Source organism: Acipenser ruthenus, chromosome 1, assembly GCF_902713425.1.
Source record: "Acipenser ruthenus chromosome 1, fAciRut3.2 maternal haplotype, whole genome shotgun sequence".
In the NCBI taxonomy this organism is placed as follows: Eukaryota; Metazoa; Chordata; class Actinopteri; order Acipenseriformes; family Acipenseridae; genus Acipenser; species Acipenser ruthenus.
Genome location: NC_081189.1, coordinates 18,210,639 through 18,465,842, shown reverse-complemented (window position 1 = coordinate 18,465,842; position 255,204 = coordinate 18,210,639). Strand labels below are relative to the sequence as shown.

Sequence of the window (255,204 nt, the reverse complement as noted above, 5' to 3'; positions counted from 1 at the left end):
GAGTAAATTTACAGTAGTTAATACATGAATAAAAACAGCGAGTCGCAAATAATACATTCAAAAAGCAACACACACACATATTGTTTCACAGAAAACAAACATGTCATTAGTCTAAATCATTTAATTTCGTGTAAGACCAATCATTTTTAATTTGAAACCAGAATATTGTCCTTGTTCTTAGTTTACTACTGGAAGTTCTTACATATTCTTGAGTATTTTATTTTACCAGAAACCCTGCTGGCATTCCAGTTTGTGTACATTCTCAAGTTAGTTTTGGCCAGGGGACAAAAGCATCTTTCTACCCTTTGTAACCTGCTAGCCACTCACTCTGCCAAATCGTCAGGCCACTCTCATGACTGGCAGCTGTAGGAGGTTATACATTTTTTGTTATTTTGATTTTATTTAACAAGAACATTGTATTATTTTTCACGTTTACATTTGTATGTAAAAAGAAAAGTAAAGAAAATACGGGTATGGATATAATAAGGAATTGGAAGTCATTACAACAGGGATTGAGAAGAAGAAATGAAAAGGACACATTTTCACTGATAATGCAATTCTCATAAAATATTTTATAATTGTTATGCTAAAACAAATGTCCTTGCCTTCCTCTGAACTGGAAGTTAAAGGCATTCATATATTTACAGTATCAGATTTCACGGTATAAAGTCACTTGTAAAAGTTACCGGAAGATTCGTCTTAAAAAGCTTAGAAAAACACTTAGTAATTTAAATGTACTCAAAAAGTAAAGTTCACAGAGCGAACACACTTACTTAACCTTCAAAATAACACCAAGCAGCAAAGTTACTCAGCTTAGAAAACTGCATGAATGAATAAATCGTAAACCCTTTACCAATTTGAAAAAAAAGACTGTACAAAGCAAAACAGCGCAGCTGTCCAGATTAAGTGACTAAAGAACAATGTCAAATGTCAAAAAAAGTATTATTTTAAACGATTGTACCAATTAAACATGTCTAAATTAAGCAGAGTGCGCTGTATAGACAGCTAGAGAAAAACAAAAAAAAAACGATAGCAGTCGATAGCACTAAATGCTTATGTTATGCATAGTACATATTAAAATTGATCAATTTAGGAAAAGTACTACTAGTATTTCATAATTTAAGGTTTTAAACTTTTACCTATTACCCCAGAATAAATGGGATAAGAACATTTAGTCTATTGGAGATACAAGTCATTCATCAGGTAGACAGGCACTGCACAGAAATGAATGAGCTGACTTTCTCCCTAACCCTGTGGAAACACAAAGGTCAGTGAGGCGCTGCACTGCCAGGGTGCCAAGCTAGCAAGACTCATCCTGTACAAACCATATTTACAGTTGTATTGGTCTTCTTTTGAACTCTGTTATTCAGTTTAAACTAGGACAGAGGTAGGTTACAAAGCCAGCAGAGGATACAGATGTTTCAAACTGATTAGCACTGTCGGTTTGGTCTGCTCAAGCTGATTGTGTTTGTTACCAGCGGCTGTTCATTTTCCATCCGTGTATAACAGTTAACACCAAGCTGTCTATTTTAGTGGCTAACGACAGATTTTGATCAACACACCATATGTCCTGAGAAATTCAAACAAGTACACAGATGTACATCAAAATAACTGTTCAAGGGGTCCCTGAGTGGCTCTCCTGGTAACAGCACAGCCATGTGGTGTGCAGGGTGAGTCACACAGCGCAGGTCCGCGTCCTGGCTGTGCAGAGTCGCCAGTCTTCGCAGGGGATTCCGAAGGGAGCGTCGCATTGGCGCTGGTGCTCCCGTGGGTTAGGGAGGTAAAACTGACAGGGACGGGTTTCTCCTCATCGCGCTACAGCAAACCCTGCAGGACTGGCCTTTGTCCTCCAGAAGCCGGGAGCTCGCTGACATCCGCTCTCAAGTTCCTGGGTGTAAAAGAGGAAGCTGGCTATTATTAATAAACTTGAAATTATTATTATTATTTAAACGGCAATGAAAAACATCAGTTTATGAGTAAAGGAAACTGATCATTGTAAATGCTAAGGCGAGTCATAAACTAGCAGTTGGTTGAAACAATTTAACAACAATGCTAGATTGTAAATAAATATAAAACTATAAAGATGATTAAAGAAATAGGAAGACAGGGTTTTTATGCTGGGTTGTCTTATGGATGGATGGATGATGATGATGATGATAATAATAATAATAATAATAATAATAGCATCAGTAATAAAACAAACTTAAATAAGATGGATGCTGTAATTGTATCAATATGAGATTAAAACCAAGATTAACTGAAACATTTTTTTAATCGCTTGACAGCCCTAATATATATATAGACAGAATAATAGACAGTGCAGGTAAGCTATTATAAACTACTAGAACAAGACCTAGGGCCTACATTTAAACTGTTGTATAATTATAGATGACATTAGCTTTTATGGCCACTTGCTGTCGAACACTGTGTATTATAATTTCTACCTATACTGTACAAAATACCGTTAAATACATCCATAACCAATGTAGATTAAGCAAGATAAACAAAAAATACATAAGGTCATTTTGAAGTCAATTGTGTAATAATAATAATAATAATAATAATAATAATAATAATAATAATAATAATAATAATAACTTAAACCATCAATGTTATTTAGGATTCAGCCTATTTATTATTATTATTATTATTATTTTTTTTTTTTTTAAAGCATCAGAATAATATTCTACTCACAGTTCACTGTTGGATTTAATGTAGCATCAGGTCTGTTCTGCACACAACTCGCTATCCTATTGTTGTCTTCAGATATTTAAAAAATCCAAACACTTCTCTTTTGAGACATATTCAGGATGATTGCAGGTTACACAGACCCTGGAAAATGACTGTCTCAGTGTTCTTGTGTCACATTAGTAAGCGCTCCTGACCAAACATTAAATTCTGTGCTGGAAGAAATTTAAGCTTGAATATCGGTGTACGTGGTCGGCTAAAATAACACAAACTGCTGATAGCCGATTGGGTTTTTTTTACCTTGTATCGGTGCCATGCCGATAGGCAACCGATTATCGGTGCACCCTTAGTTAGGACCCCAACCCAAAATAGCCCCCATCTAGATTGGGTCGACCCCATCAGGTTGGGGTTATTTAAAATTTTTACAACCCCGAAATCTTTTTCGTGTTCAGGGTGGGGTTGTCTTGTCGCATTACTCATGGAATATTGAAGAAAACATTTGTATTTATTAAAAACTAGTGCTGCATAAAATTAAGAAAACCTTGAAATATTTTTTTTTAAGTACTGTATCCATTTTCTAATAGCAATTGAAAGCTCACAAGATGGCTTTACCTTCTGGAAAGGCCCTTCTTGTTATGTCAAACGCCCTTGCTTTCGAGATGGGCCTTACCACATGGTAAATACCTCTTCTTTGGGTTCTGTTGCTTAAGTAAGGAACCGGTCTGAATGGAGTTACATGCACAACTACTCTCTAAAAGCAATTTTGCTCTGAGCCAACAAGTATTATATTAAAAAATGTCAAAGGTTCGTTGGCAGTGCACACCTTGCATCAGCTTTTTCAAAGACTTTTAATTCTGTTCATTTGAGTCTCACACAGGTTGCTGTGTTCTGTACAGTGCTACCCAGAGACTACTGTGTGATGCATCTGAGCTTATACTCAACTGACTAGCTAATGCTGCCCTCTAGATCCATAGCCAGCTGTTTTGTTGGCAATAAAGAATATGCAATTACTTCTCAGTTCTCCCCAGTCCTAGGATGGCATCGACTAACCGAATTACTCATTAAAAAGCTTCCCTTGAGATCCACAGCTGAAATTCTGAAACTGCCTTGCCCTGGTCTCTAATGAGCATAGTAGAATTCTGATTGATCGGTGCACACCCCTAGTGATTAGGGAGGAAAGTCCTCTCCCATCTCCCAGACTGAATGAACATAATCAGGAGCAAAGAAAAAAACAAAAAAAACAGATTCCCAACCATCATTCTGGAAAATATTACCACTTGACATGACCATCAAAAATAAATGCATTCTTTACAAGATGTACATGAAAAGTTCACGTGTCATCCCTGTGCACATTGTTAAGATTAGAAGGATCGTTCAGGTATTGCTTATCAAGGGCATGCAGAGGTATATGTTTCGCACAAAAGGCTTCGGTTCATTTTAAGTTTGATTCTCCTTTAAATCTGCTCCCCCTGCCTTTGTGAAATTGTTTGGGATATTGCTCTGCTCGTTGCATATAACTTAAGGGAAGAGCTAGGGTTTTTATATTCACTTTGGCACTGTTTGATCTAATACCATATTGAAAGTGAATGCAGAGACTCATGTTGATATACAGAGTAGAATCTTTTACTTTCAAAAACTTTTTTTTTTTATGAATGATCTTATTGTCTTTGTAATGACATTTCTACAGAACAAGTACAGTTTTACATCACAAAGTAGCAATTCAAATCCCGAGATTCTATTTTTACTGCTGCAGATCTAGTCCCTTTTCTGCCTAAGAAACTGCATCTTGTCTCTTTGATTTCCACGTTCCATCTCACTCTATCTCTATGCTATCCAGTGTCCAATCTGCAAACCAGGCCCTTCCTGTATGAAAACATTACATATCTCAATATTTCTATTTATTAAATGGATACTTCATAGAATCAATTTTTTCAAAATATTGAATTTCTTACCATTTAATATGACATGGCATTTGTTTTGTATATTTTTTCTATTGCAGTTTCTGCTTGGATCATTAATGTGCCGTGATTAATAGATATTAGGATTTTTTTTCAGCCACTTTCTACTATTAAACTATTACTATTAAAGATGATGAAATGTGTTAAATATTCTCTTTTGACTGTGTGCAATAAATGAAGCCCACTAATCAGCGTTTCTGAGTTTTGTTTAGAAACTACCCTGATTGCAGAAACAGGAATTTCCTTCTGAAGTAGTTATTAAGTATTGTAAATAGTAATCCACGTAGGCAAACCCTTTAAGTTTCTCAGAATAGTTGTATTTCCAAATTCCCCCTTTAACATGCTGTAAGCTGATGGGCATCGCTTAAAACAGAAAGGAACCTGTTAAAAACGTGTTAATTGCATGATGAAAAGTCCTGCCTATTCAATTTTTCGGTACCAATCATTGATCATGAGAAAGCATCATCTGATAATCTAAATAATAGATAACAATGCATTTTACTAAGGCCAATTTCTTTGCTGATTTTGGCTGGAGTTTTTTTTTTTTTTTTGAGTCAACAGTATAGGCTGAGACATGGATCCAGGTGTCATAAGATTAAATCGTATTCCTTTTCTGATCAAATGAAATGTTGTCACTTCTTTACTTATGAAAGGAATACTATATATAAGCATAACCATTAGCCTGTGTAAAATGCGCTGGGAAGTTTTCAGATTGTCAGGAGACACTTTCTCATTATCATTGCTTGGTACTAAAAAATTGCAGACAAGGCAGGACATGCCATCATACAATTAACACGTTTTTAACAGGTTCTGTTTTAGGCGATACCTGTCGGCTTAAGACATGTTAAAAAGGAAATTTGGAAATAAAACTATTTGGATAAACTTAAAGGGATCCCCAGTAATTCGAGCCCTGACATTTGCCTATTTTGCTGAAGGACAAACATGTTTTTATCTTTTAGGAATAGTTGTATTTTGATCATTAGTTGGGCACTTGGTCTAGATACAAGCAGCTGTACGTAATGACGTCACAAGCTTTAAAAAATGGTTATCGCATACATTTTCTTGATCCGAACAAGACTAGCGTGTAAACTGTAGCGAATAACCAACCTCGCTGAACATTCTGGTTATATGTGCTGTTGGCCTGAAAATGGACCAAAAAGGAACAACGTGTTTCAAGAATTAACCCTCTATTGCACATTGTAACTTACAGGTAACTTACTATCTGTGTTGCTTAATACACGTACAAATGCTTTGATTCTGTAGTTGCATGCTCTTACTTTCAGGAGACAATCTAAATAAACCAACGGTAGCGTCCCATTTGGTCACGTGACTTTTTTTTATTTTCATTCTATTACCACGATGTGAGCAGGTTGCATGTGTAAAGGCCCGCTTTGTGAGTGGAGTGTTTTATACTGTAATATTGCCTTTTCTGCTTATTTGATTAAAAAAAATGATTCATAATTATAGGTAAGTAAAAAATTATGTTCATAACTAGAACATCGTGTTATATCACTTTTACTATATAAAATGAACAAAAACTGGTATGTATCCAGAAAGTAACATTATGCATAGGGACACAGAGGGAGATATTAGACTTACTATTGTTGGCATATTGCAATATTTTAGAGGGGTGGTACACTAAAGCAATACTATATTATTATTATATATTGTATTATTATTATTATTATTATTATTATTATTATTATTATTATTATTATTATTATTATTTAGTCATTTAGCAGACGCTTTTATCCAAAGTGACTTACAGAGACTTGAGGATGAACTGTGCAGAGTCACTTACAATAGGACCTTGGTTTTATGTCTCGTCGCAAGGAAATGAATGCATCAATGTTTTACGGCAAAGGGAAGAAAAAGCCAGATTTCGCTATTCCTCCTGATGAAAGTGGAGATGAACTGGTCGTTAGCGTCGAGGATAACGAATGTGTTCCAAATCCCACCGACAGAATCTGCAAAAGCGAGGACGATGATGACGACGAAGATCAAAATAACACAGGTATTATGAAAACAAAATTTATGATTTTTTTTTCAGCTATTGTTTATCATATGTCATGTGTCATGTTTTATTTGTATGGGTATTTACTGATATATCAGTCAAAACAGCCTATGGATTAATATATCAGTAAATACCCATACTAATAAAAGATGTTTTCATAATACCGGAAGCAGAGGAGGTGCTTGTCTTCTGGAGGGAGTGTCCCTCCACAGGACGTGCAAGCATGAAACTTAGGCATGCTTGCCGTCAAGGTCACACCACGTGCAGAAGGTGTCAAGCACGAGGCACGGGTGAGTGAAAAAAATGATTGCTCAAGCACCGAGGGCAACCAGAAACGGAAGCACAGAGGTACTGAGGGCGGCGAACCACCAAAAGCATTGAGGACACCGCATGCACAGAGACTCTGAGGCCTGAGGGCGGCGAGGCACCGAGGCCCTGAGGCTCCAAAAGGTTTCGAAGCACAGAGGAGCGTCTAAGTACTGGAGCATCGAGGGCGCTGGAGCACCAAGGGCGTCTAAACTCTGGAGCGCTGAGGCACAGAGGGTGCCGAAGCACTGAGGGTGTCTAAACTCTGCAGCACGAGGCACAGACAGCGTCGAAGCACAGAGGCCATCGCGTGCACAGAGGCTCTGAGGTCCAGAGGCTCTGAGGCTCCGAAAGGTGCCGAAGCACCGAGGAGCGTCTAAGTACTGGAGTACCGAGGGTGCCGAAGCACCGAGGGCACTGAGTGTGCCGAGGCTTCAAGGCCCCAAGAGGCGACGAGCACCGAGGGCGTCTAAACTCTGGAGTGCAAGGGGAGGTCACGCACAAGTAGAGGACATGTATCCCGAAAAGAAGCGAAGAGGACCTGCAGCCCTGTTACCATGTACATCAATTTATCAGGACCACACTGGACACTGGCCTGTTTTTGTTGGAGCTAGAGGAAGATGCAAAAATCCAGGCTGCAAAGGACTTATAAAGGTACAGTGTCAGAAATGTAGTGCAAGAGGAGCCAAAGTTGAACAATGTTACTTCCAGGTAACAGAGCAGGGAGGGGGTTAAAAGCCTCCCTGCAAAAACACATACAAATGCATTATTGTATTATTGTTTTGTAAATTACTGTCAGCTGGCGATATTGTAAATTACAGCCAGCTGCAGTTTAAAAAGGCAGCGGTCAGACTGCTCGAGACTGCTGATTAGAAGGAGGCAGAAGGTGTGCTCTCTTTCCGAGCAGTCAACAAAGGTCCTGTGCGTACAAACGTCTAAAACTTTGTGTTTTGTTTTTTGTGTCGGGCAAACAGCTTAGCTGTCCCGGGATAGACAGGGCTGTTCCTGAATGTTTGGTGAGTGCTCCGAAAAGGAGCTAGGTGTTTATTTTGTTTTTGTTTATTTTGTTTATTAAAAAATTTGCGTAAGTGCTTAAAAATTAAAGTTCTGTGTCTCTGTCTCATTTAAAGGGGCAACGAACCACGGAGAGGAAGCCTGGTTTACTATATATATATATATATATATATATATATATATATATATATATATACTGCTGAAACACTTTCAATTAGATTGCTTGAGCAATGTGAGTGTAATAGTTATGACGGCTACAACATAGTTAAAATAGAGAAGGATGGGAACTGTTTCTTTAGATGTTTAGGTGTGGTTTTATAAGGTTCACAAAATGACCATCAAACAATTAGACATAATGTAATAGAACTAATGGAAAGCAATATAAAATGATATGAAATGTACATCGACTCAGTGACCCATATTGAAAAAATGAAATTAAGTGACGGGAGTATAGATTCTTGGGCTACAGAGGCAGAAGTTATGGCAGCTGTAGACCTCCTAAATAGGCCCATACACGTATACCTAGACTTAAAGAATAAGGTTTGTTTTAAATACGAAAGCACAATAGAAACTATTAAAAATAAGAACGATCCAATTAATCTTTTATACAACAATAACCATTTCTCAGTTACTGTATTTAAAGACATTGAAACCGGAAGAAAATCTGAATACTGTGGCATAATTAAGAAAGATAATCAAAATAAATCTAAAACAAAATAAAAATAAACCAGTTTAAAGTAATTAATAAAATGCAAAATAGAGAATTAAACATGACTAGGACAGAGAATTCAAAGAATGATAGGAGACCCAAAAATGGAAATGGTACCAAATGCACTAAAGATAAGACAGAAGACATAGTATTTAATTTATCAAGTAAAACTTTAACCACATCCCAGAAAGCGGTACTGAGTAAAGGACTTATGTTTATACCGACTAAAAAATACATCGATAAAGATAAACTGGCCACCGAATTAAAGGAGAGGGAGAGACAAATGAGATTAGCAGAATATTTTTTCAATGAAAATATCTCAGATTCAGAGGGTAATTATGAGCATGGGATTAAGGTTAATAGTACAAGCACATGGACTCCTCCAGATGGAAGAGATAAATGGTTAGATATGTATATTGAAGCAGTTAAACAAGAAATTGTAGTAGGACTAAAGAAAAAATGTAAACTTAATTTAACCGATATTGAAGAACAAGCTATGACTGAGTTGTTAAATATTGATGATATAATGATAAGACCAGCAGATAAAGGTTCAGGAATAGTGATAATGAACACAGACGACTATATGAAATCTGTTGAATGTGAATTAAATAATACAGATACATATGAAGAAGTTAAAAGCAATAAGATCAATAAATCGGTAAAAGAGGTTAAGGAAATTGCAGAGAGACTATACAATAAAAGCATTATATCAAAATAATTAAAAAATACATGCAGCTACATAATGCAAGAACAGGCCTAGCAAGAGGAAATCCTAAAATGCACAAAGAAAATCACCCTATGCGACGATGGATAATCCAACACACATAATAGCCGAAACAGAAGAAAAACAACTTAGGTCACAGGTTGAGAAATTACCAAACTATGTTAAGGATACAACACAGTTTTTAAAGGACTTGAATCACTAAAGCACAACCTTCCAGAGAATACAATTTTCTTTTGCATGGATGTAAAATCCTTGTACCCTAGTGTCCCTAAAGAAACTTTAGAAGCTTGTCAAAAAGCACTAGATAATAGACTAGATCAATCAATACCAACAACAGAGGTGCTGTTTTAGAAAACTGTTATTTTACATTACAAACAAAACGATGGTACAGCAATAGGATCTAAATTAGGAATGCATTTATTAAAAGCGTAGGTTTTATTCATTTTGTCGCATCATGAAGTCTGGTGTGTAGAGGTCTTAACAGACTACTGTATTGCCCATTCTGAAAAAAAAAACAACCAAAAATAAAACCTTTTTTTATCATATAAACGTGATGGAACTTTGTCATTTAAATTTGAAATGTACCTGTTCAAACCAGTAACAGGGCAGCAGTGTGGAGTAGTGGTTAGGGCTCTGGACTCTTGACCGGAGGGTTGTGGGTTCAATCCCCAGTGGGGGACACTGCTGCTGTACTCTTGAGCAAGGTACTTTACCTAGATTGCTCCAGTAAAAACCCAACTGTATAAATGGGTAATTGTATGTAAAAATAATGTGATATCTGTATAATGTGAAATCTTGTAACAATTGTAAGTCGCCCTGGATAAGGGCGTCTGCTAAGAAATAAATAATAGTAACACCCTTTTAAAATATTTTATTCAAAACGATGATTCACCCTTTTAAAATATTTTATCCAAAACGATGATTAACTCCTGTGTTAGTCGCCAAACTTAATATTACGAAAAATAAACTCACCAGGTACAGACCCCTTGGCTGGACGAAGTCGGCCAGCAACATACAACTAAATTAAACTAACAGAAATATTATTCAAATCGACTGCAAATAAACAAAAATTAAATTAAGTCAATAAGCAAAATATTGTAACAAAGGGCTGCTAGGACTTAATATCGTTAAAAATACATTTACGTTGTGGCATTTTTTTGTTTAATTTTTTTTTTACTCACTGCGTCAGGCTATTTATTGATTCGGGTGCTTGCAACCTCTCGCTATAGTCTGGGCTAAATTTACCGCCAGAACTGAACAGCCACGAAATGACCGTATTACACACAGTTATAGATTCATATTGAACATAAACTAAATGAAAACCCAAGACGCACTGAGGAATAAGCACGTACGCCTGTGTTAAACACTTTATAAAAATAATGTTCTTGATTACCCTACCTTATTTTTAATTTATTTTGTTTTCACTGCAGGTGACAAAAACTAAACGCGCGTGTGTACGCTATTTTGACAAAAGGTATTTAGAGTGTGTCGTGGTACATGAAGTGGCTGAAAACCGGGGCATTTGAAAGATTTTGAGCAAAATGTCGGGACACCGGGACCTTTGATGGGAAAACCAGGACTGTCCCTGCTAAACGGGGAAGTCTGGTCACCCTAGTGTAGAGGCGCGATGTGTAACCTGCAGCACTGCTATAATCTACTATACCCCCCGGCTGTAACAATAAACATGTTATTGTTTTGGAAGATTCCTCTTGCCCCTGTTTGTTCCTTCATTGCTAATTTATTACAATATATTTAACTACACCCCAATTAAAACTTACAGTACCGTGGTATTTTCTGCGATTGATGTTCTACAATGTTCTCCTCCAATGTCGCGATGATGGACAGCGATAGACTCTTCTCTCTCAGTGTGACAGGGGAGATCTGGCTGTAGCAGAATGCAGAGGCCGACAGAGATGACAGTGGAGGGCAGTCCCGATGCATACCTGGACGTGTTCGAAGCAACACGTGGCAAACAGTGGAAGTAGCCACACTTACTTGTTTGGAGTATGGTGTTTGTTTGTTTTTAAGGTGAAATGCAATATTCAATCGCAATGGGCAGTCTAGCGCGGTGTCTGATTGGCTACTGAAGTCATGCAAATTGTGTTCTTAAAGAAAACCAGAGCCATGATCACCCAATTGTTTAAAAACCCAGGCTTTATATCAAAACAGATGCAACTGTGTTTAAAGACAGGAAGCTGCATCAGACTGGGATAAAAGTCGCACGGTGGGTGTCCTGTGTAGGTTTTTATTTATTCTTCTCTTGTAGACTGATCCATGTGTAAGACTCCACATGAAGCCACGTTTTATCATAATTCATTTGTTAATGTCAGATTCCAGGCCTTATTGACTCTGTGCCATGCTTGTCACTTGTTTGTGATTATATTTGTCCCATCTTGTTTGCAAGGTTCAGAGGGTACAATAGTGCTCAATCATAACCAGGGTTTGTTTCCTTGGCAGTAGTGAAATTGGGACTCAGCTGTGAAATAGGGACTTAAGTCTGTCAGAAAGGAAAATGACATTGCTGGCTCGAAGTGTGACATGTACACAGTCAGAAAGACCGGGGCCTCCGTTTATCATCAAATTCTGAACCACTCTACAACTTGTCCTTACCAATGTCCATTACAATTGGACAAGCAATTATATATCAAATCTGAAGGTGTCACAGGAGGATGGATATGCATCCCCAACTAGGATAATGAATTCTGGTGAAAAACAATAAAAGATGTTTGAAGTGAGTTTTTTTGCATCACATGCTCTGTATATGTATGCTTCTGTCTGTATGCACATGTATACCAGATTCAATGCAAGAAAAGAAAAAAACAAACCACTACAATTTCTAATAGAGATACAGTAGGTTTCCTGTGACAAAGTGCAAATGCTACCCTCTACTGGACTAATCAATTACTACAACCTACATTGCTTGCAAAGCCTGAACTATCAGGACTTGACTGTACTACTAGCTGAATCTATCTGGAAAGCCTAAATTATACATCTTTCAGGAAAACATTGGCTTAAGCCAGGAAAACCATTAATCTCAATGTCAAAACAGCGACTAGTAATAATGTGGCTATCTGTACATAGTAATATTATTTTTAAGCCTTGGTCATTACACCTGTAGAAGATATCTGGTATTTTGTTTTTATGTCTGTTTAGTGCAGAATTTTGAGGGTATTATTTTCCAGTCAGAAAGAGACTATCCTTATTGAGAACCTTGATATGTAGAGGGATGGGTATAAGACTCCTATTGCATAGCAGTTTCACCCATTCCAGGTTTATTACGAGCTTGATTAGCCAGCTTAGGTAACAAGCTCAGGTGTGTCTTATTAAAAACAGCAAAACCAGGATCAGCTCAAACCGCCGATCTCTATTAACGTTGTAATGGCATTCAGGCACTTCTGTGTGTCGTAAGTCATTATCACCAAGCCATTGCTGCAGGACTACGAAATAACACAGTTCAAATGATCTGAAGAATACATACATCCTGGGACTTTGAGATTTATCCTGTATACCCTTTATTGAAAAAAGATTTTTCTTTTCACAACCAACACATCAGTTGCCATAGTTGTTTATGGTGAGCAGCGGTGAATTCACCCCTGCTCTTCATGAAAGCTGCGTAAAGAAACACATATGTTTAACAATAATACCAACACAAAACTTTTTTCTTTTCTTTTTAAACTTAAACAATGAAACTTTCAGAAAATAAGGTTTGCTTTATATATATGAATGAGAAATAAAATAAATAAAGTCCAGTTTCAAGTTTTTTGTTGTCAGCATGCAAGCAGTTAGTCCACAGAAGCACCTTTGAATTGGAGTATGTAGCACCACATAGTTGTTTGGACTTAACTGTCGACAAGCAAAATTGAAAAACTTGGAATATGGTAGAAAAGTTACCCTACATGTCGCAATACATTACAAACACTACAAGGCAGTTAATGAATATTCATACAGTACCATACATGTAGAACATGAACCAATACAGTACACACATTGAAGAAAGTGCCAGTTTACAGAACAATTGCTTTCCTCCTTTACTTTTACCAGTTTCTAAATGACAATAAGAGAACAAGCTAATGCAATACATAATCGTTTACCCCAAGATACACTTACACATTTTTTTTAAATTTCACCACCTTTTATCATTATCCAACACGTACTATTCTAAAATCCAGCTCTTGCTACAAAGCCATGGCAAATGCAATGCAATACAAAACACAAACAAAACATAGAAAGCCTCTTTGTTACTTTAGCAGCAAGCTATCTACATCATTTTCCTGCAGTCCAATGAGGTTTTACTGCTTCAGGGAAAGCTATTGGGAAGCACACTCCACGTACTAGAGCCACTCTCGTCAAAACCCATAATAAATATCACTTTGGGTCAGGAAGGTTTTGACAAGAGAATAGCGTGATAACAGCACTGTTTGTGTGAAGCGCAACGTGGCTGTCTTCAATTGAGTGTATTGTGACAACCAAGAATGAGTGGAGTTTCCAACTTGTTCATAAGAAAATAATTATTATTACGGTAAAACCTGTATTAACAGTCACCTGCTCAGATCAGACAGTTTTCAGTACTTGAGTGAAACAAATGATCCTTGAGGTCAACCGCCTTTGTTTCATGTCTTGGTGACCAGTTAATTCATGGTTTGCTCCTTGTGTTCAATTCATTTCTCACACAGGCACAATGATATTGCAAGTCTGATGTCCAATACTATGATATTATCCTACTAGGGCCCAGTCCCAATTGGGTATTTTTCTAAATTATGGGCAGTTTTCTACCTCAGGAATAAGCCCATATAACGGGTGAGAAAGGTTTGAGAAAGGTTTTAATAGCTTATTCTCATTTTTCAAAAAAAAAAAAAAGTTTAACCTAAAAGAATGTTTATCGACTCTTGAAAAAAAGTCCTTAATATTTCAAAAGGAAAACACACGAAAAGCAATACAGTAAATACATTAATAGCTGCTCAAAAAAAGGACCTACAGTTTATCTTTCAGTTATATTGTTTTATTGGAGGCATTAAAAAAAAAAGTCTCTGAAATTTGAAATTTAAAGTGCTTGTTTACTGGTATATATCATAGTATTTTTTTTAGCAGGGATGCTTTGTGTTACAGTAAGTGGATACAAAGTACATCTAGGAATTATTACAAGTAAAAATCTTCTAAAGTACCTAAACAGAAACTACAGTCAACCACCTCCGCACTGTACTGAACTACATTTCACTACAGAATGCTAAGCATGCACTTCTCTCATACAGAAGCACAATATCAATTACTCTATACTGCAGTACAGTAAATCCCACTTTCAGAGTTTAGATCATACATACAATGTAAGCAAGGTCATAATTGAGAGGTTATTTGTAGCCGAGTGAAAAAACTAAAACAAAAAAATATAAATAATAAAAACATTGCTACTTTGGTCCCATAATATACAGACAAAGAAGGTTTGGAATTTAAACAGGTTACATTAACTGTTCCATGTTGCTGCCAGTCCTGGTAAAACTATTTAAAGCAGCTTTAGTTTCAAAGTACCATAAAGTAAGTGCTTCTTCTCAAATCTCACTCTGCCAATGACCACAGCATCCATGCTGGGTTTGTAGATTCTAATAGTGCTGGTGCTGCTATCATCCAGCAAGAGGGACAGAACTGAAAACAAACCAGAATTGGTTTCAGACCAAAGAAGTACATCAAGCTGTGCAATATTTCTAAACCTAAACAGCCAATCCCAGGTAGTAATCACATCTTTGCAACGCAAGACCATCCAATGAAATAAAGCACAGTAGCTCCAACAGCGCCTAGATACAAACCAGGGGAGCTCCTTCTCCCTGTCCAGTTTATTATTTCTATGTTTGGGCGTAGATATAAAGTAGTCTAAAGTTATTATTATTTCAGGATTGCTTTCCAGAGTTTGTGCTTTTTATTTCAGTGTGGTTTTAACATGGCATCTGACGTCCTGTTTTAAAATGTACTAACAGCTTTTGCACACAGGGACCAGACACGATAAGAGTGGAGAGTCAGGTCAAATAACGAGCTTGAACGTGGTAGTGAAAGCAAGCAAAGCAACACCACTGAATGCCTGGCTTGCTAGCTGTTCACTAGATAGATACATAAAGAGCTCTCAAGAGTGCTGGTTAACCACCTTGAATATGAAAGTATTGAGACAAAACCCACTTCCTCCAAAACTTATTGCAATGTTACATCATCCCCATACTGACTGACGAGGCAAATTAGAACTGTTCCACGGAGGGAAGAGTCACAATATTTGAATTATTTCATGAATGTTTCCATTCTTAATATATTATTCATAACTAACAAGTTAATTCGCTTGCTAGTCCTCTAGAGTAGACCAGTGTTTTTGTTTATAGTGCAATTTGCAGGTCCACTCAGATTCTTATTTCAACAAATTGCAAATAAAATGGCTGACACATAGAGATCAAGTATTAAAAGCTCTAACCTTTTTGCTTTGTTTTGGCAGTTTTGCCTTTTTTTTTTTTTTTTTAGACATGATCATATAATAATAAGCTTTCTTATACTGTGCCTTAGCAATATTAAGATATAAAATTCAACAACCCCTACCAGCAAAGATTACTATTTCTTTTTTTTCTTAAACTGTTAAAATCAGTAGAATATATTACCCTAATCACACTAAATAAGGCACCACCAACATAGCTTGAAAACACTTGATTGTCATTCATGTGATGGTTGCGCATTATTTAGGTATTAGAGTACATGTCAGGCAAGCTGAGTGTTGCACTGGCTGTTTTCTGAAAATCTCATACCACCTGTGGTTGATGTAGGTAATTGAAGATGTGCTAAATCACTTTAATGAGAATGTTAGAAAAACTAAGATGTAGTACAGCACTCTGCTTCCCAGGTAACTTATCTAGGCTAAGGAGAACCCTGACCAGCATTTCGCTACCTTTGCTAGCAATTAACAGCGAATGCCAAGATTCTTTTCTAACACTGCTCTTAACCTTGTTTATAGGATGAAAACTAGTTTTGCTTCTTTCGATAGTTACAAAATAATCATTCGATTCTCTATGAAGAAGTTTTTCAATCATTTTAAAACATTGAGAATACATTTAGTTTTCTTATAAAGAATTGGTAACAAATGATTATTTTTACATCTCATACAGTTTGCTAATTATTTTTTGTCGGGTCACCAATAGAGCGTGACAAGTTAAAGTGCTATAATAATTAACGCTGTTTCAAGTAACCCTAAATGAGTTTCAGTATGTGTAATCAATGTTGAATTAAGCAATGGCAAGTAGGAAACTTTCTATGTTACATGCCAAAATTCTGGGGCTAGCTAATTTACTGAAGTACAGTACTGATCTACTTCGTTCATTACCATTCCAACTTTGGTGGTAAAAAAAAAAAAAAAATCGCTCAGGGGTCCAAAAAGTAGCATTGACCGCATAAAAGGTCCATGATAAAGGATCATTGGAGTTACTTTAGGATAATTATGTAACTCAATTCAGTTCAAAAAAAAAAAAAAATATATATATATATATATATATATATATATATATATATATATATATATATATATATATATATATATATATATATACACAATATGGAATGCCCAATTATTATTATTTTTCTCCTTCCCACACAGCTCAGGGACCCGAGGCTCAGTAGGCGTCCTACAATCCCATGAGCCAATTGGCGTTTTTTTACACCCAGGAGCCTGAGAGCGGATATCCGCAGGCTACCTGCCTTTGGAGTACAAAGACCAGCCCAGCCCTGCAAATCTCCGCCCCCATGCTGACTCACCTCCTGGCCTGTAGGGGTCACGGTAGAGCGGTGAGGAGTGGTAAGTTCAATATTTAATTAGGCTGGATAGTAATGACATTGAGCACTAGTTCTTCCCACGCAGGGATGCACTGATGGCAAAAAAGGTTACTGAATATTAACATTGAGAATCAGGCACAACAGACACATTCTCAAATATTTATGGTGTTTTACCAGTAGCTTTTGTGAAAATCAGAATCCCATATCATATTGCTCTTGGCATAAAGAAAAACTTCATAGCTTGCTTAAAATCACGTGAGGTAAATCATTTACCCTAAGAGGTAAACTAAAATACTAAAATACTAAAATACTGCACCACTACACAGTGTATAATATATCATATACACGCTTTTTTTTTTTTTTGGATGTACACAAAAGGTTTAAATGATTACAAAATCCCTTTGTGTACATCCTGTGTATATATATATATATATATATATATATATATATATATATATATATATATATATATATATATAAGAGCACATATTTTGGTGTAAAGATCTGAGAGCTATTAAGCACATCCATTATACATTTTCAATACATAGAAAGGTGGTGGTTAACCATGTCATGCTCCAATGAAAAAAACTGCCCTGTTTGTGTACAACATTTTCTATCTTGTTATACAAAGACTTTATGTTAGAAATGAGTGGCTTGGGAGGATACTTTTTTAATGTGTTTTTCAATCCCGCACTGCGCACTTGAAATCAGTATAGCAGCGCTAATCACCTTTTAGATTAAAACATTGGAGAATGCTCCCTGGAGCTACAGTAAAGCACAATCATCGTGCAGGTGTCACTCTGTAGTAAACAATGACCTAAAACAACACCAGCAGAAATCACCCTTCATAACGGATTACAGAACAACCAAAAACCAAACATTTAGAACCCTACAGGACATCATGCTGCTTTCACTGCAAACAAATGCATTTTTATTAATATTTGTGGAAAGCAATTAGTTAAATGCCTGAATAGAGACCCGATATTCAGTCTGAGATGAATGGGATGATTTTGGACCTTCCCCAGGGCCTGCAACTGTAGCTTGTACACTTTTTTGTTTTGCCAATTCAATAAAAGGTATCCTACTTTCCATCTCTCATGTGTCTCCAAACATTTCTTGACCAATTATCCTTATGCGGCAGTTCAAATTGCAGTAAAACTGTAAATGGCTACTGCCAGCTTGAGCTGTTTCTAGTTAACTTGAGTGATAGGTGGGGATGGTGTTGACCCCTTTAGCATATAGAGGATACTTTTGTAATGTATCACCCTGTATTTATTCCACTGCTGTGTTCGGTCAGGGAGCCAACACCAAACAATCTCCTTTAAAAGTATCAGAAAATTTGCAACAAACCTTAATGTAAATACCACAATAAGGTATTATTATTATTATTATTATTATTATTATTATTATTATTATTATTTGTGCTAAAACCAATTGTTCAATAGTCACTAATTTCCTGCTTCCTGCAAAATTAGCTTTTTTGCTGTTGTTTCACGCTTGATGATGGTGCAAGAAGTTCATGAAAAAACTGAGGGACAACAGTTAACTCATTTCAAAGTGCTAGTTGACGAGAGTCATACAGTACAGTATTTTAGAGGTACAGTATTAGAAAACGAGATATATAAACTATGTTATTGTCACAGCTAGCTTTTTGTTTTTGTATGTAAGCTCATTTGGGTTGTTGTTTTTGTTGATGGGTTACCCATTACCACATTGTAAGCCATGGTCAATCATCCTGTTCTTCCCCACTGTCTCTTCGGGGGTCTGTCCTCTTCTCCTTCTGGCAGTTGAAGATCCTTCTCATCTCCTCTTCGTACCTGGTGAAGTTATCGCCGAACCTGGACCAGGCCTTCAAGGGGACAGTGATTGTGTTCCGGTAGGGCTGCCTCACCTCACTTATCTTTAAGAAAACGCCATACCTGTTGGAGCCCACGTCAAAATAAAACCTCTTGTTGTCCACCCTGAACGAGACCCCCTCTGGAAGCTCCTGAACCTCTTCGTGGTTTTTTCCTCGGCTGTGGTTGTCTGTGTCTTCCTCCCCATAGTCCTCAATCAGCTGGGACAGGGCATCCCTAAATTCGATCAGCCCTTGTGCTGGCAGGACGATGGTCTGCTCTATGCCCTGTCCGTAGTATCCCATAGTCCCATGCCCTCTGCTCACCGTCTGCCTGATCCGGAGGAACCTGCCGCGCTGATTCTCCTTCAAGTCCAGGTAGTACTTCCTGTTGTCTCTCTCAATCAAGTCACTCTTTAGGACACTGTGAGAGGGCTCTTCAGAGCCAGTGGGGGAGGAAGCTGTGTGGAGAGGTTGCTGTCTTCTCCTTGCGTCCGGGTGATGGTGACCCTGGCTGTTGCCATGCTCATCCTGCCTCTGCCCCTGGGCGCCTCTTAGCCCAATGTGGGCATAATACTCGATGAAATCTCCCAGGCAGTACCTCAAGTCAGGAGCCATGGACATGGAGAGCGTCAGTTTGCTCTTTCTGATATTGTCGTGTCTTCCTCTGCCTATCCAGACCTCTGCTATTTTCAGAAAACGCCCCCTGGCGCTTTGCTTCACATCCAGATAAAACCTCTTCTTTTGGATATCGACTCGCTTGGACGCGAGTTCCTGTATCTCTATGCCCTGCGCTGCAGGATAATACTGCTGAGGGTAAAGGGTTCTCAAGCCAGAGTCTGCCGTAGTCCTTCCTCTCCCTCTCTCCATCCCTCTGGTGCTACCATCAGCCATGATTATTCAATTTTTTCCACAGTTTAGCAGCACCACCGCTAGCCTCCCCATTACTTATGTATTAACAAGCAAAAAAAAACAAAAAACGTTTACGACAAGTGAATTTTTTTTATAGGCCTTTGTCATATGTTGTCTTTCCTTATACTACTGGCGATCAGGTAAATCGTTTGCTTTCACAAATGACTGCCAACCTTTCCCTTTTCCTTTGCCTTCCCCCTGTCACTGTCACTTTTCTCCGCCCGCTTGGTAACCCGGCAAAACAGGAAGAGAAAAAGTACCAATGCGGGAGGTCTTTAGAGGGCGCTGCTTTTCAGACGCGACTGTTTAAAAAAAAAAAAGAAAAAGAGTTATAGAAAAAGTATACAGTGATTTCTATACCCGAAGACAGGAGCACAACGTTTTTTTTATTTCTTTAATTTTTTAGACCCATTTTCTTTTTTATTCTGTAATATCCCTGTAATCTGCCAGGCAGCAGGGACACAGTGACGTTTTAGGAATGCGACCATAACAAGCGGAAGGGGTTTGACTAAAATCCACAACATTTCTTCTCATATGGCGGGAGTTCATGGCAGGAACAATTTAATAAATAAACCACTAGCAGCAACAGCGAGCAAATTATTTATTTTCTTTTCTCACGGGTTTTGCCAACTGAATTCTATTCTCCCTTTTTAAATATGTTTGAGCGTTGATTACATCGCGTCTTCAGGTAGGTATGTTTTATTTAAAGGGAGTCTTGAATAAAGTTCTTACTGCGATTTAAAAACGAAACCAGGTGCGTAGATCCCCAAATACATGTAGTAGCAGAAGTCGAAAAGGATCCGCACACTGCGATCAGGAGAGTGGCGACAAAGAAACCACTACATAATCAAACTAAGCGAAAAAACCTACATATTCACATTATGCTTAAATTAGATACTGTACGTTTAAAATCATTGAGATTGTGTAGAAGCGTGTTTGTGTGTGGTTTTATGCATCTGCTGCACGGTCGCAACACCTAGCAATAGGAACGGTTAATTATTAGTTATTTATTACAGTCCCTACAAAACATCAACGTTTTGTTTTCGAAACAAGCAACTGATGTAAACTTAGTTGTGATATGTCAGATAAATCGTATCATGATATTCTCTAAAAACAAAGAGCGGGCCCGGTTGAAGTTATCGTTTGGAGTAGATTAAGTATAGCTGTGGGTGGTAATATAACTTTGTGTTACAAACTTAATCATCTTGGCGATTTATTCAAATTCAAATTAAATATGTTCTATAACTTCTGTATCTTTTGCCTTTATTTATTCAGCGTTTTAGCTGATGAAGACAATTATTACTTGCATTTCGTAATTGTTATGCTGTAAATCCAATACATTGCGATTAATGAATATCTCCCTGATGTTGTCTATCTTTTAGAGCGTAACAAGCCTTTAAAAAAAAAAAAAAAAATGGCTGATAGAAAACTGCCAGAATGGATGTCCTCAGAAGCTTATGAGGAACTTGCAAAGCAAGCCAAGGTAAATATGACAGTCAATCAATCAATCAATCAATCAATCAATCACGTGGTGCACCTCTGGCAATCCAATGCAGTACCAAATCAATATCTCAACTTTATTTATTTATTTATTTATTTATTTATTTATTTATTTAATTAATTAATTAATTTTATTTCATACCATGCACATTTTTATGTACCCAATTTGACAGGCTCCCCCAAGATCTCACAAGAAGAATGTTTTGGAAGATAACCTTCCATATCTGGAGTTCCCAGGCTCTGTTGTTTATAGCTATGAATCTGGTGACTGTTCTTTTCTGTCAGAGGATTTGAGGTGAGCTACAATTATTGAGGTAGAATGTAGGGGTATAATGTTACAGGTCACAATACATTACCTGCCTCGTATAAGGTTGTAAGGAGTCACATTTTCTAGATAAGACACATGGTATAATAAACGTGTATTTGATTTTAATAGATTTTTAATACTAATGAAGTAAAGAGGACGACGTAACGCAGAGACATTTCAAACACATGCGTGGACACATGGCCACACCATGTACAATAACGAGTACTTGTAATAATAAATGTTCGTGTTCTATGTGATAATAGTGTGGCTATGTAAAATGGTCATTTTAATGTCAAAACATTTTGCTTGTTTTTATTGGATTCCTTTTTTCTTTTTTATTTAGGGATACTCTTGCAGCGGGCTCCCCAGTAGGGTTTGATATAGAATGGCCGCCGTTCACCAATGGAAAAGCTGGAAAGGTAGCCCTCCTCCAGCTGTGCCCATCAGAGAAGAAGTGTTACCTCTTCCACCTGTCTTCCATGTCAGGTTGGTGTGATTGCAGGGATGGGAATAAGAATCCCATTGCATAGAAGTTTTGATCCATTCCTGGTTTTACTAGGAGTTTAAGAAGACACATCTGAGCTTGTTACTGTACCTATACACTGTGGCTAATCAAGTAGTAAAACCTGGAATCGATGAAACTGCTATCCAATAGGAGTTGTATTCCCATCCCTGTATTGTATGAAATAGACTCTTGGAAACAAGCTGTGACAAGTCAAAGAGGATTTATTGATTTTTTACTTAAATGAATCCATCACAGCAGCTGTTTTCTATATCTAAAAAATATGTATAAAAAGAACATTGTCTATCTACTACAAGCTTCATTCCATCAGTGCTGTCTGAAGCCAAAATTGTTGTAGCTGATTATTAAAATCATGAGTTATGTGTTTGCTTTTCATCTTCAATATGATGTGCTATTGAGTCCCAACACAGTTTAACTGCCTTTTAAAAACACTTTATAAGACATTGAAAGGAGTAAGAAGTAGTCTCAGGTTAGCAATTGAAATTTAAATGTATCAATATTCTTCATCTCCTGTCTTGTGGAGTTTATTTTGTAAATGATTGAAAACAATAGTCTGTGACTAGGCATCTGAGAATAATAATAATAATAATAATAATAATAGTAACTAGAAATTGCAAGCAACTTGACGGCTTCCAAGGAGTTATGAAATGTAAGCATTTTGATTGGTTGCCATCCATTGGTTGCCATACAGTCAGTTGTAGACATAGGCCTTTTTTTTTATGAACAAACTTGACATTAATAGTAACAACACATTTGACCTTAAGGAGAGGTCAAATGTCACAATCAAAGTAATTTTTGAATAAAGCATATATGGGTTCTATAGTAACCATGACATTATTTGCGGGTATAAGCTAGTTTTACATTTGACCTTAAGGAGAGGTCAAAGATCAAGGTATTTTTTTTAATTGAGCATACATTAATTCCCATAGGCCTCCACTACTCTGAAGTTTCAAGAGTTTTTGTTCAACGGTGTTCATTTTATGCTCAATATATGCAACTAGAGCAATGCTGAAATGGGCTTGGAAGCCTAATAATAGTAATAATAATTTTAAATGGTAACATTTTTTAGTTGCTGTTTTGCATCTTACAAACAATAGTGTAATGCTGAAATCTCAATGAAAGGGGACACATTTAAGAAGTTAATGATATTCATAAATCAGTTTAGGAAATGAGTGTTCAGTGTTGTAACGTTTCAGGGTTTCCATCTGGTCTGAAACGTTTACTAGAGGATGAAACAATCAAGAAGGTGGGAGTTGGAATAGAGGGAGACAGGTGGAAGCTTATGAGTGACTGTGATATTAAACTGAGCGGCTTTGTGGAGCTGACTCATATCGCTAATGAGAAGGTAAGTCAGCGGTTTACATTTCATTATTTCAATGTTTCACTAATTAGCATTAAAACATTATCGCAAGTATATCTGGAAAACCACTTGCTGAGGGCATTATTAAGCACAAGTTAATGAAGTGTCATATTGTGGGATCATATCAAGGATCTGTCTGTGTGTAAAAAAGAAGGCCAACAGCGAAACAATTAGGTACTTGTGAGTGTGTATTCCTGTGAGATGAATGCTTTTAAATGATGGGTTATTACACAACTATTATTATTATTATTATTATTATTATTATTATTATTATTATTATTAATTACACTATGTAACACAATTTTTGTTCCTGGGTAGTAAGTGTTATTTCCTAATTGCTTATGCCTCAAAAGTATAGAAAATGGCTATTATTCCCCACAAACTTTGCTTTTGTGACCAGGACAGTGATATTTTGAAATTTACCTATTTCCAATGAGAAAACGGGCGAATTTGTGTCTTTTTGTTCACATAAAGTCAGAAAAAAACAACATATGAGTCCAAATTAACATGTATTTATTCTAAAGTAATACAAAAATGACTACAAAAGATTTAGAAGTGAGTAGTTTTTCGAGATTTACGATTATACTGTAAATCACTTTCACGAATCAGCCCCCAAATGTAGTCTCCCATCATGTTCTCGTTATACTGTCCTTGGTAGCGGCGTTCAAAGTCCAGTATATCCTGGTGGAAGCGCTCGCCTTGCTCCTCCGAGTACGCTCCCATGTTCTCCTTAAATTTATCAAGATGAGCATCAAGGATATGGACTTTGAGGGACATCCTACAGCCCATTGTGCCGTAGTTCTTCACCAGAGTCTCAACCAGCTCCACATAGTTTTCGGCCTTGTGATTGCCCAGGAAGCCCCGAACCACTGCGACAAAGCTGTTCCAAGCCGCTTTCTCCTTAGCTTCTTGGGGAATTCATTGCACTCCAGGATCTTCTTTATCTGTGGTCCGACGAAGACACCGGTTTTGACCTTTGCCTCAGACAGCTTAGGGAAGAAGTCTTGAAGGTACTTGAAGGCTGCCGACTCCTTATCTAGAGCTCTGACAAATTGTTTCATAAGGCCCAATTTGATGTGCAGTGGTGGAATCAGCACCTTCCGGGGGTCCACCAGTGGCTCCCACTTGACGTTGTTCCTCCCCACAGAGAACTCGGTCCGCTGTGGCCAGTCCCGCCTGTGGTAGTGCGCCTTGGTGTCCCTGCTGTCCCAAAGGCAAAGATAGCAGGGAAACTTGGTAAAACCGCCTTGGAGACCCATCAGGAATGCCACCATTTTGAAGTCTCCTATGACCTTGATGCCATCTCAGAAAAATGCAGATATGTATCCACTTAGGCAGCTGGAACTAAACTGAACTGGTGGGCTTAAGGCCCCTGTATTTATACTACTATTTATATTACTGGAAAGTTCTAGAAAGTTCTAGAAGTTACTCCAAGTTTACTCAGCACTGAATCTATCTGGAATGTTCTGGAAAATAGGTAAATTTCAAAATATCATTGTCCTGGTCACAAAAGCAAAGTTTGTGGGGAATAATAGCCATTTTCTATACTTTTGAGGCATAAGCAATTAGGAAATAACACTTACTACCCAGGAACCAAAAAAAAAAAAAAATTTGTTACACAGTGTTATTATTATTATTATTATTATTATTATTATTATTATTATTATTTACAGCTGAAATGCACAGAGAAGTGGAGTCTTGATGGTCTGGTGAAACAGCTGTTCAAGAAGCAGCTGTTAAAGGAGAAGTCGGTGCGCTGCAGCAACTGGGCCAACTTCACACTCACTGAGGACCAGATGAAGTACGCAGCCACTGATGCCTATGTAAGCGTCTCAAAAGTAATACAAATAATAAACACACAGCACCAGCTAATCAGACTTTTCAAAAGCGACCCTTGTAATTCATATTGTTAAGATTAAGTGTGGATCAAATTGGAATATGCTATAAATACTATTGCATTAAGTAAGCAGTGTGTTAGTTGCATCAGTGATAGATCTGAGCTGTGACAAGTGATTGATGGTCTTTCATGTGTTTATTCTGAAGGCTGGACTTCTAATCTATCAGAAGCTTGAAAGTAAGGATACTCAGTTGGGTGAGTTTAATTTTTCTTTGTTTTTTCACAATCTACCCTTTATGACCATGTGCGAAGTTCAAGCTACAAGGGGGTGGGGGTCCCCTTCAATTAGGAGGGAATTGCAGGTGCCAGGAGTAGGGTGTGCCAAGAGAAGAGGATATTGCAATAATCAGCAGTTTCTTCATGATGGGTTCCATAGTAACTTTTTTTTTTGATGGGCCAGGTTTGTTTCAGGTAAATGTTTTGTTTTTATATTGTTTAAAAGTGCCCTGTTACGTTTCAGGTATAACTCCTTGCGTTGTTTATGCCAACAATCCGCACTCATATTAATGGTTCCAGAATATTTTTCTTCTAGGTTACATATACTAGAACATCAAGCTAAACGTGGCCACGAATTGGAAAGGGAAGGTGCAGTGGTTGATGATGTGTTGTGTTTTTTTAGTTTTTTTTTATTGTTATTACTTAAATGTGAAAATGGTAATAGTGATAAAAGCACAACAGCTATATTCAAATAAGCATTTTTAATCTTTGTCCTGGTTTTGAGTTTTGGAAATCTGGTCATCCAAATATTAAAGCTAAAGGAGCAGTTTGTAAACAGGTTTTGAATTTGACTGTTGCCCCTCTTTACAGGAGAGACAGTTTTGCAGCTGGATATAAAAGAAAAACTTCAACGTGTGTCCAGTGAAGTCCAGGATTTATTAAGTCAGGTTCCAGATACAGTCAGTGACAGCAGAGGGTAAAACACATTTCATAACTAACTCTGTTATAACTATGTAAAGTACTGTAGCATTTTGCGATATAGGCACGTGTTCATACCTGAAGCGCATACATGTGTTTATTATAGAGAATAGCACCTGATATTTCGTGCATGATTAAAATTGTAATTTGTTGAGATATATGTGAGTCTAAGGAAGCTATTTTTGTGTTTCTGTAGAATGCAGACTTCTTTATGCGCACAGATGATTGTGTTATTAACTTGGCCGGATCAGTTGTTCTTTGAAACGCTTTGTCGATCATTACAGAGCTGCAGGTCTGTTAGACGACGTGTCTTTGAGCCTGGGTGCTTTGAGAAGCTTGCTGCTGGGGAGCACCTCCAAAACTCAGGCTCGAGTGGAAGATGAACTTGATCCTGAACTGGTGATGGAACCTGCAGCTGAAGAACACAGTCCCTGCTCTGTCCAGATGGATTACATAAAACAGAGGATATCTGGAGGCCAAGACTTCAACAATTCAGGAGTGGATCTCTTCAGCAATGCTGCTGGTGGCGCTGAATCTGCTAAATCCAAGCAGAAGCTTGGTGATTCTCACCCAATGCCTAAACAAAATGCAGAGAGAGAATGCATGATGTCATTGGACATCACTGATCTTCAGATGTTGGAGGAACAAGCCAAGGAAGAGGATTTGGAGGACAATGCTGTGCTAGCAATCAAGGTATGGAAGCATTCCATTGAGGAGTTACCTTTTGAGTTGGGTACAGTACAGAGGGTTAATTAATTAGTTTTATAAATCCCTGGAATGACTATGTAAAGTTGATTTAAAAAAAAAAAAAAAAATGCAGTACATGAAACAGGCATATTGCACTGAAACACATTCATTCTGTAAATAAATGTAACGTGGATTTTTTTATATTTCTATAGAAAGTTTAATAAAAATCTATAGGCTAAACATGAAGGGCTTTGGTTATGAGTTAGGATAACTACAATGTGTTAGGGAGACCATGTATTTGATTGCTTAAATTATGCCTATTAAACCAAGGTCTGATTTCTAGGAATATCTGTTAGGATCTGGACTGATTAATTTTAGACTGCTGAGGATCTTTCAGCCAATCATAGTGTGTGTTTGCCAGCTGTATGCCACTACATACCACAAAGAAACCCCATTCATGAGAGCAGCTGTACCAAATGCACTTTCTACTGTTCTTTTTTTCTCATCTGATCATAAAAAATCATACCTGAAGCACTTCTCAGAATTCACTTCAACTGCAATGTGAATTTGAAATGGTGACATCACAATGGGGCACTTATCTGAGCCACTTTTCCTCTTTTCAATTAACATCACAATGGACTTAATAAAGGTTGGTCACAGATATAGCTGATTAATTAAACATGTTTATTATCAGTAAAGCAGTATACTGTAGAGTTATAGGTCTGTAAGTGTAATAGTGACACTGCTGTGAAAGGTTCCTCATTACAATTACTATTTGTTTTGTTTTTTCAGAATCAAAGTGTAGTGGATGAAGGAGCTGATCTGTCCTATGTTGTGGAAAGTGATGAAGAGCTGGAAAGTGAAATGCTGAAGGTTTTTACACATGTTTTTTTATTTTTCGAGCACCCTGACAAGACTTATTTTCATAGAAACTTGCTTCTAGAGAGAGAGAGAGAGAGAGAGCCTACACAAACACACATACGCTAGGCGGTTAAACTGCCAACAACTAGTCTTTGCAGAATGACATTTTCTTTAACTGTTGAATTTGAGGCCATGTGGAAGAGTGAGAACTGTGATATGAATAAGGGCTACGGCACACAGATACATATTATCATCTCTGTGTGGCATTATTCAGGGATGGAAATAAGACTCCCACTGCATAAGTTTGATCCATTCCTGGTTTTACTAGGAGTTTAATAATAAGCTCCTGAGCTTGTTATACACTGGGGCTAATCGAGCGCATATTAAAACCTGGAATGGGTGAAACTGCTCTGCAATAGGATTCTTATTTCCATGCCTTTTATTTATGGGTTACTTGATACCATCTATATTTCCTGAATGTTTAATTTCATTATTTGTTTTCTCTATTGCTGTTTCTTCTTGGATCATTACTCACCAGACATACTAACTAATGTCATTTTTCAGTGATTGTATCTGCTTCTTAAAATACTCCTAAGCTGAATTTCTGAAGTCAGGTGGTTTTAGAGTGTGCAACTGTAATTTCTGCTCCTCTGCAACCGTGGCAGCTGTGAGTTTGTAAATGTAATTTTGTATAGAGATTCTGCCAATTTCAGAGGGGGACAGAAATTGATGACACATCCCTCATGGTCCTTTCTAAAACCACCTCTGTAACGGAAATAGGTTAGAGGCCTTCCTCTAAATGACTCTATTTCGTCTTTTTCCAGTACCTAGATGATGTAGACAGCTTGAATAGAGGCGAGACTAGTGACCCTGGCAACAAGACCAGTATGCAGACTGTGACACCAGCGGAGGAAGAGGAGGACGAAGGAATTGAGGAAGAGGAAGATGAGTGGGGTAATTCTACATTTGTGTCAGTTAGTTTGATATACAGTATTTGTGTCCCTCCAAACTGAAAATGCTAGATTAATGTTCATTGGTCAAATTTGTATATTTTTTGCTTTAGATTTATGATTGTAACGATTTTATGGTAGCGTTTTAAAATAAAATGGTATGTTTGGGGGGAGGGTGGTGGACAAACATTTTTTTAAATGTTCTGTTTCAAAAAATTGGAAATGTATGTTGCTGGTATTATTGATAAGTCGATTCAGTCTATATGCTTTTTCTTTTCTAGATTCTTCCATTCCAGAACCTAACTCAAGACAGATTAAATGCCTTAAGATGTATTTTGGTCATTCCAATTTTAAGCCGTAAGTGCCTAATTATCAACCTTTGACTTACTGTTCCAGCTGGTTCAGTTCCTAAGGCCCTGTCCTCCTCTTCATTGATAACCCCCATCTAGACAAACCATCAATATTCAAGAGAAGTCTGTGCATATTTCAGGCTCGTAGAAATGGAGAGCCATTTAAAGGAATTGTTGGGTGGTGAAAGGAAAACCCTTTCTTTGAATTATTTTAGAATGATACCTTGAACATCATGTATAATACTGTTGTCTAAGCATTCTAACCCTATGTATTACATCACTCGTTTTTGTTTTCTCCAAGGGTACAGTGGAAAGTGGTGTACTCCGTTCTGCAGGAGAGGAGAGATAACGTAGTTGTCATGGCAACTGGTGAGTTCAATTTCCTAGTTAATTGACACATTCACTTTAGTGCTTCATGGGGAGAAAATGGAGTATACCATGTTACAAAAGTATATTGATGTTTTCCCATCCTTGAATCCCCACTTGTTATATATGCTACTGACAGTATGTGCCACAAACAGGTCTGCTGTTCAGTATAAATCAATAACATGTCCCTATGCCTCAAACTGAATGTAAAATATTGTCTACGGAGAGTTTTTCAGTTCAATGTATTACTTGTGTTGCTATAAACATATTCATACCCCCGGAGCGCACTGAATTGAAATGGATATACAGGGCTGGTATATCATCGCTTGGCATGGGGTATGTCTATGCATGCTTTGACATGCTTTAGCCGATGGAACATGACATGGGAAACAGTGATAATTAGCCCCATGGTTAATTTGCTATGAGCATCTCGTAAATCCACGCTGGAGGTCTCTGCTCATTCACCATGTCACTAAGTGATGTTTACACTCAAAGATAATTAACCATGTGATATGGGCTTCAGCAGCACGCCCTATGGAGTTTGTTTTTGTCATGTCGAAATACCCCTGTGGCTTGTTCTGTGCCGGTGGCAGTATATATGGGCTACACAAGATTAGTTTAACAGTCTACTATACTGACCTAGATCTATATGCAGGTCTGCAGTGTTAAACTATGTGCTTTCCTGTTTGGGTTTATGTATTGTAAACTGTACTGGGAGAAACTGTGTATATTGTTTATTTCATTTATTGTTAACAAAAAATGGTACAAAATAAATACAGTATTTTCTGGTATGGTTGAAAGTTACTTGTTACACTAAACCAAGTTATTTTTTTTTTATTATGGCCTTAACAATTCTCTTTGCAAGCTACTAAAATTATATGAAGCTGCTCATGCATTTTTGCAACTCATCCACAGCACAATTGAATCTGGCCGCTGCATTGCTCTTTAGTATTTTTTCTCTGTGTGCAGGTTATGGGAAGAGCTTGTGTTTTCAGTTCCCGCCTGTTTACACTGGTGGAATTGGGATCGTCGTCTCTCCTCTGATCTCACTGATGGAGGACCAAGTGCTGCAGCTTCAGTGAGTGTGTTGTGTTGTCCTTCATAGCTGTAATTTTGAACAGCAAGAGAGCCGATAGCAGTCCAGAGCAAGCTAGCTTTGGAGAAGTACAGAAAGGATTCCAATCTGTTGTAAATGAACTGATCACACAGCCTGGGGAACCCTGCTATGTCAGCTGTCAGTCATTTGGGAGGGAATTTTCTGTAGGCCAGAGGTCCCCAGTTTGGGAGCCCTGCTGTAAGGTCATTTTAAAAACCTATATAAAAATTACAATAATATTTTAATGACTGCTCTCTATGTCCTGAGTATTGTCTACCTGTTCTCTTCAGTGATGCGTGAAATAACCTCCAGATGGGATTCTGTACTTTTATAAATTAATATAGTAATGATTTGTTTTTTCATTTGGATTGTGTTGGGCTTACTGTCATCAAGTGATGTAGCACGTTTCTTGAACTGATGGCTCCACCTTGTGGAAGCTTTTTAGAACTGCAGAACAGGAAAGTAATAAAAAAAAAAAAAAAATCTATTTGATTTCCTGATACAAGAGCATTAACAAAATTGTCAGCATTAACAAAATTGACAGAGAAACTGAATTGTGTAAAAATAAATAAACTCTTCTATTCCATAATAAATTGTGCATAAATATTTTTGTTTCAGAATGTCTAACATTCCTGCTTGCTTCCTCGGATCAGCACAAACTGAAAATGTTTTAACCGATTTATTTAAGTAAGTAAGTATTAAAGTCAGCTGACTGCTTTTTTTCACACTGCAGACTCACTGTGCAGCCACCTCAGAGCTACAGCGTCGGAGGACAACGCAGCTCTGGGCAGCTTACAGGCAAGCCTGCAGGCGCCCGGCCAGACTACAGGGGTTGCTGGTGCACGTTGAGCCGAGGACACCCTGGCCGACCTAAGCCGCTCCCCCCACCACCCCCCGGGCAGCGCTTGGCCAATTGTGTGCCGCCCCCTGGGAGCTCCCGTCCTCAGTCGGCAATAGAATAACCTGGACTCGAACCGACGACCTCCAGGCTATAGGGCGCATCCTGCACTCCACTCGGAGTGCCTTTACCAAATGTGCCGCTCGGGAGCGCTTGAATGTATTTTTTTTAACATTTGCATGTGTAATTGTTGGAAACTGTGATTTGATTGTTGTGTATATGCTTTAGGGGTCGTTTTCGAGTGGTGTACATGACCCCTGAGTTCTGTTCAGGAGGTACCTCTTTACTTCAGCAGCTGGATAAGAATATTGGTAGGTAGCCACAGTTTATCTTGAAGGATTACTGGATAGGAATTAGTATGCCTGTTTATTCTGTGTTTGCATAAGAGTCTTAGGGGCAGGGAAGGCAGATCTGTTTCTAAAGTCTTACTACTTGTTGCTTTCTTACATATATCCAACTAATTGCTGAACTGTACTGTGCAGTGATTGTTGGAAGGGGGGATGCTGGGTATATCTTTATTTGAAGAGCTATATTGGCAGTTTTTGCACAGCTTTTCTTTCGATTTTTATGTAGATGACCTTGTCACTTATTGTACTATATAAACTGTATATAAAGCCGAACTAAAGTTTGAAATTACAACAAAATGTGGATAATATGTGGTTATTCAATGAATCTTTTTAATAGTTACTTTGTATTATGACTGATACAAAACAACATCCAATACCTTCAAAATAATAATAGCATGGAAAAGGTTGAACTAATTGACAGTTTTTTAGAACTGCAGTGAATGAGACAGTATAACAACCCTTGGTTCTGGTGCTGAGTTGTGCTGATTTCTGTTTGCACTTCTCTGTATGTAGATTGTATTTCAATGCTTTAGATTTTTGAAGGGCAGTGTGCATGTTTGTGTTTTTGAAGTGCAGTGTGCATGTTTGTGTTTTTGAAGTGCAGTGTGCATGTTTTGTTTTTTTGAAGTGCAGTGTGCATGTTTTGTTTTTTTGAAGTGCAGTGTGCATGTTTGTTTTTTTGAAGTGCAGTGTGCATGTTTTGTTTTTTTGAAGTGCAGTGTGCATGTTTTGTGTTTTTGAAGTGCAGTGTGCATGTTTGTGTTTTTGAAGTGCAGTGTGCATGTTTTGTTTTTTTGAAGGGCAGTGTGCATGTTTTGTGTTTTTGAAGGGCAGTGTGCATGTTTTGTGTTTTTGAAGTGCAGTGTGCATGTTTTGTGTTTTTGAAGTGCGGTGTGCATGTTTGTGTTTTTGAAGTGCGGTGTGCATGTTTTGTGTTTTTGAAGTGCGGTGTGCATGTTTTGTGTTTTTGAAGTGCGGTGTGCATGTTTTGTGTTTTTGAAGTGCAGTGTGCATGTTTTGTGTTTTTGAAGTGCAGTGTGCATGTTTTGTGTTTTTGAAGTGCGGTGTGCATGTTTGTGTTTTTGAAGTGCGGTGTGCATGTTTGTGTTTTTGAAGTGCGGTGTGCATGTTTGTGTTTTTGAAGTGCGGTGTGCATGTTTGTGTTTTTGAAGTGCGGTGTGCATGTTTTGTGTTTTTGAAGTGCGGTGTGCATGTTTGTATTTTTGAAGTGCAGTGTGCATTTTGTTTTTAAGGCATCACGTTGGTAGCAGTAGACGAGGCTCATTGCATCTCTGAATGGGGACACGACTTCCGAGGAGCGTACAGAAAACTGGGATCATTAAAGAGAGTACTTCCTAATGTAAGTACCTTAGATGAGGTCATTTCAGCTGCTTTTCTAAATATTCTTAACTTAAACAGACTTGATTTATTTTTTATTTTTTTTAGCAGGAGTGAAAACAATGCCTAGCATTAATGTGTGTGTTTTTTATTTTTTATTTTATTGATCTCAGCATTATATTTAATTCCACCTGGGCATATTTTAATATCTCTCAAACTATTACAGTACTTGTCCTCTCCAAGTAATTCAAAGACTAGGAAAATAAGAAATCCTAGATGAAACTTTAAAACCAGATCAAATAATTGGGTTAGGGTCAACAAGATCCATAGTATCCATTCTATCCATAGTAATTTACCTGTGGGAGCACACTTCTAGTGGAGCACTGTCCACAGGCATACAGGATGGCTCAGGTTCTATTATTGCATCACCAGTGCACAAATTCACAAGTTTCAATCCACTGCTGGCTCATCATCTTAACTTTACAACATTCTCTATTTTTAACTGTGTATTGCTGGAAGGTTATAGTCCTTGGTGTTTACAGTGTGATAATTGTTACATGCTAACTACAGTACTATAATATAATTTGTATATTGTTTTATTTTAATTTGAATAAAACCTTTTTGTTTATTGACCAGGTCCCTATAGTAGCATTAACTGCTACAGCAAGCCCTTCGATCCGACAGGACATCGTGAATAGTTTGCACTTGGATAACCCACAGATTACGTGCACCAGCTTCGATCGACCCAACCTGTTCCTGGATGTCCATCGCAAGTGTGGAAACATCACACAAGATCTTAAGCAGTTTCTTATTAAAAAGAAATCGTAAGTTTACATTTCAGTGCTGTGTAAAGCACTGGCCAACATTAATGTCACTGTGTATGTATTGAGCATGTTGGAGGACATTAATACAGTACATGGTTTTATAGGGCTTTCAGTGCTACAGCTGTAATACCTTCACATGCTTTAAACCACACCTGTCACATGCTCTGCCAACAAAGAGTTATCATATATCGCAATACAATGAAGCTGCTTTTCTTAATATAGAAAGTATATCATGCTGTTATACTGTATGTAACTATAGGTTACAGTAGACTGATTTAAAACTTCAAGTTGTAAGAATTAATAAGGATAGTGGAGTAGTGGTTAGGGCTCTGGACTCCTGACTTGAGGGTTGTGGGGTGAATCCCAGGTGGGGGACACTGCAGCTGTACCCTTGAGCAAGGTATTTTACCTAGATTGCTCCAGTAAAAACCCAAGTTTATAAATGGGTAATTGTATGTAAAAAAGTGTAAAAAATAATGTGATATCTTGTAACAATTGTAAGCCGCCCTGGATAAGGGCGTCTGCTAAGAAATAAATAATAATAATATATTTTTTTTCTTAGTTTTGATTATGAGTTTGAAGGCCCCGCTATTGTTTACTGCCCTTCGAGAAAGGTGACTGAACAGGTCTCTGCTGAACTGTCAAAGCTTGGGATAAACTGTGCCACCTACCATGCTGGCATGGGTATCAAGCCAAGAAGAGAAACTCATCACAAGTTTATGAGAGATGAGATTCAGGTAAGAGACCACATAAGGCACAAAGTTATCGATTGTGCTGTAATGTTGTACTTGGCCCTACTGTATGTGTGGGATCTGTTAAAACATGACCTGCTTGGAACAAAATGTGCCATATAAGACAAGCACTTAGCACACATTAGAAATTCCTTTTGAAATTGATACTGAAATTGATTGTATCGGTAAGACACCATATCCCATTTAACATTCAGTTCAACAGTCAAGATTTCCTGCTGTATACTATTGATAGTTTTAAAGGATCTATGTGTCAGATTTGTGAATCCTATGTTTTTTTCTTCAGTGTGTTGTGGCTACAGTTGCTTTCGGAATGGGGATAAACAAGGCAGACATCCGGAAAGTCATCCACTATGGAGCCCCCAAAGAAATGGAGGCGTACTACCAGGAAATTGGGAGAGCTGGGAGAGACGGATTACCTAGTGCTTGTCATGTAGTCTGGGGTTCAGGAGACATGGCTTTGAACAGGTAACTTTCTTACAGCCATTTAATAGTTAATACAACTTTGCCTTGAGAAAGATGAAACTTGTTAGATAAGTGCTTGAAAAAATGAACTAAATAAATGACGATGTGTGAACTAACAATAGTTCACAGAGACCTTTAGTTTTAGGACTTACGAGTAGAATGACATTTCATAACAAATGCATGCATGTTTTCATCACTCTGTAGGTGTCTCGGACACCTATGCTACAGAATCAATGATCCAAGTTCTCAAGATATAACGTGTGAATGTGACATTGGTATTTTGTTGTTTATAGGCATCTCCTGAGTGGTGTTAAGAGCGACAAGTTTCGGGGATATAAAATGAAAATGATGGCAAAAATGGAGAAGTACCTCAGCTCGCCCAAATGCAGAAGGAAGTAAGTGTGTACATAATGGAATTTACCTGTGTTCAAGTATTGGAACCATGGAACAGCACAATGTTTTGGATGGTACATAAATATGTCCAGTTTATCGTAAGTGAGTCGTGTTGCATTGACCTTGATAAATGTAGCCGTTGTGTGGTGTGTCCATCTGCGATGTTTCAGTGCCACTGTGTGCACTGTGAGGAAATCCTACTACACTTATACTCAACTGTTTATTTGCTAAATAGCAGCCATTGTTAACTTATCTTTTACTTTTCTGCAGAATCATCTTGTCCCACTTTGAAGATAAACAATTAAGAAAAGCCAGCTTGGGCATCATGGGCACCGACAAATGTTGTGACAATTGCAGCTCCAGGTGGGTGTTCTGTTTTTGTGATTTTTATTTATTCATTTTGGATCAGTTTATTTTATAACACGGTATTGTTTGTGAACACCCTTCAACATATCCAGGTATTAACTCAAAAGTGGAAATTTTTGTGAAAGAACTTTAACCCTGTCAAAACCAATTCAGCCCTATTAAACATCTCTGGCATCTATATGGCCCCAGTTAAGCAAGATTGCAAAAACACACCTCTGATATCCTGTAGATCTGTTATCTGAACCTAATTTTAATTCACCTGTTCTAGTATGCTTGCAGCAACAATTACACGTGCATATACCATGTGGATAAATTTAAAAAAAAAAAACCACCTGATTTTTAAGATTGTATGTTTCAGACCTCTGATTTTTACAAGCTGTGAATTCCTCAGGCTGCTGTATGACCCCAGTGCAGACGACACCGAGTCTAACCTGCAGGATTTCGGAAAGGAAGCCTACCAGCTGATGTCTGCGGTCACTGCTCTAGGAGAGAAGTTTGGCACTGCCGTCCCGGTCCTCTTCCTGCGTGGATCTGTGAGTACAGCCTTCAATTGGTTAACCATGCATAGAAATAATACTCAAATACAGTTCAGCATTTTAACCCTCATTGGGCAGATTCTTTCTTAATACTCCTAGCTTAGTTTAACCTGTTTAACCTCTTCCAGTATTCGCAGCGGTTGCCAGACAGGTTCCGTAAGATGCCCCTGTTCGGCTGTGGCAAGAACATCCCTGAAACCTGGTGGAAGGCTCTGGGACGGCAGCTCATTACAGAGGGCTACATGAAGGAGAACTCCGGACAAACCAAGTTTTCAATCACCTGTGGCTTGGATCAAAAGGTAAGAGCTGTTGACGTGTTCTTCAGCATGGTAAAGCAGCATAAGTAGCAGGAATGAATTCAAACAAACAAATGGTGCAGATCGATCTCTAGGTCATGCGTGGATATATGATGATGTTGAAGAGCCCTCCGGACCTGCTGCAGCACAAGATGCAGAGCGTGAAAAAAATAAGTTTTACTTTTTTCGTTTGAGAAATGCCTGTAATGTTGCCACCGGCTTAGTGCCATTTGGCCAACTCTATTCCATTTACTCAGAATCCACTAAAAGAACACCAGCGGTATTTCGATATTTTTGAGTGATCCACATGGCAAGTAATAGCTAAAAAGAAAATGATGCTTGTTGCTACTGTCAGCCAATGAACATAGTGAACAACCAAGGAAAGACTAAATCTGATCAACTGTTAAAGTGCTGCTGACTGACTTTGTTTAAACAAACTGTGTGACTGGATGTGGGGTCCATCAAAAGATAGATGGCCATTTTAAAACAATCTCCCTTTATGAAGTAAACTATAGACCTCCTGTGTGAATGGAGTTATTGACCCGTCTTCCCTGGCTTTAGTCAGCAATGTCTTACTCTATATGATGCTGACCTTTACTGTACTCCTTTGTAATGACCTTTGGAAAGACGTTTTGTAGTGGCTATATGGAGCTGAAGCTTTCTGGATGAAAAGAGCTGGTACTCCAGTCTAAGAGAGCTGAACAACCAGAGACCAGGTTTGCACTGGATAAACCCAAATCATTTGTGTTCTTCTTTTTATAATCCCCAGGGGAGGACGTGGCTCAGCAAGGCAAATGATGAATCGCATCGAACCCTTTTGCTTCAGCCAAACACCGAATTGTGTGCCAGGTTTTTCACTGTGCCAAAGTAATTATTATTATTATTATTATTATTATTATTATTATTATTTTATTTTTTTACCCCAGCATGACAGAGCCATGTTTGTGAAGGAAACAAAATGGGATTAGATTGAGCTCTGGCTATGCATTTCTGTCATGAACAGGAAACTTGTAAATCAAATAGAAGATGTAATTCTGTTTAACTTAGTTGATGATTAGAAATGAGTGTGCTCTTTTTTAATGTACTTTTTTAATAAACGTGAAGGCTGTTCAATTGTATTCAACTGTATTTTATAATATTCATGATTGTTGTGTATTTTTCTTTTAGTCGGTACCAAGCCCCATCTTCTGCAGCCTCGCCAGCCCCATCCAGCACTCACTCCTCGGGCGCAGAACCGCCGGTCAGTTTGGGGCTTCAGGAATGTCATTAACACTATTTGTACCCTAATTTTGATCAAATTCAGTATTCAATTATTTATTTATGTTTTATTATTCCAGCAAAACACAGTAACTGTTAACTAGATTTGAACACTCCTACACGTGTTTGAGACAATCCATTTTTTAATTTAATATTTTACAGTCACTGTAGAAAGCTTGAATGTGTTTTATAAAGCTCTTAATATAGCTTCACTGCTATGCAATGGCACTGGTTACAGTGAAGACTTCAGTCCGAGCAAACTGCAGCAGATGTGAGTGTATGATGAAGCACTGGTCACTTTGCATAGAAGTTGGAAACAGGCACTGAAAATAAAGAACAAGTATTGTAGATGTATTTCAGTTTTTTTATGCAAACATAATGGCTAATCAAACAACCTTTGCCCCCTTTTTTGTTATATATTTGTTTGTTTTTTTAAAGAAATCTCAGATTTCACAATTTGCATTTCCGGAAAGAGAGAGGCTTCAAAGAATGTCTACTCCAACAAAAGCAGGGTAATAAAATTTTTTTTAAAATAACATTTTAGATTATAATCTATACTGTGTTTTACAAATGTTACTGTATCTACAGCAGTCAATTTACAATGTTATTCAGACAAATACACGATAAAAAAAATGTACTAATCTTGCTGTTTTGTTTCTGTGTGAAGCCTGCAGATTTCAGCATTCAAGTCTCCACCAAAGACAGCACCTTCACAACCTCCACCTCCTACTGTGTATCCCAGGGAGCTGGAGCTTCAGGTAAAGAGCACAGCCTGGCTGTACTTACAGGTGCCAATGGAAGGTGTTTGAGGTTACTTTTAGTCGTCTTTTTTAAAGAGAAAATAGGGTGAGACGAGACGGGTGGAAGGGGGGTTTACATATACTGGGCTGTACAAATGTCATATCTAATAGAATATTGGTCAACTCTGCAGAGAGCTGGTTAACAAGGTTTCATGGAATAATAAACACATTTACAGAGTATAAAGTATTTCATGAAGTGACTTTAGTATCACTGACGTCATTTTATCTGACTTTTTTTTAAAAGCATCAGATATCGGGGGAATTTCTGTGTTCTTTCTGATTTGCTGGTGATGGTTGAGTGAAGTTTTTTATGCTGTTTTGTCTAGTATTCAAATACTTTAAGAGCCGCCTTTTGAGATGTTCTATTCATCCATACACCAGAAATGACCATTGCAGACAACTACTATGCGAGTTAAAGCAGTGCAGTGTTTAAAAAAGCATTTATTTCACAAGGATCACTATGGTTGAACTAATTGCAGAATGTAGTACTTTTTTTATTCTACATTGTCAAAGAATGATAATTGGTTTAGTTGTATGTTGGTTGTATGATGTTGTTGTATGTTGGCTGTATGATCTTGTTGTTGTATGTTGGTTGTTGTTGAGCAGATGCCGTTATCCAGGGCGACTTGTTATAAAATACCACATTACAGAATATCATGATACAGATAAGAGCAGTTATGAAAGTACAATATTCAAGTATTATATTCAAGTAAGAGCAACATAAAGAATAGAGTAAATTAAGAAAGTCTAAGGACAGTTAAAACTTATAGTAAATATTTGCTTATATGAATAAGTCCAGTAAGAACACATATACTGTGTGTGTGTATGTGATTTGCACAACCATTAAAATGATACAGCATTTTTTTAAAAGAAATCCCACCCAGATACTATAATAAATACCTCCATAAGCACTGCAATTCATTCATTCATTCATTCGCTTTGGGTCAGGTAGATTTTATTAGCTTATAAAAACTTAAATCTAAAGTGGATGCAATTGCATGGGTCAACTCCTTCCAACTAAATCACCATGTAGTGTATCAATGGGTGTGAATGGTGTCTTTATCCAGGGGGTGTTGTATGGCAAACTTGTGGCTGGCAGACAGAAGCTGGCCAACGAGAAGGACGTTCCTCCTGCAGTGCTGGCTACGAACAAGATTCTCCTTGACCTTGCAAAGATACGGTAAATTCTATAAACTGATCGCTCTGCTCCCAGGGCAATCCATTTTGGAAGAATTATTATTTTTTGTTGTATAATCTGTGTTCTGCAAGAAAACGCAGGTAGGCAAATTGTGTGGTGTCTTTGTTTCACATTTACCATATACGAAAGGTCGATGTTTTTGGACCAAATATACTTTTGTTTGGGACAAATTTGATTATGCACCACTTTAACTGTACATATACAGACTGATGTTATATCCTAGACTTTCTTCTAGGACGTGAAGGATTAAAAGTTCTTGTTAATCTTTTTTTTTTTTTTTTTTTTTATGGGTTCTTGTTTTTTTTTTGCCTCAGGCCAACCACTGTTGAAAATATGAAGAGGGTGGATGGTGTGTCTGAAGCTAAATCCAGTATGCTGGCCCCTCTGCTGGTTGTCATCAGTGAATTCTGTCAGTCGGAAGACCTGGAGGTAATGGGCTCATGACTACACATTAAACTGCATTTGCACACCTGGCTAGCTAAACTGGCAAATCTAGCCCTTCTTATGTGAAGCTGTTCTTTTTTTGCTTCTAACAGTCTGGTTTTCTGATGTTATGGTTATTAGTTTATAAGAAGGAGCGAAAGGATGGACACCTTACACCTCTTTACACACTGCTGTCTGTTAACAGGCTCAGTAGCTTCATCTCATTTGCAGTGTGGTTTGGAGATGACGGAACCTGCTGGAAGTAATAAATAAATCCCTGAATATCTTTCTTCCCAAGGCAAACACATTTTCCAGCCCATCTGGTGGCATTGAGAGGAAGTGTCCCCCCGGGATGAGCTCTTCATGCAGTGCTCTTCCTGATAGTGTTCGCATCACCTACAATCTCTTCCAGCAGCAGGGCCTGAGCTTGGTGAGTAGCGTGCTTGTACTGGGACAACGACAGTACCACTTTCCATTGGAGGCCGTTTCACAGACACTGATTTGGTAACAGTAAGTTGTCTAGGATAAGTGTTATTTGTGGTTCCATGTAACCAGGTGTAAATGCTGAAGTACCATTGTTAGGTAAACCTGCAGTTTGCTGCAACTTTAAAACATATCACATCAAAAGAAACTTATCACTGTTATAACACCTTTATTAAAAAAAAAAAAGGTATATAAATGATGGACATTGACGAAATGTTTTTGGTTTCTTTTTAATCCTTTGATCATTCGTCCTTGACCATGCATATGCACTTAATCACCTAATTAGTGAGACAGTTGATTGGACACTGGATATGGAGTGATTTCAGCTGTTGAATTGCAAGCTTGAACAAAGCGGGCTGAGCTCATTTGCATAAATGCCAGGTTTAGCTGGCCAGTTAAAAGATTTAACGTTTAGCTAAATATTGAACTAAAACTTAAATCTCTTAACAAGATTTAACATTTAGCTAAATATTTAACTGGTCAGCTAAATCAGGAGTTTATATGCAAATGAGCTCCGCCCGGTTTGTGCTTTCACGCAATTTGATTGGCTCTTGTAATGCTGAAAATATTTAGCTAAATGTTAAATCTAGTTAAGGATTTAAGATTTAGTTAAATATTTAAATTCACAAAGTCCAAATTTATTTGCGATCAGCCAAATCTTGATTCTCAAAATAAATATTTAATAATAAAATATGTATTTATTTTTAAAATAAAGATTTAGCATTTAAATGTTAAAGTTGCTAAATATTTTAAGATTTATAAATTATATCTGAATGTACACATTTAAAAAAAAATTTATTTTCACAACATTTATAAATTGGGGAAAAAAATCCAAGATTTAAGTTAAATCTGGAAAAAGACATGTTAAAATATTAATACTTTTTATTTTTTTTACACGTGGCACCACATATATATATATATATATATATATATATATATATATATATATATATATATATATATAAATAAATATATACACACACACACACACACAGCTAACTAATGTCACTGTTTAATAAAACGAACCCAGTGTATTTTTTTAATTTATTTTTTTTCAACCTTGTTTGATATCCCTTATTCTGTTATTACTTCTTAATTAATTTTTTCAAAATTGTACAGCATTTAAAAATGCAGTGAAAAGGCAGAGTGGGAGCATACATATTTGTGAACAAACCAAACCAGTTAGTATAACACGTTGCTTGAATCTTTTAAATGTAGGGGTACTTGGATAAAGGCATCTGCTAAATAAACAAATAATAAATAAGCAAATAAAAACCGTGCTGGAATTAGCTTTCATTTTGAAAACAGCTCGGTTGTGGTTATACCCTTATAATTTATAATGTCATACAATGCAGGATTCTACAATATTGTGGCACACATTACCTTTTTTTTTTTTTTTTTTTTTTTTTTAATCATCGTCTTTTATAGTATGATTTGGTTAGTTACCAAAATCTCAGTCAACAACTGAAGACATAAGGGGATAATTTTGCACCACTTAATTTGCACCGATGAAACATAACCTGGTTAACTGTACTGATGGCACATCAAATGCTTAGATGACAGATATGGTTGTGTTCTTGTAGAACTGAAGGATACAACAAAATACATTTAGACAACGAATTGCATTAGTTCCATTAGTTAGTTAGGCACAAGGTGGTTTCAGTAAATACTTTCTGATTTAAATATAGGCCTGCTACGTGGTAGTTTGGGTTATTCAGTCTGTTTTAAAGCAGTAGGAAGGTGTTTATTTTTTAAAATTATTGTTATATATAATTAGTTCCAAGCAATGTAATGGCTTTTATTACTTTTTGAAAAACGAACGAATATCCGAACGAATATTTAAATTGAGAGAATAGCAGGACATGAAAATCCTGTGTCCTTCCTAGCACTATTATTTTGAAAGCCTGATCGAACCGCGTCTGTTAGATGATTAATCACACAGCATGCTGTATATTCCAGAGGAAGGTCGCTGACTCCAGGAGCTTGCCCGTGTCCGTGGTTGGTTCTCACCTGTCCCAGGCCCTGAAAATAGGGTACCCCTTGGACACCGAGCGAGCCGGGCTGACACCTCAAACCCAGAGAAAAATCACAGATATCATCAGAAGTTCTCCCATTAATTCCGGTAAGGCATTATAATTTGTGCACAGTACAATACAAGACAAATGTGAATCTTTTAATCCTTTTTTGAGGATACCTTGTTGATTTTTGAAAAATAAAATTTCTTGTGGGGGGGGATTTACTGTACCACTCTCCTCTTACAGTGTGCACAAAAGGTGAGTAATTGCACCCTCCGTCACTGTTTAAAAATATATCAGTTTTCATCAAGACTAGGCAACAGAATTTTACATTCCGCAATTAAACAGTTACATTGTAAACCCAGCAAGCTGATGTAGACTAAAAAAACAGTAATCACAAGTATGTACCAGCCCCTGGGCATTAAACTGTGAAATTAGCTGGGGATTGGTTTGAGAGAATAGCCAGAACATTTGATAATTTATCACAAAAGAACACCAAAGTTTAAAAGAGCATTTCCAATAATTTCAAATACACCTAACACAGGCTGACTCTCCGGTCATTAAGCTGTAGGAGTGAAAATCCAAAACATGTATAGCTTGGTTAAATCCTCCAGAGAATTATAATAATTATTATTATTATTATTATAATAATGCAGGGGTTGCATTTCCATGCATCCAGGGATAAAGCGCGTGACACGCTTTTGAGTTTTACGTTTTTCTAGACAACCACTTACCCTACTGTGACAAAACTTGTTGACGCCATTCTTTCAAAGAAGCGATTGGGAGTATCAGAATCTGAGATGTATGGACGCACCAGTCTGTACTTCTGTCACATTTGTATAGATGTTGGTACCCGTAGTTCTGATTGTATATGTTACTAGCATACTTGTTTAATACTGCTTTGTGAATTTGAGAGTATATACCTAAATTGTTCTGATTTGATGGTGTGCTGCTTGTACAGGGAACCTGCATTGTATTAGCAATGTCTGAATGGATCAGATCCCCAGTGTATTATTAGTTCTGGATTGTACCTTTTTAAAATGTGTTATCTTCTTTAAAGACCTGAGCAGACAGAAGGCTATTCGAGACCTGGTCCCTCAAGACATAGAGTCCTACCTCATCAGTCTGACCATCGCATTACTGCAGAAACAAACTGGAAGTGGCCAACCAGGACAGCAGAGCACTGGCCAGTCTGGACCCAAACAAGGCCCCTCGAATTCGGTCAGCCAGCAACAGAAGGTGGTGACCGTAAAGGAAGAGGCTCTGACCTGGATTGAAGCAGAGGTGTGTAAACACGGTTCAGGTGCAGCATAGCATGCAGTACTGCAAGACCAGTGCTCCCTTAATACAGGTTCTCACGACTCACTCGTTTGGTTAGACCATTTTGGCTGTAAGTTGTACTGTATTTTATTGTACAGTATAATTGCCCTTCACTAATACACTGCCCATAATATAAAGAAAGTTTGCTAATTTTTGTAGTTACAGTATCTACTTGGCACATGAGCAGACTTTTTTTATACTTGTTTTTCTTTCTATATACAGAAAACCCTTTTTTTACACATATTAAAGGATGGCACCAGTGTAGAAAATAAGACATGCATTGTTCACACAAGGAATGTTGTGAATTGTTTCTTCAAATACTAACCCTAAAACAAATACGAATACCCCTCCAACAGCCTGGTGTTTGTGCCTGAAAGTAGTGTGTTAATACAAGAATAGAACCGTCTTGCTAAAATTGTTATGAATTGGTCTGTATCGGTGAATTGGAATTAATAGGAGCAATGGGTAAACTAGCACCCTTTGCACAGTGTGTGACCTGTACATTTGAATAATAATGCACTTTTAATAGTAACATTTTGTTGTTCTGCAAATTCTATGAACTATATTAAGAAATGCATGGTTTGTAGGCTTTCTGTAATATTGAAAGGCAACAATGCTAATCTAGATTAGTATTTTTATCATCATACATTACCAGCAGGGGTCAGCAAACCTCCGTGCAGTAATACGATTTAGAGTCTAAATAAATTAGTAAGAAAATCAATTTAATTTGAAACCTCTTGTGTTGATTCACCAAATGTAACATACGGAATTTAGACATAGCACTCTACAATACTAATTCATTGCATCTGTGATGCCCCTTAGGAGAAACCTGTGAAGAAAAGTGCACTGACATCCTTGATGACAAAGTGTCAGCCGGAGCAGGGTTATGCTGATGAAATAGAAGATGACCTGCTTAGTGACATCCCTATGCCAGTAAGACCGGTAAGTCTAAGTAGCAGGAAATAAATATCGCCTGTTTCCTATGCCAGATGTGGACATGCATCAAATGAAAGGTGATTGATTTCTGTTTAATCGCATGTCACGTGACCGATGGGGTTTGGGAAATTTATTTTTAGCCACACGGTGCTATTTTTGTACACTATGCTATTTTTGTACACTATGCCTGTGTATTGCCGCTAACAGAACTGAAGCAATACACCTCAACCCCACTGGAACAAGAATAAATGCTGTACTGTTATTAAAAAACAAAACAAAAAAAAAACGTATTTCTTAGGAGAGTTGCACAAAGAATCGTGATGGGCCTTCGGCCCCCGCTCTGAAAGCTGGGAGTCAGAAGGCTGCTCTTGGAATGGCTTCTTGGAACCAAGGAGAGCTGGATGAAGACACTCAGGAGCTCTTTGGGGACTTGCAGTCTCAGGTAAAAAAAATAAAATAAACAACAACATAAAACTGCATTTCTTACTTTTCTGTAAGAGCTGTTACACAGATCCGATGTGACAGCACTTACTGTGGTTTCCCTCTTCAGTTAATTAATATTTTAACATCTGAATAAGAGTATGATTTATCTGTCTCTAAAACCTTTACACTAAGAAATGGTTTACATTTTTATATATTCGTTTTAATTGTAATTGTAAACAGTCTGTAATTGTATAATCCATTTGTACTGTGCAAACGCACTGTTTTTTCTCTGTGATGTAGCATCTAAATTAAAGTTTCCAGCACCACAGCTGATCAGTTTTGCTGGACTGCTGCTGTCAGACAGAGTAGGTGCCAGATGTAGGGTAGCCCCTAGCTAAGCCAGCCTGTTCATCCTGTAAGAGTGCTGTCTTGAAGAGATACATTCTGAGATCGGATTAGACAAATCAAGGATCAAAACTAATGTAAGTAAGTTGTAAAACCTCACACAGAGGCAGGGGTGTATCGATACACAGAGGTATCCTGTATCCTTTGTGTAGTCCCAGAGTCACAGCTACACAGAGGTATCCTGTATCCTGTATCCTTTGTGTAATCCCAGAGTCACAGCTACACAGAGGTATCCTGTATCCTTTGTGTAGTCCCAGAGTCACAGCTACACAGAGGTATCCTGTATCCTGTATCCTTTGTGTAATCCCAGAGTCACAGCTACACAGAGGTATCATGTATCCTTTGTGTAGTCCCAGAGTCACAGCTACACAGAGGTATCCTGTATCCTTTGTGTAATCCCAAAGTAACCGCTGCCTGTAGTATTGTGCTCATGACGGTCCATCAGCACAAGAGCACACTGTGATCCAAAGAAACAGTGACCAGCCAAGAGTTAAACACTGGCCTTTGAATAGATAGGATCTACTGGGTGTCAGGACTGCAGAGAGTCCTACTGATGCAATAGACTCTTCCTGTCATCTTTACTACCAGTGAATAAATGTGTTTTAAGATGCCCCTTAGTGGATTTCCAGGTTATGGGGAAAAAAAAATTCACCAGCGGGAAACAGTACAGTGTGCCTACCACTGCCTGCCCTCTAACAAGGGTAAGGCATCTTGCATTAAGTCTTTGATTTAGAGTGAAATATTTTGGGGATGTAAATACCAATGCTGTGTACTTTTGCTTTCACCCAACTCATTTTTCCACATATCACTTTACTCAATGTACCCCCCACCCCCCCTCCTTTATGCCCCCCAGGGATTTTCTAAAGCAACAGGTTCGTTTTGCTTTATCTCGCTATGTTATCTCTCTAAGTATAGATTTCTCTGCTGTTGTTTTTTTTTATCTTTACGTTTTTTTTATATATGAAGTATAAAAAGAGATTGTTTGTTTGTTTATTTTATTTTTTGTGTTACATGCTTGACATAACTCCTTCACTTCGGCACTCATTGCATTATTCATCTCTTGGCACTCCACACCGTAGTCGTTCAGACGATTCCATCTACAGTCATCCATAACCAGCAACAGTCACGAAATCAAAGCTTATGGTTGGCTGGGTAGATAGAATACACAAGAGGTTATAAGCTTCATTTATAAGACTATTAATATTTATTTGTACATCAGAGCCTGTGAATAATGTTCCGGTCCTAAAATAAAAGGTTTGATTTGAGGCTTTTTAGCTGAACAAGAAATCCCATTACAGAAACAGACACAGCAAATACCCATCTTAATCACTGTTTGCTTAAAAAATGAAAAGCTCAAAGAATGTATTTTGATTTGGAGTGAAATGCCTTGGGTCTGTTACGCATTCAGTACTGCATAATGATGATTTAATATAGGTTGTGTTAGCAAGTAGACCTCTTGTGGCTTTCAGAGACAACAACCATCATGCTACTACATTACTGGTGTTTGTGGGTAGAGCACACAGCTCTGTGGGTAGAAGTTTGCCTGTTCAAATTCTGATCTCACATCAGCATCGTTATGGAAAAGTGAGCGCCATGCGTTCCTGCTGTGGCTGATCGAGAATCCCATCATATCTGTAGAATTCTAGTAAGAGAGACACACAGTAGCATGAAGGGGTTAATTATGAATAACTTTTTATATGTTGTGATTTTAAGAAACCTGTAAACTCAACATTTTAGTAGTGTCTTGAGGTACTCTGGAAAAGCTGATTCTTAGACAATGTTTTAGATAAGGGAGTCAAGCCATTCACCCTCCCTTTTAATTGATATCCCCAATCGTGCTGTCAAGATGTGAAGAAAACGTCAAGCCTGTCGAGGGCAGGAGAATGCGTTGAAGAACGACCCCTTTTTAAACCCTCCACAAATAAGATTTGTAGACTGGTAACAGATTGTAATTTGACAGCGATAAGCTCTTCTTGTCCTGCTAAATGAAACTGTCCAGTGGTCCTGATGGAGTGCTGGTTGCGTGTGCGTTTTTCACATGTCTATTCATAGTGTAGATCAATATGTCCTTATTAAATTGCCCCATATTGAAAGGAATCGTCGCGGTCGTGAAAGGGTTAAGCCGTTAGCAGTGGATGGATTGGAAAAGAAAAACCTAATTCTCTTGAAATGAAATTTGAAGTTCCAGATAAATGGCTTATTGTGCTGGATTATAATCAGATGAAGCAAGCCCTGTGGCTCTCATTGATGTTTTCTATCTATTGTTGTAAGAGTAGTGGCTTGGCAGCACTTTGCCTGCTGAATCTCAATGCACTAATCCCACTGGTAGTGCCCATCTCACTTCGTGAAGATCTGTGGGACCAAATAACAAACTCCAGTCGCCATGGTGATTCTTTCTTTCTTTATTTGTTGTGCCCCAGTGCTCATTCTAGGAGTGTTAACCATGCTGGAGATCAGACTCCACATCTTCCAGTGCAAACACTCTATTAAACATTACACCCTCCCACTGTGATGCATCAGAGCGAAAGAATGAGAATAACTTATTACAGGATTTGATTCAGCCAAACCATAGTTTTGTTTTGTAGACTAAATCACGGATTTTATATAGCCGATGTAAAGTTGTTTTATGCTGCATAATTCTGCACTGTTTTGAGGTGTGTATCCCTTCTTGGGCTAACCAGGTTTTCCCAATACATGGATTGGCCCTCATCCTAATTAGGCTTTACAGGATTAACATATCCTGTAGCATTACTGCAAGTGTTCTTCTGAATAAAACTAAACAGCAGCAACCCCGCAGTAGAGATTTTGAAAACAATTGTTTGAATTGTAAATATTGTCATTTTAACAACATTGTTTCCCTGTTAAAGACTGCTTTGTATTGACTACAGTATCTGCAGAGAAGCCAGGTTGTAGTGGACTTGAAACACGACAAGCATTTAGGCAATGTCTACAATTTGTTATAATATACACATTTGGAGGTATACTGTTTGTATGTCACACATGTATTTTTACATATAACAAGGGGACCACTCAAGTTGAACTAGTGGCTAACTAACTACAGCATCTGCATTTCTTTCTCAGAATTTTAGCCAGCCTGCCAAGAGAAAATTACCAGCATGGTTTAATGCATCTAAAGGAAGCAGCTCTTCATCTACTGCCACCAAGAAAGCCAAAACAAAAAAAGGTTTGTTCATGTAGAATTGAGAATCTTCTGGGACCTGCCTAAGGAAGTTCTTAATACATTTGAGTAAAATTCCAGAATCTGGGATCAGTCTTCACTTGAGCAATAAGTTAACACAGTATTCATAATTTGTATGTACAAAACCAATGCATGTGTCAGATTTCTTTATCTAACAAAGATAGCATTTCATTTAATTACTTTATTAATATACAGTATATGTATATAAATGCATTTATAAACTGGTACCTTTTTTGCAAGGTGATGAAAGCACTTTATTACAATTTTTATGTATGATCAATTAAATGATTTTTTTCATTGTAAATTAAATTCTCTAGTCTGATTTTTAAATATCACTCTGATCTAGGCCGGGTTATACGTACATTTCTAATTATATGACACCTCTGTGGGATTAAAAACAATAATCTTAAAATAACAGGACATGGTGCGGTTTCAATAAACAAACATTACAGATGGTCCCGTTCACAGCACAGCAAACCACATGCCAAATGCCTATTGTTTTTCAAACAAATAGTTATCCCTTATCCTGGTGAGAGTTGAGCTGTGCAAGGGAGGGAGAAAGGACTAAAAACATTTGTAACCGTGTTTCTTCTGCCTCTCAGAGTTCATACACCTTTTTCATTTTCCAGCTGAAAGTGACTAATTAATTTTTATATATATATATAAATTAATTAATTAGTGGTATTAAGGATATCTTAGGTGTCTTAGTTTTAGAAATAAGGTCAAATGAGAAATCGACAGAAGCCACTTTTTTTTTTTTTTTTATTAAATCTGTGAATTGTAAACCATTCCCAAAACGTTCCTTGAGTGGCTGTAAAGGTATAAATGTTAAAAAAGAACAAAATCCTAAACGACATATTTTTCTCATAGTATATTGCTGCTCTTTAAATCAATGCAATTGAATACTATATGAAAATGCAAAATGTGCAATACAAACACGACAATACAATACACTTAATGATAGCTAAACAGTAAACAACCATTGATGCAAGATTTAAATGTTGACAATGGATGTGTTGTGTAACACCGTGAACGTGCTGGACATACGGCATGTGGCTTTCATTAGGATGACTTATTCATTTTCCTGACAAAGTGTTTGTGGTAAAGGTTTATATTGCTTCTATTTTCAACTGTGTTGATGCAAAGAGGTTTTACTTTATCTATGGATGAGTAAAAACTGCATTGAATCTTTTCTCAATTACATGAGATCCAGGCAGCTATATGGGGTGTACTGCTTTTACAGCACTTAAAGGAGGATGCAATTAGTGTAACAAGACCTTTCCCAATAAACAAGTTATGGGGCATATAAACACTACATATAACAGCCTACATGAGGTCAGAGAACTGGTGAGCTTGATGCACATGATGTATGTTTAACAGCATTCAACAAAGCTTGAAACATGTTAAGAATGTTTAATATTATGATGGTACCCTGGTTTTTAAAAAAAATTTGATCAAATCATTTCCTGTCTTCTGTACTGTGTAAATATACTGTAATATCCCCCCCTCCTTCCCAAGGATAATGAAATGCTCTTTAAACTAATTGGGGCTCTATTCAATCAACCTCCTTTTTGAAATGAGCCATTCCGTTATTAAAAGCTGAGATGGAAGACTTCATTGTTGATGTCCGTGTTCCCGCTGTCTCTCAGAGCAGTCTGCAGTACATGCACTGGATCCTGCTGGCCTGCTGCGCTTCGCCACACCTGTAGCATCTCCACGATCTGTGTGGAAGAAACAAAGGCATCCGGTTATAGTACCTCGGAAACTGCTCGAAGGTCCAAGTCATAGCTACCAACTCGTTTAGCTTGAAGTGTTTAAGAAAGCCTGCATATGATAAGCTTCTGAGATACGAAGGTCAGGCCATGCAGTGGCAGCAGTGGCAACGGTTCATTTGTCTTGAACAACACCAGAAGTCCAACTTGACCTAGGGAATCATAGAATACAGTTATGTACCAAGTATGAAGCCAATATCTTAAAGCTTTAGCAGCCCTGTTCACAAAACTTGTAAGGACTTAGAGGAATGGTTTTTGAAAAGTGATAGAGAGATTCTCTTTGGCTAAACTGCTTTGTAATATGAGACCACAGTATAATCGTCCCCTTATGTCATCGGTCAAAGTGAAGGGTACTGTAATATTTTACTTGGTGAGTTTCCATAATACTGAGAATCTGAAACTGCTGACTGAAATGGTTTAAGGCAGGGGTAGTCAACAGGCGGACCGTGCCAGAACATTTTGAGTGGACCGCCAAGTCATATGCCAAACTGTGTTTTTTCTTGCATTCACATTGGAAATTTGAGAGACAACATGGTTCTTATGAGCGTGGTGCGCGAGGGTACAGCAGGTGTCACTGTGATAGCAAGTAGCAGATACAATGAACGGCATGAATGAAACAAAATGTACAACAGCATTAGAAGCTAAAATGAAGTGAAACTGCATGTGTTGGCTGCTGTTGCCTGTTTTGCAAGCATCAATCATTCAATCTCTATGGCTAATAATTGTGATTAGTATTTTTTTTTTAAATATAAAATTCAAATACAATTGTTATACCTTATGGTTCGAGTTTAGAAAAATGGCACGTAACAGTAAACAAAGAAAAAAAAAATCTACACCAGTACTGCAGAAAGCATTTTTGTTAAGTAGACTTCCCAAGCCGATTAAAAATATTACAGGTAAAACATAATATAATGTTTTTTTTAAAAAAACAAGTACAACTTGTATTTGTGTTATTCCGGGGGAAAGCACATAATATTTAAGCGATATGTGTTTGGGTATTTGTTCTCCAAGATGAACATTATTCATATTATTAGCCTTCTGTTTCGAGTGATGCATATCTTTGTGCCTCTGTATTGCTCTTACTGATCTGACCTGTAACTCAAGCCCCTAGAGGACCTACCACTTAAGTTACTGTGAGTATTAGCCGATTACAAATGTACTGAATGTAAAAGTACTATAGATTTATTATTTCTAAGGTTTTTATATTTGTATTTTAATTCACTTGAAAGTATTTTTTCTTTCATTTTTGTTTTCTTGTGCTTCACTTTTCTTTGCTACACTAAGCTTTGTTTTTACAATGGTGAAACACAATGTTTTGGTCTGCTAGTACAGAAACATATAAGAATACAGTAGAGTTATGTAATTCTATAGTTTTAGCAGGGAAAGAACTCGTGTAGAAACAAGTTAGCAAAAAAAGCAGACTAGTGAAGAACTTCTAAAACCAAGTGAAGAACCAACATGTATTTGTGTAGTTATGTGCTTGTTTGAGGGTATGGGGATAGGGGTCAGAGTTAAAATGTGCTCTGGAGCTTCACCTTGCTGTAACTAAGAATTCTGGACCTTCACATAAAATAATTGACTACCCCTGGTTTAAGGTATTAAATTACAATAGCTAAATTAGGGGTAGATGTACAAGTACTAGAGAAGTATTGTCTTTCATTAGCTCAACCCTGAAGGGGAGCTCAAGATAAAACAAGGAACAATATTTGCAATAATATTTCAGACTATAGACCGCTATGACTGTTCTACCTCATTAACACGCTCATCTTTGCTGATTTTATATATATATATATATATATATATATATATAAATAATAATAATATAGGTTTATCTTACCTGGTTCTGTACTTCTAAATGTTTTCTCTCAAATGTTTGACTGTCTGTCTCCAAGAAACCAAGGCTATTGGCCAACAGTTTCCAGTCTCTTCTCTGCCTAGACATCTCCACAGCAATTTTAAGAAGCTGGTTATCTGTTACCTTTCTGGAGTCTTGAGCTGTAGTCAACTGAAACACAAACACCACAGTAAATATAACAGCCTGTACGATTAGGGCAAGTAAGACAAACCAGACAATAACCTCTAGTCCAGTGGTCACGGGGGGCGGTGGGCGGGCTTACTACGTGGTGTGCACATTACTAATCAGTGGTTGGTTCATGCAAAAGAAAAAAACACAACATCAGTGACATACAGAGAAGCCAGTAAGTAGCATGCTGAATTTTTTTTATTTATTTTTTCACTGGAAATGAACGTGGGTGGGTGGGGGGGACGGGACGGGACACAAGAAGGGGGGCGCGGTCCAAAGGGTTTGAGACCCACTACCTCTAGTCTAACCAAAACCCATCAACTGAACTTGAAGGTTAAGAGAGAGAGGAAAGCATTAGAACAGGTCTGAGTCTGATTAAAACAAACTAGATGAAATATTTATAAGCATGAAGCAGGTTTTTGTGGCTATTTAACTGGATAATCCTCTCAAGGGAGAGAGCTGGGAACATAATTTATGAAAATATGCTGATCCTGTAAATCAAGTAGAAAAGTGATTTCAGTATATGAAACTACTTTTGAGGGCATTCCTCAAAGAAAACTGAAACTGACATTCAGAAGCAAGGCAATAAGGGTGCTCTAAATTATCAGTACTGTTTTGTATTCTATAAAGTATTTTCTTCTAAAAAAAAAAAAAGTTTTACATATTACCAAGGAAAAGTGTTTATTTTATAATTATTTATTTTTTTAAACATGAATCGTAAATAAAATTGGAAAATGTAATACAAAATACACTATACATGTAATACATAAAATAATTTACTTTGCAGTTTTAAACTGTAATACCACATAACTAAAATAAATAAATAAAATACAACAGTATAGAAATAAATATTACAGTTTATATGCAATGCTATTAAAAAAAATACATGTTTAATTTATGTATTTATATTCAAGACACAAATTAAGTGTTTCTGCCACCATCCTTTCTGACTGTAACCAATGTAGACCCCAAGTTAGTTGAAAATATGTCTTTTTCAACTCCGCAATGAGGTTTTCTTGAGACTTGGGGGTAAACTACGCATCACAACTGCTGCTGCAGAGTCACTTCCAACAGGACCTCAGCTTTGCGTCTCATCTGAAGGACGAAGCACCAGGAGGTCAAGTGACTGGCTCAGGGTCACACACAGTGAGACAGTGTCTGGGATTGCACCTGGAACCTCCTGATAACAAGCCCCTTTCTTTAACTATGGGACCAACCACTGCATTCGCTATCAGTCAGAAATATCTGACTGCGATGACGGCTAACAACTAATTAAAATCTCTGCAGCGACTGACTCCGGTGAAATTCGACTGACGACTTCGACTTATGCGGGTCTAAGCCAGTGCCACTGTGTTCCTCAAGTAAATTATTTAGTTTTTTAACATACCCAGCATATTGGAATTACATTGCCACAAAAAAGTACAAAATACAAGTTTAGGCACGCTATTTAACAATATTACAGATATACACTGTCCTTTTTTTAGACACTTACGTCTCTCTGGGGAATTTGTGGTGCACTTGCTGCTGTGAGCTTGTGTGGTATCACTGAGAAGTGCAGCAAAGCTGACAAGGTTTCCTGTGGGAGTTTCTTCATCCATGCAATAAACTGATCTTCATCAATAAACTCTAGAACAATATAAAATCCATAAAGTATGCCGGTTTTGGAACATTCGTACCTTCTCTAGTTGACGGACAGTAGACAATTTCAAAGTGCAGAAACCCGTAAATTAAAGACCGAATATTTATAAATAACCTCTGTCCATAGGGAACTTTTACATGTAAAAAATGATAAATAAAATGGTCCCAACCTTATAGAATATCTTTCTTGTGTAAGTGGCTCATTTTTTGGATTACCCCAGAATGTTTCGCACAATACAACAATTAGACACTTTAATACTAATGCTTGATTAAAGTTCAATATCAACATGCATTTATTATTAATGATCCATAATTACCAATTTCAGAGACAGAGTGTAGCAGTCTTTCCTCCCTTCTGGTCTAACAAAAGAGCTCTAAATAAGCATTTTTATACCTAGCTTGTGGTGACATCATTCTTCAACAATGCTTTCTTTTTGCAACTGTTCTCCAGTACAGCTTCGTATCCTCCTATACCTTTCCTGTCTTGGTCACTTCTAATTTTCTATGATAAACATAGTCACAATCCATGCATTTGACACACACACACCCTGTTAATAAGATATATTGCTACAAAAGATCACAAGACACAGACATTGGTACAGAAGATCACATGACACCGACAACCTCCATATATCAAACCCAAATAAAGAATGTGTCCTTTACGGTAACTTTCTACAAGTTTGCCTTTACATCGGGTTAAAGAAAATACACAGACACAGCATAGCAACATATAAAACAGAAAACAACAGCTCATCTTGCAGCATGTGAAAGCATTTCATCACTGAAATTTCAATTCTGCTCGATAGCTGACCGGTATACACAGTGTTCCCATTTTGTCCCATAGAATGCATCAGCTTTAAGTAAGAAAGGTGCAGATGATGTCAAATTAAATTCCAGCTCCTTTGTGCCCCTTTCCCCCGCTGCGTTCAAATTATAGTGCATGCTACAGTGCCTTATAAACACACTTTGACCCCCAACTTACAGAGAACAAGATTTCTGACATGTCAGTTATCTGCATGCTGTGGGCTTTTCAAGCCATGCAATGCACTGCTTTGTGTTAAAAGCTATCTGTAATTGCCACACCTGCCATGACACTATGCGTTAAGTCTATCTGTTTGCAATTGCAAATAACATTCTTAAAAATGTGTGTTTGTACTCATTATAGCTATTCGCATGTTTAGACGACTGCACTTCAGGTCCCCGGCCTGTTGTGCCCTTATTATCTCATGACGCATAAAATTACGTTGCCGTGTGGCAGAAACCAGGGAGGACTTTTTCTTTCATGGATACTGAACCATGAGCAAACAGGCTCATTTTAAGTAAGGGTAAAACCCCTGGTTGAAGGAGTTTAGACCTCCCTAATGAGAGGTGCTTACGGAGAAGGTCTACATGTACAGTAATACGTTTTGCGCATCTTCAGAGTCTTACCTTGGTTTTTCGTGTCCATTTCCCACATTAGCAGGCTGGAAAGCTGGTTCACTCCCCCTTGACTTTCCTTTGGGTAAAGAGCTTGTAGAAGACGCTCTAGAGAGTCCTTGTTCAGGGAGCTGCAGGCTAATGTCTGATACAACCCTGAGAAAATGAAAACAACTGGATTAGGCAGGAGGTGATTAGACATTGCAAATGTAATTCCTATAACTATACTGTTTAATTAAAAAAATGTAATTACTGCGATACACTATTTAATTACCTGAAAGTTATATTTTTCTCACTTAAAACAAAGTTGCCCCCTTTTGTCATAGTCTTCATAGTTTCTGTAGCGAGTCATTTTAATTAGGCTGGTTACATGATAAACTGCGAACAACAGCAACACTATCTATACAGAATCATGTCTGCTTTAAAAAAAAATTAGACACGTAAGCCTGTCTCTAATGGTTTCCAAGACTTGAATAGAGTCTCTTTCTGTATGGTCAGCAGTTTGTACCATAGCCATTACAGTACCTGTAGTCAGACATCAGGGGAATCAATTAATCTCTAGTGCCATGGCATTATCATTTTTAAGAGAAACTTGATGTAATAACAGACACAGCACCCTATCTGTTAACTGGAATGGCCTTGTTTGTATGCAAGCAGACAGTCAAAGAAAATAACTGCTTTAAACTAATAAGCCTCACATTGAAAAGAGTGGCTCTGCTGAAATGGATAGACCTGGCCAAGACCCTGTCAATCACTGTATAGTTTTGGAGGATAACAAAATTGCTGCTGAGGGTCTCACTGGAAATTTCCATAATGCTTCCACTGCTTAGTAAAGTTAAGACCTCTCTTGAATGCCAACAGGCAACCATTTCATTAGGAAATCATATGAGTGAGATCAAGGCCTAGTACCAAAGTAAAAATATCAGAGGGCTTCCTGAGTCTGCTGCTTTAGTCAGATGCATATTAAATCTCATTAGAAACTAACATGATTGTCTAAGACTGGATGTGTGACTACACACCGTACAACAGGAAGTAAAAAAAAAACCATGTTAGTTGCGGATATTTCTTTCAGCATGAAATGTTTTTATCAGATCTATTTCGTTAGTTCAGTTAGCAGTCCACATTTCAGGTGGCTCATATACTTTCCCTTCCTTCCATGGCTGATACACAGAGAACGGCAGTGCATAACAGGTACAGGATTAACGGATAACAGGAGGTGGGAAAAAGAAAACGCTTGTGTTCTTCCCAAAGCGTTTTACAAACACACAATAATATCACATTGTTAATATAACCTGAGTAAAAACACTCTGGTGCAGGTTACAACATGCAGATTCGGACAGGAAATCTGACTTTATAGCATCTGGGGAGTTTACGACTCTGTGTATTGTCAGTTTCAGAAACAGCGCTGTCAAATCCTAATCACTTACACAAATATTTATAATAAATTCAATTGTAAGAAAAATGATTTCTAATGTGTGTTTAACATCTCCAGAGATTTTCACCCCACCCCCATGAGATAAAAATGGGATCCCACAGCAGTGTGGTTTTAAAGACCACCCTTATTTTAGGATATTTTTACGATGCAACCGCTTGTCATTTTGACACAATGACAATAAGGAGAGAGTAAAATGAATAGACACGATGTACATTGTGACAGGGTGGACCCTGTCGCTGGTTCATCTGCGCTGCCTCTGATTGAACAAGGAGGCTCGCCCGGGGGTGGGCTGATCGGGAGTTCCTGATTGGCTGGGGGCATGCCCACTTCAAAAAGAGGCTGTGTCACAGATCGTGGCTGCTGTAAAGCCATGAGAATGCAAAGCGCTGCTGCTGGAAGATCCACAAGAGCCTGACCGCTGCTGCTGCAGGCCCATGGGCTCCAGTGACCAACCACACATGTAACAAAACACCCTGTTACACACATGCAATGCAGATTCTTACCTCCCAGTTTTGTCTCGATGCTGGAGTTAGACAGCCAGTACACAGCACTGCAGTATGTCTGGAAAGTCACAAGGCCATCCTCTGTGACAGGTATCTGCTGCACCAGCTAAACAGAAGAATAAACACGTGGGAATCAACTGAAAAACCAAATAAGATGGTGCTTTCACACAACTAGCCTGAGTCAGACAATGGGAAAAAGTGTTTCTTTTGTTTTCGCAATACTGGTTGTTTAAATATTAAGCTTAAAGGGGTAATATGCATTAAATTACATTTCCATTGATTTAACTCGATGTATGTCTTCCATGCCTTGTGTCTTTGTCTTTCCTCTCCAGGGAGTAGCAGAAATGTGTGTAAAGTGTGTGAAGGGAAGCTCTCGTGAGAAACCACGTATCTCCTGTACAATACATAGCACCTATTCAATTATAGATTTGAAGGGCAGCAGCTATTCAGCTGGGAGGACGTTTCTCATGGGAATATAGAAACAGGTACATTTTCTGTTTGTCAGCAAAAAAAAAAATTAAATTAGCCATTTAATTTAAAATGATTGTTATAATAAGCCTGGTGAAATCAGGCTTGTTTACAGTACTTTGAGACCTATACGCAAACACATCATGAATTATGAGGTAGAACTACAAGGAGATTATTTGTGTGCAGATTCATTCAGATCATTCCAAAAAGTTATAACAGCATTAGCTGAAATGTGTCTAACGGATGTGACATAGTTTCAACTAAAAACACAGGAGCAGAGCCTAATGTATGCAAGAATTTAAAACACAGCGCAAAACTCCTGATGAAACTCAATCTGTGTTTCAAATTACAATAAAGTATCATACCACTGTGCATTGTGCACTGCTGGAATTCATATCCCACGGTTTATGATGAACGAACTGAGGCCTAAACACTTATCCTTATAGCAGCTGTTATTTAATGAGGTATGTGATGCACATATGGGCTTCAACAGCACACTCAGGTGGCAAATTCAGGGTTCCCATGATTTTTTTTGTGGGTGTATACCCCAATCCGAGCGACTTTATATTAGCCCTGTATATTGTACAGCTATGAATTGTACATTTTTTCTCATGTAGTGATATAATATTGTGCTAATTTTATTTGCAATCAATCATATGTGTTGAAATAATTTAAAAACACATCATGGGAGTCATGTACGTTTTGAAATAATACTACTAATACTAATAATACAACTGATAATAAAACATTCCACTACCTGTCTATTGAAAATATCATCCTTTATAAACCTGTGGCGATGAACATTTCCATTCTTATCTGGCTGCAGCAGCAGGAAGCGACCCCAGCACCTCTGCACTTCAGGAACTGGCACTAACATGCAATCAAAGCAAAACCCCATCAGAGACGTGAAGGTCAATTCACTTGCACAGGTGGAGAAATAGTCCAGCACACTGGAGAACTATCCTGAAGTAACAGTAAAAGAGAAATACAATATGATGAAAACCGAAATAGTTCAATCGCATATTATAATACATAGGATAACAGGTGCCTTGGAGTCCATAATAAGAGATGTTACGCACTCTCAACGTACCCAACATGGTCAACTACCAGGCAGCAATTCCTTCTGCTTAGGGTTCTATTAGTTAAATAATACAAAGTTGAGGGCTTATATAGACAATGGCATACATATTTAATGTAAATAACATTCCACACTGGAACCTGTTAGCACGTGAAACAAGTATCAAGCATTAGCCTTATGTTGCTCTGTTCACTCCATAAGCCCTAGCATATCAGGCAGCCACAAAATCAATAACAAACACCAGAAGGCACCCAGATGCCTCTGCCCCCGGGGCTTTCCATTGTAAGTGCACAATTTGGTCAAGGTGGCTTCTGTGAGTATGCTACACATTGTGTGCTGTAAAAACGTTGTTTAAAATAAATATGGCACACAATATCAACTATACTGGTCATTTAAAGTCCTCACAGTTGGTTTTATTGTAGTTTATGTACCAAGTGTGAAAGGACATATCTGTGCAGGTGTTTTATTTTGAGCCCCGACTGCCATGGAACAAGGATGTAATTACTAGCAATACATTCAGTAATGTGAATCTGTGTATTTGCTAAATAAATAAGTAAATAAATAAATACTTTTGATAATATGATTCAGTAGAAACTTAGAAATAGAGTAATTTATATAAGCTATATAAGACAAATGTTTAGATAAGAAGCTTTTTTATGATTCACTTTCCATTATGGGCAAATTGCCCATGTAATACATTTACTACGGAAGGAGCAGTTTGCCTGCGATTTGCCCGTAGGAGCGTTTAAAGGATGTTTGTTTGTTTATTGAAACTGCACCAGGATAGCAGGTCATATAAAAATGTATATACCCATATTTGTTATTACAAATATGTATTTGGAAATTAGAGAAAATGTACTGTATATGGATTTGTTTTGCACAGTTTCTTGTGTGTTAAAATATGAATGTGATTGCAGTCTGGGGATATATACAGTGTAAAAGTTCTAAAGCTATCCAGAACTGTTCCTGAGATAATCGAGTTCAACACAATCAAGTCTGAGCAACTGCATGAAAGGATATACAAAAAAAAACAACTTTATTTCGGTATCTTGTATCTTACCAAAGTAACAACTGACCAAGCAAAACGTGCTTCAGCAGTACCTCCTTTAAAACCGGCTAAACAGTACCTAGATTAGAATAACAACAATTATCTGTTTGTAATGCCACACTTGCTCAGATAGGAGGCTGTGTAGTCCAGTGGTTAAAGAAAGGGGCTTGTAACCAGGAGGTCCCCGGTTCAAATCCCACCACAGCCACTGACTCATTGTGTGACCCTGAGCAAGTCACTTAACCTCCTTGTGCTCCGTTTTTCGGGTAAGACGTACTTGTAAGTGACTCTGCAGCTGATGCACAGTTCACACACCCTAGTCTCTGTAAGTCGCCTTGGATAAAGGCGTCTGCTAAATAAAAAATAAACACAAAGCAGCCGAATACTTTCACCCTGCGTCTTTTATTAGAAAAAGTAGTGGATGAAATACTGGGTCCAGCATCCATGCAGCACAATCACTTCACAAATGAAGTGTTCATTCAGAGTTGTTAAGACATGACACTTCAGTTATATTCAGTGTACAGTACTGACACAGGGCTTTATTTGGCTGGTAATTGATATTTTTTACACACAATGTACAGAGTTACAGGCACATTACTATTTTAATTCAGTATCAATTAATTTAAGTAGACTGTCTGGGTACTAATATCTAGTGCATACATTTTGAGTTATTTTTGTTGTTCTGCTTACTTACAGCATGCTATATCAGTATGCCCTACCACTGTACTAAGGGAAAATGATTACTGTTTTACATCTGCTGGGGTACCAGACTGCAGTAACTGGAAGGATTGTATGGTTAACACAGGGTCTTTATCACTATGAGCCTGGCCTTTTGAAACACCTTACACAAAAAATAAAAGCAAGTAAGTTATATAATACATCACCTTGGTCAATTGAAAAAAAATATGTATGTTCTAGGAGTCTATTGCATAGCGATGTTCACATTTATTTAACTTTATCGAATTATTCATTTTACAGAAGACCAGTAGACGACTTTGTTTTGTACTGTATGTAACAAGAAAAACACAGTTTAAACTACACAACATTTAGAGCAAACTGAGCAACTGAAACACAAATAAATCCTTACTTTTACAGGCATCTGAATGGGCTGTAATCCAGTTTGCTTGGGATGGATCTGTGGAATCGATGAGGATTTGACCACTACTTTTATGAAAAACGCTTGCATAAACACCCATGTTGCAAGCAAACCTGCTGGAGTAAATATAATTACAATTCATATGAATAATATAACAAGAGCCCAATGGAAAATTTACCCTAAATGTCTATTAATCTGGATACAAATACTCTACACAATTGATGTACAATAACTGCATACCGTAACCTTAAATGTGGTCACTTCTTATTTCAGTGTGAAAAGTGCTGTTGCTAATTGACGTCTTTTCGATTTACACCCACTGCGATAAAAAAACCTTCTGTGCAGTTCGAGTGCACTTTCGTTCTAATGTATGGGAGGTCTCAGTGGTATTTTATAATACTGTACTCTTTTAAGTGTGGTAATAAGTGGAGAAACAAACTTGTTACTTGGATCAGGCGTCTACAATACATGTTATTATCTTTGAACTAAGTAGTTTCCTACCAAATCTCTAGGATAAATTCAACGCACAACCATGTTAAACCCCGAACAAACACTTCAAGTATGACCAATAATTTTTACTAACTTTACATTTATAAACGACAAAAATAAAACTTGAACTTGTTGCTCCTACCTGTACCTGAAGAAGACGTTGGTAGCCAGGCGTGGTCTGGTCGTCAGGAAAACTCTCACGCGATTTTCGATTGGTTGTGTGGGGGCTGGTAACGTTCCCATAGTTACATAATTCATTGGTACTGTACTTATTTTGTTATGACAACTTATAATAATCACACAGTCAACCTGCCTTCTGAACGTTTCATATACTTTCCAACAAATAAAGCAACTGAAGCATTTTCAATTAGAGATGAGGGGAGCTATGCGATTAGGTCGTCCCTGCACAAGACTCATTTATGTTACATTGCTTTTAGTTTAATTCTGACTTGAAATGTTAACTACATTAACTGTTAACTTCATAACATAAATACAATATTTTTCTATTAGTATTCTTTGAATAAACGTAATCATTTAATATAGTTTTACCGTTTGTTAATTTAACAGACGTTTAAAACTCATTTTGTATAGAATGTGCACATATATCATGTTGTACTAATAAAAATTACTAGGCGGTGTCCATCATGGGCCTATACACAGTACGTATAAACAGATTTATTAATGGGCGCTTGTGCTGTCAATTCCAGCCTCTATCCATCCACAGCCATCAACATTGTTATGTCATTCAATGGTTGGCGCCAGAGGAACGTGCGGATGGCGTTGAAAATCGTTCCAACACAACAGACTTCATTCCCCGGCCTAGAAGAGTATATTTTGAGTCTTAGCATGGAACCAGTTTGATTATTTAGAGCAGAGAAACAAACTTGTTACATGGATCAGTAAGTCTGCAGTTTAGTGATGAAATCATTCTGCATAATCACTTTGAAGTTTGACTTTTATCAGCAAAGAAACATAATGTGTAAAACACAGTTATACATTGTTGCAATTAAAAATGAGCAACAGACCTTTGCAGGCTGATTTACTAAATATCCTAGTTTAATATACAATTATTATTAACATTACATTGTGTGCAGTTTAATTGATTGAAAATAGTTTCTGGGAAAACAAAAACAAAATCATATACATGATGGGTCACATTTGTAAAACATTAGTATGTTGGTTAATGCATACACCTCAATGCACTTTCTCACATGATAATGCTTTATGAATACATATTACAATCTTACATTCTTTACTGACCTTAAAGGGGAAACAATCGAATAACATGTCTGCCATGCAGGCATCAATATATGTTTAGTGAAGGTTCGGGGAGGTGTGAGCCAGGGCTTTGCCCCTTCTTAATTTCACCTGCCTATCATCATTGACTAATTTCACCTGCCTATCATCATTAACTCCCTATTTAAACCCAGTCACAGCTGAGATCTTTCTCTTGCATTTTGCTTTTTCCCTCCTCCTCACTTTATGATATGTCGTGTGCCACGTGACTCTGTGTTTCAGGGGCCCGGAGGCTGTTAGGCCTAGCTTTGACTCCATAGGGAAGTCTCTCTTGGTTGGAGTTCGGCCCGTCCTTTCTCCCCTGTTCTAGAGGCAGAGCCTCCGATCCTAAATGCAAAAACGCTCCCTTCCACTCGCAGCCCTGGCTCCCGCCCTGTGAAACATGTGTAAACTGATGGAACTCATTTTTGTTTTTGTGTTGAATTTGTATTTCAAAGACATGTTGTTTAACATACATGTTTAAAAGTTTAATTAAGATTAAGAGGTTATCTGCTGAAGCACTCTCCCTATGGCTTTTAGGAACATCATTTCAATAGAACAGTAGAACCTTGACAGATTTCATACAGTCAAGAACGGATGTAATTTAAGCCAGGACAAGAGGTTGAATTTTACTCTAACTGTGAAAACGTTTCATGTCTAGAACCCAGAGGTTTTAAAAGCATTGATTTCTAATGATGAAACACCATTTAATTAAATACTTTATCTGTCCATCTTGGTCTGTATAGAGCCTCAAACATTTTCAAAGTTACCTTTCAGCTTGTATATTAATGATAACACAGTGCTTTTGCATACTCCCCAGGAAATAATGAACTTGATTAAAAGCTAGATAGCTGACTGGGTAGAATGCAAGACTGAATCCATCAATCATACTTGGAGGGCAGTATAAGACAGGCCTTCATGTGCGAGGGAAATCAGACAAGGAGAATGAAGAGTAAAACAGGATATTATGAATTAAAACAAGGAACTGCAGTAAAACTAAGCTTTTAAATAAGCTTTTTCTAAATTTCCAAAGGCATAAAATACAGTTTGCAATTGAATATAATTTTATAATGGTTTTATTTGACATTAAATGAACTGTTCGTGCCAGACTCAATCAAGTCAAAGTTTATAAAGTCAATGAAGTTACAATATCAATCCACAATGCTGCTTTTGAAATCCATCTGACTACACGCCTTATTTTATAGATCTTAACAGCTACTGTGTAAGTTATTTAATTTGGTCCTCTGTGCACGAAGGTCAAGAAAAAACATATGTGTAAGCGTCTCTTACATTTTTGTCTGTAAAACACCAGGGAAGGCACTATTTAAATGAAGTAAATGGTGAAGGTGTTTGATCTTCCACCTTTAGGATAATTAAAAGAGCTACCAATGTCTGAACACATTTTGTTCTTATTTTTACATTTCTGTTACTAGTGTTTGCAATGATTATGGGTTCTGTTGCTCCAATAGTGAGGCTTTGTTTCTCTAAATCTGCCCTTTTCTGACTTGAAGCTTGCTTTGGACTTGGAGAATCCTAAATGCCAGGACTGGACCACCTTCCTCAATCCATTCAAATCACGTGACCATTCACCCCTGCCAGCGCCACCTACTCTACGTTTATTTTCTTTATGGTAATCCGCTGTCCTGATTGACTGTCACAAGACCACACATATGAGATCAGTTCTGATAGAGTTGATTTGAACTCTTTATACTTGTGTTTTACTAGTTGGCGTATTGGGCCACCTGGAACTCCTTGTGAAGAAGGTCAGCTGTGATTATCATTTTCTAATCATAGTCCCAGATATGAACTACACAAAGATTTCTCTCTAACTGCACAATAACCACTTCCATTGTCTTGGTACCAATGACAGTATATATATATATATATATATATATATATATATATATATATATATATAATTTTTTTTTATATAAATTTAGTCGTTGCCAATTATTTTTTTTATTTTCTCCCAATTTGGAATGGCAAATTATTTTTATGCTCAGCTCACCACTACCACTCCTGCACTGACTCGGTGGGGCAAAGACAAACACACGCTGTCCTCCGAAGCATGTGCCGTCAGCCGACCGCTTTTTTCACACCGCGGACTCACCATGCAGCCACCCAAGAGCTACAGCGTCGGAGGAGCTCTCGGGCAGCTCACAGGCAAGCCCGCAGGTGCTCGGCCAGACTACAGGGGTCGCTGGTGCACGGTGAGCCGAGGACACCCTGGCCGACCTAAACCCTCCCCCCCCCCGGGCGACGCTCGGCCAATTGTGCGCCACCCCCTGGTAGCTCCCGTCCACGGTCAGCTGTGGAATAGCCTGGACTCGAACCAGCGACGTCCAGGCTATAGAGCGCATCCTGCACTCCACGCGGAGCTCTTTTACCAGATGCACCACTCGGGAGCCCACCAGTGCCAGTTTTAAGGTGGTTAACAACATATACTTAACTTCTATAACCCAAGAACCGAGCTGTGTTTCCTAGAGCTATTATTAATGGTGATGCTTCAAATCAATTTAACACTGACTCATTATTAGCTAAATGGATTAGAGATGATCCAAGACCTCTTGAAATGTAAGTATGTTTAGGGCTGTAACAGCTTTTCCATCTCAGGTGCCTCTATTATTTAAAAAAGGCAATAATTATTAAGATCTAACAATAGGTAGTTACTGTAGAAACATAAACTTGTGATAATCACTGGCCTCTCATTTTGAGAATGCCTGCAAAGATTCCCAGTGCCAAATTGCTGAAAACTGTGAGAGGCATTCAAATATTCAATGCATGAAAGGCATTGGCTTGAGAAGTGAAATGACCAGAAAGGTATCAGCTGAAACAACATTAATGAATACAGACCAGCTGATCACAGCCCCCATCTACTCAATTAATACTGAATTACAGTCTTTGTGTTGTGTGGCATTTATGCAGTGAAACAGGCATCCATGCCATTAATGGACCTTTATCTTGTCTGTCATTGTGTCCAATGCAATGATTCTCCCCTCTCAACTCTCTCCCTCACACTGTTCTTTTGATTAAGAAATGCTTTGGCAGACTTGCATGATTGTGGTTGTGGACCCGTGGATCATGCTATGTCCTACTGTGTTCATATCTGTTCATAACCTTTTGGTCTTTATTAAAATAAATCTTAAAATATTAATCTAAATTTCCTTTACAATCCTTGCCTTCACTGTGAGACATCAACAGCTTTTTTTTAGGAGGACCCAAAATACATTATAATTGAATATCCATTTACAAGATGAGCCTTATTATTAATCTAAACAGCCACTGTATAGATGACTCAGTTTAGTCATGTGCATGTGAGTCTCTTCTTAGGGAAGGCACTATTTTAATGATGTAAACAGTGATGATATTTATCTGCCATTTTTAATTATAATTAAAATAGTGACCCATGTCTGACCGTAGACTGTTTAAAAGATGGAACCTGCAGCTTGTACAACACAATTCTCACAGTTGACATCTGTCTAAAATAATAAAGAGAACCTGACACGTAAAAAACAAAGAAAACAACACAAACATATTTGCTATAAATTGAAACTACAAAGACACTTGTGGTCTTCTTGGGGCCCTATATGCAAGCAAGCTACATTTCCATAGAGAGAAAAAATCATCTTAGCGGTGCAAGACTGGGAACGCTTGCAATTGTTTTTTATTGCTCTCAGAAGCATATGCAAGTGTCTGTGTAATAACTAGGGCATTCTACCCAACCAGACCTATGGGCCTGATTCTCAAAACTCGAAACTTGTACCACTCAGATTCTAAAGCATTTTTGTATATTTAGGTAAACAACAGAACCTTGAATTTAAGTTGAAATATAAGATAGGTCGGTTTATACTTCACCAGTTGGCCATTGCCTCTGGGCAGGAATATGAAGGCCTGTATCTTGCAGGCAAGTTTGGCAACTGCGAGTTAATAAAGAACACTATACAAAATCTCAGTTTCAGAGAGGAGAGAAATTATGATATAAGACTTGTTGGTCATTTTTCAAACCACCTCACTTCAGAAGCTGGTGGATTTTTGCTAGAACAAACCTGCTAAATAATGACTTAAGCAGAAACAACACTAGAAAACACACATGCCAGGATATTTAAAAAGGTAAGAAATGAAATATTAGGAAAATATATATGGTATAAAATATCCCTTGTACAAGCATTTGTGTTTTAAAATGTAAGTGTACTTATAAAACGCCAGGAAGAGGGGAATCCTCGCACACGTGGCTTGAAAACATACTTTCCCATTCAGCAACTCCGCCTCCCCGTGTCTCAGGCGGCAGCAGCTGCAGCCTTAGTGGCATCTCACTTGTTTGAACCATTGAGCAAAGCTCTACAGAAACCCAGCATTATCATTTTCACAAGCTTTCACAAGCTTTCACCTCATCCAACCCCCTCACCTGCATTTCTTTTTCTCACGTTTACAATGAGAGCTCGTCCTGCTGCTCAGAACAGACCGTATTTTAGTCCATTCAATATTTCCACGGTTTCTGGATTTGTTTTGCTCTTTGCTTTTTCCCTGGATGGTGTTTTGTCAAAGAACCTCGCTTGTGATTTCTCTTCCACTCCTGCTACCAGCTCAGTGCAGGAGCTGGCGCACCGATCTGGGGTGATTATTGAAGGCAAAGTGCAGGTAGAAGGACTGGAGAGCGATGTAAACCAAGAGGAAAGAGAAATTCTGCTCCGAGAAAGAGCTGAGGCGAAAGGAAAAGAAAGCCAGGGCGAAGAAATGGACGGGAACGAAAAAACGACGCAGGAGTTGCTTTCTAACAGGACATCTTTTCTAGAACCCTACCTGTTAAAGGTGAGGGTCCACCAGGTTTGGGCGGTAAAAGCGGGAGGTATCAAAAAGAACTCTATCATCTCCCTTATCGTAGATTTTGGATCACATTGTTTTACCCTCAAGAACGACACCAGGTATATTTTCTTTATGCAACCTACGAATGACACTTCAGTGTTTAAAGCCGCTTTTCAGCCTTTGGAGGCGGGAAGGAAAGCAAGAAAGGACGTCAGCAGGGTTCTCTGTCAAAGATGCAGTAAGTGCATAACTTTTTGAAAACACTTTTCAGATAAAGCGTTTAAATGTTGTTAGTTTGTATAGTACCTCTTGTCTCTGAAAGTTGTTATTGCTTTGTATCAAACATTAAGTACATTATAGTTTTAAGGTGTGTGTGCTTTGTGCTTAAGGTAGGCTATTAAGCAAACAGTGTTCACAAGTTTTATTTTCTAGTTTATCCCTTACATACAATGCCATTAAAATCGCAGGCTACTAATTATCTACAGTATATAATGTCGACGTAATAAGAACCTGCTCTTTTACGAACGTTTTATTTCGTGACTGTTTCTTTGGAAACCAGGTATTTAAAGGTTCTTAATAACCTTGTTTTCCAAAGCAAGGCACACGAATGAAAATATGAGACAGCGGTATTCCCGCGAATACGTGAACATTTCAAGGAACTGCCTAGCTCGTGTCTCTGTGTGTGTGTGTGTGTGTGTGTGTGTGTGTGTGTACGTGTACGTACCTTGACTGTATCAAAACAAATGGGTGCTATTAGGGATCTGGGGCACAGACGCTGCTCAAGAGAATTAGACAGACTGCTTTAAAAATCAATTGCTATCTTTGTCACATGGTGCTCCATCACTGTTAAAAAATAGTGTTTCCTGACGTTCCGGTGTTCCTTGATTTATGGTGAATATATTGCTGATGTTGACTACGTTATATTATGCTAGCATGTATGAAATCCAACTCTTTTTGCATATAGAATGATCTGCACTTTATAAATAGAGATTGTTGTTTGTTTTCTATTGGTAATTAACTAATGAGTATCACAGAGGTCCTTTATTGCTGACATATTTAGATAATTGCAGTGACATTCCATCAGATCATCATCATCATCATCATCATCATCATCATCATCATCATCATCATTATTATTATTATTATTATTATTATTATTATTATTATTATTATTATTATTATTGAAATCAGTATACCAAATCTCTGGTATTGTTTTAGGTAAAATGTGTATTTTAAACAAATATAGGCCTAATAATAATTTATTTTAATATTATGATTTTTTAATGGTGTGTAATATCAGGGGGTACCAGAGGATTTATATCAACTCAGTGTATTGATTTTTTTTTTTAAATCCCACGATTTCCTTGCTGTAAATATCTTTCAAATGCATTCACATGATAACACCCCTGAAGCTTATCTTGAGTCGTATTGCAATCATTTCACTGGTAACGGGAGCTCTCCGCCAGCTGTGGTGCTGAATCCTGCAGTTTGACGGACAGGGAAAGCCCCTTTGCTGCTCTGCTAAGTGTACAGAACCAATAGAACTGGCGTCCTAGCGTCTCTTCTTGATATGGTAGCATCACATGATAACCTCCATATATCCAAAGCCACATGCTTGTTTGAATTACTATTCCAAAATGCAACAATACATTTTAGGTATACTGTATTTGTATGTGCAGTCTAATGTAACTCATGTAGTCTTTCATCTGTGTACTCTTTACTATTATGAAATACATTATTGTATCCGTTAAAATAACGTAATGTAAAGCACTGTGAAGGAATGAAACATCATAAAATTGATGTGTAAATATGGAAATTCCATTACTTGAAGACAGTATTACAATGTGATAGAAATGCATATGTGACTGTAATAGTGATGGTTTAAACAACCTTGACATCATTTGTCATCGTCTAGTGTTTTTCTTAATTGAACAAATCCAGCTGTTTAATCAACCTTTTGTGGTGTATTCTAATCATTGGAAGCTGTGTGTTGTTTTTAATGGATTTACAAAACGTATGGCAAGTTCATTGAAGCACTTGCCCAGCTCAGCATATCTACAAGCCTCAGGTACAGCAGTTAATAATGTCTGTTGACTTTTATGCTAATAGAAAGCTATAGAAGATTGTGGCATTATATTTGCAGCATGAGATTGTATGATGTAGTGACACTCTAGCCCATGAGCAAATCATTGGGTTATGTTCCAAAATTACATTCATAATACTGAAACCTTCAATGGCGCCCCAATAAATGAAATATTTTCCCCCATAATTTTATACTACTAATAAAGCTTCCTTCTTTTTGTATTTAAGATGTGGGATTCTAAAGCCAGGAAAATGGCCCTTAGTGAAATTCATAAAAGGTTCATGGCATTCTGTCCTTCCCTGCGTTTCACTAAACCTCAAGCCCTCCCTCCAGAACGTTAGCCTCGGCTCCTTGGGGAGTTGGTGACAGCGCTACCACCCAACCTTAGACATCTGGCAACTCTAACTGGCCCTAGGCCAAATTAAGTCATACAAGCACATAATCAACTTTTTGCTATTGTCCATTTTCAAGAGTATTTTGCAGTCCAAAGCAGATTGCTAAACGGTTAGTTTCATAAGAAAGTGAAATGCAAAAGATACATGTAATCAGCGTGGCACAGCATTTCATTTTGAAGATCCTAACAGTGGTGGTGTTGTTGTATATCTATACTAATACGAAACAAATGAAACAACTTTCAAGTTGCTCAGCGGTTTATATTGTCCCTTTTTGCAGTATTTATGTATTTAATTATATTGGGTAGAAGACCACTGTTTACATTTTAGCAGGCAAAAGATACAAACCAATAAACCAACCAATAACATGTTCTATGTACTTCATGTAATGTAGTTTGGTGTCTATATGAAATTACACACTAATGATTTCTTAGTTTAGGAACATATAACACAAAATGTAAACCTTTATTTATACTTTGAATATTAGCTTAAATGAGTAACTCGTTTCTCGATGACCTTATACTGCAATCCGTCTCTATTCCACTCCAGCCTTCCTTGTAGTCTAGCCTATGGTATCTCTAATCCCATATACCAAGACCCTAGCATTACTTTGCTCCAATTATCACAAATGAGAATCACCAATTAATAACTGCTTTGAGTCTCCCACTCTGACACAATACCTATTACAGTATGTGGAATAGGATGCAAGTGTTTAAGGGTGTTATCAAATAAGTACAGTAGGTTCTATCAACATACTATTCCAGCCACTACACATACAATAGGATCATAAAAACCTGTGTCAGGCTGTTTGCTGATCCAAAAAGCATAGCCTTCATTTTGGTAGCATTCATTAAGAAGTCCACTGTTTGCAATCCAATTTGAAGTCTGTCACAATCAGATTGCAGCGTGTGTTCTATATCAAACACTACATGTAGAAAGGCTGTCAGCCAGTCTGTCGTGAAACCTGGAGCACAAGCTGGTTCTGACTAACATGAGCATATGTATTAGGTGCCCTTCATCTTCCCTCTCCATCATTGTAATGAAATGTATTTGCTTACGATTGTAAGTCGCCCTGGATAAGGGCGTCTGCTAAGAAATAAATAATAATAATAATAATAATAATAATAATAATAATAATAATAATAATAATAATAATAATTGTAATGCTGTCCCCAAATATAGAACCCTTTTAAAGACTGGTTATTTCAGTGCTTTCTAATGGTAGCGAGTTCACACTAGGAAATTGCAGGGGAGAAACAGGCCAATCTGATATAGAAATGCATTTTATTGTGATAGATCCGTAATATGGTGGGAATTAGTTAGTGCATGTTTTTTCATTCTACATTTCAGGGATCTGAATGAGCGTTTTATTGATATGTTTTATATGTATCAACCGTACTATATTGAGTTTTGACTGTTTATTCTCAATATTAGCACGGTTGACATCACCTGCTTGATAAATCATACCTGAGGCACCAGATGGAATCCCATTCCACTGCAAAGCCAGTTTAAAACAGTGACATTTCAATCGATCAAGCACCTCAGCCACTTAACAGAATACCCTTAAAACACAAAACAAACCTAAATATGACAAACCACTTTCAATTCAGTTCAATTCTACTTATGCTTGGATTCCCTCAAACACAGCCTTTCCTCCTGTTTTGTTGTTTCAATGCTGACATTAAATTGCCCCCCCCCCCTCCCCACCCCCATTTTGCAGTTTCCTCTAACATACACACTTACAGAGAGTCCAGGTGAATTTCAAGGGATTTTTAAAAGACAATATTTTAATCACATGCCAAAAAATTCCAGAGAAAATATGAGATTAATTCATGTTTATATTTACAACATGTACTGTATTTCCATGAGTCACCTGAGGTTTGATGGTTACCACAGGTCTCCCACTGACATTTACAGGGATCCCACTGACAGTTAGCCTTGGGCTAAGTGAGATGTTTCCGGGCTCCTGCATGTGCAATAACTTTCTCTAAGCTGATGTGATCAAAATTATTGTGTAAAAGACAATTATTGACTCAAAAAAAGATGCAGGTACATACAATGTTCTGGTTACCCAACAGTGTTCTCCACCAGTGCACACCAGGGACCCTATCTTGAAGTAAGTGTAATGGCAAACTCTCTGAGAGGAATATGTTTTCAAACTGGCAAGCAAGCAAGAAACCTACTCAGAACCATAACTGAACTGTTCCTTCCTGCAACTAAGGGGGTTGTTTTGAGATAATTGAATGTTCACTTCAAAACGGTCCCTCAGACGTTATCAGCTCAACAATGGTTTATGGTTCTTTTTTCACTAGCCAGTAGCAAGCACTTAATATTCTCAAAGTGTCTTTTTTCATGACAATAGAATTTCTAAACTAGTTCTTGTCGCTCGTTCGCTTTAATCCTGGGATCAGCCAAGCTGATCGTTCCATATCTTCTTAGCTGCAGTAATGTCTTTTTAGTGATGCCCTTACCAGAGCTGGACAGAGGACTGTATTTTAGATGAAGTCTTGTACTTTGACAAATAGAAAAGTTGTTCATAAATAATATTACCAATGTGAGCCACCCTAATCGTCCACACTCACGTTACTCTCACATGCTCACAGAGTCATGTGAGAGTAGCGTGATGTTTTTCTATTGGTTATCTTGTTTCTGAAGCACAACAAGGAGGCAGATTCTCAAAAGCATTACATTACTTGGTTAATGTGGTTATGGATTTATTTGGCCTTTTCTGTGAATCCCAGTGAAAATTGCATCTTTGCAAATGTAGTATTGAAAACCCTTAGTTAAGGGTTTTGAATTGTGAATCTAAATCGAATTAATTCAGTGTTGATTACATAGAGTAACTATCAGCTAAACTTTCACAAAATCCCTGTGTGTAAAAAAGAACCTTTTATTTAAAGAACGTTTGGCAGAACCCCATAGACTACATCATTTTCATAATTCATTCTAGAGAAATGAAAAAGCAACACTTCAGTTACCTATTTAAACAAATATGTAATCATTTTCAGTCTACCCAGTTTCAAATCTTTTTAAAGGTTTCTTCAATGTATTGGCTGTTATCAATATGGTCCAGACACTGAACCTTGTGGGAACCCCTGCCAGTACCCCTCTCTTACTTGCAAGTATTGTTATTTTTACAATCTGTCCATGCAGAACTTTAAATATATAAAACTGACATGATGGACCTCTTGTAGCATCTTTAAAAAAGGCAAGAGTTTAGGTAGGCTGTTTGAAATACTGTACCTTGGCATGGATAGCAGTATTTTGGTTCGTTGTTATAATGGGTTTGTAGCCTCCTATTTCATGTCCCAAAATAGCTGTGTTGTGTTTGCAGGCCACACTCTTCTATTAATGTTTTCCTTCCATCAACAGATGATTAAAAAAAAGCATTAGACGTAACAGAAAAGGGTGCATGATTCCCTTACACTCTTTCAGATTCTGATACTGCAAGTGTTTTTGCATGATTCCCTTGGACTCTTTGAGATTCTGATACTGCAGGTGTTTTTGCATGATTCCCTTGCACTCTTTGATATTCTGATACTGCAGGTGTTTTTGCATGATTCCCTTGCACTCTTTGATATTCTGATACTGCAGGTGTTTTTGCATGATTCCCTTGCACTCTTGAGATTCTGATACTGCAGGTGTTTTTGCATGATTCCCTTGCACTCTTTGATATTCTGATACTGCAGGTGTTTTTGCATGATTCCCTTGCACTCTTTGATATTCTGATACTGCAGGTGTTTTTGCATGATTCCCTTGCACTCTTGAGATTCTGATACTGCAGGTGTTTTTGCATGATTCCCTTGCACTCTTTGAGATTCTGATACTGCAGGTGTTTTTGCATGATTCCCTTGCACTCTTGAGATTCTGATACTGCAGGTGTTTTTGCATGATTCCCTTGCACTCTTGAGATTCTGATACTGCAGGTGTTTTTGCATGATTCCCTTGCACGCTTTGATATTCTGATACTGCAGGTGTTTTTGCATGATTCCCTTGCACTCTTGAGATTCTGATACTGCAGGTGTTTTTGCATGATTCCCTTGCACTCTTTGAGATTCTGATACTGCAGGTGTTTTTGCATGATTCCCTTGCACTCTTGAGATTCTGATACTGCAGGTGTTTTTGCATGATTCCCTTGCACGCTTTGATATTCTGATACTGCAGGTGTTTTTGCATGATTCCCTTGCACTCTTTGAGATTCTGATACTGCAGGTGTTTTTGCATGATTCCCTTGCACTCTTTGAGATTCTGATACTGCGGGTGTTTTTGCATGATTCCCTTGCACTCTTTGAGATTCTGATACTGCAGGTGTTTTTGCATGATTCCCTTGCACTCTTTGAGATTCTGATACTGCGGGTGTTTTTGCATGATTCCCTTGCACTCTTTGATATTCTGATACTGCAGGTGTTTTTGCATGATTCCCTTGCACTCTTGAGATTCTGATACTGCAGGTGTTTTTGCATGATTCCCTTGCACTCTTTGAGATTCTGATATGGCAGGTGTTTTTGCATGATTCCCTTGCACTCTTTGAGATTCTGATACTGCAGGTGTTTTTGCATGATTCCCTTGCACGCTTTGATATTCTGATACTGCAGGTGTTTTTGCATGATTCCCTTGCACTCTTTGAGATTCTGATACTGCAGGTGTTTTTGCATGATTCCCTTGCACTCTTTGAGATTCTGATACTGCGGGTGTTTTTGCATGATTCCCTTGCACTCTTTGATATTCTGATACTGCAGGTGTTTTTGCATGATTCCCTTGCACTCTTGAGATTCTGATACTGCAGGTGTTTTTGCATGATTCCCTTGCACTCTTTGAGATTCTGATATGGCAGGTGTTTTTGCATGATTCCCTTGCACTCTTTGAGATTCTGATACTGCAGGTGTTTTTGCATGATTCCCTTGCACTCTTTGAGATTCTGATACTGCGGGTGTTTTTGCATGATTCCCTTGCACTCTTGAGATTCTGATACTGCAGGTGTTTTTGCATGATTCCCTTGCACTCTTGAGATTCTGATACTGCAGGTGTTTTTGCATGATTCCCTTGCACTCTTTGAGATTCTGATATGGCAGGTGTTTTTGCATGATTCCCTTGCACTCTTTCAGATTCTGATATGGCAGGTGTTTTTAATTTCATAAGGAAATTGGTATTCCGTTCCAAAATTAACTTATCAAAGTGAAAAAAAGATGTGGATCAATACTGCCAATGATGTACTCTTGTCGCCAAGTTGACTTTCACAATTTCCTGTAAATATATATTGCTACCCTGTTGGTTCAGACGCTTCTAGCTGAACTGAGAGCTAGCTGCCTACTCCCACACATGCCCTTTCGGATCAGAGCTATCATGCAATCATAAATTGGTAACATTTAAATGTAAGCTCCCTGGGTCTACTAATAGATTTTAGATTGCATGGCAACCCTTTATATCTTACTTCAAAGAAACTAAAGTCACATTTCTGTCAAAACTCCTTTGACCACCGTGCTTTCCTGCTTTCCTTCTCTCTCTTTGTATTTTTTTTTTTAAATATTCATTTAGATTGTCAACCGGGAAAGGAAGATGCAACATCTAATTTACAACGTCACCCCAGACCAGTTGTGTCTGGACAAGTGTGTATTTAATTTGCTATGATCCTATTGATCTTACTACATACTGTAAATATTCTTAACAACTCAAAGAAAAGAGTTTAGAAATTACTGTTTTTACAGCTTGAATCCCCTTGAAGGTTAAAATCTTTGTTTTGAACATCACAGTTTTATTGTGTACTTGAATCTATTACTGTACTGATTCGTATACAAGTCTATTCCCTGTTTGTCTGCAAGGAAAGATACCATGCAATCAATTATCACATCAAACACAAGCATCTTATGTAGCAGCTTTGGGAATTCTATCTCAGATAACAATTTATCATCATATATTGAAATTGTGTGTCTCTCCATAGGGAGCAGAGTTGCAGCCATAATTGTTTATTGCAATATCTGGTATTCAACTCTCATAAATATTTTTCCGGCCCCTGTTTGGGTTTATTTGTAGGGGAAGTGGCATCAGTACAGTTGAATGCATTTTCACCAGCAATCTACATTAGGTGCTGTGGTTAATTACAAGGAAGATACTGAGGCTGATTAATGTTTTTACACTTTGTAAATTAAGACTTGGAAAAAAAAAAGTTTGTACTAAGATTAGAAAAAAAAAAGAATGTTTGAACTCATTTAAAGTTCAATTAAAGTTCTCTTTCAAGGTTAACTGGGTGATACATTACATGGCCGGTGCAGAATAAATGCAGTCAAGGTATATATTTTAAAGGATGGCTGGGTATTCCATACAAGACAGTAATTCAATTGAAGGGTTCAGATGACATCATCAACTGCTAGCCCTGGCATTGAATTACTGCCATGTGGTGTATTTTGTCAAGCTTTTCTTATGATTTGTACAACTTTCAGGTCTGTATTATTTTCATCTTTTTTTCTGACATCAGTGGCTATTAGCATGTAGTTATGCAGCAGGTGTATATTTCGTTCTGCTCATTTTCCTTAGGCATGTACTGAACAACCACACCGGAAAATATCACTGGCCTGAGGTTCTTGGAATCCAAACCAAAACATTGTGAGGGATCCAGAGATGTGTTTAGCCGGATTCCACTCAGTGATTGTGTTGTGTGATGGGCTGCCGTTATGGATTAGGGTAATTAATAAAAATAGCCAACCAGAACTTTGAATAGTATACAGTAGTATGGTCATCTGAGAATTTGCTATGATTGTTGTATTTTTTCATGTTGTATAAATATATATATATATATATATATACACACACACACACACACACACACACACACACACATTTAGTAGAGACAATATTCTCACATACGTGGTTTAACTTATACGTTTTAAATTGCTTTCATTTACAGAAATTTTGTTTAGCTCATTAAACATAACTTGAACCAAGAGATGTGCTAGAACTGTAGGTCAGTCTATTCCAACTAACATGCTGTAGGTGGGGCTTGAGTGGCAGTTTGGTAGAACCCCCCACCCCAAAAAAACCAAAAAACCACTGACTATCTTGCCTGACTGTGTAGTTTCAATGTGAGCTTCCAATGTGACCCTGGCAACTGATTAGGTTTCTGCACTTGGAAGCTTAGTTGAAACAGGCAGAATGGAAAGCCAGAAAAACAGCATTAGTTGGCCAATTCGTTCGTGGGGGTTCAGGGAACAGTCAGCGAGTCTGAGTAAAAGGGTACAGCTGAAATATTGTTTAGAGCCCCCTGATTTCTTTTTTCTGACAATGGCTTTGTATTGGCTGCTGTATAAGAAGTCAAGCAGATCTCCAGAGCGCTTCTCTTTTCAGTTTCTCTGAGCTGCTGTCTAAAGTGCTAAAGAAATCCACAGTATATAAAAGCATATGCACATACATATATAACAAGTAAGATCAAAAGAGCAATGCTTTTGGGCTTCAGAGCACTTGCTGCCCTCCAACACTGGGAGTCGGATTTGATTCCACAGATAAGTGGCATGCCCCTGTGCCCCTTTATTTAAAAAAAATAACGATTGCATGCTAACACATACTGGTTACATACACTTTCTTTTAGATAACAGGATAAGAATACACCATGTGGGATAGCGGGTTATGAGAGATTATCAGCCAATAGTTTGGTGAAGATACTGTTAGGTTTGGCAACAACAATTAGATTTTTTTTATAAATCACAAATATATGAACCACATGGTTTATTCACATGGCCCATTGTCACAAGTAAAACACAGTAAATCAAGCTGACATTTTTAAAGGTAAATTTATAAATATAAATATGAAAAACAAGTTTGAGTAAGATTGTAACTATTGGGTTGCCAGTTTTGCTAAATTGTGCTGTAGTTTTTTATCAATAGACGAATATCCCCTGGGGGCTAAAAAAAAAAAGTCTACAGGACGTGAAAGAATAGTGGAAAGCTAAACACACAGCTGGATTTTTTTCTAAATATATACCCCCGTTTACGACTGAAGAGCAACTTTCCAGCTGTATAGTCAATCAAACCTTTTCTCCTGGCAAACCTAAAGAACCAAAGTTTCAAGCTACTAAAACCTGGAGACGAGGCCCAGCCTGGCTTGTCTCTACCTGGCCTTGTTTAGTGCCTGACCAGTAGGGGTCGCTACAGTGCGATGAGGTGAACCAACCCCAGGTGATTTTCCTCTGTAGCCTGTAGCCCAATGTAGAGCTGCTTGGGTCCCCAGCCAAGACTGGAAACCTGGCACAACTGGGATTGTAACCAGCAAGCTCCTGATCGCTTTGATAGTCGAGCCACTCCTTCTCTACAAAGGAGCATTTGGAGTCAAGACAAAAAAATATATACTTTGAAAATACCAGTGCATAGAAATTAGCAAACAATTCGACTGCATTCCTCCACATACATGTTTTTAGTCACGTGAGTTTTAAAAAGAAGTCCTGCTGAATACAGATAACTAGGATTTCGGATATTACTGATACTGCCCATCAGGTTGTTTTTTCTCCTGAAACATTTCTCTCCAGTCAGTACAAGATTTGCCCATTCATGTTTTTTTTCCTAACAGAAAGAAACATGTGTTTGTGAATAAGCCCCCTTTTGCTCACCTCCTTGAATGAGTGTTAGAAGCAGCAGCATGATTCACAACAGCTCTGATTCCTCTTCTAATCCCTTAATACTCTCCCAGCTGCTTGGTCTACAGAGCTCACATCCTACATGCGCTGCAGAGCCGAGAGCATGCACTAAACAAACCTGCATATTGCAGGGTAAAGCAGGCCTGTTTTCATCAGGATTTACAAGGGCCCTCCATCCCTTTAACCTTTAATTGCACCTTAGAGCTTGATATGTCTGAGGAAATAAGTTGGACAGATCGCTTGAAATCTGGCTAATGAAAAATCTAGTTTTGTAATATCAAGGGAAGTGAATTAGGGAAGGGTTCTTATGCAGTAAAATATTGTTCAGAACAAATAAAATTACAATAAACACAGCATATGAGTGAAATAAGAGAATTTATGAATTAGGCAGCAAAAAAATATTTAGAAAATTACAAGTTTGTTATCTACGTGTTTAATTGTGAACAAAATGAATGGTAAAGCTAAGAACCCTAGTTTAATCCCTAACCACAGCAAACACTGAAACAGGGTCCATATAAGCTTGGACTACTATACATTAATGTACAAGTTAAAAATTCTGAAGTTTATCAGATTATACCCAAATGCAATCTGGAATGTCTATAGGAGTGTGTGACAGGGATGGCTGAGTGGTCTGACGTCAGGCAGAAGCAGGAACAAAAACTGACACCGGGGAAGTACTGCAGTTCAAAAAGGCTTGCGCCGCAGTTTTTATTAACAAACAAAAATAAATACTGTGCTCACCGAGCAAAATAAAAGAGTAAACAAACACAAATCTCGAACACAAAATCAACAATAAATAATAAATAAACCATACAGGTCAGGCTGGGCAGTCGCTGTCACTGTTCCTGTATGCTATAATTTAGTTTCGTTTTCACCCGATCGCTCTCGCTCTCTCCGCTCCTACAACACCCACCTCGAGCTAGAGAGCTGCAGGCTTTTTATAACAGGTGACCATCTCCCGATTAGCAACAAATTAAATCACCTAATTAATTCGGGAGATGGCCACCTTCTGCACGAGTTTTAATTATTCCTGGCAGAGGACGAGCACCAATCTCGCCTCTGCCAGAACACGTTTTAAAAATAAACAAAACACTCGGCTACGCCGTCCTAAATACATAAATAATCAAATGTACGGCGCTCGCCGTCATGTATGCAATAAATCATAATAAACAAAACACAAAACAATAATCTGCACAGGGGCGGAGGGGGAGACCCCGATCTAAAAATAAACAAAACAATGTACAGGGCTGCTGGCCCTGTTACAGAGTGTATCAGGGCTGAGGCCCTGCACATGTAAACAATGTGATTTTTTGTTTGTTTGGGCTGTAAATAAATTTTGTTGAAAGCATACGTTTGCGCTAGATAAGGCAGGGCTGGGAGTTGGCATCCCTTTGTAAATTAGGAAAAGTGTGGAATGTGGGCAGACATTTGTTGATTAATTGATTGTTAATTTACCCTGGCCACATGTTTTAAAAGACAGTTCTTTGTTCTCTACAAGCCAGAGGTGAAGAGATGTGAATCTGTGGAGAGACCGTACGGTGGTGTGGTGTGGTGTGGTGTGCTGTGCTGTGTGTGGTGTCATGTGGTGTGGTGTGGAGTGGTGTGTGTACCCAGGGTGACTGAACCAACTACGTGACCACTGGGGGTCGTGAGCGCAACTGAGGATCACTGCGTGTATACTGGGATCCTTGGTTCTCATGTTCTCATGTTCTCTTGTTCTTCTCATGTTCTCATGTTCTCATTATTTTCATTACACTGTGTGTCTATGTTCTCCTGCACTAGGACTACAATTGCTGGTACCTTAGTGCCAGCCACCTAACACTGCAACTAAACTATTTGTAAATATCATAAATAAATCCTGCTCGCCTCGTGCCATGACAAACGCAACCACCTTCCTGATCTCCTGTCTCACAGCGGATACCCCTACCCCCTGTTATACCCCTTCTAAAAGGGGGCTAATAATGTATTGGTGAAAATGCACTGTTATGTGTTCACTGTGTAGAAATGCACATAAAGAACATGAGAAAAGTTACGAACAAGAGGGGGCCATTCAGCCTGTCAGTTATTGTTTGGTTCCTAATAGCTGATTGATCCCAGAACTTTGTGTAGTCGGTTCTCAAAGGATCCAGTGATCCCAATGACTGAACAGCAACAACATGACTTGGTAACCCATTAAATACACTCGCCACCAGTGATGTAAAGCATTGTCTCCTGTCTGTCTTTACTTAGTGTCTTCCAGTCTTTCGCTGTGCTAGAAATGGTAACTAGGGTTAACCTTTTGTGCTAGAAATGGTAACTAGGGTTAACCTTTTTACCCAATATTGTTTGTACTGTGTATTTATAGTATATCTCTTTTACTTATGTATTGTAGTACACTATGTTAATGGCTCTTGGAGCTCTTAACAACCTGTCTGTTAGTTTGTATTAACATCTGCCTACCTTGCAACTGTATTTTCCTTTACAATATTTGCTTCTTATCATTTTTCTGATATAAACAGTGAAGAAAACACAAAGTAATGGACATCCTGGGTTTAAACTGCCACCAGTTAAAAACCCACCTATGAATCTAGTTATGTTTAAGTGTCCTTCTGCTGACAGAACATAAAATATTAATTACATCTTTTTCATAAACCTGTTTTCAGTGTCAAACAAAAAAAAAACCATAAAAATGCAAGATTTATGTTAAATGAGAAAGGTATATAATTTAGGATCTAGATGGCAGGACGCTCATTTTTTGTGAATTATTATTATTATTATTATTATTATTATTATTATTATTATTACAAATTGACTTAATAAAGTAGAGATACACTTTAAAAAGCCTAGTTTAATTTTTAATTTGTTACAAAATATGCCATCTCTATCAAATAATTCTTTGAAATTGAATCCAAGGGAAAGTTAAAAGCAACAGTCCCATTGACCAGTATATTTAATTATTATTATTTATTTATTAGCAGACACCCTTATCCAGGGCAACTTACAATTGTTACATGATATCACATTATTTTTTACAAATGATTATATTATTATTTTATTATTTTTTTTTTTTTACACATTATTTTTACATACAATGACCCATTTATATAGTTGGGTTTTTACTGGAGTAATCTAGGTAAAGGTACCTTGCTCATGGGTACAGCAGCAGTGTCCCCTAACTGGGATTGAACCCACAACCATCCGGTCAAGACTCCAAAGCCCTAACCACTACTCCACACTGCTGCCCTAATTTGATCCTACAGCACCTCTGCTTGTTCCTGCAAGATACCCATGTTGCGCCAAGCTGGTATTGTGGCTGTAATCCCTTTGTTCTTCCATAATGTGATTTTTTTCAAAATGTTTAATGCTTTACCTCTGGTGTTGTGCCCTAATACTGCCCAGGCTCTGACAGGAATAGGTATTTTAGTGAGGTTAGTGCCCTCCTCTGTGCTTGGACATGACACACCACAGTCATTCCATAAAGACTTTTTAAATCTCCTGTTCTATAGTAGATTACACTATAAATCCAATTTCAAACTATACTCAACATTTGTATCAGCCTTAAATTTTTATGGAACTGGCAATCATATTTTTTTGGCAACTGTTTTTGTGGATTATATTAAAATGTCTATGTTTCATATATATTCCATTATAACACTGAATCATTAAGGTCTAGCCTTAATGTTTTTTTTTTTAGTTCAAGTATAAAATATTACAAACAAGTATATAAGTGACATCCACCCCCCTTCATAATTCTGAAGTACTGTACATATCTAGATATCTGTTCAAACATAACTGTGGCGTATGGGCGCACACATAGAAAGACAGGGCCTTCCATATGCCCTAGCTTCTGATATTTGCAGTATGAGTTTTCTAGAAGTGTTTCATTTTGGAAGCCAGCTGTTGGTTAATAAAGGCTATTATTTTTCATACTGTGATACACACCGAAAACCTGAAGTATATTTCAACCTCTGCAACCACTGGCGATGCCAGCAAAGTAATCTCTTATTCTGCACTAATGCAAAGATCCTATTAAAAAACACATACAATACATGGAAATGTCAGACCTAGCAGTAAGTGATGCACAAGGCCGTGCTGATGTTTTATTGACATGAGCAGAACCCCCTCTTTACTGAATCACCTCCTTCTCTTTCACTTGTTAGCAAGTATTATTATCACACTCTGGGGCGCCTTGAAGCAAAACCAAGGGAAGCCTGCTTCACACTCCATCGCTACAGATTATTTGTTGGACACTCAATCAGTATTGGTTAGCTGACAGAAAAACTGCATATCCTAGAACAGCGATTTAATGCAAATTCATTTTACGTTATGTATTAACCTTTTAAATCTGCAGGATTACCTGTTTCTTAAGCGGTACTTAGAATAGTGTCTAATCTGATGAAATGCCATTGCAGCTATAGTTTGAATATTAAAATATACATTTTTATCTGATCTTTAAATTTAAAAAGCTGTAAACAAACGTTTAGCAATTCTTTGATTGTGGAGCAAGTAGGCCTAGGTCCCATTTGCTAAAATGTTGTGCCTAATAATTTCCCAATGAATGACCTCTGGGTGCTGACAATTATTAGGTCAAAGTTTTCAACATCCTACAGTGTATTCAGACACCCTTGTGAACAAGATGCTGAATCTCCAAAGAAGCTTGGAGAGAAAACAGAAATCAATAAATACAAATATATGGAATTGCTGAGTGCACACTTACAGGGCTGACTGTCCAGGGGCTGGCTGGTCTGTGATATTCTGTTATTTTCAATTATTAAACATATTGAAAACTTGAACGTGAGATTAACACTTTGACTACACTGTAGGGCTGTGTGGAATACAGGATACTGGCTGGAGTCAATAATGTGGTACAACAATGATGCTGGTAGCTGAAGGACATGTAAAACATTTGTATGGCTAGTTATTCGTTTCCTAGTATTCCCTAACAGTACACCAGTAGTATCCACTATCGGCTGTTTTTTAGAATCAAAGTGCTATTAGAGGAAATCTAATAGCAGGTGGATGACATTTCACATTACGTACAGCGCAACACTCTTTACAGAGACAGCTGTCCTTGTCAATGTTGTGGCGATGGAGTAAGACTCAAATGAATTATTACACCAAATGGCTAAAGGTTAAACAATTGACTTGCAATAACTCACAAACAAGGCAGCTTTTGTGTGCGGGAGCTACTATTCAATCTAAACAAGTATGACATCTGCCACTGTAGGACTTTGAAGAAATAATACCCTTGAAAGGAATTAATAAGAGGAATTTGAAATCAGATTAGTCTGCCTAATATAAGATTTGGAAACAGATGAGAAGACTGTGTAGTGCTGTTGACTTGTGTAGCTACCTCAGCATAAATTAAACAGCCCTAGAGATATAGGGTTCCTTATAGATAAGGGTTGACAGCACTGCAAAAACTGTAAAAGTAAAAAAAGAGACCACACAGGCCCTAGTTTCTGGCCTGGTCCTCGAAGGAATCCTAGTCTAACCGTCCTTGTAATTGTGGGGGGCCCTTGGTGTTAGAGCATGTTCTATGGGGGTGTTCAGGCTGGTCACCAGGCTAACAGCCAGTGAGAGCCAGTCAAATTGCACAGCCAAGTGGGAGGTAGGAAAAACAGAATGGAGCAGGTCACGAAGACGATCAACAAGAGCTCTTTTGGCTCTTGTATTTGGCTCTGTTATGTGACCTGCTCAGAAGATAGTGCAGTCTTGGCTTGAGCTCCGGTGCCTGTGAACATTAATAAAAGTACCCTCCGTGGGGGGGTTTGTACAGCAAGCCCTGGCCTCTGCCTCATGATTGTTTTACTGACTTTTCTTTCCTTTTCATTTTGTTTTTCTGCTCATGCAGGGCAAGGCCAGCTCCTGCACATGGCAGTACCTTTTACCCAATTTAAACCTCATGAAATAATTTTCTTCATTCTGGTAATCCTTTGGTGGTTCTAGTGTTTATACCAGAAAAGAAGGGAAACTATATTGGTGTAAAATGTATTATATATTGTTCAATGCTTTATCTTCCCCACCATTCAGAAGAAGCAAATTGCATTGTTCATTGTAATTTCTTCTTGAATCTGTTCTGTTTGGATTAACTGACTTTATTATCGACATGGTTTACCACAATTCTTATTGGATTAACCAGTCCAAGTCATGTAATCAGGAAAAACCGCTTATAAAAAAACACTTAAACTTAAACTCAAATAACCCCTTATAAAAGTTTACCATGGTATTTCTGCAGTTTTATCATGTGTTTCCCATGGTTGTACTATGCATTTATCATAGTTTACCCTTATTTCCCATGTTTATTAATAGGCTTTCCCACACCTCACTATTCTTTACTATGCTACTGCTTTTTCACTACGCTTTATTACACTTTGCTATGATGCTATTATGGTAAACTTATAGGGGATGGGACTGCATGTCAGTGCCAATACTACTGTGTCCATATGATGATGATCACTGTCTCACTTGCTGCAACAGAGAGCAGGTACCCTATTGACCGGTAATGGATTTCCCCTGATTGGGCCAATAAATAGTCTCTCTGATTTCCATTACACGAGAGTAGATGTTAAAACTTCATGCTGATTTGAACTCGGCTCTCGCCAAGATAAGCACCAACTAAGACGTAGCTTTACAGTAAACTAATGTGATCCATATGCGTCTCCATCCATTTACGTTTCCTTCCATATGATGATGTAGATATCCTTCTGTCTGGTGTTAATGGCTGAAGTGTAATGCTGGCTCCAGGGATCAGCTTATTTTGCCTCCCTGGCGCATCAGCACACACAACGGCTGCGATGCTGGCTCCGGGGATCAACCAAAGTGCGGCCTCCCCAGCGCATCAGCATGACAACCGTCTGGATTGAGCTAAGTAGGGTACATCTCTGGGGTTTTCAAGTGGGCACCTTCCATCCTCAGTGTTTCGTCGACTAGCCCACGACACCTCAAGAGGGCTCGACGGTGATTCTGGCGTCCCAGCATCACCCCCCTCCGTCCCCCACTCAACTCAGCCCAGCTTACTTACCTGTCCCCAGCCAGAATCTTTCCGTCTCAACCACAGCCAGTTGCTGCTCCTCTCTGCTGCTTCAGATAAGTTCTTCACTGTGCGACGCAACTCTTGGCCACTGAATCCGACGTCTCTGAGAAACCGGGTTGTAGAGTGTGCCACAAATCCTCGACAACCCACTTCCACTGGGTAAACCCGAACTCTCCATCCTCGCTGTTCCGCTTCAGTGGCTAGTTGAGCATACCGCAGTTTCTTCCTCTCATACGCCTCATCTACAGCGTCCTCCCATGGCACTGTTAACTCTATCAGGTGAACAAGGCGTGCTGATCCAGACCACAAGACAATATCTGGTCGAAGGTTAGTGGTGGCAATCTCAGGTGGAAAAATAAGCCGTTGACCAACATCTGCCAGCATATTCCAGTCTCTAGCAGCTTCCAGTTGTCCTGGGCGAGGATTGGTTTTAACACCTTTTCTTGGTGGTTGCTCTCCTGGGCGGAGGAATGTTGTCTTTTGTGTGTAATGTTTTGATGGAACAGGTGGCAACTTATTGGTCATGTTACGCTTGTCTTCCAATGCTAAGGCCAAACATCGCAGCACCTGGTCATGGCGCCAAGTAAACCGTCCTTGGCTAAGAGCCACCTTACATCCTGTCAAAATGTGCCTTAATGTTGCAGGTGATGAACACAAAGGACATGAGGGATCCTCTCCTACCCAGAGGTTTAGGTTCTGTGGTGATGGGAGAACATCATATGTTGACCTGATGAGGAAACTGATCCTGCTCTGTTCCATTGACCATAGGTCTTGCCAGCCAATCTTGCGTTGTTCCACACTCTCCCATCTCATCCATTCTCCCTGTTTGGCCTGGGAAATGGCCTTTATACACCTCATCCTCTCCTCCTGCTTTTGCACCTCGTTGACTACCAGCTTCCTTCTTTGAGCTGGGGCCGCCTTGTGCCATGTAGGAGGAGTTGAACTGAAACCAAGACCCCCTCTTCCATGCTGAACTTGCCCCATGATATCACCAATTCGAAGGGCAGCCTTTGCATCTTCCACAGCTTTCTTTGCCGCCCACTTTCTTCCAGTTTTCAACACAGGTGCTGCCTCCCTTACGCATTTATCGCGTGACTCTACTAATGTCATTTCCAGTCTGACCTTGGCGCACTTAAACTCCTCGGTTAGAGCAGAGACTGGTAGCTGCAGTATTCCTTTACCATAAAGTCCCACTCTGCTGAGGCAGCGTGGAACTCCCAACCATTTCCTGATGTATGAACTGATTAAAGCTTCCAGCTTCTCTACTGTCGTCAAAGAAACCTCGTACACAGTCAGTGGCCACAGCAACCTCGGCAGTAGACCAAACTGAAAGCACCAGAGTTTTAGTTTACCTGGTAGAGCGCAGCTGTCTATGCTCTTCAACCCTTCCACTGCTTGTTGTCTAACTTCTCCCACACGAACTGTGTCCTTTAGATCCCCGTCGTACCATCTCCCAAGACTCTTCACTGGCTTCTCAGACACTGTTGGTATTGCCTCACCATTAATGAAGAATGTTTTATCTACTACTTTGCCTTTAATTACAGAGATGCTCCTTGATTTAGTGGGCTTGAATTGCATTCGTGCCCATTCAATGTTATTGGTTAATTTGCCCAATAATCGATTAGTGCAGGCTACTGTTGTAGTCATGGTTGTCATGTCATCCATGTATGCTCGAATTGGTGGTAGTCGCATTCCAGAAGCCAAGCGCTCTCCTCCTACTACCCATTTTGATGCCCTAATGATTACTTCCATTGCCATGGTAAAAGCCAGTGGAGAAATGGTGCATCCTGCCATTATTCCAACCTCTAGGCATTGCCATGTAGTGCTGAATTCTGAAGTTGAAAAACTGAATTGCAAATCTCCAAAATAGGCTTTCACTAAATTTGTTATTGTCATCGGTACACTGAAAAAATCAAATGCTGCCCAAAGTAGTTCATGTGGCACTGAACCATATGCATTAGCCAAATCCAGGAATGTCACATGGAGCTCCTTCCTCTCCTTTTTAGCTGATTGAATTTGTTGCCAGATCACATTGATGTGTTCTAAGCAACCTGGGAAACCTGGAATGCCCGCTTTTTGTATTGAAGTGTCAATGAAGCAGTTCTTTAATAGGTAAGCTGACAATCTCTGAGCAATAATGCTGAAGAAAATCTTGCCTTCTACGTTTAATAGGGAAATGGGACGAAACTGACTGATGCTTGTAGAATCTTTTTCTTTAGGTATAAAGACTCCACCTGCTCGGCGCCATGCTCTTGGTACAACCTGTTTTTCCCATGCCACTTTCATCAATTTCCACAGAATTCGTAGAACTCCTGAAGCACTCTTGTACACTCTGTACGGAACTCCATTAGGCCCTGGAGATGATGAAGCCCTTGCTTTTTTCACAGCTTGCTCTATTTCTTTCCACTTAGGTGCACAGTCCTCCATTTGGTATTCTGGTGGATTGATAGGTGGGATGTCTGACGGAATTGACATAGGCTCCTGCCTTTTTGAATCTGTATGTGTTTCCTCCAAATATCTCTCCAGCTCAACCTTAGATGCTTTTAGTGTGCCATTCTTCTCACTGGTGAATAACTTCTTTACAAATTTGAATGGGTCTTTATAAAAGTTAGTTCTCGCACGCTCCTTCTTTTTGTAACGTTTCCGTAGGCGCTCAGCTCTGCGCAATGTTGCAAGCTTATCTTTTATGACCCTTTGTAAGAGATTGAGTCCCTCCTTCTGACTTTGTTCTGCTCTTCTCCATTGGTTCCTCAGCTGTCTCCTTTCTCTAACTAAGCGTTCAATCTCCTGCTGCCGTCTAGACTTTCCAGGAATAGTTTGTACTTTTTCCTTCCTTTTTTCAACTCCAAACCTCTCACTTCCATATGCGTCGATGATGTCCCCAAATTTATCCAGCTTCTTTTCAACTGTTCCACTTAATCTTTCCAATGCAACGCAGAGATCTGTGTTTACTGTGTCCCATGCAGTTTTCTCACAAGCTCTTGGCCATTTAACTCCAGGCTTGTGCCCGTTGAGGTTCTTTTCTCTCTTATGCTGGTTTGTCTGACCGGGTTCACAAGGATCATTAGGTTCATCACTAACTGTGTCCATGCAAGTCCTCCTCACATCTATGACAGGGGTGCTGATATCCTGCGAACTGTGGTTTGCTTCCTGTCGCTGGATTTCATTCGACTGACTTGACTGACTTCGTAAGAAGTACTGATCAATGCGAGGCCCTTGTCCCTTCTCCCTCAAGCATTTCATTCTCCCTTGATGAATCTTCAAACCCCTGACCGTTGTCGCCTTGCTCCAGCCGCAGACACAAACCTGGAGTTCTATGTCTTTGTTAACTGCAGATCTTGAACTAGTCTTTTGTGAAGTACTCTCCATACTCATATCCGTTTCCGTTCCTAAGTCGTTAACCGTGTTGTCCAACGTTGAGTCATCTTCCGCCCCCGCTCTCGCAGACTCTAGGGGTATTTTTCTCTTTAATTTCTTAGAAGCCTTGGGCGGGTGTCTCCAGCATCCTGTAAACACAGAGCTGGATACTGCCGACAAGGGTAGCTAACCCTTACCAGCCCCAATGGGGTCTCTTTCCTCCTGTCAGCTGTCTCTCCAGGCTGTCACAAGGTCTTTCCCTTGTTGCCAGCTGCACTATTCACAGCAGTCACTGGACGTATCCAGATCTTCATGATTTCCATTACACGAGAGTAGATGTTAAAACTTCATGCTGATTTGAACTCGGCTCTCGCCAAGATAAGCACCAACTAAGACGTAGCTTTACAGTAAACTAATGTGATCCATATGCGTCTCCATCCATTTACGTTTCCTTCCATATGATGATGTAGATATCCTTCTGTCTGGTGTTAATGGCTGAAGTGTAATGCTGGCTCCAGGGATCAGCTTATTTTGCCTCCCTGGCGCATCAGCACACACAACGGCTGCGATGCTGGCTCCGGGGATCAACCAAAGTGCGGCCTCCCCAGCGCATCAGCATGACAACCGTCTGGATTGAGCTAAGTAGGGTACATCTCTGGGGTTTTCAAGTGGGCACCTTCCATCCTCAGTGTTTCGTCGACTAGCCCACGACACCTCAAGAGGGCTCGACGGTGATTCTGGCGTCCCAGCATCACCCCCCTCCGTCCCCCACTCAACTCAGCCCAGCTTACTTACCTGTCCCCAGCCAGAATCTTTCCGTCTCAACCACAGCCAGTTGCTGCTCCTCTCTGCTGCTTCAGATAAGTTCTTCACTGTGCGACGCAACTCTTGGCCACTGAATCCGACGTCTCTGAGAAACCGGGTTGTAGAGTGTGCCACAAATCCTCGACAACCCACTTCCACTGGGTAAACCCGAACTCTCCATCCTCGCTGTTCCGCTTCAGTGGCTAGTTGAGCATACCGCAGTTTCTTCCTCTCATACGCCTCATCTACAGCGTCCTCCCATGGCACTGTTAACTCTATCAGGTGAACAAGGCGTGCTGATCCAGACCACAAGACAATATCTGGTCGAAGGTTAGTGGTGGCAATCTCAGGTGGAAAAATAAGCCGTTGACCAACATCTGCCAGCATATTCCAGTCTCTAGCAGCTTCCAGTTGTCCTGGGCGAGGATTGGTTTTAACACCTTTTCTTGGTGGTTGCTCTCCTGGGCGGAGGAATGTTGTCTTTTGTGTGTAATGTTTTGATGGAACAGGTGGCAACTTATTGGTCATGTTACGCTTGTCTTCCAATGCTAAGGCCAAACATCGCAGCACCTGGTCATGGCGCCAAGTAAACCGTCCTTGGCTAAGAGCCACCTTACATCCTGTCAAAATGTGCCTTAATGTTGCAGGTGATGAACACAAAGGACATGAGGGATCCTCTCCTACCCAGAGGTTTAGGTTCTGTGGTGATGGGAGAACATCATATGTTGACCTGATGAGGAAACTGATCCTGCTCTGTTCCATTGACCATAGGTCTTGCCAGCCAATCTTGCGTTGTTCCACACTCTCCCATCTCATCCATTCTCCCTGTTTGGCCTGGGAAATGGCCTTTATACACCTCATCCTCTCCTCCTGCTTTTGCACCTCGTTGACTACCAGCTTCCTTCTTTGAGCTGGGGCCGCCTTGTGCCATGTAGGAGGAGTTGAACTGAAACCAAGACCCCCTCTTCCATGCTGAACTTGCCCCATGATATCACCAATTCGAAGGGCAGCCTTTGCATCTTCCACAGCTTTCTTTGCCGCCCACTTTCTTCCAGTTTTCAACACAGGTGCTGCCTCCCTTACGCATTTATCGCGTGACTCTACTAATGTCATTTCCAGTCTGACCTTGGCGCACTTAAACTCCTCGGTTAGAGCAGAGACTGGTAGCTGCAGTATTCCTTTACCATAAAGTCCCACTCTGCTGAGGCAGCGTGGAACTCCCAACCATTTCCTGATGTATGAACTGATTAAAGCTTCCAGCTTCTCTACTGTCGTCAAAGAAACCTCGTACACAGTCAGTGGCCACAGCAACCTCGGCAGTAGACCAAACTGAAAGCACCAGAGTTTTAGTTTACCTGGTAGAGCGCAGCTGTCTATGCTCTTCAACCCTTCCACTGCTTGTTGTCTAACTTCTCCCACACGAACTGTGTCCTTTAGATCCCCGTCGTACCATCTCCCAAGACTCTTCACTGGCTTCTCAGACACTGTTGGTATTGCCTCACCATTAATGAAGAATGTTTTATCTACTACTTTGCCTTTAATTACAGAGATGCTCCTTGATTTAGTGGGCTTGAATTGCATTCGTGCCCATTCAATGTTATTGGTTAATTTGCCCAATAATCGATTAGTGCAGGCTAATTATACTCTATTGCAAATGCTTTGAAAACTGACAGAAGGACATAAATGGCCTGCTGTGACACTAAATGATTCAACTGAGGGCAAAATGCTGAATCTCAAATCTTTGCTTTCATTTAAATAATTGCATTAATATCATTAACCACAAGGTCACTGGATTGATCCCAGCCTCCTCTGCTTTGAAAACATACCTGTCACTAGAGGCAGTCCAAATCTGCGGGAAATATGCAAAAAACTGTGGACATTTGAAGTAGATATCAGCAGAGTGTTCTGTGGACCGTCTCATGTGTTTAGCATTTGAAGTAGATATCAGCAGAGTGTTCTGTGGACCGTCTCATGTGTTTAGCATTTGAAGTAGATATCAGCAGAGTGTTCTGTGGACCGTCTCATGTGTTTAGCATTTGAAGTAGATATCAGCAGAGTGTTCTGTGGACCGTCTCATGTGTTTAGCATTTGAAGTAGATATCAGCAGAGTGTTCTGTGGACCGTCTCATGTGTTTAGCATTTGTATTATAATGGCTTACAAAAATCAAATCAAGTAAACATAATCATATCAAACAATTTATGGGTTGAGTACTTCCAATTTAATATAACAAACATTTTTGTCAGTAAAATCTTTAGGAACTGTCAAACAAAAACATGACATGACATGACATGACATGACATGACATCACACGAGACTTCTTATTGGGCCACATTTTCAAAGCCTTAAGAGTAAGTGGCGGGATTCAGAAACATATAGCCTTACACGTTCCTGCATGCTGCTACAACTGTTTAAATAACATACCTGAATTTTTTTGTTTTCATTGTTAAACATCCTGACAACTTTTTACACTTTATAACTTTAAAGTTAGTTTCAAAGCTTTTTTCAAAATGGTCGCTCTAGTGCACTGGGGTTTGAGGTCTGTCCTCTAAATTCACTGCAGGAAGAGCGATTAAAAAATAAATAAATAAAAACATGTGTGTTCTAGCTTTTCTGTTCCGTACCACATCATGGATTGTTATTGCTGTGTTACCGGTTTGACAATGTGGCCAATAATCCTTACACTATCCAGTGCACTAGAGCGGACATTTTCTCTGAATTGTAATGGTTATTACCTATTGTAAATCAATTGTCAAGCCAAGCGCCAACTTTTCAATTAGATTCTAAAAATAAGGCCAATTAGAGGTTACTACAGCTTTACAGTAACTGTTGTAAACACAGTATGATATACTTCTATGGTTAAGGGTGTAGGTATCTAGATCAGCATCTCCATAATATTTATATACTTTGAATCCAAAGTACTGGAATGTGATAAACTAACACTTCATTAATCTTTGGTTTACATTATGTAAATTAAGTTTGAGGAACAGAACCAACAGCTAGCTTTCAAAAGCAACCATTGTAATTAAAGTGATCTTCAGACTATGTCTTTAACTATACATTGATGGATAATTCAAGCATCCTAGCAACAATAAACCTATAGTTATTCTGTGAGAATCACACTTTTGTGCCTAATGCTTTCAAATACACAATATAAAATGGTGCAGCAGAAAATACAATATACAGAGTTTCCCCTGTAAGACTTATGCAGTGCTCAAGGTAGTGGAAGTACAGACATGTTTAACAGGATTACACTGTGGCCAGCTGATGCCCACACACTGTGTCTAATGAATAACGAGGTATTGACCTGCTGGTTAGTCATGTTAAACTATTAGGCATAAAAAGGCTTGCCTTTGTTGTAACCCATGGACTATGGATTTTCAAATCCATGCATTTAAGAGATTACTTGTATCACATACTTGTATGTGTTTAGGACAAGAATCAGACTGCTGTGTCAAAGTTAACCTCTTCAGCTTCTGCTGCAGCGTCGCTCATATTTATAGTGTTGTGTTGTTGCAGCAGGGAACCCCAACCTCAGTCTCAGGATAAAAGTTTAAAGCCTGTTTCAAGCTCACACATGGGAATGTTAAAACAGTACCATTCTACTCTAGATCAGGTGTGCCTTTAATAATGGTACATGCAGTATTTCTCATACATTATTTATTCCAAATACAATATGTAGAAATTGACAGCAATATTTGTTGCACTCCATTTACATTTGACAGCCATAATAAGATACTTGCGGAGAGCAGATAGTGAAAGGAATGCATTTCCTAATATTCTACAAACAATTGAGGACCATACAATGTCATCAACTGTAGATGACAAACTATAGAAATGTACATTTAATAATTCTACTGTATGAAACGGCCACATCTTTCTTCAAATGGCATTTAAGCATTTTCTTTATTTGCTTTGGCACTGTCTGATTTTGTGATGTCTAGTCAGAGCTGGGATGAGACAATCAGCACTTGTTTTGTTGATTGAATGGGTTTGAACAGGTAAACCCATTCCCCATTGGGATCAGTGGCAGGAGTGTCTTGTGTCATTCTTGACCTCTAAACCTGGTCCCTGTATTTTTTTTTAAATACAGTAAATACCTACTGTTTTATTTAAAATATCCTCACCATATGTTATTAAAAATGCAAGTGAATCTAAATATACAATACTGTAGATTATGTACTTAAAGAAAATGATAACAGATCAGTAAATACCGTTTAAGAAAAACATGACAGGACCAAGACAGTAGTAGTTTTCATTGTATACCTAATGTTTTCATGTGGAGCTAGACTTCACAGATTTGTTGGCTTAGATCAGAATAGGTCACAGTTCTGTATTTAAAATATCAGAGGTAGCTGTACATCCCACATTGTGCTTTAGTTGCTGCACTTGTAGAAGAACAAAACAATATTGTATCAGATAAGATGTGCTTGCAGGCAGTCTTCAAGCATTCTACTTAATAGATACAGATCTGTAAACCCACGACAGCAGATCTAAGTGAGATTCTTTGATGTTTGCTGTTTGTTATGGGATTGAAAGGGGTTCTCTTCGGGAGACTAATGTACATGAAGCAGCAGGCAACACAAACTCATCACACTGGTTATTGTAAGATCTTTGGGTGACACGTATTTGCCATGGCACATCTGTTACCTACCTGTCTTCTTTGTTTGTGAAAAGAAGCAATCATGCCCTTTTTATCCTCCCGTAAGCACATGTAAATGGAGACAGTAAGCTGTAAAAGTCATACGAATTGTGTGGAAGATGGTGAATTATACAACTTTATAGTACAGTTTTTATTAGCCACAAACAGAAATGGGATTATCCACTCTGATTTTATTCAGTATTTTCGATGTGAATTTTAAAGGTTTAGATACTGTAGTTAAATATACTGTAGTGTCTGGCCAAAAAAAGATGACCAGCTTTTCACAATTCATTTTACATGGCTGCTGGCTCTAGCAGTCATGACCCATTTGCTCCCAGAGCTGTAAATTTCCGGTGGTGGCTTTCTGCAAACATGCTATTCCAGGAACACCTTTTTGAAGTTAGTCAATGAAGCAACTGCATTGAGGGAAGGACCCATTAACATTGCCCTTGAAAATCCTTTGACAACCCTCACAGAGCTTATGTAGTTCTAGTTGATCACATGACACACTTGTAGCTCTTGGGAGTTATCGATCACGGAGACTGTCGACAAAATCAGAGCAGTGTGTGTGTGTGATTGTTTTCTTTATTCTAGGATATTCTCGGGTCACATGACACAGTGTGCTGAGTGTTTTTGGCTAAGGGAACAAACATAAGCATCTGGAATCATGAGCTATAGAACCAAAATGACACCAGAAACTTGGGTTTATTCCTTTGTTCAGAACTCGTACAATTCTAGCAGAGGTCTGTCAGAGGCTGGCTAAAGGAATGTGCAGAAAGACTGCAGATCTGGTGAGCAGCCATTACAACTGCCTTCCTATTTAACTGAGCATCTCTTCTGCTCTTCTAACCTAAATGTCAGTACAGGAGAGGCACTTTTCTGAGGGGCATGGAGGACAAAAATAAAGTAATATCACTGTGATAGATTTCAATTGGTTCATCTTATTACATGGTATACAATTGCAGATTTACTTCTTTATACCAATCCTCAAAAGAAGATTAGTGTTAACATTTCTGAAAACAAATTATCCTCCTCCCTACACACAGCAGATTACATTACATAAATCTTTTTTTAAAAATCCGTAGCATTTTTATTGTCATCATTCGTTTCATATTTGAGTGGATTAAAATATAATCGTATTGTTTTAATGCTTATTGAGTGATTTTATTACTGCAGTCTAGCTGAACCTTTGGCTGAAAAATTATAATTTAGTGGCAGTGCAAGCTGCTTTATCGCAGTCATTTGCAACTGTATATGTCTAAGTCAAATTAATCACTGTCATCTCAAGCAAGCTCAAATTAAACTTTTGACAAGAATTGTGCATTGATCCACAGTAAGCATGTTCTTATGCAAGGTGCAGCTGCCCCAGGAATGTACTCTTCTACTTGATGTGCTGTGTGGAAGTCATTTGAAACGCTAAAATATGTTCTGTACAAGAAGCCCACACAAAGGCAAGGTTTATCTCATAGGCTAGGAAGCAAAGCAAAAGCATGTTTGTGGTTGTTTTGTTCATACTGTGCAGGGTTTCCATCTCTGAAGTATAAATAACTTGTATGAAAGAAGTAAAAAGTGTACAAAGACAGATTTGACATCTAACGACTTTTCACACTTCCAATAAACACAGAAATTAAATGCAAAAAAAAAAAAAAAACACCTCACCAAAAACTCACTTTACAACACTTTGTAACACTAGAACCCCTTTCAGACAGGGTTATTGTCTATGACTACTATAAATGACTGCTGTACAGTATATAGAGCTGAAAATTGTATTTTAAATCTTTTCACTTGGTCTGTACATGCTTCTTGATCACATAGGCAGTGTACAGATTATGTAGAATTGCAGAAGAGAGTGAAGATATAAGTAAAATAGCAGTATCACTTACAAAAATCTAGAAATGGAACATTTTCTGTTCGTTTGTCAAAATATAATAATTTAACAAATAATAGCAACAGCATTTTTATTTATTTCTTAGCAGATGCCCTTATCCAGGGAGACTTACAATTGTTACACGATATCACATTATTTTTACATACAATTACATTATTTTTTAAACATAATTTTTACATACAATTACCCATTTATACAGTTCGGTTTTTACTGGAGCAATCTAAGTAAAGTACCTTGCTCAAGGGTACAGCAACAGTGTCCCCCTCCTGGGATTGAACCTACAACCCTCTGGTCAAGAGGCCAGAGCCCCTAACCACTACTCCACACTGTTGCCCTATTGATTTTATAAAGACAGCTTGATGATAATGTTGCCACAAAGCACTGTAAATAATAGTAATGACATGAGGTATACAGATACAGGTGTAGGCCTCACAGCTCTGTGAACTGAAAAATATTTATAATTCATTATGAACAGGCTGTTTAAACAAATAATCTTAAACACAATTTAAAAACCAACTTATTAATATAGTTTTAAAAAAATACTTTCATGTTAAACTGTGCTGTATCACTCACATCCCTTTTTAGCACTGCATCCATTCACAAAGTATAGGCTATATTAGGTCACTTGTAATACAATTTGCTTGATCAAATTACCTTTCGAGATTTAATTTATATGCAGATTTTGCTCCCTGTAGATAATGACAAATATTTATTGCATGGTGGTCTTTTCTGCCTTGTAAGGATAACAGGTTAGAGGTTAAATTCTAATGGGCAACTACCGGTAATCAGTATGTCAGCCAGAATACAAAACAGTATATTAGCTGAATGTATGTTTACCCATTAATTTATACAGCACTTCGATTGTTGGTTAAAGTAGAGACGTAAAGATTTCATCCCTGTTTAAATATCATACAAGAAAACAGGGTGTGTTGATGTCAATGGTTCATCGTAACATTTTTTATTTTCAAATTTGAGCATACAATGGCTAGAAATATAAGGAATGATTACAAAATTTTTTTTGAAAAACTTAGGGTTTATATGACTACTGTTCACTGTACAATGTGCTCTGAAATACACATGTAGTTTTCTGTTTTTCACCACAGCTAAAATCACTGAACACAAGTCATGAAAGATAAGAATGTGCAAGTTCAAGGTTTATGTCTTTGGGAGTGAATTTATCTGTGATACAAACACATATGCATTTTTTAACTCATAAAGTAACTGTAGCTAACAAAATAGTTCCAGACATGGTCTCCACCATGAACGTCTGTTTATTATATAGATCTCAAAGGTGCAGATTTAGAAACATGTGTCTGGTACTACACTAGGCTAAATAAATATCTGCTTCAGATCCGTGTGGCTAACAAACTGAACACATCTACAATGCTTCTATGCATAAACTGATCACTCTTTAAGCAAAATAATTGTAACAAATATACAGGATGCGGCTGGAATATATTTTGTTTAAATATTTCCTAATCCTATGAGTTGTTAATAAATCTCTTTCTGAAAACATAAGGTCAACAAAATATACGTATTTTTAATCTCTTTAGCCCTGATGTTTATCAATGAAATCCTAGTCAAACTAACCAAACAAATGCAAATACAAAGACGCAAATACACTGTACATGTCTTAGGAGTAAAAAATACATTGTGAATATGGAAGTACTAATGAACTATATATGGCTCAATACTTCATAAAAGATCTTTCCAGAATATTCTGTTAGATGCGTGGTAGACATTATGCCTGCCCATTTGAAAATATGCTTTACATTATTAAAACCTAAAAGATGTTGTGTATTGCAAGATTGCCCCCTACCCATCTTTATTTGGTTTTGAGTCTACAATTCTTTTATTGCCTACTTTCCAAAAGCTGTCCTGTACGGTTATTTGCAGTTTATCTTTGGTTTCCTTGAAATTACAAATGCAAATGTGAAGAAAAGAAAATCAAGTAGCCTATTTGCTTCCTCGTCTTCTAAGGAGCTGAACTGAATGCTGACTTTTGCACTTCTCTTCTCTGCCAGAAACCATTGTTAGTTTATACTGAACTCGACAGATCTGACAACCCGGCTCATCCATAAATAATAAATTGCACATCCTACCATAGATTTTATCTCCACTATATGTAAAATCAATTATGCTTTGTGTCCACTTTATATACTGTTGCATTATTAATAGGGGACTTGTGCGAATATGATGACATGGGGATGACTGGCGGGGATCCAAGAACAAAGTATTTGACTTGGGTAAGTTGTGATAATGTGCAGTTCAATGCTTAAGTACAGGGGTTCTCATGGACCAGGCTCTCAGGGGTCCCCACAGCCACAGGGAATCCCATGTTATTCAGGGGACATGGGAAAGAAAACCTATTCATACGGGAAATGACCCAAATGACCCTATTTTAAAGAAAGGCAAATGTTCAGAATGGAAATAATGTTAAATATATTAAACAAACTAGCCAAAGACTATACCACTCTGCAACTATGTTGTTTCTATGTTAGTTTATATCCCTTTTGATGTGGTCAAAGGCAAAATTGGTCATAATACAGGTATGTTAATTTAGTGCTCATGTCTCCTGTTCATAATGACACACAGTTATGAACAATTCTCAAAATGTGACATTCAGTTTGTAATTGATTTTGTAAACAATTTTCCTCCAACTGCAGTTTTAGGGTGGCTAAAGCAGTTTTTTGTCACAGGGACATGAAGAACACCCAAGCAAAACAGATCTTTAAAAAAGATCATCTTTTAATATTTATCACACCTCATAAAGCTAATCAACTTACCAAAGAATTAAGATGTTTAAAGATGGCCCTCAGATAAAAGAATGGGTAGAAAGTAGGAAATGTTACCTTAAAATGAGCACAATTACAAAAGTAGATCTACATAGGATTCACTATACATGGAGAAAAAAGGAATGTGGTAATAAGAGAGTTCATTTCTGCACATTTTCCCTATGGTAGTTCTTTCACCTTTTTTTGGTGATCACATTTTATTCCTTTACAGTTGCTGCAGGATCGATCTAAATGAGTCAATCTCAATGGACCATGGAAGAATCCAGTAAGCTCCCAGATGCTTATGAAGGGGTCGAGTTGGTTGTTTCGCGGTATCCTCATGAGTTAAATAACCACAGGACTCTAGGAATGTTTGATGGAGTATTTTCTTTATATAACAAGCATCATTTATTGAAAAGGAAGCATTTTAAACCTGCCCAGGGCTGAACCCTGAGTCACGCTTACATCACAGCGCATCATTTTTATATGGACGCTAGTTGTGTCATTCCTCCACCAGTGTCTGGGGCACAGCGAATTCTCTCAGTACGGACTCCGACCCATATCATCGGAGTCCTAGTTCAATCTGCGCTGGTATCGCTCTGCTGCCAATAGAAACAAACGGGACAGATTTAAAATCGCTTTCAACTAGATCCAGTGTAAAGTGGAACTGGAAACCAGGCATTATAAACCCTTGTCGTTTTTATAGAACAGATCGTTTCGAAACAGGTATTTAACCTTCTTAAATCCACATTCACACTGTATACGTTCATTCCATCTCACATCATTGTGGTGAAGTAGTTAAATTAGAAGCAACTGTGTGTGAAATGTCTTTCACACTTCTCTGAGAGAGAGCAATCACAGGCATATGAATGTGCCTCTATTTATGTATTCTATTACTGTCTGTTTTTTAGATTGCTATCCACATATCATTAATTTATATCACATTTGTCTGGTGCTGCAACAGCAGATGTGAAAAACCCAACAGATTAACAGGATGTTTATTTAAATATGCATGACATTTGGGCATAAATATCAGCTTTACAGCTGAGTATATCAGTGAAAGAAAAGTGGTTACCGGAGTTTTCCAAAATCTTCAACAATGCTAAAGTACATAGATGATTTCTATTCATTGCATTGGCATCTATAGATACTCAAATGTTGAAGATCTCTGGAAGAAAAAATGTAGATATGGAACTTCAAATATCAATTAAAACTATTAAATCATTAATACTTTATTGAATATTTCTTACCTGTGAATAGCTGCAGAGCTGCACAGACTAGCTTTTGGGATAAATAATAGACTACTGTATATCATGTTAAAGACTGAAATTGTGAAACTGTGCTGATCTGAAGCATTCAGTGTCTGTACTTTCTATACTGCTGCCTGACCTATCAGTACATTACCCAATCTGATTGTTACTTCACATGTTTGTAGGTTAGGATCTATTCACTGGCCCATACGAATGAGATCCGCACGTGTGCAGGATAATCTCTTATGTGACATTGGCTGATTTTTCAGTAGCAGACATTGTTACACATTTTCAGATCCACTAAAAGCATGAAGGTTCACCAAGAAATACATTTTCCAGTATCATTAATGGAGAACTGATGAGCCAAGAATGGGAGAATCTGCTTAGAAAGTCGAGGTGTGTGGATGTGGCTTACTGAGCCCAAAACTGGAAAGCCATTTAAAGCAGAACCGCAGAGCAATTATATGAATCGAAGGATTTTTATTTCAGTGTTCTGCCAGATAAATGGCAAAACCACACTTTTGTTTCATTGTGTGAGTGGTTACATTGAAATGATATGGCATTTAGACAGCTTAGTGGCAGAGACAAAGGTAATGCGTGATAAAGTTAATGGCTTATCAAAGACCTTGGCCAGCAATGCAGTTTTTTAATAGCGAGCTGTCATTTTTGTATCTGTTTCATTTTCACAGTGCAGTGGCGTAACTGAAGGCTAACACATGGCGTGGCAGGTCTGAGCATCATGCCAAGTGGTATCCCAGCATTCTCCCACATTCAGCTATCACCAAAAGATTTGCACCCCCCTATAGAATTAACTAATTTGGCTTCATAAAGTCAAATGAAACCTGCTGAATAATGTTACATTAACATATTGCATTACATACCGCTTTGTAGTTTTCAATATACTTAACCAAACACTGACAAAAATTGGAAATCAAACATAAAATACTCTGCTACTATTATGGCTTCCGGTAGATTTTTGCGATATAGTTTTGTAGTTTCTTTGATTACATGATGTTAAATAAAAGATCTAAATTATGTTCATATAGTTTTAAAAAAAATATTATTATGTCTCAATCTTCAATTCGTAGGAGATGCAAAACTTTTGCTGTACATGCAGATTACTTGCGTACAATAACTGTAGTGGATTTAAGGCTACCATTCAAATAAAGAACCTGACCTCAATTACATGGAGAGGTGATCTTGCAGATTGATCTGTTAGGAGATTAGATTTAATAAAACAATAACATCTGAGAGAGTAAGGGAGTGCATTTTATTTTTGCATTAATACACCTCAATGCAACCATTCCATAAATCAGTTTTATTTTACATTTCAGAAATGGAAATATCCAGTTAATGACACTATAAATATCTCAGCTAAACCTATACTGTCTTGTAATGTAAGGTGTAATACGAGTTTTTGGTAAACTACATACGATGTTTTGACATGGTAACAGCTGTAATAAATTGTTAACATAATACATACAAGCTGGACTACTGCAGTTAATGACCTCTTCTGTAGTTAGGACGTCTGTAGTTATTTTTGGGACAGCATGAAAAGGACTTGCTCAATGTTTGTTTTTTTTTCCCCCAATAATTAATTACCTTTAATGCACAACACTTTCCTATTACCCATGATCCTGTGAAGTCTTTTGCATGTCCATTTATTTTAGCCTGGTAAAATCCATTTAGCAACTGGAGACGACAGCTTTCTAATCCTGGGCACCAGGCACATCTATTAAATTGAATGAGAAGTGGCAAAAAGCATTCCGTGTTGATAATGCCACTTCCTCAATCAGGAGCTGAGGTTCAGATAATCTGTCTGGAAAGCCCCACCCCCAGTGGAATGCACACATCCTGCATTGATTTCCAGCAGCTGCTCCTGACGCGGGGAAGATCTGCCGGCCAGGCTTGAGGTTTCCAGATATTGTGTTTGCTGGGCAGATCGTGCGGCTGCAACAATAACAAGGATCACATATAACTCAGTCACATATAACAAGGATCACATATAACTTGGGCAGCAGTGTGGAGTAGTGGTTAGGGCTCTGGACTCTTGACCGGAGGGTTGTGGGTTCAATCCCCAGTGGGGGACACTGCTGTTGTACCCTTGAGCAAGGTACTTTACCTAGATTGCTCCAGTAAAAAACCCAACTGTATAAATGGATAATTGTATGTAAAAATATCTTGTAACAATTGTAAGTCGCCCTGGATAAGGGCGTCTGCTAAGAAATAATTAATTAATTAATTAATTAACTCAGAGGAAAAAAAGCTGATAAAATATGATAGCAGCTGGTTTCAAATCATAGCCCATGGGCAGAATACATAGGTGAAAAAAATATATAATAGCACTGCCCTGGAGCATGTAAACCTGCTTTTTCATGGAACCAGTTCCACTGTGTTTTTATTTTACATAGTTAATAAAGAGGGCAATATGTCATACCTAAGGGGGGAACGCCTGTAGGAATAAAGGATGGCAACAGTATTTGGAATAAACCTAAAATGCAGAAAAAAAGAAGAAAGAAACTGTACCATGCAGGCCATTGCTATTCATTTAAGTTCCCTAAAAATATTCAAAGTTTGCCTAATTTTTAATATGTACGTTTGGTTAACCAGAAATTAATGGCCATTATACCATTACAATGTAAAGATTACAATGAAGATTTGATGGTATTCCATGGTGGGTGCTTGACAATTAAATAAAATGAGATTTCACTGCCATTCCAAAGCGTGCAGTACATGTTATTTTAAATGTACAGTGTGTGGGATTGTATGTAAAGCCATTTCATTTCAGTAATGAAACAAAGAACCGAAAACGTTGTTTCTTTTTTCACATTTAAAAAGCTTTCAGTGTGTAAATGAAAATCCAATTGAATGTGCACAATGGGTGATTGGATTACTGCGTTAATTGATTTGGGAGCTTAGAGGAGAGTGGGAGAGAGAAGACTTTCCCAGTTCCGTTTCCAAGACTACATGAACACGTATTTTACTTTTCTTTAACCTGCACTTCTTCAATGCCTGTCCTGCCGTGGGTACAATAAGTTATATTTCCCATGGGTGTGTAACATTAATAATGGCAAATGTTATCTCAGGTTCCTTCACATTCTCTGGTGTTTTAAAATTGATTCAATTGTAATAATATTCCATTTGCTTTTGCTTCTTTTTAGGTATGTATTAAATGTGAATGTGACTACAGTTATTTTTGCTATGTATCATACTACACAGTAGTCATACTGTATGTTGCAATACTAAGATTTATCCAGTTTTTATTCAATAAATGATATGTACCAGTAAATTTAACCTTCTTGCAAAACACAATGAAATATTCTGCAGTAAAGACAAAATGTCCGTCTTTCTGCAGACTATTAACAGATCAGTGATGCCATCCTGTTACAGATAGTGTTGCCCCCTACCTGTGAGATGAGGTAATGGGATGACAGTGCTATCAATAAGAGATTGTGATCTTTTTGTACAGTGGTTAAAATGATCACTTGAGGTAAACTGACTTAATCTGTCTATTTTAATCTGAGCATTTGACACACGTCCGCTGAGTAACAGGCTTGTGTCTGCATTAGAGTGGTTTATGTTGAGCTTATAGGAAGTGTTTATACACAAAAGCTTTTTCACTTTTTTCTCAGGAAATCCCCTTCACTCTCCTCTCTTGAGAAAAGCTAAGTTACAATGAGTGACAAGTCTTGCCACCAGAAGCATGTAACTGTCAAGATGTGTGATGATGTCAGATTGGCCGCGGTTGAAGAGATGTGTCATCACATTGTCAGCTTGACTAATGGAATTCTTTTTGTTTCAATCTCTGAGAATGCTGTGTTCCCCAAAGGCTATGTGAAACGCATTCACTTTACTGTGGTTGCATTAGAGGCTGTTAAGTAAGTTTTACTGAACTGCTGCATTAGTTATTGTAAGGCCTATTCTATTTCAGGGTATACTAACTAATGGCAAGTGCTTATGGCATTAATATTACTAGTTCTATAACAGGCATGTCAACCCCTAAGTGTTCATACCAGTGAGACCCCTGCTGAAAAACCTTGGGATTGATGACAAACCTTGTAAATATAAAATTAGCCATACGTAAAATTAGCCGTACGTATTTTCTCTCCATTTAGTTACTGTAATCTCACCAGTGCGCAGTTTATTTGAACTTTAAACTCCCTCTCAGCTCTACTACGGGTGTCATAATACAAAGACAACCATCCATGCATTTATAAAACATGAATCTCTTATGACAGGAATCAAGAGCCATAGTGGTTTTGATTTTGCTGGGTATTAAACACAGCTCCAGCCCTGACAAACCAAGGCTGTGTCTATACTGAAGTCTGACCCGAGAGAAAGGAGTGAAGAAGTGAGCGATGAAGCAGAACATGAATTTCAAGTGATTTTCAGCATTTCTTCACGCCTCAACAGCAATTTCTTTAGACTTTTGCAATGTGGTTTCATTCAGAGATACATAAAATAAATAATGGATTTTGATGCAGTTTACTATTGCTGTATTTTGTAAGCTTATCCTGCTTGTGTAGTCTTTTTAAAACCTTTATGGTATGACGATGACAACAATTGATTTTATAGCATACCATTGGTCTGAAGGTCATTACAGTCTGTGGTACAATAATAAAAGCAGTTAGGGACATAATTAAGGGAATGTACTTTCTCTGAGTTGCCTTTGAACCGCCGTCTGAGACACAAGGGCATAAGAATCCCCCAGTGACTGGTGGTGCTGTATAGCCACAGGCACATACAGTAACACTGAATCCTGTTTGTCTTAGTGCATGCATTCATCATTAGAACTGGGGAAACAGAGCTCTCCAATAATCTGAGGAATCCAGAATAACCTACAGTACTGATATTGTGCATGTGCCCATGGCTTCAGTTGGACATTAGAGCCATGTACAAAATGACCCCCTCCCCCCCAAACACACACACACACACACACACACACACACTTATTTTTTACTTATCTCCCTTCACCAACCCATAGTCGAGGCAACACACCAGTACACTAGATTCAGAAGGCTAGTGCATGTTTCCCGGGTATAATAATATTGTAACGACCTCTGTTAACGCAGGCAGGCGCATCACACAGGGCGAGGCAATCCACACACATGCTGAGGGCGTGCGCGAACCCGGGACCTCTCGCACTAAAGCATAGCACCGATACCGCTGTACAAAAGAACCGGCTCCTGGCAAGGAGCATATATCGGGCTTATGTCACTGTGACAGAGATCGAATGATTCTTGGTGTTAGACCTCCCTCTCGACCTGTGAGGGCACTGTGTAAGAGGAACAGAGTACCCTTAACTTAATGGCACGACAATTTATTCCGTAGGGTAGGTGGAAGTCGGTCATTTAGGAAAGGGGCGGAGCTACGGTATCCAAACTCAGCGACCCAGACGGTAAACGGTGTGGCATCTGAGGATTGAAGGAGCGGATGTGCTCGTTAACCTAGTGGTCATGAGCGAGGATATAAATAGGGTTATAGCGGACGTGGTCTGTTCCTTTTGTGAATGGTTAGGAAAGAACCTAAAAGGAGTCCCTGCATGTAATAACCGTGAGTGGTCTGTTAGTCTGTCTTGTAAACGTTGTTTGTTTGTTTCGTTTGTCTAAAAGATTACTAACACGATCCGGAGCTGCAGCCGCAGGCCAGCATTAAACCAGGACACCACCACTGAGAACTGTCTTTTCACCACAAGCACTTAAATCACGCACTGTAGGAACTGTATCTGTGTCTTTGTGTTTTGTGTGGGTGCTAAAACTGGACTATTTGGTTGCGGGTTAAATCCGTGGGATTTTACAAAACCGAAGTGATACACGCCGCTGTAATCACTTCCAGCATTATTATTTACAGGTGTTTGCCATAAGGCTCTGGACATTGTAGTAATTTATCATTAAACACCCTTGCACCTGTTAGTAATTGTCGTGTGATTTGTACCTGCACTGCACTCACCTTTGTCCACTCACCACTTTGCCACAGTCACCTACCAGCCCTGCTGCTGCCTTCCCCCGCACTACAATATTATAATGATACTCTGTAGAATGTATTGCACCGTGCTAATCTCAGAGGTATCTGCAGCTATGCATGCCTCAATACAATTAATTAATCCTTGTTAAATAAGCCATGGTTGGCTGTTCTGTTCTCAGAGTTGGTTGCAGTGTTTTCAGTAAATAGTATTATACATATTAATGGTAGGACGGTTTTAGAACAGTAATCAGTTACTATTATGGTTGACATCCCATTAACTGGATTTCTGCTTAGCTATTGCTCTGTGGCTTCCTTGAAAGCAATGTATTTAATACCTTGTTCATAAACCTAATGTTAAGAGTTGTTGCGTTAAGGATGGGGGTTTTGGAATATTGCCAAGAGCCGTCTGCATTACAATGTTGACATGCTTTCATCTAATCTCTTCACTTACTGTCGACTACACCCAGTTGTTGTCAGTTGATTTTTAAAACAATTAGCAACATTTGTTCTGGACCCAGTGCATTCCATGGAATAAATATGCTTAATGTTTCAAAAGGCAATGTTTTCAGTTTCAATTCTGTCCTTCTAAAAAGACAGTAATGATTCCCAGTGCACACAACTTACAGTGCACAGTTTTTCTCTCATCTTCTCTAAGGAACTGTTTAGTCTGAAGTGGTAGGTAGAGCTAATTCTTAAAAGACGCGGGCTTGCCATGAAACATCCAAGTCACAGCCTCATGATAACCAGTGCAGGCACCTATTGTAATCATAATCCCATAACAAGATTATCGGGACATGTCTTCTGAAACTTTTATAGGAGACTAGGACTGTAAAATAGTCAAATAAAAGTTTGGTGTGGTTTGTGAATGCACATTGGGTGAATACAGGGTAAAGTGATGATGTCGTGCTTTTGGACTGCTTCAGGTACGAAAGTGAATGTAGGTTGAAGATATTCATACAACATCGAAGGTGTATCAGATTTGAGCCTCATGAAATCTGAAGCGTCCGTAGGAGGCTGGAAGTGCAGATTGGTGAAGATTGATACAAAATCAAGGCAGTTGTTCACCTGGTAAAGTGTGACAGACTGATGGACAGATAGACAGACAGATGGGCACAATCAATGCATAAGGATCTCTGGAAGGAAGACCCTAAAAAGGGATTTAGTTCCAATGTTTCAGAAAGCTTTAGATGTGGCAGCCTTAAAACTTGTCCTGGGAAGTGGGTCCCTCCAAGCTCAGCAACTTGGTGCAAACATGATTCAGCACCCTCTGGGCAGTGCTTTTATTAGGTGATCCTCTAGGCAATCCACCCACTCTAATTTACTGTGAATAATTCTATAAAAAATGTTTGTGAATGCAGTCAATTTATAAATGGGCCCCTCTCCTAATGATTACTACGCTTGTAATATGGAGTGGTTGCAAGTGTGAGGCGGTATAACAAAGTGCAACAGCTGGAGGCAAGTTCAATACTCATCATCACCAGCATAAAATAAAGGGCTCCCTCGTTATTTATCACATGAAAAAACAGTGAAATAATGAAAACAGTAAATTAGTGAAGCACCCGGACACAGTCTGACTGTTTACTGTCAACACTCTCCAACTGTGAATTATCCATATTTATTGAATGGGGAAATAAGACTATATTTCAGTATAAGGTGAAAATTACAAGCAGTATTTGTTTTATTTATTTAATAGAGAGCACTTTTGATCACTCAACTATGGATGGTTGTATATGAAAGTTTGTCCCTTGTTAAAATATGTACGCTTTTACAGGACATTTTTGCTGATTTAGAATGGAATTTCCTCCGTTATGTGTATTGCATTTAAATTTCTTTGTTTAGCAATTTTTTGGTCATGACCCTGCATTAGCCAGTATGGGCCAATTAAATATGAGAGTCACAGTCTGTTTCATTTTTTCCAGTTGCCAGGAAGAAAACAAATAAAAAAAACATTATGTACATTCAAAATTCAGTGGTTCAGGACAACCTCCACAACCTGAGTGAATTAAAAATAGATTTTTGGAATTGAGGTTGCAGCTTGCTGCATGTAAACTTTGGCCTCAAACTTGGTCGGACAGGGAACTATACCAGTAGGCCTATTGTAAATGCTACGTGCACCACAGCTCAGAAATTCAGAGTGCGCATTTCACAGTTTCTCCAGAAGCCTGGGATGGTTAGGTATAATTTGATTTTTGAATGAACAGCCACTTGTCCAGAAAGGCTTTCACTGTCTTGTCTTGGAGGGAATCCCCAGAGTGATAATACAGCAGAGCTGAACTACACACCTGACACTCATTCTGAGAGAGAGAGAGAGAGAGAGAGAGAGAGAGAGAGAGAGAGAGAGAGAGAGAGCTAGCTGTTTACTCTGGTGTGATTCCCCTTGTTTGCAGAGGCTTTACACTTGCCTACTTCAACCTTTACCCCTCCCTTCATGAATTTCTGTAAAAAATAATGAACCTGTTTTGTTTATACGTCTTGTGATGCAGAACTCAATCTGCATAGTTCTTCATATTGACTTCTTTCACCTTAAATAGAAACTTGCTATGCATATGAAATACCGCAGTTCTTCTTGTTTAGAATCACTAAACCCCTCAACATTCCGGCTATATGAAATCGCAAATTTGTTCTATGTGGTATTTCCTACTGATGTACTTCTTACGCCCACTAGGGGCAGTGGGCAGGATTTTCAAAAACCAGCATTATTGTATCGAACTCGCGGTATAGTAACGATAGCTTTAGTAGCAAGTGATTTTCAAACAACATTTGTTGATATGCTTTGAAACTGAGTCGATTAGATTGTTAATGAATGCATTTCTCATTAAAAAGCTTAATTGTCGCAGGTCACGTACATCATTTCCTCTCTCATCGTCTAGATAAGGGGAACTCATTAATCAAAATGCATGTTAACGAGATCTAGAAACATGAATGGAAGCACAATTCGCTGTTATGGAAACTACTAGCGTACAGGGAGGCGGCTCTCCCACCAGCGAGCAGCAGCCAAATGGGAATATCTATTTTGTATATAATTTGTAAATTTCATTTAAAATTGTGCATTTTGTCATCCAGAATGTAAATTTATTTAGAACACTTCACATAAAATGCTGATTTACGATTATATGGCATGTGGGTATAAATCGAACGGCACGGTTTTAAAAATAAATAACTAAATAAATAAATAAATAAATAAATAACTAAATCCCATTAGTCATTTACCCTCATTCGGGTATATATACAACTCTTTTAATGTGCATTTTTGGAATTTACTTCTGTATGTATTTTAGTACTGTATGTACGATTGTAAGCTGTAAATAATACGTTTCAAGTGCCATTTGTGTTTGTAGTTCTTAGTTCTTATACATATATACCATGTACGTAGCACTTCATTATATATTGTAGTGTGCATGAGGGTGGGGGTCAGGGCTGGTAGGTGACGCAATCTTAAAGACATAAGCCCGATATATGCTGCTGCTCTTCTGTATAGCGGTATTGGCTCTATGCTTCAAAGTGGGACGTCCTAGGTTCGCATTTGACCTCCACCTGTGAGAAACCCCTGCCTGCGGGAACTGCGGTTTGCCACAATATTTATTAAGCTTTTAAAATTACGATAGAACTCCCTAACCCAATACACAATTAGTTTATAAATAATTGTTCTGTGAATTCCTTCCATTCCATTCATTTTCTCTGGTACTCTTTCCTTACCTCCACAATAAATAAACTCAGCATGAGTAGAATTAGCCACTGAACACTTGCAGTATTATAAGAACATGTTATGTGCATACAAACGTGTGAAGGTGAAAGTGTACATTGTACATAAAATATGGGGGGAGTCTGACAACATTACAAATATGTTTAGGTAAAATCCATGTCAGTGATCTGTGACAATGAACACGGATTTACTTTCAAATTCCCACGCCAACAAAAGAAATAGTCGCAGAAGCACTGCTCGTTAAGATATTAGTATAATTTCGTAAATCACATTAGCACGATTAATAATGAAATAAGCATAACGAAGGCTTGAAAATGCCAAAATCAGTGCTGCATACCGATTTATTGATTAACACTGGAGTTATCATTTACAACCTCTTGAAAATCCTGCCCAAAGTATTGCAGTGGGACAGGTTATTGGTTACACTCTGGTGTATGTTTGAGAGCTCGCTAGAGGCCCTATGGGGCTAGATGCATGGGTACAACCCAATAGACTTTATGCCAGGCCTGTATGCTCATCAATCATGAAGGATATGTGGAGGACTGGTAAGCCCCGGGTGCATGTGCAGTCCCATGTGAGCTGACTGAAGTACTTTGAAGCTCTAGGGCTGCAGAGTGTGAACATTGTAAGAAAGACAAAGGCAGATGGTCTACTGCTATAGAGTGCGGGTGGAGGTTGTTTCACAGAATAGGAGGTGAATTGGGATTTAATGCCAGTAATGCATCTACTAAGTGGCCGAGTGTAGTATTTACCTGGGGAACAAAGGCAGTTGCCTGACTTGGTTTCATTTCTAGCTATGTATTTTCATTTCTACAGATGTAAATGTAAATACCTTTGAAGCCCCTTTAATTCTGCATGCCTGTCACACTGGAGAGCAGTCTGTTTAAACACTGGCTAGCACATCTTCTGAACAAAGATAGACTTTTCATTATAATCAAACATGCCTTACTTTGTCAGCACTACTTTGTGTTATGGATTTCTCTGTATTTCTTCTGTTTGACTGTTGACTGTTCCTTTTTACGGTAGATGGAATACTAATTGCTTATTGACTCACTCTGTGTGGATTTAGCTGGGCAAGGTGTTTTTTTAAAGGAACCAATGTAGTAGATAATGACATACAGGACTACATGTTGTGATAAGCCATAAAAACTGCACTGCAATATTTTATTAATTGTTGGAATATTGTAGGAACATGTTCCATTATCCAGAAGGGCATTACTGCCAAGTGGAAAAAATATTTAAGTTACTGACCCTAGACAGCCCTCCTAGTCTGGTTTTGATGAAGTGTTTTTCTTATCCTACTTTGCTGGCCTTTACACAACGGGTTGGATTAACACTAGAACGGTCAATCTGGTATCTGTCAGAGTGATGCAGTCGGGCATAGTTGACATGGGCAACTAACACATAATTATGGATTACCTAGTAACAATTTTATTGGACCATGTACTGTATATCTAAAAAAAAAAAAATGAATGTGTGATAAATTAGGACTTGATTTGGCTATACCTGACTGCCCCTTCTCAGTAGAAACTGGGAACTCATTTATTAAAACCTAAAAAATATAACATCTTAAAATCAGAACCCCTAACAATAAGCAAGGGCATCTGTAAATTATTATAGTGTTGATTTTATTAACACGTCTTGTAATACAAAAAACTGTAAATATTATTCTATTGTGAATGACAAATAAGTGTCCTCAGTTGGTTAACTGAAATATTCTGTGATAATTTATACAAACAACAGCAAGTTTATGACTGCTTCCTAATATACAGAGATGAGTTGCATCATTGTCTGCTGAATCTCTGGTGTGCTTTAATCTGCTTTACCCTTTTCTCCTGTTTCCTTCCAGCTTTTGTAAAGTGACTTCATTTACACATATTTTTGTTGATTGTGTAATGGTCTGGGGAATGATTTTGAAAAGAAAGATACATCTATGGTAGTTTATTTAGTCTTCAAACATGCATTATGAACTGACAAAGACTATTTTTTTTACTGTAGCCTGGTGTGGATTGGCATGCAGATCAATGGCTCCTCCCTGTGTCAAAAAATATCCCTGTATTATCTGCAGGTGGAACCTTCTGTCTGCATTGACTTGCTCCTGCACCTACCCTTTGTCACCACTGGGGGCCACGCCTTGGGGCCTCTCTGAGGACCCCCCTCTATTAGGGGAAGCCTGTGCCAAATATCAAATCTCTCTGCTACCCTTAACACAGAGATTGCTCCTGCCAGGCCAATATGAATTTGAAAGGTTGTGAAAGGTGACGAACTGATGGTGCTAGACTTTGAAGTCGTCCATTAGGCACACTATTGAACCACACAGCAGGTACCGCACAGTCCAGAAATGTCAGCTACCCCACTCTGCTTCATAGGGCATAAAAACAAATTTCACATGGGAACTATTACTATATGCTGTGGCACAAGGAGTAATCTGCACACATCAAGGTAAATGTACTCTAAACTATGCATTTTATTTTCTTGGCAATGTTTTGGGTTGTTTAATAAAACTAATAACTAATATCTATCTATCTATCTATCTCTCTCTCTCTCTCTATCTATCTCTCTATCTATCTATCTCTATCTATCTCTCTATCTCTCTCTCTATCTATCTATCTCTCTATCTCTCTATCTCTCTATCTCTCTCTCTCTATATATATCTATCTCTCTCTATATATATATCTATCTCTCTCTCTATATATATATCTATATCTATATATCTATATATCTATATATCTCAATTTAATATATTAAATGTCCCTTTATTCAGACATTTCTTCTGCTGGGAATTGTCTTCTATAGATAATTCAGCTAAATTAGTGCTCCTATTACTGGTAGTTAGTTGTAAAAGTCTGACAGTTGTAATCACATAAAGAAAGACGAAAGGAGGAGAAGCTGCTGATAACATTTGGCAGAGATAAAAATAGCATGTTGCAGTATGGGGAGTGGTGGCAGCTGTGTGGGGGAGTTTCTAAGGCAGTCCAGGCTCAATAAACACAGATTGTACACATAGGGGTGTAATAAAGAAAAAAAATGATAGACTACAGGGTGAGATGTTATGCAAATCCATTTGTTACTCCAAGGGGTTTATCTAGAGTTGGTTACACAACATTTTTTTTTTACCTTCTGTATTTTGTTAGTTGATATGACCTGCTGTGTGAACAGATAAGGTTGTTTTCAGTACAGCCCAGTATTCTTTCCAGAATCGGACCCTATCTTCTGCTCCTGGTGGTAAGTATACCAAGTGTGCTGGAGTTCTTGAGTGTGTGTTTATAGCTACTGTACTCTTACTGCTATTTACTTCAAACGCAGAGATGTTCATGGGGTTAGAGGCCTACCTTGTGACCAGTTCATGGATAATATGAAATTACCTGGATGTCGTGTAGTTTGATCTGCTTAATAATTCTGTTCATTTGGATCCGATGGCATTTCAGTAAGCTGTTAAAACTGTCCAGCAGGTGCTGTTGATTCTGGTGGTTATTTCTGTGCCCAGTAAGTTTTGTTTGGTTGAGAGGAAATTCTTGGATTGCATCAAAGTGTAACAGGCAGAAACTGGGAGTGAACAGATCACCTTGCGGGTCTCACTCACCTTAGCATCTTAGCAACCGTACAAAAGGACGGGTCCCCCTGGATGAGCAGCTTTTGGAAGCTTGTTTGTACCCTTGTGTGTTAAGGTACATTGCAGACAAACCTCTTCAAAATAGACCTCCATCTGGTCACAGGTTTGGATGTGAGTTGTGGGTGCATAAAGACTGTTGTGCAGGTTATTGATTCTTCCACTGGAAAAAAGAACATCCTGCTCACATCTACCACCCTTCAATGCATAAACTGAGCACCCTTTCCTCAGGATGCTCCTGGAGTATTTCTCCTTCAAATACAATAATTAGAACACATGTAGGATGCTCCTGGGATACCTTCCGTTTTATTATTTCCTTAAGCTAATTTTATGAATTATTAATGTAACTACCGGTTTCCCTGTCTCTAAACTTAAGGGAATTAAAATATAAATATTTAAATTTTTAGCCCATCTGTTAATCAATGAAACCCTAACTAAACACTAATGTTAAACTCACTTTTTACTTAAAAAAAATGAATAATAATAGCATATTCCCAACCCAAACATGAAGCCTGTTCTACACAGTTGAAGCAACACTACCCCGTTGCCATTACAAGGATTATTATTTATTTCTTAGCAGACACCCTTATCCAGGGCAACCTACAGCTGATACATTACATTACAGATATGAGCAGTTATAAAATACAATAAGGTAAGAGACAATTAAAATAAGAGAAAATAAAATAGAGTAAGTAATTACGTTTGAGAGCGATTTCGACTAAGAGCAGTTGAACTTATAGTAAATAGATTTGCTTATAAGAGTAAATTCCATTAATAGCAAGTAGTAAGTACAATAAATGGGTAAGAACGATTTGAAATAAGAGCAATTTACAAAAAAATATGAATACAGTTACCTTTAAGAGTAAAATCAAGTACAAGATACAGAAATTAGAGTCATAATTGAGAGCAGTAGTACAATACAGCAAAGTATGGAGCAGTTAAGTGCAAGTGAAGCTGATGCAAGTACTGGTACAATTGGGTGCCATATAGTCCAGTATATAGAGTTGTGAAGTTTACAGATACTGTCTGAACAGATGTATCTTGAGGAGGTGTCGGAAGGTGGTCAAGGACTTTAACAGTCCTGATATCTGTGGGCAGGTCATTCCACCACTAAGGGGTAAGGGTGGAGAAGGAGTGGGCTCTGGAAGCGGGGGAGTGGAGGGGGGGGGGGGCAGCTAATCTGCCATTGGCAGAGGAGCGGAGGGGGCGAAAGGCGGTGTAGGGAGAAATAAAAGTCTGGAGAAGGGAGGGAGCAGAAAGGTCAAGGCAGCAATAGGCGAGTACAAAAGTTTTATATTAGACCGTACTCTGCGTTGAAACTTGTTTTCCTCTTTTTTTTCGTAAATCAACAGCTTTTATTGATCTGTACATGCAGCGTCGGGTCTGTAAGAAGCAAGCCCGGAGTGACTTCAGATAAAATAAGTGTAATACCAAAAAAAACAATCACATTTACATTGCTAGTGTACACAATATTAACACGTGCTAACCACGTTTCGCCGCACTCAGCATACAAAAATTATTTTAACATTTTTTCACAACACATAATGCTCTATATGTGTGTCTTATAACATAAACATATATCTACCAATCAAATAGTTTAACAAAATACATGTAAAAATCAAAATGATAATATTATAAATCAGAGCACCTCAAACACGCAGCCTCACCTGTAAGAAGCAAGCCCGGAGTGACTTGCTCCTGCGCAGATGGGCTCTTACCCTTGACCTCCAAACGAGGCACTATTGAACAAGCTATACAAATTTAAAGGAACAGTGCAAATTCAAATTGCACCTGTTACAGATGCAAGCATTACAACATTAATGAAATAGCCACATAATGCTAAAAAAGTCTGACCCCGTAGTGGATGTTCAGTTTATGTGTAGATACTCCTGGAGTTGTGGATGTTCCTGGGGAGCATTTTCAGTGAACAAATGGATAGCCTGCGGCTATATTACTGCAGGCATTTGCTATTGGGATGTGGCGCCTAATACAAAGAAAATCAAAAATTGCTTTGTAGTCACAATCAGTAAGTTCTGTTACCTAAATTAAAAGCAGAAATTCACTTTAGTTGTGTATTGGCTCCAAAACATATTAAACTTGACAGGCCAAGTTGTGACACTTTATAACCTGCAAGTAGATAAACACAAAACCCTTGGCTAATGATCCACTCTAATTGCTGTCATCAGTGCACTTTTATGGGGTAATTTGTTGTTGTAAACCAGAAATGTGCTGCAGTGTGTATATGCTGGGTATCAACCAGCAGCACGGAATGGTAATGTTTTTTAACATTCTGACATTAAAGCCTAATGTGTTATTGCTAGAGTGAACCATTACTCTGGGTTTCTGTTTATTTTCCTTAGTAAATCTAAATATATTCCATGGAAGGAGGAGCAGATGGGCTTTTTAAACTCAAACTGTAGCTTTGTAGAAAATGAAAATACTGTTACAAATTAATTATTTCTAAATAAAAATGTGTACTTTTTTTGTTAAAGTCCTGTATTTTTTCAAATATTTTGTAAATGGGCTATGTGAAAATAAATATCTTCAGTATGATCGTGCATCTTTTGATTGGCTTTTCTGATGCTGGGAATAAAGAGTAGTCAGTGTAGTCTATCTGAGTGATCTAAACCCCAGCGGATCTTAATACCTCAAGCCCAAAACTTTAAAATCTGCTCTTTCTGAGATCCTGTTTCACTGTATTTTAATTGTCTCTGTACAGGGTGGAGGCTGGGTGCAAACTGGTGACCACACACAACGCAAGCGAGTATCTTAACCACTATGCAAAAGAATCGGGCCTGTCTACATTCATGGTTATAGAGCTTTTAACCTTATCGCATCTCACCGACAGGGGACACAACACGCAATGGAAGTGCTGTTATGTAGACCCAAGGCTGCTTAGATCATTAAAGACCCAAATGCCATTATTTGGCTTAGGGGTTTATTTCATCAACCAATATCCTGCCAGCATTGGAACAGGTGGATTTTATTGGTGCATTTTACAGCACTGGGGTGTCACCCTGGATTTCACCAACCAGTTATATTTGATGATGCAGTCCAGTGTGAGTCCCCAGTACTGCAAAATGTTCCAATAAAATCCTTCTGTGACTTATCCTGGCAGGGTATAGGTTGATCAAATAGACTCCTTCGTGTCAAACCTGTTTACTGTAGCAACCACAGCAATCGCAGTGCACTCCAGTGAAACAGGCTTAGATGATGACATACCGCCAGAGTCTAGGGGTAGGGGTAGCCTAGGGAGAAGCATTAATTGTTGTCATTACTGCTGCCATTAACTGTTAAATTGTATTTTGCACTCCACTTACATATTACCAAGCTCAATGTTCTTTATAATGCATTCATTAATTTTAGTTTAAAAACACTCCATTGTTTATTGTGTAAAGAGAATACTTGCGTATTTTAGAAACAGAAGGGTTTCTGTGCATTTTAAAATGTAATAACAGATATACGCCAGACCTGTGACCTGTTATGACCTATTAACCATGCAGCTGCTCATTACAATCACTTAAGATAAATACAAATAGTTTTGCATGGGGTCAGAGAGGAGTCAAGAAGATCATATTCTGCTTGACCAGTATGTTGACCAATATATGATACCCAAACCTCCAGCAACGTCCGTAGTGGTTGTAAGAAACAGATTTAATAGATTACATTTCTGTGCGGATGTTGTGATGTTGAGTTACAATTCATTTGGTTTACCACAAACTGTTGTGTCATTGTTGACACCTCTGTTTACTGTCTCAGGAAGCCGCTGGAAACCCTATTCTTACTCTCAGGGAGGCTAGATAACCTTACAGTGGACCACACTCAGGTTCTACTTTATCTTGTTCTTCATTTTACCCCACAAAATGGTTTTCTGCAATGGTGACTGGACTAATACCCCACCTGATTGTTCTGCATTGTGAGTAAATACAGTAGACAACTTTGGGGTATCATCAGTTCAGGGATACTAAGATATTTAGTTCACAAGGGGTTTGCTTGGGTGTTTAACTAGCGAATGTACCCTCTTCATTTTAGGGTGACACTGCACTTGTGCGACAGCGTTCTCATTAAAAATAGAGTGATTATCTCTTCAGGGATGCCAAGATATTTTTGCAAGAAGTCTTACAAATGGGGTAAAAATTGGCAACAAATGCCCCACCCCAGCATAACAAAACAAGAGAGGTAGGGAGACGATATTTACTATAAATCCAGTAAGAAACATATGCTCTCATCACCTCAGCACAGCTCTTGTATGTAACCCAGACCCTTACTTTCTTGATCACAAACCTTACGTGTCTGTTTTTTTGGAAGGAATACATGAAAGAATGGAATTAAAGAATGGAATTAAATGACATGGGATTAACAGTTAAATAAGAAGACTAGGAGACAACAATAAATATATCTTCTGAAATAGAGGATACATAACTAACAGTATTGGACATATTTTTATGAAGAGTAAAATAAGTGGTTTAAAATAGACAGCTCAATTTTTCATGTGGTAGCCAGTATTGGTAAAATGACAGATGTTTCACTTTTCTTAATACATTTTCTTAAATGTTACCAGGTTAATTGGTGAATAACTAAAAACGATAATTCATTTACTGTGTGTGTACACTGCAGTTCTGGCGAGTTATTGTTGCCTAGTAGGCAGGCTGTCTCTGCTCTATTTGAAACCAGTAAAGCAGACATAAACGTCACTTTAAACAATGTATTACAGCTTTTAATTCTGACAGAGGATTTTAGGGAAAATGTATCATTTTCGCAGTCATTTAATTTAGCACTCAGGCAGGTTGATTAATGATGTCAGCTGCAGTGCACGATCATTCACTTGACCTGTAATTGCTCTCCCGTGGGTCTGCTGGTGCAGCTTCATTTCCTGTGTGAGTCCTCATGAGGATTACAGGGACAGCTAACTCTTTTAAGACATGATTAAGAAACTGAAATGTCACAGATGCAGCAGGGGCTTTATGCGTTGAGTAAGGAAAGAACCATCGCCTAAGGAAATTAAGACACGCTATCCTGTCGCCATGATTACCATTAGGATTGAGTAAACCACGATCTGGAGCGCGTTCTAACCAGAAATGACATATCCGGGAGCTGGCAGTAAGCAGTGCATTAGGATGTGTCCAGTGTGCATGTTAAGTGGAAGTATTGCTACTTTTTATAAAGTAATCTGTTGCTGTCTAATTTAATCTGACCAAAAATATTTCATGGTATCTACAAAAGCAGCCAAGTTAAAAAAACAAAACAAAACAAGAAACATGAATATAAAAGGGGTACCAAAGTCAAAACCATTTTTTTAAGGTGACCTAGATATGACATCGTTATATAGCTGATACTTTTATTCTAACGGATGTTTTTGTACATGAAATGCTTTGTTTTGTTTTGTTTTTTTTATATCAGTGCTTTATTGCAATTAAAATGTCCTTAAAAAAACAAGCATCCAAGAAAGACTAATAGCCATTTACAGTGTAATAGCCATTCCTACAAATTTATCCCCCCCCCCCCCCCCAGTTTGTTTCATGCAAACATGGTTGTTAACCCCTTGTGTCTGGTAGTTAAACAGAGTGCAACATTGCTTCTTTCTTTCTTTATTACTTTATTTATTTAGTAAGCCAGAGTGTATTGGTTCTTTTTCCCTGGTATCTATTTATTTTAGATTTGTCTTTGCGATTTTATATTAGCTATGGAATTGAACATTTAAACTTCATTAAAGCATAATTCAGCTATTCAGTTACATTGATACACAATATTATTGACTGCTGCAAAACCACTTTAAGTCAGAACCTGTAGGTACAAGATGGAAAACCAAAAATAAAGTTAAACAAAAAGTATTTTATTTTTAGCCATCAATCATAACATACACAAGATTCTTATTCTTGTTTGCACAGAGATGCCTGAAAGTTCATTTTTTCATCTCGTCATATGCTTAAAATTACTTCAAATACATTCTTGTTCAACCTTTAAATTGATAGGAAGGAATACAGGAAACAAACATATACCTGTATTTGTTTTTTATCCACATCAATTTGGTTCTACCTTAACCACAATCAATTCCAGGTAAGTTAATGCCTGCAATACTTTGAGTCTGACTTAGAACCTTTAACTGTTGGGATCCCAGCAGTTGTGGTTAGAAACTCTTCCTTATATTCATCCATGTGTGAATCTGTCTGTCTGTCTACTCTACAGCATGTACTGTATCTGTCTATCATGAAGGAAATCTATTGGTTGCATGTCTCTTTATATAATAAACCATATTTTCTGGTCATAACAAGACTCAACAGGTATAAAAAACAAAAAAACACAAAACAAATAGTCTGCTGGAAGACTGCCGAACGGCATTTCATGTTTATGTTAGATTGCTAGCTTTCACCACTGATTATGACAAAGTAGGATGTCATGATGAGAAATGACAGTAATGAAGCACTCATTGGCTATAGCATGCTGCTGTTTGATCATGCTAAAGCTGTATTATGTTCATACATGCCCTGTAGCAGATTGAAAAGTGTAAGTTAATTAAACAAAAAAGACCAGAGGCTTGCCAGGTGACATTGCCTTCTTCAGCATTGGCCAAACCTGAACTTTGACCTGGAAGGCTAACATGTTTAATTTGCAGAAATGAATGGGGTCTCTTGGAGGTAGGGTATGGTAATCCTTCCAGACCTGGTGTGAGGCACTATTTGTTCAGATTTGAGGGAACAGTGTGCACTCCTGTTGCCCAGGAATTTTCTGCCTTGTGGTTAAAAAGAGGGCCACAGTCTCTGGTCCTGCCCACATCTTTCATCTTAACCTGGCCTTGGCCAAAGCTGCCATTCTGCATTTACACACTAGACACGACTGTCTTGACGAGAGGGTCGGTGTGACGTGAGATTGTCAACCAGCACTTGGCCTCTCTGAGAAACTATGCCTGAGAATGGGACCTAGTTGAATTGTGTTATGACACACAACCACAGGGATCTCACTTCACACAGACCCTCAACGATTAAGATACAAATCTGCTGACCCGTAGGTGAGAAATCTTCTATCACATTAATAATTCAATTTCGCCACTGGGCTCACAGATCAGATCTTTAAGTGCGGCAAGCAGTCTTGGTGGATTGTCAAAAAGGATATAACTCTATGAACCATAGACAAGTGTTTGCCTTCTGAGTTGTCAACAGAAAATATCAATTCTTTCCTATTCTGTACATTTCTAAGTTTGCATCAACATTTTGTTTTCTTTCAGAAAAAAAGTGGTTCAAAATTCAAATAGATAAAGACACTTGAAAGGTTGATACTGCTGCGCACAGAGCCAGACATCACAATATGAAATTGAACAGTGGAATAGATTAAATGTTTCTTCAGTGAATTGTGAAGTGATTAATTGACCAGCCTTCGCAAGGCAAAATTACCCCAATCAATCACTAAGGGACCTCACAGAGCTGCTGCTCTATTCGTTTTATAAATATTCAAACAGAGCCCTCCCAGAATTGGTAAACTAACCATAAAAAAGAAACTTCTGTTAAAAAGAAATCCTACAGGATACAGTATAGATGAAAGAAAATGACTGCACAGCCAAGACATTAATTGTGCTTTTATTGAAACCGTTAGGTTACTTACCGTAACCCTGGTTCCCTGAATGAGAAGATGACCACCAACGACATTATGTATGGGATATGTCTGCCCATTGGGTAGGTATTGCTGAGCTCTTTATATCAGAGCTGCTGGTAGGCCCCTTCCTGGGGTGACGCACTGGGTCCTGCCCACTGAGGGATTAAAACAGTCACCCTGAGGAAGCCATTTCTCTTTTTCCATTGAACCCGTGAGGGCGACCGATGCGACCTCACGGTTGGTGGTCGTCTTCTCTTTCAGGAAACCAGGGTTACGGTAAGTAACCTAACGTTCCCTTTCAATTCGAAGATGACCACCAACATTAAGTATGGGATAATGTATACCACAGCCGTCACGAGGGAGAAGGAACGGCAGCATATGAGGGACGCATTAGAACCACATAACCCAAGGGTTAGCGGTGTGATCTTACACCCTCAAGGACCCTCGTGCCTAATGAAGGCAGGGTAGGATCTACCACATTAAGGTGGTAGAACCTGGAGAAAGTATGCGGCATAGCCCAGCTAGCCGCAGTACAAATATCGGACCGCGAGGCCCCTCTGAAGAGGGCCCAAGATGTAGCTAACCCTCTAGTGGAGTGTGCGGCTACTCTCTCAGGTGGGGGCAAGCCAGCACCATCATACGCAGTCGAGACTGTGTCTGCAATCCAATGCGACAGATGCTGCTTTGAGAGGGGCTGTCCTAGGGTCCGTTTCCCGTGACACACAAAGAGCTGGTCAGAATGACGCAGAGCTCTTGTCCTATCCACGTAGTATCTCAATGCCCGCACTGGGCAGAGGAAATTCAATCTCTCATCCTCCTCCGAAGAAAACGGGGGTGGATGGAAGGACTCAATTTCCACAGACTGATTAACGTGAATCATCTTGGGGAGGAAAGCAGGGTTTGTACGCAGTGACACCCTGCTGCCATCGTCCCAAATACGCATGCAGGAGCTGTGCACCGATGTTGAGTCTGACAGTGCCGATGTCGAGTCTGACAGCGGTGGAGCGCTGGCTTCTGAGGCCACCTCGAAGCTAGTTGAGTCGTTGATTCCAGGAAAGCGGCAAGCCGGCTTTCAGCACAAATGCAAGGGAAATGCAATCGACATAGAGAAGCGCTTTTCTATCAACACGCGCAGCTAAACGCAGGGGTCTTACCGTACCGTCTTGAGAAGGAAAAAGAATTGGCTTCCTCTGGATGACGTTTTTAATCCCTCGGTGGGCGGGACCGAGTGTGCCAGCCCAGGAAGGGGCCTACCGGCAGCTCTGATATAAAGAGCTCAGCAATACCTACCCAATGTCATTGGTGGTCGTCTTCGAATTGAAAGGGAACTATTGTTAGATTCCCATGTGGAATCTAAAAGTAAGTGGAAATGAAACACTTGTACATGTATACAATAAGTAAGGAGCAACTTAGATGAAGGATTGAGCTGCTCAAATATTTGTACTTGTTGTTATACTTGCATGTTGTACGAGTATACAAACGTGATGATACAGTAAAATCACAGTCAAGTAGTCACGCTTTAGCACAAATTTGTATAACAATTACAACATGTTTATTTTTGCATTGGCTGAATGAGAAATGAGATGTAGATCAGTTCAAGTTTAAACTTTCTACTTCATGTTTCATTACTTTTATTAAAACAAATATTTAACATAAAGTCTAAATGCAGCTTAGAAGAGTCGCTTATTTCAGTCCCTGTAAGACGGTAGCATGTTGCCTCTGCACTCGAAGCAGATTAGTTCAGCAAACAGCCCCCAGACGTACTGGTATATGTTTCTGTGATGAATGGTTTTTATATCTAGCGACATTGATAAAGAAGCACATCTAGAATAATGCAGTGTTTGCCACTTTCATGCTAGCCCGATTTTGAATATTTTTCATTCTGGTTATGTGATGCTGTAGGTTTTATAAGATCCTTTCTGTCTAAAGTTATCATTTTAAGGTTTTTAAAGCAAACTCTGAGTTCTGTATATAATCAGTATACAAAGAAAACAAAACAGAAACATATTCATAAGGTTCCTATGTATGAGACATCTATAAATTAAAAAAAAAAAAAAACTCTGCCATTCACTTTCATTGGAATTACAAATCCAAACATACTCAAGAGACTGGGCATATCTACTGGAATACATTTCAAGTATACAATGTATTCAACAATCACTAGTTCACTGCCAACATTGAAATGGGAGGGCAGATCAACACAAGCTTACTTTAAGCTCCTGTTAATCTTTTTACTTTTACCTACTAATTTAAAGGCATGCGTTTTCCATGTATTTTCAAGCCTCCTTGCCACACCTATTTAACATTCATCCTTAGTCTCGGTTCAACCCTTTGTTCTGTAATGTACATCGTTTGAGTCAGCAGTGCAGTATAGTGGGTGAGTTTAAGTTGCTTTCACGACCCAAGAAGAGTTACTGGAAACTCCCTATTATGTGGGAATTCCAATAATGCCAGGACTCCCTGCAGTGTGACAGTACCAATAATTCAACACACAGCCTCTGAAAGCTAATATCGTGACAGTATAGACCCACTGCGTTCATGGTAATGGAGTCTATCTGGAGAAATTAATTGAGGCAGCTGACCTGCTGTGGAGAACTCACCACGCAATACATCATCAGGAGCAGAGCCATTTCTAGTTCAATGATCTGAAACACATCTTTCAAGGATTCCCAAGCATGCATGTACACCAAAGCCCCAGCATTAACAGAAAGCTGATGAATAAAAAAGTATTGTTATCTTATGCAGATTTTATATACAGTATACATCCACTAGATGCAGAATATCTTAAAATATATTTTTAATTCATTAAAAAAACCTATTACTATATAAGATTACAGTGGACAGAAACAGTGGACTTGTGGGAATATCCCCCTGTTATTGTTCTTTCTATAACAAACCATTTCCAATGACTCAATTCACAGCATTGGTAGCCTGTGTGAAAGCTATCATTGTAAAGATTAAAACTGACCTTATAGCTCCTCACTAGAGGAACAAAAAGAATAAATTGAAACTCTATATGTGTCACTTTCAATGTCGGCTCCAGATCACTATTCCAAGTCCTTCTTATGAGGATTCTTAAAAATAAATAATACAGTGAATTTTTAAAGAAGTGCTGTGAAGCGAGCATTAATTAAACCATAATATCATTTGACCTTCAAACAGGCCTTTAAATTACTGGACCATGATATCATGTGGAACTAAATAATGGTGTTTAACCTTCAGGGCATGTGACTTCAGACAGTGGTAAATGATTGGTGTGTTACTTGACTGAAGAGGACAATGACATGATACCTTAACCACACTGTAACCGTGACCTAACCACACATGGCCTTACTATAGTTAAGATGTCTTGGCTGAGGGTTCACTAAGCAATATTTCTGTGGATTTCTGAAGCCTGGAAGTGTTTATTTAGTGCATCAGTGTGCATTTTAGGAGTTGAACTGTACCCATCAAATGTAGCACAGTTCATCGAAACAATGGACATTACTGATGTCAGCAGTTAGTTGTTCTACTAAAGCTGTATGTCTGGTTGGTAACAACTGATTATAAAGCTATGAATCCCTGAAAGGCAGATCTTTCAGTTTGCACAGATGGGCTGTTTCATGGCTTTTAGACTTTCCTGCACAAATTCATTAAATAATAAATAGTTTTTACAGGGGGGCTGTGTCTAACTGCTTTGGCTTCTGGTATTCTGGGCAGTGGATTTGCCGTTTAATTTCCCCACACAAAACCAGAAGGAGCTCCCTGCAGGTGATCTTTTTTTGTTGTTGATAATTTCATAAATGGCTAAGCACCAGGTAGGATGCTTTCAAGATTTGAAATGACTTTGAGGGCATCCTGTTAACAGCGTAAAATGTCACTTATAGATAAAGATTGCTGAAGTTATTTAAAAGCTGCTATTGACTAAATGTGACCTTTTTAGAAAGGGCACACTCCCTGTAATTGTTAGCTGGCACGTCTCCTATTACATTGGTAGCAGACTGACCTTAAGGGTTTACCACCTTTAATCTTTTATAAAGCCTCCAGTATCGATTACTGGTTTTCATCACTGGTCCTCAAGTTCCCCCAATGGTCCAGGTTTTTGTGTTTTATTAAATTCGTATTGCTGTTTGGCGATGAACATAAATTCTTGTCTTGAGCAATTATGAAGGCAACACAAAATGCGCATTGCCTGCCTGTACAGTAAGTGCTGTGTTATTTGATTCGGAAAACAATGCGTGTTTAAAACAAAATTGAAATCCGGCATGAAGCAAAAACCTGGACTGTTGGGTGTGCTTGAAGTTCCTTGTGCTGTGCTGTGATTAGGGTGTCATGGGACCCGTTAAGTGGAATGTACGGGAGTCACATGGGTTGATTCCCTAATTAGTGACTTACAGTATTTGCCTTAGTTTTTGATGGAGAAGCTTTCCTTGATACAGTGACAGAGTGGCACTAAAGCTGTTTTTTCTACTTTTGTGTTACGTGGCAGTGACCTCCCTCTTGTGGCTGATAAGAGCGACTACAGGAAGTAAAGCCTATCTACTACGTGCTCCTGCAATGCAGCCCCAACAATCAGAGCAGCAATCGTCCACCAAATTTTATGTCCACTAAGTGCATGGTTCTTTAGTACAAAACAAACTTTTCAGTTATAGCACATACAGTCACAGTATTTGGGCAGTTAAAAAAAATGAGAAAAACTACAAAGAAAGTGATTTCTATCCTTTCTGATTGTTCTACTGAAATCTCTACCTTATAAATTAAGGTAGAGATTCAGCTTTATAATAAACAACACATTATTACATAACATGCATAAAAGGTATCCGTATTCACATTTTTTGTAATTGCTCTTATTTGAAATCGATCTTATCCATTTATTGTACTTAATACTTGGAATTTACTCTTATAAGCAAATATATTTACTATAAGTTCAACTGCTCTTAGTCAAGATTGCTCTCAAATGTAATTACTTACTGTATTTTTCTTATTTGAATTTTCTCTTATTTACCGCTGACTTTATTGTATTTCATAACTGCTCTTATCTGTAATGTTACATTTTGTAATGTGATATTTTGTAACAACTGTAAGTAACCCTGGATAATAATAATAATAATAATAATAATAATAATAATAATAATAATAATAATAATAATAATAATAAAAAAATGAAAGATAACATACAAAAACTAATTTCATAGTTTGACAAAAGTATTTGGGCAATCAATATATTTCATATGAAAACCATTTGTTGCCAATTATTGACAATTATCACGATTGAAAACCAACACCTGATGATAATTATAGAATAAATAAATACACAATCATCAATCAAGTGCTGAAAAATAAATTGGAAATTTGTGATTAAAAAAAAGCAACAAAAATGGTTAAAACTAGAGTACAGCAACGATCTCAAAATGGCAGTGATACAACTAAACGAAAAAGGAGAAACGACCAGAAAAATAACAGAAAGACTTGGTTTACCGCAAAGAACTGTGTGAGCTATTATTGACGAACACAGGAGGACAGGAGATCATGCAACTAGCTCCAGGTGTGCAAGGCAATCTGGAAGAAGAATCGTTTGAGCAGCCTGGCAAAACCCTCGGATTACTGCAAAAGATTTGACACAAGAATTGAGAGAAGATGATCAAGAAATTCACATGCAAACAGTTCAAAGATACCTTAACAAGATGAATGTCCGGGCGAAAACCAAAATGCAAACATTTGTTAAAAACAATAGACAAAAGAAAGCGATTGGAGTTCCATTGGATACTTCAAGAAGCCTGATGATTTCTTCAAACACATTTAATGGTCAGACGAATCCAAAATATATATTTTTTCACCAAGAAAGCAACAATATGTTGGGAGGAAGAGAGGAGAAGAATTTAAAGAAAAGTTCATCATGCCCAGTGGTAAACATGGTGGAGGTTGTGTGATGGTATGGGTTTGTTTTTCTTCCATAGGCACTGGTGACCTTTGTATTGTGGAATATCAAGACATTTTGCACTCTTATTTGCTACCCAGTGCTAGAAGGTTTATTGGACGGAAGTTTGTATTCCAGCAGGATAATGACCCTAAGCATTCTGCGAAGTCTACACACGACTTTCTGAGAAAAAGTTAGATTACAGTTATGGATTGTCCATCTCAGTCCCCAGACTTGAATCCCATCGAGATGTTGTGGATTGACTTGAAGGCTGCTGTTGCAAAAAGGAAACCAAAGTCGATTGCAGAACTCAAAGCTGTATGTGTTGAAGAATGGGCAAAAATATCTCTGGAAAGATGCCAGGAACTGGTTTCAAAATACAAAAAAAGACTGTAAGCTGTAAAGGAAGCACACAAAATACTAATGTAAGGGTGCCCAAATATTTTTGTCAAAGTATGAAATTAGTTTTTGCATGTTATTTTTCATTTTATGCATGTTATGTAATAATGTGTTGTTTTATTATAAATCTTTATTTCTTTCAGTAGAACAATTAGAAATGACAGAAATCACTTTCTCATTTTTTTTTGTTTAACTTCCCAAATACTTTAGTCTGCAACTGTATGCTTTTGTAGAATCCAGTTAGGATTAAGGGTTTATTTGACAAGCTGGTGGATTTATTCCTTTAGTTTGTTGATAAGGTTCTCATTGTTTTGTGGTTCAGTCATTATTATTGTCCTCCTTCAGGTTTCAATAAAAATGAGTGTTTTGGATTCATATTAAAATATCACGTGTGTACAGAGCGAAAGTGCTTGAAATGGTCACCCATTCATTTACTACCCGTTTCTCCTATTCTATTTACAGACAGTAACATTGTGATATGCAGGTGGTATTATAGTGTCGAGATTTGTACAGAAACACAAGTAAAATGGCTTTCAAACAATTGAGATAGTTACTGCATGAAGTTTCCTGCTCTGCCCTTTTCAACTTGGTAGGAGTAACTGCTGTGAGTCCTGATTCCAAATGTTACTCCACCTACAGTAGGTTCCGTTGTTTGCCTTTACTTTGTTTGCCTTTTTGAGGACGAGTATAAAGGAAGATTTTTTCTTAGGTTTGCTAATAGTTTTACTCTCCTTGTTTTTAAATGTTATCTCAGTAATCAAAGGTTGAAGTGTATTTGGATATCTACAGATTCATTGTATCTTATTTAAAAAAATAATGAAATTTCACTGGATATTAATAATTAGTCTCCATAAACTATTGTTACGTTTATGCACCTGTTCCCAATATTTGTGCAATGCTATACACGAGACACTGTATGCTGCTGGAGTGCATTCGGAGATGGTGATTAGACGTTTACTGCACATGGAGAGGACGTGAGAATAATTCTATTGTGCTGTTTGTTCCCCAGGTTTGCTTGAGGCAGAGTGCTGCAGAAATTAGAGAGACGAGGCTGCTAAACTAAATTGATAGTGGCAGATAGAAAAAACATACATGCCAAAGAAAATCCTTGTGTATTGTCTTGGGGTCTCCTACTGACATAACACATCCCATAATGTGAACAATTCCAGTTGTACATCAGCACTTCCAAAGAGTTCCTGCTGTGCAATAGGGCACTGAGTGACCAGGCTAAGGTTTTCTAGGTATTCTTAATTTCATTGACCTTTTGAAAAATGGCCTTTAGAGGACAAAAAGGGGCAGCAGTGTGGAGTAGTGGTTAGGGCTCTGGACAACCCAACTGTATAAATGGGTAATTGTATGTAAAAATAATGTGATATCGTGTAACAATTGTAAGTCGCCTTGGATAAGGGTGTCTGCAAATAAATAAATAAATATAATAAATAAACAAAAAAGGTCTGTTTCATCACCTTACCATAGACAAGGTAAAGTACTCAAGAAATCCAGTTTAATTTCAGCAAGGAAATGAAGTTATTTGTGTGGCAAAATACATTTATCCTTTTCCATTCTATTAAATGGCTAGTCCAATTGAGTGTTTAGATCCTTAACGAGCTAATAGCTCAAAAGTAATTGGTTTGAGTTGCCTGTAACTGTGCCTTTAGGGATAAAGTAAATGGCAAAAAGAGATTCCTTGCATCTTAACCAGCTACTTCATTAGTTTTTGGCATATTGCCACATTTGACACTTGTTCATTTCTAGTGTAAGGAAAACATTGCCCTTCACATACTGTACATAACACTATGTAACACAATTTTTGTTCCTGGTTAGTAAGTGTTATTTCCTAATTGTTTATGCCTCAAAAGTATAGAAAATGGCTATTATTCCCCACAAACTTTGCTTTTGTGACCAGGACAGTGATATTTTGAAATTTACCTATTTCCAATGATTTACGATTATACTGTAAATCACTTTCACGAATCAGCCCCCAAATGTAGTCTCCCATCATGTTCTCGTTATACTGTCCTTGGTAGCGGCGTTCAAAGTCCAGTATATCCTGGTGGAAGCGCTCGCCTTGCTCCTCCGAGTACGCTCCCATGTTCTCCTTGAATTTATCAAGATGAGCATCAAGGATATGGACTTTGAGGGACATCCTACAGCCCATTGTGCCTTGTGATTGCCCAAGAAGCCCCGAACCACTGCGACAAAGCTGTTCCAAGCCACTTTCTCCTTACTAGTGAGCTTCTTGGGGAATTCATTGCACTCCAGGATCTTCTTTATCTGTGGTCCGACGAAGACACCGGCTTTGACCTTTGCCTCAGACAGCTTAGGGAAGAAGTCTTGAAGGTACTTGAAGGCTGCCGACTCCTTATCTAGAGCTCTGACAAATTGTTTCATAAGGCCCAATTTGATGTGCAGTGGTGGCATCGGCACCTTCCGGGGGTCCACCAGTGGCTCCCACTTGACGTTGTTCCTCCCCACAGAGAACTCGGTCCGCTGTGGCCAGTCCCGCCTGTGGTAGTGCGCCTTGGTGTCCCTGCTGTCCCAAAGGCAAAGATAGCAGGGAAACTTGGTAAAACCGCCTTGGAGACCCATCAGGAATGCCACCATTTTGAAGTCTCCTATGACCTTGATGCCATCTCAGAAAAATGCAGATATGTATCCACTTAGGCAGCTGGAACTAAACTGAACTGGTGGGCTTAAGGCCCCTGTATTTATACTACTATTTATATTACTGGAAAGTTCTCGAAGTTACTCCAAGTTTACTCAGCACTGAATCTATCTGGAATCTTCTGGAAAATAGGTAAATTTCAAAATATCACTGTCCTGGTCACAAAAGCAAAGTTTGTGGGGAAGAATAGCCATTTTCTATACTTTTGAGGCATAAGCAATTAGGAAATAACACTTACTACCCAGGAACCAAAAAAAAAAAAAATTTGTTACACGGTGTAATCTTTGGCATGACCCAGGTTACTTGGTATCAAGGTATCCAGTTTCATAGGTGCACATGATCCATGGATAATAGGAGATTCCTTTCTGTTTAGGGAAAGCAATTTAATTCATGGCACGTGGACGGAATGCTCCACATGTACACACCAAATACATTTGGGAGGCCAGCCACCTCATAGGATTTGTGCTTCGTCTAATTTTGTTTCAGGTTATAATCAAACAAATAGGTATATAAACATTGCTGACATTTGTAACATTAACAGCAGTTCAAATAGTACAACAGTTATACTATGTGATAAACTATTATAACAGTTTATATTAAACTGCCCCTGGCATGGTTATCCGTTGCATATTTAAGGTTAGTTTTCTGTTGGCTTTCTAAGTGGGATAGAAGTATGTTGGGTTAATCGGTATGAAACAAATATAAAAAGCACTAGAAGTTCCAGCAACTTTGAAAAAGAGCTGGGATTTTCAAAACAGTTCAAAGCACTAGCCCAGGTCATAAGAAAAAAAAAAAATCAATAACTATTGTAAATATCATTAAAAAAAAAATGGTAAGGAAAAGAGTCATAAAAGCAGATACAATGCCATTTGAAGCTATTTGGTCTTTAAATAATGTGTGACAGTGGAAAAATAAGATACGCTGGAATGTTCATACACTGGGCATTTGGAGTGGCTGAGAGGAACCTAAAGATGTATACTATTTATTATTATTATTATTTATTTCTTAGCAGACGCCCTTATCCAGGGCGACTTACAATTGTTACAAGATATCACATTTTTACATACAATCACCCATCTATACAGTTGGGTTTTTACATTATATAACATTATACCTGCATATCATTTTTATTTGAAATCACAGATTATTTATACAGTGCGCCTCACAGAAAATAAATGCAATTTGATTTTTTGAGCAAGGTTGTAACCAAACAGGATGAACCACATGTCAGAAGGAAACAGGCAGCAGTGTAAAGAGGTTACAGGGAGTGCACCAGCTTTCCAAAAATATCCTGTGCACCAGGCATGCTGCAGATGTTTCTGTGTTTATCAGCAGATCTAACCATCTCCTGCGTGCAACACTGTGCAAGTGACAGAATCACACTGCCCTCTCCTGCACACAGCCTGCAAGTGACAAAATCACACTGCCATCCCCTGCGCACAGCCTGCAAGTGACAGAATCACACTGCCATCCCCTGCACACAGCCTGCAAGTGACAGAATCACACTGCCCTCCCCTGCGCACAGCCTGCAAGTGTCAGAATCACACTGTGCTCCCCTACGCACAGCCTGCAAGTGACAGAATCACACTGCCCTCCCCTACGCACAGCCTGCAAGTGACAGAATCACACTGCCCTCCCCTACGCACAGCCTGCAAGTGACAGAATCACACTGCCCTCCCCTGCGCACAGCCTGCAAGTGACAGAATCACACTGCCCTCCCCTACGCACAGCCTGCAAGTGACAAAATCACACTGCCATCCCCTGCGCACAGCCTGCAAGTGACAGAATCACACTGCCCTCCCCTACGCACAGCCTGCAAGTTACAAAATCACACTGTTATCCCCTGCGCACAGCCTGCAAGTGACAGAATCACACTGCCCTTCCCTGCACACAGCCTGCAAGTGACAAAGAGAATCTCCCAGTGATATCACTGCTGCGGAACAGGAATCCTCTTTAGAGAGCTCTTGTTGAAGAAGGAATCTATGAAAAAGACCTAGGAGTTTATGTTCACTCAGAAATGTCTTCATCTAGACAGTGTGGGGAAGCTATAAAAAAAGGCCAACAAGATGCTCGGATATATTGTGAAAAGTGTTGAATTTAAATCAAGGGAAGTAATGTTCAGACTTTACAATGCATTAGTAAGACCTCATCTAGAATATTGTGTTCAGTTCTGGTCACCTCGTTACAAAAAGGATATTGCTGCTCTAGAAAGAGTGCAAAGAACAGAATTATTCCGGGTTTAAAAGGCATGCTGTATGCAGACAGGCTAAAAGAATTGAATCTATTCAGTCTTGAACAAAGAAGACTGCGCGGTGATCTGATTCAAGCATTGAAAATTTTAAACGGTATTGACAATGTAGACCCAGGGGACTTTTTTGACCTGAAAAAAGAAACAAGGACCAGGGGTCACAAATGGAGATTATATAAAGAGGCATTTAGAACAGAAAATAGGAGGCACTTTTTTACACAGAGAATTGTGAGGGTCTGGAACCAACTCCCCAGTAATGTTGTTGAAGCTGACACCCTGGGATCCTTCAAGAAGCTGCTTGATGAGATTCTGGGATCAATAAGCTACTAACAACCAAATGAGCAAGATGGGCCCAATGGCCTCCTCTCGTTTGTAAACTTTAGAAAATAGTTTGATTTCTTTCTTTTTTTAAAGAAGAAATCTATTTAGAGGAAACCAAAGGGATTAAGGTTTTTGATGAGACATTTAAATTGAAATCAGAGTTATGTACAGAAATTGAAAGTGTAGAATCTATATGAATGCTTTTATGTAAGAACATAAGAACATAAAAACTTAATAAGGTTGACAGCTTTTGCCACTACTGGCTCCAGATTTTATATTAATTATATAGATAGATGCTTTATGGGAGTGTTATGGGTAGGGCCCATAGAGATGCCGCTCCTTGCATTATTCAACAATTTGCATTAAAATTAGGTTGGCCTTGGACTTCCACATTGAGATCTTGCAGGCCAGGACTGATTTGCAAGCCATCATATGTTTTTGTGTGTGTGCGTGCGTGCGTGCGTGTGTGTGCGTGTGTGTGTGTGTTTGAGGCATGGCTTGCATAACTACTTCGTCCTTCAGTTTTATTTATTTAATTAAAATCACAGATATACAAGATTCATTATTTTGGATCTATTGTTCTTTGTGTGGAAAACACACGACAGTAGGGTCATGCTTTTCAAACATGAAATTCTAATACAGTACCTCAAGACTCCACTAGGTGTCACCTAAGATCAAGCAGATAACAACAAATGCAGGTAAAGAAGCAGCATGAAGAGCTCCCAAAAAGTGGTTTATTCAACAGTGAGAATTAGATTTCATGAACTTTCCATATTCATGCCCACTTAAGATCCTATTATGTGTGCTCTGCATGATTCTCTGTTTGTGCTTCTTGCTAATACTCTTCCTCACCTAACTTCTCCACGATTGGCCTTGTGGAGTCTTTTCAGAAACATTTGCTGGAATAGGAAGCATGGCCAATAGTGCTCTTAGTAGAAACAGCAATAGAGGATATTGGAGAACACAAATCATAGGATATTAAAACTGATAAGAAATTAAATATTAATACATTGTAGGTGATATGAAGTACCACTTTAAAATAGTTGCAGCTACAAAATATTTCCATAAATCTTAAGTGTTTTCCACTTCCATTAGTTCCATAGGTCTCAAATGTGCAGTTCTGAATGAAATACTTGTTAGAGAGCACATGTATTCGGATTTTAAAACATCGTCTGTGTTACTTCTGAAAAGCTGGTTAAGGTAAGTTTCAGTTCTCCCTGGCTTTTTCACAGGAAATGTTATACATTTTGGGTTACTTCACCTCAGAGGCATATTGTGTACTGTAATTGACTGCAGGAATGTCAGTCAATAGGGGAAGCAGTTGATTGGTTAATGATAGGAAGAAGCTATTGAAGAGATGGGGGCAATGTCACCCTCCAGGTGAAATGATCAAGCAAGTGAATGATCAAGCATTGATATAAAACAGTTTTCTTTATCCATGTGTCTTACCAAATATCATGTTTTAAAATAAAATATATGCTTACAATAAATCAAAACTGATTTACAATCATTCAAAAATTATATCTATATATATATATATATATATATATATATATATATATATATATATATATATATATATATATATAGTGTAAAAAAACCCCACCATTTTAACACGTCTTTTTTCATAGATTTAGCTTAAACCTTGTATTTTTTCACAGATTTAAACAAAAATATTTTTTCAGATTTATAAATCTTGTGAAAAACATTTAAATAAATGTTTAAATGTGCACTTTCAGATATAATTTATAAATCTAAAACATTTAAATCCAGGTTGTGAAATAAATCAGAGAAAAAAGCTCCAGTTTTTAAATCTTTTTTACACTTGGCGAGTGGAGATGTTGCTAGCTAAATCTTTGCTGCTTGCAAATAAATATTTATTTTCAAAATAAGTTGACTGCTAAATCCGGACATGCAATTTTTCATATTTATAAAGCTCATGAAAAACATTTAAATGTTTATTTTCAAAATAAATATATAAGTTGACTGCTAAATCCGGACATGCACTTTTTCATATTTATAAAGCTCATGAAAAACATTTAAATGTTTATTTTCAAAATAAATATATAAGTTGACTGCTAAATCCAGACATGCAGGTTTTCAGATTTAGAAATCTCTTAAATAAATTATTAAATGTGTACTTCCAGATATCATTTATAAATCTGAAAATATTTAGCAAATTTTAAATCCAGCATGTGAAATAAATCTGAGAAAAAGAGCTCCAGTTTTTAAATCTGTTTTACACTCGGGGAGCACATATATATAGTGTTAAAAAACCCCATCATTTTAACACGTCTTTTTCATAGATTTAGCCTAAACCTTGTATTTTTTCACAGATTTAAACAATCTTTTTTTCAGATTTATACATCTCGTGAAAAACATTTAAATAAATGTTTAAATGTGCACTTTCAGATATAATTTATAAATCTGAAAATATTTAGCAAAGTTTCAACATTTAAATCCAGGTTGTGAAATGAATCAGAGAAAAAAGCTCCAGTTTTTAAATCTGTTTTACACTCGGCGAGCACATTTATTGGATTTGAATGTTTAAAGTTTACTGAATATTTTCAGATTTATAAATTACATCTGAAAAGTACACATTTAAACATTTATGTAAATGTTTTTCACAAGATTTATAAATCAGAAAAAATATTTTTTTGTTTAAATCTGTGACGAAATACAAGATTTAGGCTAAATCTGGGAATATATATATATATATATATATATATATATATATATATATATATATATATATATATCATACATGCCAACAGTCCCTGTATGGTCGGGACAGTCCTGATTTCCTTGCAAATGTCCTGCGTCCCGATGCATAGGTAAGAATGCTTCATTATGGCTATTTTTACTGTCATGATGATGGTTGTGTCGTGTTGAGTTGGGGGGATGCGTCTATTATATTATAATAAGCGTTTTTTTGCGTATAACCCCCCCCCCCCCCCACCCCCCCGAGACAATCATCCCGCTGAACAGTTTATATATATATATATATATATATATATATAACGAACGGAAGTGTACAACAGATAAGATGTTGGATTCTGTACGAACAGGTACATTTGTGATGCTCTCAGCCTGTATGTTCCTGAGTGGAGCAATACTTCTGATGGCTCACAGTAAATCAGAGAAACACCTCATGATGACATGTCCAGACTATTTCACAAGACTTTACACAGACATTTTGTCATGACTTGCGATGGGGCATTGCATTACTAGATAGATCCATTGATATGCCGCATGTCAATGTGATCTTAAAAGTCTATAGATTAGACAGTGCCTCCAGCAGCACTGTGCTTCCTATATGAACACCATGTTGGGGCGTTAGTTGAGCTCTAGAAGTCTTGCTCAATGTATTCATTTTGAAACCTTTCTTTTAGAATTTCTATGTGTTCTATTTATCACCCATACTGTACACTAGATTTTGAGTGTTAAATTATCCAGCTGACAACCATGTACCCACAGACTTGTTTCAGACAAACACATGCTTTGAATTAAAGAATAATTGTCCAACAGGGGTTACACTGAAGCTGTAAAATTAAAACCTAGGCCTAGGTAGAAGCCAGTAAACAATGTGATGACCATAACTGACCTGAACATGTGATGGGCATAACTGGGTGCTCAAACCACTTGTGCAAAATAAGAGTGCTCTGCCACTGAGGTGTACTGCACACTTGTTTGTCAGTAAGATGAACCCATCCTGGTACTATCATTGCACTCTGTAATGCATGCATTGCAACCTCAGTGAAAGAGGATCACCCACACTCACATTATGTTTTAATGTAAAAGCAATAGACATTGCAGAAAAACAAAGTGACAGTGCATTAAATCATAGGCAAGCATGGTAAAGCCCATAGAGGTATGGTAAAGCGTTGTACACATCAGGAGATTCACAGTATACAGTAAGAATGGTAAAACTGCAAAAATACCATTCAAATCTATAGGAATCCATTATTACACCAATAGTGTAAACAAATAAGGTTGACAAGAATGGCTCCTTTCAAATTTATAAAGCTTTACACTATAAAGCTTAAAATCCCAGCAATTGCCACAACAATGTTAAAACATGTTATAACAGTATGAGCCAACTATTCACAGAGCCCTGCCCTAAATTGACTCAGTCTTCGTGTTCTTCTTTGTTCCTCTGCTTTGCCCTTCCTGTATAGGTGTGTAGCATTTCAAGGAGGATCACGAAGGCCTGGACATGCTCAGTGTAATCCATTATTACCAGCTGTAACGAGGGATTGTTTTGATCTGATCTTCACTGTGGGTATAGGTGTATTTAGATTGAAAATGATAAAAATGTTAATTTACAAAAAACTAATTTGTCTTTGGAAAACAAAGTTTACATTTGTTTTAATTGAAAAGGATTACACTGTTCAAGGGGTGGGGCTTTATTTATTTATAGCAATATGCTGTATATATACTGCATAGCAATTATCAATTGTACGCCCATTTTTCTACCCGGTTTTAACTCAATTCAAGGACTGGAGACTGTGGACGATCTCTGTTCCAATTACCAAGCCATTCACTTCTTTTCCCCCCACTGAGCTTAAGCAACACATCTGCCGAACCCTGGAACCCCCCAGCCTGGACTCTTGGGGTGCCTGATCAGTTGTGATTGATGAAGCACGGCGAGGTGATGTTAGCTTAGTGATGTTAGTTACTGAACGTGGTTATCATGCATTCACTGGAGTCCTGAGCAGATAAGCACAGGAAACCCAGAACACAAACTCCGAACCAAATCCATGAGCTCACCAAAGCAATATTATGCTAGGTTTTCCACCAGACACAGTCAAGTTTAGATAACTGATTTCCTGAAGGTGTAAGTTAAGTGATAGTGGTGCAAATCTACAGTACTATCATCATATGTTTTATTTTGAGACGTTTTGAGTCTTCCCTGTTTTTGTTTGTTTTGTACCATGGCTTTACTGTCATTTGCTATTTTCAGCTTGTTCATGTTATAGTGTGCTCCCCTGGCTTTTAGGATCTGTTCCTATAGAAGCCAAGGAACAAGCATTTTTCAGGATCATTCAGCAAGCAGTTTGAAATGCTGGTAAATTCAAAAGCCAGAATGTTTGTCTAATTAGTCTATGTACCTCAGAATTAAATGTACCTATCTATTATATACAAAAACTCACAACCTAAAATATTAATACTGGAGCTTTGACTGACTTAAGCAGCATGAATTGTTGTTTTTTAGGGTTTAGGGTGACATTCTCTCAAACCCCTTGATTTTATTATCAGCCAATAATGCATTCGAGCCAGTGTGTTATTATTATTACTATTATTGTTGGACCGTGCTTGTGAAAAGTATATTTCTCTGGCTCCCTGCGCTGATTCTTTAGCCAGAGTAAGTGCAATAGATAATGTTCTGATCCCCCAAAATCAGCTGCACCTGGCATGCGTAGGCAGGGCAGCAGCACAGGCTTGGGATACACAGCAAGCCTGGTACCAGGAGCTGGGTTTAATGGAAGTTGCCGAGATGATTTGTAATTGCTTTTATTGTAAAAACAGTATTCTAAAACCAGTGACACTAAATTAGTCAGCTAAGTAATTGATTTGTTTTCCAAAGAGAACAAGGTCTTTTTTTGATATGAGGTCAGCACACCTCCAGATCTATTACTTAGAAAAGGAAAGATCTAACTTTTTTGAGGAAATTACAAGAGGGTCAATATGTATTGAAATAATGGTCTATTTCAGGGCTGTACAATATGTTGGCTCTGATTCTCTAATAAGACTTGATTTAGAAGTGGAGTTTCCTCTTCAAGGCTCTTAATGGGGTTGAAAAGACTACAAGGGAAATCGTGAGTCTTGTAAAATCAAGTTCAGTCGAAAGGCAGCTGCAGCATGTTTGTGGACATTAAAACATACTGAAGCTAAGTCTTTTACAGTCTTGTTAAACCCTTTTTTTTTTTTTTTTTTAAATGTCTTTGCTACTTTTCATTCAGCGATTTTATTTACTTTGTTACAGTCTTATTTTCTCGTTAGTAACGCAGTACAGATTATATTGCCTATTTTGAAAGGCTTTTTAACAGGTTTAGAAACTCGCACTAGCCCTGCACCCAGTCCTGGGTTTCAGAACTACCTTCAGTTAAGTTTATTATTTCAATAATTCAGTAGCCAGGAGTTTGTGCAACCTGTTAAACATATTGTCCCTTCCCTGTAGCTGCATTAACCTCCTAATAGTCAACCTACAGACGCAGGTGAGACTTATTCCAATGTGATCAGTTCAGAGCAGATTTAGCAGGGACCTGGTTGTTCAAACTCCTGTCACTTGTTGATTTCAATAATCTATCTAAACAAGGGGAGTTCTGAAACCCAGGACCAGGTGCAGGACTAGTGGAAGTTTCTAATCCTGTTTAAAAACTCCCTGGTCATCAGTATGGCTATTTAAACCAAAAAGGTTGAACAGCTCTAGTCTGTTTTAATGATCTAAACCTTGGTGAATCGAAATAACTCAAAATTGTATATAAATCATGCAGGTGCTTAACCCCTTAATAAAATACTAAATACAATAAGAACACAATGAAAATAAATCCACAATGGCATACATGTTATTAAAGCCCAGAGCTGTCTCCATCATGTAAACATGCCTCATCACCACCGATAAGTTAATTGAATGAAAATTAATATTTAGGTCGAATTAATGAAAACAGACACACTTTTTTTTTTTTTTTTTTAAATAAAGCTTTTTATAAAGCTCCTGAAAAAGCATTACAATTTCTCACTTTATTTTCAGGCAAAACTGTAGAATGGGGTGTTCAAATCTTAATCTAAGCTCAGCTGTGGGTCCTTGGAGTGCTTGAGAATAACCTCTAGCTAAGGCTTGGCTTAGACTTTGTGTGTGGCATCCTGTATAAAATGTACGCCTGCAAGCTTGTGTGTTTGTGATCATGAGGCAGTGGGTGCAGTGTCCCTGCCTTGGCGAGCTGAAATGTGCAACGGGGGAGTTAAACTAACACGCCTGCTCTTGAACGGAAAAAAGCCTTTATCAGGAATATTAGCAGATCATACTTACCACCTGGCAAAAGGACACTCAGTCACTGCGTAGGAGAGAAATACCACTCCCGTTTGGGCTGATTTTTTTTTTTTTGTGTAGTTTCAGTTGACAGGTTCTGTCGACAGTGTTCATTGAGTCAACAATCCTGGAGTAAATGTATTCCTTTTGGTCTTTGGCTAAAATAAGAACTCAATTGAAACTCATTGTAACTTTCAATAGATTTGCAGCATACAGGTGGTTCTTGAAATTAATAATTATTCTCAGAGGGTACCGTGTTCATAAACAATTTGTTGTACTTCAAAAATATGTTAAAAAAAAAACAAAAAAACATGACAGATTTCTTGTAAGGAAAGTTTATAAACATTATTTTAGATTAAGCAGTTCTTATTACCCCTACAGAACAGTTGAAAAGGGTTTTGTGATCAACAGACTTCATTAAATGAATAAAACAAATCTTAAAACTTAAAGTTAACATCATTTTATGTAATTTGTGAAAATAGGACCCTAATATACTGTAGCTTACACGAATACGATAACAAGAAAAAACATTCTACATATATTGATTTCTCTAGACTGCTGTCAACAAGTTGCTAACAAGTCATAAACCTCTACACACAGTCTGCTGAATTCCAAAAGACTGTTTAGCCAATCAGAGAGGTACACTTTAAAATAGTCTTAATATCATATTAGTGCTATCACTTTCAAAACAACATACTGTATGCAGAGATAGAGGCAGGTGTAGTCTGAAAAATGTGGTTTTGTTATACCTGAGTGAGCATCTTTTAAATAAAATTCAATTCTGTTTCATAAATGTGTGTACAAACATATTCAGGGTTATTGGGAAGTTCTCTCTTTATAATACTGCACATGTTTATATGTCAGGTGGCCAAATAATTTAATGAAACATGTTTACAGTATTAAAAGCTTAATACTGTAAATTAACTGTATTGCTTCAATGTCTGGTGTTACAGTCCTGTCATCAACTCAATAATATATATTTTTTGAGTCACTGTCATGCTGACCTCAATATAAACTGGGACACAAGCACAAACAGTGAGGGGATACTGATTCAGTACCACCCCAAGATCTACATGCATTTCATTTTCGGGATTGAATTGAATCTATTCAGCCATGTTGGAGCAATCATGTTCACACTGAGTTTCAGCATACCAGATAAGTTTGCTAACACAAGTGCTACTAAACAGCTGGTAATATATGTGGTAGTGGTCAATGCGTTCAGTGGTTTTTTAAAAACCTACATTTGTATACAGTACATGAAACAAAAAGACTGGCTAATCTGGTATAATTGTGACTATTAAGATTGAACTTCCCTTCTTAAAAATTGTGTAGCCTTGAGCTACATGGACATGAATGAATACCTTCTGTATCATTGAAGTGAAAGTCATTACCGTCAGAAATATAGAGGCTTTCTTCCGTGAGCAAGTCCTGGGCGTATTGACGTTGCATGCACAGACTGCTTTAACTATTGCTAAATATTTAACTGTTGGCAGAGAATGAAACAAAGGTTACTTAAGTGGGTGGTGTATGCATATTTTCAAGAGTTCATTTTAGTGACTCACAAATAAAATAGTATTTTGTAGAAATCTATTAAATGGTTTATGCAAAGAAACTCATCTTTTTTTTTAATACAGTACATTTACTGAGTAATAATGTATTCAATTTCCTTACACACCCTTAAAAAAAACACTTGGGCCCCCATTTCAGATTATGTCCCAGTATGCCATGTTTGTATTGTAGATGATTTTAGTACTAGTATTGCTCCAGATGTTTAGTGAAGTATGTGGTAGTGTGTAATAAGAAGGCAACATGTTTTCTAGTGAACAGGAGGCAGGTTAAAGTGACATAATCTGAAGAGAAATACACTTTTATTGATAATGTTTTGCTTTGCCAAATACCCAATAGTTTTGTGATGTGTGTATTAGGGGATGTGTTACTGCTGTCTGGTGTTGTTCCTCTTGCCAGGGCTCTGTTGTCAATGAGGCTTCGGCCTCATCGGGTTTTCCAGGTTAAAGAACTTATAAATAAAAAATAAATGACCCTTAGTTTAATGAATTATACAATGGTAAGGTGCAGGAACGCATGGTAAAACTATATTAAAAGTATAGCAAACCATAATAACAGTAGTAAATTGCAGAGAATTGTGGTAAACCACAATAAACCAAAGTATAAGCATAGGATTAGCATTGGAACAACATGCTAAACAGAAAAATGACCATGCAAATATACCATGGTAAAGTTTAATTAGTGCCGGCATCGCATTCTTATGCCATATTTTCCTACAGTATGTGTTCATTATCGGAAAAAGGAAAGGCTCTGAATTGGAATCAAAAATAGAACCAGGAACTAAAAAGTTTTAACATTGCAATGAAGGAAAGCTGGCAAAGCAAGCCTGCCCATTTGGCAAGTCAATCTGAACACACTGCACAAAAAATAAAATAAAAAAACAGCTGAAGTATGCAGTAAAGCAAATTGCGAACTTGGCATTGCGCATTGCAACATATAGCATGCTGTGTTTTAATATATAGACAATCTATGGGCAGCATTTGTAATAGTACCACCATCTGGCACATTTGTCTCACAGTAGAGGGTGCTATGCTGACATACTTAAGTAATTCGTTTCTGTTTTTTCTTCATTATTGAAATACAAAAAAACATTGCAATTTCCTATATGAATTGCTTTGCACTGTCAGTGCGTGCCACGAGATCGAGGCACTCGCCATTGCAGACATAATCGGATTCACATTTCTCTAATGTGCCAATACAAGTTGTTTTTATGGATTAATTAAAGATTTGAAGAGCTAACACTTTTCCACGCTGTTTTTAAGTGCTGATTTGTGAAATCCAAGTCAGATATCACAAAATGCTTCCTAACCCTTTTTGTTCCACAGCTCTATCTACTTTCCGTTATATGACCATTCTCTATGGATTATGCAACAAACAAACTAAATGACATTATTTTAGAAAGCCTTCACAATCATTACTTAGCCATTTGCAAAATGACCAAATTAATTATTTACTTAAGTTCAATAGGAGTGTCAACATCAGATTAAGAAAAATCACACTTTCAGCGTCACATTTAGAAATACGAATACAATATAGCTGGAGGGCTCTGTGTCATTAGCAAGTTACAAATGCAATGCATGATGCAGATGTTTTCACAAATGTAGCCTCAGGTATATAAGACTGTACGAGAAAATCAAGACACAATATTTGGTTGCCATTATATACATTACTGTGAACTACTTTATTATTTGTTTATTTAGCAGATGCCTTTATCCAAGGCAACTTACAGTGACTAGGGTGTGTGAACTATGCATCAACTGCAGAGTCACTTACAGTTACATCTCACCTGAAAGAGGGAGCACAAGGAGGTTAAGTGATTTGCTCAGGGTCACACAATGAGTCAGTGGCTGAGGTGGGATTTGAACCAGGGACCTCCTGGTTATAAGCCCTTTTCTTTAACCACTGGACCACACAGCCTCCTTTATATAGATGAATTGCGGAATAAACTCAATGTGACCATGATGACAAAATGCATGAATGACTCCATAAAATGGACAGAATGGACCTTGCACTGCAGGAGAGCAGTGTGGAGTAGTGGTTAAGGCTCTGGACTCTTGACCGGAGTATTGTGTCTTCAGTCCCAGGTGAGGGAAACCGCTGCTGTACCCTTGAGCAAGGTACTTTATCTAGATTGCGCCATTAAAAAACACAACCAACTATAAATGGGTAATTGTATGTAAATATAATGTGATATCATGTAATAATTGTAAGTTGCCCTGGATAAGGGTGTCTGCTCAGAAATAAATAATAATAAAATGGCCAAAACAGACATCTTTTTCCAAATGTGTTCTTTCAAGTACAGTATCATCATCTTAATTGGCCTTTTTACTCAAAAATATTCAGATGAGTTTGTTTTAGTGGTCAGAAATCCTTAGTTCCACTATACAAAAGCTTTCTGGCAAAAGTAACCTCATTCTAATGGAAACAATATGAAATTTGAAAGTAACCTCTGACGAATTTGTGGTCAGTGCCCACATGCATGAAAAACGATGCTGAACAAACAGAACATCCTATGAGATTAAACCCATCCCTCCGGGACTCTTTATCTTGATCATCAGGGCTGTTGCTTCTCCCACTGTGCTGTCAGTGTCTGATGTGAATGCAGGAGAAATCTTAGGAGAGGCCGTTAGATCCCCTTGGCAGAAATGCTGCCAAGAGGCTTGCAACAGCCTGATGAAGTTGACTCACATTCACAATTACTGAAAAAATAGTATTAGGTATGGTTTAGGATACGTTAAGGAATGCCTTCTACGTAAATGCAGACTAATTAATTCTTTACTTTTGTTGTAGTCACAGTAGTGGGTTATTAACCCTAATCTGTTTTTCATTCAAGTTGGTTATTCATGCCAATTCCTGGCTCCATAATATAATATGTCCTTCCTGTGTCTTGTTATGAAATCTTTCCCTTATACAAGTTTACCGTGGTATTTTTCCACTGTATTTTTGCAGTTTTACCATGCTTTTCATGCTTAACTCCAAAAACACACATAGATGAAATGATTAAGAAACAAGTATAGTGAAGTAGATTCACTTTTCTGCTAGTGCCTTCATCAGTATCTTCATTTTTTAAAGTAACTTATGAGGTGAACTTGTGATCACGGCCCACATGCATGAACACAACCTCCTGCAAGATTAAGTTCATCCCTGAATCCCTGAACTTTACCATCGGCACTATAGCAGTGACACAGCCATCACTAAACGGTTCATACAAACAGTGGTATTGATGGACCCCCTCACAGACCCCCCTTTTATTTATTTTTTCAAAGCAGTAAGAATTTTGACTTGGTTTTAATATGATGTACTTTTAGGGTTTTACTGATTGCAGGGCTGAACATTTTTTTAATATTTATAATATTGTACTGGCATTGAGTTTCGAGAAATGGAAACGGGTAGTTCTGATTCATACAATTGGATATAGGAAATATTTAAACACAAGGTATTCCAGGAGCATGTGTAGAAGTTCTGCAGATGCGTTAGGAGGCGTGGGTGCTGCGGGTACATCAGTGATTCCAGGAGTATCTATGCCAGGGCTTCCCGAACCCGGTCTTCGGGACCCCATGTCTTCTGGTTTTCATTCCAGCTGAGCTCTCCATTAGTTCAACTCTTAATCAGACTTTTCTAATTATTTTCAGCTCTTAAACAGTTGGAAATGTCAAGTTAACTATACCATTTTATAAGTAACTTGAAATCTACAGCTTTTTAAAAGCAGAGAACAATTAAATGAGCCAAATTAAGCAAACTATTAGTTCAATTAAGGGATTAGTTAAGTAATTGAGAGCTCAGTTGGAATGAAAACCAGAAGACACAGGGGGTCCCGAGGACCAGGTTTAGGAAGAAGCCCTGATCAATGCACAAACGTAACCTAACATATTTATATTGTCTTACACTTTACACCATTCCCTGCTCTGACTTTCTTGTCATACAGTATACACCTGAGTGGAAGTGCTGTCTAGTCACTAAATAACCGAAATAACGCTGCTGGGGGAATCGATTCAGTCTCGGGGTTCAGAAGAGACCATCTGAAGTAGAATCAGTAATTCACATTCAAAATAACCCCATTGCTTGTAGTGTTTGTTATATGACTATTTACCAACTGTTACTTAGTGGCATTAAAGGGCAACTTGATAAGGGTATGAAGAATTGTCTTTACTCATGTATTCTTATGATGGTTTAGATTCACTTTGTATCATTTTCTCTTTTAGTCATCACATCCTGGGGAGTTTTTAAAATTGCAATGTTTAACCCCCCCCCCCCCCTGTTGCCTCACTAAAGCTATCAGAATCATGTTTAAATACTTGGTGAATGGTGAATCTAAAGCTCAGGGAACACAAAATCACTTTGTGGCTGGGAACTTGGTTTCAGGAGATTAGGTTTCAGGCCACTGCAAGGCACACCAGGGGAGACTTGGAGTTTGATACAGCAAAGTTGCCTCAAACTAAGTCTCCTGGTCTCCTGGAACCAGGTTTCAAGCCACTGTTCCTGAAAAAGTGGCTTTGTATTCCCACAGCTTAAATGACAAAAATAATACATTAGTTAAGATAACAGATTGTTCCTGCCTTAAGACGTTTCCCTTTATATAACTAAATATGCAAAAGTCAAATTGTACACATTTCTTAAAACTTGATTTACAGCTTTACTTGAAAAAAACACAGTAGCTGCACTAGTGCAGAGATTGTATGTGACTGTGCTCTTCCACTTTGCATATCTGGGAGTGCGTGGTCTGGCCACCTCAAGACACATGGGCATGATATAGATGCTCCTGCAGATTTCTTAATTTCTCCTGTATACAATCTTTATTCTCCATTAAAAATAATCCATATTTCCTCTGTTATTGTGTCCACAGGTCTAAAAGCAAATACATTGTGAGAAATAGTACAATTATATTGTTCAATAATTAATTCAGAAAAGGTTACACTGGTTTTATTTAATACTGTTAATTTGGTTAAAAAAATTAAACGGTACAAATAAAACAGTGAAAGCTGCTGCAAAAAACTAAAATAAAGCAAGAGGCAACTGAAGTGATTAATATCACACGCCTCTCTCTCTCTCTCTCTTGTTAACTTCCAGAATAATGCATTTTCTTAATTCTCATTAAGCTACAGTTCTTCATCTTTTGTCTTCTAATTGCATCCTGCAGTCAATTCAAGATTAGAGTGAAAATCCTGGAATCTCAAGCCACAAACATTTTCATCAGAAGACAGGTGAAAACGACTGCATTGATTTAATACCGGCACATGAATCATACCTAAAAAGGCCTCAACAAATTACAGATGTATTTGTGGATGAACTGGGCCAAATGGTCACATTACTAATATATGCAAACACGTTCAAATGTTTTCTTAGGTACAGCAGGAAACCACACTGTTTAGGCAACATCTGGGACATGAAAAACACATAAACACACGTCATTTACAAGCAAGTGAGCAGTGGTGAATCTGTTTTCCTGGCTCGTATCTGTGTCTGTCATGATTCATTATCTATTTATGTGAAAACTTGAATCTTTCCAACAGAGCAGTTGGATATGTTTAGATAAGGCTGTGTACCAGTGGCATTGGTCTTTTTTATTTCAGAGACTGTCGCGTTTTGTCAGCCGCAAGACAGATAGTCTGCATATCTATGTATGAATAAGCTCAGATCTGTCCTGTTCAGTTTAACTACTGTCAGATTTTTTTGTTGTTTTTACACTTTGCTAGAATTTCCTGTTTGAAAAAGAGAACATATTAAATAAATCAGTAAGAAATAAGTTATTATAAATATAAACAAATTAAATGAATATATTTGGTCTATTACTAGAACTACTTTTACTACTAGAACTAATAATAATAATAATAATAATAATAATAATAATAATAATAATAATAATAATAATAATAACATTTTCTCTCTCGTATATTTTCTAAATGTTATTTTCACCCTTCCTGCTACCTTCACTGTGATGAAGAGGGTCTGTTAGTTTCTTGAATAAGAAGATATGTTAATCTATGAGACGTCCTTATTTGTTGGACTGTGTTTCCGTGTTTTTCCTCAAGTAAATTAGTAAGACTTTCTTGGTTATTTTTAATACCCAACCTAAAAAAAATATCCAGAAAACATCCCCACCACTTGAGTGTGCTCTCAAGGGGTGTGCACTAACTCAGAACCCCAGACCCAAACCAGAGTTATTCAAACCAAATAGCCAAATGTTCAGACAGTGAAACTCAGTGGCCTAACTAGCAAATGGATGTATTACTGAACTTATTCAGCTGTAGTGGGTAAACGGTGTAGGGTGGCTTTGAAATCCATTATATGTACTTATTTTCTTGCAGTGGTTTACACATTTGTTAAAAAAAAAGTCTGAAAAGATATTAACAACAACAAAAAAAAATAATTTGGAATAAAAAACAATATTTTCCCTATTTTTGTGTGCATAGTTTACTACCGAATGCTGTATAGGGAAACATTATTGCTAACGATTGCAGCTTTGTCCCTGAAGTGTTAATGAATTTGAAGATTAGTTCCACCAGGTTCTGGGTAGAATTCCAGAGCTGTTGAAATGCGGCTGCAGCACCAATCAGATACCCATATTTTTGAGCCCAACTCAGTTTGTCTTTTATAAGCCTTTGTAAATCTATTTGTTACAAACTCTAATGATCTGCCTTATATGAGAAGTGATGAGTGCAGGTTTCTTGTAGGTTTTAGGTTAAAAAGGCCACTGAAGTACACAGAGCTCCAGGAACATCATACATAAACCTACTCCTAAACCTTAAATCACACATTTACTCCAAACCTTAAATCCATCCATAAAGTCACTATCAGATTGCAAAATAGCAATTCAAATCAGGACCCCAGCAGAACAATTTAAAGATTATTCTCTATGTAACACTTGCTGTTCAAAGGGTGGATGTCCCCAGGGCATTATGTACCAGACGTACAGACAAACGGTCATTGAAGATTGGTGGCCTCTTACATCACAACATCTATCCTCTTCTGTTTTGCTGCCTCTGTAATACGATCATTACAATTTCAGGTTAGGAATGGATTTGCAGAACTTTCTTCTGGTATGATAATGTAAGGTACTAATGAGAGTGATTCTGAGACCATCGAAAGCTCTAATTGTTTGGTGCAATCTCCAGGTGATGCTCAGCCCACATTCTGGCTGTTGGTCCCTGTCAGTTAAGGTCTGGCACTCTTCATTTATTGTTATGTGGGTTGTTTTGGGTGCACCCACAGCAGTAGGGCAAGGACATGTATCTAGAAAGCTTTTCTTGTCACAGTGATGAGCCAAGGTTTTAATTTGAAGATTTAACTGTCAACGAGGGGTTTATTATGAATTTTCACAAAGCAATAATGAAGGGTTTTCTTTATTCCGAGAAGATTCCGGTAGGGAATGAAGCACAGAGGCAGCTGATGTAGCTCAGTGCCATATTAGTTTAAATGTACATGGAAGCTATCTACTGGATTAGCTCCCCTGGCACACTTCTCTAAATACTCCAGCATATACAGCTATGGCCACAAATGTTGCATCACCCTATAGAACTAACTCATTTTGCTTCATAATGTCAATTGAAACCTGCTGAATAATGTTTCATTAACATAATGAATTACACACTACTTTGTAGTTTTCCTTATACTTAGGGCTTCTGTTTTTCGGGTTTTATTAATTGTATTTTTCTGTGCATATTTTTAGCTATTTTTGAGTTTTATGTAAATCGTTTTTTTTCGGGGCTTTTTTGTGTCAAAATATGTATAGTAGTAACTCGACAGTACTTGCACACTTAAGTTGTACCTTCTTTCCTTTGCTGTCTTCCACAACAAAATCCCTATGGTCACGGGCACATTCTTCTGGGTTTTTTGTGTGCAGGCATTTTAGTACATTTCACCACAATTTTGTTTTAAATCCCACTAACAAGCCTCCAACCTGATTGTAATTTTTTTTTAAATCTCCAGTAGAAATGTAGGAATGTGCTGTCACTCAGTAGTTGGGGTAAGTTTAAAGTATTCAGAACTAATCAATGATAGATACAAGTCAGGAAGGCAGAACATTGCCCAGCAGCACTGGGAAATGTATTTATTATTATTTTTGTAGTAGGTTTTATTTTTTTTAATGTGAAAAGGGTAAAGTCAAAGTGAATAGATTAACCATTTCCAAAGTTTTTACTGTGTTTTCCGGTGTTTATTGGCTGTCCACCGATTTAATTTTTTTTTTGTATCGGGGGTGTTTTATCGGGTTTTATTGGTTAAAACCGAAAATCAGAAGCCCTACATATACTTAATGAAAAAATATGACATTTCAAAATCTAACATGAAATACTGTACTACTATTATGGCTTCCAGGAGAAGGTTTATTTGATGACACAGTGTTAAATAAAATATCTAAATTACATTCATAGTTTTTTTTTTAAAACAATGTCTCAATCCTAAAATTGTAGATGATGCAAAGCTTTTGGCCATAGCTGTAATTGTTATTGGAACTTTCAGGGTGAAGAAGCCCGTGGCAATGGACTCTCATAGTGATGTTACTGATTTTATTTTTTTTTATTACCAAGCAGGTTAGGCTGGTGATGCAAGCGTAATACATGTTTTGTGTGGAGCAGGCTGGTGCAGTAAATCTTGTATTTGAATGTTCTCTCTCCCTTTCAATATACCAAAATGCTCCGTTCAAAACTGAATTCTACGTCACTAGGTCTGAGGTTCATTGCAGCATTAGTTTTAAGTCAGTTATGGACTCAGTGGATATTGCTATATACCCTGTTAGGAAAAGACCAACCATAATACCAGCAGAGTGCTGGGCAGACACTGGTGTCTTAGAAAATAAGGTTATGGAAAGATTTAGTTAAGAGGCTTTAGAAAGAAACAGCTGGCTAGCTAGAAGATTTATGAACACAACTGACAGAAAAATGTTTTCAAGGGGGCTTCTATCTACATTCATAGGAATTGCCAAGTTTTATGGAAATATTGGCAGAAGGGCAACAGCCTGTGTAATTATTCCAGGGGCAGGGGTCTGGTTACAGAACTGCAGTCTTTCCCCAAATTTGTAGTGACTGATTAACTGAATTTCGCATGAAATGGCCTTGAACTGTGTACAGCTAATTTTACGGTTGGGGGTTAGGCAGTGGAAAAGCTGATTCTCTAACTTTATTTACTGAGTTATAGTTCAGATACCCTCCTGCCGTTGTATTGCATTGAAATATATTAGTAGATACATGTAAGCTTCAATATTACTTTTAAGAAGATGGGCTAGACTGCAAGTTCTAAAGTACAGTATTTCCAAATATGTAATAATGTTATCATTTCTGTTTTGTCACCACTTGTGGGAGCACAGACAGTCAGTCCCCTGTTAGTTCATGCAACAGTGCCGGTTCAGATTGCTAAAATCATCAATTGCAAAGAATGGGGACAGCTGATTTATAACTCTTAAAATGATTTTTTTATTGATGTATCTATTTATTTATTTATTCATTCATTTCATATTGTATATGAGTCACGCAGTTGCTAAAACCCACACCATAAGCACTGTACTCAGGGTTATTAGAAATTACATTATTAGAAATTACATTTCAGATGTTACAGTTTATAGGGCTATAAAAGCATGCGCTGTTATCCAGATAAATACAAGTTTGTTCAAATATTGGTATTCACTGTATGAAGTGATTTGTGTTCACAGATTTACAGTATGACTAGCATTACAGTCGTTTAAGAAAAATCTTCCCTCTTTTCATGACATCATCACCCCTATAAGGGTTCTGTGAGCACTTTTGTTTGGTAGCAGAAGGCTGTGGCAAGGATATCCACAGAAATATTTGACATAGTTCACACACTCCAACCTCATGTCCTTGCTACAGCAAAGTATATATGTATTCATTGTTTTATTCATGTAAATAAAAATGCATTCTTAAACCTGTTCTAAAAAATATCCAGAGATAGTAATTTAACCATAAATAAATAATATTTTAACCAGGCATTTACCGTATTCACTCCATCTTGAACAGGAAATGAATTTACATGGTTCCTGTGGCATCAATTAGTAAGAAAACTAAGCCATTAGAGATATTAAAGTTAACCCAAAAAGGTTTTCTGATTGAACTCATTTGTTTTTTTATACACACACACACACACGCATACACACATAAATATATATATATATATATATATATATATATATATATACAAAAATCAAATACAAAACCAAACCAGAAATCAAAAGTCTGGGCAAAGAATTGTGTTCACGTTTTATTTTCATGGATGACTGTTCCTAACAGACATCAGCTGGCTCTTAACAATCACAATTAGCAGTAAGAGTAGTTGTCTACTGTCAGAATCAGATCATTTCTCATGTTTTCCTCATTTTAACTGCTGTTGACTCTTTTTTGAATAGAGCCCATACTGTACTGTGTGCATGTGATAACTCGGTCATTACCATAGTTAATTTGTGCTGCAATGTGAATCCCTCTGGGACTTTTCCCTGTGGATAGGTTTTTTTTTTTTTTTTTGCTTAATACATAGTTAATTTATTAAAAGATTACTTTGGATTTTTTTTTTCAATCCTACTTATTTATGGTTTTAATTTAAGCATTTGGAATTTATGAAAAAGCTGGCTTAAGCTGACCATCAGAATGGAAAAGATCCAGTCCTGGGTAGAGCGGTCTGAGCTCCCCCTCAGTGATGCAAGGAGCTTCCAGATAGTCATCAAAAATGACAGGAGGTCACTGTCCTGACGTCCAAGAGGAGAGAGGAGAGAGGAGATGAGACAATAAAAGACTGGAACAACCTTTACTCTGCTCTGTCTGTCTGTAGGGAAGACTGTCAGGCTGACCATGTTTAGCTTTTCAGAAGCCTGCAGATATGACTCAGTAACAATTTCCATTTAAGAATATGGAAATTGAACTTAGAAAAACAAAAACAAACAAAAAAAAAGAGAATGTTTTTACACAATCCAGTTGATGCTGTTCAGTTATGGGGTGCCATGTGTAAAAAAAAAAAAAATGTCTTTTTTCCCAGATTTAACTTAAATCTTGTATTTTTTCCCCAGATTTATAAATGATTTAATTTTTTTTTTAAATGTGTACATTCAGATATAATTTATAAATCTAGTTACAAGATTTAACATTTAGCTAAATATTTAACTAAATCTTTAATCTCTTAACAAGATTTAACATTTAGCTAAATATTTAACTGGCCAGCTAAATCTGGAGTTTGTATGCAAATTATATGCAATTGCATATTAAAGTTACTTTAAGTTAATATTAAATAGATATGCAATTGCATATTAAATTCATTTTAAATACAGATTTAATAGATATGCAATTGCATATTAAATTTGCGTTAAATTAAGCCTTGTTATTCCCATTAACATTTAAGTCAGATTAACTGTATTTTCAATAAGGACATGTAAACAATGGGAGATTATTACATATTTTCAAGGGTAACAAAACGTAATATAAACTGACGTGATATGCAATTACATTTTCAATCGACATTTGGTTAATATTTAGCAAGAAACCAGCTATTGCATATTTGTTAAATATTAATTTAACATTAATTTAATATGCCATTGCATATCTATTTAAGATAAATTTATGCCACGCTACCGACATTTATTTTAATAAATGCAATGGGTTAGCTGTCTGATAGGCTAATCAATAGCCTGTCCTCTTTACATTCCACCGAAGAAAACCAAGACACGGCGCAGAACAGTGCAGCATTGTCTTTTAAAGTTTTACTGGAGGCTTTTCTTAAAGTGAGTAGGCTACTATTAATCGATAATGACACTTAGATTGTGTGTATTAAAGTAAGACGGACCACCACACCAACGGTCTGAATAGGTGTCTGCGATAAATTCAATGTTTGGAAGTACAGTCGTAAATGCAGCGTGGTATAAAATAAAGCTGCTTCTTGGCTAGAATATTCAGATAAAAACGTCATGATGTTTTGTTGAGCATATTGTTTCAGTGTAATTATTTACACAGCAAAAATTAGAGCACTCAAAACTGCAGCTGAATGTGCAGTATCCAAATGTGAAATGTTACACGTGAATTTGATAAGTCGATCGATCAAATATAATTTTAGATTTATATAAAAAGGATAATGTTTGCAAACAGTTTTTATTTCACTTAAGTGACAGCACACATGCAGTATGGCTTGCTTACTTGATTACTGAAGGTGAGCAGTTTTATTGACATAATGTGTTTATTTGGGGTTGGGGTGGGGTTGGGTTGGGTTGGGTTGGGGCGGCTCTGATTCTGTGCCTGAAAATTTAAATTTAGCAGTTATTTATTCAGTTAATTAAAAATGATTTTTCCATTACATTATTCTAATTTTGCCTATTTTTTACCAAAATGTGAAACAGGTCAATTGTTTAAATATAATAATAATTATTGTTGACTCTTTTACAAAGAAAAACAAATCAATCAAGAAACTCCCAATGGACATTCTCATACAGTACTGAATGTATTTTAATATCACATACAAATAAATGTTCTTCAACTACTGAAGCAAGCATCTGTATATTATTATTATTATTATTATTATTATTATTATTATTAGTATTAGTAGTCGTAGTAGTAGTAGTAGTAGTCATTTAGCAGAGGCTTTTATCCAAAGCGACTTACAGAGACTTGGGGATGAACTGTGCAGAGTCACTACAATAGGACCTTGGTTTTACATCTCATCTGAAGGACGGAGCACCAGGAGGTTAACTGACTTGCTCAGGGCCACACACAGTGAATCAGTGGCTGAGCTGGGATACAGTGTGGAGGTATGTTACCCTTCACATTCTGCCAGACCAATTCATAGTCCAATAGAAGATCTGACAAAGAGACAGTGTGCTGTATTTGAGCTGGATGCAATGTGACAGATGTTTCAGTCCCCACAGTGGTTTCTTTTTATTCTGATTCTTAAAAGATGTCATCCATTTATTGACGTTATTCACTCTTTATAGTTCCTATTTTTAAAGCCTGATGCCAAAGTCATTTTCCCCCTGCCCCGGAGGTATTGGTTCATTCCTGTACTATCACTGGTATATACTATTGTGAGTCTTCAGAATTAAAAGCAGACTGCATTTACTGTCGTAAATAAAATTTAAAAAGTTTAGCAGATTTTTTTAAAATGATCTCTTTGAAAAAAGCTTTGAGAATGGAAAACAGTCTGTGATTTTTGTTTTAGTAGCAGTGGCAGAATGCAATTAGCATCTTATGTTTCTGAAATTCTTAAAAACTATTAAAACAATCATTACTAACAAACAACATTGCAAAATATACATTAGAAATCATGGTTAATTATTAAAACCCATCATAAGGATTGTATTTGATCACGATCAAGCCTGATTGTTAAAACCAATAATTTTAAAATAATTTGACAATCATACATAATCATTTAATAGTACTTTGAATCACAAAGTATTATTATTGGTGGCTTGATAGCAGATAGTTTTGGTTAATAAGATCTCCATCATAGAACATGTAATTTCAGTAATTTATAAAATATGGGGGCTGATGTAAGGATAGGCGTAGTGCAAACAACTGCGACTGCAAAATCCAATTTGCCTAGTGGCCAGGCAATTATTTTGCACTGCGGCCTATGTAAGCTTAAGATCAATGCAAATTACTGAACATGCATGAATAATGAGCAGCAATCATGACAATGAGGATCGCAATGAGCGTCGCCTGTGCATCGGGGTATTTAGCGGCCGCACTTACAGCCCAGAGGTGAGGTGAGTTAGGAGTACAGAGAGCAGTAGGCGCTGGATGAGATTTGTGGAGCACGAAAATCAAACCAAAATAAAAAATATGTCAGAGGAAGGGCAGCAAAGTCCTCTTGGCGCATGGAAAAGAAAAGTTTTCTGAGGAGGAGCTGAGAATCCTCATGGCTGAGGTCACTCAGCATGAAATGGAGTTATTTAGAAAAGCCTCAGCCAACATCAGTTATGCTACCAAAGAGGCAATATGGTCCTCTGTAGTGGAGAAAGTAAGTGCTGTCGTGTTACCAGGTGGATAGTCAACCAGCTGATGAAAAGGTGGCAGGACCTGCAGCAGCGAACAAAAAAGAAACTTGCAACGCAGCCAATGACATGCAGTAGGAACAGGAGGGCTGCCATCCACATCAACAGCTGACACCGCTGGAGAGGCAAGCAGAGAGGACAATCCATTCCAAACAAAGTAACCCTGGGTTTGAATATGTAGGGTCTTCTCCGTCTTGCAAAGTTTTTGGAGGGTCAGCAATTGCCCAAGTGCAAGGCAAAATCCTTACATCTCATTATAATGTTTGCTCCTGCTTAGTATTCCAGATCCCCATCCAATTCCATGCTCTTTTCTTCTTTTGAATACATTTCAACATCATTTAAAAGGATTAATGATGGCAAAGAGCTAATTTGATAGTGGGTGCAGAACGCCAGGTCAAAACCATTTTTTTTCCTTACACCGGCCCCATAATGTGGTATACTGAGATGCAACATCTTGTTTACAATGACGCCCTTGGAGACAGTAGAGTACATGAGTTACAGTACTCAATCAACATCCACCTGCCATGTGTATTTTAAAATAAAACTTTAAAAGTTCCAATAATCTTTACTGTATTATCAGGCATATAATTCCAGTAGGAGGCTGCATGACTCGCAAAGGTCAATTTGCCAAAATGTGTATAAGTACAGAATATATAAGAGGTATACCAAGACCATCAAGGAGCTTCAATACTGGGGAACCTTGAACACCAATGTTACAGTCTCCTGTTTTTCAATAATAGCCAGTTTAATGTGATGCACACAGTTCAGTGGTGAGTGAAGCAATCACACTATAAACTAAATCGATGCAGAGAATTCTAAAGTACATCCAGCCGTGCTAAGATGTGACCAGTTGTGTCAATTTCTCCCTCACCACACTGTAATCCAGTGAAGAGGAGAAGTAGCCTGATTCAGAATGATGCTAATTATTTATCAGACAAATACTGATCAATTACCAAACAGGATCAACGATGATTTACTGTTTTGTCTTGGACTGTGTTGATTGCACAAAAAAGAAGATAGAAGTAATAGATATTCAAATATCATTCTCAAAATGTTGTAAATGTTGCTGCATGTATTCTTCTATTTATTCTTCAGTCCTGTTGAAAACAGCTGGATGGTAGGAGGGTAACAAGATGCTTATCATGCATTATTTGCTGATACAGTATTCATTTATGGTTTACCTTTGGGCTGGGAAACTAATAATACTTTGTCAGCGTTAGCCAATGATTTACTGCAGCCTTTTTTAATTAGCCAAATGTTCTATACACTGCTGTATTTTGGTATTTCAGCCAGGGCACTCATAATATTTAGAATAGGATATTTATATTACTAGACCTTGTGCTTTTCTTGTACGTAATAACCTTTCAAAGATAAAAGTTGTTTACAAAAATACACCTGTTAAATCGTCTTTGGCATTTAAAGATATGTTCTACTTATCCCACGCAAACTCAAGCTTAACACTAATTGTTGAAAAAGAATGACAAAAAAGACGTGTCTTCTGGGGTAAACCATCGGTTGTCCAGTTGGCAATAAACAGTCACTTTCAAACATAGCGCATTCTCAAACGATCCACTCTCTAAGCACATTATCTTCCAACTATACAGAGCTCCATAAATCTTTGGGGTCACAGGTCGCTTTAAGCTCAACAGTAATATAGGATAGGCATACTGTTAAGTTACTCTTAAAGTGGTTGTAGCTAACAAATAAAATCATAAAACCCTGTCTGTCATGCACTTTCAATCTCTACGTAGGTCTCATGCTTATTTGAAAGAAGTACATGTTATAGCAACATCTGGTACTACACTAGGTTAAAGAAGGCACATTTGCTTACCTTGCCTTCCAGCGAGTTCTGTTACTGCTTTACTTCCTAAGTCCTACTGTAGGTCACTACAGCAGTTTCTTTAGGTTCAAAGTATCTTACTGGTTACAAAGCATGTCAGGGACAGCAGCTGGAAGTGTAAGACAATCTGAAGGCATGGCTTGCAAACAGAGATTTGTGGCAACAAAGATAGGTAAGAATACTGTATGCAAAAGTGTTTCTAAAGCTGAGAGAACACGAAGTCACTATGTGGCTTGAAACTTGGTTTCAGGAGATAGGGTTTCAAGCCACTGCATGACATACCAGGGGAGACTGGGGGTTTAATAGAGCAAAGTTGCCTCAAGCTAGATCTTCCAGTCTCCTGGAACCAGGTTTCAAACCACTGTTCCTGAAAAGGTGGCTTTGTGTTCCCTTAGATTAACACAGCTACAGCTGATGCCTTGTTTTTAATGTGCCTTACCAAAATTTGTCACCTTTCAAATGAGCTGGATCCAAATGCTTCAAGATAAATGGGTTTCAAAAAATCTTCTTTCAAACTGCATGGATTTGGAAACATGGAAACAGGGCTCAAGCTGCCTGTAAGTTCATAATTCCTTTTAGAACTTAGAATTTCTCTTGAACCTTCTTGATCTGTGATTGTATACATGTATTGGTGCATGATCAATTGAACAGGGTGGATTTGCCGTCTTCCTCAGTGACACTTTATTGGCGTGTCACACCACTGTTTATTTCTATCAATGGCATTGATTATACGACCAATGCAACTGTTGCAGACACGTCCCGTAGCCTTCCATCTCTGTGGACCTGTCATCTACTGCCAGAAAAAATACCACGGGATGATTTCCTGTCTGCACATACCTCTGTGCCACTCTGTATTAGAAACCTTTGATGGATAAATGCTAAAAATAATAACAGGAGGCCAGTCCATTGTTCATTACATTATTTATTTCTTAGCAGACGCTCTTATCCAGGGTGACTTACAATTGTTACAAGATATCACACTATTTTTACATACAATTACATTATTTCTTTACACATTATTTTTACATACAATTACCCATTTATATAGTTGGGTTTTTTACTGGAGCAATCTTGGTAAAGTACCTTGCTCAAGGGTACAGCAGCAGTGTCCCCCACCTGGGATTGAACCCACAACCCTCCAGTCAAGAGTCCAGAGCCCTAACCACTACCCACACTGCTGCCCTGAACATTACATAATCAACATGTTTTTGCTTTTAATTGTCTTTCACTTTCCTGTCAAAATTATAGGCTTTGTAATACAGTAATAGCAGCAGGCAATACAGGTACAGTGGAGTACAGTATAACTGGTTTTTCTTTTTTTTTTTTTTTTTTTGGACTGGAATATCTAGTGATTAGAGGAATAGGATACAATGAACAGTTCAAGTTAAAACACGCTTTTGGGTCTAGTAAAGGTAGGTGAAAGGCAGAGGCTCCTCCTAGAAACCAAAGAAGATCCTTGTGGCAGGGCAGGGCCCTGCCTGTAAATAGTGTTTGTGGTGTTTTGGTGGTGGTTGGCAGTGATGGTTTTAATTTCCTGTCCCTGCCAAAAACACGTGAGACTGTGGAGTAAAGGAGTTTGATGAGTGTTTTTGTGGCTGTGTTTTTTACATTTTTGTACCTGTAAAGTTCAGTGAAGGCTGTGCCCAGCCTGAATAGTTTTGTGTTTGTTTAAACCGTTATTTTGGCCCGTGTGCCTTTTTGTTTTGTATTTTATGTTACTTTTGTTTATTGAAGTGCCCTGAAGCGCTTAAACTGCAGTTTCTCTGTGTCTGAGTCTCCTTCCCTGCCGTTAACATCTGGGCCCACAACGCTATCCCGTCACAAGCCTAATAACACTGAATCCCTTCACTGAACAGGAATTCCTAGTTTTGGCCAGTAATAGTGCAAGGAATGACAGTGGGAAACAGAAATGAATATCTGTCAAATATGAAAGGCAATCCATTCAAACTGCAGAGTATGGTAATTAGGTCTTTTTTATACACTGCTGTGCAAAAGTCTTGGACTTATTGCATTTTTCTACTCTGATGCATTATGAGCATCAACAATTTACTCAAAGCCTCCACTAGTGTTTTCTACTATTATAACAACCTTGACTTGCATAAAGTAGGAAAAACATTGAGTGAAATAGCTCACATCACTCGATTTTCAAGGTGTGGTATCCAAAGCATAATCAACAAGTACAGAGAAACATCATCTGTAATTGACAAACCCACGACTGGAAGACCCAAAAAGCTGTCTAAGAGGGAAGAGCAATACTTGAAGATAATATACTTAAGGAATAGAAAGAAGACAAGCGTTGAATTGACAACAGAACTGGCAGAAGGCACAGGTGTCGCTGTCCATCAAATCAACTGTATGAAGGACACTCTTGAAATCAGGACTTAAAAGATATGTTGCAGTAAGAATACCTCTGTTAAGAAAGGGGAGCAAGACTAAAAGGCTAAAATATCCACAGGAACACAGAAATTGGACTATGGAACAATGGTCAAAGGTGCTTTGGACTGTTGATGGATGGACAAAAACACCTGTGCCTTCTGCCAGTTCTGTTGTCAATTCAACGCTTGTCTTCTTTCTATTCCTTAAGTATATTATCTTACAGCTTTTGGGTCTTCCAGTCCTAGGTTTTTATTTTATTTGTTTGTTGCAATTTTCCAGTTTGTTTGCGTAAGTGAAGCCTTTAAATGAAACAACACCAATAAACAGGATATTGCACTGCACTCCTTATTCATCTTGGAAAAATATATGTAACAGTTTAGTATTATGATGACTCAACCTTTTTTTTGTTTTAGTTTATACAATTTCGGTGAATTTGTGAGGGGCAATAGCACCGTTTACAGGGAGGCATGGTAGCGGGAGGGGAATTAGCAAACTAATTAACTGCCTTGCGTCTCCTCCTAACTGCTTAAAGCAAACAATGTTTATAATTGTAGGTAAAATGTGACTTTCCCAATGCAGTTTGCACGTGGGAGTGACGAGTAAACTGATTACAACATGGACATACTATCAACTTCTCAGAAAAAACACTTTTAGGATTTGAAATTCAAGTGCGTGGGGCCTCATTATTGTAAACTGTTTGTACAAACAAGCCTATGAGTAGGTGAACATGGCTGATCTAGCTTGTTTAATGACCGATAAAGGGTAAGGAAGAGCATTATTGATACAGATGTTCTTCTAACATGCAACAAATCCATTGACTCACATCTAGGTTGTGTATTTGGATTAAATGTGTGCACGTACAGGCATTTTTAGAAAATGTGTAATACTGAAATCTGAGAAGTCGAAATTTCTGCAACAGGATTACAGTGAAAAAAAAAACACACACACACAGACACACATAATAATAATACAATTCCATGCAAATGTTTATCTTGGTAAAAAAAATAAAGATTGTCCTCTTCCTCTGCTTGATGTGCAGGCTTTCTATTTTAGTTTATAGAATGTTGCTCGAAAAAGCAAAATATTTTACCCAAATATTAAAATTCTATTTAAAAATAACATTAAAAAGTCAAGACACAATCTTTTAGCATCTGTGTTACAGTACAGTATGTTGATGTGGAGACATTAGCCAAAGCATTTGTTCACGCATTAAAGTAACCTTTACCAGAATAGTTTTATTTAGCCAGTATAAGAGCCTGAAGCTGACACCCTGGGATCCTTCAAGAAGCTGCTTGATGAGATTCTGGGATCAATAAGCTACTAACAACCAAACGAGCAAGATGGGCCGAATGGCCTCCTCTCGTTTGTAAACTTTCTTCTGTTCTTATGTTCCAAATACATTTTATTCCCTACCACTAGTACTGTAGAGGCTTCAGCCATATGTGTGTGTATTTAACTTTCTAGACCAGAACTATCCAACTTTGAGAGCTGAGAAATAAAAAAATAAAAAAATAGCCTTACTCCAGATACTATAGTGAAGATGAGATATTGAAGGGGTTGGACTGAACACATCATATTCCAAGAAGTTTACTTCAGTAACCTACTCCTATATTGCGCTGGCCACTACTTAAGAACACTGTAGCTTACACACACACATATCTATCTATCTATCTATCTATATCTATATCACCCATATATCTACAGTATATCTATATCTATATCTATATATATCTATATATATGGGAGTTTCCCTTCTTTTAAGATGTGCCGTGCCAAGATTAATCTAAATTTAGACTTTCATTCCCTACAAGTTATACCAGTATACTGTGTACTGTATGTGAATCAAGTTACAAGAAAACAAGTAAAGACTACTGTATGATGGTTGATAACTTAATAGTGACTCCTGGAACTTTGCATTCCAGTGCAAAACCACCTGACTGACAAACTGTACCTGACTTATTTTCTTTCCTTTGTTTCATTTGCTGGTGTTTAGTGTAATTCCTATGCTAGGGATGGATTGACAGCCCTTGTGAATTGGTCCATCTATATGTAAGCCACTAATAACACAAGCCTAATGTCTTGGGATTACACTGTGACCAGAAGACATGTCAAGTGAAGTTCATCACTCAATCAAGAGACTTATTTAGTCAAAGGTATATTATTATAATTATTATTATTACAACGTCTACTGAGGTTTTGTTAATCATATTCCCTCATACGGTAGGTCTGTATTGCATGCTTTCATATTCCTCCTTCAGACTGCATTGTGTACAGGTCTTATATGTAGGCCTCTATTCACCGATCCTTACATACAGTAATGCATGTGCCGTGGAATGAGCTTATTAGGGGGTTACAACTGGTAGTATCTTAATATATCATCATGTTGGTTCAGAATATACAGGGTGGACCAAAATAAACACTGGTAAATTAACTGCAGGAAATGTGGTTGAATGAGAAAACCAACTAACTAACTAAACTCCTTGGTCTTCTGTAATCAATGAAAGACTATACAACATTATAACTATATTGTGTTTTTTTTTAAATCGTACTTTTGAATATTTCCTGTTTTATGGTTCTGTGATTCGAGTCCAGGACCTACTCTTCTGTTCGTGTTGCTGCTATAGACAGCCCAAGCTAGATTACCCATAGTGTTTGTATAGAAATAAGAAACATTTGCCATCTAGGAACAGGATCAAGGTTGTTTTTCAATTGCTGTTTTACTTCAGTCAGCCTGTGGAGATACCGTAGTTCTAGCTCTTCAGTAGGATTGTGTCCGCACTCTGCTTTGCCATTTAATTCAGTGGAATGAAATCTATTAAAATACAAAATCAGAATTTGCCGTTGCTATGGAAAGGAAATGAACTACTACACAATACTGTAGATGCTTAAGAAAAAAAAATCTGTTTCTACTAGTTTGATTTACACCCACAGAGTGAAACTGGTACTTCAAAAGGGACCATAAAGTAATCTACGCACACTGAGAAATACCTTTATATCCAGATGCTTGCCCAAACTTGCTGGTGTGGAATTTGCGTTTTTCAGAAGACTTAAGAAACCTCAGAAACCAGACCCCCGATGAATACATGGAGGGTTCAGTTATTGCATTCGTATTCGGTATTCAGTTTCAAATTCTTGGATGATGATGCCTTAGCCAGACACATATTTCCAAAAGTAAAGCCTTTTCTTTTCTTTTCGATAAGCAGTAGGCAGGAATGTTATTTTGAATACTGACTTTAAATAGATAATGTTTGACACTGTGAGGCATATTCTCATGGCGTTACACAGTCTTTAAAGGGGAACAGGGAGAGGCTGAACATGCGTCAAAAGCTTTAGTTAACATGTTTTCTATTGAAATGGTTATATATTAATTTACATTACAGTTCCCCTTTAATTTACTGCTACAGGATTTACTTCAACAAAAGTACTCAGTCATATCATGTAAGGACCATTCAGCACTCTCAAGTTGTTTGTTTCTCATTTTCTAACATTAACATGGACATTTCACAATGTATTTTAATTAAAGACTGGGACTTAAATATATCCCTTAATGTTAGCAATGTTTCAAAAAGTTCTACACCAAGGACCAATTAACCAATAGGATTGTTATATTTGAAATGATATATTTGTTTCGTCTACGTGGTACTGCAGCTCGGCGTGTCTCCTAACATGAAGTGAAGGATTACACTGTATGTATTTTATTAAAGCAGTTTTGTGTCACTCATGGTTCTCTTCCACTTTTAGCTTTAATTAATTGTCTATTCTAATGGAAGAAGTTGATGTGGCAAATGAAAAGAGCAACTTGGTATGGATGTGAATGATCACATGATCTTAACCAATTGATTATTTTCTTGTTTCCATTCACTTTGGATATAATGTACTGTTTCTGATGTCGCCTCCTTGTGACTCTTTAAAATGCAGCAGTTTGAAGCAACTATGTGGCCTCAACATTGCGCTCAAACATGTATAATCTCTAAGAACAGCTGGTACATCAAAGTGTCACCAATGACATGCCCCCCTGCAGCACCCTCGTGGAGATTAAAGAAACACATCAGTAAGGAATACCTCAGAACAAGTGTGGCATTTCTAACCTCCACTTGGGGGGCAGAGTGTTGCTGGTGGACAGGTTAATGGTTACACTGTATCTGTGGTACAGTATTTTATACCGATACAATGTAGCTTTTAGATATATTCACTTTTGCAATAGTTATGCATAGTAAATAAACATGTACTAAATATGTACTAAGAAAAAAAAAAACTGCCCTTTATCCTTGCACACACTAGCTTACAAACGTAAAAACGTTTTTCTTTGTTTAAGTATTTATCACCACAACACCTATAAATAGAGACAGGACTTCATGGAAATAGGATCCCAGATTACCAATCATGAGCAGTTGTCTTCAAATAAATGCCACACTGCTTATTCTTAGCTGGAAAGAATGGAAACATGTAAAACTATAATGGTTTTAGTTACTTTTGTGTACCCACCCTGTCACTGATAACGGCTACACCCCCATCCATAGGACAATCCACCCGGAATATATGATGCCACTTCAGCTGGACCAATCGCCTTGCTACTGACTGTACTGTTTTGCTTCATATCTGCCAAATCTTCATTGAGTTTCACCAGTTGCTATTCATTGATAGGGGCAACATCAATTGACATGTACTGCAACTGCGCCTGTCAAATAGGCTTGAACTTTCAACAGCAGCAGCGCTGCCAAAAATCTAGCTTCTACAGACATGTCTTCTCTTGCAACGACAGCTTCTGCTTTCGTCTTGCGTTTCATTGAAACCTGTTGGTAAACGCTGGCTTCCTGACTTTGTCATTGAACGAATTGCACAATATCCATACTGGATTTTGAATTGAAACTCAGAGCTGTAAAAAAAAAAAAAAAAGATTATTTAAACAACAATAGAAGACTGGCAGCTTGATTTTTGCTCAGATGTACTATGCAGTTGATTCATTGTTTTCAATATCATAACATGTATTTAATGTATTATGCTTTTTTTTACTGTATATCGTGTATTATGTATTTAAAGTATTATGGATTTTCTTGTTGTTACTGCATCGTGTAAAGCGCTTTGTGATGGTGGTCCACTATGAAAGGCGCTATATAAAATAAAGATTGATTGATTAATTGATTCTGTGATATGTACGTCAATTAGCGAACTAAAAAGGTAGCACTGTAAACGATTCACTTTATGAGCATTGTTGAAAACATACATACAGCTCTTTAATATTGTAACGTTTCACCGTTTAAGGAGACCAGGGAGATGATGGTGCAGTTTCCAATTCACAGTTTATTTGTTGTACAATTGCAGGGTGCCAACCGAACTTGCGGTAGCTGCTGGCAGTCCCTGTAAACTAATAATAGAAGCGTCTGCAATTATCTGTTTACAGGCTTCTGAATGCACTTGGTCGCTGTAGGCCTCGACCATGCAAAACAACGCTAACCAGTCTCTTCATTTGCTCCCGACGCTCTCCTAGTGGTGAGAGCACGCAGCTGCTTTTATAGCGCCCCTAACTCCATCCCTCGTGATGTCAGCGTTCCACAGCAGTCTTAGTTCAGTGTCCCTTTTCCTGATAGGTTGACTCTCCATTAAGCATACCCTGCAGCAGGGAGTCTGGTGATGTTAACCATGCAGACTGTCGATGTTACAATACTTTTTACTGACACTGACCTCAATCAAGCATTATCCAGCCTGAATGCAATAGTATTGTACATTTTTCCTAAACAAAGCTATGTGTCAATTTCCTAAATCTGCATTGTTATATAAACAACTATAAACTATACAGCATCTGGATTTCCCACCCCCCACTTCTTTATGAAGGCTTCAGAGCCCTAAGTATTCTTCCTCTGTGTGCATTGTCACGCAAACAAGACGGCAGTCTCTATCAATTTGTATACAATGACACTCATTGACGTCATCAGACTCATCACCAATGTTATGTGTTTTCATAATGCTGCAAAACAGATGTTTATGGAAATGATTCTGGTGAAAATGAGTCGTTGAGTTAATTTTTTTTTTTAATGTATAATGCACTTTAATAGTATATATTTTAATAATAAAAAGTGGCAGTCTTTAATTAACTCCTATTTTTAACAGAGAAGTAAAGGACTCGAGGGTGCTTGGGAGACTTTGCATTATGTTACCTAGTTTTTTTGGGTTCTAGCTTTGACAGGTGTCTTTCTCCAGCCAAAAAATAGGAGTTCTTTAAAGACTGGAGTAAACACTTCGAAAAAATGGACCAATATACAGTTTCAACACAAAAAACCCAGTCACAAAAAGACAAAAAGTGAGAGAGAAAGCCTCCTACCTGTATTTTTGCCTTTTAAAAGTAAGTCAAATTGCAGGTTTTAATATTTACATGTTGGTGATGTTAGGATCCACCACTGTTTCACTATAGGGGTACGCTTATTGCTCAAAGTAAATTATGTTTTGTGATGTTTTAAATGATTATTTCAATGAAGTAGTGTTACATGTACAAGATACTTTAATAAACTAAACTGCAATAAATAAATACCACTGTAAGTGTTATATTCATGTATAAATAAGTCAAAGATGATAATCAATAGCAACAATATGTGATTGAAACAAACTTATGCAATCCTTTTTTTTAATAATTGAAAAAAAAAAAGGTTTTACTGTTGTGGAAACATTCCCATTACAATTACAAGCACATATATCAATTAAAATTATAAAATTGTATTTAAAAAACAAATAAAAAAACGTAATAATAATAATAATAATAATAATAATAATAATAATAACAGGTTTTAACAAAAAGTTAAAACCTGTTATTATATATATATATATATATATATATATATATATATATATATATATATATATATATATATATATATATACTCCACCCACGTGGGATGGGCGTTCAGGAGTTTAACCTGTCATCCACACCACATGCTATGTAACTTTCAATAAGATCTTGATCACAAGAGGAGTTGCTGGTAGTTATTGTAAGTGTTAGTGAAGTGAAGTTAGAACTTTTTATCATCTCCAAGGACAAAAGCGTGACAAAAAAAATACAGCTGAAGGGAATCAAGTTAAAATATTGTTATACGTTTTGACAAGACAGTTTACTTATATATTTCTGTTTCGAAAGAAACCTTTCTTCAACAGTCGAAAAACTTTGAATAAGCGTTTTTGGAGAAGTATTTTTTAACTGCCTGGACCTAGCTGATTTACACAGGTTAGGGATCTAATATAACATTTACAATGTCGGAGAAGAAAACTGGAAGAGGTGGAAATAAAGGGAAAAATAAGAATGAAGGAAAAGAAAAAGTCAACACAGCTCCCGCAGAAGACACTTCAAAGCAAGGTAAGTTAAGCATATCAAGCACGGGCAACGTGTCACGCATTCAAAACTTTACAGTTTACGCTGTTGTCAATTAAATATTACCTTCCCATGCAAGCTTAGTTGTGTTGGACATCAAAATATGCTTTAACAAACGTACAGAAAAGTATCGTATTTACTAACGCTACAGTAGAAGCCAGTTACAAGCTGTGGAATTTCATGTGATCAAACCTCTGCTGGCGGGCGAGGAAGCACTGTACAGCAGGTGTATCTACTGTAGCCACTAGATTACATATCTTTACAGTAAGGTAACTCAAAACCAGTTATCAGTTTTTAAACATGTTTGTCAGTTTACTTTGCGTATAATTAATTTAAATTTGAGTTTCACTTTTTTGCATCGCCTTCTAGCGGCAAGTGTAAAAATAACATCAAATCGATACCGTCCGGACTGTATTAAAAAAAAAAAAAAAACAAACAAACAAACAAAAACAAAAAAAACGTTTGCGTGTACAGAAGTTAATGGTAAGCTGTGCAAGTTCAAGAGATACAATAAGTTATATAATATTGTTCTGAACGCCATAAGGTAGCGTATAGTTTACAGTGTACTGGGCATGAACACAATATTGGAACATATGGAGTGAATCAGTCACACGACTGATTCATCTGTCAGTAATAGAACAACTTCCTCTTACAATCACGTTTCAGTTATTGATCGGTAGGACACGCATTGTGATAAAGGCTGAAAGTAAGGCAGCATGTACGAGTTGTTGCTGTAACTACAGCTGCATTTATATGTTCATTGTATAATAATGAGGGTGTGGACACACAAATCAAATAAAACAATTGTCATAATACTGTCAACAGGGTGTAGGGCCACCTTAAGGTAGGATGCCCCTGCCAACCAAGCACCTTGTCTGTGTGGACTAGACCCGAATTGTAAAAAGGAGATGCACCTTTTTGTAAGTTACTGCACAAGACTGGGTTTCCGTTTGCACAACAAAAGATGAGGTATTCTGCATTTCTATCATGTATGGGTTAACCTCCTGAGTGCAAGGTGGTGACACAGCTTGTATGGCTGTGATGTGCCACTAGCTGGTAGTGTTTGCAAAGTAAAAGATTTTGTCACAGTTGCAGTTCTGTAGGACTTTGCTGTTTCCGGTCATTACAGGTTTGTGTTTATAGATTGGGAACCATACAGGTGAAGGATGCTAACAGCTGTTTCTATCACAACAGTGAGTATACAATTGTAGTCAAAAGTTTACATACCCCAATGGAAATGTATAATTTCTAGAAATTTCTTAAAAACTAAAGAATTATAGAAAAAATCTTTTGTAGCAAAAGTTTTGCTTTTGTGGACGAGGAAAAAAAAGAAGTTCCAAGAAATAGATGTCTACAATTATTTATTTCAGCCTTTTTCCTTGGCTGCGACTATTGAGACCTTCACCATGCAATGTTTGACTTATGGTTGAAATGGAAACCCAGGTCTCACTTGCAGCCAATTCACTTTGAATATCTTTGGCTGTTAATCTCAGATTGTTATTAGCCTTCCTCGCAATTCTTCTACTTGTTCTTGGTGAAAGAACCTTCTTTCTTCCAGACCGAGGGAGCGTTGTGACAGTACCATGAGTCTTGTACTTCTTGATAATAGAAACAATAGTTGAAATTGGGAGACTCAAATGCATGGAAATCTTCTTGTATCCTTCTCCAGCTTTATCACAATAGATAATTTTCTGCCTAAGGTCTTCAGATAGCTCTTTACATTTTCCCATATTGACTTATTGGTAATGACAGCAATTATCCTATGCCTAACCCTTTTATACATTCTAAGAATGTTCACCTACAATCCAGCATTTTCTAGACTTTTCTAGAATTAGGTTCTGCACCTTGTAGACAATACTATCATAACATCAAAGGGTATGAATGCTTTTGAATTAGCATTTTTGGAGTTTTGAAAAAAAATTGCTGAGATAAATAATTGTAGACATCTGTTTCGTTCTTGTAACTTTTTTTCCTCATCCACAAAAGCAAAACTTTTGCTACAAAAATTTTCCCTAAAATTCCTTGTTTTTGAGAAATTTCTAGAAATTATAAATTTCCATTGGGGTATGTAAACTTTTGACTACAGCTGTATGTTGAAGTCAGTCAAAAACCAAAAGAAAGCAATTGCATTACATTCAGCCAGACACAATTATTCCATTATTTCAAGCACCAAGAAGTACTATTTAGGTTAATTATTGTTATAAAACCACCGTTGGTTACAACTTGTTTTGCATACAAATGTTATATATTCCAAACTGAAAGACACAGCTGTGTCTAAAAGAGAGAATTATAATTAATTAGACACTTGAGGTAAGCATCACTGATGAATTAATGCCTTGATGTTTTTAAACAAGGTGATCAGCATTCTAATGTGAATAGATAGTTAGAACATTTAATACAATTAAAGTGCTTTGATTTTGACACAAATGGAAAATATTTCATTATCACTAGTATGCTGTCAATAGCGTGAAGCACTGAGGAAATATTTTTGCTGTAACAATAATACTGTATCAATAATTAAAGAGTAGGCCTATACAGTGTGCTGCATAGAAATGCTTTTAAATCTACACAACACAGAAATAAACCATTTACTGTCCATGGTGTTAGGATCTGACTGAAAGCATTGTGTCTTCGTTTTGCTGTCCTTACAATGTGCAGACCCGAATTACATGTAAGGAGTCTATGTGTGCTTTTAAAACTCATAACGTTTATGGAAAAATTGATATGCCCAGTGTTTCCTGTAAATTCTAAATGTTAAGAATAAGTGTTTGGTGGAACAGTAAGTGGGCCATTAAAATCATTTTTCTGTCTCACTTATAAGGTTTTTCCAAACCCTGATTAGCACTAATCTTGGCCTATCTCATTTTACCTCAGGTAAGGCAGTCCAAGAATAGTGCTAATCAGGGTCTATGAAAGCACCCCTATTATAAGTCAGTTACCCTTCCAGTTTATTTCTCACGTTGAGCGTAGTGTACTGTGGGTATTAACTTCATAGTGCTTCATGGTCAGTGTTCGTGGATAAGTAATACCAGCAGCAACCACTTTCCTCCGGACCAGAAGGTCACATCTGAGCTGGTTGAATCCTGGCAAACATTAACCTGGATGTGCACCATCGGTGCAAGACTGAAAGAGATGATGGTACAGGGGATCCAAGACTTGAGATACTTTACCAACACTACATATCATCAAAATATGTGTGCCATGTTTGTGTTTCATTCAGAGTGACGTATACTAAGTTAACAAGTACAGTTTTCGGTCAATAAGCATGCAGTGCTCACATGTGAATTGAGTTTGCTGGCTCAACTTATTCACCAGTAGTCCGAATACCAGAACTTTAGCACCCTGCGGCACAACTAGTTGTCTCTGCTTAGCTCATCCACGCCATGCCTGGCTATAGAAATTCACAAAAACAACACAAATATAATACAAAAACACCTACATGAGACCGGACAGAAAACTATCCAAGAACCCAGATTGATCGTTACAAATCCAAGAGTGCAATACGGTACAACATTAATTCACCAATTATCAAAACCATACAGCAAAAAAGGGCATGAGTTTCCAGATCTACCTCACACAAATAAAATGCAAAAAGGAAACCAGTGACACATATGTGTCTGTGGAGTTGGACGTTCCAGACGGATATATTCAATCAAAAACAGATATCATTTACGCAAAGTAGTCACAATATTCTCTTCTTGTAAGCTGGAAGGTTGCTCGTTCCTAATACTATCTGAAAACAGTATTAGATCATAGAATTCCTTGGTAACTTTGCCGGCATTGAAATGGAATGTGGATCTTTATCCGTGCTAATTTGTGGTTGAAAAGCATGTTGGAAAGCTCCAAAGGGAGAAGCACCATGACATTGTAAAACAGCTGGATGGCCAGACCTCAGTCTGTGGCATCCAGGCCCTGAGAAAACAAAGGGATGTGAGTGGGATGAAGTTATTTCTTTACCATAGTAACACTTGCACTGTCAGACCACATGGCGGCTTCAATGCAAACATTTTTAAAAATAGAACTCGACACGTCATCCGTGGTTTTGACTTTACACAGCATCTTGGATTGTTTATAAAAAGCTTGAAGTTTTGTAAACCTGTAGTCATTGGTATTTTTTTTAAGGGTCATCTTTTAAAGTCAAGTTATTACTGATTTAAATAGACTATCAGGAAACCACAGAGATGAAAAAAGAACCAGCAAGAGCCAGTACAAGACTGACCCCTGTGGTGTAGAGGAGGTAGTGCATGCTAGACAATACTTGAGCCTTTGCTGTCGATCCCCATGTTTCCACCACTCCAATGTTTTCCTTCCCTAATATAATAATTTTGAGCTAAAAAAAAGAAAGAAAAAAAGTTACAGAATTGTTATTTTTAACAGCAGAGGACCAACAAAACATTCAGCAGAAGAACTGTTTGAGTCCATATGACTCAATATGAGTCAATTTCCCTGCGTGTGTATATTGTATTTATGACCATTATGCAAACGTCTTCATGTACTACTGCTCTCCACGAATGTTCCCAGGATGTTATCAAGCAGCTTCTTCAGCACTGAAATATCGAGGAGAAAACAGGTAAAACATAATAAACGTGATAAAAATGAGATGAGTTGGTTGAATCCACGGCACACTGGTACAAATGTGTCACTCTGCAGTCAAGATTCAATTTCTTTTGAGCAGGAACCGTAAATGTTTGGCTACAGAGCTGTCATTGTAAACTCGTGTGACAGCAGATTTGCTGGTGATAGAAAGCGAGTCGGATTCAGATCAAAGAGTAAATGCCACCCATAGTGCTGCACAGAGCTGCTGCTGGTGATTCTCTAGGGGCTCCCGCTGTCTAAATATTCTGCAGACTTGCACTTGATAATCCTGAATCCCCAGGCTGGCCTAGTTTTTATTAGTTTATAAATAGGTTACTATATAAAGTATGATAACTCCCTAGTAAGTTATTTTAAATCACAAAACTACTTGTGTGGTCTTACGACATTTTTTACACGTTGTAAGATGTGCTTTTGAACAAATCCTTAACTTCATGTCTCATATGTGATTTATAATGCACAGTATTTCACCAGTAACACCAAACATTTTTTTAACAAGCTATTCGTTAAGAGTTAATAAACAAAAAAAGAACCTATTCAAATGATTGTGTTCAATACCGTTATTAACAGGTGGCAGTGATTTAAGGTAAGTTTGCATACATTCAAAAAGCACATCATATTCTGTAGTGGCATGTTTGCTACTCCTTCTACGCTGTTTGGGAGTTCTGGAATTTATTTCATGTCATTGAGATATGCAAATCACTGATCCAACCACAGTGTCACGGAGCACACTTAATACATCTGAGTATATTCAAGGGCAAGGGTTTTATTTTCACACCACTGAGTGTATATTTAATTCATTAAAGTACTTTTTGTTTTTCATCTTGCTCTCGCAAACGGCCCAGCATTTGTTCCAGCTCAGAAGAGGATTAGAATGATTATGCTAGATTAGGAATTGAAGACAGCAGTATTTAAAATAAACACAACAAATACAGTAGAACACCATCTTCGATAGGAACTCAATCTAGACGAGGACCGTCTTTCTAAGACCACTAGTGTTGCCTTTGGGAGTTTATCTGAAAGTAAAGACATTATATTTTAACCTCTGAAATTTTCATTTTCCGATACCAAACGTGTGTACCTCTATTGGAATAGAGTTTAGGACAATAATTTACAATGATAAAATAGGGCTACCAGGGGGTGCTGTGTGCTGGACTGTTGACTTTTTTTTAAAGCTGCCATGTCCAATAATCCTATTCAGTTTTACATTACAATTACAGGGTGAATACTTGCTAAATTATTTCATAGTTTAGCCTTCTGTGCATCCTGCTTCACTAGAAGCCAGACATTAGCTAACCAGTTAGTGTAGCTAAGGTAGTTTTAGCCGCAGGTACACAAGCTTCCTCCCTCCATGAAGCTTTTCAGCCATAATGTCACTCTGAACAAAACAGCCAACTTCCAGCTACAGAGCTTGGGGGCTTTAATTTCATATGTAAACTCTAGTTTAACTTCTTTTTTTAACCTTTTGATTACATGTTTTGTATACCGATAAGAAGAAACGCCTATGGTATAAAGTTTATATTTTCAACCTTTTTTTTTAAACAACTCTCAAATGTAAACACAAGAGAAATGTGAACCCACAGGCTGCTCGATTTCAGCAGGAAACCCTGCATTTTCTTTCTAGGTATGTCAATTCAGGTAAAGCCACCTGATTAAACACAGTCCTCTACATTAACAGTACAGCGCTCCGTCATAGGGAGTAAAGTCACAAGTGTATTTCAAAGTTTCTCTTTGGGAGATTAACTCATTCCTGTCCATTAGTGCAAACTCTACAGCAGGGTTCTAACACAGTAAGCACAGATTTTCCCTTCCCATACCCTCTTTCTGATGTTTGCTATCTTTCTTTATAACTGTTTCTGCATCTCTTGAAGAAATCATTTATAACACAGGCCATTTCTAGTTTGTACCACCTGCTCTATGGTATAGTACTGTATATATAGTATAAGACATGCACATACCATATTGCATTATGAGTCCTGTATCTAAAAATAAGTGGCTAAGGTTTTTACTTTGCCAGGAGCAAATATGAATTAAAAAAACAATACTGTTTATTAATCCACTTTCCTTTCACAGTACAGTCTACCATACCACACATGTGTAAAACAATGCAGCCATTCAAAGTAAAACATTATGGTGTTCTGTACTGTGCACTGTGTTGTGCAACTTTAGATGTCAGAACATTACAGTACTGAATAGTCAACCTCAAGTGATCTAGCTTGATCTCCATAGCTCTGCAACAGAGAGCTGTTAGTGTACTTGTAAAATGAGAATATTGTCTGGTAGAACTGTATTAGATTCCTTATTAATATGAAAATCAAACTTTGTAATTACATCTGAATACATACGAACCCGCTGTCCAGCGGCGTATGTGAAACTAAATAAAAAACAATGCAATAAAAAAAATCAGTAGACAAAGCTGATTTCCATACAGTATCTACATGCTGTACACCAGGTACTACTCAAGTTCTGTGACTGCTCAGCATTCACTGACACCCAAATGCATTGATTCAAAAGAACTTACAGTAGTGAATGTGTTCAGAAAGGCTAGAACGAAGCTGCACTGAATAGAAACAGTAGAAGGCTCACAAGTTCTGATCTTGAGCGCAGGTGGTTCCTGTTGCTTTTGTTGTTTGAACCAAACAGAATCTTGCTTCCTGGCTTTATGCATGCTGCCCTCCCAGTGGTCTGTATCTGTAGGGAGGCGATACTGCTTCTGTGTCAGCTTATTGCTAATGCCGTTCTACATTGTAACCTCTAGCTACTGTTGAGGTCTTTTCTCCTTTTTGTCTTTCTATTGGTTCAGGACACTTGATACAAAATGGAACTCAGGCCACTGCCCTACAGTCATTACAGATACATGCACAGAGGCATACAGGGCACACAAGTAAAACCAATAGTACATATATATAAATCAGTTTATAAATATAAATCCCCCTTTTTAGATGTCAGAATTAGAGGAACAAAATGCACTGTTCTTTAAAGTTGATAGCGGATTACAAAGATTACAACGCTGCTGTCCCCTCCAACGTCTATAGGTGTCTTGAACACCACACCTTCTAATAAAAGGTTCTATTCGTTTTGTCGTATTGCTGCACATTGTCGCTTGTCGCATCGCGTCTAGTGTGTAGGGGCCTTTAAGTGTAGTTGAGGTAAATCTTTGTATAGTTTCACCAGGCAGTTTTTTTCGAAGGCCATCACATGTGGATACTGTTCACACATTTGTGATGACAGTACAGCACAGAGCAGCTGTGGGTGGCGGGGGCTTTGTCAAGGCAGCCAGTGTCTTTGACAGCTGTGGAGAGAGTCGTGAATCAGTGCTTATTCATGGCATCGTGTTTCACATTTATTTCTTTGAGTTTACGAAGCACAGATTTTTTGCTTCCTCTTCATTAACATTTTGGCTATCGTGGGTAGGTAGCAAACAGTGATAGCACTGGAATCACATGTTATTAGACAGGGATCGTCTGTAAATGTATATATATATTTTTTTTCTTCATGGTTCTAAGGATGGGAGACCTGTTTGAATACATTCAAGTGAAACATTCTGTCATTATAATAATGCTGGGAATTGATCACTGCTACACCTAATAAATATGTTCATTAATTATGTCTGTGTCACTCTTACCAGTGCCAACAGCTGTGGTGGTGACACATTTAATTAGACACATGTGTCCATAAAGCTCCTTGGAATGCCACTGCATAGAGAAGGGGAAGACATCACGTTTAATAGCAGTTAAAGTGGACGGCCAACCCAGTCTTCTAGTTACTGCTGCTACAGATTAGATTGGCCACTTTAAAGTCAAAATAAAGGGAAACTTGAATGAGTTGTTTTTTTGTAATCTCTTTAAAGTGCTAGTGAAAAAGATTTGTTTCGGCCACTACAGTGTACAGTGTATGTTGTAATGCTCTTGATTGTTCTTGGTCCTGTGCCTTAACCTGCTTAGGTGTACTGTAGATTCAATACCACAATAATACAAGAAAAAATACACCCCCCCGCCCCTAGCCACAAGCACAGCCCTCAGAATCCTAACCAAGCATGACCTGTCATAACTACTGAAAAACAAAGATAGGACCAGACAAATCTCCATACTGCAGCATGCTATCTTACACAGCCTGGGCAGGACGTACTGGTCGACCATCCTGTATTATCCCTGGGGGTGGTGGTCGTGCTTTTCACATGTAATTTTGGTTACCCAGGTTATAATATAGTGCATAAATGATCACCATATTTATTATTTCCCTTACTCTAGATTGTACTTGTGGAGGGTGTATGATTACTATCCACCAGGGGGCACAGATGGGAAAACTATATTGTCCAGCTAGCCCATTGGGGAACGTATCAGGATTCATAAAGAGTAGAAAGAGTGGAGCGTTGTTAAAGACGTTACAGCTAATGAAATAGCTCCATAACTCTTACCTGCTGTGCAGCCCATTCACTAAATAGATCTGATAGAAGCACATGTTATGGTAAACATGTTTTTTTCATTTCTACTGTATGTTTGCATGCCTTGCTTTCAGGTTGTCTGCTACAGTATACGGGTGCTTCCAAGGTCGTTTCACCTGGAGAGTGAAATTCTCACGTTCAGCTCCTTTTTTCCCCTGTCATGAACCAATCAGCTGGTTCCTGATGACTGACATGCTTTGCAGCCAGTGACATACTTTGATTTCAAAGACACAGCTGAGGTGAAACGACCAAGGGAATGTAACAGTAGTTTAAAGTAAGGCATTGGGTGCCTTGTTTGTTTAAGTATGGTACCAGATATAAATACATATTTCCTAAAAGGTGTGCTTTTTGCAACCTGCACATATGAAGCCTACGTCATGAATGGAAGTTCATGACAGGTAAGGTGTATAGAATTATTCCATTAGCTGCTGTATAGTACATCTGCCTTAATGGAGAATTACTTCTGCTGCATGACCTGTGAAGTGCATTTGTTCTGCATCTTTCCGATCTGCCTAGCAGGTTTGGATCTGCCTTGCAGGTATGAATAAACATCAACACTGATTAAGGTTTGCTTCATCAGTCATTATATACCCATGGGTACAATATTTTAATTTCCCGTGGGTGGATGTTATCTATGATTATGATCTTTTCACTCTGCGTACTTGTCAAGGGTGGTTGTATGAGGCGGATTATCTTGGCTGATAAATGGGAGTGGGTGTGCTACAGCGTCACAGGTCAGATCCCGTTACTGTGCAGCTTATCCTTCAAGGTGTTAGCTTAGCATCCTTTCCTCTTTTTATTACATTTCTGTCGCATCACTAGAAGCTACTCTCATGGTGCTTGATGTTGCTGTGTGTTGTCTTTGTGTTGTAGCAGCTTTGGGAACAGACCAGTCTCCCAGTCCATTCAGGGCAATCAGCAAGTAGTCCCAGTCCGATGTAGGTTTCATTTTAGGCTTCAAAAGAATTCCAAGTCAGCACTAGAGTCTAAATTCAATTACCCAGAACCAATTTAGAGCATTTCAGTGATGCGGACAAAGTGAACTCAGCATTCCCCAATCCAGATGAGATCAAAAGGGAAAACATATATACTGCAGTACAGACCTTTGAAGCCTGTTTCAATCTGTTGCTGGGTCACATATTCATTTTCTCACATGTAACATAATTCTAAAACACATTTTTAAATCACAATTGATGGAAAGGAAGATTGAGTTTGGGAACAGACTATGCTATTAAAACTGGTTGCATTACACATGAAATTGCGCAACAAAGAGGATTGGTTGAAGAAGAATTGATGGTATAATTAATTTCACAAAAGATTACTATAACACCTGGGCTGTGTTCCTATGTGTGGGCACCCAGGAGAATGCAGCTATGTCTTTGTACATGTTACTTTGAATGTTTTGATTCAGTTGCCTCTAGAGCCCCTTTCACACTGGCACTCCTACCCGGGTCCGGATCCCGGTCCTGGCTAATCCTGCGTAATGTGAAACCACGTACCTGGGGTGGACGCGGGTCAACCCAGGACCCAGTGACCCACCTCAGGATGTGGGTTGACACACTTTGACCCGGGTTGAGCGAGATAAAATGCTTGATGGCCGTTCGTGAGCCGACGCAAGGAACGTTTCTGTTTATTCTGTTTAGCCATATTTTTGTTGATTGAGACACAGCATGACTCAGATTGCAGCAGGGATGAAGAAACATGTGCTCTAATTAAAAATGTGTCCGACGGTTCAATCCAGAGAAGCTTGGATGGAAGTGTCAGTAACACTTCCATCCAAGACATTCCGGGACATTGATACGCACATTGTGTACTTGCGTCTGTTATGCAGGTCAGCCCTGCTTTATCAAAAGCAGTGTGAAATCGCGTACCCAACACGCATGACACCGGGTTCTGACCCGGGTAGATTATGCCAGTGTGAAAGGAGATTAGGATCCACTGTCGTATTATCTAATTGTTAAAGCCTCTGTAGCCATGATTTTGTTCCATTAGGGACAGGAAGCTGCGCATTTTTATAAAATCACTAAGGGGGATTTAACATACAAATACAAATACATAACCATGTAAATAATGTCAACCTAACTTACTATCAAACTAGCACAGATAATAGGAGTGGGGGCATTGATCATTAATGAATGTACAGTATACATGCATACCTTACCCACAAGAAATGTGGTGGATGGTTGACTGGGTGAGGATGTTCCCAGCAATGTGTGTGGCTACAGTGTGTTTTACAGTTCATTCAATTGTGACAAAGGGTATTTGACTTTCTTCTGTATGACGTCTGGGCTACTTTTCACTGTACTGACACCTGATTGGCTGAGCTGTAAAAGGGCTTTATCTTGGGATCCTCATGTCTAAATTTGATACAGCTTTGCATATGCATTTGTTTAGAATGTGTTCCACATACAGCACAGTACTGTAAAGGTAACTCATGGTTTGATTTCGTGATGAGCTACTTTTGTTTGTGTTTTTTTGACATTTGAAACATTGTTTCTATGCTTGGCAGGGGATATGTTTTTCACTGAAATACTTTGATTTCCTCCTGTATAGTGGAGGAAATCCAAATTGTAGTAAATACTTTACTCTAAAATGCTATTTTGTTCTTTATTTAACAGCAGCCCCAAAGTTAAAGAAAGTAAAAAGCGTTGAAGTGGAGGAGGGGAAGAAAGTGGTCTTAAAATGTGAAGCCAGTGAAGGAAATCCCAGGCCGGTCCTCACGTGGTACAAAGATCGGAAACCGTTAAAAGGAAAAAACAAACCCAAAGACATCAAGATCAAACAAAAGAAAACGTAAGAGGACTTTATCACTCAAGATAATAGATACCTTTCAATATCGGTCATCACTGTTTCATGTGTGATACATACAGTATCAATAGAAAAGGATGCGTAATAACTTTCTATGGTTATTTTCCATTCCACGTGCACATATTTTCTTTATCATTATCATAGTTTTGTTCTCATTATAACTAAAAAATATATGAAGCATAAAACACTGAGAGAGGTGCAACCTCAAAAATCAGTCAGTGCCCATTCAGTGTTCAGTTTTGTTAAATCTTCAAGGTGTAAAGACTGTCATCTGAGTAAAAAATAAATAAATGATTTGACTTAGGTTTACAAAGTGGCACCTCAGTGAGCTTTTCTTAAAAAGTCAAAGTGTTGTGCGATGTGTAAATGTATGTTTTTTTCCCCTCCATTTTGTTTTCTGTAGTGGGAATTCATCAGATATTCAGATTCCCAAAGCAAAGCTATCCCATGCTGGGACATACACGTGTGAAGCTGCCAATAGCCAAGGAATAGTCCAGTCTGCAGGCAACATCACAGTCATTCCAGGTAGGCTTCTTTTCGGAGTGCTGGTTTAGTGGAAATCTGTGATGCTCCACAGGCATTATTCCTCGCTGCACACCTGCTGTATGGTTTACGTATCTGAACGCAGCGCTTAGCTCTTACAACATATCTTTTTCTTTCTTTTATTGTTTTTTTTTCTGTCACATGTAAAAATACAGTACTGGATTCTCAAAGATGTTAACTCAAAATTGTCATTAGCGTTATTTTTGTCTGAAAGGGAAAACCACCATTTGCAGTTCTGAAATGAATAATAAAGAATGTCAGATGTCTCACAGATCCTTCAGTGTAATGTCTCAGCTGCTTATTTCTGGTTTGGTAACTTCATTCGGTGCATATATGTGCTGTCGGAAAAAATTGTGCTAATGACTTTTTGGAGTAAATAGCTTTGAGAATCTACCCCTATGTGCTGGTTTTCAAAGCTTGTTGTGTTTTAAATGACCCGTTAAATGACCCCCCCCCCCCCCCCCCCAATAAAAAAACACGTTAGCTATTTAAGTGAAGACCTGTTAAGTACAGTTAGTTTTTTTTTTTTTTCATGACGTGAAAGGATGTTTATTGTTAAGTTTTTAAAATAAAATTACAATTTGAAGTAAAAAAGCTTTTTAAACCACCCCTTGTGATATCAATTTTTTTTTCTAATATATGCAAGCCCATTTGTCGTTTCCACTTTCCCCTTGTTTTACGTTTACAGAAGAGTCATTGCTGTGTAGGCTGGTTGAATCTGGACACTCAATCATTTTTTTAATTAGTGAATAGTACTTTTCTGAAGCAGTGCCAAGTTGAAATAGCTGTGTCATTGTTTTGTGTTCCGCACCAAGGAAGAGCGGCCTGGGTCATCTGCCAAAAAGGGTTTAAGGAAAAACAACCCCTCGCCCTGAACCAAGGTCAGACACAGACAGCAGCTAGAGAAAATTACATTACACAATTGAAATCCAGAAGGGTTTGTCTTTGTAGTTCATTTTTCCTGATATAATATAAAAACTTTCCGGTTGTCTGCTTTAACCAGACAGTTAACCCCCCCCCCCCCCCCCCAAACGACTGTGCTTTTTCAAATGCAAGTGAATGATTTAGAATCCTTGAATAAGCAGCGACAAATGATCAGTCCCTTTCGTGACCAGTTAATTCAGGTTTTGTTTTGGCTATATCAGCTGCAGTTCATGTTCATATGCTGTAGTGTTAAGCCGAGACTGCTCATTATCTTTTGTAAGAAGAGGGTTGTGAATAAATATTATTTTTTCCACATGCAACTACAAAGGTCATTAAGTCCCTATTGATTTTTTCCCCCTAAAGAATAAATGAATTCCTTTGCTTTAATGTTATTCATTGTAAATACATTTAGGTAAGAGATAATTACAGTACTAAAAAATGTAATAAAACAAACAAACAAAAAAGAACAAACAAACAAACATTACTGGTGTCGACTGGAGATGAACCATTTCACTGGCATATTGTTTTAACCTCTGTACAGCAAGGTTCATCACGTCAGTGATACAGATGTTTTCACATTCCCATTTTACCAGTCGCTCTGATTATCTGATATGACCTTCCCCTTAGATTGTGGTACCAGGGATGCTTGGTGTTTGCTTGGTTTGTTGCTCTGGTGAAACTGGGAGTTTTGTAGCTTTAACTTTGCCTCAGGCTAAGCAGGCGTTTTTCCCTGTAGTGCATAATAATTACCAATTGGGGGAATAAATGCCAGTAACCAACTGGAGGTCTCCTTCGAGCTCCAGAATGCCTGTCTGAGCTCAAGACTGACTCTGCAGGATACTGTCATTTATTTGACTTTCACTCTGCAGTAATGTTTTAAAAACTCGCTGGCAGTCCTGAAGTTGTGGCCAATCAGAGAGCTTTCCTTGCTCAGTCTACAATATAAATGTCACCACTGGCTAGACAGCAGTCCTACTTTTCAAATATAACCCTTATAAATAAGACGACGACAGAAATAAAAATGCACTGCGCAATTGAAGCAATATTTAATGAAAAAGCCCATTATAAATAATAAAGAGAAATATTGTAGCACTGAAAATAACTCACCTACGCTGCTGGTACAGACAGTTTAATAACCCTGCATGTAAAAATGTAATTATGCAAAGAACCAACGACACAGGTAAAATAGTAAAACAATAGATTAGACATAGACAAAAACACAGTAAAGGTATGGTAGATTGCAGTTACCTCTAGTCTTTATTTCAGGGAGCTTTTAGTTTCACTTCCCATTATAATAATAACAAAAAAACCTTCTGATGCTTCCAGTAAGTATCATTCACTTGAAGTAAAGGCTTTCATTTTCTCATTGTTCCGTTTGATAATAAAATTACCTGTTCACTGGCTATGGGCTAGATTCTCACAGGTTTGAATCTCTTGGCAAGGGATAACCTTGACTGGCTGCATTATACCAACACACCAGCGTGTGTGTGTGTGTGTGTGTGTGTGTGTGTGTGTGTGTTGGGGGCTGTGTGTGTGTGTGTGTGTGTGTTGGGGGCTGTGTTGTAATTGGTGATGTCCTTCAGATAAGGTACCCTGTGCAGTGCACAGACATTGCAGCAATCAGTAAAGGCAGACCTTTGTATTATTATCTTTTACATTTAAAAAAAAAAAATCATTTATACCCTGAGCTCAAACAGTAGAATACATAGCGTGAACATTCACAAAACCCTTTAATTCTGAAAACAACACGTGCAAAACTAGAAATAAACTCCAGAGCTGTTGAAATATATGTAGTTTTGTAGCTTGGATTTCTGTTTTTCCTTTCAGAAAATTGGGAGTAAATGGGAAATTTGGAGTGACTTTTCCCCCATAGTACAGTATAAAAACATACAAATATTGCATAACATTACCCAACGAGCTGATTAGTTCTATTACTACGTGCTCCTTGTGAGGTTGCTGAACAGTTGCAGTAATGGTGAACAGAAAGCAAGGCAGGAAATCTGGGATGGAAGGTGCAATATTAGAACATTTATTATCAAAAAAAAAAAATGTGGAAAAATAAACAGACCTCTTCAAAAGTCCAAAAATAAATAATGAACAGTCAGCTCAATGAAAGGTTAAGCTCGGCTTTAACAGAGGATTAGCTTCCCTCTAGCCTGTCCAAACTTACACAGCTCCTGTCTGCTGCTGTGCTGCTATTTAAGGATATCAAACCACAAAAACAAAACCCACCCTCACTATTGCCTAGGTGAGCTTATATACAGCTGACTCTCATCAGCCCCACCCTCTAAGCTTATCCACTTGAGAAGGGAATTATTATTTCAAAATATTTTCACCCCTGCAGCACACTACTCGGGGCAGCCCAAACAAACAAACATCATGGCCGAATTTAAAAGGTGTTTTTCTTTTTACTTTGTAGCTTGTATTTTAAAACAAACCCCTCCTGCGATATTCTTCTAACAAAAGTTGTCACCCTTTCATTAAAGAATGTGTGCATTTCACAGTGTTTACACAGATTACTTTTATTTTTCTTTTCACAGGTCCCCAGGCAACAACACCACCAACACCCCCTCCTACCAGTAAGTACACTGATTTCCATAAGTTTGCAATACATGACATGTGGTTTAAAAGTACAAGCAGTTGGGCTCCCGAGTGGAGCATCCAGTAAAGTTTCTCCACGTAGAGTGCAGGATGCGTTCTATAGTCTGGACGTCGCGAGTTCGAGTCCAGGCTATTCCACAGCCGACCGTGGACGGGAGCTCCCAGGGGGCAGCGCACAATTGGCCGAGCGTCACCCGGGGGGAAGGAGGGTTAGGTCGGCCAGGGTGTCCTCGGCTCACCGCGCACCAGCGACCCCTGTAGTCTGGCTGGGCGACTGCGGGCTTGGCTGTGAGCTGCGTTGTCTTCCGACGCTGTAGCTCTTGGGTGGCTGCATGGTGAGTCTGCAGTGTGAAAAATAGCGGTCAGCTGACGGCACACGCTTCGGAGGACAGTGTGTGTTCGTCTTCGCCCTCCCGAGTCAGCGCAGGGGTGGTAGCAGTGAGCTGAGCTTAAAAAATAAGTACAAGCAGTTAATAGAGTAATGTCCGTTCCAGTCCTTGTAACACTGTTCAGTCCTTTTTAAAATGATAAACACACTTCGATGAAACTGCAATGTTAGCTGGTTTTTGGTGAGGGTTGGAATGAACAACTCCATCACACTCCTTCATAAGGGAGAAGGTAGTGAGGGAACCATGCTACCCTCATTTATTGAGATGAAGTGGTCCTGGTGCAGCGTGTTATTGATTTGTAGTACTTCTCTCTGATTAGCGTTCTCTGACAGGACACACCATGTTAGGAAGTGCCCTGTAATTGAACACCATGTGCTATCATTAGCAAGTCACAGATGCCATTGAGCTTTCTTTCCTACTCATATAGAGGAAGTCATTTTTCATTCATTCTTGGGGCATCATGACCTACATTTGTCCCTAATATGTTTGGGAAATGAATTGCCTTCGGCAAAGCTGAGAGCCTATTGAGCCAGCATATTAATTTCCATGTTCCTTCTTAATTTGCATTTACTCTTTTTTTCCTGTATGTTTTTTCATCTTCTTTTTCCTGGAAGTTTCAGAACTCAATATAACAATAATCTCTTTGAAAACCTACTAGGAACAGCTGACTGTTTGTCCAACATTTAGAAAAAAACACATTATTATTATATTTTAAACTCTGTTATAGACTCGGCGCTATTTATTTATTTATTTTTAAGTAGATTGACAATTCTGTCTCCCTCTTTTACAGGGATATTCTGTCTTTATTAAACGTAGTTCAGTAACATCTAAACAAAGCTAACAATATTAAATACCATCCTTAATGTTTCTTTAGACTGACACTTAAAATAGTCAGGTGTATCTGCATGCAGAGTATGACATATTGTGTATTTCTGCTTTTCTGTGCCCTGTGGCGTGCACATATTTACATTTACAGCTGTAGCAGTGTTCCCTGCTTAATCTGATACTACATTATAACTAAATTCATGCAAGGAACAGTAGGGAACCTTCTGAGTTTTACAGGCACATTTGTCCTGACATTATCATTCAGCAGCATGACTTACAGGCTTTGTAAATGAATGAGTTTACACATCACTCTGCCCACTTTCCTGCTTTGAGACTGCATACTAACAATATTGCAGCAAATGCTCAGTAGGTGCAGGGCTTGGTCATCCATTATATTGTATTTAACAGTCAAGTTAAGGAAAGGGGAAACTAGTTGAAAGATGTAAAACAATACATTTGTTATCACACCTGGGGCCAAGTTTATCAAGGTTTTACTTTATTTGTTTATTTAGCAGACGCCTTTATCCAAGGCGACTTACAGAGACTAGGATGTGTGAACTATGCATCAGCTGCAGAGTCACTTACAATTACGTCTCACCCGAAAGACGGAGCACAAGTGACTTGCTCGGGGTCACACAATGAGTCAGTGGCTGAGATTGGATTTGAACCGGGGACCTCCTGGTTACAAGCCCTTTTCTTTAACCACTGGACCACACAGCCTCCGTTTTGAAGCCTACTTCAAAATACAATTAGCACTTTCAAGTGCTAATGTTGTCAGATAGCTAACACTGGAGTAAACCTCATAGATTGTGTGTTACTACTTTGGTGACATAAGCAGTTTGATTTTGATGTAAAGACCTTGATAAATCTGGCCCATAATGGCTGAATATTGGAACTGGGCAATTATTTATACAAAAAAAATAATAATAATTAAACAAAATGTCAAATTCATCATTTTAACCTGGAGTAGAGAAGGTCACAGAGTTTGAGAGACTGTTCGTAAAGCATTTCCTGTTTCTCAGCTGTGTGAGCGCATCTTTGCCTGTCCTGAGAACACAGGTGTTCATCTCTCAGCTACAGTATGCTTGTGAGGCTCATATGCAAAGGACACAGTATGTGGCAGTCTCATTTTCTTACTGCCCCCACCCATTGACTGATTTAAAAATATATATTGTTTTCTTAAAGCACCACCTGTGGCCTTCTGGCAAAGTTTGAACATCTCCAGAATAGACTGATATTGATTTAAGACTCTTGCTTTGTACAGCTTTTGAATCCTGTTTAAAAGCTGAACAAGCTGACATTGCAGTTGGAGTGAAATGGATGGGCCAGTTTAAAATGCTTAAATACAGCTGGCAGAACTGAACAGTATCAGAGATCATTAGCTGTATCCATCTGCATATTTAAGTCTGGTGGAATAAATCAAGGGTTTGAACTGCCTCAGCAGTCAGGTTGTCTGTTAAGTACAGTAATTCTTAAATGATTTTGAAAAGTCAAATAGCATTTTCTGAATACCCAAGAAACTCTTTATGCAAGCTCAATGTAAGAATGTGGAGGCCTCACATGCTAGAAATACACCCTAGATCATAGTATGTTATGGTGAACAACTGGTGTAAATACCCAATACGTTCCCTAGCTTTAATGACTAAATGAAATATGTTAATATATATATATATATATATATATATATATATATATATATATATATATATATATATATATATATATATATATATCCCTTTTGTTTAGTGGCATAAATGGGTTCATAAGCCAATGGTTTCCATTGGATCCTTTTAATGATTTTTGAAAGTTCGAACAAAAATAAACTATAAGGTGATTTACATACAGAGGTTCTGATTTTAGAATTAAATCTGATAAAGCATGATTTCTACCACACCCAATGGATTTAAAAAAAAAAATGATTAGGGTTAAACCAGATTACATGAGGAAATGGTGGGAATGAAATGAAATGAATTAATTAGCCTGACAGATTTAATGTTGTGTAGTTATTTAGGACATTTTCCAAACCAAATGGACCCAACCCTAAAATGGTTCAGAAAACCTAACTCATAATTACAAACAGCAAATATATTATTTAAAGTTAAGCTGTTTGATACCTTCCATTGGTCATTGCTGTTGCTAATACCTGTCAATCCTGTTGTGTGTGTGTGTGTATATAATCATTTTAAAATTCACAGCATTAACATTTGCTACAATAGCCTTACCAGTAATATTTAACACTTATTTTCCCATCGTGGTGTGTAATTATGTAACAATTAATTCTAGTACAATAACAATTAGGTGCCTTTAGCCCATTTTCCCTGACGTTTTGTAAATTAGTGTGTTGAGCATGGACAGTATTTTCCCTTTTGCACACAGCCCCATTTCCCACTGTGCAGTAATAATAAGGCACGATAAGGCCTGTAGACCTGACAACTATCCACTATACTGGACTTTATGGCACCCAATTGTACCACTACTTGCATCAGCTTGTACTTGCACTGAACTGCTCCATACCTTGCCGTATTCTACTACTGCTCTTAATTATAAGTACTTCCTGTATCTTGTACTTGATTTTCCTCTTTAGGTATCCGTATTCACATTTTTTGTAGATGCTCTTATTTAAAATCGTTCTTATCCATTTATCGTACTTACTACTTGCTCTTAATGGACTTTACTCGTATAAGCAAATATTTTTACTATAAGTTTAACTGCTCTTAGTGGAACTTGCTCTTAAATTTAATTATTTGCTGTATTCTTTATTTTGCTCTATTTGCTCTCTCTCTCTCCTCTCTCTCTCTCTCTCTCTCTCTCTCTCTCTCTCTCTCTCTCTCTCTCTCATTCCCCTCCTTGCTTTCTAGACTTATGTTTAAAAAAGGCTTTCTGTTTACCATAGCTCTGTGACAAAGGTCAATGCTGCAAATCACAAAACCACGCTGTCAATTTACCATTCCTGGTTGAACACACGTTTGTAATTAACAAACCATCTCACACACAAACAAGCAGCCCCCTCCCAACGGCAGTTACAATAGTAACTCACCAATTATCGGTGAATGGATGCACTTCAGTGATATGCGACAGTATGTGGCGATGCACTTGGAATGGCCTGCAGCTTCAATGTTGTGTTTAAGCTGAGTGCCAGTTTTAGAAGGAGATTATACTGCAGCAGTACCTGGTGACACCCTACACCATGGAGTGTGAAATTGAAATTCTTGTCAGACCCGCTGATGGTATTAAATGATGCTGGGTAGGTCATGGAGTTGTGCAGCAATATCAGGAAAGGTTTATAAGGGCCATTGAAGCTTCCTGGTGACATCACTGAGTAGTCTAGGGTGGCCAAAAGGCCTTGTCTCTCCCGTGGGGCCTTTACTCAATTTGTTGTTGTTCTTTTAAGAGTCCCATAGTCTCTTAAAATCTGAATTTCATTCAGATGCATTTATTTTGTATTTACTGTAGATTGCTACATTGCAATGTGGTATTTATACGATTAGCTTCATTAGTATCAATTATTCAACTTAAGGACTGCCTTAAGGACTGAAATAATTTTTGTTTCTTGTAGAGTCAGTATAAGGAAAATTGTATGATATTCCCTAGAAAATCACATACAGTATACTGTGCTTTTCAGTTATGAACTGAGAAAAAGTTGTATATAGTTCATGGTTATTTTATTTTTTTGTTAGGGAAAAGCTAGGCTAGGTTACTGCAAATGCTAAAAACATTTCCATTTATTCTGTGCTTTTCTTTACTGCAATGAACTGGGTCACCTATTTCCATTGAGTACTATGAAGTGCATATTCAAGAGGACAGATTGTCCTTCCGTTAACACTAGAGGAACACAACAACATTGATAATTGCAGACCTCATAGAAGATGAAAGTTTGTTGCACAGTATGATATATTTTGACATTACTGATTGAAACATTGAGCATGTTCACTATCCTTCTCCTTCTGTTTATGTGGAACATGTTAGTGAAAGATTCAAACCAGTGGTCCTCAACTTTGACCTTTGGCCCGTTACAGTCTGGGTCCAATTAAGTGATAAATTAGTTAACTGGTCTCAGCGAATTAGGATACCTACCATGTGGACTGCCGCAGAGCACTTATGTCACACTGTAGGCAGACTTAGGTTTGAACAGGAATGGACTGTAAATACATTTATTTGAGTGGGTTCAAATTTAGAATAACTAACTGAATACATATATAATATGAAACATGTCAACTGCATCACTGACTGCAAGGATTTTAGTATGGGGCTGTATTTCAAAGACAATTCTAGAGATCAAAAAAGACAAATAAAAAAAAATAAATAAATAAATAAAAAATGGCACACTGCCTTTAGAGCAGCCGCTAGCTGGAATACATACATACTTGTGGAAACTAAGCTTTCTTAGTTTCCACAAGTTTCCTTAGTTTCCGCTAAGCTTGGTCGTCGGAAGTACATTCTGACACTGCCTAATAGATTCAGCTTTCCCTGTAATTAATTAATCTTGTTATGTGTATCAGTTATATAATTAGTCTGCATATTGCCGTAATATGTATAGATATAAATATGTTTGAACTACAGTTGAGAACCTATATTCAAAATCTATATAATAATAATGAAAATGCATTGAAGTCATATAGAATTCAGTGTTTTGATTCACAGTTTTCATATTTTTGTACTTTTGTTTTTATTGTTTTATGCAGTTAAGCTTATGTTTCTATTTGTTCTGCTGTGTAGATTTTTGAAATATATTTGTTTTGTTTATTTGCATTATTTTGCACTGCAGTGTTAGTTAATGTTACTAGCTTATATTTTGGACCAGAGTTTAAAACACATTTTGAGATTCTGACAGGATGCTAACAGGGTTTGTGGAATTGTCCCTCGTCAGTCTGGGAGTCTGCAGCTGGAGAAACAGATGAGTCATGGTTTGACTGCGTTTTAATTTAATGAATAACGAGTGGAATTCTTGCAGACAAAACTTTTTTCCTCAAAAAGGAAATCTCTGCTTAATTCAATCAATTACAACATATAATAAAAAAAACACATTCATTATGGCGTATTGTCTGCCATACATGTAACCATGACTATCAATAAAGGTCATTTAAAATAAAATAAAATAGGATAAGGAACAAAGCTGGGTCTCAGGAGCTATACAATACTTGGGCTTAAAGCACAGAAGATTATTTTACTACATCTTACTGTAAATGAAGGGATAAAAGAAAGGACTGTTCAATAGCCCTTGTGCTTCCCCCAACGCTTACAAATGCTGCTAATTTATTACAGCTGTTAATATTATTAATACTAAATCACTGTAAGAAATTTGAACCTGCATTCGTGTCAATGTGATTTACTTGGTATGCAATCTGAAGGAACACAACAGAAGAAATAGCAATACAATATCATTACATGGTTAATAATATGTTTCTATGGTTGAGTGCTTGATTGCTGAAGGATTCAATTATTTATGAGATCTGAAATAAGACGTAACCACTGTTGTGCCTGGCCCACTGACTGCTAATCAAATATTGCTGCTGCTACATATTTTTCACTTCATAAAGTACTAAAGGTTAACAGAACCTTTAGCAGCTAATTAAAAGAGCAATGTATAATATGTGTGCCGATGAAAGAGTCATAGCTAATTACAAGAGCAATAAGATATGAATATGATATGAAAAAGTAATACAGTACAACATAGGCTACTGTTAAGTCTTTACAATGAGACCTAATGCTGTACTGTATGTGATATATATCATTTATTAAATCCAAGTCTTTCAGCTTGTTGGGGTCCAGACAGGTCCTTACATACATGTGCATCTACAAACACAAAGACACTGCACAGGAAAGGACTGTACTCGGTGGGATTGAGGCCTACAGCATTACTGGTCTTGGATCAGAGTACTGATTTACTACCATACTAATATGGTGGTCTGATTAATACATAAATAAGTATATAGAAGATCGATTGAGTGATTATACGGTTCTATATTATAGTCTGAGTATTGTTTTACATTGCAACACAGTATATCATATTACAGTAAACAATGACAGTTCTTTTCTGTTAGCTCTGTCGGTATTCTATGCTGTACACATCGTATTGTTTTTTCTGCATGTGTAACACTGGCAGCGCAATGCTGATTGATATTGGAAACCTGAAGCAGTTCCCGTACAATTTATTCAGGCGGCTTTTAAACTGTCCTTCATGTGTTGCAGCCTTGACTAGAAAATCTATATTTTTTGACAGCTTTCAGCCAGAGATCTAGTATTCTTTGTAATGTAAGTTAATAAAACCCCACAGAATAAAAGTACGCCCACACTGTGACTAACAGATACTTGAAATTATAACAAAACCTTTAGCGTGCGCAACATCAAACGTTTTCAGATGTTATCTTAATCTTCTAGCTGTCAGAAGGCAGAATTTGAAATCAGATATATAATCAGAAAAGTATGTGTTTTTTTTATATTGTACTGGGTTAGTGAATGTATCGGCTGTTCTATATTGAAGATCAACCCATTGGGAAAGTAGAGGGTTCAAGTTACAGTAAATGTGCTTGCATTTAAAGAATCACAGCAAGCCAACAATAAAGTCCAATGATGTGTTGCATCCCGCATTCGGGTACTGAATACCTAAGCTGTCTCTCAGGGATGTATGGGCTAAGAAGGTCCATCATGTCCACCCTTTGCACAGCCACAGGGTTTAAAATGAGAAAACTGGTTTGGTGTTGTGTCTTTCTGGGGAGGCTGATTGTCTGATTAATCAGCCCGAGAATGCTAGGCTGTTTTGTTTGAGGTGCTGTTTTTGGTATGGATTTGTATTTTTGTTTAAACCTTTTTTGTTGTTGTAGAAGTAATAAAAGTGCTCTAAAGCACTGAACTGCAGTCTTCCGTGTCTGCATTTGTAGTTTCTGCCGCACGCCACTACGTTACAATGTGCTGCCCATTGTTCTGGTTTAAAATTGAATGAGGTAAATGAAAAAAACTTGATGGGGATAACGACTGTAAAAAAAGAAAAATGTGTACAGCATTTGACCAACTAATCAAACAGATTGACCCAAAACTTCATTATAAATTTGTGTTAAATTTCACCTTGCTTTATCACATTGCGTTGTAGAATAAATGATAACAAGCTCCAGGTTTCATTTTCTGCCTTCAAAAGGGTTATTAGCTGTGAAGAGCAGCATGTCTTCTGTGTTTAGATCACGCATTTGCCACTTTTCAGAACATACAGTGTGTACTCATTTAAGGCAAGCTACCGTCATGTAATTGTTTTAAGTGGTTCCTCCGTCAATGAGATTACATGTATTGACTGCAGAGGATCCCGTGTCAGTTAGTAGCTGTTCATCGCTGTGGTGCTGAAGCCGCCCCCCCTGCCCCCCCCCCCCCACCCCTATGCAGTGCAGCATTAACGGTAATGGAAGCTGTTTTTATTGATGGTCGGTACAGCATGCAAAGCTTCCTTAACTGAACAACTGTGTTGCGTCCTGCCCTGAGCTCCATTACACACACAGCAGGAACTGAGCAGATTGCTGCTCTGTCAGGGAGCCCCCAGAAGTCACGATTGTGTGACGAATGAGTCTCTGTTGCAGGCACCGAACTGGCAGGCTGGGGCAGGGATGACGTATCTCACGAGTTTCAGACACAACAAGCTAGAAATATTCTGTAAACCTGTAAAATGAGAAAACATTCGATTAGATGAAAACACAGTAAAGAAATACCACTTTTTTTTTTACTTAACTGAATTTATTTTGCTAAACATATATGTACTGTACACACTGTTCACCCACCAGAGTCTTAGGCAGCTGTGGTGGGAAGTTTTCATCAAAATAGAAGGAATAATGTAAAAATATCACCTACAGTAATGGTAAATGTATGCAATTTAGTGTTAGAGACCTTGTTAAGAAATAACTTTTAACTCATACTTAACTTCCATGAGTGTTTTCCCTCTATTACCCTCTTCTATAGCGTTCTTTCTCCTTGCATGAAGTTGCAGGGTTTGGCACCAGTAACTGTCAGGCTTCTTATCAAAGTAACTACTCTTGGTCTTGTATCGATGCGAAGCATGTTCATTTCGAGGGCAGCGGTCACTGACTGTGTACTGACAGTGTATTCATGATTTCCTAAATGTGCTTATAGGTGATAAAATAGGTTTTCTATCCCTTTGAAAGCCCTCTTTGTCTGTGCGTCAGCAGAGAGATGGCTGCATTATTGAATTCAGTCCTACCTCTGAGACCTCGGGCCTTATTTGTTAATAAAAGTTATGCTTTGCTGTTTTTGGCTAGATCCAAATCTCATCTCCTAATGCACTGGCAAACATCCTGTTGCCTATAGCTGGATATTCAGCCTGCTTCTCTAAGCTACAGAGGGGGAAATTTCTAGGTCATTCTCTCTCTCTCTCTCTCTCTCTCTCTCTCTCTCTCTCTCTCTCTCTCTCTCTCTCTCTCTCTCTCTCTCTCGCTCACACTATAAATAATACATATAACTTCCTGTAAATGTCTGTTTGCAGAAGGAGATCATTTTTTTAGCTAAAGGAATACAGTAATTACTACTGATTAGAGTCCTGGTTCATCTTTTATTTAGAGCCTCTCTGTTTACTACTTTGCTGTCTTTCCTCACACATCTTTACTAGTATGCTGACAGCTGGTTGTAGGAATAAGTTAAACTGCCTAAATGCCTCTCTTTTAAATAGCTTCTGTTCTGCACACTTCAGTATTGCTTTATTAACCCTGTAATGCCCAAGCATTTTTTTAAATGGGAAAAGCTTCTTTATTTATGTAATTAGATTCCGTTCCTTGTAAAATCTTTTTTTTTTTTTTTTCCTTGTCTGGCAACAACGTGTAGTGCATATGACAAATTCTGGCTTCTGAGGTTGGATTTTAAAAATAATAATATAGACGGGTGGCTAAGCAGTCTATCATATGTGATACATAAATGGGCATTATATGTGGTTTACAATACAGTAAGTGTGCCAGATATGATCCAGATCAAAGAATTTAACTGAATAGTGTTGCAGCAGTGATCAGTGATCTCGTCTACCCTGAAAGATATGGATTGCAATCATTTTAAAAAGATAGGATTATTGTTGAAGACTGGGGCCATAAAATATTAAAACCTAGTTTTTTTTCTTGTTTTTACTTGCAAATGAGTTCAATTTGAAAAGGAAAACATCTAAATGGATAATCTAAGTACATTGCATTGTACACAAAGACTAAGGTCAAACAGACCCGAGAGCATACATCATATAGACTGGAGTCTTTATCTTCATTTTACATAATTAGGAAAATAAACTTGCTTAAGCCTCACAGCAGGATTATATTCCCCTCGTGTTGCAATTGTACTGCATCATGACATGGACGTATCTTTGGAAGGCAGAAGTCTTTTGTAAATGATCATATACAGAAAATGGCACTACATTGTTAACTCTGTAAGCAAGGAGCTCAAAGTACAGCTCTAATAAATCATTCAAAATGAGTTAATTTAACAGACTTCACTTTCCAGTGTAGTAGGTTGAAATGCAATCACAACCTCAGGTTACCAGTGCCTATTAAACTAAACCACACAAGTTAGAGGACTGTAGCTGTATATTTTCTTTTGGAATTGTATCAGTGCAGAGGCTGCGTGTGAACTGGTGACCCGCACACCACAAGTCAGCGTCTTAACCACTGTGCAAAAGAGCCAGGCTCGTCTGCATTCATGCTTACATCTCATCTCGCTGACGGGACAGAAGCCGCAATGGCAGCATATCACACAACACTGCCTGGTACAGAATCGTATATTTTAAATTCAAAGGACATTTTAGCTTTAGGCTAGACAAAATACTGTGTTTTCTTGCTAAATTATTTAAACTTGTGTAATTGAATGGAACAATGATGGGCCTAATGAGCTGTGTTGAATTAGTGTAAAAGGGCCTCCAGAATTCTTTCAGGGTATTTTATGATAGTGTGGTAAATTCCAGGTAAAATGCGGAAAAGGCTAAATATCTTTATACTAATATCAAGATGAATTAGTCTGACCATAGCCAGCACCATGCCTGACCATGCCTGACCATAGCCAGCACCATGCCTGACCATAGCCAGCACCATGCCTGACCATAGCCAGCACCATGCCTGACCATGCCTGACCATGCCTGACCATAGCCAGCACCATGCCTGACCATAGCCAGCACCATGCCTGACCATGTCTGACCATGCCTGACCATGCCTGACCATAGCCAGCACCATGCCTGACCATAGCCATAACTATGCCTGACCATGCCTGACCATAGCCAGCACCATGGTCTCTTACCAAAAAACTGTTGAATTATATACTGTATTTCAGCATTAGTCAATGACTTATCTTTCTAAAAGACGTCTGTACAGTAGTTTTCAGTGTTTAATAGGATCTGTCACCACTTCCACAGATGAATAATATTTTTTTCCACACAGTGATAAGATACATGCCCTACAGTAAAGTTCCAGTGTAGTAAGTTGCTGGGTCGTTTGTGTATATCTGCAGTGAATGAGCAGCTCTGTCTTTGTACTGTGGCTCTAGCCGTTGTGCTTGCTAAGTTCACTCATTACAGATGCTGCACTGACCGAGGACTCACTCTCCATAATGCACTTATTTAGCTCTGCGGTGGTTCAGGGCAGCATGCAGTGCCCCCAAGGTGCTCATTTCCATAGCACCCAGCTCCCTTTGACCCCCCCCCCCCCCCCACCTCCGTCTGCAAAGCAGTGGGATGGGACTAGAGATTAGTGTAGCAGCCGCAGTCTGCTCACACCGGATCTATTAACTGTGATACAGTACAGTGCTGTCTAATATAAAAACAGGGCACTAAAGGTTGAAAAAAAGCTTCAATTCACTAACTGTTTGTTAATCAGATAAATATACAACTTGATTTAGTACTTATTTTTGACACATTAATATGTTTTGTAAATTCATATTTTTTTTTATCTCAAATATATTTGAATTCTAAGCAGGTTATTGAGAAGGTGGAAGGATTAGGAAATGGGAAGTTAGGCGCAGTCCCTATATATATTGACTCCAATTAATGTGAAGTCGTTTTTACAACTAACCATTAATGTATGGGACTGGAGGGAGTGACCACTATAAACATGATTGGCTAGAAATAAGGTAAGTGTGGCGATATTTCCAAGGGAATGGAATATTTTATGCTAGATTAATCATTTCTGTCAACCCTTTAAAGAAGACAATTATGTGTGTTTGCCCTCTTGTAGGTCAGGAGTTCTGGAAGCATTGTTTTTAGTTCAAAGTCAATACATACGTAAACGACATAGTCTCTCTATAATACAGGGTTGCATTCAATAAGAAAGCTCCAACTTTTGAGTATTGACAAATAAGAAAAAATAAGTGAAATAGTATTATTTGTAATGCTGTTAACCATATTTGTGTACCAGATACAGTTTATTTAAATGACAGAAAATCAATATTTATACTTGTCGTATAACTGTTGAAATCTATCTATCTATCTATCTATCTATCTATCTATCTATCTATCTATCTATCTATCTATCTATCTATATATATATATATATATATATATATATATATATATATATATATATATATATATATATATATAAATATATAATATATTGCATGCCTTTTAAAAGGGCCTTCAGTACTTCTGTGGAAAAACCATCCGTGCTCAAATGGTTAAAAAGAGAAAGATGAGGGGGTCCCTGTTAGGCTCACCTGATAAATTATACAGTTAGGGGAGAACAGGTTTGCGTCCTGGCAGTGCGATGTCATCGATCTCAGCGTTTCATTATCTGTGGCGCCCTCTCAGGTGCCGAAGGTAAAATCACCAGGGACTGAGGCACTTCACTGGTGGGGGTCTCGTAAGACGCGCTGTGACCTTCAGCTCTCCTGAGCTGTTGTTTAGAGTTCCCTGAGGTGAGGGAACATTATTTGACATTCGAAATTAGGCAGAACAACAGGGGGGAAATAATTAGGGGTAAAAAAAGAGAGAAAGATGCACCATAGTGGATTAAGTCTAGGATTGGATGTCAGGTAACGCTACTGTGTGATTCTTGACATCTTGTTTTTACCTCCTCCCTTTAGCCCGTCCTTCGTGTGAAAGCTTATCCAACCTGGAAAGCTGTATGCAAGAAACCTGACACGTGCTCTAAACAGATGAAGAGTTCTAATAATGAACAGATTTATCTGTATTAAAGTATCAGTGTGCTTGCCTAACACGATTTTTCCATAAAGGGAATGTTATAGAGCTAGACTCTGTGGAGACTCAGAGTAGACTTTTCTATTGACCCACAGTCAAAACACCTTTTACTTGTGTAAGCAACCCATGCTGACACCAATCTGGATTTCTTTTTACATAATCATAATTAGCACAGTGAGAGAGTAACAGCGCATTGGAGGATTTCTGTGAGCAGCTTTCTATCTCACAGTGTGCTTTAAAGATTGTGTCTCCTGAACCCGACAATGCTTCATGAATTAGGTGACCTGTAATCCTGACCTCCTTAAAGCATTTGGCCAGTATAGAAAAGGCAGATATATCTGTTACTAAAGCTCTGTACTGTGTTAAGAAAAGAAAACAGTGTGTGATTGTTATGGTTATATATTGATTTTTAGTATCCCAAGGCATAGGTTCTCCTACTTTTTTGTTTAGGAACCTATGTCTTTTTAATAATTTGGCAAAAATGTTGAATACGGACCCCCAAACAAGAAAGGAGAATTGTAGCAGTGACATTGAAGGTATATTATTATTTATTTCTTAGCAGACGCCCTTATCCAGGGTGACTTACAATTGTTACAAGATATCACATCATTTTTACATACAATTACATTATTTTTTACATATAAGTGCCCATTTATACATTTGGGTTTTTTACTGGAGCAATCTAGGTAAAGTACCTTGCTCAAGGGTACAGCAGCAGTGTCCCCCACCTGGGACTGAACCCACGACCCTCCAGTCAAGAGTCCAGAGCCCTAACCACTACTCCACACTGCTGCCCACACTGGCTTTAAAGCCTTGTAATTTGTAATTTGTTTAAGTTCGAATGTAACGTGTTTCAAGATCTGGACACCCAGGGGACACCCAGTTGCAAAGTGTATTAAAGCATATTAAAAGTGAAATTGTGGTCTCATACAGTGTGATAAAAATTGTTATAAAAAAAACCCCAAAAAACATGGGTAAGTATGGTAGATGCATAGTACTTTATAATCATAGTAAACTACAACATTGCTGTGCAAATTCACTTTTATAAGTGTTTATACAGGAAAGTTAAGACAAGAACAATGTTAGCGTTTCACAGAGTTGTTCTTAAAGTTTTAGTTTCCACATGGTGTTCATCACATTAGGGATTCCAGGCTGGACCACATGCATAGTTTCATTGTGTTTATTGGGTTGGATGCTCCTTAGCCTCCCATCCCACAGTGGAGCCGACACTGAGGGGTTAACTGTTCCCCTGGGTGGTATTTTATTTTTTCTTTCTAATTAAGTAGAATTTGGACCCTCTGGACATTTGACATTCTAAATGCACTTCTCATCTGTATTTAGGGTATCAAGAACCTTTTGTACACTGGAACGGTTAATGAGAAAGCAGACCTAATGTGATTATTCTAGTTGTGGGAGCTGAAGTGTGGGGGAATCAGATGCTACTCTTTGTTGAAGCAGGTTCATGAGCATGTGGCTGTAGGTGCTGTAATCTTTAGTGTTAAAAGGTTTCAAGTGAGTAGGAGTAGGTCCAGTACATCATGTTTGAATGCTTCTTGTAAATGTTGCCCTGGTTTTAATAATACTATTTTGGTGTTCGTTTTGCTAATCATAAAATGTAATAAAAATAATATTTTTTTTAAACCTGTTGCTTTGTTTTCATTAGCGTACTGCATTTTTTTAAAGACATGTTTTATTGTTTATTTCTCTGGTGATAATACACAATGTTTAAAATGTGTTTTAAAAGTATTTGTTAATTATATGAACACTAAATGCTTTTAATAAAAGGAGGGCTCTCACTTTCACACTAATGTATTTCAAGTTATCTCTGTCTAGTAAAATATTTATGTTGCGTCAAAGCTGTTTCCTGCTAGTCTTGACAACCGTACACATCCCCTGAGTCAGCACTAGACAGCAGTGTCACTGTAAATGTGATTATTATTAACAAAAAAGCAAGTTTTACGAGCAGCAATTTTATTCACAGACAATAACATGAAACCAAATCAGAATAGATTGAATTGAAACTGCGGAAACTGAATTAAGATTATTAAAAAAAAAATCATAAAGCTGAGTAACACGGATTGAATGTAATACTTTCAGAATATTGCTGTATCTGGATTACTGACAAATCTGATGAATACCATAAATGCATTTATATACAACTTGCTATTTTATATGGTTAAACAACACCAAACCTGTAATGCAAAAACAGCATTAATGGCAGTCATAGTGCTGGGGCAGGGAAGCAAGCCTCAAGATATATATGGCAATATTTAAAAAAAAAGCTGTGTTCTCTGGGGAGGCATCTTATATCAGTTCTGCCGGGTTCAGCGCCAGCCCTTCAAACCTGCAGTAGCTCTTTACATTAACATAATCAATTGCCAGCCTATCTATACCTATCAGAGAAGAAAGAGAAGAGAGAAAAAAAGAACAAAAAAAGTGCTCTCTGCCTCTGATTTGATGGATTTCTCTTCTTAATTGGATCAAGTAGGAAGTTGCTGCCAGCCCCTCTGTGTGCTGTGTGTTCTGATTTTGCTCAGTCCTTCTCTGCAGTCAGAAGGGAAAGAGGGAAAGAGAGAGAGACAGAGAGAGAGACAGAGAAACCAGGAAAGAAGGCAAGGAGGAGGGGAGAAAAGAAAGGGGAGTATCCACCCTCCTGGTCCTTGTGTTTTTCTAGTCTCTCTCTGCTAATGATACGCTTTGCCAGTGGTGCTCAGAGGACTGGCACCTGCTGCTCTTTGGTGATTCAGCCTCTTACAGCTGCCGTCTGAACACAACAGGATGTCGCTTGTGCCGCTGCTGCTGCTGCTGCCTCTGCCTCTGCTTAACAATAGTGTTTACATGAGAGCCGGCTCCACTCGCAAAGTCTTCAGGTGAGTCAGCTGAATTTTGAAACCTGGAGTTATAGCAGTTCTTCTGAAACTGAAAAACCTGAAAGAAACTTATTTATTTTCATTTTTATTATCTGAACAACCACCATGCCTTGAGAACGGTCCCAAAAGAAGAAGAATCTTCATCATTTATTTGACTTTTTATATATGTCTATCGCTTGATGTCTGTATCTACGCCCGCAACATCAAGCTATTTTGTGATCAGATAATGGAAGACGCGCTTCATCATTCTTGCTGGCTGCTGTCTTGTGCACCAAGTTAGAGTTCAGGCCTCCGGAGACCTTTGTCTGACTGACGGCGTGAGGATGTCTGAGGGAGCTGATGAAACCTCCCCGGGCCCTCCCACCCCTCCCTGCGCTGCTGCTGCTGCTGCTGATTCCCCGCTCTTTGCCTCCACGGCCCAGGAGAATGCCCCAGAAGTGTCCGCGGCAACGGAGGGTGTTGCCGAGGAAAACCGAGCTCTGGGATTGGCAGGCATGGCTGCTACCTGCTGCATCTGCATGGAGACAGCACAAGTGAGGAGCTGCCTGAACTCGGAGAAGATCTGCATCCTGCCCATCCTGGCTTGCCTCATCAGCCTGGCTCTCTGCACCGCTGGCCTCAAGTGGGTCTTTGTGGACAAGATCTTCGAGCCCCACACCCACCTCGACCCCAATCGGATTGGTCAGGACCCAGTAATCTATGCCGACCAAACTCTGGGGCCCACTGGAGAGCCCCCAGCTGTACATACCTCAGTCCTACCCAGCCACAGCACAGGGCAGCAAACAGTGCAGGTGAAGGGTGACCCTTCTGTGGCGTCTGACCCTGTCCACAATCCAACCTTCAATAGCCCTACCTCGGCTTTAACTCTGCTAACCACTCCTGCCACCCAGAGACCCCTCACAACTACTAACGTGAAAGGACCCACCACTGGGCATCCTCTGCAAACAGTGGAAACTAATATCATAAAAATACCCAAGTTGTGTAAGTATTTCATTTTTTTAATTCATAACCACCCACCCCCTTTTTTGTTAAGCCATTGTCCCTTAAATGCAATTAGCAAGTCTGTACTGTAGACATGCAGGGAAATGGGTAGGGATGTAGGTTCGTAATTACCTCATGTTATGTACTGTAGAAAGCACAACACTTATCTTAGGAAGGCCAAAATAGGACATTGTAGGTTTGGTTTAAAATGACCAGTAGTGGGTTGGCATTTGTTCTTAAACACAGGAAGAATAAATACATTGTTTATTAAAAAATGAATACTTTGAAAGCTCTCTGAGTTCTCATTTGAACAGGGTATTGTACAAGAGGCAGCGGTACAGTACATAGCAATGCAAAGGACTTGAAAAGCAATGTATACACAGCACATGTAAATAAGAAGAACATTTATTTATTTTATTACGTGACCAGACTGAAAAAATAAAAACCTGCATGTCTCACATTGACCCTCTCTTGTTAATGATCAGGTAATATTTTTAAAAATCTCTTTGTAAAACCTCTATGGACAGGCGTCTTGTAATTAGAGATTTGTATTGACAAAATGACTGATTAGATTATCTGAAATACAATAGGAAAGAATCCCAGAAAAGCCCTGTATGCTTGTTTAGCAAACGGTACAGGTTTAATATGTCACTTGTTTTTGTTTAAACCGCTGTCCAGTGTTTAAGACTGTAACATTCCTTTGAAATCCCGGTCTGAGTTCAAAGTAAACATTTTCAATCCAACATACTGTAAAGCACTGAAAGCAAAAGATGCTGTGTCATGTAACAAGTTACTTTGTGTACTTCTTTGACAGCCATGTAATGAAACGGCTCCCTTTATCAGCCCAGCCGTGGTGAATGTTGCAATTCAGCGCGGGTTAACATGTTAAAGAGGAACATGCCATGAGAAACTCTGCCCTTCCTCATTCCCTCACTACACAATAATAGTGAGGTCCAGATTTGATTGGGATCTGAACAGCTGATCTATTTTTGGAATTGCACATGATATAAGTCAGTAGACAGATGCTATATTAAAAATCAATATCTGATGATATGTTACTTCCTAAATGGAATTGCTGTGGAGCCCAGATATTTCCCTTTCTCTCCTCTCTGAGATCTACTTCAAGGTCACTGCCTGCTGTGGGGCTAATTGATTCCTCTTTATCCTGGAGTCTCTGAGAAAGACAATCCCAGTAATGCTATCTGCTCGCTAACTGCCGTGACTTTGGAAGCAGGGAAATTATTACATTTGGAAAGCTGCCAGCCTCATAGTGTTTTTATCATTTATAACCCTTTTTTTTTTGCTTTTGCTTTTAGTAAGGTCAGGCTCTTGATTTTTTTTTAGTTACAATAATACAATGATTCATTGTGGTTCTTTACCAGTGTGTGTCAATTGTGTTACTTGATGCATTACTATATGAGAGACCATTTTACTGACCCGCTCTCTCCTTTGTAAAATGTATGCATTGATTGGACTGATTCATTAGCATGCTGTTGCAGACTGATTAATGAAAATTAGGCATAAGCCAATAACACTGTGTGCTTACACTACTGATTTAGAGTATAGATTACTCGTTTGTTACTACATCTATTGTTTCTGGGGCTTAGTTTAGCATTTGCATTTCTCTGAGAGGTAAATAATGGAGATGACCATGAGTGTACAAAGATAATATGATTTAATACTTTGCACAAAAGGTTCTGAAAATATTTGTGAAACATGTTTATTGTTTTCCTTTTTGGTGAAGTGTTCCACTTTGAACACTAGTGAGTAGCTGTACTAGACCTATCATTGCATACTACTAAGAGAAAGTACCTATTAGAAAATGCAGGCTATTTTAATGAAACCTTGTGTTACAGTTCTAATCCACAGAGGTATTTGGCAGTCACAGGTAATATCAATAGTATTACAGGGATGTGAAAAACACTATAATTTCCAAAGACAATACTATAGGAACATGTAGTCATTTTGGATGGTGCAATGGTATTGTATGGGTATTTGTTTTGTTTAATACAATGGATCAATTGTTGCTGTAAAATGCCCATAATAATACATTATGAACAAAGTAGCCATTTGAAAATGGTACCTTTTTTGGCAAGAAAGATTTATCACATTTATTCAGGTTCTGCGATGAGATTATTTACATCTGTAAGTCTGCCTTGTTAACCTGGCTCATACTGATGTACAATGCAAGTCATATCTCTTATAGTACATGGCTTCAAGTTTACATTTAATACAAAATTGGTTCACTAAGGTGCGGTAAGATATAAACTCTGCCACCTTATCAGTATTTAAGTTGTTGCATTTAATCACGCACAAGTCAGCTATTACTTTGTCAGTACGAACCCATGTTATAATACCTTAAAATCTACCAGAAAACAACCTGCCAGAGGTGCAGTGAGTAAAAAAGAAAGAAAGAAAGACAATCAGTCTATATTTGACTCCAAAAGATTGAAACGGGACAGTTCAGTATCTCAGGTTATACACTTAAAATAAACTAAAATAGCTGCACCACAGTGACTTCATTTAAATAAGAATTTATGCTAAGGCAGTGAAAGGTTAAATAATATTCCTGTACAGTCGTTCTTACCAAATGCAACTGTAAAGCAAAAGAAAGCACATACATTTTGTAAATGTGTTTGATCAATTCTGCTGACCCTAATGGAAATGCAATAGGCTGTCTCAGAAACATAAGTCTAAAATCAATAGCAGGAGAATAGAGCAGCTGGCTGTGTGTGAGTCAGCGAGACAGCATGATAGACATCTACTGCAGGGGTTACCAGTGAAGGCTGTTCTTCGTGTGTTAGACTCAGATAGAAATTATAAGATAGAACTGCTGTTAAAGGCTCCATGGCAAAGGAATGTATTCATTACAGAAGCTGGTTTAAAAGCAATGTGAGGTTGTTTAGCGGGAAGTTTTTTAGACTTTGATTATTGAGGATTAAAAAGCCTTTAGAAATGCTGCCTTGTTGTTTTGAAGCAGTGCAAACATGCATTTCTAATATTCTAGTCTAAAAACGTGACAGAAAACAGTTGAAAAGCAACTAGCCTGTTAATTACAGTACTGTGCTTTAGTTTTCTGAATGAAATATTTAGTTTATATTGTGTAAATCACACGGTAATGACTAATGCATAAGCCAACTAATTAAACCATCGTTTACAATTGACAAAATCACATTTTGATTTAGGGTTTACCAGAGATGCTTCCTGTGAAATGCAAAATAAATCATTTAACATTTCTATCTCCCACCTTGTGTAATCCAGTTAGTTAGTTAATTGTGTATATTATTAAGGCATAAGTTTCACTTCTGTATACATTAGGACACACAGGGCTGGATGTCAAGGTGCAATTTCAACAATTTCAGGCCATTTTTATGAAAATGAAACTTTTGCAAATCAAATTGAAATTAGTATTCTGGGTTGCTTGGTAATAGTCTATTTATGGAGCTATAGCTCCTTTTTTAGAATATGATTTGTCTTTCCTTTTCTGCCTCTTCCAAATCACTTGAATTGATTGAGATGTGGTCTTTTCTCAAGCTTCAGCTTATTCCTTTACGAGATGTATTTACAGTTTAAATTGGTTAGCTTAAAGAGAAACCAACCTGCGGGCAGCATTTGTTTTATAATTGACCCAATGAAAGAAGATGACAGTTTATGCCAATGTACAGTAGTGCTTTTGTGATAAAAGCGTTTAATCAAGGTCTCAATCCTACAGTATCTGCTAGATTTAAACTGTGGTATGCAGTGCCCAGGTATTATTATTTTTTGGTGTAAGACTTTAGATGACTGTAATGGACAAATAATGCTATTTTCTTTGTAATAAGCTGATACAGCACACACACACTTGTTTTCTCATAAAGAACCCCTGTAGTAGTGTCTGGTTAATAAAAGTAATAATGATGGATTGCTACATGACATCCAACTACAGTTCATCCCTTCTGATCCTGTTGAAGCCATGGAATCAATGGTGTGATCAATGTCAGCGATCGATTGCTACCCATTCGATGCGGCTCCATTGAAGGATGTGCAGAGAGCTCTCTGGTTCATCGATGGTCTTGAACGCACCCCAGCAGTTCTTGTCTACTTCTGTCCACCTTTGGTGTTCTTTATGGGGATTTATGGCTTTAAAAAGATCGAAAGTTGTTTTTTTTTGTAAAACATTAGATCGCATCAACTTTCTTATTACACGTTCTCACATCACTACCAGCACTATGACTTTGTACAGACGTGGATAATTAATGTCAGTTTAACTTTAAGGATTTACCTAAGTAAATTTTATACTAAAGCAATGGTTCACAGGCACAAATATATGCACTTAGACCCCTAAGTACGTTTTGAGGTTGTAAACTTATGTTCTCAATTGACTCATAAATAAAGGTTTTGGTTGATGTATTGATTGTTTGATGTTTTTGTCACATTTTACAGAATGCTAATGGTGCATTAGGTTTAACCCTACATTGTTCAATATGACAAGATTAATGAGAATCAAAAGTGTAAGTCTGCCCTGCTTTTGTATTTCAACTCAAATTGAAATTTCTGTTTTGCTCGATTAAGTTCTTTTTACGTAAATATGCAAATATGTAAAGAGCATTTTTAGTTCCAGAGTTGTATTATCAGAGATTTACTCCATCAAAGGTAGCAAGCTTGAAGCTTTGAAGTTCAGTTTTTATTTTTATTTATTTAAATCATTTCTGATAATAATTAAAAAGTGTAGCACTTGAAAAAAAGGCAAGAATAACTTTGGCAATAAATATGTTATTTTATATAAATATATGATAATGGATGTTTTCTGTAAACTTTCTGGTTTACTTTGTTATAAATCCAATGGGTCAGTTAATAGAGAATGTTCTAGAAGTTCAAAACATACTGCCATGGACACTAAATTGTTTTTTTTCCCCTCTTGAAACGGATCATTGGTCAAATAATGATGTCAATGCGTGGTCAGAATACTTTGTTGCTTTTTTCATTGAAAACGTAGATTGTATGCCATACAAAACGTTTTACATTTAATCAACATAGATTGATTCATTTCACAGAGATTGCCCAAATGTGAAATGATTACAAAGAGGTACATTTTAATGTAAAAGAGTTAACAGTGAATCTGCATGCTATTCTCAGGAGGCTGGTTAGGATTTCAAAGCAAGGCTTTTCCCTAGATATCGAGCTTTCTTCTGATGTATAATCTCCAGAGATCTGCACTGGAATCAACAAAGCCAGGAAACCAGTTCACTTACGACTGCACATTAGGTACCCCTTTAACTGGAATTAGAACTAAAGGGTTATTTGTCTGAGAAATGAAAACTCCAGAGGAAGCTGAGCAATGGACTGTGAGGAGTGCTTTATCAATACTGCTCCTCTTTAGCCCTACAGTGGATCACTTAGCTTGGTAATGGAGCCAGTAGAGCTTGTTCAAATAAAGTAGAAACTGTATTACAAAATCCTCTCTCCACTTCAAGTCTTCTTCCCTTTAGAGAAAAAAAAACAAAATAAGTTCTCAATCATTATAATGCTTCATTTCTTGGGGGGGGGGGTTGTCATTTCCACCTAATAAGACATTTATTTCGAAAATCAGTTTTCAAAATGTGGGAATTTTAGTCTTAACAAGCTACTTGGCATACTGATGGATTCTTCTTGTTGTTTAGATTTGCTTTGTGTAGTTTTCTGTTTCAGTCATCTCATCTGTGTGGTGTTTTAAAACTCAGAGGTTGAAAGCACCCCTGTGGCTTCACTAGAGGTAGCTGTCAGACAGCAAGAGGAATACTTTAGTTATGATAACTGATTGTTCCTCCCTTGAAAGATAAGACTGAATACAAAATGATTTAAAGATGTCAAGTAAAGTTCAGGACGATTCTGAAGTAGACAAGAGTAATCTGTTCAGCCTTTAACCTGGAGGCTGAACAGACAATGTTTTATGTATTTATGCATTTATGTATTTTTTGTGATACTTGTTTTATGTTTGGCCAAAGTTTATATTTGCTTTTTGGAATCAGATACATGTTTTATCATTTTTTTAAATGAATCACCCTGAGACTTTAAGCCTGTAGCTGAGCAGTGGGATGTACAGTATAGCTACACTGTATGCTGGCTTGCTACCTAGCACTAGAAAATAACCCAGTTTATAGAAGCTAAAGGGACTGGACAGATTATGAATTCAATTCTATAAGTGATTCTAAGACTACAATATTAGAAGGCAATAAATCAAGCTGAGTAAATTGGGGTCCCCGACGATATTTGTTTCCCCAATTCAAAACAGATTTTCTTAATGTGTTCAGTGCTACTTTTGAACTGAATAATTAATAGACTTTGTGCTCGTGTCCTTGACTGGTGTCTGCAACGAGGCAGTGTGATTACTGCACTGTGGAGTAACAAGCAACAGAAAATAAAGGATATTGTGAGTCAATTAGCTGCTGTTATTATTAGCTGTTCCTTCATAAAAGTGCTTCAGGGCATTCATACTTAAAATAAATAAAGTCCTTTGTTTTGTGGCATGCATTGGTGTATTGATTTGAACTGAGCCCTCTACACCAGAATATTATGCAGTTCTCTTAAAATAAATGTTATCATGCTTCATGTTTATATTATGCTTTTAAATTGGAAGAATGTGCTATTTTGTATGCTGAGCTTCAAAGTAAAGTATTTTACCTAAATATGCCAATATAATACTCAATGAAATATATATGAATATAATCCTTGTCCTGTCATGGATTAGTATTCCAGAAGGTGAAAGTCAGCACAAGTTAATTCTCAACTACAAAACCTGAATTAGGATTTCTGGTATATTTATGTTTGATATCCATGCAAGGTTGGCTTATTTGATGAATTTGTAAAATAGAAGCAGACTTCTTTAACAGAGTTATAAACATAGCAATTTAAGCCATTACAGGTGCCCTAAAGCTCATAGTGAAACCAATAATGGCCCAAACTGGTTTTCAGTTGAAGTCTTACAGTATTTCCATCCCTGGTTAAATGTTCCAAACATACGTCAATAGATTTTAAAACACATGGTTGTCCTGCAGAACAATAGTCAATTACCTTTAAACCCCTCCGCCCAAAAAAAAAAAAAAACTACTAATAGCTGTATGCATGCAGAGACAAATTGTAGATGTGGCTCATATTTACAGCCCTTCCTTGAGGCTCTGTGCTGCACTGATAACTCATCCAGCTCTTTGAGCTGACAGGTCTTCATAGGTCATTTTTATGGCCTATAAAACACAATCTGTATGTGTGGTCTTGCAAAAGTCGTTCTCATCAGTACTTTCTGGTGGTTTTAAACAATGGGAGAAGCGTGCAGGCACACCCGGAGATCTAATTAGATGTCACGGTACCGCAGTATATTGCTGTGTGCAACTCCCATACAGACACCAGTGGAGGTAAACTCACAAGATACTGTATATAAAGTTCATTTTGGTTGGTTGGTGTGCCGTTTCATTCATCACCCAGGTCATTTCATTTTATAGGTCACCAGTCATATATATAGTCACATGAGTCACTTTATTGCACATATTACTTGACAAAAAATAATGTTGCTTTGGCATTTAACTGAAATGCAATAAAAAAAACATAAATTCTGGCTTCTGGTATATTTATGTTTGACTTAAAAAACATGCATTCATTTAGTGTAGGCAATAAACATGTAGTGGAACAAGCTGTATAAAACATGTTATTTGTTAACTACCAGCCATCAGAAATAAGTGTTATATATACATATCCAGAACAATAAGAGGTTGGATTTCATAAAGATTAATAATGTGTATGTTACATCAATGTACACTGTGCAATTTAAACTGACAAGACAAGATGTATTTATCAAGAATGTTGAGGTTATTTATAAAGACTTTTTTGTCAATCTGATTGTCTAAAAAATGTACTAATTCTTTTTAGACATAAAAGTTCAGTTAAATAGGGTGATATGAATCTGTCTGTTTTTTGGGTGCAGGGGATATTCAGATCCAGCACTGGTGAAACGTGAAATGATGCAGTAATCCCCAAATCTGTTTCTGTCCGCCTTTTAATTCAACAATGAATAAATGGAACTCTAAAACAAAAGACAGATAATTGGTTTTCTAAAAAGGAACCTGCTTCTGTATTCCGATCAACAACATAGCAACCACATTTAGAAGATACTGCATCTATAATATGATTACTTTAACTTTATATGTAATTATACAGCACTGACAATCCATGTACCTGATTCATACCCAATGATGTTAGGTCAATTGTTGGGAGAATTGCAAGTCAGAAACAGTTCTTCCTGACACATTTGCATTAAAGTAAGAAATTACTATCTGCAGCCCATTTTTGTCTTGTGTTTCCATTTTCAATTAAAACAGACTCCCCCTCTTTGCTTAAGTTTGTGATTCCCATTGTTAAACAGCAGTAATTTAGACACGTATAATTAATAAATAATTAACTGTGCAAGGTCAGGAATGTGCTGATGCTGGTCCCACTGGAACACAGCATTTCAGTACAGAACAAAAACATCCCTTTCAATCAGGCCCTGCACTCCCAGCATCACTACCACTATAGTAAACCACGTAGAAATATTTTCAATTGTGAAACCTGCACAGTTATGCCACAAAATAATCCTTGTTTGCATATCAGAGTATCGCCACAATACTATCTGATTGTGTAACACAACCAATATAAATCCACTACTACTCTGATTCCAGTGGAAATGAACAGGACTGATGTAAACTCAATCCCAGTGGCAAATGAAAATGTGGCATCATTTTAGGTTTTCATTTCCCCCTTGCAGAGGGGTATTAAAGGGGGTTGTGACATCCCAGGATACTGTACTGCAGTTCTGTGAGATTGATGGGTTGTATGTGACACCCTAAGGTGCAAGAACCAGGTATTTGTTAGAAATCTGGTTGCCTGAGCTGGAAAGCAAAGCTTGTTGTAATACATAGACAGTCTTCCCAATGCAAAATTTTGTTGATTGATTAATGAGTCAGCTTCCTACTGAGTCATTGCAGGTCCCTATTCAGAAAAGTTCAGGTTCAGGCTAATTCATTTAATTTCATGACTAAAGATGATGAAGAAACACTTTTTTTTTGTTTGAAATAAGAAGAAATTATTAAATAACTTGAACTGCATTAATCTACAGTAGAGGCTTAAGGTTGTATGTAAAAATACAGAACAAAAAACGGTGTTTATTCCAAAGAACTCAATAGCTTCTTTTCCTGATTCAATGACTATAGCCTCCTCTTTAAGAGAGGAGACCAAGCTCAACATCTTAGAAATAGGCGCTAACAGCACAACTCAGATTGCGTTGGTTAAGAATACAATAGGGTGAAATGGTAACAACAAGAGTTCTGTATCCCAAAATGTAAATCTAACACATTCTGAAAGATAATATAGTGTTAGCTTTTCTTATGGTGAAATGGCATGGCTCATCATCCTGTCCCACCCTGTTGTATTGTGATACAGATTGATCTGGCAAGGCCCTAGAGCAAGAAACTATATTTTTCACCCTCTTTTGAAGGGCAGTGTCAGCACAAAAGGGAGAAGATGAACTTCACAAAAATGATTCTGAAGACCTGCTTTCGTGCTTATTTATTAATACAGTAGCTAGTTTTTTGTAATCCCTTTTATATTGTTTTGCAGTATGCTGTATTAAGTGAATGTTCCTGATTGTGAACTTCAAATGAGAAAATGGGCAAAAACAGAACGGCCTTGTGTCGTGACGTGTTTTTTACTGGGAATCTGCTGAGTTCATTTCATGAACTGCTGTTCTGTGTTAATACTGTGTAAAAAAAGGTGTTTATTTTGTGTTTTATTAATTTTTTTAATTTATTAATATATGTATTAATGTTAAATGGCTGGTAACAGTTTCCTCCCCAGATCCTAGTCAGTGAGGACCTAAATCTAAAGTAAAAATAAATTTAAAAATGTACTTCAAGAATATTCATTTTCATTTCCTCTGCTTAGTGCAAGTCAATTTTAGGAGATGTATCTTTTCCCTTCCCTTGTGCTATTGTCAAGATACATGCTTTTAGACATAAGAATCTTCTTTTGTACAATGTATAGGGTAAACAGATGGTCTGTTCCTTTATCTGAATCCATAATTAAATTAAAAAAAAATGAGAAGGAAGCCCTTTAACTATTTGCCCAATTTTATTAGAGTTGCTGTTCCTTTAGTGTGGCACTAGTTCAAAAAGCTGTGCAGTGCACAGGCAGTGTGGCATTCAGTCTTGCTGCTTTCACATTGAGTGAAGTTATTTACTGGACTGGAGTTCCGCCAGTAGCATAATGGATCATGAGCGAGTCACTTTCATTCAGCCTCTTAGCAAAGTCAGTATGTCCGACAGCATGTGATTAATTTTATTTGGGAAGTTTAGCTAGTGCTGGGTCAAGGAGTTTTTTAAACGGCTCCTTTATTCAGCAGGTACAATGGAATTCAAAATATAGGATGGGCTGCAATAGTGTAGGTGTTGATTTCAGTGAAATAGGGACAGGACTTTGTTCCACTGTTTCGCTTACTTCTGTACGTTTTTTAAAGTAACATGTCTGAGCTTCAGCTTTCTAACATGACTGGTTGATAGTTATATAGCAAATACGTTTATGAAGGAATTATGAGACCTAAATCAGAACTCCCTACTCTCATCTCCCATCACCACACCCAGGGCCAGCATCAGCACCCGGGCAACCCGGGCATGCGCCTGGGGCTCCGATGGCAGAGGGGGGCCCACACACATACAGGAATAAAATTGCAAATATGAGTAAACTCATATTTCATACTTTCCAACAATGAAGACTTTCATTTTATGAAAATCTTTTTGAGAGAAACATATTTTTGATTTGTGGGTTAAGGTTTGGGAGGATTATTGCCCGAGGCTCACAAAAACCTGACGCCGGCCCTGACCACACCTGTAGTGTAATACATTCTCATGCATAATTAGTTAGTAAATTGATATGGTAAATTGAGCTTGTTGCTTAGCAGTCTTCAATTCAGTCACCTGGGGTACAAGTTCTGCTGCAAATTGTACCACTAAATTATTTTTATGGTATTCATTAAAACAGCCTCCCTCCTACTCTACCTGTGCTATAACTTACACTCAGAAAATTATAATACTGAATGCCAGCATTAATAACGAGCTCCTATTCAGTTAGGCCAAGTGCAAAATGTTATTACTCACACATATATAATGCATAGAATAAAACATACACTGTAGATATAAAATATAAATAAAATATTTATATAATGGTGAAGACTATTAACACTCTTGACATTGTTTTGCTGTTTTATATTACTGCATACGTTGCTAATAATGCAGGTTCACCAAGTATTGAAAGGCTCCTCCTCACACTAGACTTACGCAGGTGAGACTTCTTATGTAATAAACCCACTTCTATAACCTTGTTAAGGGATGGAAGACTCGGCAGATTGACTGAAGGCCACTAAATTATGACTGAAGTCTTCAAAAGTTTTTTTAATTAGCAAAGTGTAGTGTTTCAATCTGTTAGTAACAGTCAATTTATTTAAATTTTTTAATTTATTTATTTTTTTAATCCGTTAGTAACACCTTAATTGATTTATTATGGTTGCAAACATCTGTCATTATTTATATCTTATTGGCACTTTGTTTTCTTAGGAATGTGTGCAGTTGATTAGGTTTAATAATGATACATAGCGATGGGACAGGTGCTGTATTAATTGTAATTGAAAAATGACAGCGTTACACTTCCTTCCCTTTCAAAGGTAATATTGATGGAGTATACTGTGTCCCAATCATGGAAATAAACTGAATCATTATACTAAAGCACTTGTGAAACAGGGATTCTGATTGGCTCAGACAGACACAAATATTGAACCTGGTGATTAATGCACTGTGCAGGAATGAAATCAATTCTCCATGAAGATTGCCCTTCAGCACGCACATTCAATATTTACATGTCAATCACACTGAGTAAAAGGGAAATGCCGTGCTTCTTTGCTTGCATTCCTCACTTTAAAAACTAGTGCGGCATATTAATAACAACACTTTAAACTGTAATACAGACCTCCAGAACTGTGACAGGGTGACCTTCTGTTAACCTATTGCTTGATTTTAGACGATATAAGCTTAAAATCATGTTTAAAAATCAATAAACTAAAATATGTCATACCTGTACACCTTTAGACTACTGATTAGTATTTTCATGGTGATTTGGTTGAAGCAGAATTTGGTTGAAGCAGAATTTAAAGTGGATAACTTTAAAGCTGCTTGATGAGATTCTGGGATCAATAAGCTAGTAACAACCAAATGAGCAAGTTGGGCTGAATGGCCTCCTCTCGTTTGTAAACTTTCTTATGTTCTTAACTGCAATAACTTTACGCAGGCATTGTAGTTGTTTGTGATGCTTAAAGCGCTGCTTTAAGTTTAGATTTCTACAGGCAATAGTGTCTGTTCTGTACAATACCCTGTCGTTGTTTCTGCTTAGATCATTATTTTTATGGGGATGCTTATTTTTTGGGAAAGCATGTCATTGTTGCTCCAGCGCACAGTGCTTCCATACTTTATTCATAAGAACCCAATACTGGCATAAAACCCAACAGGCATATTACAAATTAAAGGGACATTTTTTACAAAAGGCTGGAATGCAGTTATCACTTTTCAGAAGTTTTGCATCTGCAAAAGAGGCTTTGTCTCTGTTCTTCTCCAACCATCTCTTTATTTAATAATTAATGTAAGTTTTTGTTTAAGGGACGTACTGTATACAAAGCTGGCATAATATCACTTGGGTCATATCCACGCATGCTGAGTGCTGTATTTTGGTGCGGCACAGAACAGGCCATGGCCAATACAGCGACGCACTTTAAAAGCCCATCATACCGCATGGTTAATTAAATATGAAATTCTAAATTTAAACACAAAAAATACAGCAAACTGAAAATGTCTGACAGGGCAATAAAACATGCCCCCCCTTCACTTCAACAATAGCCAACAGGCTAGGGAGGACATGATATACAATGCAGCTGCATGGAGCATGCCTTTGATTACATTCTGTTAATTAACTATGTCTATCAGACGTATTGAGTCTTTTTTTTAATGTTGTATTTCATAGTTAAGTAACCTTGTGCAAATACGTGCTTCAAAACGGATTTGTTGTTGCATCTTTGCGTTCCCTATTGTTTGTTCTGTGCCAGCACTCTACATCAGCTAGACAAGATTTGTGTTATTTTTCGAAATAGATAGTATACTAGTTAGGAGAACATATTTTACTCCTTTAATATAACATTTCTAACAGAAAATAATCTTGATGGTTAAAGTTTATCTTATTGTTCTTCTGCTGGTTTGAATTGGGGAAAATGCTTGTCTGGCAATACTTCGCTGGTGGCCATTGATCTACGAGGATTTCTTCTCAACCCGCTGCCAAAGGGAGTGTAATGATCCTGCAGTTTCCGCATTTACAGCATGTGAAAGTGATCCCTAGCTTAATATGGGGGGGGAGTGTGATGCAAGACTAGCTGTGCACTTAGATGAGGCAGGAGACTGCAAAGAGAATTCAGATACATCATGAAGTCGATTAAGGAAATGGACTAAGGGCAGTGCCTTCCTTTCTCCAGTGCAAGGCCGGTTGACACATCAAGATGTATTCATGTATAAAGCCCTCCTGTGCATATTAAATCTTTGCTCGTAATCCGTCACTCATTAGTCACTTACTCACAAAGACACAAAAGGAGAGGATAGTGGGGGAAAGGGAGAGACAATGTTCCTGTTCATAGGTCTTGCTGCTGAAGGTTTCATTTCACCTTGGAGACTTGTTTACACAGTGAAGTTATGGATTACCATTTAAAGAGCATTAAAAGGCTCCTAGTAATGGAAATTCATACTGCTACTAGCAATTTGCCTTTTTATTTATGGTAGTACAGTTACCTTTTACTCGCTGTTTCAGCTTATCTTGAAAGAACATCGTTTTTTTCAAAGGAATGTTTTCAAAGGGAGCTTTCCTTACAGCTACATTTAACATCACCTTCAAGTAAGCCTGTCACATGGTTTGGTTTTACAAACAAACAAAACAAAAGACTATACATTATAAAACCTCTAGTCTATGGTATGTTATTAGGGATAGATGAAACTAAACAAAATATTTCATCATTTGATAACACTTGCAAGATAGCAGCCCCAGAATTCATAACACCTCTGGTATCTTCTGTTACTATGTATAGCTGCTTACCAATAGAATAATGAAACACTTCTGAGCTCTCATGGTGGAATTTGAGTCATAATTGTGTGCACTTGTGGTTAATTGCTTGATTGTGCTTACCAGACCTTAACGGTAATTAGCATTCTGTAACAAGCTTACTAAATAAAAATCTCCTCTTATGCTGCAAATTTATTTACATGGAAAAGAGAGGAAGCGATAAGAGTTAATTGAATCCGAAAAAAGTAGCATTAATAAATCATCTTCTTTAGTATTATGAAGATCAAGAAAAATAAACAAAGAAGTTGTCTCTAGAGTTTATAAGAAGGTCAGGGTGCCTTTTCTTTTCAGAACTAACACTGTGCTTAGTTTAAATATTGCAGGATTAAGTCCTTAGTCTAATGAAGTGAACTTCACCTTCACGGTTGATGTAATCCTTTTTAGTCGAATAACAGCATTGTTAGCATCTGACAGCGTTCCCTGTTTCACTGATAAATTAGGTTGGATGTCTGGTGTACCTAATTGTAATTTTTTTAAATGTTTTTATTGTACAGTTAATTTATAATTTATGAGGTTCTTGCGCTGGTCTTTAGAGCTTTGTTTAAAGCCTACATTGCTTTGCAATGCCCATAGAATAAACTTAATAATATCCACAACATGATTCTTTTAGTATGTGTATATCTTGGACTTTTATTCCTCTTATTTCTGAAATGTTTTGCTTGCTTCAGTCTAAAGTAAAAATGCAGAGTAACAGATGCATATATTTCCTACTGAGTGTTTCATATTCGGATGAAATGACTCCACTGAACTGAAGGATCTGTGGATCATAAGAACATAAGAACATAAGAAAGTTTACAAACGAGAGGAGGCCATTCAGCCCATCTTGCTCGTTTGGTTGTTAGTAGCTCATTGATCCCAGAATCTCATCAAGTAGCTTCTTGAAGGATCCCAGGTTTTCAGCTTCAACAACATTACTGGGGAGTTGGTTCCAGACCCTCCCAATTCTATGTGTAAAAAAGTGCCTCCTATTTACTGTTCTGAATGCCCCTTTATCTAATCTCCATTTGTGACCTCTGGTCCTTGATTCTTTTTTCAGGTCTAAGAAGTCCCCTGGGTCGACATTGTCTATACCTTTTAGGATTTTGAATGTTTGAATCAGATCGCCACGTAGTCTTCTTTGTTCAAGACTGAATAGATTCAATTCTTTTAGCCTGTCTGCATACGACATGCCTTTTAAACCCGGGATAATTCTGGTTGTTCGTCTTTGCACTCTTTCTAGAGCAGCAATATCCTTTTTGCAACGAGGTGACCAGAACTGAACACAATATTCTAGGTGAGGTCTTACTAATGCATTGTAAAGTTTTAACATTACTTCCCTTGATTTAAATTCAACACTTCTCACAAAATATCCAAGCATCTTGTTGGCCTTTTATTGTAGCTTCCCCACATTGTCTAGATGAAGACATTTCTGAGTCAAAATAAACTCCTAGGTCTTTTTCATAGTTCCCTTCTTCAATTTCAGTATCTCCCATATGATATTTATAATGCCCATTTTTTATTGCCTGCATGCAATACTTTACACTTTTCTCTATTAAATTTCATTTGCCATGTGTTTGCCCAGTTCTGAATGCTGTCTAGATCATTTTGAATGACCTTTGCTGCTGCAACAGTGTTTGCCATCAGTGTGCTCCTGTTGCTTGTCTCCTGACTTTAAGATTTATTACCGTGTCTTCTGTTTTCATGGCCACTTTCATGTTAGAATCTGTCAACTCAAAGACAGTTCCATATTTTGGAAATGGAGCCTGTGGCTCTGGCAAGGAGATGAATTAAAAGAGCAATCCAATTCACAATACAAGCTAATGACTCGGCGTATTGTGCAGCGCCAGAGGCTTTTACGCTTGTTTGGAGGACTGTATTGTTGCAAATACATTCATCTTATTCACTTCAAATGCTTTGTAAACAAGGATAAGTAAAGTTTAAGGAGTTTATGCCAAGCATTCGGGACAGTAAGGTGTAAAACAGAACGTATCAGTATAACCGTGCATATTGTGTACACATGTAGGCTTATCCAAACCTCTATCTAATTGATTCAGTTATTTATTAGAAAACAATTGTGTCTACTTTTATCTGACATGATAAGGGTATTGTTGAAATACATGAGAGAGTACCTTGGATGTAACCAGTTGTGGTATTAATATTTCATATAAGGGAGAGTAAAGTCCTCTTTACTCTATTGATATGATTTATTTCATAATTCTTTCAAAGCATGTCTGATGCCTGGGAAGAAACTCTAAGAGCTAAAAGCAAAAGATAAATAAATAAAAGTAACAGCTGTCAGGATTTGCAAGGCTCTGTGTACATGCTGGCATTGTGACTGAAGATTGATGACAGACAGCGTGGGAGTAATTAACAGCTCTGTATGACTTCCCTAATTAACAGACTATTTTTAATTCTTAGATTAAAGTAACCTAAAGTAACCATTGTCTGTTAGTAGGATAAAACGCTACAGTTGCAGCCTACAGTAATATAGTTCTTACTTAGGAGTGACAAATGGCAACCTTGGTAATTGATAGTTTCTTGTTGAATGGGTGAAGGCTAGTGTTAACCAGTGCCACAGACAGTGTCTTATGAGTGTCTTCAGTATTCTTGTAATGGGCTGCAGCTGAGTTGGGTAATCGTCCACAGCAAGGTTTTTAAGGGTTTCACAGGGAGTGATAACAAGCCACCACCTGCCTTGGTTTATTGGCTCCCTCAAGTCAAACACATTTATTCCGTGCTGCGTATGTTTTAAAAGGTCTTCTAAAAACTAAAAGATAAGAAAGGAATAGTCGTTTTAGCATGTTAAAGGACGCTTGTACATTGTTTCCATTCTAGAATACTGTATATGAGTAGATAGAGACGTTCTGTTCTCCAGCATCCAACTTGTCGGCTGAAACAAAACAAGTCTCCATTTATTCCCAACAACTTCTATGACATGATGCTTATGAAAGTTTTGTGAGGTACCATGGTAAAATGCATGGTACACTATAGTAAAAGATAGTGAAAGTATGGTAAAACATAGGTGAGCATGGTAAAAAGTATAATACATGTACACATAATAGGGTAAAACTCTTCTGTAGACAACAGTAGTGATGGGCCTTATGAAAATGTTATGGTCAAATGCCCTCCTCATGTCCACAGATTACAGTAACTGTCCTGGTTACTTCTATGCAGCCCGATGGGTGACACTGTACCAGCCACAAAGCTACAATTGGAACAGACTGTAATAACATGGATTTTTGGTTTAGAAGCAAAACCATTCTGACTTTACACCAATGCCATTCCATTTGAGTGAAACACATTTATACTGTATAAGGTCCTTCAAGTGAGAGTGCTGTAACACTAGGGGAGGAAATAATGTTCTTGTTTCAAGGTCGCACCACACCTTCCAGCTTCAGGAAAACCTTGGGCTCGATGGATTTGCTGGGTGGTTGCCTATTAAAATGTAATCTGTAAATGAACAGGTTGAAATTAGTATTCGTTAGGGCTGTCTGAAAGCCGCTGCTGGGTGTTCTAGATAGCTTAATCACAGGGATTTCAAATGACTTCAAAACATTGCTTAAAGCCTGGTTAGCTATGCAAGCAAGGCAGATCATTTAGCAGCTGTACTTAGCAAGAATTTATGCTACTGGTAGATGTTGCCACAAGGCTGCTTCTTGCTGCAGTGAGAAGGTTCGTTATTTGATAATCAAACTGCCCATTTCCTTTCAGCTGTCAGAGCTTGTTGTATTACTGTATTACATGTGATCACATGTTACTGCCCATCATGGAAGTTATAGTTCTGTATCAATTGAGTGGTGTTACAAGCAGGTTTCCACTTTCAGATTGTCTTATTTCTGTTATGTCAAACTGTTTTACCAAATCCCAATTGGCTCAACTGGGCTCACTATAAAACAAGCATGCTCACTATCGAAACAGCCCTTCCCGTTGTTAACAATGCTCATTTGCAGGTAAATTTATAGATTTCCATGTGAGATTTTTAGCAATGCTAATATAACATACCCATATAGTAAAACAATGTGTCATTATTTAAAATCAGAATTTGATATTTCCACATACTGAGAAAGCAAAAATATTTTGCTCACTCATCAGCGCCCCCTGCTGGTAGAAGCTGATTTGGATGAGCAGCAGGCCCTCATGCAGATTTACCATATAACGATTCCTGATTGTTATGTGCTGTCAGCTTTGTATTTTGCAGTATAGAATCTGTGATGGTATCTCATGCAGAAATTCACACACCTAGGGTCACTCCTAGAAACATCACATAAGTTCATAGAAGTTCATTATGTAGTTTAAACACACTTTGGTGTGGTATTGATTTTGTAGTTTATAGTCATTTTTGATCCCATTGTATCACATATCCAACAATTTAGCTCTTAACCCAGATGATAAAGGCAGAGCTTGAGTTTCCCTGTAATCTTGGTTTGGCAATACATGCTTCAAAATCATTAGATTGAGCTGGTTTAAGGTTATGTTTCCAGATATCAACTACCCTTTCCAGCACCTGGGATTATGACCTATGCATGCTGAGTCATTCTCTTATGTTTCAGACTCCTGCCAGGATTCTGACTAGAATGCACCACCTTAATGCAGAAAAGAATGGAAGCACTTCCTGTCACCCGACTGCCTTTCAATGCCCCCTGCTGACAGTACAGCCAGGCTGTGACACACTCAGCATCTATGAATACCTGTGTGCATCCAGCTGCTGTAAGGCATTCTGATTATAGTCATTATGCTTTATCCCCCTAAACAAAAATGACTCTGAAAGGTTATGCATACAGTGGATTTACACATTCTGTTTTGTTATGGTTGAAAATAACCTAATTTGGGATTTTTTTTTTTTTTTGTTCTAGGTGAATAACTTTAATCAGGTATTGTCCTCTACCAAGCTGGAGGACACAACATTAATCAGCACTTTTGAATCCCCGACTTTACTAGCCTCTATCGCTTTAATAAGCTCAAGTAACGTTTTCCCTGTCTGTGATGTGTACAAATTTAACAAGCAAAGTCAAAACCTTTGCTAACATTTGGAATGCCCCAAAAAATGCACAGGCCAGTGACTGAGCTTTCTTCACTATTAAAAGATAGGGCATGGTGTAAGGGAATAGTATTTGCAGAAGAGACAGGAAGGTAATTATGAGCCAAGAGCGCTTGCAAGTGCTACTATTACTTTGTGAAGCTTTTTATTTTCTCCCAGAGAAGTAAGAGCGACGTCATATTCATGTAAGACAGGATCACAATTGCTATGAATCATTTTTCAGTCCAAAGATTTAGTTTTGATTTATTTTTTTTTGCAATGTTCCACTGAGAAACAAAGACTATGAAGCGCGTTATTTTACTTTTGGGTGTCTTTGTATTTTACTGTGCCGAGCTTCCCTGATGTACAGCTATGGCCAAAAGTGTTGCATCACCCTATACACTTAACTCATTTTGCTTCATAAAGCCGAATGAAACCTGCTGAAACCACACCGCTTTGTAGTTTTCCATGTACTTAACAAAAAACTGACAAATTTGCAATATGATTTTTAAATATATTTATTTTGTCTAAAATTCTAGGTAATGCAAAACGTTTGGCCTTAGCTGTATAATGTATGCTGTATCCTGCAGTGTTTCGTTAGATTATTTGCTACACTGATGCAATGCTTGTTAATCTGTCCTTGGCCAGATTTGGACGTGGATTCCTCTGAATAGGGCTGGTTCAAAATGACGATGTGCCACTACAGCAAAAACATGAGACGTGTACGCTAGTGGAGTAAGCAAGCAACTGTCTGTGCAGCATTGCAGCTTCTTTGCCTTTAGGTTTTGTGTTACTTTTCCACAGCAGATGTAAAGAGGGCCTAATCAATTTTTAGTGTCGAGTTCCGATCAGAACATTTAAAAAAAAAAAAGAAAGAACGCCAGACTCAGCTCTACCGCATTGAAACGAAATACCTTGCTCGAGAATAGAAGCGGCATTCCTGTGTGCAGGAAGTCAGGATAATGCTGACGCATGATATAAAAAAGCCTTTTAATTAATTTCCATTTTATAAGTCAACAGTTTATTACTGAAGCCATTTATGCTTCCTTAGAGTTTTGACAGATACTGTACGTACTGTTAATGTTGTTTTGTGAGGATTTTAATTCACGCAGCATGCACGGTTTTTAATTGACTTTTAAAAGGAGAAAAACCCTGTTAATTCAGCAAGCTCTTTGTTTTATTCTGTAGTTTCTAACATGGTATCTTTCATGAACATACATTGTGAGAGTACATTTAAGACTTGAGTAAACTGTTTAAAATGTTGTTTCTTACTGTTCAAACTGGTGAATATTTAGTCCAATAGTCTGGTACTTCACTACTTTCACTCTCTTGTAGCCTGCACACAGTCAGTATTGTGGGGAAAAAAGTCCTGATTCAATGTTGCGTTTTGACTTGAATACACGCTGGTATCATGTCTCCAAGCAGGATGAGGAATCAGCTGTGACAGAACACACAAGAAACAAGTTTATTAGAAAAAAAGACACTTTTCGCTGGAAGCGGTTAAGCGTTGTTTTCCTTAAATAATTGAAGTCATTCTTTATTGGTTACTGCACTGAAAAGGGTTGGAAAAATACCATTGGGTCTGTTTCCATATAGTTTATAAAGAAGTTAACGCATACAGCACCTAATCCAACCATCAACTGAATCAGAATGGTTGTTTTTCACCATTACCCATCATTCACCTATACTGGTTCAAGATAGTATTCTTTACTTACAGAATCAATAGCTGGGTAGGGCTGAAAGAGCAGTTATTGTGAGTGCTGGTGCAGTGATGCTGTAGATATTTCTTTATGACCAGTGTTGTCTGCCTATGGACATATACTGTACACATGCAGATTTTGTGCTACAATGTGTATGGCTTTTAGAGTCTCAGTTAGGTCAGCATGTCTGCAAAGTGAAATCTCTCACGATAACAGCTGGACCCCCTTGAAGAGACTTGCTCGTCCTAAAGGACCAAATACTGTACCAGCATCGTAAGCTGTGCATTCTTAATGATCCGGTTTACAGGGTCCGCATCACTTTTTCTTTAGGAATCCTGGCGAGGTTGGTGTGAAGGATGGTCTGATAGTGGAGCACATTTGCGTGGGAATTCGATTTACTCTTACTGCATGCTATTTTTTAACAGTCTGCGGAGCGTGGAAGCACTTTCTACGTGTTCCCTTATGTATTGCATGGTACTGTACTAAAATTAGAACATATGTAAGTGCAGAAGAACATTATCCAGCCATTAAGGTAGGTTTTGTGGTGATTGTCTATATGGGCCCTATTCATAAAACTGTTTTAAGGAATGTTTTTTTAACCCTTTCATGAATGGAAACCTTATATGGGGATAGATACAAAATCTCCATGGGGACATAGGGAAGACGCAAGTGCATGATAGCCTCATATGAGGATGCAATGTTTTGCCCATATAATATTTTTTTTTCAATTAAAAATATATTTATTGTGTCCAAAACTACTTTTTTCAGATATTTAAAAAAATATATATTCCATACATGAAAGGGTTAAAGAGCGTTTGAAAAATAAGATTAACTAATGAAGCCTCTCTAAAAGAGTTGCAAACTTGATTTAATTGATCAAAATGGAAAAATAGTCCTTAAAAAACAATCCTTGCATTTTTGCGAATAGTTACACTCCAGGGAATTATGCACAAAAAATTATGCAAAATTATGTGCAAATAACAAAATGATCTCATACTGGATATCAAAATACTAGCAAGTAAGTAAAAAAAAAACAAAAAAAAACATATCATTAAGTAGAAACCAATGGATTTTTTTAACATTAAAGTCTTTCAAAATTGCAAGATTGAAATAAAGGAACGTCAGCTCTTTCGGTTTGTCTTCCAAAAGAGAACGCCTCCGATCAGACAGGACAAGATTACACAGTGAGTTGCTGCACTCAGCATCAGCTGTATTTGTTACTGCATTTATGTAGGAAGATGGTCAGCTGTCGATGACCAAAACAAGTCAATGTCTTCAAATATTTGTAACGTGGGACCTTTGTCGTGGCATTTTCTGGCAAAATCGATCAATGCTCCCTTGACCCTCATTGTGATCCAACATTTTCCCTGTCCTTCTCTGTTAACGGTGATATGTAATATTACACGCCTATGCGTGGTGATATGTTTTATGCGTAACATTATGTTTATAATTGCGTAATTCCACGAGGTGTAAATACTGCCCTTTAATTGTAAACATGTACATTATTTCCAGCTGTATAATTAGTGCTTTTTTGTTATCCCATATTAGCTTATTAATTCATGAACATATAAGCATTTATCTTGTATCCTCAATTCAGTAATTGCTGATGAAAATCTATAAATTCAGACGCGATTAAGATTACCTTTCCTTGGTTGAGGATATACTCATGAGACAAAACACACAACACCAGTCGATGAAAGACACAACAGTAGTCTGAAATGTTCACACAAAAAGTTAAACTAAGTGAAATTGCCATGTCACCATTAAATTGAGGTTAGGCTGGAGGAGTGAGGGACTGCAGTATATTCATGTTTTAAAACTGGCTGTACACAGCTCATTTACTGCTAGTCCCTGCATCTATATTGTTATTAGTTCTAGATAGCTAATGTTGGGGCAGAAAAGAAACAATTGCTTGGTATAGACGATATTTCAGTAATAATTCATGTTACAGTGGGGGCCTGGAGAGGTCTGTGACCCATGAAATCATTCCAGATTTGAAATGACAATCTAAGGATAAACTCAGTTGTGTCTGCCAGGAAAGACACAGGGTTCAGCGCTGTCTGCGGTTTTGAAAAGGTTGCATCAGAATGCCAATTTCAAAAAGCCTGCATTGGTGTCACACAGTATCCGCAATTACAAATCAGGGAAGAGAAGAGGGGACACTTGGACGTGCCCAAGTGGGGATGGGTGGATTTTATGGAACACCAGAGGTCTGCAACAACTTTCAACCTTTTGTGATTAGATTAACATTTATGAGGCTTTAGGTAAATGGAGCAATTAGTATGAGAAATCACGCTTGGCATTCTCTGCCTGTAGTTGTGGGGCTCCAGGCTTGCGTTCCAGACTGGTATTGATTTATTGTAATAGCATTTTTGGAGGCTGATTTACGTGCTTCCAATCCGCTCTGCTCCCAAAAGCGCAGAGGAGGAATGTGCCTCTCAATTCAGGTGGCGTACTTGTTTATGACATGCCAGCTCATCTATGCATATTTTGTTCTCTTCAAGTGTCTGTGACGTCTTCTTTCCACCAGTTATTTGAGCGCATAAGACCTCTGATGCTGTCAGTGACGTCTGTTGCAGAGAGAAAAAAAAGCTTATTTAAAATAGTTATGATCTTTAACGCTCCAGACAGGGGAAGCCAGATATTGGTGAGGTAGGATTAGCTGAGATCTAGAGCACACAGATCAAAGTCCTGAATCTGAGGTAGAGAGCCTAGAGTGCTTGAGGAGAGCCAGCATGCATCTATACCTTTCCAGACACTTCAGAAGACTTTCAGGTAAGCCCTCGAGGAGATAGAGCTTTTATGGTGATGAAAGTTTGTATACTGTAAGCTGTTTTTATTTTGTATTTGTTTTGAAGTGTTTTACATTCAAACAATAGTTCCTGTAATATTTTTGTCCGCTTTGGGGGAAAGGCAGAACACCTATCTAAAACAATAAACACATACTTCTAAAGTAGAAAGTTACATAGAAATAAAACACTTTCTTTTTAATAAAAAAAAAATGTAATTAGTTTTTTTATGGGCATTTTAAAAAATCTATATAAAATGTGATACTTGGACTTTTTTAAATTTACTGATAATATTAATATCAGTGGTTATGAGATTTTCATATTTACTGTTATTAGCTATTCAAAAATACAGCCACAATTATTATAGCTCATAGCATGTAAATCTTATTTTGCAATAATAGAAAGTAGCTTATTTGACAAAAAAAGGTGTTAAATAAATGCTAAATTGTATTCACAAGAACCAGACCTAATCTAAAATGTACCTTTGAATATGTACCCAGAGCAATTGAACAGTGGTTCATACAAGTTACATTTTCTTTATTTAATTTCTCTTTGTAAGGAGTATGTACATATTTGACACAATTCACATTTCATTACTACAGTATATCTATGTACATGTAAAACGCTGTTGTAGACAGTAATTACAAATGTTCTTTCAGGTGTTGTAATTCATCTTATTTCAATTCAGGTACATACTTTGGTTTATAAAACAGTAATAGACTAGACTTTGGTGAACATTACCTTATATATTTGTTAACTGTGTTGGAGATTAAATGTCTCTTCTTGTGAATACTGCAGGAGGAATCTGGGTCTTGCAGAGACAATGTTTGCTCTTGTGTTTAGCGGCTAGGATTTACCATCGTTCAAGGTGATCTGTCTTGGATGGCTGTAATGACATTGAGTATTGTATTCGCCACAGATACCCAATACAGCTTTCATGTGATAAAAGTAGATTTTTTGGGGGCAGGTGATAGGAGGTCCTGACCTTTCTCTGTTCTGAAGTATTAAAGTGGCATTCTAATATATTCAGTGATTTGTGGTAACCCGTAGATGGATTGGAAACAGTGATATTGTGTGCGTGTGTCTCTATTCCACTGCATAGTTTATTGAATGTGGTTGAACAAAACCAGAATTTACAGGAAATTCTAGTTCAGCAGAATAAAGAATGCAGGTTATTGGGACTAAATTAAGAGCCCTGCTGTATAATGAAAAAAACATTGTTAGTTGCACAGTGAGTTTTGTTACCTTTTTATTGAGCAAGGTTTCTTTTTAGTTCTTTTTTACCTGCATAGCCCACTGGATGTGTCGACTTTTATACAGTATCAACCCTGGTGATTTAATAGAGCACTTTACAATAAGTCTGTCTCCCAGCAAAGACAGCTTTGCAATCTTCTGAAGCACAGTAGAGTTAAAGAACAATATCATCCTGTAGGTCCCCTTTTTTTATTACCTTGAAAATGATAGAAACATGCAATTAATGCAATGTGTCAGCTTTAATCCTCAGAAATAGGGATCATACAGCCAGCTTTGAAAAGAACATCTGTTTATAGCACCCATTTTAATTGGAAGGGAAGCTTTACCATAACAAATCACTCCGTTGACAGGTCTTACAAGCGATCACAGTGTGTTGATTTTCCTAACACAGTGCAGTGTATAAACAGGGCACACACATTCAGTGTTGTCATGCATGACCTGGACTTTCTGTGAGAATGGGGTATATAGAGAGAGCATACGCCACGGCCCAATTCAAGATATCAGATTTATTTTACGAGTTAGCCGTGGCCTCTTCGTCTTCACGAGTGGCAGTTGAGGACGCAACATGTCCTGTTTGAAGTGATGGATTTGCTCACCCAGGTCCCAGTTATGTATGAAGACATTGATTTCTTGGTCTAGTTGCTCTGCCTCACTGTGATTGCTACGTGTGCTGTCTGCTTTCAGGGCTGTACTGTTTGCCGGTTCCTGTGCCTCGTTCATTGGATTCATGGCATAAATTGTACTCGGTTACTTCCCTGTTTTCATTTTGATGGTTTCTGTTTGGCCGCTATGTAAGGGTCTCGATCAGACTTAAAATGTTTGAAGTGAGTGACTTATTTGAAAAAAAAAAACAAAAAAAAACACAGCACTTCTTAAATTGAAATACTGTACAGTAAAATTAGATCCGGCTAAGAAGAAAAAAGCTGTTATGACAGGCATGTCATGACGGGCCCAATACTTGCTATTCTTTTCTGTGACAGGCACAGCATATGTTATTGTTTGTTATGATGCCTCATAAACACAGATAACATGGTTTATCTATGAAACGCATTGTATAAAATATATCTTTATATATATATAAATACATACTGTATATCCTTGATCCTTGATTTATGCTTGACCCAGTTCAGTATTAAAATATCATGGATATTTAAATAATTGTAATATTGTACATACTGTACCACCAGAAATCTACTAATCTAATGCATTTTGCTTCAATAAAAAAAAGTAAAAGGTATTTTTTTTTATTGAGATTCAGAACTATGTAAAATATGCAGAGCTCTTTATAGATGTGCTGACGTATGCCATATTTATGAACGATAAAAAATGGATCAATATCTTAAGTGTCGCAAGCACTGTACTTTCAAGCCAGGTTTAAAAAAAAACATGTTAAGTTCAGCAGTCATTTTCAATTTTTCTATTTAAACCATTTACTATAATGTTGTTAAGTATTAGCTATTTACTACCTATTTACTTTCATATTAACATATCTGTTTTTTTTTTGTTTTAGCAACCACAACTGTTCCTACGATAGGAACTGGTCATGTGATCAAGTGTAGCGACAGTGAGAAGAACTACTGTGTGAACGGAGGAGAATGCTTCATCCTCAACACAATCCCAAGCAAAACTAAATATCTGTGCAGGTAAGGGGCAGCAGAGGTAAAGCTGAAAAATCACCAGATAAAACTAAGAAGGAACATGTGCCTTTATAATGTACCTGTACATCTTTAGAGTAGATTCTAATTTTTTTTAAAGGTAATTGTGTTGATAAACATTATTAAACATGGCAACATATTTGCCCAAGATTCAAACAGCAGCTATCCAATCCAATTACCTTGGGAACTGAAAATTAATGAGTATTTACTTGGCCGTATTGCCTGAGTACTAAAAGGAGATTAAAAAGGGAACAGGTGGAGGCTCCTGTCTGCTGGGAGCCCTTAACCATACCGTACATTATAAATATAGGCGATCTTTACTTTTAAAAAGACAGTGGGTGATTTTAAAGCACATTTACTAATTACAAATATTGATTCCTGATCATAAAACACAGGTTTCAGAATATTCTTTATAATCAGCAATGAAAATGCATTGGAATTCAGCCACTCCCTCCATTCAAATTTTAAAATATCCTCCACAAAACTCAGCATATATTAATTAGGATTTAATTCAGCCATAAGCTTACTTACTGCAGTGCCAGACAGCATGTAAGGTAATGGACAGAAGAAGGATTACAGAGGGCACAGCTGATGTGTATTGACGGTTTTGAAAACGTGGATACCCACACTGTCACTGCTTTCACAATGAATAACCATCAAGGATTTACATTGACCAGACGCAGCTCATAGGGTACTAACCTACTGGATTCCATAGTGGTTCTATGTGTACCGGAACAAAAGCTAGCCCTATGTCTGCAGTCGTGCGCCCCTCCTCTCCTTTACCCATACAGGCTTGACATTATGAAAGAAAACTGCAGATAGTGAATTCCTTAATAGCACTTGAGAGGATAATTGACAGCGCTACAGAGACATTTGGCTCACATCCATAAGATGCATAAGAGAAAGTTTTAGAGTCTATCTACAGCGAGATGAAGTGTTGGCTTAAATTCTTCAATGACTAAGCAGGAAAAAAAATGCTGCTGTCCCTAAGGGCTTTTGTTTCCTTTTAGTAAGTGCTGCATGGCAGTCATTAAAAAAAAATAAAAAATGTTGTTGTTTTCAGTTATTGCAGTTTGATAGAAGTAACAACATTTGTTGAACACAACCTATAGCCAGGTATATATCACTCCATACCAACATCAACTGGCAACATTAAACACCCCCACACAACTACATTTCCATGAATGAATCTATCAATAATTCATACTGGGTGTTTTCTGTTCAGTAGCTGTAAACTGCTGGCATTCTGGGGAATAACCTGTTTTTGTTTATGCAAGTTGGGAGATGAAAAAATAACCGTATTCATAAACCATAAAGCTGGTTTTTCTCATGTCCGGTAAACGCTTACCCTGTAAGAGTGTCTCTGACTCACTGCCAGGCAGATGTGCCAAACACTCAGCTTGTCTCCTCAGCTGTGGGTTGACATGTGAACTGTCACCCGTGAAAACACGCATCGATGACGTATGTTATAGTTCTACTATGTCATCGTAATACAAGGACAAGTATAGGAACAAATTAACCACTTTGGGAAAACACAAGTGAAAATGCGACAGCAAGTTTTAAATAACAGGAAGATGAGGAATAGTAACGGAAAAAAGAGAGATCAATGTAAAATATTGACGTTAGTGTGACACGCTACAGTGACATTTTCTGTAGCGCAGCTGCAGAGCCTCAAGAATTCTGGGAGCTGTCAGGTGTGAGCGATCTGCCCATTGTCCCATAATTGTACTAAATGCCTGTTTCTCTTGTTTAATAGAAATTGCAGAGCTGTAATTAATGTAAAGACCAAGTCAATTGTAGGAAAGCGGAACACAGATTACCCAGATGATAATTGGGATGATTGAAAAGCAATCAAATCTACTAACTGGGCCAAGGGAAAGGGAAGTCAGCCAGAGCGATTTCTTTTACAGTGAATATCTAATGCCCAACCCTGAAGAGTGCGAGCTCACAATCAGTATTGCATTTGCAGACTCCAGCAAATGTGTAAAACAGTGTAGAAACAGAAAGGTGTTTCATACACTGTAGGTCCCAAACCAATATGAAAGTACATCCCTCTTTCATTAGTGAAAATGCTTATGTTCATTGCAATTTTAAAGTGTTTTCTTTTTTTGTTTTTTTTAACCTCTCTTGGTAGTATATAGAGTACAATAATAATATATGATCCAGTGCATTATACAAAAAAAAACATTTTATTCTTTTTTTATTGATAAACTGATTTAAGTTAATATTAATCTATGTTATGAAATACAAGACAATACCCAGACTGACAGCTCCAAGTTTTGTTTTGTTTTTTTTGTTTCTTATTACGTTTTTGCTCTTTAGGTGCACACCAGAGTTCATGGGAGAACGATGTCTAGACAGAATGCCGCTGAGAATCCAACGTATGTCCCTTCAGAAGTAAAAAGAGATCTCTGGTGTTTAATCTCTGTTAAAAGTATCAACGCCTGTGTCTTCTGTGTCTCCTAGTGGGCTGCTTTAAGCTGGTGCAATCAAAAAATCTAATTGAATCTTCCCTAACTTTTGATTTAAACACATTTGTGTTACAGGAGGGATTTCCAAAATTGTTTCCATGGCAAGCCAGAAAGGCTAGTCATTGGTTGTCAGTATTGCAGATGTAGTTTTGATTGGACGTGGAATTTTCTTTCCTGTAACACACTAAGCTGTATACACTGGAGTGTGTACTCAACATTCATTTTAATCTCTCAAGGAATCATTAGCGGTCAAATTATTTGCACTTGAATTTGATAAACGTTGATTGTTTTTTTTTATTTTTACAAAAGAAAATACATTTGCAGTCCACTGCGGCGCAGACACAGCCTGGTACTTCTTTCAGCTAGGACGTGTGTTACAAACAGACACAGTCGTACTGTAATTGAACGTCTGTTTGTTAAACACATTCTAGTTTGTTTTTTTTTAACAGTGATCAACAACGGTGATACTCGCTGAGGTGTAAGGCATCTACTCTGCTGTAAACTCACTTCTTCTCTTGTTTCTTTTCTTGGTGGTTTTTGTTTCCCTCTCAGGTGCCCAAATGAATTTACTGGTGATCGTTGCCAAAACTACGTAATGGCCAGCTTCTACAGTACGTCTATTTCCTCTTTCTGTCTGTGCTTGAACCCAAACATGCTCATTCAGTGCTACTTCCTGTTGCTTCCATTTTTTTCTCAAATTCTAGACAGATTAGTTCTTAATTGGATTTTTATTGATCATGTATTGATTTTTGTAAAAACAATCTATATATATCTATATCTATAGATATATATATATATATATATATATATATATATATATATATATATATATATATATACATATATATATATATATATACCACATTGAAGATGATTGCAGTCTTAATCTTTAGTGCTTGCATTTGGGAGGGGGGTGAGCAGAGACAGGTTAAGAAGTTGTGCAAATATGTGAGCGACAGACTGAATCATATTAAAATGCATACTGGAAGGTATACCATCCATATCTTTTAAACACTCAACAGCGCTACATTTAGAAATGCTGAAAGAAAATGACAATTGTTTCAACTAGTAATCTTTTGCAAACACTCAATCACAAAATATACGGTAAAGATTTGTAAGGAGAAGAGGAAATTAGTATAGAGGAAAAAAAGGTTATTGCAGTTTAGAAGTACTGAGGTTCAAAGAGGACACAAACAAAAGACAAGTGCAATTGTAAATGTGCTGAGGTAGCTGTTCTTCATGGGTGTATAGCTATAGCTGAGGAGTTCACAGGCAGCACCAAGAGGTGTATACATGGATCATGGGGAAGGATGGATGTTTGTGGTGGTGAGCCTCCACCTTAGATAACTAAGCCCAATAAGGTTCATGCAAAATACAAAAACTTAAATGTTCATACAGTCAGTAACTGATCAATGGAGCTGTTTATTTCACAGTATACATGAGAGCTAACCAGCAGTGTCAGGGTGCAGCAGACAAAGAGGACCCCCATCCTTTAATATATCCAGTCTATCTCTATCCAACTTCCTAACGCAAGAGGCGAAACATGAAGGACTGCTGCACCATGACACTGCCGGTAAGCACTCGTGTAACTGCATTGCTGTATTTATCATTTTAGATGAAAAATAAAGTTTAACAACACGATTGCACGACACAGACATCAATATAACATACTTTATGTTGGACAGAAAGAGTTTTCAGGAATTAATGTGTTAATTACCTTTACTACAAACAAACCCTTTAATTGTCCAATGCTCATTGCTTCAGGGAGGCTGAACTAAGAGAAAATGAATAAACTGGGCTTTGAATATAAGCTCTAATGAAGCCCTTTTGGCAACAGATAAATGCATGAACATGAACATTAAAAATGAGTGAGTCATCATGTCTAGCTAAAGTGTCTGTTTTTAATTAAAACGTCCAAACAAATGCAAGTGCTCAAATGATCACCGGAGTATTACTGTCATTTTATATTTTAAAAGATTTTTTTGTTAGAGGAAATCAATAGCAAAACCATGACCGATAAGGCCAGTGTGCTTTTAGATGCTGATGTCTAGTCTCCCAGAGTGGGACAGGCAAAAATAGCTGCTGCCTAAGATAGCCTTGGCATCTGAGATGGTGCAGCCTTCAAGAACAAATGGATACATTTCAAGGGTATTTTTGATCAGTCAGAACCTTTCTCAGGAGTTTTATAGTTATTCAGAAAAGTAAAATAGCAAGATCCAAATGATCAGGCTATTAAAAATAGAGACTCGCGGCAGTAAATTACAAGTTTACTCAAAGAGATTTTTTAGGTTGTTATTCGAACTCTGATCTGATAAATATGGAATGCCTGTATCAGTGTATAAGCTGGGATTGTTTTGAGCAGTGCAACTTTCAAGTTATACAACGCAGGTGCTATTGCAGCTCCCCAGCCTGCTTACTGCAGCCTCTGTCTTGTGTGGGATAGGTAGCTATGTCCATTTCTTTTAGTAATTATTCAATTGGATGGAGGCACTTAGTTAAAGCAGAAACACAACTTTAAAAGTTGTAAAGAAGCTCTGTATTTGTGCTGCTCAGCAAGTCTCGCCTATTCAAAGGGCATATACAGGACGAAGGGTATAGAGAATTGAGATTAAAGATTAGTTACCGTTTCACTCAGTTTAGTCATTTAAAATCCAGTGAGATGATGGCAAGGGTTCAAAATCTTTTTTTTAAACCAATATGCTTTGTTAGCCCCAGGGTCTCATGTATTAAGGTGCTCCGTAGCAATGTGCAGTCTTAACAGCAACATACTGGTGGGTCAGTAATGACTTTATAACAACTCCCATCTTGGCTAAGATTGAAAATCCCATTTTGTTACTATGTCTAAATTCAAATGGAGTCCAGAACGAAACTTTATGAATTATTTATTGCGCGTCCTTATTGAAAAATAAGAGTGTTGACAAAACTTCAAACGAAAGCAGATTTGTTTTTTTCTAAACAGTACATACATATTTGTGAAAGATGGGACATAGTTTCTGGGCAGTGATGTATTTTATAAATGAAGGCAACAGGATATATATATATATATATATATATATATATATATATATATATATATATATATATATATCAAGTCTTTGATTAACATGGTGATTTAACCACATTATTAGAGTATCAGACAGCGCTATCAATAGTACATTCAGTTTATATTGCTGTTCGGGTTGTGGTTGGGAATGAGTTGTGCATGTTTTTCTCAGCATGTTTTCCTGTGAGAATTATGGAGTGAATATATTCTGATTCTAAGTACCTATTTCCCATTGAATTAGTTAGACTTGAAGCTGCCTGGTAAAAATGACTTCCCAATAAATGTGATTACAGTTGAACTACCAGCCTTACATTTGCAACGGAATAACTACAGTGAAAATGTATGCATGAGCATGCCCCTAATTATGCTAGCTACTTTACAAGCTCTCTGCAGTATGCATCATTTGCAGCGCTCACATTAAAAAATACTATTATTATGCATGGATTTAACCTTCAGACTACAGGAATATTATGTACATGTGATGTAAAGCATGTTTTCATTAACTAAAATCAGAATAGTTTAGTGCTTCTTAACAACAACAAATTACATTGTATGTGCAAGGTTCTTTAAAATAATATATATATATATAATATTACAGTACATAATGCAATACAATAGAAATAACCCCTTCGTCTGAATTTATTTGTTAAAAACAACCTAATTTTATTTTGATGCTATTGCAAGAATGATAATAATATTGAAAGAGTTGATTATTTTTTTAAGTGGAACTATTACTACTACTGTGTTTTAGTATCATCAGTTTTACTGCAGGCAAAGTTAGACGAAGTGCAGCTCTAAAAACCTCGAGTGCTTTCACTTAATTTTTTACATTTGTCTTTTTTAAACAGTAAGAAAGAGAGTGAAGTCAATTTAACCAGACCAATATAACGAAGGCCATCACTATAGAAAAGTCTCTCTCGATAACTATTAGCCTATCTGAGCACTGTCTCATTTGAATGTTTGCCGCTTGTCACATTTTCTGTGTGAAAGCAGACTAGTCATGTGTAATTTGCTTTTTGAGTACAGAGTAATGCTCTTTTCTGAAACTGTTTTTCCTTTTTTTCTTTCTTTTTGTCAACTTTCTGCATTGGCAGAGCATCTTGGGATTGAATTTATGGGTATGGACCAATCATTGCTTTTAGCTTGCGAATTTAGAATTCTTAGGAGCTTAAGACTTTTCTTTAATTCCAACCAGTTTCCTTATGCTTAAGAAGGGATCATACAGCTATAACAGATTTACACAAAAGTAGTGCTAAAGAAATTACTCAATATAATTTACAAACTTCTGAACATACTGACAGTTAATTGTAATTATAAAGCAGTAGTCCTAGCAAAAATGTTTGGCAGTGATTCATTAAACATCTGCTACATACCAATTCAATATTTCCTGAAAATAAATGGCATTCCTTCAATTTAATGTAAACATTATACATTATGGTAGTGACCGACTCTAAATCACGTTTATACTGTCACAATAGATTCCTGCATGACTCATTACACTTGAGGAACATTCAATATATCGTTAATTCTTTATGCACCTTTAACCTCAAACACTTATGAATGCTGGGAGTCAAGTCCTCAACTCTGCATTGCCTTAGGACAGTACAAGCAACATATACACATTTGATATAGAATTAGTTTACATGCATTGAGTTTGATCCTCAGTCTGCAGAGTCTGAAAATATGCATTGAACACACTTGAGCAGAATGAACATTGTATTAGTATCTGTTCAGTTTAAGCACTGACTGACAGTAATGCCACCAAAGGAAACAGTACATGCCTCGTTAGCTGGCCAAAGTAATTTAGTCGTTATGCTGTATGTGAAATCCCTTCGAACTTTGCTTCAGCCTTTCCAAGCATTCTTCACTCTGTTTTTTCCAGTATCAAGCATGCTGTGCCAGGCCTACAGTTGACTCCTCCAAACTCTGTTTATTTCTTTTTTTTGTTGTTTTTTTTTTCAACTTCTGTTTCATTGAGTGTCTCTTTGTGTCGTCAGTGTGTTTCCTATCATTTACTACACTATTCATGTTAATTATTGAGTTGTCCTTTGTCTCTTTTAAACAACCTTTCTTTTCTGCCAATGATTATTCAATAATTGTAATGTGTTTACATGCTTGCCTTACCAGGGTTTGTTCACAGGAAATGTACATGTACGTGTAATGCTAATGATTATGCTGATTGGAATAATTCAACTCCTGCACACAAAACACAAACATACTGTAGTATACTACAGTTCTACAAATTAATAAATCACATTGGGTGCTATATTGTGATGTGCTACGTATAAAATGTAAAACAAGTGTATACAGATTCAATTACTTACATTGCTATTCTAAAGGAAACAACTTGGATTCTCTACAAGTATGTAAGATCTCCAGTTTAGCTGGGAGAGAGCCTTATTATGTGTGACCTGTGAACAAAACCTTACATGTACTGTACAATGTGTAAAGATAGATGTATGTTCTATATATAATGCGTGCATTAAATGAAATGTAATTTTAAATTGTGTTACATTTAAAATTATAATATAATAATTACAAAAGTATATTCAAACATTTGAAATGGTCCATGTAAAGGAACTTAGTATACAGCCACTCACTAATTTTGACAGGAATTTGTCTTATATATATATATATATATATATATATATATATATATATATATATATATATATATGCTACAAACATGATGTAACAAACTAAAAACAGATTAAACTGTCTCTTGTGCTCAATATTGTATTTTCATGTATGCATATATTTACATAACCATACCTTATTTAACATTTGGTATGTGCTCCCTTGTTTTCCATCACCGTTAGCACTTTATTCAGTATGTTTATGGAGATCTCAAAAGAGCTAATTCCAGAGTGGCTTAATACTAACTTTCACCAAGTTTTAAATAACTGAAATAATGGAAGGAGGCGGGTCTCCTTGTAAAATGAACAAATAAATACATTAAAAGAGAACATCGCATCAGTTTTGAAATTAAAATTGTACTATGGTATGCAATTATCTTGTTTGTATGATAAACACCGACATCATGGTTAAACACATAGCTTTAAATAAATGAAGTTTAGTAAAGAGTGGAAAACTTAAAACTGTATTATTTTTTTTCTTTTTAGAAGCTGAAGAGCTCTACCAGAAACGAGTGCTAACGATCACAGGCATCTGCATTGCACTGCTAGTGGTTGGCATCATGTGTGTGGTTGCCTACTGCAAAACCAAGTAATGCAGTTTTCCCATTAATTCAATGATGACATAGTATAATGTGAATAATTATACATGTTGAGCTAATACAGTGCAGTAGTTATCACCCACTACTGTATATGCATATGTATATAGTCGTCAACATTTAAGTTCAGTCTAATTTGAACAAAAATATGTTGAAAGTCTAGTGAACCTCCTATCCAATTGTGAGGAGACTACAGTAGAGCATTCTTTAGCTCCGTAGTTAGAAGGTGTTTGCCTGTCTGCCTGTATGCATGTACTAATGTTTCACCTCCATTTCTACTTACAAAACAGCTTATCCAACTTTGCTATTGTCTATAGATACCAAATCATGGTTATTTACATGTGTGTGGGGATTAAGAAACATTTTAAAAACTTTGAATGAGGATACAGGACTCTTCTGCACTGCACAAGGAGGTCAAGCCCCTGCTGAAGACATCAGAAGATATCTGCAAGTCCTTGTAAACTTGCGGAATTAAAGACCTGATTCTAACTTTTTCTGAATGCAGCTGGAAAGTAAATAGCGCATTAAACAAACGTACCACTGAAACAGTGTACTTATCAGTGATTATCTTTACTCAAACAGGAAACAGAGGAAAAAGCTTCATGATCGCCTAAGGCAGAGTTTGCGATCCGAGCGTAACAACATGAATAACCTTGCAAACGGACCCTACCACCCCAACCCACCCACAGAAAGTGTACAGCTAGTGAATGTAAGTGTAAAATAGCACATACTCTTTATAAGGTAACAAACATGAAGACATGTACTTTCTTTCTTACACATTATGAAATGTATCATATCACACTCCCAGAACCAGACTGCCATGTTTTACAAATGTTAAAGAAGAAAAAATAGAAGGAAAAGCACTACACTCTCCAGTATTACAAATTTGAAAATGCTGTTCTGTTAAAGGACATTTTTGTGATGTAATAGTAGGCACCATGAAACATTTAGTTCATGAAAGAAACTCAATACGTAAATGGGTTTATCCACTATTAAAAAAATAATGCAGTAAAATGTAAAACAAAACCAAGAATCATGGCAAAAAAGCGTAATAACACAAGACGGTAATAACACATGAATATAATTTGCTAATTATAGTGAATGTTTTTTTTTGCCTTCATTGAAAATTAGTCAAAGGATCATAATGTCTCATTTCTTGTATTTTTATGACGTTATTGTTCTGTAGTCTACCATGTTTCATTTTATTAATATCTGTAATGGCTTTTTTATTATTATTTCAGCAGCATGCATCTAAAAACGCCATCTATGCAGACCATATAATCGAAAAAGAAACAGAAACATCATTCTCCACAAGCCAGTACTCGTCAACCACACGTCACGATACCCCTGTTACCCAGACATCGAGCCACAGGTAACTACAGGCCTTTGTTTCAGTTCAATTTCATACAAACTTAAACAAGCAGCTTCTGGTTCTTGCCAAAATTAACTAGCCCTCAGTTTCCCCTTTCAGTGCATACCTACAAAGAGCCATTTATACTATCTTTGAAAGTTTAGGGCATATTTACAGGCTGTCTGATGCTATTATTGTAGAGTGCTGCCTTCCAGTTAAAAGCTTCAGCATTGGGTGCATTGTCCCAGAATGAGTTTTCGAAATAATCTATTATTGCATTGCGAAATAGGCTATTATTCTAATGTTCTGTGATGTCTTTGTCATTAGAAGTTGGAAGATAAAATAACAACTGTAAGTAGCTATGGTTATATCCAATATGCTGTATTATCTAATACATCTTGACCAGTGAGGTGAGGTTGACTTGCTTGGTGTATGAAAATTGTGTTAGCTAAGATAGATAGATAGATAGATAGATAGAAAGATAGAAAGAAAGAATTGTAATGGATGTTAACAGAAAGTGAAACCATGAACTGAATTTGGTTCTTTTTTCCTAAACCTTTTCTCAGCTGGAACAATGGAAAGACTGAAAGCATGACATCAGAAAGCCGTTCTGCACTGGTGACATCTTCAATGGGAACCAATGGACAGACCAGTCCGGTTGGGCACCGAGGCCGTCTGAATGGCACAGGGTGCGCTCGAGATCTTACCACTTATTTAAAGAATGCACGGGACTCTCCCGAGTCTTACAAGGATTCGCCACACAGCGAGAGGTAAGAAAGCAATTGCTTTTTGATTTTTTACTATGGATATTTCAAAGAGACCAAGGACCCTCAGAGAACCTCTGTTCAGCCATAATGTAACACAAAAACACATTGCTATTAATCTCTATGCAGCTGCTTTGCCTTTGAAAACACATTGCTATTAATCTCTATTCAGTTGCATTGCCTTTGAGGTTTTGAGCTTCACATTTAGAATATGGAGGGATCAGCCATAACTTCAAACACACCATCATTAAATCTTCAGTAATCTTAAATTATGAACACTGACCAGAGAGTTTGTTGAATTGTGTATTTTATCAAAGCTTAATCAATAGACTGCTGTCTTATGCTGACTGGCCAAAACAATGGAGAAAGTAAGATTCCACTGTCTTGTTTATTGGAGCATCCAAGGAGGATAGGAAGCCAAGTGATCAATGTTTCATCACAGCTCCTCCTCACATGCGCTGAAACACAGAAGTCAGGGGATTAAAAATAATCAACAACTGAATATTTATGGGTATCATAACTAGCAGAATACATGCAAATGTGTTTTTTTTTTAATTTACACTTGAAATGCAGTAAATCCTATTTTTAAAAAGTCTGGTTAATCTCCCATAGAAAGAAAGAAAACTGCACATAAATAATTTGTTGTCCTTCAATCCTTCTAAACTTCTGTGCTGTAAATCAGAATATAAAGGGGTGGTTTTATAAAAGTAGGTATGGTAATTTAGTTATATTTATGCTTTGAATAGCTTGACATAGACATTTCTCTTCAGTAACACACATTCCATGGAGTGTTTGTAGTTTGAATGGAGAATGTACAGTAGTTCTGATTCTGCCATACTTTTCTATTATCAAAATGGTATTAAATGTATCAAAATAGTATAAAATGTATCAAAAGTAGATTCAACTTTGAAGTGGTCTGGTAAAGCATTATATTATTTCAGAAATCTATTTCAACAGTGATTCAAATTTCTATTGATATTATTAATTGTAACTTGGAGCTGATGGAATGTAAGCATTCATGGTTTTTAACACAAACACTATGGAGCACAAACAGGTTATAACGTTAAACATAGTGTACAAACTGCAATTTAGTGTGGGGGATTTTGTAGACAATTGACAACATCACTTTAAAAGTGATGCATTGTATTTTCTAGGTGGTGGGGGATTCTGAATAAAAAGGCAAAGGAAGGAGGCTGTAAGAATAATGTGCCTGCTTTGTATGTATTTCTCTGGTTCTCTCTGCCCATCTAATACTGTCTTTTCCTTGTAACGTTGACAGCCCAGCAAGTAGCACACCTGCCTCTGGGACAGCGGGTCATAGGTTCCACATTCATTTCAGATGAGGGAAAAAAAAAGTCCCATCTGTTTTCTTAACACAAAAGACGGCACAGCAGTTGAAGCGTAAAACTAATGTGAAAATGTTGATCTGCTTGCTTTTAAATTATGCATACACAAATCCATATAAAATGAACACACATTACACAGTTACATTTGTTTTTCAATGTTTCTAATTTTTCGACATAGCCAAACGTTTTGTCCAGCGCCTTCAGCAGTGTGATGCATTATCCCATGCATTATTCAGATAGTGTCTTCATCAGTAGTTGGATTGTTCCATTTATGACCTTGGAAAATGACAGGGTTAGAAAAAGGACTCCCAGTTTGAGCTGTTCTATGTTTTAAGATGAGCCTAATTAGACACATCTGAGCTTGTTATCTTTACAAATGGATCAAAAATGGGCAGCAGTGTGGAGTAGTGGTTAGGGCTCTGGACTCTTGACCAGAGGGTTGTGGGTTCAATCCCCAGTGGGGGGACACTGCTGTTGTACCCTTGAGCAAGGTACTTTACCTACATTGCTCCAGTAAAAACCCAACTGTATAAATGGGTAATTGTATGTAAAAATAATTAAATAATGTGATATCTGTATAATGTGATATCTTGTAACAATTGTAAGTCGCCCTGGATAAGGACGTCTGCTAAGAAATAAATAATAATAATAATAATAATCAAACAGCAATGCGTACTTCCATCATAAAACACCTTTTGGTGGTACCTCTTTTTGTTGCAGAGGTTTCTGACGTCAAAGGGTTGAGAGTACCATTTATCTGTGTATCCCACATATTCACATGTTTTCTTCTCTCTACTCGCCAGGTACGTGTCTGCGATGACGACACCTACCCGCATGTCCCCTGTGGAGTTGCAGTCCCCTTTGTCTCCGCCTTCAGAGATGTCCCCGCCCCTTTCCAGCTTGGCCACATCTGTTCCCTCCATGGCCATCAGCCCCTTGGTGGAGGACGAGAGGCCGCTCCTATTGGTTACACCTCCACGTGTGAGGGAAAAACGGAACGACCATACCAATAGCAACCAGCAGCGTAACTCTGCCCACTACAACCATGGCCATGAGGCCCACAGCCCTCCTCCCAGCCCGCTGAGGATAGTAGAAGATGATGAGTATGAGACCACCCAGGAGTATGAACCAGCAGTACAACAGCCTGCAAAGAAAGTTGCCAATGGCCGGCGGGCAAAAAGAACAAAGCTCAATGGCCACATTCCACACAAATTGGAGTCTGACAGCGACTCAAGCTCAGAGAGCAGCAGCTCTGAGAGCGAGACTGAAGACGAGCGAATAGGGGAAGACACGCCCTTCTTGAGCATACAGAATCCCATGGCAGCAAACCTAGAGTCAGCCCCAGCATTCCGGTTGGCTGACGGCAGCAGGACTAACACAACCCATCAGCTATCCACACAGGAGGATTTGCAAGCTAGGCTGTCCAGTGTAATAGTTAATCAAGATCCGATTGCTGTGTAAAAAAAAAAAATACTTATACATAGAGTCACCAGTAAAACTTTATTTTATATAAATGAAGTATTCTGAAAAAAAAGAAGAAAAAATACTTAAATTAAACTATTTTATTTTAGCAGTAGTGGATTAAAAAGATAGTCTTTTATAAATTAAATATATGTATGTAAAATGCGTTTTGAGTTTTGAATGAATGTGCCATATGTAGCAGGTTTTACAGTATTTCAATGGAGAAAAATATCAATGGTGCCTTTATGTTCTGTTATGTTAAGAGCAGGTTTCATATAGTGATTGGTGTCCCACAGTATTTCCACTAAACTGTTACATTTTACAATGGCTTGCTGTTTAGTGTTTGTGACCAATGCTTCCTAAGTAATGCATTATGGGGATTTGAATAAAAAGTTAATGTTGACTGACACTGGCAAAGGATAGTCATAAACTGCCTTCCTTCTAGTTTGTTTAATTAAATGCATTAAAAGTGTTGGCCATCAGCTTAACTATCTTGCTCTGTAAAGTCCTTCATTCTCGAATAGATGTCCCTTTCAAGTGGTTATTGTGTGAAGTACAGAAAGAAAACCATAGCTGTTCTTACTCCACAGCGGAGTGCCCTGCCACAAATGTAATAACACATAACAGGTTATGTGTTGAGACTGAAAAAAATAAGCAGAAACACACACACACCACATAAAAGAAGATTGGTAAAGATGGACCTTGATGAGTCCTACTCCAACCAAATTCAAAACCTCTATCAATACCTTAACGGAGAAGAATACAAGAGGGTTGTACTGTTTGCATTCATGAAATAGTTGGGAACTTTGGCCTAAAATCTTTTCAAAGTGCTTATTTTAATTATTTATGTATTTATGTATTTATTTATTTAACTTTTAAAAGTATTATTTTGAAATAAAAACTGCCCATTTACCATGTATCAGGACATGCTGTATACCACTGGGGTATATACACTATCCCCTGAACAAGTACAGGGCACCCTGTGGACAGAGAGTAGTGTACACAAAGGAATACAAGCAGGCTCACCCCATGATGCTTTGCTTTAGAGCAAGGGGCCAACAGCAAGACATAATGCAATTACACAGAAACAAAAATCTACAGCTACAGCTTGTTGTTTTCTTGTCAGTAAAAGTGCAATAGCTAATTTTGACTTTTAGGGTTGCTATTTTTAAACAAGCATGATCACAAATGTTAGCAGTGCACCAGTAATGTATTCCTATTATGCAGCTGTTAGGAGTAAAAATGGTGCCCATGGTTCAATACCAAAGCCTTAATGGAACTCTGTACTGCTGAGTAACAAATGCTGTTAAACTTGCTTTGGTAAACCAGAATACTATACCATGCACGCACATTGCATTGACCAGACCTACAACTAGCATGCGGTGCACTTATGTAGTGAATGTGCATGTGAGGGTTTGGATGACTTATAAAACAAGGACCTCCTGCAAGTAACAATTATTCATAATGACAGAACTATTGCACCTTTGTTCCTTTTCACCCACTAATTCCCATGGCAAGCCAGTCTGAAACGCTGTTTCCGTTCTGCAGTGTCCCCCACCAGTTATTGACTGTCAGAAAACTGGTGTACATGTGTGTGTGTATATATATATATATATATATATATATATATATATATATATATATACACAGTGGTTTGCAGAAGTATTCACCCCCTACCAATAATGTCACATTTTGTTGAATTACAAATGATGTATGCACAGTTTTTCAAAAAAAACTTTTTTTTTATTCAAAGCTGTAGTGGTTAAACTGAACACTGTTATATGAGGAGGAGGTTAAATGTCATCAAAACTTGCAAAGAAAATGTACAAAATGAAATTTACTGGTTGCATAAGTATTCAGCCCCTTAAGTCAGTACTTGGTAGAAGCACCTTTTGCAGCAATTACTGCTATGAGTCTTTTTAGATAGGTCTCTACTAGCTTTGCACAGTAGGATGGTGAAATGTTTGCCCATTCTTCACAGGAAAATGGCTCCAGTTCTGATAAGTTTGTTGGGAATTGTCGATGGACTGCAATCTTCAAGTCTCGCCATAAATTTTCGATTGGATTCAAGTCAGGACTTTGACTGACCCACTCAAGAACGTGAATTCTCTTCAGCGTGGCTTTGGCTTTGTGCTTCTGGTCATTGTCCTGCTGAAATGTGAATTTCCTCCCCAGTTTCAGAGCCTGTACTTTGTACCATACATTCTCAACTGAGATTAATCTGTTTTTCTGTGTAAATCTTACTTATTTATATTCTATATGCATTTTTTAACTTTATCAGTGTGGAGTAGTTTGTGTTGATTCTACATGTAAAGTCTAATTTGAAAGCGTCGTGGAGTACGCTCAGGTGCCAACAAAATGTGAAAACTTTGCAGGGGGTTGAATACTTCTACAAACCACTGTATGTATGTATGTGTATATATATATATATATATATATATATATATATATATATATATATATATATATATATATATATATATAATTATTCAGTCATTTCCCACAATATATTTAATACTATATGTAGTCAGAACACATTGTGTGGGTATCTGCATTATATGTCATTAGGCTTCTCTTAATTTACCTTGATCAGACTTGACCAGAAACCCCAATTGCTATTGGTCAATGTCTAGCTACATATCTGATGCTATGGGTCGCATAATAAGTCACTGGCCCTGCAAATATTTCTGCTAGCTATTAATAATGCCACGCCTTTAGCATTGACCTTGTCTTTTTTACTGGTCAGCTGTCTGGTTTTAACAATGGAAATATATACATTTTGCTGCCTTTTATTGTAACCATCTCTTCGTAACATCCAAGTCCATTTGTGAAGTCGAACAACACAATACATTACACTTAGTCTGTGCCTGACAATAGAGTCAATTCATTGTGCAGCAGAGAATAATAAAGTCAAATCAAGAAAAATAATAAAACTCACCTTGTTTTGAAAGCAACACGCTGTAAAATCACACACACACACATTATATACATTATATACACACACTTCAGATCTTGAAATCTGTCTGATTCCCGTAATCTGCATTATTTACACAGTTCAATCCCTGACAGTCTATGCATGCAAATCTGTTGTAAATCCTTTATCAGCAAAGGTCTAATACTCAGAAACCCTATACAAGGTCTACCAAGATAAAACTGGACTGTTCCCACCAAGCTGATAAGTGGATCAGTGTTGAACTTGTATAAGAACTGAAATGCAAGATCTAATATCAGTCAGGTCTGAACCAAACATACCATTTCTGCTGTTTTGTAAAGTATATATGGAACCTGTGCTGCATCATCATGCATACAAATGCTATTTTTTCTCACTGGCTTGTCTTTAGAAGTTGTGTACTGTTAACAATGGCACTCAGTAACAAATTAAATGTATTTACTTGTCATTTATTTATGGTTAACTTGTATGAATGTATACTGTATTCATAAAAAATATTGGTTTTGTTGTTGTTGTACTATGTGTATTTTTTTATTGTTGAGAATAAAGAATGTATCCTTGGAAAACTAGAAAATGTTGCAAGCAGAAACTATAACTCGGGAAACTCAGCAATACATTATTATTTATTTATTATTTGTTTTTTTTTTAAAGAACTTACATTTTGTACCCTTTTCTTGTTTATTAAATTGTATTATGTCATCAGAGTGGTTGTTTTTCTATCGTTGTTTGTTATTCTTTTTCCTTTGCTTTTAAGACAGTGATATAAAATGACCATGCTTCATATTATTATTATTATTATTATTATTATTATTATTTATTTCTTAGCAGACGCCCTTATCCAGGGCGACTTACAATCGCAAGCAAATACAAATACATTCAAGTGTTACAATACAAGTCATACAATAAGAGCAAGAAATACAATAATTTTTTCAAGTGTGACAAACCACAATTCAATAATACAGCAGATAATAGTGAAAGTTACATCAGGATATGATTAAATAGTGATAGTTACATCAGGATATGATTAAGTACAAAATACTACAGGTTAAACACTTGGCAGATTACAATATTCTGAAGTACAGGATTAAATGCAGTAAAATAGGGGGCAGATAAGAGCAAAATAAAGCATATTTAAATGAAGGGTGATAGTGTCCCAGGATACAACAGAGGAGTTCTACAGGTGCTGTTTGAAGAGGTGAGTCTTAAGGAGGCGCCGGAATGTGGTCAGGGACTGGGCAGTCCTGACATCTGTAGGAAGGTCGTTCCACCACTGCGGAGCAAGGGTGGAGAAGGAGCGGGCTCGGGAGGCAGGGGAGCGTAGCGGAGGTAGAGCCAGTCTTCTAGTGCAGGCGGAGCGGAGAGGTCGAGTGGGGGTGTAGGGAGAGATGAGGGTCTGGAGATAGCTGGGTGCAGTCTGGTCAAGGCATCTGTAGGCTAGAACAAGAGTCTTGAACTGGATGCGAGCGGTGATCGGGAGCCAGTGGAGCGAGCGGAGTAGTGGAGTAGCGTGGGCGAAGCGAGGTAGAGAGAACACCAGGCGAGCAGCAGAGTTCTGGATGAGCTGGAGCGGACGGGTGGCGGACGCAGGGAGGCCAGCCAGGAGGGAGTTGCAGTAGTCTAGGCGGGAGAGTACCAGGGCCTGGACCAGGAGCTGGGTAGCATAGTTGGTGAGGAAGGGTCGGATTCTTCGGATGTTGCTCAGGAAGAATCGGCAAGTGCGTGCCAGAGTGGAGATGTGCTGGGAATAAGAGAGGCAGGGGTCCAGGGTGACTCCAAGGTTCTTAGCGGAGGACTCACGTCTATTCACCCGGGATAATGTCCTTGTTCTGTTCAAGCTAGGCATTGTATTCTCCCTGATAATACTTGTACCACTCACACGGTTTTTGTTTTTTCTTAATAATTAATCCATTAATAAAAAAGTTAAAGGTTTGGTATACAAATCTGATGTAAGAGTTCAGAGTTGGTTTATGTGTTGATGCTCCAGGGAACAAGTGGCAATGCGTAAAATGAATTTAAATCTTAGGTGGTGGATATCTTTACAAAGACATACTGATTCCATCAGCAAGGAAGTTTGTAAGACAAACCTTTATCTTTCAGCAATGCAAAGACAGGACCTTCTGAAAAAGAAAAACAGTCAAAGTATTAAAGTGATTGTTGCTAACAAAATAATAATATAACTTACTTTCATTTGTTATCTAACATGTGTCTCAAACGTCCAGTTTGGAAAGAAACACTCTTGTAAACGTGTTTATATTATAGCCCATGATACCTGATTCTATCTGGTACCTCTCTTTGATATCAATGCTTTCAGATTGTGTTGCACTTGTGTTGTGTCATCCCCACACCTGAAATGGATTCTGTATCGACAATGTCGACCCAGGGGGCTTTTTTGACCTGAAAAAAGAAACAAGGACCAGGGGTCACAAATGGAGATTAGATAAAGGGGCATTCAGAACAGAAAATAGGAGGCACTTTTTTACACAGAGAATTGTAAGGGTCTGGAACCAACTCCCCAGTAATGTTGTTGAAGCTGACACCCTGGGTTCCTTCAAGAAGCTGCTTGATGAGATTCTGGGATCAATAAGCTACTAAAAACCAAACGAGCAAGATGGGCTGAATGGCCTCCTCTCGTTTGTAAACTTACTTATGTTCTTTCCTGTCATTAACCAATCAGCTTCTTCCCCTAATGACTTGACCTGCTTTCAGCCATTATCATCCTATGACCAAGAAGATACTACTGAGGTGAAGCGACCCAGGAAGTTTAAATGTAACGAAAAGGCGGAGAAAATTGAAATGTCATTTACGTAACGTAGTAATAGATATCATGTTTTAAAATGAAAATACATGTTTGCTAAAACATGTGTTTCTTTCAAAACTGCACATTTGAGACCTACAGTATACGGCTAAAGGGTGTGCGTGGGGAAGGATATTTAAGTAATTCATTTGTTATCTACAATCCCTTTAACAAAAGGCACCCAACATCAGTTTCTGACCGCCATTTTGAAGAGGTTTTCTTAAAAAAATAATTTTCATAGTAAATAATCAAACTGGAAAATCAAGAGAATCCGTCATACGAGTGTACTGCATGTGGAAGAAGAAAATCCTCATGGAACTTGAAGCAAAATCAAAAATGATTTAACTTTTTTGAATCACTACATGTAAGGCAGTGCATCCCAACCCTAGTCCTGGGGACCCCCTTTGTCTGCTGGTTTTCTCTCAATTACTTAACTAGACCCTTAAGAAGAACTGATAATTTGCTTAATTAGGCCTTTTTAATGGTTTTCAGCTCTTAAACAATTGCAGATTTCAAGTTAGCTGTAACATTTTTGGTTGGGAACCACTGGTGTAAGGAATTGCTGCACAGAGTCCTTAACAGCATAGAAGGTAGCAACTGAGGATCGAGCCCCTGCCTGAACAAATTAATGAATGCTTAAATACATTAGATAGTTAAATGTACAGTTGGCTTTGTACTGGGTATTGCCATTTAAACAAATAAATACCTTGTTTATATCGACACACAGCCTAGTTTATAGATGCAATTTTTGACCAGTCTGATACGATCATAAATCCAGCTGCCATTTATACAAACAAAAGTAATTATTGGGATGATTACATTGTTAAACTTTTGCTTTTGTGGAATGTACTGCATATGCAACTCAAAGTCCAACTTTAGTCAATCATCAAGCCTTAACATCAGACATGAATTCCACACATATTTCAGAGATGGCTCATCCAAGACCATGATAAAACCATTGCCAAGGTTTTGCCACTATTACAGGAGCCAAAGGGGTGATTTGATCACCCTACACCCTGCCGAGATAACCCACCGCTGGATCTTTATTACAGCACTTGGGAATTACCCTGGATTGCATGAACCACCTATCAATGATTTCCCCACGATTACTCCTGAAAATAAGTGACTGCAGTAATCCCGGTGGATTCCGTCATGCTTTAATCAAATCAATCCTTTTAGTGCAGGGCTCACCTTTCTCAAAATATCGGCTTGACCACATACCTCCATCTCAGAACAGATCACAATACTGTGTATCTGGGTGAAGAGCCTGCTGTATTTGCTGATAATCAGTTGCTACTATAATTGTCAGTACCCAAGAAAAAGGCACCGCTGCAGCAACTTCGGGTCATATCAGTACTGCATGTGAGGAAACTAAACTTGAGTGTTCACTGGTAGAGCTCTTAAGATTAGGATAGCTTCAGGAATAGTATAAAACATGACAATGTTTTTTGGTTCATGTGAGTTTGAGTGTAAAAAAAACTAGTAAAAAGAGCAAGGAAGAAAAAGCTACAATATTTATAGTTAACTATTTTTGTCAACATGGAATACAGCACGTGCCGCAAGATTCAAAACTCCCTTAGTATGCCTATCTAGTGACATTCTCAGCAGGTGTTACAAACACAATCTGATCAATTTCATGGGTAAATTGTGTCCTGTTTTTATAACACAGTGTGTGCTGGATTTTCCTGTGAATCCAATGATCATACTTTGCAGTGTATATAAAGCTGCCCTGCCTGAAAGATGTGCATTCTTTAGTCAAACTCATGTCTGAATGGCAAGCAAAAAAGTTCAGTTTAAGTACTTGTACATGAAGTGTTCTGTAAGTTATTTGTAATCTTTGATCCAAAGTTTATTTTCCTGCCGTAAGGTTCTCCCTTGAAAACCAGTCATTTAATGTGCTCCTCAGCTTCCATTCTCAACCCTCAAAGGTCCTGGAGTGTAAAAATGACAAGAGGGTAAAATAGAAACAAAACTAAAAACACACCCTGGCTGTCAGATTAATGGAGATTCCATTTTAACCTTTTAAATGTTACTATACATTCTACAGAGGACGCTGTTGTCCATAAAGGCCCCAGCATGTCTTCTTTTTTATGGTCAACAGACCTTTGACCTTGTTAGGCACTGAAGATCACAGATCAGGTTTGTAGTAGTGATTTGAGAGTCTGTATCTACTATGTTATTACTGCTTGGTGCGCACCTACAGTATCTGCTAGGACGAGGTATTAAAACCAACAAAAGCAATAAAGGAAACTTAAATCAGTAATCAGAAACACTTTCTTGATTGTTACATGTTTGTTTACATGACTTGCTTCAGCCGATCAGACAGGTGAGATGTATGAGGAAAGGAAAACAAACTGGTCCTGCTTCTGGAACAGGAGAGTGGATAAAGAAGGGAAGGGACGATTATTACCTAAAGTATTATTTTTCTTATTGTGTCCATTCAAATGCGTGGGTCGCTATGACGACAATGATATTCTTATGTTTAGAAATGCTTTGTCAATAATGCCTGAAAAGAAAAGAAAAGCAAACTTTACATCCCAATTGTGACATTTTTTTTTTTTCAGAACAAAGGTTCCCATACCTGCCCAGGCATGTTCCCTGAACCGAAGCCATAGTTACACAATTACATTCCACTGATTGTTTCTCATTGAAATCATCATAATCCACCTGGGAGCAGGCGAATCCCATTGGCCTGTGAGTTCAATCACAACTGCTTGGAAGGCTCTGCCAAACGAATGAAGTATGCTGCTCACACAGGTCGTTGCACAGGGTCCCATGCTGTGCAGTCAGTGACACTGCGCTTTTGTGACTGAGGGAGGCTTGGAATTTGCACTGAAGTGTTTCTTACAACAAGTGTTTTTGATCTGTTCTGCATTAACTTTGACATATCTCGCTGCGGACTGCCCTTTCATCAAGCACTGTTTGTTTAACATGTTATGGAATGACAAAGCAAACAGCACTCCTGCTGTGTGAGATCTCACAGACTCCTCACAAATTTTGACCAAGATCCCATTTAGCTGCTGCCCGGCCTGTATCTTTTTGTAAGTGATTGATTTCACCTAATTCAGGTTTGCAATGTCACTTTATCTGCAACTACCGGTTAAAAGCAGATTCCTCAGGGAATAGCACATAGCTATTAAAGCTCAGTATGTTTGTTCTGAGAATGTCAGAAATGTGATAAATATATAATTATCTAACCAAGGGGCGGCTCCAAAGGAACTGATTAAAATGTCAACTATGCAAAGACCTTTCCACCTTCTGTGTTCACATGGTATTGAAACACAGGTGCTAAAAATAACTGGCACAGCTTTGCTTTCACGCCTGTAATTGATAACCAAAGTATCTGCTTTTAGGACTTGAACTTTGGGATAGCAACCATACTAGTAGCGCCTATACCTTCTGATGTTTACATAGCAATTAGAGTTATATAATAATAAAGTTACTTTTCTTAGAAATACACTGTAGGTAAAAAGCCAGTCTTCATTTCCAAATTGTTCATATAATGCGATTTGCATCATGGAGGACTTGCCTTTCCTATCGCTAGCTCTTCCCAAACTTATTTAAACCTCAATGAAACTCACCGAGCTGTTGCTGGCTTCCTCCTTCACCTCCTCAACCTCGGTTTTATTTGTAGGCAGTCCCCATGATGGGGGAGAGAGTGCGTGGCTTTGTCAGCCCAGCTCCTCTTTCAGAGGGAGGTGTGATCCAGTGGTACTAACATCACCCCCCCCCCCAAAAAAAATACAACCATCATCCATACATTGAACACATATGGCATACCGGCTAGAAACTGTAAATAGGTATGCATTACTTTAGCAAGTTACAGATAACTTATTTATCCAACCTCAATACGCAGGATTAAATAAGCTAGTTAGTTTCTTTTAGTACTTCTTAATTCATCACTATTGAATGTTTGATAGATATAGATATTAGATATTAGTTATGAATGTTAAATGAGCTAAGAAGGAGCAGCGGTTTTACTTGGGTACATTAATAAATACAAATATGATTTTTTTTCTAACATGAAACAGGTTTCTGAGAACACCGTGTAACATTTTTTTTTTTTTTTTTTGGTTCCTGGGTAGTAAGTGTTATTTCCTAATTGCTTATGCCTCAAAAGTATAGAAAATGGCTATTATTCCCCACAAACTTTGCTTTTGTGACCAGGACAGTGATATTTTGAAATTTACCTATTTTCCAGAACATTCCAGATAGATTCAGTGCTGAGTAAACTTGAAGTAACTTCTAGAACTTTCTAGAACTTTCCAGTAATATAAATAGTAGTATAAATACAGGGGCCTTAAGCCTACCAGTTCAGTTTAGTTCCAGCTGCCTAAGTGGATACATATCTGCATTTTTCTGAGATGGCATCAAGGTCATAGGAGACTTCAAAATGGTGGCATTCCTGATGGGTCTCCAAGGCGGTTTTACCAAGTTTCCCTGCTATCTTTGCCTTTGGGACAGCAGGGACACCAAGGCGCACTACCACAGGCGGGACTGGCCACAGCGGACCGAGTTCTCTGTGGGGAGGAACAACGTCAAGTGGGAGCCACTGGTGGACCCCCGGAAGGTGCTGATGCCACCACTGCACATCAAATTGGGCCTTATGAAACAATTTGTCAGAGCTCTAGATAAGGAGTCGGCAGCCTTCAAGTACCTTCAAGACTTCTTCCCTAAGCTGTCTGAGGCAAAGGTCAAAGCCGGTGTCTTCGTCGGACCACAGATAAAGAAGATCCTGGAGTGCAATGAATTCCCCAAGAAGCTTACTAGTAAGGAGAAAGAGGCTTGGAACAGCTTTGTCGCAGTGGTTCGGGGCTTCCTGGGCAATCACAAGGCCAAAAACTATGTGGAGCTGGTTGAGACTCTGGTGAAGAACTACGGCACAATGGGCTGTAGGATGTCCCTCAAAGTCCATATCCTTGATGCTCATCTTGATAAATTCAAGGAGAACATGGGAGCGTACTCGGAGGAGCAAGGCGAGCGCTTCCACCAGGATATACTGGACTTTGAACGCCGCTACCAAGGACAGTATAACGAGAACATGATGGGAGACTACATTTGGGGGCTGATTCGTGAAAGTGATTTACAGTATAATCGTAAATCTCGAAAAACTACTCACTTCTAAATCTTTTGTAGTCATTTTTGTATTACTTTAGTATAAATACATGTTAATTTGGATTCATATGTTGTTTTTTTCTGACTTTATGTGAACGAAAAGACACAAATTCGCCCGTTTTCTCATTGGAAATAGGTAAATTTCAAAATATCACTGTCCTGGTCACAAAAGCAAAGTTTGTGGGGAATAATAGCCATTTTCTATACTTTTGAGGCATAAGCAATTAGGAAATAACGCTTACTACCCAGGAACAAAAATTGTGTTACATAGTGGAATTTGATTTACTAATTTACGTTTATGAAAACCGAAAATATGCAAACATAGTTTGGGAAATAAAACTCATTTTGTTGGATAATATACTGTATAGTACAGTACATGCTGTAAAAAGTAATACAGTATATACTGTACTGTAGGTCGGGTATGCTGGAAAGCATAAATAATAGGGCATGATTTTAATATAAATGTCTTAGTGGTTAGGGAACACTGATACTGTATGTGAATATTATTAAAACACATTGCTTGAAATAACCCAGTGTCCACAGACATGGCTTACAGGATACTGAGCATTGGGTACATGGCACAATAATACAAAAAGATTGATAAACTTGGACTATAAAAACCCAAAAGAAAAATGTCTCATGCCACTGAGATTTTAAATTAGACTTAATTGATTTAGAGTTACGGCTTGCTGCAGTCCTTGTTCTCGGAAGGCGATTGATCTCCCGCTGTTACTGGAATAGCGCGGCCAGATGCTGGCCTTGAAATGTATTGTGTGCTGGACGTAGAGTTATCCATGAAAAAAACAAAAAAACATCACAATTTGAGTCCCCAATGAGCTGCCAGCAGTTACATACAGAACATTACCCTCAGCAAATTACTATAGGAATTACCGTAGATTATAATTGCATCTCTGGATACTGGCTGCAGTGCTGCACATTCTGAAAATGGAGTAAAGCATTAATATTGCATAGTGGCTGTCCAAACCATGCTGCCATTGGTGGAAGTTGCCATCTTGAGTTGCTAAGGGACCTTCATTAATCTTGCATCAGGTGGTCAGCAAAGTAATAAGCACAGGCAATGTGAGTGTCAAGATCTACAGATGAGTTCGCTTTTCATTGTGATCCAGTCAGGCGTTACGTAAAAACGGATTGCAATGTTTTTTTGAATACTGTTTTTTTTTTTTTTAGGCATCAAATAATGAATGTATCATTACACTAAGAATTGGCAGATCCAACAGATTTTGCATTGAGAAACATCGAGGAGGTGACTGACAACACCAGAGATTAAGACAATTCTTAACTATAGGATAACTGAGGCGAGGTTCAGGGCATCACCCGTTGCCAAAATTAAATATCTAAGACGATGACTTGAATTTATTGAGCTATTGTCATCTGTTATTGGATGTTTACTGTTTATTTTAAATAAAATAACAGATTCTCAAAGCTACACATTGTCAGTAGCACAATTTGAAAGGAAAAATCACACATAAATCAGCAATTTAGGACTATTTCCAAGCTCCGTCATTAAATGTTCTTTTTTTAATGATTTTTTTCCCTCTGATAAAGTTGCTCTAATTATGTTTTGGAGTACATTGCTTTAGGGAACTAAATTATAGAGTCTTAGAAAGTGCCAAGTAACAAAACAAACTTGAGATACATATCAATAGTATCGTATGCAGTGTTAGAATTAAATAAACACTCACATCACATCATTGTTTTTTCTATTTGGTAATTTCTAAAACCTGGTATAAGAAATAATAATAATATCCTGTAGTTACAGACACAAGTTATGTACCAGCTCTCTATTGTGAAGAGAAAATAACGCATTTCAACTTGTGTGAAATCAGTTGAAGTCGATACACAACCTAAATGTGGTTTGTGAGGCCAATTGAAAATATTGATGAAAGCAGAGGTCTACAAATAGCTTATCACTAAATGGAAAATGAGTATAGCTCTGTTATTTGAAACTGTATGGCAGGGGAATCTCGTTTTCACTGCAGTTAAAAATCTTTCTTTATGCGACAACAATGTGTTACAGTTTCAATAAACAAATGTCACAAAATAACTTAATGATATGTACAAAGAGGCCACTTAAATAATGCTGTAGCAAAGACTAAAATAATACACAGGTTAAAAAAACAGTGACACATTGGAAACATTAATCTAACAGATTAATATCTTTCTGTTTTGTGACTGACATTAAGAGTAATTCTCCAAGGGGTTCTAAAATACTGCTTAAGTGTCTGCTAAAAGTCTGGAAATGTGTTGCTGTATTCGTTACCTTCACTGCAGTATTCATCATGTATTTATTATTAGTTCTTACCTGATTTCTGAGCACTATGGCACGCAGTCATTTCTAAATTTCCAGTCTTTGCCTACCACACATTCCACCCCATTCACTTACAGCATAAGAAAAAAAAAAACAACAACAATAAAAGTCTGTTACATAAATCTTATAAAAAGCTCTGCGGTGTGCAGGCACTAAATATCAGGAAATCCACACAGTAGAGCAGCGTGTTTTGTACCTGTCAGATTTTTGTCAGTTGATTTTTTGTACTGGAATTTTGGGGGTTTGGGAGCTCTAATTGTCTGAGAGGCCAAATTATGCTTTTTTAAATATATTTTTGGTCTACCGCTTCCACAGCGACTGTACCAGATTGATTGACTGTCAGTGGCTTTATGCACTACTGGAGTCAATTGTTTTGCCTAATTTTGAAAAGGCAGAAGCTTTTAAAGCTCCTCCAGTACAACATTAAGATTATCCAAGCTAAACCTGTTTTATTTTACTCACAACAGAAACACACAATCAGCAACTTCACAGCTGCTTTTCTCCACAGCACTTCTTGCTTCAAGGTACAATATATTTGTGTTCATTTTTTAATTATTTTGATGGAAACTAAAGGTGTCTTTTGTTCCTCAGACGCGTAAAACTGGACGAATGCCTCCTGGTGTGTTATTCTGCCTTCTCCATTGTGTGGCTCTATTTGCGATCACCCGGGCATTTTTTTTTTTTGGGGCATTTTGAACTCCATTTTCCAACATCCCCTGCTGAGAAAGAATGCGTGCGAGAAGAATTAAGTGAGCACAGAAGAAAGGATTTATTTTTTATTTTTTAGATGCATAATTTCATAC

The 255,204-nt window shown here is 37.7% G+C and overlaps 4 protein-coding genes across 11 annotated transcripts; 2 read left to right on the top strand and 2 right to left on the bottom strand.

The window, feature by feature from the left end:
- Positions 1-17,688: 17,688 nt before the first annotated feature.
- LOC131720065 (purine-rich element-binding protein gamma-like) lies at positions 17,689-20,242 on the bottom strand. The gene has a single exon (XM_059012970.1). The coding sequence runs from the start codon at positions 19,927-19,929 to the stop codon at positions 18,928-18,930; it is 1,002 nt and encodes a 333-aa protein (XP_058868953.1). The 5' UTR covers positions 19,930-20,242; the 3' UTR covers positions 17,689-18,927.
- Positions 20,243-20,388: 146 nt separating this feature from the next.
- Positions 20,389-49,739, top strand: LOC117962576 (bifunctional 3'-5' exonuclease/ATP-dependent helicase WRN-like). Of its 2 annotated transcripts, none has more exons than XM_059012955.1 (36): positions 20,389-20,635; positions 21,330-21,430; positions 21,621-21,742; positions 22,098-22,240; positions 23,474-23,622; positions 25,311-25,460; positions 25,681-25,729; positions 26,342-26,447; positions 26,734-27,142; positions 27,929-28,009; positions 28,822-28,951; positions 29,229-29,304; positions 29,599-29,666; positions 30,633-30,741; positions 31,378-31,446; positions 31,886-31,968; positions 33,258-33,364; positions 33,979-34,166; positions 34,729-34,903; positions 35,202-35,383; positions 35,674-35,775; positions 36,044-36,136; positions 36,498-36,672; positions 36,804-36,974; positions 37,741-37,838; positions 38,139-38,211; positions 38,667-38,740; positions 38,896-38,986; positions 40,096-40,208; positions 40,541-40,655; positions 40,948-41,079; positions 43,092-43,254; positions 44,208-44,431; positions 45,290-45,409; positions 45,702-45,845; positions 49,313-49,739. In XM_059012955.1, the coding sequence occupies exons 2-36, from the start codon at positions 21,362-21,364 to the stop codon at positions 49,427-49,429; spliced, it is 4,470 nt and encodes a 1,489-aa protein (XP_058868938.1). In that variant the 5' UTR covers positions 20,389-20,635; positions 21,330-21,361; the 3' UTR covers positions 49,430-49,739. The 2 variants fall into 2 exon arrangements, with proteins under 2 accessions (XP_058868938.1, XP_058868942.1); XM_059012959.1 differs by having other exon boundaries at positions 20,390-20,635; positions 36,531-36,672.
- A 76-nt stretch (positions 49,740-49,815) lies between these two features.
- LOC131719916 (uncharacterized) lies at positions 49,816-62,620 on the bottom strand. The gene is made up of 8 exons (XM_059012963.1): positions 62,539-62,620; positions 61,899-62,023; positions 59,443-59,555; positions 58,218-58,323; positions 56,292-56,435; positions 54,718-54,851; positions 53,040-53,207; positions 49,816-51,151 (listed from the first exon to the last, which is right to left on the bottom strand). The coding sequence occupies exons 2-8, from the start codon at positions 62,005-62,007 to the stop codon at positions 51,023-51,025; spliced, it is 903 nt and encodes a 300-aa protein (XP_058868946.1). The 5' UTR covers positions 62,008-62,023; positions 62,539-62,620; the 3' UTR covers positions 49,816-51,022.
- A 5,381-nt stretch (positions 62,621-68,001) lies between these two features.
- LOC117409519 (pro-neuregulin-1, membrane-bound isoform) lies at positions 68,002-243,628 on the top strand. Of its 7 annotated transcripts, none has more exons than XM_059012928.1 (12): positions 68,002-68,712; positions 179,494-179,668; positions 180,087-180,208; positions 183,691-183,729; positions 227,401-227,533; positions 230,569-230,627; positions 234,154-234,177; positions 236,182-236,284; positions 236,874-237,000; positions 237,533-237,663; positions 238,209-238,412; positions 240,556-243,628. In XM_059012928.1, exons 1-12 carry the CDS (start codon positions 68,103-68,105, stop codon positions 241,211-241,213), a joined length of 2,385 nt encoding a protein of 794 aa, XP_058868911.1. In that variant the 5' UTR covers positions 68,002-68,102; the 3' UTR covers positions 241,214-243,628. The 7 variants fall into 7 exon arrangements, with proteins under 7 accessions (XP_058868911.1, XP_058868916.1, XP_058868918.1 ...); XM_034015704.3 differs by lacking the exon at positions 68,002-68,712 and adding an exon at positions 167,429-167,823 and having other exon boundaries at positions 240,556-243,627; XM_059012933.1 differs by lacking the exon at positions 234,154-234,177.
- Positions 243,629-255,204: the final 11,576 nt, after the last annotated feature.

Excerpts from the sequence above, each read along its gene's own strand:
- LOC131719916 (XM_059012963.1), bottom strand. The coding sequence starts at position 62,007 with ATGGGTGTTTATGCAAGCGTTTTTCATAAAAGTAGTGGTCAAATCCTC. Across the intron at positions 58,324-59,442 it reads ATGATATTTTCAATAGACAG|CTGGTGCAGCAGATACCTGT; the intron begins GTAGTGGAATGT and ends TCTTCTGTTTAG. Across the intron at positions 53,208-54,717 it reads CACAAATTCCCCAGAGAGAC|TTGACTACAGCTCAAGACTC; the intron begins GTAAGTGTCTAA and ends TTTGTGTTTCAG.
- LOC117962576 (XM_059012955.1), top strand. The coding sequence starts at position 21,362 with ATGGCTGATAGAAAACTGCCAGAATGGATGTCCTCAGAAGCTTATGAG. Across the intron at positions 34,904-35,201 it reads TTATGAGAGATGAGATTCAG|TGTGTTGTGGCTACAGTTGC; the intron begins GTAAGAGACCAC and ends TTTTTTCTTCAG. Across the intron at positions 35,776-36,043 it reads TCGCCCAAATGCAGAAGGAA|AATCATCTTGTCCCACTTTG; the intron begins GTAAGTGTGTAC and ends ACTTTTCTGCAG.
- LOC131720065 (XM_059012970.1), bottom strand. The coding sequence starts at position 19,929 with ATGGCTGATGGTAGCACCAGAGGGATGGAGAGAGGGAGAGGAAGGACT.
- LOC117409519 (XM_059012928.1), top strand. The coding sequence starts at position 68,103 with ATGAGAGCTCGTCCTGCTGCTCAGAACAGACCGTATTTTAGTCCATTC. Across the intron at positions 179,669-180,086 it reads AAGATCAAACAAAAGAAAAC|TGGGAATTCATCAGATATTC; the intron begins GTAAGAGGACTT and ends TGTTTTCTGTAG. Across the intron at positions 238,413-240,555 it reads GATTCGCCACACAGCGAGAG|GTACGTGTCTGCGATGACGA; the intron begins GTAAGAAAGCAA and ends TCTACTCGCCAG.